This window comes from Meleagris gallopavo, chromosome 7 (assembly GCF_905368555.1).
Source record: "Meleagris gallopavo chromosome 7, MGAL_WU_HG_1.1, whole genome shotgun sequence".
Taxonomy (NCBI): Eukaryota; Metazoa; Chordata; class Aves; order Galliformes; family Phasianidae; genus Meleagris; species Meleagris gallopavo.
Window position 1 is genome coordinate 14,939,009 of NC_139410.1, and position 288,358 is coordinate 15,227,366.

At 39.3% G+C, this 288,358-nt stretch overlaps 6 protein-coding genes and 2 long non-coding RNA genes across 25 annotated transcripts in view; 5 read left to right on the top strand and 3 right to left on the bottom strand.

The window, feature by feature from the left end:
- The first annotated feature begins 377 nt into the window (after positions 1-377).
- On the top strand, positions 378-128,209 carry PDE11A (phosphodiesterase 11A). 2 transcript variants are annotated; one of them, XM_085228128.1, is made up of 20 exons: positions 378-1,369; positions 15,663-15,821; positions 52,138-52,227; positions 54,899-55,039; positions 57,288-57,352; positions 61,953-62,088; positions 63,359-63,434; positions 64,858-64,925; positions 65,285-65,377; positions 68,444-68,494; positions 87,645-87,791; positions 87,897-88,004; positions 93,326-93,435; positions 96,113-96,203; positions 99,146-99,246; positions 103,316-103,393; positions 104,768-104,835; positions 107,864-107,934; positions 109,788-109,871; positions 126,889-128,209. In XM_085228128.1, the coding sequence occupies exons 1-20, from the start codon at positions 608-610 to the stop codon at positions 127,048-127,050; spliced, it is 2,661 nt and encodes an 886-aa protein (XP_085084254.1). In that variant the 5' UTR covers positions 378-607; the 3' UTR covers positions 127,051-128,209. The 2 variants fall into 2 exon arrangements, with proteins under 2 accessions (XP_085084254.1, XP_085084253.1); XM_085228127.1 differs by having other exon boundaries at positions 104,768-104,831; positions 107,860-107,934.
- On the bottom strand, positions 18,532-137,554 carry LOC146543967 (uncharacterized). Its single transcript, XR_014884364.1, has 7 exons — positions 137,469-137,554; positions 137,287-137,375; positions 72,204-72,337; positions 63,845-63,978; positions 40,426-40,516; positions 39,200-39,316; positions 18,532-29,189 (listed from the first exon to the last, which is right to left on the bottom strand). It is a non-coding gene; the product is annotated as an uncharacterized LOC146543967 (long non-coding RNA).
- On the top strand, positions 133,811-136,425 carry IFT70B (intraflagellar transport 70B). The gene has a single exon (XM_003207529.3). The coding sequence runs from the start codon at positions 133,894-133,896 to the stop codon at positions 135,886-135,888; it is 1,995 nt and encodes a 664-aa protein (XP_003207577.3). The 5' UTR covers positions 133,811-133,893; the 3' UTR covers positions 135,889-136,425.
- A 7,624-nt stretch (positions 137,555-145,178) lies between the features above and the next one.
- On the top strand, positions 145,179-149,046 carry LOC104911664 (uncharacterized). 2 transcript variants are annotated; one of them, XR_794104.4, is made up of 3 exons: positions 145,179-145,361; positions 147,737-147,875; positions 148,072-149,046. It is a non-coding gene; the product is annotated as an uncharacterized LOC104911664 (long non-coding RNA). The 2 variants fall into 2 exon arrangements; XR_014884451.1 differs by having other exon boundaries at positions 148,079-149,046.
- A 21,078-nt stretch (positions 149,047-170,124) lies between these two features.
- Positions 170,125-226,572, bottom strand: AGPS (alkylglycerone phosphate synthase). Its single transcript, XM_085227660.1, has 20 exons — positions 226,336-226,572; positions 214,964-215,053; positions 209,916-210,006; positions 206,720-206,840; positions 206,568-206,642; positions 204,901-204,972; positions 203,307-203,386; positions 201,797-201,877; positions 196,767-196,892; positions 194,711-194,819; positions 194,159-194,286; positions 191,503-191,554; positions 189,147-189,223; positions 186,683-186,795; positions 184,127-184,196; positions 183,056-183,117; positions 181,442-181,531; positions 180,886-180,985; positions 180,102-180,159; positions 170,125-173,499 (listed from the first exon to the last, which is right to left on the bottom strand). The coding sequence occupies exons 1-20, from the start codon at positions 226,527-226,529 to the stop codon at positions 173,378-173,380; spliced, it is 1,911 nt and encodes a 636-aa protein (XP_085083786.1). The 5' UTR covers positions 226,530-226,572; the 3' UTR covers positions 170,125-173,377.
- Positions 211,588-214,945, top strand: LOC146543968 (uncharacterized). The gene is made up of 2 exons (XM_085227661.1): positions 211,588-213,401; positions 213,686-214,945. Exons 1-2 carry the CDS (start codon positions 212,321-212,323, stop codon positions 213,757-213,759), a joined length of 1,155 nt encoding a protein of 384 aa, XP_085083787.1. The 5' UTR covers positions 211,588-212,320; the 3' UTR covers positions 213,760-214,945.
- Positions 226,573-249,844: 23,272 nt separating the features above from the next.
- NFE2L2 (NFE2 like bZIP transcription factor 2) lies at positions 249,845-274,652 on the top strand. 6 transcript variants are annotated; one of them, XM_010713570.4, is made up of 6 exons: positions 257,875-257,930; positions 258,143-258,336; positions 269,699-269,968; positions 270,134-270,226; positions 270,822-271,001; positions 272,887-274,652. In XM_010713570.4, exons 3-6 carry the CDS (start codon positions 269,702-269,704, stop codon positions 274,093-274,095), a joined length of 1,749 nt encoding a protein of 582 aa, XP_010711872.2. In that variant the 5' UTR covers positions 257,875-257,930; positions 258,143-258,336; positions 269,699-269,701; the 3' UTR covers positions 274,096-274,652. The 6 variants fall into 6 exon arrangements, with proteins under 6 accessions (XP_085084354.1, XP_010711873.2, XP_010711870.2 ...); XM_085228228.1 differs by lacking the exons at positions 257,875-257,930; positions 258,143-258,336 and adding an exon at positions 249,845-250,097; XM_010713571.2 differs by lacking the exons at positions 257,875-257,930; positions 258,143-258,336 and adding an exon at positions 250,219-250,350.
- A 7,094-nt stretch (positions 274,653-281,746) lies between these two features.
- Positions 281,747-288,358, bottom strand: part of HNRNPA3 (heterogeneous nuclear ribonucleoprotein A3) — a 14,737-nt gene continuing 8,125 nt past the window's right edge. For 7 of the 11 annotated variants that reach the window (XM_085228239.1, XM_085228235.1, XM_085228231.1 and 4 more), the window contains 10 exons: positions 288,287-288,358; positions 288,051-288,197; positions 287,762-287,972; positions 287,419-287,508; positions 287,250-287,357; positions 287,076-287,156; positions 285,743-285,889; positions 284,451-284,576; positions 284,286-284,357; positions 281,747-284,199 (listed from right to left, as the gene is read on the bottom strand). The exon at positions 288,287-288,358 is cut by the window's right edge and continues 51 nt beyond it. In XM_085228239.1, coding sequence (XP_085084365.1) covers positions 284,305-284,357; positions 284,451-284,576; positions 285,743-285,889; positions 287,076-287,156; positions 287,250-287,357; positions 287,419-287,508; positions 287,762-287,972; positions 288,051-288,197; positions 288,287-288,358 — 1,035 coding nt within the window. In that variant the 3' untranslated portion in view covers positions 281,747-284,199; positions 284,286-284,304. The remainder of the gene's footprint in view (positions 284,200-284,285; positions 284,358-284,450; positions 284,577-285,742; positions 285,890-287,075; positions 287,157-287,249; positions 287,358-287,418; positions 287,509-287,761; positions 287,973-288,050; positions 288,198-288,286) is intronic. The other 4 variants (XM_085228232.1, XM_085228236.1, XM_085228240.1 and 1 more) reach the window with 4 other exon arrangements.

Below are 288,358 nucleotides of genomic sequence, written 5' to 3' on the forward strand. Positions count from 1 at the left end.
AGTGCTCAAGCCTGGCAGATGACGCTATCAATTAGCCTGCTCCGACAGCAACACTCGCGCTACCTCTCCCCGTAGCGCCGGGATGCCCCTTCCCCGCACACGCGTGGCAGACAAAAGGACCCCTCCTCGCCCCGAAATCCCCGAGCGCGGCGCGCGTTCCCCTCGCCCCGGGCCCTCCCGGCCCCGCACGCCCCCGCTCCCATCCCCCGCAACCGGGCTCTCCGGCGCTGCCTCCTCCCGCCGCCCCCCCGCACGGCTCACGCGTCCTGCCACCGCCCTCCCCTCCCTCCCCGCCTCCCCCCTCGCTCAGTGGGCCGCCGCCTGGGTTACGCAGCCGCCGCCGCCAGCGCTGACAGCGCCGGGCGGGAGGGGTTTGCCCGAGCATCTCCAGAGGCGCGGCGGCAGCCCGGGACCGAGGAGCAGAGGAGGAGCAGGAGGCGGGCAGCGGAAAGAATACCTGGAATAAGGCGGATAGTAATAATAAAGGGTGGCAGGAGAAGGAGGGCGCGGGGACAGCGGGGGGACGAAGAGAGCCGGCCCGGCCCGGCCGCGGGACAGCAGCGGCTCCCGTCGGGGCATGGCCTGAAACGCCCCCCTCTCCCGTACCATGGCGGCCGACGGCGGCCTCGACGTGGCGGCAGTGGAAAGTTTCCTGGACAGGCACCCCGAGCTGGTCGAGAGGTGGCTGAAGAGGAAAAACTCGCTTCCCAAGGCGCCCGCCGGCGGACCGTCGGAGGAGCGGCGGGTCGGCGGCGGCTGGGGCGGCGCGGGCGGGCCCGGAGCCGGGGGGCTGCAGCGGAGGGCTTCCCAGAAGGAGCTGCGGAAGAGCTTCGCCCGCTCCAAGGCCATCCACGTCAACCTCACCTACGATGAGCACGTGCACGCCCGGGCGCAGGAGCCGCTGAGCAGCGTGCGGCGGCGGGCGCTGCTGCGGAAAGCCAGCTCCTTGCCCCCCACCACCGCGCACATCCTCAGCGCCCTGCTGGAGTCCCGCGTCAGTCTGCCCCAGTACCCGCCCCCGGCTCTGGACTACAAGCGCTACCTCAAGGAGCATAACGAACGGCAGTTCTTCCTGGAGCTGGTCAAGGACATCTCCAATGACCTGGACCTCACCAGCCTCAGCTACAAGATCCTCATCTTCGTCTGCCTCATGGTGGACGCCGACCGGAGCTCGCTCTTTCTCGTGGAGGGGGCGGCCGCCGGCAAGAAGAGCCTGGTCTCCAAGTTCTTCGACGTGCACGCCGGCACCCCGCTGCTGCCCTGCGGCTCCACCGAGAATAGCAGCGAGGTGCAGGTGCCCTGGGGCAAGGGTATCATCGGCTACGTAGCGGAGCACGGAGAGACGGTCAACATCCCCGACGCCTACCAGGTAGGAGCCGGGCGGGACCCGGCGTTCCGCCGCCCCCGGCTCCCTCGGCGCTGGGTTCCGCCGCCCGCCCTCGGCCCTGCCTCCCCCTGGGTGCCCCCCGGGTGGGCCTCCCGGGGATGGTACGGGGGTCTCGAGAAAGGCACCCCGGGGGGGGACAGCGGGGCTCGGCTGGCGAAGCGCTACAGCTGTGCTGCCGGCTTTCTCGGGAGCGCTGGGTGGCTCCCTGCGTTTCCCGAAAGCGTTCTGGAATTCGCTGAAGAAAAGTTTAAAGAGATGCTCGTGACGGTCCCAGTAATCATCTCCTCAAATCTCGGTCTCACGTAGCGTTCCCCGCCTGCCCGCTGCTGACATAATCTCTCTGCCTTCAAAGAAGCGTGTATTTCCACCTTTGTTTATGCCCGCTGAGACCGCATGGCATGCGTTTGCAGACCCTTTCCTAGGACTGTTATATATCCATCCCTGTTATTCTCTCGCAAGGAGTTTCCCCACGTTTTATAGAAGCTTCAGGTTAAATGGTGAAATGTAGTCTTGGCTTCGGGGCAAAAATGCTCAGGTTTCAACATGGACAGAAGTCCCGAGCGTGCAAATGCAGAACTGTGTATTCACTTTGCTAGCTCCGGGTTTACAACCCTCTCCCGCAGTTCTGGGGGTTGATTCTGATACATACGAGCATGAGGCACTGTCAGCAGTGTCAGAGTCTTTAGAAAATTAAGAACCAGAGAACTACACATTTCTAAACGAGGATCTTGGAAAGTTTTAGGAAGATGAGAGATGTATGTCTTAAAGAATTCTGGTAATAACCATTGTCCAATGTCTAATTCTTCTCTAGAATAATAACAAAAAACAACATGGGGGAAAAAAAAAAAGGTGATACTTGATGCTTTGTAACAAACCATCCAAGGAATAAACTTAGAAAAATAATATTGGAGTTTTTGTTTGAAATACAGAAGAGCTAGGCTAAATGTATTTGGGGCTGAATATTTATATTTTTGTCAACCAGTGAAAAACACCGAGCTCCTCACAGCTACGCATTAAGAGAGGTTTGCAGCCCACAGAGTTCGAAGGAAAAGAACAGAGCTTGGTAAAAAGACTACAATATTCAGCCTAAAATGACTGTTTATTGGATAACCTTTGTAAAAATCTAAGCTTGCCTTCTTCCTTTCTTCTTTCCTTTATGCCCATTATCTGCTTTCTCTTACAATCTGATTATTATTATTATTATTTATAACTTTCCTTTCTAAAACTGTACTCTTCCCAAAATGTATGCTGTTTGGGGTCAAGAAGAAGATATTCTCAATAGTCTCAAGTGAATAAACAGATTGAGAATATCTGGATTCAGCTGGAAATAGATTGGTCCCATCTTTTAGGTAGCCCTGGACACCTCTTTTGGAGGTGAGAATGCCACTGGAAAGGCAGGTGTTTTCCTAGTCATAAGGGACTATTATTTTTTTCTCAAACGTTTGTTCACTTTGTATTTACATCCCTGTGGAAAAGCCCGGCTACTTTCAACAGTTTATTGTACCTTAGAAGAGAAAGTTCTGAGCCAAGTTTATCCCGTAATTACATCAATTGCAACTTCAGTGCTTTCTGTGGAGTTCTGATTAATTCTAGTGAAACAGAAACTTTAGGCACTGTAGTTTTAATGAAAGTTTTACTCGATAATAAAAGAGGGATCTGCTTTCTGTTACATTTCCACCTTAATACAGTTCACTCTTTTACCTGGCAGGTATATACCCATTGTGCATCATTAAAAGGAGACCTTTCTAATTTAATAGGATAAAGAGCCCTAGGGAGGGCCAGATACATGTGCACAAAGTGACAGCTGTTCCATCTGAGGTCATTGTGGTGCTCACAATATCACTCTTAAAAAATTAACAAATGCAATAATATGATTTTTATCAGCATTACCACTGATGATGGAAGCGTTTAATCAACCATCAGGTTAGAAAAAAATAGCACCATCAGAGAACTTTGTCAAAGTGATGGATGAAGATGGAGAAAAAGAGGTGAGAGAGCAGCACCATTTTGTCCATTGAAGAGAATGTTTACAGTGATGCTACTCATTTGGTAAGGACAGGCCTTTCATTGCATTAGGTCAGACCAGCACCTCTAGGTTAACGTAATGGCTTTCTGCTTTTTAAATTAGCAAACTTATTTATAAAGAGGTAAAAATATTTCCACATCATTAGTTACCTCATTTCCAATATTGGGAAATTTATTTTATGATCATGTGACCGTAATAAGCAACAACTATGAATATCTTAGTGTAGCTTGATTTATAAACTTGATATGAAGTAAGTGATTGAACAAACACTTCAGAAGTTCACTGCATCAGAGAATTTGAGAAATATTTAATTTATGGAAAGGTTTAGGTGAGTGCTATATAACTAAGTCAACAGATGCAGAATTCATTCATGACATTAAAAGTTTTTTGACTACATTGTTGTGTGATTAAGGTGGGTTTTTTTAACTGTGTAAACATTTGTAAAATCTGTAATTTAATTTGTAAGAGTCCTACAGAATTTTTCAAAACAGGAGCGGAGATAGGCACTTTCTTTGCATTTTGGAGTCAGTTTTAAACACTTTATCCTGGAAGTAATCCTGTTGAGTGGTAAGTTGAAGTCCTAGTAAGTTTAGGTTTTAAAATATGGCCTTGGATCCTTTTCCTGTATTAATTCTGTGAAGCTTTATTGACTCCTTATGCAAATAATCCAGTAAGTCTTGAGCATGTGTGTTTGAAGAATCAGTTCATATTAGCAAGGAAAGAAGGACTTAAGTGTCCTTTGAGTCTCCCTTTAACAAAGCATAGATGTAGTTTTTACACAAGTATGAAACATATTAAATATATTGTAAGTAGACAGAAGGAGTATTAAATCTTTATCCAAAGATCTTATGAGTTGTTTAGAAATTTCCTTTTTTTTCCTCACTGTTTAAAGCTGTGGATTTTTCAAGTAATCCCTTCTTCTTACAGATCTTCTATGACATCCATCTGAGATTCTTGATCATTTCTATTTTGTTCCATCTTTTAGAGCAGCATTTAAATAACAAAATTTGAAATCGCAAGGAATGCTTAGTTACTGCTGTAGTTTAAGATGTGCAAAAGTTTGGATTTAATTTAATAGCATCCCACATCCTTCTGACTACTGAAAAATCTTGCTCTTCAGAATAGCAAGTATATATTAGAAAGTATTGAAAAAATGTTTGGCCATTTGGCAGCGTCAGCTGAAAAAAAAGTTTTCTGTACATCTTATGTTAAATTTGGAATTTAAAAAATAGCCTTAGAGATAAAATGGCTCCCCAGATTGATGTTTTAATAAAGTAAAGAGAAAAGAGAGAAGAAATATTAAAAGGAGTTATGCTAGGACATGAGTTCTTCGAAACTGGAGAAAGGGTAGTAAAAGATGATTAGAAGTGATTTTTTTGGGACAGCTCAAGTCTTTGAAAAGAATATTAAAACTACCTTATTGGAATTAAAATCAAACCAAATGAATGACCTTAATAGTGCCTTGCTCTGGACTTTGTCACATTTATGCCAAGTAGAGTAGTACTCCACGGCAGACACAAAGAGAAAAAGGTTCTCCTTCCAGGGGAGGGGCTTTTGATGTAGGCAGTAACGAACAGATGGGAAGCACGTTTTATTACATGGGATAACTACTTGTTACCATCAGTATTAACAGTGTGTCTGTTTCCATTTTAAAGAGCAATTACAGCATTAAAATCCCTGGTCCTGGGAGAGCTAGTTCTGTGGATAGGAAGCATTTATGAGCTGTCTTGCTTCGGCTACTGGCACCAGCAACTCCTGCATACATCTCTGTACTGGCTCTCAGTGCAGACAGAGGTTGCACCTTTTGATAGCATGAAAGATGGCAAGCAGAATAAGCAGTAATTTAACAAAAAAGAAAAAGTTCTCTTTTTTTTTTTGTGTTACATGGAACAACTTTTGCCATGCATTAAACATGACTAGGAAGCATCATGGGGTACACAAGAGATAATTGCAACAGTAAAGAACTAAATTGCTCCAGTGTGCTCTCCAGGAAAGAGCACGCCAGTCTGTCATACAACGTTTCAAAACAGTTAAATTTGTGAGTCCATGGAAAGCAGCCTCATGCTATCTGTAGCCACTGAGGTAGGAAGGCATGCTTATGGCCCACATGGGGCACTAATGCCACTATACCTTTTGTTTCTGCCTCAGCCCAGGAGCCTGCTTCTTAGAGAGTGGATTCTGAGCGAAGTGTAAAGCATCTTGGGACCTTCCTAGGCTGTGCAACACACTATATTGCTGATAGAAGGAATATTGTGAGAGAAGAAGCCAGGCTACCTCATGGGCCAGGCCATACACTGACCTGTTTACCACATCAGGGCCAACACCTCATGACTGCCCAACACCTGAGTGTGCCTGATTCATTTTCTGGAGAAGGGTGCCCAGGTGGGTTCTGTTTTCAGGAAGGCTAAATCTGAAGCCTACCCCTGCTCAGGTGTAAGGATTTTGGGGATAATTTGCTGTTACTAAGTAATTATCAGCAATAGGGTGTGGCACTTATAGACAGTGCTGAAGTAGGCTGTGTTGATGACATGAAGTGATGAATGTGACTTCCTAAAGTGAGTGTAGAGTGGAGGACTTTATGTCATCAGCAGATTGGTAGGTTTGGATCTTTTTCTTTATCAAAAGATGTTTGGTCTGTTTTCTCCATTGCTTTAATGGAGTAGCTACTCGGCATCCCAACCATTAGCTATGAAAAAAGCTGTGGTGGTCAGGGCTGGCTTTTCATCACTTCTTCCTACAGAAGTCCCCTGGGTTAGTTTTCCTCTTCCCTTGTAAGGTCTACTTTTATCAAGCTGTCAGACTGGTTTATCAGTTAGTTAGCCTGTCTGTCTGAAGAAACAAAACAATTTATTTATTTATTTATTTTTTTAACCTGTCACCCCTGCTGGAACTTTCTCATGTTGTGGGTAGGAAAGCGGGGCCCTCCCTGGCCTGTAACTCCCCAGGCTACTCTGAAGAGAGGAGGCTGTGAGTTCCCTGGTACTGTCTTGGTGCTGGAGAAGTATGGTGGCATGCTTTGAAGTCCAAAGCCTTTTGATCTGGTTTATTCTTGTCTTCGCCAGTTTTTGCTGTGGAAAATGAAATTAGGAATCTTTGGGGGAGGTGAAAACAATGCCTGCTTGCATCTCTTAACTTGTCTGAGTCCGTGGTGATTTAAAGGAGCAGAAGTGCTTGCATCTTGCTTTACTTTGCCCCAGGTAGCTTCTATGGGGACACGGTACAGGCTTCATTAAACTGCTTTAGGGTTTATTTAAGGAATATATTCTGGAAACCAATAGCTACAAAAGCATTTGTGGGTAACTGAGTATAGGTCTTCTAAGTGGTGAAGAAGCAGTATTGATAAGATACAGAAAGGGTCTCAATCTGGATTATTCTACATGTGTTATCTGCACCCTGTTCTGCAGTGATCTCCTTTTTGTCTAGATGAAGTTTACAGCCTCAAGTAGAGGCAGGTTCAGGATTTCTTCACTGTGGGGTTTTTTGTGTTTGTTAGTTTTCTGTTTTACTGGAGTGAAGTTAACATTTGTTGAGGGGTAGGAGAGTAGGCATTGCTGGAATCCCTACTTTTGAAAGAGCTGCCATTTTGTATTTCATGGAGCAAATTAAACTGTTTCTACTTGTCTGCCCCAGCTCTGGGTGATGTCTGCTGGTGAGCTTCACCTGGCTCTGCTTAACTGGAAAAATCCAGGTTTGTGAAAGGATAAGGAGTATTCATCTTGCCTTCCCTGGTGAAACTGATGGCACAGGTGAGGCAGTGTTTGCCATCACTTAATTCAGAACTGCTAACCTTTATTTAGTTTGAGGATTTGGGATTCTCTTATGTAGATATTGTAGGAATCTTAACTTTAAGTACTCAACTGTTTGCGTATTTGGAAATGCAGTTAGAGAAGTTAAGAGCTTCAGCTTTTTGCTGTGGTGTTATATATGATACAGTTCACATTATATTTAAAGATAAAAGAGATTTTTCAAGTCTTCTCCCTTTTCTGATGTTCTGTCTGGGTTATTTCATCACAGGTCATTTTATCTGCTGTTTGTTTTGGTGTGTTTTGTTGTTGTTGTTTTTTAGAACTAGTGAGCATGAATATTAGCCAAAGGAAAAAGTAGATTTAATTTCATTTCTGTTAATATAGTTTACTTATGCATGTCAGGCACTTTTTTTTCCCCCTTTTGTCCTATGATTTTCATGTTCTTATTATGCTGTGGAATTACTTGTACATGAAAAAAATGTATTTTTGACCACATCCAGAATAAGAAGGTAACTCATCAGTAGAAGAATTGGGGTCAAATAAGAACTAAAGATGAGAATATAGACAAACTAAATATTAAATGGCAAACATTTCTAAAATAAATGAAAATAATCTAATGAGAAGTGAGTTTAGAAGATAAGTGCAAAAAAAAAAAAAAATCTTAAATCATCGCTTCTCACCTTATGAGAATTCTGCTAGTTTGGCCAGTGATAGCAATAGGAAGCTTTAAGTCTGAAAGACAAATTGAAATCAATACTTTATGCTCATTTAGCTGACTCTACTGAAAATCTCTGTTAGACGGATCTGGCTTCCATTGCACTCATGTAAATCTATACTTACAGTAGATATTCACTTATCTAAGTATATTTGGTGCTTGGCTTTGTCTTTCATGTGTCTGTCTACTCATTTTATGTATGAGCATTACTAGAAAGATGGTATGAAAGACAATATCAGGGGGTGTTAGGAGGGGATATAATTTAGATTTTTTTTTAATCTACTAAGCTCTAAGAACAGAAGGGAAATATTTTCCACTCGCATGGCATGATGAACGGTGTAGCATAATATAGTTCAATTACATATTTGATTAGGGTATTTCGGTGACTGTGAGAATGGAAGTACCTAAACCTGCAGTTCTAGTTTTAGCAGAAATCCCATTACAAGACCAAATAAAGCTGTGGATTTGCTTGGTAACGGATCTTGCTGGTCTGCTTGAATGGTTTTAGATTTTCCAAAACAACTGGATGTTACTTTTAGTTATTTACAGTTTCATGTTGTATTCCTTTTCTATGGAATAGTACAATTCAAAAGAAAAAAGTACCCATACATCATTACACAAGTTAATTTGTTTTACTCTTCTACAACAACCCTACTGAGTAACTATGAAATAAACAGCTTGAGCTAATGATTCAGCAGTGTGTGTTTGCAGGATAATAACTGTATGCAATCTGGGTTTAATGTGTCCAAAGTGCACTTTTTAAAAATTAGAATGGCTAAGATTAATAACTACTGGTTTATCACAATAATATTTTAAATTCGTTGTTCAATGATTTTATATTTCTATAACACTTGAAGCCACCTGTTGCTCCCATGCAATCACTTGCAGGAGCTAGGCTAACCTATAGATAAACTTCTGCTGAGAGACACAGGAGTTTTGCTGGGTTGTTTTTTTTTTAGGGAAGTATAAAATATAAGTATATATATTTAATTTTATGTAAAGCATTGCATGGCTTAAGAAAAACAAACAAAAAAACCCACTGAGTTTAGGAGAACAGCATGAAGAAGTGGTTGGAAGTGGGTTTGGTGTGAAATGGGAATATGGGAGGATATTTGTGGCTGGTTCTCAGCAGGGCTTCTGTGTGCCTGCTACCAAAGTGCCCAGGGCCACTGTGATGGGGCAAACAGTAGTGAGTTTTATCTCTAAATATTTAAAACTAAAATTAGTGGAAAAAACAAATCTTATTTTCTTTGATTAGTACATGAGCAGAGTAGAAATGCACGTAAGGTGCCATAAATGATTAGATTACAACTTAATTTACTGTACTGGTATCAGCATTCTATTGGTAGTTTGTTTTGAAGGAAGAACAACAAAACTATTTTGTAATGATCTGAGTGTTGTCCTGCAGAGGGATCTCAATCCCACTGTTGATCAGCTCTGAGTATGAAGCGTGAGATGTGATTATTATTATTATTATTATTAGCTTAATATTCATGTCTGAAAACTTGTTAGTGCTTGCAATTTTTTAGGTAAAGAAGTAATTTTCTATACTATTCTATTTTTTGCTCCAATGCTTACATAAGTAGACAATATGTGCTGTTGTGTCCATTCTTCAAGTAAGAAATGTAACAGTGATTTAAATGGGAGAGGTAATATAACACACCCTGACTAAATAAAGAAAACCCTAAACTGCTGATGCATTTAAAACCAAAATGTAAATGTTATCACTTGATTATCACTTTTCTCCCCTTGAAGTCATCTTTTTTTTTTTTTTTTTTTAGCTCGAAGTATATATAGACTTGTTTTTAAATCTGGGATTTTAATGATTTTGAGTGTCAATGTTCCTTACTCTTCTGAAGAATTGTTATAGGAGTGACGAAATGGAGTTGGCTGAGATTTTCTATTCTTTATCTGTTTTACTCATTTTATTTTATAAGAAATATTGCTGTCACTGATTGTCGCTAGATAACTGTGCTTATTGGAAGAATTAGGTTTTAGATGCTGGGGAATAGTGCTACTTTGTTCTCCTGCTGCCTTTTGTCTCTGAGGCTTTTAGAGACTTTGCAGAAGTTGACAGAAATGGCTGCAAAAATCCTTATGTTGAAGACACTTAAGAGATTGGTTTACTTAGTTGGTCTTTGTGTGCAAGTTCTTCTACAAGGTTTTGCCCATATTTACTCTTGTGTCTTATTGCTTTATTTCTGCTCCTTGTTCATGCACAATGTAACTCGTACTGTTTGTGGCATTTTAACTTTTTTTTTTCGGAGAGGAGTATCCAGAACAGATGCCTTGATTTACTTGTGTTTTGGCTTTCTTATATTATGCTTTGGGTCTGGACAATATGCTGTTTTTTGGATTGCTCTTTTCTTATAAAAGCTTATGAATTATTCTATACTCATAGGAAGCATGATTAAGAAATCTAGCAAGTCTTTTGATGTCAGTTTCTCTATTTCTACAAATGTCAGTGCTCCTACAGATCAGTTTGCTGTTAAGTTAAAAAAAATAAAAATAAAAAAATAAAAAAAAACCCTTAATTCACATATTTATATCCTGCAGTGCAGTAGTACCTTCTTAGGTTAACAACAATGCTGACATCCTTGCTCTTATATTAATTTTGATGCTGAATAGCTAACTGTGAATCAGTAATTTAAATGCAGGATATTCAAAGGAACTTTGAGGTATTTTTATGTTTTTGAGCCATTCCTAAGGAAAAACTAAATAGTGAGCAGTCCTGTCCCACTGCGAGTGTCTCTTGTATTCTTCTGTTTTGTATGATTAACAAGCAGTATTTTCAAATTGTCAAAAGAGATACCTTTTGTAGTTGTCAACTTCAGTTGGGTCATCTAGTTCATTTTACTACAGTTAGACATTATATCTCATGGACATCTCATTGCTGAAATTTTTTTCAGAAAGATTTCATCCTGCATTATACCATTTGACTCTAAGCTAAGTTGTTTTAGGAGCATATTTTTCTTATAATCATTCTGATAGTATCGGCATTAATTGCACTAGCTTTGGTAAGGATATAGGAAACAAGTTTTCTTTTTCAAGTTCTGAGGGCTGTGTTTAGACTAACTGTACCTTTGCTAACAACTGTGTTTAGACTAACTGTACCTTTGCTAACAACTTGTGAACCACCTACTTAAACTGAAAATCAAACCTGAATTCTAGTTGTTCAGAAATTGACTTCATTATTACCCTAATCTATATAATTTCTTTAATTGTCTAGGGAGTGAGGGGAAGATCTTTTTAGATTAAAAGCAAGAACAAGAGCATCTCATGGGAGTTGCGGAGGTCCTCTGTGACCTTCTGTGAAAGATTTCCTGTTGTTAATGTTTTTCAAGATTTTCTGAAGCTGGGAATCATTATGGAATGTCTATGTTCTTTCAGCAAGTGATAAAATTTGTAGCTTTTAATGAGATTTTTTGCCTCTTTATTTCACTGTGAATTTTATTTTTATAGACCCTCCCCCCCTTTAAGTATAGCTGTTCCATTTTCATAATGGTCAGATTGTTTAGTGACTACAGATCCATGGTTAATTTGCTGCTGGTCTCCAGGAGGATTAAACCTTAAGACTTCTCATTTTCCACTTCCAATCCTATCAACAGTACACCTAATTAACTTTTTTCAATCCTTGCCCAGTACCTTTATATCTTCCATAGTCAGAATTAAACTAATCTTATGAATACAGAGGTCATTAGAGGACTTGACACACAGCTTCTGGGCGTTTTTGCTGCTCACAACTTCTGTTCAAGGCTCTAGCGTTTCTGATAGTTTAGTTCTCAAATTGTAGTCCACACTTTTAATGTTGTTCTCACAATTACAGGAACTAGAAATTAAATGTATTAATGAAAGTTGATATCATGATAACATTAGGATTACAGGATTTAACTCTGCCCCAATTTGTCCTTTTATAGAATAAAAGCTTTGTAGTATAAAAGCATGAAAATATTTTTCTTGCTGACTGCAAATCTCTAAGTAGATCCAAAAAGAGCTGAGACTAAGTGTTATTGCTCCAGCAGTTGAAATAGCAGCACTTGAACTGATGAATCAGTCTTGCTCTCTTCCTGTCATTGACTGTCACATTTTACAGGGCAATATTTCCCCAAAGAAGAGTTTACAATCAATAAGCAACTTCAGACAAGATGAGATTTATCCTCCCAAATAACCACTCCTTGTTGGCAGTTCAAATTCAAGTTCAGAGTGCCTAAGTCATTACATTTGCAATGTCTCTGGCATCTAGCAACCTCATTATGTAGAAGTAGGACATTAAAGATAATTGATTTTTTTTGTTGTTTGTGTTAGCAGTGTTTTTTAACAATCTGAAGTCTTGACTTCATAATTCCTGACTGTTCCTGCATGAAATTATTGCTGATATAATTGCAATTGTAGTGAAGTTTCTCTCAAAATTAGGTATACTTTATATCTAGTCTATCCCTAATTACTGAATAACTCTTCTTTACAAAAAGAAACCTAAAAGAGGATGCTGCATTTGTAGCATCAACATTGATATTCCCTAACAGCCAGGAGCCCAGCACAGGTGCCTGTTATGCTACAGGCTGTTCTAAAAAATGGGGTAATAGTTTGTATCATAAAATGCTTGCAGTCTAACGGAATTCTTCTCTCTGATTTAGCAGCTTTGTTATCAGCTGCTAAACAGGCCTTCTTGCTCAAGGTCACTACCCTGTAAGTAGAGGTGGATGTAAATTTTGTACAAGCTCCTCAGCCTTCACAGTTCACACTTGCGTATTGAGTTTTTATTGATGCAGTTAAATTCAGCTAAACATCTCAGCTAGATCCTACCATGTGCATACTATGAAGATGTAATAAATGATGAAAGAAAACTAGGACGGAGGATAGGTGTGAAAAGGGGAAGGTCTGAGACATAATGCAGGTCATCCAGTCACTTCTCGTGTGTACTGCATATCTCAACAATGTTAATGCTGGTAGAAATAGTATTTCATTGCTTATGTCTCCTTCATTGCTTTTTGAAAATGGCACTGAAAGGAAATTCCTGCCTGCACTTCAACAAGAGGTTAGAGACAAAGTTTCACTTTGCATCTTGATTACTTCTGTTTTTTTACTGAGTTCTTAATTAGGCTTGCCTTAATCTCTTCCTTTTCCCAAATAAAAGTTTTTCTATATTCCTCTTCTTCACTGTTTCAGGTATGCTAGGGAACTGAACTACCTTTTACAGAAGGTTAAGAAGTGGATAATCTGCTATCAGATGATGAAACCCACTTAGTTGTTGCATATCTGGGACTGAGGCTGTTTGATTGCTCTGGGATCCCTGTGCCTCCCTTCTTCCCCTGTAGAGACCACAACAAGGAACACAGACAGGAAACTTCCAAAATCCACATGAAATATGATGTGGTATAGCAGCAATTAATTCCGGATTGCTAGTCCATTCTGTGCCTGCTGTTCTCCATAGAGTCCACTAAGGAATACAAGACCAGTACCTTTGTCACATCTGTTTGCAGTACTGGCGGCTTGTACTATAGAGATACCATTTTGGACAGGTTCAGAAGCCTCTGCGTTGCATGATGCTGTCCACTGCAGGTCAGATGGTGCTTTGACTGTATAATATGGGTGTTCTGGTTTTCCTAAGCAAACTGTTAAACACAAATATCTCAAGGGAAGCTCACTGTCTTATCAAAGACTGCTTATTAGTAATTTGCTCTTCTTGAAAGGAAAAAGTGCTTAATACACTCAAGACAGAAATAGGTCTAAGGAAGAACAACAAACCCTAATGAAATTAGAATTAAAATAGGAAAAATGGTATAATAAACAGATTCAAGAGCTCGGTATTCTGTGGCAGAAGAGTGCTATAGCTTGCATATGAATATCACAATTGTTATCAATTATTGGTGTTAAGAGGTCTGAAAATTTGCACAAAGGAATAAAATACCGAAATGTTTATGTTAATCTTAATGTTGATTGAGTGCAGGTCACTTAAATCACATTATTTTTGAAGTGACAATGATATTTCTATATCATCTACAGATCACAACAGGGGAAAAAATGTAAGAATAAGATAGTCTGGAAAATGTGTCAATGTTTAGTATCGATAAAGATTTAATGATTTCTTTTTCTTGTCAGAATTAAATTTTATCTTAATTTAAGGACTGTATGGATGTAAGAATTGCTCTTTCATCACAAGACATAAATATGTGGAGATATTATTTTGCAGCTGATATTGTCCAAACCTTTAAAATCAAAACTCTTGTTTCTATTTGTAGAAGAGTTTAGTTACCTTAGGTTGGGAGTGCCAGAACTGGTTGCAACCCAAATGCTAACTTTGTCCTGACAGATTGGAGCTGCCAATTCCCTCTCCAGTTGATGGTAGAGTTATTGAAGATGATTCTCTACAGAGATTGACTTTGCAGTAATCTTTCAGCAGTACTGTTTCATGGCAGAATAGTTATCTACGCAACACCATGCAAAAAAAATTTGAGTTCAGTTTCTGGAAGTTACTGGAAGTCATTTTCAGCTAAGATTTGAATAATGCTCTTTAAAGCTTTTTTAACTTCAAATGTTAATGTACTTAATGAAGTACTTCAGAAAATTGTATAGAAAATGTGTAATACCTCTTTTAGCTCTTTTGTTTGTATGCATGGTAATCTTTCTTCAGTGGTAACCAGCTGTGTGGATTCTGCAGTAGAAGCTTAAACTGCATATCCAAACAATGTACAGTTTCCTCTTCAGGAAGCTATACATTGAGAAATATACTGGCATGAGGGGTCTTTCTAAATCAAGATGTTCTGATAATAAATTCTCTGGAAAGAACGAAAGTTTTCTTGAATTTCTTAGTAAAAACGTCTGTACTGCAGTGTAATACAAATCCTTACAGCAAGGCATATTTGACTTATTAAATTTAAAGTGCAGCAGGCAGAGAGGTATAGCTAACAAGTGTTTCCATCTGTTTACCAGAAATTATGGGCATCTGCAAAATATAGATGTGAAATGGCAGTATGTATGTGCATGTAAGATTATGTAACTAACACCAGATATCAGTCTTAAAATATCATTCAGTAAGTATTCTATACAGCAATGGGACTTATTTTAAAGTGAGCAAATGTAATTTGATCTAAAGATGTGGTGTTGTCACCCTACACACATTTTTTTCCATTTCTGTGCTTTTGAAGATGGTGGTTTGTCACTCTTTCACAGTTAGTGCATTCTAAAATGTCTTACAAGTATTAAAGCACTTGGAATACTTGCTAATCTTACTTCAAAGACCAATTTATCAGTATGTTTACTCTTAACATTTTATCACCATTCTTATTTGATTGTGAGATTAGAATGGAAAGCAACGTAAGCAGACTTATGCTCATAGTACATGTTCTGTATTTTTTGAGAAAGTGGATGCTTTGTGATCAATGAGATTATACTAGATAATCTAATAATAACATAATTAAAAGATTTTTGAACTTTGCACTAACACAGTTCTGAAACTTAGAAGCAAGTGGATACAAAATCATATGAAGTCGTGCATTTAAAACAACCTCTTCCGATTCAGTGTAACAGTAAGAAAACCTTGTTTGATGATAATACAGTCCTTGGTCTTAAAAATTTCAAGAATGAAGAACACTACATAGAATCACACTTGAAAATTTTATAATTAAATTTATAATTGGGGACAAAATAACTAACAGAAAGTATGGCAATAACACAGGCAACAACATAATATTATTTTCCTCAGTGTCTTGCATAGTAAAGTACCCTGCTACCTGAAGGAAGCTCAAATATACAATATGCATGTTAATATTTCCTTGTTTTCTCTTGAAGGATCGCCGCTTTAATGATGAGATTGACAAATTGACTGGATACAAGACAAAATCTCTTCTGTGCATGCCCATAAGAAACAGTGATGGAGAGATTATTGGTGTGGCACAAGCAATAAATAAGACTCCTGGAGGTGCCCCCTTTTCTGATGACGATGAAAAAGTAAGACTGCCTTCTTCTGTTTTCTTGTATGTAGCCTGACAGACTCTTCTTAGGAGTACCTACTGCAGGTATTACGCATAGAAGACGTATTCTTTAATATTACTGACTTTGTAATTAAGTTGTAATTAGTTAATTTCTCAGGTACGACAATGCTGCAGCATTTTATGTACAATTTATTTCCTCTTTTTTTACCAATTAGAGTGGAGGGAAGAGCTGGTGTTAGTACTTTGTTCAATTCGTATCTTGATAAGTTTTTATCGCTCCATGTTATATTAAAAACTCCTACTGATCTGTTTTCTAATGCTTTCTTAGCTTTTTTAAAAAATCTGAGTTTGTCTTAGAAAATCAACTGTAAAGCAGAAAAGCTGATACTTGTTTTATGAAACTTACGACGGACATACTATTATTGCTTTGTTCTCGTAGCTTTTTTTTTTTTCCCAAATCTTTAGCCCTTAAAATTTTAGCTTCCTTATTTGGCCTGCAATCTATTACTTATGTTTGAAAACCCCTTGTTCGTGTGTGGGTGTCTTTCTATATCGATCCTTCATGACATAGTCTGTTTCATATAGGTTAAGTTCTTTGTAGATTTTAACTTGCAGTACAGAAACTAGAGTTTTAGAAACCTATTCTCTAGTAAATTTAGAAGCTGTGAAATTAAGGGTTTTGCCATCATTGTGGGGTAACTCAGAGAAACCTTAAGATATTAAATTGTATTAAGAAGGAAAGACTGAGAACATTAGTACTGATGTATTCTTTATAGATGTTAATGCATATGCCTCCCCCACTGTAGAAATAATACCATGAGTAGCTTCTGTTTTAAGTTAGGCAATTTCAATTAAAAATAAACATAATGAAGAATTTGTATCACCTATAAATGAGCTGTTAGATGCTGATTCAGAATGAAATGAAGTCGGTAGAATCTGTTGCTTTACGTTCAGATGACTTGTCAGTCTAACTATTTTTATAAAGATCAGGTGCACTTGGGAGCTTAATACCATTAAGGTATGGGGAGCAGCCTTTTGTGTTAATGGTGTTTAAGTGCTTAATGTAAAACGTATGCTGTAACATAAAACATACATCTGTTCTGTAAATGCAAGAGACCTTGCCGATTAAACTTCAGCTTAACACTTCATAGATTTTATGTTAGACTTTTCATGCAATACTCTAATGGGAAGCGTTAACCTCTAAATAAAATCTTTCAAAGAATTGGTTTTTGTTGAAACAATAGCTTTTTTTTTTAATATTAACACTCAAAGTATTTGGAGAAAAATAGAACTAATAGTTTTCTGTTTCTCAAGCAAACATTGTGTGATGATAAACTAGCTGCGGTTTTCTTGTTCATATGTTGGTGTGTTTTGTTTTTTTTATAAAAACTATCTGTAGTAATAAGTTTCTTTGTGATAGTTTTCGTATAAAATCCTAAGCTTGCTCACTTAAAACCATCACCTCCTCTGAATGTTCTCCACAGGATATATGCCTGTGGCATATACACTAACATTATTCTAGGGGATGTTACGTTTACCCCTTTATGCTATCATAAAGCATAGGAGACTTTCAAATCCCTATCAAAGGATAAACACTTATTTTCTTCTTTCTGTCTTCTTCACTAATATATATCTGGACAGTAAAGGGAGTTCAAGTAGCAACAAGGAGGATTTTTGAATTAAAACTGGGGAAAATGGGAAATGGTGCTACTCAAGTCAGGATATCTACACCTGAGTATGAAGGGAGAATGTGAATGAAGCCAAAAAATGACTGGAAAGAAGAGGGTAGAGTCAGCAAGCTGCATAGCAACTCTATCCAGGAAAGAGAAATGGAATATCCTTCAAGAATGTATTATGAAACAATGCACACTTCTGTTTTAGTGTAGTATTGAATCTATTTTTTTGTAAAAGTGTAGGTAGAGATGGACTTTGCCCCTGAAACTTACTTACGCTGTCTCAAAAGCAGCTAATGCTTGACAGAAAGCCATTGTTGGTGTATTGTTACATGTTGACATTCCTGTGCTATGACAAAGAAGAGGTGACAAGCAGTACCTGTTGGAAAGAGAAAATCCTGCCTCATTGCTTCACTGCAGTAGATGGGAATAATGTTTAGAATCAAGACAGTATGACATAAATGAAATGTCTTAAAGCTAAACTAACCTTGGTTTTTCAAGGCTGTGAAACATTGCACAAATCAAACTCATTTTCTGTAGAAAGCATAGGAATGTATTTATGTACTCCTTTAATCTGTTATTAAACGGCAATTTTTACTTGTTATTTATGTATGGCAATACAGGATTTGAGGATATGAATCTTTATATGACTAATGTCTGTTAATAGTTTCATACTCTGATTTGTAGTGTAGTGGGAGTAATTCAAAATGGATAGTGTTTTGTGAAATATGGTTACGCAAAGGAATGTCTTGCCATCCAGGTAGGAAAATCCTTGCCAAGTGAAATACAACAAAGTGAATACACAGTAGCTGAGAGTGTAAAGAAGACATAATCGTTCTTATATCTTCTATTAGCTATCAGATATCTTTTAATAGAAACAGTTATGAGCAAATATTTTACATTTAACATAGCGCTTTCTTGCTGTTAAATAGAGATCTTCAAGCAGTTATTCTAAACAGGACAACTTGCACATGAAGAGTCAGCTTTATTCCTCTGTACTGCTATCTGCTTTGGATACTTTTCCTAAATCTGTTTCAACATTTTGTTCTGATTTGTTCTGCTCTTGAGCTGATTGCTAACTCTTAGTTGAATCACAGATTCTCATTGACCTAGCCATTCGGATCAGAGTTGAAAGATTAGGCTTATACCTGGATAGTAATATTCTTATTGAAAGTGCATTCAACAAATGAAAGGGAGTGAAGTATAAAGTAGGTTAATGAGATGAATGCCTATGGTATGGTAAACAATTCAGGTGGGTCAGCTACTCAGTTATTCTGAGGTACTATGTGTGAGCTTTATATTATTTTTATTAAAGCTAAGTAACTGGAGCTACCATTTACACAAACACAAGTAAAACTAAAACTCAAAATCTCAAAAGGTATTTATTAGAACAATATTCATTGCAGTATATGTACTTAATGTGCTGAGCAACAAGAAAAAAAATCATCTTTATCAGTATCAATTATTCTAGTACCACATTAAGGTAACTTTTTTCTTGCAAGAATTTTTTTCCATGAAAATAAATTATTTCTGCAACAGATCTGTAAAATGGATGGTGCAGTACATTCAGTATATGCTAGAATGGGTAGTCAAATCCAAACTGAAGTAGTAAAATTAGACTTTTCCTGAACGGACATTTCTGTACTTATTTAGTATACCTTGTTCCTGTATAAAATATCATGTTTGAAGTGCTGCCTTTATCTTGTATACATTTCATCTTTGATAGAATATTCGAATGTCATACATTCAACTGTCAAAACTGTGTGATGTCAACTGTGTATTGCATAAACACGTTAATATAATATTTGATGTTAGTACTGAGGTTGTGGTGCTTGGTTTCCATTCAGAGGTTACTGAAGATTTTTCATAATCAGCAAGTTTCTTGCAACTTAATTGCCATCTTTATTTTTTTCTAGTCATGTACACTATTGTTAAAGTTAGTAACAAATATGTTTCTATTAATTCTTCAGTAATATATTAAATGGGTTCTCAAATGTAGTGTTTAAGGGAAAAATAAGTGAGAAGGTAAAGATTACTGTGGTCTATAGCAAGTCTAGGATTGGTTGTGGCTTGGCAGCCTGTGTGCTGTTTTTCATTATGGTTTTTGTTGGTGTGTTTTTTTGGTGTTGTTTTTTTTTTTGTTTGTTTGTTTTTGTTTTGTTTTTTTTTTTTAGATCTGTGCTCTTAAGCTTTTTCCCTCACCTAGAAAACATGATAAACCTCTGGGAAGCCAAGAAATGCACTTCCAGGAGAATGTCTTGCAGGATTAGTGAATGCTTTTTTTAAAGACTATATCAGAGGAGGTGATTATAAGGAAAGGGGGCAAGAGAAAACTAGGGGCAAAAAAAGAGACCTGAAAAATGTTTTCAAAACAATGAAAGGAAAATCTGCCTGGGTGTTAAGGTGCTTTGTGCAGTGAAGTCTGATGACTATCTTGCAAGCAAACCCCATTTTATGTTGATGTTACAATTTCTGACAAGTAGCAACTTCAGAATAATTATAAAATGAGACTGTAATAAACTGACCCTTACCTCCAGGCCCTTTCAAACAAATCTCAGTATCTCTATGTATGACTTCTGTTAGAAGTGTCTTTCTATACTCACTATTATGTGAAGCAATTAATTTTATCTTTTTTTTTTTGCAAAGCTACTAGACTATTGTATAATAAAATGTCACTTGGGGGCACTAGTGCCTTGAGTCGATAGAAAACAAAGAATAATGTTTTCAATTACAATTAAGTAGATGCTAGCATCACTTCATGTATTTTTAGTTATTTTTTTGAAATTTAGAGCAAATAAAATATTTAAGATTTGGGGAGTTTTGAATGCTCCTAAGCTGTAACCAAGTTTATGTTTTGCAATATGTAAAATAGTAGAGTATTAGATTTCCAGGCTTTTGTAATTCTTTTTCATGGCAGACTTTCAGGTTTTTCTTCTTTATCTCTGGCCATGGTGTTAATATCACTGCTAAGTTAGTTTTCTGCATGTAATGATTGCTTCCAATTGCTAAACAAACTGTTTCCTTTTGAAAGAAGGGTGATCTAAACATTTCATTGTTTTGAGCTAAACTAGACCTGACAAATTGCTGTATGGGTTTTACCTCCTCAGCATCAATGGCTTGGTCAGCCAGAATAATGTAGAGATTTCTGTTTTGCTATAGACAATTAGAATAGTATTAGTTGTTTAATTTATCAGTTTATCATCATGTTACATTGTCATTAGTTGGTAACTTTTAAAAATAAATACACTGAAGAAAAATAAAATAAATACACTGAAGAATATCAGTTTTCTTCCAACAGTGGACGTCAGTTCATCTGGAAGGCTTAAAAACAAACAAACAAAACCTTGAAAAGAAGGGTTCAGCCTGTGTGTTACTAGTCCTGTCCTGGAGAGACACGAGACACTTCAGTATTTGTGCTGTTTGTGGGTGAGTCGTGTTGCAGGACAAGTGAGGAAGCTACCTAGCAAAAGTCTGACAGTCTGTGATTTAGACTATTATACGCACTTCATAGTCTCCTGAGATGTGGTGTCAAAACAAATCTAATCCTCCATCAGAGGCTTAACAAGTGGCATCATCAGCTTCACCATCCCTTTTCCCGGTGTCCCTTTCCTCTCTGTCTCTGGCATGCTCTTAGCCTGAAAGAAGTGAATCAGCTGCAGGTATATTACACAGGATCAGCTAGAGTGCAGTTCCGCTTGAATTAGAGAGAGACTATCTTGAATGCAGTGAGATCACATTTTTCCAGCCCCTCCAAGGAAGGATTTGGTTGTCTATGCTCTATGTGTGGTTCTATTAAGAGCAATATAGCCAGATTCCAGGGTTCAGCTAGTGAACTTTGTGGTTTGGAGTACCTTAAGACATGGCTCTTGCACGCTCTAACATTTCTATTTCTTGCATTTCTAATAACAGCCCTAGTGATTCTAAATTGCCCAATTTAATATGTTCTTCTGGTTCATATCAGCTAAGGCCTAAATACATTCTATACTGGAATTACTATAATGATGGATGATTCGTAGAGATTTTGCTGTACCTGCTAATATGCCTTCTGTGAATTTCTGCATGATGGGCTTAGAGTCATGCTGGGAGACAGTTATCTCTAAGTCAGGTATTACTGCCTTGTTACCTTGTGGAAGTAATCAGCAGTAAATAAAAGTATCAGGAGGAATGATTCAGAGCATGCTAACGTCTGACTGTTGTGAAAATCATGCATCCAGTTCTGAATCTGAAGAATGCACGAGAAGGTCATCTGAAAATTACTTTGGGTGCACTAGAATGGGACATGAGAAACAAATTAGCTAAATCATCTTTTTGCGTATTTTATATATTCCATTATGTGATAATGTTGGCCTTGAACGCTCCTGCTAACCTCTACCTTGGTTCTCTGATAAATCTGCATAGCAGTGTGACTCTAAAATCTATTATTTAAAATTGGCATAATTCTCAAAGACATCTCATGGGACTGTATGCCATTGCATCCAAATATGAGACATGAATTTGCTGAAAGAGGACAGAAACTAATGAAGACACTTGAAGGATGAAGATGCTGAAGAACTACAACTATCTGGGAAAACTAATGGTCTATTAGGCACTATTCTTGAAAGTACTTGCTTCGCAAATGTAAATTAAAATAAATCACAGTAACTGAATTCTCTTACTGGGGGAGTTAAAAGCAATTTGTCACTAGAATATTGGTTTTATCAGGGCTTGGCACAACAGTGCCAAACGACTGCAGTGACAAATAGTTCAGTAGGCTTGTTTCAGTCTTGTGGACGTTAAGTCATAACCTCAAGTTATGGAGGATGCTTAAATTGTTTTCAATTACAGAACACTAAATGTGCTTTAACTTACGTCTCGGTATCTGTTTTGAAGACTTTTAATTCAAATATTAACTGCCAGTCTCACCTCTGAGGAGTGGAGGCAAGTTTAAGATGTCTTACAATGATATTTTAGTGAAATAGTTATCTCTCAAATATATGCATCTAAGTTTAGGGACTACTTTCTGTTTGTAGTATGTAGTACACTGAATCCTTGATACCTGTTTGAGGCTTTTAGATGCTGCCATGAAACAAACGCCTTCAGATCTGGCATCTGGAAGGACTTTTCTACTGAACAGCTCAGTGTTTCATTTATTTTACTTCTTTGTGGGGGCTGACATTCTGTGTTTGTTGTATTCAATGAGTGTGGGGAAGGTGTCTGGATTCTACCCATAGTTGTCAGTGGGAGTCTGAACCCGTTTGTTCTTCCTGTATTACTTGTGTCGTCTTAAATAATTTATACAGAGAGATTTGGACAAATAAGTGCTTTCTTCTGTAAACCTAGACTGTGATTTGGTTAATGTATTTTGTAGCATTTGATTTGGAGCCCAACTCAAAGCTCAATAAACTAAATGGAAGAATCTCTGCTGACTTCATGGGCTTTTAGACAGACTTTGAAAACCTCTGTCCGTTTAGGAATATTTCAGTAAATATTTAAGCTCCTTATTCTATGCTTAAATTAATCTAAGTCAGAGCACTAATGAAATAAGCTGAGGACCAGTTATTTTCTCTATCTTTCCCTCCCACTGGATGCAGAAAAGGCTCCAATAGACTGAATGCAGTTTCTGCTCTTGATCAAACATGCCCCTTGATTTGCTAGACATGGGGGGGGGGGGAGAGAAAAAGCTTATTTAATTTCATGAACACTCATTAGAAAGTCAGACGACAAATTCTGACAAAACAGAAGTGAGTGTCTCTCATGTTAGGTTGTTCTTCGTGGGTTTTTCAATTAATTTAGACATGACTTCAGACTCTAGACAGTTGATAAAACATCATGGGGAGGGAGTGTGATCTGATGTAGAAATGTTAGTTGGAAATTGACCTATACAGAAAGCCATTAGACAGAGTGAAACCAGTATTTTTTGGCTGCTTGTTGTGAAACAAATCTGGTGAGATCACAGAGGAACCCTGTATGTTTTTCTTTCCTAACACTTTAAACAGAAAACCCAGAAGCTAAGGGTTGTGTGGGTTTGATCATAATCTTCAGATGTTTCAGGAACTGTGTGATGTTTTTGTATTCACCAACTATTAATTTAATTTGTCTTTGCGAACAGTATTTTAATAACTTTCACTGGTTTAAAAAAAAATGCTTCTAATACCAAAGCAACTGAGTCAATTTTGCCTGGTTCATCTCTCGGTAGAAAGGATATGTGGCAGCTCATTAGACAATCTTTGTTTGCTTCAAGCAAAACTTGTATTGGGAGAAACTTGTATTGGAACATGGTTACAGAAGCATGTAAAAGAACCTTTCTAGTCTACAGCTAGAGAAGACCTCAATTCTAACAATTATTTGAGCTGTGCCCTGTTGGCTGAATGGGAGTGCCTCGTCCCTAGTGAAGTGCTTTTTCATAACTTCTGTCAGTCTATTCAGTTCTCCATAACTGTTCTTAATGATAACTTTAAGGATTTATAAGCTTTTAGAAAATAGCATTTCACATCTCCTGAGAATTACTTATTTCGCTCTGCTTCAGGAAAGATGTTTGTACAGCAGTTCTTGCCATCAAAAGTATTTCATGTTAGAATAGTGATGTTGGGTCTGTCTGTAACTATAGATTACGTGATAAGATATTGAAAACTGCTTAGCAAATCATTTTGTTAAAAATTAAGTCTACCTCTGTTCTTAAGCCTGCTTCTTAGGCTTCCTAAGAATTATGGACAATATTCTGTCATTCTGGCACTGACTCATGGTATGTTCTTGGGCAAATCACATAGTAGGCTCTCAAATTATAAAAATGGTATTAGGTGTTTCCACACTTAATATTTATCAGGCTTTTCATTTTAAGTATTCTCACCTAAGAAAAAGGAATTGATTTTTTTTTATTTTTTTTCCCCTCTTGTTAAGCTCAGACACAGCTTTTAAAGTTAGATGAATGCAGTTCTTACATTCAGCAGCTGTAGTTGGGACAGATGGCTAGAAAACACAAAACTGCAAAATATACATGTGCTCAGCTTTACATATCAATGTAAACTGTGTTTGATTGGTCTGTGAATATATAGTAAGTCTAAAATTGGTGGACTTCTGGTTGTATATCAAAAGGAAGAACTCAGTCCTCCTCCTCACTCTCTTTGTTACTGCTAGCTGGAGAAACTGAAGTTTGCAGATCCAGAAATTGGAGTATGTAAGCAACAATTTGGAGCACACAGGAATGTCTTGTCTAGAAAACTAACTCTGTGGCCATGAAGCGAGTAAAATTCTTGTTGTCTTCTTTCATAAAAACAAAAGATATGTGAAAAGATTGACTAACTCAGTGACCTTTCTGTCAGCTGTTCAGAGAAAAACACCTTGGATGAGACAAGCATTGGGTGAAATTCCTCTTGTGTATTCCTATTTTTCATGGTTTACCAGATGTGGTATCTTGAATTCATTACCAACCCAAGGACTTTCCAATTAAGAATTTATTCAGGCATTTCTTGAAGTAAGCTGAATCACAGAATCACAGAAGGGCCAGGATAGGAAAGGATCTCAAGGATCATGAATCTCCAACCCCCCTACCACATGCAGGGCCACCAACCTCCCCATTTAATACTAGACCAGGCTGCCCAGGGCCCCTTCCAATCTGGCCTTGAGCACCTCCAGGGACGGGGCATCCAAAACCTCTCTGGGCAGCCTGTTCCAGCACCTGACCCCTCTCTCTGTAAAGAATTTTCCTCTGACATCCAACCTAAATCTTCCCTCCCTCAACTTAAAACCATTTTCCCTTGTCCTGCAGTTGTCAACCCTTTCAAAGAGTTGATTCAGCTGAACTGTTAGCTTTCAAAAACTTCCTGCATGTCGAGTGAAGAATCCCTATCTGATGTTCATTAAGTTTGTTTTATTCCTCCTTGCTTTGCTTTTAGTTAACATAGGGAAGAGCTGTTTCCTATTCATTTTCATGCCAGTTGTTTTTCTCTAAAGAATCTTTAGTCTTGAAAAGCTGTGAAGTTGCCACCTGGAGCAGCTTCTCCAGGCAATGAACTGTTTGCTTTGGCAAGAGTGATGTCTGCTTCCAAGCCCTGGGCAGGGCTTCAAGTCTGCTGTGACAAGTCAGCACTTCCCTATCTGGAGAAGCAGGAATGATTTGAACCACTTTTCTGTGTGCTGTAGCCAGATAAAGAAAAATGATAAATGTTTTTTTTTTTTTTTTCCTGCTGTTCTAAAACTAACTGTCAGGTATGCCCAGGTTTTGAGAGCTAGGGTAGATATTTGCTGTGTATTGGCATTTTGATGCCACTGCATCACAGGAATATAAAAGGCTTTGTTAGGTATCCAATCTGATTGATTGTCTTTGACTGTTAATTTTGGCAAAAAGATTCTAAAGCTTTCTGAATCATGGTGGATATTGGAAAGTGTCCTATTATAAATAAAAAACCTTAAAACAAAGCATAAAAAATGTCAGGCCACCAGTGAAAGTTAGTCAGCAAGGTTGATGATTACTTGTTGCTGAGTGGAGCTGATTTGACCTTTCCTGCCTAGCTGGCAAATGCTAGAGTTAATCTATGTTATGACAGTTTCTTTTTTCAGTCAGAACCATTGTTGGTGCTATCTATCAGAGGTAACTGATGTTTATGGTTTAAAATCATGAAGTGGTGATGAGATTTCAGTAGGAAAATAATGCAGTACACTTAAGTAGCCTCTATCAGGGTAAGCAAACTGTTTATGAAAATATTTCCTGTGAACAGCATAGTGATACTGGCTGGGGTGCTAGGAACAACACTCAAACAGTGCTTTGTGGAAGCTAAGTACTTTAATTGTCAACCTGGTCTGTGGAGGAGACCTTTCACTTAGATGATTTATCACCATATATGTTTTTAGCAAAACCATGTCAATATTAGCAGTCTTCAAGGCTACAGTCTTGAGACTGAAGTTGACATGAAATTAACCTCTGTTAATTTATTGGCAATTACCTGTCAGTGTTGTAGCATTGAATGGATAAAAACAAATCTTGTTATTTTTACTTTCCCATTTAAAAAAAAAAAAAAAAAATTGCTGTGTAAAAATGGACCAGGAGAATTTTGCTATGCTGGTGTCATGGTTACAAGGCAAATTCAAGGATAACAGCTCTTTAGCATGGTAATAGTTCACTGGTATTATGGTGTGCTTTCTCGCCAAGAGATGAGTGGAAATGCCTTGGAGCCATAGGATGGGACATGATGCATAAGGCTGTGTGGTCCAAATGGAGGCAAGCATGGAGTGGTGACAGACTTGTGGAGGGCTGAGACCTGAGTATGTCCTAGTGACTATTTTCTCAGTCTAAAATTTGTCATGAATTTGTATTGCAGTAGGGTGGTGAAGAGACAAGTGGTGGAGCCTATGGAAATTGTCCCTCTTTGCTGGTGCTGTGATAACACTGGCTGTAGGTGGGAAATTCCTTTTGATATAAGTAAGGATTGTATGATGAACGTATATTCATCAGCACGTGAATGTTTATTCCTCAGTGTCAATGGGATGTCTTACATGTCCTGTAAGACAGTGGGACCATGTATTGCAGTCTGAGTTGGAGCAGTCCTAGAGACTAATCCTAAAGAGCAGAGCTGTTGTGAGTTGATCCTGCTTCCTACTAAAAAGAAGAGGCTTTGAAAGATGAGGGATCATCGAGGCTTGTTACCATAAACGCAATCTGAATTTTCGTTTTGTCATGCTCAGTGGACTAGTGAGGGCTATATATTTGCTTTTATGCCTGAATCACAAAGGTTTATTAACTGCAATACCCAGGGGTTGCAGTGCTTCTCCTTTGGTTCAAGGCATAAAATCATGAACTTTTAATCCTGTATGTCCAGAAGGTTCCATTGTCAACAGCTGCTCAGATTAGATGTGCACAGTGCTGAAATGTAGCTGTAGTTATTTTGCAATTACAAGAAATGGTAAACTCTGGTCTCTGAAATAGTATTGAATAATTCTGAACTTCAGAAAGTTGGAAAACTTGTCTGTAACAGCTGAAGTCTGCCCACAGAAGTATTAAAACTGGCAGGCTGGCAAGAAGCTTCTCACCAACAAATCAAGGAATTGAATATTCCATCTAATTGAAAATTTGGAACAATATGCAATATAGAGACTATTTTTCCTTTATAAGCAGAAAGATGTTCTGGTTTTCGTGATCTCACAAACATCTGACAAAACCCAGTCACTAAGTTATAAGCTCAATAGTTGATGCCAGCCTGAGCTGCTCATATATAGATAAGTCTTTTTTTCTGAAGCAAGTTAAGAGAAATCATTGTAAGCAAGGAGCAGAGGCCATTCATGTGAGATGTGACAATACCTGATAAATTATCACAACCTGTAGAAATAGAGGGTCTAGCTCATTCAATGCGTTCAGTTGTTAGGAGGTTTGAAGTTGCTGCATTGATACTTACATTTTGAAGAATGAATACTAATTTGGTAGGTTTTTTTCAAGCTGTTACAGTTTCTGCATTACCAAAAAAAAAAAAAGTTGTGTTGCTAGAGGAAAAAATAATAGAACAGTAAGAAACTTACTTTGTAAGTCTGTATACTTGAAGTAGGCAGAATTTAGCATGTATTAATCGATTCAACACTTTTTCCATTCAGACTACTGAATGATTGTCTACTTCACTGATGTAATTCTGAATTAATACATCCTGAATATTAAGAAAAAATACTTCAATTATTGTTTCATCATGTACCTAGACTTTTTTCTAATGATAATTGAACTTGAGATGAATAACTTGGATTGTTGATTATAATTTAATTTATCCTAATTTGTATGGCCTTCTGTTTTGCTTCTGCTGTCAGTTTTGTGGATTTTATGAGAATAGATATGACAAGTCACACTAAGATCTATTTTTGCTTAGATAAAAAAATTAATTTAGATGTTAGATGCCTGCAGTAGCCTGTGATGTTGAAGTTAGAAAAAAATCTAACTCTTAAATATTCAGCAGATACAGTTTTAATCAATCTGCTGGGAGCTGGGATATACATGGCTGGATGCATGAAAGTCACAGATATTGGGAGTAGCCTGATGCTCTCTGTAGTTTTGTGGGTGGTGGGGAGCTCTGCTATTCTGCTTTTTAGCTTATGTATCCCTCTATCTCTTTCAATTTCTCCTGCAACAGCTGCATCATCCTTTTCTGATCAGTATCTTAACTTTGTAGTATATATAAAGCCTGTTTTCCATCAGTGCTTTCCCTTTTTTGTTATCCTCTTGCCACGATTTGGCTTCTGTCTCTTTTTTTTTTTTTTTTTTTTTGCTATGCTTTTCACAGATGTGTGCACTTGTGAAAGGGGCAGGGTTCTTGAAAGACTTGCTGTTTGCTAAGGTTCAGCATGTATCACTTTGCACTCAGATGCTGAAACACACTGGTGGCTGGTGAGGTCATTCCATAAAATCTTTTGATGTTACAGAAACCTGTGTGTGCTCAGAGAACAGTTAGATGGTAGACCATGGAAACTGCTACTGGAGGTTATCACAACCTGACACTGCTTAAAAAGTAAAAAGGAAAGCTAAGAGTTTGTAGGAAATGTGGAAGTAGTACCTATATTTTGCCAATACAAAGCAGAGTACTTTAAGTCAAATCAACAGAATTACAGGTCATCTGTTAAAAGCAAAAAACAGGAAAGGATCCAGAAGATGCAAACAATTTTGATCATAGTAGCAGTAGTGAAGAATATGTGTAACTGTATCTCTAGCATAGGTAGGCAGCACAGGATGGCAGGTTGTCTTCTTGCCAGTATGGTTCTATTTCCTAGAATGTGCAGGGAAAAAGAATGTAATGAAGTTGGGAGATAAGCAATGATGTCAATTGACTTTAGTACTTAGGGAAATACTAGTTATCAAAAAACTGTCTTGAAATCATAGGCAAAGGCACAGGAAGTTTAGTAATGTTTGCTTTCTCACCTATTTTAAGAGGTTCCATTGGTGATAATTTCTGTCTTGGAAATACTTGGAAATGAGGTTAGGATACAAATGTATCTTTACTATTTTTTACTACTTTTTTCTTCATGTTTTAGTCAGCACTAACACTTTCAGAAAACATTTCTTGTGATGCTGAGTGCAAAAATGCTTCAGGGTAGTTGATTCTCTGAAGCTAAGTGTTAGCAAACTTACTTCTAACACATTCTGGTTTCTGACCTCTCATTACTCAACTGAAGTTATCTGCAACAAGACAAGTGGCAAAAATGTTTCATGCAAGTATATGAAATTCTGTAGGAAGTTGCCTTTTCATTTTGTCTTTCTGTATGTGGCTGTCAGCTTTGGTTACTAGAATGCTAATGCCTTCTCTGGAGTCTTTTTTTTTTTTTTTTAGATGAGAAGATCACCTGCACTAGGCTAAATTAGATTTAAGGAGGGGGGAAAAAAACAAGAAAATCTGTGCATGATTAAATAGTTCAGCAATCAGAGATGCTTTCTTAAGTTATATATTATGTGTAAAGGAGCAAAATAAACATCAGTAGTTTTGTAATGAAAGCCAAAAGGTGTTCTTAAGTCTTAAATGTTTAAACAAGTGATACTGTTTACAAAATACTGCTGATAACGTACTTGCTTTTCAGGTAGAAATTGAAAGAGTGGTAGTTTATTCTGTGTTTCTTAGCTTCTGGTCTACTGCTATTAATCCCACTCTATTTCCTCTTGCACAAGATGGCTGCAAGGAAGTTCTGAAGGTAACACTGTGCTTGGTTGTAATCACTATGTCCATATGGGACATATGAGTCTGTGCTTGCTCTTGAATGCTAGAAAATGCTCCACGCAAAATGTGCTCTAGACAAAATTCACCAGCCAAGCAAAACACTGAGTCCAGGGTTTGAGTCTTGGCATTGATTTAACTGTGGTGACACTTGGACTGGAGGTGGTAAGGCTTCATTTGAAGGCATTGCAGCTCTTCCTCGAGTGTTCATTTGGATGCAAGTTCCAAGCCAAACCCATAAATTAAGATACGATGTGCTTTATTATTAACATGCATGACTCTTGAGTAGTCTGAAATAAACTATTAAATGTTTTGATTTCTCCTGAGCAAGTCACATGTAATACGCCTTTTTCCTGTAGCAAGTTCTGTAATTTTTTGTTCTCAGCTCATATTTGGTTTGGTGTACTTGAACGCAGGTTTCTGCAGTCTCGTTGGTGTATCATCTACTTATTAACTGTAGGTACTAATGTGTGCTCAAGCATAGAGGAAAAAGTCTTCTTAATGTAGATCTTTTTCCTGTGGAGGTGTGGGAATTCTTTTGGGCAGGAAGTTTTCTGTGACTCTGGACTTTTATAAAATTAGTGAAGGAAGTGAATAGTTATGTCTCTGTCAGATTGTTAATGTAACTGTAATAAGTAACTAATATTACAGCTGTATTCGACGTATCATGGAACCAAAGGTTATAAAATCATCAGACTTAGAGAGGGAAATGTGTTTTTTGAGGTGGCTGTAAACCTTGTAAAAATAGCCTATTTACTTAAAATTTCTATCTATTTCAGAGTGTACCAGCTATAGGGTTTGGCTTAAATCTGCATCACGTAGCTGAGAATTCATTATACGTGGCAGAATCATTCTAAGAATAGCTCAGCCTGGAAGTTATTTTAAATTTTCAAGATTACTTGTTAATCTGGAGGTAATCACAATCTTTAGTAGACATCAGAACAGTCAGACTTGGCAAATCCAATTTTTGCAGCTTCTTTAGGCTGTCTCTGCAGTCTGTAACAGCTCCAACTGTTGCCTTGTGCTCTGTACTGTTGTCCTACCAGATAATGAACGTGTGCATTTCCGCTTTTCACCTATGGGTGTCTCTTCTCTTATGACTTGTGGAAAAGTGTCAGTGATTTCCTGAGTTAAGACTTGGGGAGAAAAAGTCAGAATCTGTCCCCTTAACTAAAAATCCATCTTTTAATTTGCAGGGAGTACTCCATTACTAAGAAATGTGATTTTTTTGAGTTTTAATGCTGTTGAAATAGAACTCAAATTCTGTTTTGTATTATGTAATAAACACAATCAATGGAGTCCAATAATATTAGCCAGTTGTATTAGCAGCTGTCAGAATGGGCAGCAGCCTGCATCCAAAGAGCTCTCAGACACTTGGATTACAGATTTCCACACAGCTGGAAGCAAATTAATGTGTTATGCAGCAGGTAAAATCAAGGGACTTTTTATGCAAGATGACTCACACCATAAAACGCAGAGACGATCACAACACTGTTCTTATTCAATCTAAAACAAGGAGAGTATTTTTCACTGGTTAATGGAATATGCACACTATAAATGTGCTGTTGTCAAGTGTTGGGCTTAGACTTGTTAACATTAGTAGCTTTAATCATTAGGCATTTCATTTTTTTTATAGCCATTTTGAATCTATTATGTTCCTTTACAGAACAGAAGGGACTGTCAGCAGATGTTCCCAAACTGACACGTGCTTGTCGAAGTGCAGAACAGAGGTGTTCATATGGAACATGTCTGATTGCATTGAGAAGCTCTGTGGGCACGTACTAATGAGAAGTAACATGACCCTGAGTAAGACAAGAAGGAATATTTTTGTCTGAAGACTAACTCAGAGGGAAATTGTTTTAAAGTGTGAGAATGAATGCGTTGCTTACATAAAATAATACTGCGTCAAAGCAATGCCTATTCTATCTGCTCCTTCTGATGAAGCCAAATTGCAGTCACAGTTGGGCTAAATGGACCAAAAGGAAGGCATGAGTGTGTTTAAAATAAATCTACTTCAGTAAAAATTAATCTGTACCTGTTATCTCTGTGTTTAATTTTCTCCTGATGAGAAACAGCTCTTTTTCAGTGGAAACAGGTCTGCTCTCAACTCCTTGCTTTGAAGAAAGCTATTCAAACATGTTGCTAGAAGCTGCAGAAGTGTCTGTGGTAGCCATTCATTATTTGATTGTAACCTTCAGAAATCCAAAAATGAGCTGACTGGTTGCTGCCCTTTCACATTGCTTTTGCACTTCATGCTTATTTCATGTTCCCTAAATATTGGCTTGCTACTGGTATTAATGTAATGCTGCTCCTAATGTCTGTTTTTATACAGTGTGTGGGAAGGGAAATGTTTCTCTTCTAACTAAGAATTATTTACAAATGTAAGTATAATACTTTTTTGGGCAAGAATATAGTGGAGGCTGGAATAAACCAGTAGGAAATGGATTTTTATATTCAAAATGAAGCTTCATGGGTGTTTGTGTTTAGTGCAGTCCTAGCTCTAGAGATAACTCTTGTGGCTGTTTAGTTATGGTGAGAAGGATAGGATTTGTCTTAAACACATACTTGAAGGATGACTGAAAGTTTCGGTTTTCAATGTGTGTGTCCACATATTCAGCAGAGCTGTTGTGTGGAAACCATTGGCTTGTTACCTTTGAGTTTCTGGCACTTTACCTAGCAGCCGTTATCATCTGAACATAGCATGTGTTGTCCCCAGCCCCTCCCCCCCCGCCCCCCCCAAGGAAACCTTAGAGATTTGTTTCCTACTCAGAGTCCCAGAGGAAGATGCTGCTTCTCAGCTGCAAGGAGAAAAGGTCTAGCACTTCTTCAGCTGGAGGCTGTGATCCACAGGCTGTGAATCCTGCTAGGTCACTAGCAGGAAATAAGCAATGCTTGTCTAGTGACTTGGCAGCTCCTCTGTACAGAATGATGGAGAAGAAAAGAAATAGCTTACTGGGAGAATAGAAAAAGTGCAGCATTCATACTGATAACTTTATCAGTGTGAAAGTTTTTAAGTTCTTCAAATACATGGCAACAGAAGCAAAATATGTTCTTGAATGAAGACTGGAAAAATCACGTTTTCTGTATTATGTGGTACTTCAACTTAACTTGAAAATTGTGCAGTACATCTAAGATGCAGTAGCTCACAGTAAGCCTCCAGGCCAGTGTTAGAGCTGAGAAAGAAACTACAACTCTGTTTCCTTCTTTGTGTCCTAGCCACTGCAACTAAACCTGTCTTCTAGCAATAAGAGAAAATAACTAAGATATTGGCAATGTTGGCCACCTAACTTCGGCAACACAAGCATAGCTCACACAAGCTAAGCAAATTGTTAAATTGGGTGAAAAGAAATGCTCCTTTCTTACTTTGAATCATTCAAAACTCAGAACAGGAGCTATGTGAGGTACAAATTTGCCCTTAAATATTCTCAAGAGAGTTGATTTAGCACAGCCATATTCTAGGCCAGCTTGTGATACTTGTTTCATTCTTTATCTTCTATGACTGTGTGTACATGAACAACCAGATGCTTTAATTGAAATAGTCGCTTAACCATAAATATCAACTTTGAAAGCACTGGTCCTAGGAAGATGAAGTAGTAAAACAGCACCAGAACAAGTTAGTTACTACTTGCCATGTGTCCATATTGCTGTCAAATGATTTGGGCCATCTAACACTCAAGCTCATGTTTGTTTGTTTGTTTTAATGCATTTTCTTGTAATATCATACAACCAACATGACAGACATTTTAGTACAGCCTACGTAATGCTTTCTGCTGTTGAAGTATGAATGCTGAAGTATTTAAGAGGTTATGATTATTTCTTGATTTAACTTTATGCTGTGTGAAATTTTTTTGACACTCTTGCCCTTGTTTACATTTTATTATTTTGGATATTCATTTTAAAATGCGGGTGACATCAGTGTACCCACACTTAAAATGTTTTCAAGTGCAGCAGCAAGATAGTCTTTCCAATGCTATCAATGATTCTCTGGTAAATGTGGAGGTGTGTGTTAAATGATGCACTGTGTTGCTCTTTGTCCTGCTCAGGAGGCTACAAGATTTCCTTACTTTTGGGCCAACCAACCTAGTTTTCTGAAACACAGCACTACCATAAGGTGCAGAAAAGATGCGATTCAGATGTTCAAGAAATATGAAGAATTGTAGAATTCTTCAAAGTTTGAGTTCTTCAAGTTGGAAGGGGCCCATAAGGATCACTGAGTCCAACTCCTGGCTCCACACAGGAGCACTCAAAAGTCATACCATATGACTAAGAGCATTGTCCAGGCACTTCTGGAACTCCAGCAAGCTTAGTGTCCTGACCACTTCCATGGGAAACTGTTCCCATATCCCCACCACACATTTGAGGAACCTTTTCCTGATATCCAACCTGAACCACCACTGTCACAACTTCACGCTTTTTCCTGTTGTTTTATCACACTTCACCAGAGAGAAGAGATGAATGGCTGTCCCTCTGCTCTTCTTCCTGAAGAAGCGGGTTTTCTCTTCTCTGGGTTGAATAAACCAAGGGACTTCAGCTGTACCTCATCTGCCTTTCCCTCTCGACCCTTCACCATCTTTGTAGCCCTCTTTTGATCACTGTAATAGTCTTATGTCCGCTTTTGTACTGCGGCCCCCAAAACTGCACACAGTACTTGAGGTGAGGCCACACCAGTGCAGTGCAGAGCGGAACAATCACTTCATTTGGCTGGCTAGCAATGCAGTGCTTGATGTACCTCAGGATATGGTTGACCTTCCTGGCTGCCTGAGCACACTGAGTCATTGCACTAAACCAGCCACAGGACTCTTTCCACTAGGTTTTGCTTCTGTCAGTGATGTCACAGTTTAGGGACTGAGCCAAGGTTTCTAGCTCTTGTTCCTTGTCGCACGCATTAGTGTGGAATCTTTTCAGGTGTGCTCTGTTGTACCCAGCACCTCACTGAGTAGACTGAAGGATCTCACTAACTTGCAACCTGTCTGATTGCCGTGTGCTAGCCGATAGTTTATTACCAGCAGTGTAAGTGTGTGCCAGCTGGTCTATTGGTCTCACTCCAAACGTTGGCATGCTGCCCTTTAGCTCATCTCTAGGGAGCATGGTTTTATCATCTTCCCCTTTCAAGTCTAGTTTAAAACACTCTTGATGAGCCCTGCCAACTTCTGGAATAGAATACTTTTCCCCCTTTGAGACAGGTGTATCCTACACTAATGGCAGAGGAAGTCTTGAGGCATGAAGTTGACTGGCTTGCCCTAGATGGAATTGATTTAGTGCAAGCCACTAGAAACTTGTAAAATCAGGCAGAGGACAAGAATGAAGTACAAGAAAGATTTCTTAACGCTGTAAGGTATGAAGTGGGACAGAGTTGGGTAACATAGAACAGCAAGTGTTGCATCTATTCTTCTCATCTGTGAACTCCATTGAAATAGATCATTGTAGAAATTTTAAAATTTTGTTTATGTTTACATTTCTCTTTTTTTCTTCCTTGGTATAGTACTACTGAAATAATTTATATATATCTTGCTATGTGATGTAGGTGTTAACAACACAGTTACAGCATGAAAATGTGTGTCATTGTTTATAACTTTTCTTATGGTACCTACTGCGTGCTCGTTGAGTGTACAGCTTGTTTCTGATGCAACCACACTACTACGTTTTGCAGAGTGAACTGGGTGTGAGATGCTTAACCTCATTAACCCTGTGCATTTCGTTATAATGTCTTTTATTTCCTGTGAGCTGAAATAGAATTTTGGGCACTGCAATACCATTTGTGAGATAAAAGATCCTTTAATTTTTATTTATTTATTTATTTAATAAAACTTCAGCTGAAAACCAGTATAGAACCTAGTGTAATTGAACTTGTTCATCTGGGAAATATTACATTTATAATTATTTTTGAGATCAGTACATATATGCAGTAAGAAGGTATTCTGCATCAATACATACTGTTTTGTGGGCATCTGTAACTCTGAAATCTAGAAATCTAGTTTTCTTTTGTTATTATTTATATTCTTGAAGCGCCGATAGTGATCTGACTTCTGAGGGGGGCAGCTATGTTTGCTAGCATTGGTTTAGTATATGGCCTGAAATATCCTATTTTAAGTTATCTTAAAACAAGATGTATTATCTGTATTTCTTTTAAAATGAGCACACTCAGCTGAGGTGCTCGTTTATAGCATTTTTGCTAGCAAGCTGAGAATAGGAAGATATAAAAGATTGCCTAAGTTCTTTTATGTAAGTACTTCTATATTAAAGATGGTAGGGAATTAAATTCACAGAATGGCTTGAGTTGGAAGGGATCTTAAGGAAACATCTAGCTCCAACTGCCTTGCTGCGGATGCAGACACCTCCCACAAAACCAGGTTTCTTAGAGCCCCATCCAACCTGGTCTTGAACGCCTCCAGGGACAAGGTATCTACAGTTTCTGTGGGCAACCTGTTCCAATGCCTCATCACCCTTTGAGTGAAAAATTTCAGCTTAATATCTAATCTGAATCTCTCTTCTTTTAGTTTATAGCCATCGCTCCTTGTCCTGTAACTACTCTCTCTGATAGAGTCCCTCTCCAGCTCTTTGTAGTCCCCTTTGTGTACTGGAATGCTTCTGTAAAGTCTCCCTGGAGACTCCTCAAGGCTGAATGACCCCAATTTCCTCATCCTATTTTCTTCATAGAAGAAGCGCTCCAGTTGATTCATACAAAATTGATTCAGTAAAAATAAAAGCATGAACACAGACTGGTCATGGCAGAAGGTAAAAAGTTAGAACTAGCCCTGTGCCATGGAGCTCCTGCTCTTCTATCAGAATGGATGTAGTTTGACTTTCAGCAAATTTGCATGGGGCTAAAGGTGAGTAGAGGGGAAGGAAGGAGTGATGATGCCAGTACTAAAAATAGCTAGTTGTTTCTATGTTAAGCCGGCAGTTTTAAGAAATGAGGTTGAAAAGATGGTGTTTTTGGGGTGTGGAAAGGATGTTTGATGGGTCTTTTTGTTGTTTTCGTTTTAGAAGTCTGATTTGTAGTTGCTAATTAAAAATGATTTATTTTCAAGAAACACTTAGCTAGCATAAACAAAAAAAAAAAAAAAAGAGACAGCAGTAAGCTCTTAAATGCCTCAGGCAAAATGTATAAGGATATAGAGCTTTTTAGTAGTCTGGATTTGATAGTACTGGCACCATCTATTGGTCTTTTTCAGTGAAATCACTTTATGTTTTGAGTTTAGTCTCTCAAACATCATGAAATCCACAATCACATAGGTACTGATAAAATAAATGAAAATAGCCATTTACAGTGGAAAGTACTAGGAATAAACCTTATTTACCTACTTACATCATATTTCCGGACAGCTGATAGGGTAGGATGTGGAATTCATGCATTGTTTCTTGGAATATTCTAGTTCCAGGCATATAAAATCTTTATTTTTTTAGTAGTGAATATTTTATCATTAATTTTTTTTTTAAAGAGAATTTAAAAAAAGGAAATAATAGCTAAATGAAAACTGGTTGTTCCCTAAGCAGAGAGAGAATTGGAAATAAAAATTCGGAGAAAAGAATATAAAACAGTCTTAGAAAGTGAGTGTAAGGACAGCAACAGGATTGAATGCCTGTCAAATGGAAATCTAAGCTGAGACTGATAGTTTCTTAGGCAGATAAAGTGACACAAAAATACTGGGCATTGGGAATGTATTTAAAATGATATGGAAAAGGAATAAAATCAGGAAAATGAAGTCGGGCAAATGTGCAGTGAGCTGAATTTGGATTTATCTTTGCACCTCTGCTGCAATACCATACAGCCATATGAAACAGAGGTGTACAGCACAGGGCACGTCCCTTGTTGTTCAAGCTCTGTTTGGTTAATCTTCCTTGCTTGTTTGATGACAGCTTTTGCAATCCAAAATTATACAGACAAAAAGAAGGAAAGCAGCCCTACTCAAATCCTAATCAAATCAAAGAACAATAGTCTTTCTGCCTTTCTTCATAAAATATCTGAGAGGGGAGAACAGCCTGTACAGTGGCAGAACAGGCTTCTATTCTATTAGTATTGCAGCTTAAAGACCAGATATCCTTTTCCAATTTGTGAAGTTTTTACTGGGGAGCATCAGGGTGCATTCTGTACCTTGACTACTTAGAGGCTACAACTAGAAGAGAGGCCTTGTTTTGCTTTAAACATTTACAGAGCTGGATGGAATAGTTTATAATATAGGCAGAAGTAAGCCCTTAACATCAGTAATTTCACACCAAAGATGGCAATGGCATAATGATTTCTGAATACATTTCATGTACCTTAAATCAAATGCCCTCTGGTCTGCAGTTCAACAGCCATATTAATATTGATACCTTACTGTTTTTCCTCTGAGGCGCAGGATGAAGTATACATAAACTTGTTTGGAAGAACCTTTGTTTTGCTGGAAGCAAAATGTATCTGTATAAATAACTCTTACAGACTTGCTTATGCACCCATTTTGTATATGAAGTTTTCCCCCTCTCGCCCCTCCATTTAAACAGAGCTTTATTTAGATACACAATTGCCTTCATCTAAAATTCAAAAGACCATGTGATTTTTAACATTAGGGTGCAGGATGGTGTGCACTTAAGTGTAAGATCAACATCTTTCAAAATTTACACTGTAGCAAATCACTGCTTTATTTCTCTGTGGATGTTGCCCACTGTGTGGTTCACAATGCTGTTCTCACACAGAGATCATTTAGGTAGTTGTTCTCAAATGTGGCGGTGTTTTCTTTTTCTTTTTTTTCCTGTGCCCTTCACTGAATTGTACTAAAGAGAGAACACAAATGGCATCACCTGAAGATGTAGTAAAACCACTCAAGGCCAGTTGCAGAGAAAGGAGAAAAAGCTATGTAAGTGCTACCAAAAGTGTATGCTTCTGCAGCCCTAAGTAGGAGAAATCCCTGAGCATTGACTTAGAATGCTTCTCTGGACCAGAGAGTGAGATACTTGAGCCAAGACTGTAATCACAAGCTTTAGGAGACACTATTTTTGCTTGAATTAAGTATTCTTTTGTCTGAAGTAACCTGTAACAGATAAATCTCTAGATATAAATAACCTCTATGGCAAATAATTCCTGTACTTACTGTGAGAGAAGATAGTGGGATGTTTTTCTGTGTCCAGTGGACCTCACGGATCAATGATCATGTTTCTTGTGCAGCCAAGTGAAAAGTAGTGCTTTATCACATCAAATAGATTACAGTCTGCAAAATAATATTGCAGTGTGGTTTTTTATCAGAGGAGAAAACCCAGTTTTCATGACATCCTGAAGGAATCCCCAAATCCTCTATGCTTCACAGACAGGTGCTTTAGGTACACTGTGATCTGGTTATACCAGCAGGATCTGGTCCCACAGTCCCAGTTTATAAATATCTTTGCCTAGAAATCAGATAGCAGCATTTGCAGGTGTGAGTCATTAGTGCAGGAGACACAATGATGTGTGGAATAAGCATGGCTCACATCCAAACCAGCCCACACACTTTCATCAGCACCTTGAAGTCTGCAGCACAGACAAAAATCGAATCTTTCAAGTCAGTCTGCTACAGCCTACCCAGTCCTAAAACTCAAATGTGCAGTAATAGGCAACACAGTGCTTTTCCTCATGCTCTGTCAGCCAGCAGTGCTCAAAAGGCAGTTTTAGAAGACAGTAATTTTCTTAGTTAATTGCTATAATTTGAACTAAATAGATGAACATCCTTTCTTCACCAAAATATCTATTCTTAATTATTTTTATTTCTTTTAACGTGAGAGATGGCATTCTTTGTCACATATTTTCAATAACAAAGACTTTGGACTTCTTAGTGTTATCAGTGTCACGTTAAAAAACAAACAAAAAAACCCTTTTGAATTAGTGGGAAGAAGACATTTACAGTCCAAGGTTATTTCATTTGGCAAGGTAGTTATTAATTTTTATTTTTAATTAATTTTACTTAATTTAATGAATCTTATACTATTAGACATTCAGGTTGTAGCATCAGTATTGTTGCTACCGTTTCTTTGACTTTGCAATATGCAAGTGAGTATTTTAACTTTTTTAGCCTGGAACCCCAGACTAATCCACTTGTAAGTTCTAAAGAATTAGTGAACTGCTCAAACTATTACTTTGTTATACTTTTAAAAGTTCATTAGCTGATAGTGGAATCTGTTAATGGTATTCACCTCCCTGACTGCAAAGTTCATGGAGTCTATAAGGAAGAAATCGGCAGGTTCCAGAAAAGCACTTATCATAAGGTGCTGGTACTAAAGAGAAATCCAGATGTCATCAAAGAAAGGCAAACAGGAGATGTTTAATTCAGGAATACATCTGACTTACCTCTAACTGGTCTGGTACCTTGTGTCTAATGAGGACTCTGGGCAATTGAATTCAAAAAGGCTTCAAGTTGGTGGTTTTTGTTTGCCTTAATCTAGGAAAAAAGAGAAGTGGATTATTTTTCACATAAAAACAAGGTTTTATTCTGAAATGGGTACGTTTTCAATATTGCAAATTGAATCATTGTTTATCTCCCTCAACTGCACATTTTACTATTTGCTGGATAATCCTTTTTTTCCCTATATGTGTTCTTTTCTTACACATTCTTTTACAGTTGTGTCTCTAAATCTTACCAAAATATTGCATATATTTGTTTTGCTTATTGTCATTAAAATTATGAATAGTATTCAAAGTTCTATGCAGAGATTGGACATTCTTGTGCATGGGCAAAAGAGCAAGGTGTGAGATTTGGGTGTTCTGATAGATGCAGAACAGGTAGAGAAAGTAGAAAATGTCAAAATGATCAGGCTGTCTAACAGATTACATGGCTTCACAGAAATTCTGTTAATATTTATGCTCAGCTTCTTCCAACTGGTATCTGTCTGGAAAGGGTGAAATATATTTTAATGTTAGTCTGCCTCCTATGAAATTGATACTGCCTGAGCTGATGAAAATGTCCTTCAGGCATCAACTACATTTCTACACCTTTAAAGAAGACAAAATTCTATAAATTATAACCACACAAACCCAAGTTAAAATGTCGGAGGTATAGTAAGTCAGAGGCAAGCCCATAGTAATATAGATGAGAGCAATAGTTGGTTTGTATCCTTTTCTGCTGTTCCTTTAAACTATGCTTGCAATGAAAAAAAGTAGATAATATAATTGCTCAACACATTAAAGTAGTTTAATTTTAAAAATTTTTTTTTACCTATATGCTTTATGATGGTCTTTCAAAAGCTCCCTTTGTTTGAAATGGCTTTTTTTCCCTTGTGATTTAAGAAATTATTCTAACCTTAGACTACAAAGAGTTATACTGTCTAGATTTTATAGATACTTTCCTTCTAGCAAACATTCTGTCACTTTGGATGGAAGCTGTTCTAAAGAAATGTTATGAACGTACACTTCTCTTTTCATATACGAACTCAACGTGAAGGGTGTGTGAGCTGCTTTTTGTAGACAGATTTCTAGGCTTTATTTCACCACTTCATATGAAATGCTAACACTCATAATGGGATAGATAGAAATTACACTACGTATTGTAAGGATTTCAGTCTGAAAATACCCTAATATAAACTAGTTCAAATTACTGAATTAGCGTGGTCAAATTGAGATCACAACATTGTTGAGTTTGTCCAATTGCATAATCAATTTTCCCAGTGTGAGAGTCCAAGTACTTTTACTTTATGATAAAAAGGAAATATATTGCTTTTTTTTTAAACAAAATTAAAAAATAGACTGAAAATGCACTATATTTCTTAAAATTATTTTTCATCTTAAGAAATGGAAATAAGAACTGGAACAGCTTTCTCTGAATAAGTACATGGAGAGCAGGCAAGCATCACCGTTATTAAGTCCCGTGACATTCAGTAGCAGTGATTAATCATTAAATACACACAAACTGAAAAAAAGTCAAATGAAGAATACCGCTGGCAAATTTCCCAATGTTCAGGAGAAACTTAACTAAATAACGTAAAATGTCAAAAATAAAATGCAATTTTGTTTTGTAGTCATGCTTCTATGTATCATGAAAGTTCAACAAGGTAAGGTGAATAAACACAGAAGCATCTCAGTGGGAAGAGAGATGGTGTGATAAAAGTAACGGTCCCTTATGCTATTATGTTGACCTTTCTACTATTTCCACTTCTTTTTCCATCTGAGTGTAAAGCTTTTGTAGCCTACAAAATAATAGAAGTGTTTTGGTTGGCAGGAGTAACGTAAGGTAATACACAAAGAAATATAGTTAGTGTTCAGTCTCTTGCTGTCTTTTAAGCTATTACCAAGTATCTGTCTCATTTGCATAAGAAAACTTGAAATGTTCTGTGAAAACAGAAGCAAACCTTTCCATCCTCTTTGGAGTAATGCTTCGAACAATGGGCAGTCAGAATAGCTAACTTTAATTCCTACCTGCTAAAATTTAACCCAGGGAATCTGGTTTTTTTTTTTTTTTTTTTTTTTTTTTTTTTTTTTTGTATGAGTCTCAGGCTTTTGTATTCCGTTTGGGGGTTCTGCCAGAAAGGGAGGACTTCCACCGAGAATGCCTGCTTCTCTAAAGCAGGAACTCAGTGTGGCAAAGAATCAGGCCTCTACAGTCAGCTCTTCCAGAAACATTAGCTCTGTTAAAGTTCAATATGAAAAAAATTACTGTTTGTGTAACGTTTTCTCCAAAATCACAAGACTCCTTTTGAAGTATATGAGAGAAGAATAAATACAGAGTAATATCGCTGTGATGTCAGTGAGGGCTGCTATATATATATATATATATATATAGATGAGCGAAGTTCTTTTTTTGGTTAAACTGCATATGGTATTTATGCAACAATAGGATTATCTATGCTCACAACTCACAGAAATGCATGCCTGCACTCTGACTCAAAAGACAATTTAATTTGTAAGAAAGCTGAAAGACATCTTTATTCAGTCTTGATGAAAGCCAACAGTCTGTAGAAATGGTTTTCTGTGTGTACACTTCAGTACTAAGACTGCATCAAGAAGTGTACAAGTATACCTTGTTCTCATTTTTGGTGAGAGTTTGGAGTTGGTAACTGAACTGTAAGTAGAATCTGAAAATTACATTCTCAAGGAGTGTATGTGGAATTTACCCATTTTTTTTCAATACCATTTAATTATCATTATAGGTTATTATGTATAGTTCTCTGCCACAGATCAGATACGTGAAGCAGTCTGGCAAGGCAAAACAGAAATCTGCAATTGTGTTAAATGAAAAATCAACTTCAAAGTGATGTCTATTAATCCTTCTATACAGATTTAAAGTTCTGATCTGGAGCTCTGTTTTTTTTATCAGTGATAGTGTCGGTCTTCACTGCTCTTACTCTACAGTAACATCTTAGTCTTATGCAGTGACATTTATAAAGCTTTTATAACTACATCGTCAAGCAGGTGGGGTCCAGTGATTCAGGCACGGTGGGAACCAGGAGCTTTTCCCTAATTTTTACAAAGTCTTTCTTTGTGACCTTCTTCATCCCCATAGATAAATCAGTTAATCTTTCTTTGGCTCAGTTTTCCTGTCTCCAGAAGAAAATTATGACATGATATTGCTGCTGTAAAACCTCACTGCTTGTCTTCCAAAGTGCTTTGACGTACTGAGATTTAAAACACTGCAGAACTGCCTGCCAATGCTCTTATACAATAACTGTGGGCTCCCACACCTAGGGACCAGTCTCTGGTGGCTCGTCTTCCAACAGTAGAGAGCAGCCAGGCACTAACAGCCCCTCTTGTCTCTTTGGAAAAGATTACATAGGTAAAAGGTTCTCTGTGAACCCTATCGACTTGTCTTTTATTAAGGTGATGGTATAATTTGAATGCATCAAAGATGACTGACATTCAATCTTTGAAGGACAGAAAGTTAATTGCTGAGTAGGTACTGCAGTTCTGAGGACACTTGTGTCTGTCCCGTGATGCTGTTCATTCGTGTCCATTTCAGAGGAACGAATAAATCTGCCTAGCACTTCTCTTATCAGGCTTTGCCACAAAGAACGATGCACTGGCACCTTTCAAAACCAATGGATGGAAACACTGGAAACAAACACTGGAAACAATTTCTGTGTTGATTTAAAGCAATTCTGACTGTATGTAGTTGTATGTTCACCCCTGCCATCCAGATCTGGGAGTCCTCCAAAGCCCTTGCAGTGAGGAGTCTCCATGGCTTTTGTAATACAGAAGTGTGTAGGTTCACTGGTTTGATCATATTATGTTAGCTTTGCAGTTCTCGCTTGGGCTGTTCTCAAGGTGTCTTTTTCCTAGCTTTCAAGTTTGATGTGTCTTTGCCAAGCTCTAGGACTGAATGCTGTTTGCCAGGCATGAGGCTTACAGGTGCTTGTACTGTGACTGCAATGCTCCTTCTGGCAATGCTCTTTTATCTTTGACTGCCACCCTTACACTTCCTCATTTTCTGCACATCTAGCTTTAATAGAACCACTCTTCTTCCTTGTCTTACTCTTATCATCCTCTTGTCTCTGATTTTCCTGCTGGAAATCCTGTCTTAATGTCACATATTGAATTACTGAAGGGCGGCTTTAAAGTGCTTGCTGGGACAGAGATTATTACTGGGCATCACTGACGTAGCATGTGTTAAACAGGGAACAACTTCTGATGAAAATAGAATGATCTCTGAGAATATGAGATCACAAGATTTCATCCTAGAATAGTAGCCATTTTGCATATGTTTGAATTTTGGGTGGTGTCCTAGTCTAGCAGAAATGCTTTCATGGATCTCTAGTTTTATCTAGAGCAACGGCATTTCATGTGAGATATTCTGTGGAAATTTACAATGAAATTTATTGATTTTTTCCACTTTATAACAACTACTAAATTCAATGCAACGTTGAAGTGTTTAAATGTGTCATATATTTCTAAGAATAGTTTTAATAGACCCTGACGTTGTTTTTGTGTGTATGACAGAAAATTCACTATGGCTTGTTTAGATTTTTTTGAGCTTTGTCTCCTGCTGGCGATGGAAGGTATGAACAATGTTTAGCTGCAAAATGGCTGGGACAAGATGCCTAAAAATATCTGCCAGAAAAATGAAATAGGATTAGTAGATGTGTATAGTTCTGACTCTATAAATAATCTTACAGGAGTCCACTGTAAATCAAAGTAGATGTGTTCATTTGTTTCCTCACCTCACATCGGAGGTGCCCTGTGCAGGAGAAAGAAGATGAATTTTGTGCTGTGGCAGCTGGAGGGCTGTGAGGAGGGCTGGAAAGGGTCAGAGCTGAAGCTGAAGCTGTACACACTGTGCTCGTGCCCTCCTCAGCCCCTTGGCTCTGTGTGCAGTAGTTTCCCAGTGCCGCAGCTCATGAGGATGGTGACCTACATAGAAGTCAGGTTTTAAAACTGCAATAAGTCTGTTCCTGCAGGCAACGTGTGTTGTAATCTGTCTGGTGACGCAGTTATCTAGTTTGAATGTGTGCCAGTAATTATATGAGGCAGCCAAGCACAGAGATAGTGCTGAAGAAATGCTCCTGTGATCCTTTTCAGGCTGTTTACAGCCACCAATTCCATGTTTTGATGGTCAGCTTTACAAGACTGAGATGGTGCCATCTGTTTGTGAGCATTAGGGCATTCTTATGGCACTGCATAAATAGCCACTTGCAAATAAAAATTTTTAAAAAGGGGAAAAAAACACTGGGGCAATGGAAAATTGATTCAGGAGCCTCTATAGGTTCATGGATGTGAGCGTAAGCTTATGAGCTGAGCTTGTATGCCTATAATTCATGGGATGTCTCTACCAAGCAGAGGTTTAGTCTATGCTTGGAATGAAAAAATAATTTTGAAAACCATTTCTGGGAGCTGAAAATCTAGGTAGTGATCAGGTTTTTATCAGAGGCATGGGTAGCCAGGCACTGCACAGTTGGCAGAAGGCAATAGAGATTGACTGAGCACTTGTGCTTAACCAACCATTTTGCAATCGATTTTAGTTTCACATTTTCAGAATTCAGTAAAATATTTCATTTCAGGAACCTATTTTTAACATTTCAGGAAGTGTTTCAAGGGGCAGCTGGCTTCCCTGGCTTGTTTTTATGTATATTCATAAAACATTTCCAACTTTAATGTAAAAATATTTACTTTACAGGGATATTTTTATCTTTCTAGGAAGCCTCAATTTCCTTGCTTCCTCAGCCTCACCAAATAAACTGTATAAAAAGTGCCTCCTCCGACCCCTGAAGATGAAAGTTGAACCAGACAAGTGTTCACCGAGAGTTTAACCTGTAGTTTCTGTCAGATTGAGTACTCCAGCCTTACTGAGAGGCTTCTTATCTCCATCAGATATCCAAATTGCTGTCTTCTGCGACCACAGACAGAAGGATGCTCGGAGCACGTTGATATTCCTGAGTTAGATTGTATCCATCAAATAGTTATGGTACTGGGTGCTCTCTGAGAATGCTTAGTGCAGGCAAAACAAGCTGTGGGGGAGGCAAGGTAAATGTCATTGCATTTCACTGAAGCTGAATTCAGGGCTGCTTTCCAGCCAGCAGCATGAAGCTAGCATTTTTATCTCTGCAGTGTGCTGCCATTGCAGCACTGGCTGTTTTTCATGATTAGCAAATAACTTTCTGCATTGCAGGTCTGCATGTGTGCTGCTTTCTCGTGTCTATCATTTCTGTCATTAAAAATAGAAGGATACAATGAAATCTGCAAATTATATTTCATACTAGTTTGTAATTGATGTAAAGCTTGTACTCTTTGAGAAAATTGAATACCAAGGTTAGGAAACTAAAGGCTTTTTGTACCTTTTCACGAATAGACAATTCCAAAACTTTATTACCCATAAGACACCCGATTAGAAAATAGCCTTATTTCAAATTTTGAAAGTAGGAGCTAGCAGAGAGATTTTTTTGGGGCAGCAGAAAGAGGAACTGTCAGTTCAGTACGGCACCATCTTCCCTAGGCTGTTTGAAGGATAAGTTGGTTGCTCTGAGCCCTGGCATTATCAGAAGGAGCTCAGCCTGGTCCTGTCTGTTTCTCATGATAATAAGGTTTATATCATGCATGAAGTTACTATGACACTCAAGACCAGATCACCAGAGAAAATCCTTATTTTAGCAGTTAAGAGAAACATTGCTAAGTATCTATTAACTTAAATTCTGTCTATATCTTGGCACCAGTGAAAAGCCAGATGAAAGGCTAATGAGTGCTACATCTCAAGGCATTAGAATAGCTGTCCCAACACTGACAATTGTGAAGCTGGATATAGAACTTTTGGTCTATACAATTGTGATTATGAACAGAGGAACCATGTGAAAGACTATATTGTGAAATTCTGAAGGGGAACTGGTAGGCTTCATCTGCATTTCAGAACTGATGCCATTAAAAAAGAACAATGAAACAAGTGCACATCTATTTGCAGCCTTCTTGTCCTGGATGTTAATACAGTGGAATTTTGGAATGCTTTGTACTTCCAAATATCAAGCTATTGCTTCAATAGTTGTTTGCTGATTTAAAGATCTAACTTTGGGCATAACAGCTGAAAAATGTGTGGAGATGCTAAAGCCATGGAAATATATTCAGGAAGGAAAAAGTAACAGCGGTCAGGGCAGCCACTTGATCTCTCCATTTTATTTTTCCAGAAAAGATGCATCATCTTTGGTCCTTGGCTAAAAATGTTATTGGTTGCTCAATAGAATATTGCAGCTTCCAGTGCTTATGCTGTTTGTTCCCTTGCTATTTGTGTTTTTGTACTCCTGGTATAAGATATGCCTTAACAAACTAGTAAAATTTAGAAATGAAGAGGATGAGATATTGAATTAATGCCTATTGTTTTACCTTTTTTGTGTAGAGGGTTTCTTGCCCTGATAAAATATTGAACATTTTGTGAATGAATACAACTTCTTAGCTTTTGTACACCATTGTGAACTTGAGGAAGCTGTAGTTGCTGAGGGTTTTGTGCTTGCTGCACTGTTAAGTTTGAAAAAATGTGTCAGGTTACCTGGCCCCTCTATGGCCAAGTAATTCGCAATATAATGTTGTTAATCTGCAGTTATCCGAATGCCTTCTATTTGGCACCAGAACAAATAGCTGTCTCTTCTAGCATCTCAGTAGGTTCATTAGATTAGCTTGTTATTTGGATTGAACATTATTTTAATAAAATATAGTATTATAAATTAACTGATTTTGTTTGTTAATATGCTGCAAGGTACCATGATGAGTCATTACAGCTAATCTTATTTGCTGGAATAAATGGACAAGATATATCTGGTGAAGCTATATTCCTGATGTTTTTATATTCTGTCTATTTGTTTTCTTAGCAATTTGCTTTGTTTAATAAATCTGCAGGCTCTCCTCCTCTCATTAGTTCAAGTTAAATATGGAAGGAAATTTCCTTTCAGGTACACTACATTTTCCTTCCAAAATATGATTTTTAATCTCCTTTAGGCAAGGGGAAATAATTTTATGTCTTTTGAAAGTGGATATGGACTGTTTTTTCCACAAATCCCATGCATGTTTTTTTGCATTAGTATAATTGAAGCATGCAGCACACTCCAGCTTTAGTTTGGGTGTCAGTGATACCTTTACAAGTTCCAGCATCAAGTAGGCTTTACTGTATAATAAAACAATTTGGTGAAACCTATGCAGAGCTTGTGTGGCCCGCCCAGTGCTACGAGAAGAATCGCAGACAGGGAAAAAGAAAACAGCTCCTTCTTGACAAGATCATCTCTCAGAGGCATATTAAAATGACCATGTGTGTTATCTGTGTCCATTGCTGTGACATGCTGCATAAGAGTGTATCCATGAACAGCTATAATCTGTCTTTTCTATACAATTTAGTCTTCTACCTAATTTATTTGCTGTTATCAAAAATCAATACTACATTACCAAAGCATGTGGACTGTGCTTTTATGTTATTATAAGTAAAATGCTTCTATTTAAGGAGCCGTAGTAATAATCAGCAGGAAGGGAAATAGAATTACAGTGCATTGCTATTCTGTAATGTGGTGTGTTGGAGCACCAAAAGGTCTCTAATAGCATACCTGTAACTTCAAGGGAGGAAGAAAGGGTGTTATGTGCCATTTTCTCTGCTCTTTCTATTTCCTCAGTTCTTTCTGTGCATTCCCTTCTGAGGGAAAATGCTCAAAAGGAATCTAGCATAACAATAACAGTTCATTACAGTGTGCGGCTCAGGCAGAAAAGAGTTCAGTGTTGTTACTTAATTTGTTTGGGTGTCAACAGCTGTAACATCAATAGGTTGGAGATGCTTGTAAAGACTTCCTTTCTCTTAAAACATTGCAAAATAAATGAGAAAGCAGTCTTGAGTACTTAAAGTCAAAATGTGATTTTTGTACTCTATTCTTTAATTTTGGATTTAAAAATTAATCAGTTACCATTACAAATGTCTATAGTTGGAATGGTATAACAATTTGCCAAAGATTCTTTAGACAGCAGTTGCCCTTACAGTTCAGAAAATAGGAAAGAGGAATGACAGTAGGCTTTTGTTTTGACACGTGATCTCTAGTAATAAACAGTGATAGTTGATTTACTTGTTATTACGGGGTAGTTCCTCTCTATCTGACAGTTGATTTTATTTTTTTAATACATTTTTTCTTGATAGTTGTCAACATTTATTTTCTTCTACTGATTATATTTAACAGTTTGGTACTTGGTGTCAGTTTTAGTTGTGCTAAACTTTACACAATTAGTTTGAGTTATGAAAAGGATGACATAAGTCAGCAGCTTTCCAAACTCTTGACAGTTCGTGAATCAGCATTTCATGGATGTTGCTTTCTATATAGGAATTGGAATTCAAATTCTGGAAAGTGGTGTTTTTCAGTATTGTATTTTCATCTTACTAAAACTTCTCGTATGCTTTCTATCACCATGACATCACGTTATAATTGAATAAGAAGTTCCAGCATGTGGGCAACTAGTACTAACTTTTACTTTTATTTAATAAAAGAATGTATTGAGTCTTACTATGAAATGTATTAATTATGGCAGGTTTTTGTCAGTTAAATTTTTCTCTGTTCTGTAGCTCTTCCTTGGTCATCTTTTACTTGGCTGCGGTGTTTAGAACTATTACAAAAAAATATAGATAAGTTTTTGTTTCATTTTGTAAGTAAAATCTAAGTTGAAATAGGCAAAATTATCTCAGAGGAGTTCTTATAAGAAAATGACCCCTTCATTGATTGTGTTTCAGAATTTATCTTTCATTTCTTGTACTCTTTCCAGCAGACCTGTTGTGATAGTTGACTTTTTAGTTACCGATTTAGTTACCAATTTAATTGTTTTTCCACGAAGGTAAGGGTTTGTCAAATCCGAAGTGTGTAACTCTTCTTTAGAGGGAACCATGGTGGAGAAAGACTGAAGTGTTTGCAAACTAGCAGTATAGGTGTCTGAAGGAGGCAAATTGTGCGTATTCTGACAGAGTGGCAGCTGTCAAAGTGCAAAAGTCAGAAGATATGAAAATCCTCTTAGAAAACTCATATTTACGCAAGCACAAATTTAGTAGACCCATAGTCTACAGTGTGTTTAAGGAAGATGAAGTAGAACAGAAATTGCTGCAGAGTGTTTTTGGTTCTTCTGAGTGATTACAGCTCTTGGTTATTTTTTGTTGGTTTTCTTTTTTTTTTTTTTCCCCTTAAGTAGTCTTAATAGTCTGCTTCCCTGAGTTAGCAATAACTTCCTAATTAAATGAAGCTTCAAAGACAAAATGCCAGTTTTTCAATGCCAAAACTTCTCACAGGAGAGTACAGCTTGTAGTTGGTCTCTCAGTTGACAAAGACTGGTGAGAAGGTTAGCTGCTGTAACATTATTATTTTTTAATTGGAAAGGATCTTCCGCTTACAAATTTCATTTGTTTATGTATCTGATAACCAAAAAGGAGGAGATCATACATACGACACATGAAGATGATGATGGTGCTACAGAAATGATAATAGTTTTAAAAATTAAACAGATATGCCTTCCTTTGTGATGATACCATTTCAGTGCTTGCCTCATCAAGCATTTTGTCCAAAGGCATTAAGGTCTGTTGAAGCCTTATATCTGTCCTTCCATATATTCTGCTAAACACCCAATGATCTCTTCTTTCACATCATTTCAAGTACACAGAGGGACTTATTATGAGCTCAGAATGCTCCAACTCCCATTGGCTTGGCAAATGTTAAGACTGTCAGCAGCTATAAAATCTACTTTCTACACTTTGAACTGCTCTGCACTGACTACTATAGGCTTGTTATTTTTATGTGGCTTAAATACGTTAATATTATTAGTCTTTAGAGCATATTGCTGTGCGAAATGTACTAATTCTACAGATATTCAGGCATTTGAGTAGAATACTTTGTGTCACTCAGAGCCAGTTTAAAGTATGGTTGGCTTGCATCTCAAAATATTTCCCAGTCCCTCCTGTGCAGTCTTTCTTAATGTATGATGATGCATTAAGGCCCAACTTGGTCCTTTCAGAGAACTAAATAAATATGAATTTTCTTGCAGACCTAAACCTTGCGATTTTTTTTTTCATTCATTTCAACTTAATTTTACCTTGATCTCTCTCCTCTGGAATTTTCTTGAGCGTATCTTGAACCTCCTTCCCCCCATTGAGAAGACAATCAGCTCTATGACTAAGAGTTTTGGGATGGATGTGTTGTGTTATACTCTGCTGGTATTCTGCAAAATCTGTGTCCTCAAAAATCAGCAGGAATGTGACTCAAGATTGCTGTTCTCATTTTTTTCTTTAGGTATTAGAACAAAGGCAGACCAGAAAAATAAGAGCAATACTTCCGTTGGAGAAGCTGCAGTGTCTACATACTTTAATATCGCCTTCAGAAGACAGTTTCTAGACTCAAAAATCTCAGTTTTCCAGTCAAGCCATAGGGAGACCTATGAACTCAAATGCATTTTTTTTTCCTTCCAGTTTGATCTTTGTTCTATCAATTTTCACTGCTTTGTCTGTGATGATTTTGCTTGTACTTAGTTGTCTACTGAAGAATGAGTGGTCTTGAGACTTTCCTGAGAGACGCCACTTACATTTGTCTCCTTGTTAATAACGTGACTGTCTAATTGCACTTGTTTTTAATGGCGGGACATTTCTTTTGGTACTAGGTGATGCAGATGTATCTCCCATTCTGTGGGATTGCCATATCCAATGCCCAGCTATTTGCAGCTTCAAGGAAGGAATACGACAGAAGCAGGGTGAGTAACGAAATGTAAGTAAGTTGTTCCAAAAGTAATGCCTCCTATTTATTTCTATGGAAACTACCTTAGATACAAAGAGCACAATAACACTATTGGATAGAGGAAATTATCAGATACAAAATGCTATTTTTTAATGTAGACATCACTATCAGCTATGCTTTTTTGCCAGTGATGAAAAAGAGCCTGCATGCTATGCTCTTAAAAATCTATATAGCTGACAAGATCATGGCTCGTCTTCCATGTTGCTGTCACCACTGCTGAAACACACCACCCACTGCTTCAGTGTATTCACATCTGTTGTTTGGTCTCCATAAACAATTCAGTAAGTGTCGATGAGTATCAGGGGTGCCATCTTTGTCCACAAGGAGGAATTTGATGGCATACCTTTGCTTCATATGCACTTCAGTTTCAGACACCATTTTAACAGACTGCCCCTCTACTGCCATCTGCCACAGCAACAACATGTAACAGAATACTGGCAGGAAGGTTGAAACTCTACTGCCATACCAGCAATGTCAACCTCTGATGTTGTAGACCAACATAATAAAATAGGAGGCAGTGCTTTTTTGAGCAATCCTCATATGTTGGACCAGTATCAAATCTTCATTTTTTGTTCTTTCAGATTCCAGCTATGTGTACTTTTTTGCTAAGCAGACTGTCTTAATTACATTTTATTTCCAAGGATGCATTTCCAGCAGATCGCAAACTTTACTAAGGCAGCAAGCAGGGAACGTGGGAGGAAAAGCTCATGGTGGTATCTGCTGTTTCCTGATGTCAGTTTCTTGTTTTGGAGTACTGAGACAATTGTACTGGTTGACAGTGCAGTAGAAAGAGTTACATTGGCAGTGATTCAAACTCTAGTAAAACTCCAGAAATATCAAGACTTTGGCACGCTGGATTTGTGATATTCAATTTGTATGTGAATAATTTAGATTCATTTTTATAAAAGTAAACAAGCAAAGACTTGAATGTGAAAGATTTCAACAGCATGTATCTGCATAGGTATGTTACTCATGGTTGCTGATGACATGTAAGTAGGGATAGAATCACAGAATTGTAGGAGTTGGAAGGGACCTCCAGGCTTCAAAGAAGTGAGAGTAACAGTGAGCTCACATGCACTTTGCTTTTTGTTATGACTTTTATTTTTTAAAGCAATGAAATTGTGATTTGGGAAGTTTTTCCCTGATTTTCACACTGAATTTTCAGCTGAAATCCCGTCTGTAGTGTCAAAAAAATCTTACTTCACAAAGCTGGGGAAACTACAGTGGAGTTGGTCCTTGTATTGAGCACTAACATTTTCATTGCTCGGATTTTAGTGCCTTTCATGTATGGAGGCTAGTGATTTCCACTCAGCTGAAAACTAATAGCTCATTCTAATAATGTATAGATGTAAGTAGTGTTAGATATTTGGTCTTGTCTTTTGTCCAGGTCTAACTAATGACTACTATATTTTGGATGTGGAGGTGTGGAGGAGGCTTGGAAAAAACGCTTTTCTGCCACTGTTTGTGGTGGTGGTTTTTCTTTGTTTGGTGTTGAAACAAAATTTTTTGATTGCTTAGAGATTTAAAATTTGCTACAGATTCCCAGTCTTCTGGGAACGATGACAGGCTTTTGAGGAAGCAGCATTTAATCTTTTGAGAGACATTCTTTCTGCAGAAGAGTATTTTTGGATGTTCGCATTTGTCGTCAGAAAATTGTAAATTCTGGTGAGTGGACACATTAGGAAATACAGTTAGAGATGAAGGTATTTTTTCTTAGTGCTTCAGCCATGGAAAGCATAATAAATACTTGTTGCCATTTTATAGGTATATGGTAGTCTGTACTTATGTTTCTGGCCTGTTGATGGTCTTCAGCTTTGGCTGATGATTGAAAATAGTTGGCAAGTAAAATGTGATAGTGAAACCCATATTTTGGCCTCCCCATCAATGAAGACATGAGCAGTGGCGACTTCAGTGACTGTAATCAACATTTTGATGACCACTGCATTGGGAGAGCTAAGATGACTAATGCTTTTATGCTTACCTAAATGGGCAGGTTTTCAGTTTCAGTGGCATTAGCCAGAATAAAGGAAAGAGCTTTGGACCTTTTTTGAACTTGTAGGAAAGAACATGACCTATCATTTTTGTAGGTGATGAAATGAGAAGGGAAGCTCTTCATTTTAGGTTATAGGTTTATATTTTAGGTTTATCTGTATTTCGCAGATAAATTGTTAGTGGTAAAAATGGGATCAGAGCTCTGTTGGAATATAAAAGTATTAATATAATCTTTTCTCTCAAATTTTGAACATACGAAGTGGGAAATAAATGCGCTAGCAAATTCTCTATAGTAAATCAAGTAACTCAATCCATACTGCATACTTGGGGGGTTGCATTCCACCCATTGTTTCATTTTTGGACCAAAATGAAATAGTTTGTAAGATTCCCTTTTTTATTGCTAGGAATTGAACTGTGGTCAGTTTTGAGTATAGAGATGTGTACTTATTCATTTTTCTAGATACCCCTCTGACCACACACCACTGACTGTTGCCATAATCATTAAGAACTTTGTGAATTAAGATTTCAGTTATCACTCATCCTAAAATCAAGACTGCAGAGATTGACTCCTTGCAATGCTCCATACATTTATGTATTCTGTAACCAGTATAAGAGTTCTGTATCCTTGTATACAGGCTTTACTGGAAGTAGTGAACGACCTCTTCGAAGAACAGACTGACTTAGAGAAGATTGTCAAGAAAATTATGCATCGGGCCCAGACTCTACTCAAGTGTGAACGGTGTTCAGTATTACTTCTGGAAGATATTGAATCCCCAGTAAGTATACCTGTACCTCTTGTTGAAGGGTTAATATATGAGTTGTGTAGCAGCTTTTATGTACTGTGGAGAAACTGTTTCATATTGAATGCAAGCATTGGATAGCAAGAATTCTTTCAGCATATAATTCTTCAATGGAAGTTACATAGAGTTTGTATGTGCTTTTATCCAGTACCACTTGTATGAAGAGAAACTGAAATGTATTTTTGATTCCTTCTGTTCATTAAAGGCATATTTAATATGAGGCCTGTAAGTTGCTGAAGAATCTATCAATGTTGTGACCCAGCAGTTTAGCTGTCCTTCATAGTTGCACGTGTGATGGAATTAGTGCTTACTGCAGAGCAGCTAGGACAGCAAGCACAACTTTGATTTGGTTGGTAAAAAAATAAGAGCCTGATTTGTTCTCAATTATTTATTTGCTTGGCTTCTTTCTTTCATGCCATAGCCACCAGGAGGAAAGAAAAATCCTGTCTGTAACTTTGTTCACATTTTACCTGGAACTTAAGACCTTGTTGATGTTTTCAGGCTAATACCTTATCAAGCAGGTGATGCCTGCAAGCAGTTTTAGAACTGTACTTGTTCTTGTGGTAGAAGGAAGCATTTGCATTGAGGTGAAGTGAAAACATTACTTTCAACATTACTGAAGTATTCTTGCTTTTTTCCAATTGCTCTGTCAATTTGATCAGGGAATAACTACTTCATTGCAGAGCTCTTAAGCTGAGCAGGTAGAGGTAAGCCATATGAAACTATCTGTCCAAAGTTGGATTTCATTTTGGCATGAACCTTTGCCAGGACACTTTAAATACTGCCATCCATAGGATATGAGAGCCTCCTTTAGGAATGTAAACATTGTTATGATTGTTGTAATCAGGAGTAAAGTAAGTGGCTACCTTTATATTAGTGTCTCCATTCAGTGTTTTGAGCATGATCTTCCTTCATTCCTACTGATTAAAGCAGTAGTTGAAGCATTCTTTTCTATCCAAGTTTCTTCAGATTCACTGACTCTGCAATTGATTTGCTGTGCATCAGTGAGAGTCTAAATGATTATCAGAGAATCACAAGATAGTTTTTCTGTCATATACACAATTTATTTCCTGGAGGAAAGCTATGATTCTCATTTCATTTAAACTAATAGTAATTAAGTACTTTCCATGGTGTATGCCCTAAATTACACTAGCATTCATGACAGCACAACAAAGCTTTGGATTTCATGTATGTTCTGCTATGTAATTTTAATGTTTCTAGTTTTTCTTACACTAATCTCCCCCCACATTTCTTTTTTAATTACATGATATAGTTCTACTACATTTCTATGTTTGCAAGGATAATATCATTTTTATTTTTCATAGAGCGGTAGTATGTTGTGTTTGTAGCAGACGGTGGATGGCATTTCATTTGTTTTCTGTTCTTAATACTTTTTCTACCACTTAACATGAAAGTTTTTTTCCAGACTGCACACAGTTTTTTCATTCATATAGACCAAATCCTGACATGCAGACAGCTGAGGTATTCAGATAAACCAAAGAGCAACTGACCCTTGTGTTTTGTTTTTTTTTAATTAATCATAAAACTTAGGTTAATTTGCAATAGGAGCATGTTAATGCTCATTTATATGTTTTTTACAAAGTGGCAAAGGAACTATTTTCCCAATTTCCCATTTTCAAAGGGTTAACCTTAATATCAAAATGGATCTCCATAGACTAACTTAACGCGAAGCCATGTCTAAAACATCATCCGTATATAGCATGAAAAACATTTACAATTCAGAACTGAAATGGAAGGTGGATTTTCTTTAGCATCTAAAACCATTATCTATGTTCTGTGTTGCATGAGCTACTCTTAAAATGCTTTGTGTACTGTTGACACACAAGTTCAAGGAAAAGAGATTGCAATTACTGCAAAAGCATATTTCTGTTTACTTCCCTCCCCCCCAAGAACAAAAAGAAAGATTTAGGTAAAGCTCTGTAATTCATATTCCAAAGAGCTCTGAATGGAACCATGCTGTTGCAGAAATGATTTCTGTCCTTCATAATTCATTAAACTATCATTTGATTTGATATTGTTTGTTTTATGAATGACGCGTAGTACATTTTTACATGAATTCTTCACTGAGGAAATACAGATTTAATTCTTTGTTGTAGGTTCATTGGAGAAAAATATGGTTTAAATACAGTAACCTTACATTAGTGTTTACTTATGTACTTGCAATTTTAACAACAATTTTAAATTCCTTTTACTTATGTGACAGGTAGTGAAATTTACAAAGTCCTTTGAGCTGCTATCTCCAAAATGCAGTGCTGATACTGAAAACAGGTTGGTGCTCATGTCTTCTATGGTAATAGATTACTTTACATTTTTCAGATTTAAATTTGCTTGATCTTGGCTTTATTTTGTTATGAATCTTTAGATAGATTTGCTTGAAGATTGTCAGCCTACTGTTTTTACTTGAACAAGATTCCTCTTCGCTTCAAATGAAAAACTGGTTGAATAAATGTGTTAATATTGCTATTCATACTGATATAACATTATATCAATATCTAAAAAGAGAAACCAAGAAACTAATGATGATTTTTGTTATTGAACTTGTGGAAAATACACAAATGTTGTTTTGCATGGTAAATGCTGAAGTAAAAATTACAATTTTTTTTAAATTGTTTGTTGATCTTTTAGAAAATGCTTCCTTACAATTGCATTGAAAGGTTTCCAATAAGATTTGATTTGTTCTTGTCAAGTTGTAAAGCCCAAAAACCTCACAGAACATGCATATGCTAAAAATTGCATTCCTGTGAGTAACTCTGGTGTGGGAGTCCAGTCAAAACAAATGTATGTTTTGCTTAATAGGATCTGTTTTTAAACATTGATAAAGGGCTAGCTGTAAGTAGTAAGAGAGCTATTTGTGGGATTATTGTACTAATGCCTATAAGATAATATTACTGGTAACACAGAAGTTCACATACAAAGTCCTAAATATCAAATAAGTGGATGAAGTTTCAGGGATATTGTGAGAAGGCCTCTCCCATCTTCTAAGACCCTAAATCAATGATTAACTCATATATATTGGATGCAAAATAGAAAAATTCTGATTCTAAATTATAATTTCCTATGTGGAATTGTTACCATAATGGTGTAAGCCTTCTCTCCATCTTGCAATACACAGCAGGCTTGAAGATTACTTTGTGCTTTGCCACGCACATTTTTTTTCAAACAGCTTTTGAAATATATTTATGAATAATTTGCCGCCTTAGTGCTTTTCTTATCTACCTCCAGTGTGGTAAGAAATTGCCACTTCATTAAGGTGAATGTGCATATTGTACTCCAAATTATGACAGCTCCTAAATCTTAGGTTTTTCGTAGACTGTTGTCACGGAATTACAAAATTTACTAGCTGACAGCAGAGTCCAGGTCCACACAGAAAGACATAGAAACTAGATCTCTTTTGTACCCTACCAACCACTGAAGAGATGGATTCTTGAGACAAAATAGGAAAGGAAAGCAAGTGATTTAAAAAAAAAAAAATCACTTTACGGTTTAAACATGAATAAATAATCTGTTTATCCATCTGGGAACTGTAATTTAGTCCCTTTGAGAAAGAGCATCAGGGTAGCAATTGCTCTTTCCTAGGTCAATTAAATGGGTGACAATACATTCCTTTTGTTAGGGGTCAGAGGTGTGAATCAAGAGATGTGGTTGTTATTCCTGTTTTTGTCATACTTGATCAGTAGCCAGCTTAGTCAACACAACTTAGACTGGTGTGAAAATAACCAAGCTGGCTTGTTTCTTGTTACCATAGTTATGTTAGCATGTTACCAAAAAGTAATTTGTAGTAGCCTGCTCTGCCTGTTTCAACTTTTAGTTAGAGACATGAATAAACACATGCCAACTATTAGTAAGATTTATAAAGGTCTATTTCTGTGCATTTTAATGTAAAGACTGCTTTTCTTTCATTTTTCCATCCAGTGGGGGGAGAAATTGGCTTTACAAAGATTAAGCTCAGACTGACAGATATGATGTTACATTTGGATCTAGCACAGGCACAGCTTGAGCTGTTGGCACTATAGTAGGAAAATAAAGGTTAGTTAGGATACAGAACAATGCCAGGAGCCCTTGGCATTTGAGCATTTCTTCTAGTGAGTTTTGCCCTTTTCATTCCATGTTCTATGGACCTAACTAATACAGCGTCGTGTAGAAAAATAAATGGCAAGATGAGTTTCTTCATCATGACTCCAGTGCAGATAAATATTACTATTTTGAAATTTTAGTGGAAATCTAAAGAGATTATAACTAGAACCATTCTCAGCCTGTAAGTTTTTATTTGAAGGAGAAAGTCCAAGGACAACATATTGTTTTAGGTTCTAACTTCTCCTTCTTTGGTTTTAGAATAAATTAGCTTTTCTTTTGTCTTTTTCATCTCTGCATGGTAAAAGTTTACCAGCTTACTCCTTGAAGATGATAATGAATACTCACATCTTTTTTTCTTTGCTGTTGGTTATAAAGAAATACCTTGTGAGACCACATTTGAATTTATCTGTTTGACAGATTCCAGCACATGCCAGGATCGAGTTCAGTTCTGATTCATAAGATACTGTCCTTTATGACAATCACTTTATTCTTGAAGTACAGGTTTTCAGTTTTTCTCTCTTTGAAAGAAAGCTACCTGAGTCTTTGAAGCCTTGAGTTCAGTTTGGATGTATTCTGGGCAGAGATGAGCAAGGGTGCAGGTGCTGTGAGCCATGTCTTTCCTGCACAGAAGGCATCTTTAGTGGATGATGTAGCTGAGATTCCTATTCAATAACTTGAATACCAGAGGCAGTGAGAAGGTGAACAATCTTGGCTAATATGAGCAGCGCAGAAAATATCTGTGCTCCTTCCCAGTTAGTCAGGCACAGAGAAAGTGCAGAAATCCATGTTATTGCTGTTTCACTGCTGCCATCCCTAGGAATGATGCTCACTTCTGCACCACCTCATTCCCTGCAGTGTTTTTATGCTTTTTAAGGCATATTCCTGCCCTTCTAGTCCTAGAGTTGGAAGGGTTTACGTTAATTTAGAGAGAATTTAAGGTAGCTGTGCTTCTGGCTGCCCCTGTCAGAGAATATTGCTTTTGGGAAGATCACAAGAATGCAGTTGTGTGAGGGAAGCCTGCAGCACCACTTAGTGCTCCTAGAGCAGAGTATTCTTTCCTGTCTGGCACATGATGCTTCTGCCTGTGTGTAGGCAAAACAGGAGGCAGCAGCATGCAGCTGCCTGCATTAGTCCAGCAGTCCAGTCACAGCTTTCCACGGAAGGATATTGTTACTTGTGATTTTTAGAGGCAATTCTGATTGTTCTGAGCTGCTGAGAATAGAGCGGGAGCCAGCTGGCTGAGATTTGCATCAGAATTAAACACTGATATTTCCTCTGGTGAAAGTCAAGTTTGTCTCTTCAGAGTGTGGTTGTAAAGCACTTGCAAGGACTAGGAATGATGCAGAACATACTTTTAAAACTTCTTCCTGATTTGAAATCGTTTACTGTTTAAAATGCTGAACAGTTATACTCTAAACCCAATTTAAAGTGTCTTAGATTATAATGAAAATCCAGATTTTTAAGATATGAAGTGGGATCTATGCATTTGAAATTAGATTCTTATCCTGAAAGATCTTTTTCCTCCATTTCTCAAGTATATTGATACCCTCAAATAAATCTTACATCATAAAAATATATTTTCTTACCTAGCTCAAAAATATTTTCGTTCAGTAAAGGCTCCTGTCAAAGTGCATGTGCAACATTTATTGCAGTCACTCAAAATTCTTATCCCAAATTAAAGCTGAATACACTTGGATTTCTTTGTGTAAATCATTATTATTATCTTTATTTATAGCCTTTTAGGAATATTGAGTTTTCTTTCAAAGGAATGACTTAGTTGAATTAGCTTTCAGAAAATTAATGTGGCCAACAAAAATCAATCCTTTTGTTTTGATTGAGTCTTCTGAGCATTTTACTGTGCATATGTCTTCATCTTATCCATTACTTTGAAGTTTCAAGCCATTGTGGTCTTCTCCACAGCTGTTCAATCACTTTCTCCTAGGTAATGTCTCAGGTGTTGATCAGTTCTATTCTCAAAGCTAAGATAGTATGCATACAGATGTTCACACAAATAGCTACTGCTTGCCAATCATAAAAACCTGTTTGTAGTAAGTCAATGAGAATTTTCCTGCTGAGTATATAGGGGAATGGGTGTGGATTTTCAAGGTCTGTGTAGACACTGAGTTTTCAGCACAAGCTGAGGTGATGCTGGTGTGTTGAGCTTACAGTTCTTGTATCTTATGCTTTGTCGCCCTTTAGTAGTTGTGGCGGAAGATGAGTCAAGGAGGAAACGTTCGTGTATTATATACCTACCAGGATCCACCTGCTGTAACACACATTATTGATTTCAAAACTCATTTCACAATACCTTCTACTGCCACTCTGATCTAGCACTGCAGATGAAAATTAAAAACAAAAAACATTTCACAAAGACAAAGAATCATTGGAAGTATGAATTGAAATAACCAAGTTATAAGCCTAATTTGAAAAATTAAAATCTGAAATTCTGTGCTTTCAAGTAGCTTTACAGAGAATTTTTAGTACTGGTTCAGGCTTATCTCCCACAGAGATGTGAACATGATTCTGTTATTGACCCATGTGTCAGTGGATTTCATTATAAAATGTGTAAGTATCATGGGAGATCAATGCTATTTTCAATCAAAGGAGTTGTGTAAAGGAGAATTTTTATATCCTCTTTCAATAAATACTAAATTACTGCTCCAAAGATAATGCTTAGTAACCATTAGAAACTGTGAGCAGTTCTGCAGTTCCTATGAGAATGCCTGTAAAATGTGCTGGATTTTGAAGCAACGTTGAATGTATTCTTTCCTTCTCTTGCTGTATCTTCTAATAGTTTCAAAGAAGGTGTGGAGAAATCAACATCTTACTCTGACTGGCTAATAAATAATAGCATTGCTGAACTTGTAGCTTCCACGGGTCTCCCAGTGAATATCAGTGATGCCTATCAGGATCCTCGCTTTGATGCTGAAGTAAGATTTTCAGAAATGTGAATGTAACGTTGTATTTTTGGCATTGAAAATAATACAATACAGTTTTACAGTTACAAGGTACTGTAAAATTGAGTGTATCAGTTTTGAATTACTTTCTTTCCAGTATGTCCTTATTCAGGCCTGCTGGTATTGATGTGACTTTATATAGCAAACACATCACTGAATTAGCGTATGACTACAGGCAGTTACTGGCCTCTTGGTGATTCTTTTTTAGTTAATATTTAAGCAATACCTTCCATATCAAGTACTTTGAGATTTACACAAACTGATTTTCATTGCTGAAAATTCTGCTGTTGTTGTTAGCAATGTCATTGCTAGCTGTCAGAGTGACTGGGATTGTGCACATGGAGTGTAAACAACCAACATCTAAAGAGACAAATGTTGTTTGTGGTCTTACTTGGCCAACTACCCTCTTAATCTGGTATTTTGCACAAAACAAATGTACGCATTGGACTAGTTATTTCTCTGAGATGAATAATGCTCCTAGTAGATGTTTTGTATGAATCCTAAGGTATTCGTTCCAGTCACAGCTAGGAAGATAAAAATGTGTATACATATATATACGCACAGCACCTGAATAAATGTTAAAGGCATAGGGAAAGATGAAGCCTTCACTGCATTCTGTCCAGTGGAACAGTATTGCTATGGGAGACTTGGCCAGCAGTTTGGCTGCACATGAATCAGTGGACGGTCTTGGTCAGCAAGCTTACCAAATCATAACACTATAGTAAATGTGCCTAGAAGTATTTCATGCAAGAGTTTCCTTGGCTTCAGTTTTATTATGTATGTCATTATGGTTAGTAGTGCCCACATCAGAAGACTTTGTCAAAAAAGAAGAAAACTAAAAGGAGTCAGCGGTAAAAATGTTCAAAAAAAACCTGTGTTAATGCTAATTTATTCAGAATTTCCAGAAATACAATTAATGCCTGGGGTCTATTCCTTGCCAAAGAGATATGCTGAAATAAAGCATGCCAATCCTTGCTATGTTTGCAGTTGTACTTTCAGTATGTTATGTTCTGAATAATTCATTTGTCTTGTATTTGGTTTACGGTTAGTCCATTTGAAGTGCTGCACAATTTATATATAGAAAAAAAGAATCATTTGATACAAATGGCAGCGATTATTTTCTGTTGGTGGGTTCATGTGAAAGTTTTATTCTTAAATTTAATTGTTTCAATAGTTTATTTCTATGGAAAGTTAAGTGTAGTAAAAGAAGGGCATAATGGAAGCTCTCATTTCTACATTGTAGGCTGACCAGATCTCTGGCTTTCACATAAGATCTGTTCTCTGTGTTCCTATATGGAATAGCAGCCACCAAATAATTGGTAAGAACTTCCTCATAGCCACACCATTTCTGTGCTAAAGTAAATTGAATTCTGTTTTTTTAATTCTGTGTTCCTTTTCTTCTTTTTCCCAGCTGAATATTGTTAAGAAGTTACGGTACCTAGGATGCATGCTAAGTATCCAAGAAGGGATGTTTTGACTTGGATACTGTATGGACTTGTTCAGCTTTCCCATTGTGTCATTGTTAAGTTATACATGGTATTGAAATTTGAAAACAAACACGATGAAAACTGAAATGCTAACACTATTAGTGAAAAAAGTTTATGCCTTGATAGTTGTTTTTTTTTTTTGTGGGTCTGCCTTTTTGTGTATAACTCATGCAACTGTTTCTGCAATCCTGCCAGACAGTTTCCCTCTTTAACGATGAAATGCGCAGCTAGGGATGACTTACCAGAGAGACTGAGGCAGCTGTCAGGGTTGCCTGTGGCAGCAGTGTGTGCTGGATTAGGATGTGACAGGGTTTTATTGCCTGTTTGATAGGATGCTTCCCAACAATGATACACCTGCATTCTTACTGGCTTTTGGCTGAAAAAAGAAATAATATTTATAAATTAGTGCCGGTTTCCTCCAGCTTTCCCCAGAAGATTTCAAGTCAAAGCTGTATCAGTTTAGACTTGCAATATTTGCATCCCTGCGTGCTGTGGCAGTTGGTGAGAGCTGGAATCAGGATTGCTTTGAAGGTACTCAGTGCCATGCAGAATCTTTGAGCTTAATCAGTGAAGGTGTTGTGGGAAGTGAGCCTTTTATATATACGGCTCATTCTTTGTGGTGAATATTACCTGAGAAAAGTAGAAGGGAAACTCAATGCTCAGAAGCTGATAGTTCATATTGTTTGTCTAAGGGTAAGCTTAGCTAAATGAAGTAGAAATGGTTTGTTGCAATAGAACGCTGTTCAGCTAGAGCCAAGAGCTTTGAGTGCTTCCAGGTGGTTTAAGGAAACTGTTTTTTTCATTTTTCGATACATCTGTGGACCAGTCATGAGAAGGACAAAAAAAGGGTCTTACACACCCAGATGTTGTTAAATTAGCTGATACTTAGGAATGAAGGTCAGTTTTGGTAAATTATGTAACTTCAAATTGCTAGGACAACTAACTTGACTGTGTTTGAAATCCTTTCCGGAAGAGACGTTGAACCTTTTCTGAAAAGCACTGGTAGTCACTTTGTTTAGCTCCCCAATGTTATACTTACTTACAGAACAAAGACTAACAGCTGAAAGAAATAAGCAGTCCTGGAAAACAGACAGACCTCCACATATTGATGTCTGCTTATTGTTTTTCTTGATAAATATTTGCAATTTTGCTTTCCAGTTTTACAAATATATTTTAAATGTTACTATTGAATAAAGTGTTCTGCATTATTAATTTAGTGAATAAAGATTATAATTTATATTAACTCTTTCTAAAGGGGTAGCTCAAGTGTTGAACAGACTCGATGGGAAGCCCTTTGATGATGCTGACCAGCGACTGTTTGAGGTAAGAGACTTCAATCTTGTAGCAGAAACACACTTTTTCAGCAGGATTTGATATTTCTGGGTAATGTTCCTTCAGCCTACTTAAGGAAGGTGGGAAGAATATGTTATCTGTATTTGTGGTTAGTTCTCAGAAGCACTCAATAAAGCTGCATCCTGTCTGAAATAGCTCTTGCATCTGATCATTCTCATCTAATTAAGGCCAGTGACTTACATTCATTCTCAAGGTAACTGTATAAACATTCCTAGCACTTCTAGGCAATTTCTTTTCAGTTGTTAAGTCAGCATTCATCTTTATGTTTGTATTATAACAAAATGATAATTGATTTTCTTTTCTCTCTTCCCACCTTTCTCTCATTTTAGGCCTTTGTTATTTTCTGTGGTCTGGGCATCAACAACACAATTATGTATGACCAAGTGAAGAAATCCTGGGCAAAACAGTCTGTGGCTCTTGATGTATGTGTACTTCTTAATGAAACTTCTTTGTGATTCTTAAGTTACAAGTACAGAAAGCTACTGCTTCTGAATTTATTGTACTTAACATCATTTTTGAATCTACTTTTCTGCACCTTAGAGCACTGTTTTACAGAAATACTGAAGGGAAACTTCAGAATACACTTAGCTGTGGAGCTCATGCACAGCTTTACATAATTTTGAAATCCCATCTGATGTCCCTGATTGTTTTTTCTTTTTTTCTTTTTTCTTTTTTTTTTTTTTTTTGATTTGTGATTTGCTGTTTGTTTTCGCTTTAAGAGGGGACAGTGATGATAAGCTAGTTCATTGCAGATATAGGTGCAGGAATGAGTCTTGTCCATCATTAACTGGACATTTCTTAAAACTTGCTGTTTCTACAAAGCCTGTTGTCTTCCTTTTCTAGTGCTGTGAATGAGTAGTAGTGTGAACAGTAGATCAGTAGAAACTCTGCTGTGTTGTGTATCACAGCAAATACACGATGGTTTTCCAGCACACTGCCTGTCTACATAACATTCAGAGCAGTTAAATAGATAAAAAACTGATGTCTGTCTTCCTCCACTAACTTTGAGAGAATTTATTTTCCTGTGTTTTTCCCCCTTTCATGAAGAGCAAAACTTATCTGCTCCGGTAAAAATCTGCTCCAGACTCTAGAATGCAGAACATTTCAAAAAACAATAGCTTCTATAAGCTGATTCAACAATGAGGTTCTATTCTCTATTATATTCTGGAAATTCTAAACATAAGATAGTGGGGAAAAAATCAGAAGGATAAAGCTTTGAACTTTGAGAATAGCTTTAGAGATTTACATTATTCCTAACTGAATCAATAACTGAGCAAGGTTTGAATGAAATTTAATTTCTTTTTGAAGCGTTATGCTAGACTCATAATTTTTATAAGATTCCTTCAATGAAAAGAGTAGATTTGTATGATTTTAGTGTTATAATAAATTTCACATCTTGTAAAAAGAAAATGATCTAGGCATCCCTGATGTGAGCACACTGTGGAGCTCCTTCAAATTTACGCTGTATTCACCATTGTGATAAGAACCAAAACACCAGCATTAGTCTGAATGACGTAGAACAATTTCTAAGTTAAAACAAAAACCAAACCAGACTGGATTGCTAAGAAGGTAGCATTTTTTTTCTCCTTTCCTTTAGGGTTGAAGGTATTTGTCTTACGTACCAGGAATCAATCCCATAAAGCATGTAAACATGTTAAGTCTTTTAGAAAACATTCTAAGCATTAGTAGCATTTTGATTATTCTTATTTATGTGTTCATTTTGGAGGGAAAGTGAAAATCTTTGCTGCTCTGACCTGCTGCAAAGATTCCTTCTTTACATGTCACTGTCATTAATTACTACAAGCTCTCACCAACTGCAGTAATCTGTGCAACATAACAGCTTAGACTGAATACTCTTCCTGGCAAGAAAAAAGCAGTCGCAGGCATCACACTTAAATATATAGATATAAAAGTTAACATAGAAGTTTATTTACTACTGAAATACAGGAAATTTGAATTTCCTGCTTTATAATACAGCTTCTTTCTTGGATCTAAAAAGGACTCATAGCCATATAATTTTAATATACATAATAGATTTGATAAATGGCCACTATGCTTCACGAAAGAGCAATTCCCTCTATAAATGAATGACAACTCATAAGATATAGCAAAAAAATACTGTACAAAGGAAAGGTATATGTTGAAGGGCTGTGAATTAATTTCTCAGTAAGAGAATACCTTATTAATACGTATGCATTTAGCTAGGGTGACAATGAGTGACATTTCATGATGACATTGTTATATAAAATCAATTTGATTTATATTATTTAAAGATTCTTATCCAAATGCAGAGATAAAATTCTTGTAAGACTGACTAATAAATAGAAAACCAAGAAGTAAATAAATGCTGAGGAAAGATTGACTTTAAGGATTCAAGAATTCTGTATGATTGAAAAAAAAAAAATTTTGGAGAGCACAGTAAAAATCTACAGGAATATGAATACAGATGAAGGAGAAGCTTCTTTGTATTAAGTGTAATCTGTCATAAGCAGAAGACTTGTTTTTCCTAATTTTATAGATTTCTGAGAGAAACTACGTTGGGCAGGACATACTTTTTGAGGAAGGATATGATATATAGTTATGGAAAGTAAAACATGGGACAGAACAAGTAAATTAGCATTTGTAATTTAATCTGTCGTAGTACAGGGATTTCCTGCTACTGTAAAAGGCTGCGCCTTTAAAACTAATATGAGTAAATACATTTTGGGTTTATTGCCACAAGCTATTGCAAGCCAAGGGCATTTGTAAGAGTGTTTGGTTATTTGTATGAGTAGCAGAAACATTCGTATATGAAAGCAATTTTAAAATGAGGAGTCTGTATCAAAGCTTAAGTACATGAAGACTAGTTGTTGATGTGGGGTGAGGAGATTGTTGGTAGAAGTACTCTGGCTTTCCAAGCTCCCTGTGGACTGTTGCCTCTACCATGTGCAGGATGGCTTTTGTGCCCTCTGGAGTGATTGTTCAATGCTAGTATCTTCATATGAGTGTATAATGTATGCCATGTATGCATACTGTTAGGTTGTTACACTAGATATACGGTACTTTATGCATTATACTTGATGCTTTCTTCTACACAACAGAAATGAAAAGAATGTCAGGAGTAGCATAGAGGTGCTAATTTGCATGCAGTGATGTGCCATTAGCAGAGGCATTAAAGCTCTTCAGTGTAGCAAATGGCGTTATTTAATGTCTATAAATCTACAGTTATTTTTACACTAAATTCTTTCTGTTTTAATTGCAGAATTCCAGGATAACAGTGTAGGAGCACTTATAAAATTACTTACTATCCATGTTTCCTGATAAAATTACCTAAAATATAAATGCCACATGATAACCTGCAACTAATAATTATATGTTGATATTCAGAACTGAATTATCAAGCATACGTATTAATTAAATTTGTTTTTAAAATCATTGATTAGACTGCAGTACAGAGCCCTATTATTTCTTGTTGATTCTACAAAAGTGTTTCTTTTTTTCTGAGGCAGGTTTTATCTTATCATGCAACGTGTTCAAAGGCAGAAGTTGATAAATTTAAGGTAAGGATTTAAGTTTTTAATTCTTTCTAAATATAACAGTAAATTAAAATGCATGCGGATTAAAGTTTTATTTTCTATCAGAAGTAGAAATAATAATCAGCAATATGTCATGGAAGGATGTATTATGCGTTAGGCTGTCAGACAGAGAAAGCGGAAAATAAAATCTTTAACATGATGAAGAGATGCAGCGATAGGTGCACAGAAGCAAAATATCATGGTGCCATCCCTGGCTACTGGAATTATATATCAGTATGGGTTTGGTGGCCTCCTTAGCAAGAACAACCACGGGGAAGTCATACCACAGTGACAGCAAAGGAAGAAACTAGAGAAAATGGGGAAAACATTAGGCTTTGCTTATAGTGTGGAAGCTTTCTTGTATTTACTAATGAAGTAGAGGATTCACAGTCAAGATTGTGAATAGTCTCAGAAGGATGGATATAAAGGTAAGAAATCCTCTTCCAACTTCTTGAAATGCCCTGGGCAAAAGCGTAAAGCAGTGCATGCTGAAATTAGCACTACTAGGGATCAATAATTATTCATTCATGCCAAATTCTGCCTTGCCAAGGAGTAGAGGGGAGGGGAAATTGTAGCCTTGCTCTTTCAGTGCTGCCGGCACTCCAGAGCTGTTTTTATGTTATGCTTTGCCCTCTTCTGCTTGAGATAACCTTAGGGAAACTTGGTGGCCTTTCTTTGTCTGCAGCAGGTCTGTGATGTAGAAAGTTTAGCAGTGCTGTCTGAGAAGCTCCTGTGGCAGATATCAGCATTAGTCTTCTGTACACAATGTACATCTGGAGGCTGTGGCAAGGTCTGGGCTGTTGCAAAAGATGATTGCATCTCCTGGTGTGACTTCCAGGTGTCTGTCTGACCAGCACTTGGTGGCTGCTTTACAACTTGTCTTGCTAGCCACAGCTTCTCTGTACTGTGGAGGTGGTTGTGATGAAAGCTGTGAGTGACTTAGCAGAACAGGCACTAGTGAGTTACCTGGGCTGTGAAAGGCAGCATTTGGTAGCTCATTAATCATCTTTTACAGCCCAAATGAAAGCCATGTCTTAATACTGCAACAGTAGCTGGTGACAAGGTAAAATAATCTTTTACATAATATCGTAGATTTTAGTGCAGTTGCCCACACCTTTCTTAGATGAAGTTTAGATTACTGGAAGCAAGTTACTTAAGATCACTGCTGCCATCAGAAAGTACTTCAGCGTGCTTAGTAAGTTGTACTTTGACTTACAGAACACCAAGCTCTGCACAAGAGATAAGTGAGAGAAAAAGATGAAGGACTATAAATGTTTCATGGTATCTTTGGTATTTTAATTTACCTTAGAATAACAACATGTAATACAGCTTTTGCCAAGATTCAGCAAATATTTGCTGAATTCCAGAGAGTCTTTCTTCTTGATTGTCAACAGTTCTCCATACTGATATATGTAGCTGAAATAAAGGCTCACTGTTAATTTTTTTTTATTTTTAACTTAGATGTTAGTGTGAGGAGGTGTCCTCATTAATAGATTTGCTAGTTTCCAAATAAGGAATATGTTTCATTATCTATTTACCTTGAAGACATAAAACTATTCATTTAATTGCAAATGATAAGGTAAAAGAAATGAAAAGTGTTTTTTAGAAAGCACAATATCTATATTTTTAAATAAATGATAGAGATGAGAAAATAAGGACCATAATAGAGTAATGCCTAAAGTAAGATGACATTTTTTTCAGAGGAATATTTCTCTTCTATATCTATTTGTCTTGCTTTCAATTCCCCAAAAATATCAGTGCTGGGTAGTGTTTGTAGTGTCTTACATCAATGATCTTAGAGTGAGAGAGAGAAGACCAGCTTGCCTTATGGGTTCTCAACAAAGAGCTTATCCCTGGAGAGAGCCATCCATCTATGGGATAAAATTACTCCCGTCTTCCCTCTTGCAGAGTTCTGGCAGCTGATCTTCCTGCCAACATCTCCTGGGGCATCCTACCTACCTAGAAATCTGTTCTTTATCATTGTTTGTGATATTGTTATATTTTGTGTAAGCCCTTTGTTATTTGAGGGTCATCTTGCAGACTTTACTATCTAGTAAACCATTCCTCCCTTTGGAAGTGTTTGGGGCTTAAGTGTCTCTGTTCCTTTCACTGATTTATTGGCATATGTCAGTGAAAATGTCTGTTATGATTTACCTGATGTTCCTGTTCAATCAGAACAGGAGCAACGCCCTTGATAGAAACATGTAAATGAGAATAATGCCAGTAGATCGCTTCTGGCTTTTACAGAAGCACCTTTCTTCAGCACTTTGAATGGGAAAATATGTGGAGTACCATTGGTTGTGGTGCTGGACAATACAAGGAGAAGTTTACAGTTTCGGATGATGAAAAATGAGGGTAAGATAACTGACCGTGAAGTGCAATTGGACTGTTTCATATCAGGTGTCAACAACTGTCTGAAAGCAATAGTGGCAGCATCAATTCATATTGAATTGTTTTTGCACGTTTTTTAAGGGATTCCAATTCTGATGTTACTAGAATGTAAGTTTCATTGTAAAAATCTGAAAGCAGAGTTCAAAAATGCTTGTATGAGTAGAAAATGTTCCATTAGTGAATGGAGGTATTTTTCTCAGAAGAGAAAATTACGTGAATCATTATTCTAAAAATTCATGTCATCAGTCCTTTTCAGTATTTGCATTAAAGCTTTTGGGATTTGTTAGCATTGACGCTAGCAGGCACGCGATACTCAGGAGGCACAGGGCGGATGTGCAGCTCGGAGGCAGTGTGGTGCAGCTCTGCTGACCTCGAGGAGATGCCTGAGGGTTCTGCTGCCAGTGCCTAGGGTGAGTGAGATGGAAGGAGGGAGCATACTCATCACCTGGTGAGCTCCTTTCAGCGATGAGAGGGGGTCTTAGCCCTCAAGACAGATGCAAACGCTGGTTCTTAGATCTAGGTTCAGAACCTGAGCAAGCCTTTAGTTTCTGTAGGTGATGGTCTGACCCTGGGGAAGTTTGCCATTGATTTCAGCAGACTGAAGATATTGCTGCTTTCAGCTAAGTTTGGCATATGTAAAGCTGCATAGTGGTCTTCCCACTCTCTATCCATTTATTCATGACAGTCTTTTGCACTGTGTTTTCTGATAGAACAAGGTCTCTGGCAAAAAAAAGTTAAAAGTTAAGCTTCAGTCCTTTTTTTCATGCCCACTTAAAGTGAATTTTAAATAAAACTTTGAGTAGATATGCAAGATAAAATCGGTGCGTTTTCCTGAAAATAGTTAAGTTTTTAAAATGACAAAAAAACCATGAAAAACTTAATTGACAGAGTTTCAAAAACAACCTATTGAATCAGAATTAATTATTAATCAATTAATTGCAGCATGCCTACCATTAGACCTGTATGTGGAATATGCACTGTACTACCAGGTTATATGAAAGAGGATTTGCATCTTGAGGTGTACGAATTAAGTTAAAATGTATGTAGGCTGCTGTGGGAGTAATGCCTCCTATTTATCTCCACAGAAATTACAACAGATACAAAGAGCACAAGAACACTATTTTATAGAGCAAATTCTTAGATGCAAATCACTATTTTTCAACATAGTCACCACCATTAGCTATGTGTTTTCACCAGAGATGAACAAGAACCTGCATGCTGTGCTTGGAAAAATCTGCACCAGCAGAGGTCACCCACTGTTGCTACCACTGAAATGCACCACCCACCACCTCTCTGTACTCACATCCACTGTTGGTCTCCATAAATGTTCAGCAAGTATTGATGAAGGTCAGTGGGTGCCATTTGTTCAGTGACACACCTTTACTGCATCCATGTTTCCATGTCAGACACCATTTTGTCAGACTGTCCTGCTGTCATCTGTTCCAAGGCAACAAAACAATAATAATAATAATTAATAGGAAGGTTCAACCTCTACTGCCATACCCCCCACACCTTTCTCATGTTATGGGCCAACAAAATAAAAGAGGAGGCAGTACTTTTGGGCACACTGCACATCTGAGAAGACTGAAGTCTTAAACCTGATTTGTAACTATATGTCTCATCATTACTATCAGATAGTGGCACTAAATTCAAAAAATGAATTTTGGTGAGATAAATTCAAGTAAAACACCAGTGAATCATAACTATATCAACATTGCTTTTTATTCTTTGAGAAGCTAGATATATATATAATTTTAAAATCTGTGGCAGCTGAACATCCTCTTATATTTTAAACTTTAAAAAAGATGTTATTTTCATTATGTTCTATTGTTAGTGTTTAAATAAAAGCACTTGTAATATTGGAATAGAAAATCTAAGATTAATGAGGTCTGATTAATCTAAGATTGATGATATCCTATAGCATTGTTCTTCAGCGCCAGGTTTCTTCTCATTGAAATGCAGGCTCTCCGAGCCTAAAAATAGTCACCTTTTAGACAAATATAGAAAGCCAAGATACGTGAGTAACGAATGCAGAGTTGTGTCCAGGGCGGGATATTTATAGCAGGAGTTACTGCCTTCTGAGACAGAAGTGAACAAGTCCTGTGACTTAGCAAGCAGTCTCACAAACACAAATCACTTTTAAATTTAATATAGTTTCCAAAGAGAATATGTAAACACTGTCCTATTATGGGTAATATACAAGAAGCTATTTTTAAAAAGCTAACCTAATTATGCAGCTGTGAATGGTATAAGCCAAATCAATATTTAATGACTACGATGCATTATTTATAGCCCTGTGAGAGATTCCCTTTTTTAGGTCAAACAGCACATGGGAGATCTGCACAACAGAAAATAATGTATCACCTGCTTTACAGAGGCTTCGATTCAAAATGCAGCATTAATAACAATCCCTGTATTTCTCAACTCCGTAGCCTGAGGTGTAGCTAGCTAAGACTTACCTTCACAAAGGGAGGCTTTTGTGTCTGTCTCAAAAATAGGTACTAATAGAGTAAAAAATGAAGAGAGTTGAACCAAAATGGGAAACAACTTTTAGGTCTGTTATTTTTTATGATATTGTAAACAACTGAATGAATGAAAAATGTCTGGTTTCCATGAGTTTGGTACTGGGAGATGCACTAAATGTATGAGAGGAAGTGAATTTGGTATTCATGTCATATGCTGTTACAATTTTTATACCCCCCTTAAAAATGGAACAGTGGCAGCAGCTCAACGGAAAATATAATTTTATATATCTATTTTATCTCCAAACTCTGTAAGGATGGGGAATGCTTTCCTAGGCTATACTATTCTCTGCTGTGTCATCATCTTTCAACTTAGAACTATGCTAATTACTTTTATATCATGGTAATTAAATCATTTGTAATATTTTATGAAAATTACATTATTCTTACTTGGCAAATGAATTTCAGAAAGACAAGCTGCCTTTTGTTTTGGACCAGTTACAAACTTCTCCTAGTGTGTAAATGTGTAGCTGGAAGATGAGGTTTCCCACACTTGGCTGGGTAGGTAACACTTTGGATCTGCCCAGTAAAGTGGATTCAACAAGGGGTCACAGACTTGTAATGTCTGCAGAAGAGTTGTAGCAAGCCATGGTCTCAGCTGTGAATATGGTGAAGCACATGGAGCTCTTCAGAGCCCCACACTACTCAGTAAGTGTATGAAATTATTCACATATTTAAGTATTTTTAAGGTTGCTCACCAAGACTAGTCAAACAGACTTGGACTACTCTTTGGTGTGGCAGGAGGGATTGGACTGACACAGAGCTGTTCCCCATTGCTTTTCTAGTGGCTCAGGTCCCGTTCTGCATAGCGGCAAAAGGTAAAATAAGGAGAAAGCTGGGGGGGCAGCAGGACTGAAGTGTTACTATCAAGCTGTATACCTTCCTCTTTGGGAAATACATGTGTGCAAGATGTAAAGCACTGATAATTTTTTCTTGCTTTTCCACATGTACATCTGATGTAAGACAAGACCTAGAGCATAGTGTTGAGAGCTTTAAAATTCATGAAATGAGATCTTTATTGTATTACATGATTTTGTACCCTTCTACACGTGCCTATGTCTTCAGTTGTCATGGAAACAAGAAGGCAGAAATGCACTGAAAATTATTACAAGTAAATAATGATTAAATATAAAATACTGCTTTTTAATTCTGGTTTCTGAAATGTGAAGCTCTCATCTGTTGGCATAGAGCTAATGCTCTGTCATCCAGAGATATGTAAAATTGGAAAATGGTTTTAAATTTGAGGGAAGAGAGGAAATGGAAAGGCATGGTAAAGAGTAGTGAAAGGCTGCTTGTGATCTTCTCTCATACAGTTTTTAGGTTAAAGAGCATCTAATGAAATTCTTGGGATACAGATTTCAATCTTTCTAAAACATGGTTAAATTGGGACCTATAACCATAGATCTTAATGTTTTGTTGTTGTTTGAAAAAAAAAAATAACAGAAGGAAAAGGCAAATGAGGGCTGATGTACGAAGGCAGATGCCTCTGGCTCAGGCAGTCTCTGAGGTGCATCTTGCTGAAGCTGGAAGGAGCACCCTATGTCCATCACTCTGAGTTAAGGAGCAGGCCTTAGAAGGAATGTTAGTCTGACACAGTACTGCCCTTGTTATGTTATTAACCAGTGCCTTCCATCAATGCTCTTTGAAGAGGGAAAAGAAAAAACCCTGCTTTTTTTACACTGCTATGTCACCCAGAAGAGATGTTGCCCTCTATGTTTATGCTGCAGAGGAATCTCTGAAACTGCACATATAGTCTGATGGAAACCCCTGAGTCTACTGAATTACTGTGCTGTTTTGTTGTTTCGTTGTTGTTTTTTAAGTAAGAAGTGTTTCCTTCCCTTCCAGTGTCTGAAAATGTTTCCCAATTGCTCTATGAAGCTGCTCTTCAGCTCTCTACAATGCCAGGGCCTGTGGCTCTCAAGTGCATTTCTTACAATGCAACAGTTCCTCCCAGAATGAAACCTGGTTCAGTATGATAGGGTTTAACGAAGACAAAGCATAGGAAGGAACAATCTTACAGTTTATTGAGGAAAAACCTGAGCTATTTTTAATATGTTCCACGAGAGATATGAAATACAACAATATCTCTGTTTAAATATTTCAACACTTCTGCCTTATGATTAGAAATAACTGTATTGCATTTCTATTATGAGCCTGTGCAAAGCTGGTTTACTTTTGAGCACAGGAAATCAGTAAATCCTGGTTTTAAAAAGTTTTCTCAAGAGAAAAACCACCATTAATTTCAGAGAGTTGAGGCAAAAGTTAAAAATCTGTGGCCTGGAGTCTAGATGAAGCCCACAGTTTAATCATATAGCCATTCCAACACGTTACATCATGTTAGTTTGAGGTAGCACAGGTCACTGAATGAACTTAAGAAGTAAGAGTCTTCCTTTGGCAAAGAATAGGTTCTGGTCTGCAGATTAAGTCAGGGCAAAAGGAGTCATCCAGGTGCCAGTAAGAAACTTTGTAGAAATATTATTTGAATATGTACATGATTTTTTTAAATTCTTAAATGTGTCCTATACAGAATAATTTCTGCATATACTTATACTGTAGGTTAAAGAGAGAGAGGTTTAAAGGCTAGGATTAAGGAAAAAAAAAAAGTGAAAAATCAATGTTGATGTTCTGACTGCAGAGTAAAGGCACAGTAATTAGAAATACATGTAATGAGTACTTCTGAGGTCAGCTTCCCCACAGTGGTACTGCAGCTTAAGTATCCTCGCTAAAGACTTTGACAAATAATAAACCTCTATCACTGGAAATAAATAAATAAATAATATTCATGATTAAAACTGGTCCTTGTACCATGTTGCTTTAAAAAAAAAAAAAAAACAAAAAAAACTGAAATATATTTCAATTGGTTTAGATTATAATAGAGCTCCAGGAATTTCTGCTGTTTTCTAATATTCTCCTATAGTATTAAAAGTCATTCGGAGTATATTAAAATAATATTTACTGCCTTTAATAGCAGCTGTTTTTCAGTTTCTTAGTAATTACACACACTAATACAATGGTACTTCAACAGAAAATTTTAACAGAAGAGTGAATAATAGAAGAGTTATTAATTTACCCATACTTTAAAAAAAAAAAAAGAGAAAGAAAGGTATGCTACTCCTTTGCTGCTCAACTAGTATATTTGCTATGTACATGGGAAGTTTCTAATTTGTTGCATCTGTTTTCATATCCAAAGCTACAATTGGTCCAGGACTTGAGAATGTTTAGATTAAAAAAAAAAAAAAAGAAAAAAGAAAAATATATTATTGGTGACGTAGCATTGTTCCCAGCTGAAGGTGAAATGATTCATTTTCTAACAGACCTGCTGTCAGACAGAAGGACTGACTGATCAGCCATTGTACTCTACAAAAATCTCAATGGGAAAACTTTTGACAAATAAGTACTATTCAACATTGCTCCAGTATTTAGCCAACAACCATGCAAGAGGTGATAAGGCGTAGAATACCTTTAAAGCGTCCTGCAAGGCTGAGGAGTGTGAGGAGTGTTTGAAGAATGTTTGTGTGTTTTTTTTTTTTTAATCAACAGTTGTCAAGTAATAAAATAGTATGCATGAGTCCATGGTAGCCTTGGGAATTTATATTTATATTATATTTCAAACAGGAGGAGTATCAGTCAAAGATTCATATACTTAATTTGTATTGGAGAAATTAGAAGTACTATTGAAAGATGGTACTTTCAGAGCTCCTCACTGTGGGTTTGTTGTAGTTCTTTCCCTGTCAGTCAGGAGTGAGTTATTCCCCACATCCCATGTGGAGGAAAGAATTTGTCAAAGAAATACAGAAAAACAGAATAATCTTCTACAATCAAAAGCATTATTTAACCAGCCTGAATTTGTTCTATAGACCCAGGAGACTTTAATATATAGGTGGGTATTCTCTGGTTAAAAAATCAAGTTGTTTTTCACCATTTGGATAGAAATTTTATGTCTGTCATTAATATTATCAACTTCAATTTTAAACAAGTTCCTTAATAGCAGTATTAATTCTAAAATCAGGAAGAAATCTTTCCTTTTGTCCCCCAGTATGCATTCTACATGGGGACAAAATACTTTTCTTTGTTTATTTCTGTATACCAGGTTCTGGCTGCAAGCAGCTGTTTGTCATAAACGTTCACTGGTATTGATTTTAAATTATTAATGGTAGCACCTCTATAGGTTTAAAAAAAAAAAAAAAAAAAACTACAAAAGGAAACATAAATATCCCTTAAAGAAAGGAGCTAGGGCCTTTAAAAGGCCCTTTCACCCTGTCAACCAGCTCACAGTAAAGGTAGAACCTTTTTTATAATTAAAGCCCAAACAAGAGAGGAATGGAAAATAGCTGGAAACGTTTTTCTGAGATGAATCTGTTTGGCCACTGGGTGCCATCATTGCTCCACTTTAAGGCTGAGCACTTAGCAGGATTTCTGTTAGGTGGTAAAATCCTGAAAAAGGTAATCCCAGTCCAATTTCACAATATCATAACCTTTGAGCGTGTGGGCGTACTGGACCATGTTAGCAGAATGGACAGCATGTCCTTTTGGCACGGTCACAGAGAGACTTGGCAGAAGTATCATGATGGGTTCAGCCATGTTATTTTCACAGTCTCATACCTAGTGCTTTTATTGTGTGTTCCTCCATCAGCTGGTGCAGGATGAGGCACTGCTGGGAGACCTGCTCCTGTGTGGGAGTGTGCAAACGGCTCTGCTCCTGTGCCGTATTAAATAAGGTTCTGGGGTTTTTGAAAGGAAAAAAATTGCATGGATACACAGTTGCTTTCTGAACAGGTTTATATTTGGGGTGTATGGGAATGTGTCATCCAGACAAAATTATGGATAGCATGTATTATGTAAAGCAGTTATTGTAGTTATTGTAGCAGACTACAACCTTGTTGGTGTTATTAAATTGTTCCAATATCTGTGTGAGGGATTCCTGAATTGTTTTAGTCACAGAAGTCTCTTGTTTTAGTCTGGGCAAAATCCCAGATGGAGTACATGTGTTTTCTTCCACAGAAATTGATGTTGGTAACTCTGCATTTTTAGCCTATTTTGTTGAAAGTGTAAACACTTTAAATGTATGAGAAATAGACTCTAGCACTTCTTTTTCCTGGTCCAACTGCATGGAAAATGTGCAGATTGCACCCCAGGCAAAACCAGGAAACTGAATATTTTATGAGGCCGTTTCTATGAAGTGTTCAATCTTCTTTTGCTTTGCAACAAGATATACCCAGGATTGAGTGCATGCAAAGCAGCTGAAAACGTCAGGTATCAGTGTTATCCAGCACATTTTTGTTTCGCCTGTACATACAGCATCCTTTTTGAGATGCTAAAATGTGGTATAACAAATGCTGCTTTCCGTGCTGCCGTGCACAGAACTGTGCTGATAAGGAAAGGCTGTAAGCAGCATTAAGACTGCAGTATTACAGCAGGTAGTGGCAGGACCTGAACTGTGGATAGCATCTGGCCCAGGTCACATGGCAGAGACTCTGGTGCAGTGCAGCAAAGCGGCCCCATAGGGGCCCACATTCAGCTCCTTGCCTGGCTCATTTCTCACTTGTCTGCACCTTAACAGCTTCTCTGAGTCAGTGATGGCTCAGGTATTAGGTGCACTCTACAGCTTTCTACAGTCCTCAGTGTCCCTGAAAGTCATGCAGACAGACCTTGTCACCAGGGTTCACTCTTCCTGTGGTTGCTGCTACAGCCCCTCCACAGCACTTTCTAAGCATGCAATGTGAGTATATTCAAAACCTTAATTTGGCAGATCTAAGGTACCTAGGAGAAAAGAAGCGGTAATAGCCATCAAATATCTTACTACCATGTTAGGGCTGGATAATTGTATTTATAAAACCTTCAATACGAACTCTATGAACAACACAAAACAAGTTTGAACAAGGCTGTCTTTCAGTCTTCCATCTCAAAATAGCAGCAAATGAAGGTCAACTGTTAAGAAAATTTATAAAGCTAGTAAGATCTAGGTAGTAAATAAGGACCTAAATACAAGATTTAAGCTCTGATTATTTATTTTTGTTGAAAAAGCAGGATCTATAAATTTTGTATTTTCTCAGCAGTAATGTTATGGTGAGGTGGTGGGTCACATGTAAAGCAGAGCTCTCTGCTGCTCTGCAGGATGGGTGTGGGGGGAATGTATGTTGGCTCAAAGAGTGGGAACTGGACTGACCCTATTGAGGACTTTTGAGCAGTCCTGAGTGTGCCTAGGGAGTGACTTATGGATCCAGAGTAGGAAAGGTGGATTTATTTTTTTTTTTTTAACTTGCAATCAAAACTTGATGAAAACTAAGGAGAAAAAGATAAAACATATTTTAAGAACTATCGCCGTAGGGTTCTCAATAGATTTCTCTGTAAATGTACATTTTAAATTTGTTGGTATTTTCAACATTATTTACTGTCTGCCTAGCAGTAGCGTGCTATAGCTGTCACTCTAGCAGACCTGAAATAGGACTTTCTCCTCAGCAATTTAGTAGCCCTCTCATATATTTTGCATAAGTTTCTCCACCAATCACTGCTCTGCCAGCCTGATTTGTCACAGGTGCTTACAAAGAGAACATCAGTGGCCAGCAGGAACACCATCCAGTGTCACTGCTGAGTGCTCGGGCAGCACTCCCATAGCCCCATGGCAATGGCCTGTGAGCAGAGCTCCTGCAGGTTGTGTCAGGGAGTGGTGAGTGCTGCCAGAATACACTGGGACAGGAAAAACAGTGAAATACAAGTTCATGTGCTATTATGGTACCAGAAAGGAGTTTGTTTCTTTATTTTATTGGTGGTGTTTTTTTTTTCTCTCTCTTCTTGGCAATGCCTTCACTTCTTCCTCTCTCGAAAGCTCATATGTGTCCTGCTTAGAATTGCAGGGCACAATTTGGGCTGTTTGCCACCAGAAGAGCTGGTTCCTCCCTGCTTCTTCACATTACTCTGTGAGAAGAACCCTGACCCTGTTCCTTTCACTTCTAATCAGGTTGTTCCTCTTCTGAGCCTTCAAGGAAGAAGCCAGAGCCTTCCTTCCCCTTCCTAGGTCTTCTTGTGAAGAAGGCTGCCTTTCAGTCCCTCTTTCCTTACTCTCCCAAATTTATAGGCATGAGGGGATCAGTCCTCATTACCCATTCTGCTCTTCATGAGAGCAACAAAGCTGACTCTGCCTACCCAAACCAAATGGGACTGTTGTGGGAAATGGCAGCCTTGCATGCCTGACACTTATTTTGTATCACAGAGAAATATTTGCCCTAGGTTTGCTGCTTGCATTTGTTTAAAATTCTGGGACTGAGACTGAATAGTCTCTTTTGTATAAGCTTCTCATCTGCACCAGTGGTCATAAAAAGTAGACAGTTGCTAGCCTGTAGTATGTGACTCACTGGCTATTTCCTAATCACCATAAGCCAAGAGGACGTGAACACTCCCCTGTGCGCCTCGGGAGATCATTGTGTACAATGTGCATGCCCTGTAAAACTCCAGTCCTGGGCCGCTGTGGTTATGTACTTTGGCCTTAAGAATAATAGATACTCAGACCATTAATTGTTTCTATTTTATGTCTCTGATCTTTTAAAATAGAATTTTCTTGTTGCTTTTATAGACTGCTATATATTTTGTTTCTATGTACTAAGAAACAACTTTAATGCCGTGGATTGATTTTTAGCAAAATAAATAATGTATTTTGTATCGTTTCCATTTCAGTTTTTAAAAACTTTAAATGTAATATTTTTATCTTTGTGGAACTTTTTATTCCTTTTGAAGGGTCTTGGTTTCAGAAAGTGGCACGTTCAGGCAGGATTGACTGAACGCTAAAAATACTTCCAGGTTTTCAGATGTAGTTCTGGGTTTGTCTTTGAAAACAGCAAGTGAAGTGCTGTAATGACATTTCTTCATTTGCCTTTTTAAAAATGAAAGTATAAGACAGCCTCCTTTCAGGCATAATGCCATTATACCAAAACCAAAAGGTAAATAGCATATTTTTGTCATGACTGCAATGTGTAATAATGAAAACATTTGCCAAATGCTATATTTGTTAGTAATATTATTTAATGGCTACTTTTCTTGTTTTAGTAGAAGGAGCAGAATTAATAGCTTTCTTAACGCCAAGAGGTTTCTCTTCTAATTAAAGCAAATAGCAGTATTCACCTCAGAAGTAGTTACACATGATTTGACCACTTACAAAACATAACATTTGAAACAAGGCCAAATGCAGCTTTCTTGGTTCCACAACTTGTTTAAATTGCACACCACCCTGTTAATTTGCCAGTTGAAAAGAAAGCAGTGTATACCACATATCTATGCTTCATCTGCAGATTTTAAAGCTGGATGCAAGAATAGCATTATTCTCAGTTTACAAATGTGAGATTTTGACATAACACAATGACTCTTTCAAGTAAAGGGCTCAGACACCCTCTGTGGGATTTGGGGCAGAGCTTGAGTGTTTGCTTTCACTATTGCAACCCACTGCTTATCTGTGGGTTACTCTGAAAGATCTTAAAATCTGTAAATGCCGTTTGAGGGACTTTTGCTGTCTTTTACATCTGAGCAGTTGTTGGATAAAAAATTCACAGCAACCAGTGCACAAAAGATGGGAATCCTGTAGATCTGGTGGTGGCAAAATGTGTGCATAGGAGTACAACTTTTCCTTGTATCATGCTTTCATCCACCTGCCTTCAGGTGGGACCAAAACGCTACTACTGTTTCACTCCAGTCTCTGGTTTCATCCACTCAAGTATTGCTTCCTACAGTGCCCTCATTCAGGGAATCAAAATTTGATGAAAGTTTTTGAAGAGCAGGTGAAATATTACTTTTTTGACCCTGCTTGAGTATGGGGCTAGACTGACTGGTCTTAAGAAATATTCTCCAACGAAAATGGCTCCGTGGCTCCATGTGATCTTACTGCAGAAGGCAGCAGTGATAGTCGTATTAAAAAAAAATCATTAACATTGAAGTCCACAGGAGCATGCATACACATGCTTTAAATCTGTTCCACACCCACTTCCCTTTACTGTAAATATTATAAACTCCCATTTAAATGCTGCTGTCCTGCTCCTGCTGGGCTGGTTATTGGAAAAGAAGTGCTGATTCAGCACCGTGAAGGGCAGCCAGTTGCAGCCTGCAGTAACAGATGGAGGCCTTTAAATCTGGGTTGCTCTGGGCATTCAAACATTGCTGAGCTGAAGCATTTGATTCTTGCCCTTTGGAGAGAGTAAGAAATGTGTCAGACTGGAGCATGACAGGCTTTGGTCCTCCGTGGATGTGAATATTTTCAGGATTTGTCCACTACTGCTAATAGCTGACAATAAAGATACGTTTTTTAAAAAGCCTGCAGATATAAATATAAGCAAGTATTTTTAGGGGCCTTTATACATGAAAAGAACCCTTTGGAAATAAAAAATCTGTGCCATCTGAAATTATTGTCTTCACTATGGCTGCATAGAAGATAAAGTGAGAGATGAAGAAGGCATACTTAAATATTCTCCACTTGAATGCTTTCTGCACAGTTTTTGAAGATCCACCTTCAAGCTTTTTTCAGTTTCTAATCTTTGAGTGTCACACTGCAGAGATACTTAAAAGGGCCTCAAGTCTGACTTCATCACATTATCAAATATGGAATATATGATTGCTAAGAATATGCTGTTAAAAGAATTAGTACAAAATCATCTGTTGTGCAAATCATATTTTATCCTGTGTTCTCAGTGCCAAATGGATCAAAATCTGGCTTTTTGTATATTATATGTAATGCTGAATGAATTTTCTACAATTATACCCTTCAGGTATCTTCTGTGTGAGAAAATCCTCAAGCTGCCAGTTGGTCTGTGATGACCTCTGATAATCAAACTACCAAATTGCCCTCTCTCCATCACTTATCAGACTTGTCTTATAATCAAGTTTTGCTACAGAAGATTGCTAATTATCCAAACTGCCATTTCATATTTGTCCCTGAGGTTATATAGTTTTTTCTCTACAAAGAGCTGTCTCCCACTATGCATTTTTCACGATGGCAAAGTGTGACTGGACTGCTGGTCTCTGCTGAAAGAACATCTGAGTAGCTGGAATGAGAAGAGGGAACTTCACTGCCTTTCCTTTTTCCCATTTCAAGTGATTGTTCTTGTATTATTTATAATACAAATTGATTTAAAGTTAATTTCTCTTTCTTAGTGGCATTAATGAATATAATCAGTCATTTAATGGTATGTTTTGCATATACTTTCTCAACAGCAGCATTGGCCATTAGGAAGGTACTAGGGTGGTATATGACAGAAGTTGAAAGCAGGATTAAAAGGAAAGCAATTTGCAGTAACATTAACCAAGCTGAATATAATACCTATATCTCATTCAGGAAACAGGCTCTGTAAGAGCAGCAGAATTTTCCCCTTTTGCTTGTGTTGATTGATTTCTGCTGCTTGCAAGTGCCTCATTCAGCCCTTACAGCAAGAACATTGTAAAATGCTGTGTGTGTGTGTGTGCATATTATATTGCATTTTTCTGATGTATGTATACACACACGTACGTACTGTCTATGTACGTACTAGGCATACATACAGACTAGGAATGAATACTTCATTGTTGTCTAGTTCTGTGCTACCAATATAAAGAAATTATACAGCATATGCTATATGCATGCTTCCAAAACTGTGAAATACTTGTGTTCAGCAGCACTAAGGTGTAAGCACCAGATAACAGCTTTTATTTGAAGAATTTTAGCTCTCAGTGTTTCCCTAAAACTTTGCCTCTTTAGTTTCCTAAAGTTTTCTTTCTTTCTTAGCTTTTGTTTATCCATAGCAGCACAGAGGCTTATTATTACTGAACAAGAACCACAGGCTGTCTTTGATTGTGGCCAGGATTGGGATACTGTAGTTAATAGTTATTCCATGTATTTAGAACTACGATGGTGATTAGTGGTCACTAAAGAGCTGAATATTGTTGATGTAGATTTGTTTAAGATTTGATCAGTCTCTTATTTTCCTCCCCACCATTCACATGTACCAAGAAGCCTATGAAGCAATTTCCACGATAGCAGAGTAATGAGGAAAGGAGAACCTGACTTTTATGCTGAATTGAGTACAAAGGCATATTTGTTCCCCCTTTTCCCTATCCATCCCAGTCTGTGCACATCCGAGTATGGGGTAGCTATAGACTTTTGCCCCACGCTTTCTCGTGGAGGCAGCTTGTGTTCATGGCTCCTTTCGAGATGAATATTATCACTTCTTGGAATTAAAGCAGGGATGTGACCAGAGGAGTCTTATCCAGCTTTAATTTACCGTAAGCTCTTACAAGTCACGTGAATATTTCTCAAGAATGAAGAGCTTTGAAATTGCTTGGTCCACAGGGTAAAAAGACTTCAATGTGTAATGTTCTTAATTGTTTTTAGAAAGAGGAAATTGAACATCAAAACATTCCAAAGGAAGCAAGCCTTTTAAGTGATCCTAAATCACTGGGGTGCTTTAGAAAATAATTTCAGTGTAAGTTGAATTTTAATTGCCTGCCCCTTCCTCTTATTGTCATGGTACTTTCATCCCCTCTGTTTTCCTGGAAGAGAACATTATTGTTGCTGTCTATTTTAAGAAATTCACTGGAATTTCTCCTGCAGCGCAGCAAAATGTCAGGGCTGGATATGCTTTAATATTCTATATTATGAATATTTTTTATATCTTTGTAATTAAAGAAATGAAGTTTTAATGACTGCTCTCTTATAAACCCTGGACTGTTGCATTTACAACATAAGAAGCTCAGGACAGACAATGCCAGGTGCAGCTGGAATATTGCTGCAGCCCCACAGCATTTTTATTTTTTTTTTTTAACATTATTCAAATTAGTCTCAACACTCATAATTCTGTTGTTTTCTTTATTGCTGTTGTAAAGCAAATGGTTCTTTTATACAAATGTTATCTCCTGGCTATTAATTCAGCTGTTATTTTGGATTATGGCACTCCTGTTAAATTTAGGAATGTAAAATCTCATAAATATTTAAAAGTTTCAGACTGACATGGGAAGAAATTGTTTTTGACTTGCTTTGTTAATATCCTGTTGTTCAATTTGTAATAGATTTGGAATATATTGTTACTTCTCTACTGTTTGAGAAAAGGAAAAACAGTCACAGTTGAGCAACTGCTTCAAGTGTACACACTTGAATTGTAACAGGTCGGTAAATACGTTGGTTTTTTTTTTTTCAAGTGGAAAATTGCAAGGGAAATTTCTCTTTTCCTTTGAGAGAACAACAACCAAAAAAAGTTAAAACTTTAATCAGAGCCCACTTCATGGCGAGTGAAAATGCAGCAGTATGTTTGTAAGGATGCTTTCAGTAAAGCAGTTCCAAGCAGGGCTGGTTACATTGAAGAATTTCTGTTTCAGCATTTTTTCTCTTTAAACTTCTTTCTAAAAAAATAAATAAAATGGACAATATTTTTCTTCTATTGTAGATATTTTGAATAGAGTACATTTACTACACAGTGAGTATATCTGTAGGGTAAAGATTAGTATGCAACCTGAGTATCCTCCAAACTCTGAATAATAACCAGGGGGTAAGAAGCCACAATTTTTGCCAGACCAACGAGGGTCTAGGAGGATGTAGTTTGGGGCAGCATTCCTGTTTCATATTTAACAGCATTTTCATTCATTCTTTACACTGGGATTGAACGCGTAGCTTTTCAGACAAGTATTAAGGAGTATTAAGTCATAAATCCCATCAGTGTAATTAATAACTATTTTAAATTTTTCAACAACTGTTCCAAAAAAGATGTTGAGTTGGTTCAATCCTGATCAGCAGGCTGACAAAGCGGGCAAAGTATATATACAGTTAACCAAGCTTGCTTCTCTCCTGCATGCTCCTTAAGTTGTTCAGCTGTGTCTTTGGCTTGATGGGTTTGTTTCATTTCCCACATCAGTCAACCTCAGCGGTGTAATATCAGGAATTTTTGTGGTATGGGCACTGAACTGAAAAGAGAGCTTTCTCTAGCTAGCAGCTAGATTGCTACTGCAGTGTCACCGCTGTTGAATGGCAGATTTCTCTGCTCTTATAAGGTATGGCTGAACCAGCTTAATCTTCATGTAAAGTAATAATTGAGGTGAAAGTTTTCTTTTGTCTAGAAAAACCTTTTTTTCTTTTCAATAACTTGTCATAGTTATGGTGTAATACTTCAAAGTTCAAGTTTTCAAAAGGAAGCTGTTAAGTGATCGTGTACAAGCTGTAACTCTGAAGGTGAACTTAGAATGGTATGAACAAATGGATATTTTTACATGCACATGGTGAGCTGGATGTGCCATACTAGCTGACTCCAGGCAAGTCTAACAAATTCAGTATGGTCCAGCTCTTGGTCTGTAAGGCGGACTCAGCCCCTCTGTGAGGTTTCTACCTGACCTATCACCTTCTTGCTGCTGGAGAGAGCAAACAGATGCTTCTTCAGCAGAGGCAGCTTCCTCCACCTGCCTTCTCTGGGGAGATGAATAGCAGCTCTGAAGGGGCACAAGGAAGGGCAAGCAAATCCTTCAGGGCTGCTGGCCCCCCCACCTGGCTTCTGCAGATGCTGCCACCAGGCCACCCAAAGCATGACCATGTGCACAACAGTATTCATGAGCCAGTCCCACACACTCCCTCATTTGTTTTTGTCTGCACAAAAAGTTCATTCCTCTATTACAAATGGAATGTGAATCTGCTATCAAATGGAAGAAAGAAGATATAAGGCTTTTGCTATAGCTTATTAACTTTTTTTTTTGTTCCTTTGAAAACTATTTTTGCTATGCATTTCTTGTATTACTCTTGGTTCTATGTGAACAGTATAAAGTGAACAGTTCTTGTATGCTTATAAACTTAAGGACATTTGGATGAGGAAATTCTGCAGAGCAGTATATTTACTTTGCATTTCTGAATGGTAGCAATTAAAATTCACAGCTGCTGGCTGTCCAGATGTTTCTCACATTACAGCACTGTAATTTGCATTGGAATATATTGTGTTACTGCAGTAGCTGTTAAGTGGTCAGCTCTTCCAGCCTAACTGCTGTATGTGAGCTCCACATGCAGTTGGGATGTATTTTCCACTTGCGTCTGGTTCTTCTCCTTCCTCTTTTCCCTACCTCAGTTAGCCTGACCAGTTTGTATTTCTCAGATGAAGGCTTTGTTGCTTGGAATTCACATACCGCAGGGGACATATTGGCAGATCAGAGCAGATGTACGGGTGGTTTCTTTTAAGAGACACAGAAAAAAAGGACCTAGCTTTGAATCAGAACTTTCCCTTTCCCTTTGGCGTTTTCAGGCAGCAAACATCCCTCTGGTGTCAGAGCTTGGCATTGATGACATCCATTTTGATGACTTCTCACTCGATGTGGATGCCATGATTACTGCAGCCCTGCGGATGTTCATGGAACTTGGAATGGTTCAGAAATTTAAAATTGACTATGAGGTAACCATCTGTTCTGCAGAGATATCTGCTGCTTCCATGTTGGCACTGCTCTGTCCATTTGCACGCATTTAGTAGCCCTGATAAAATTTGTACTTTTCATTTCAGACGCTGTGTAGGTGGCTTTTGACAGTTAGGAAGAATTATCGAATGGTTTTGTATCACAACTGGAGACATGCTTTCAACGTGTGCCAACTAATGTTTGCCATGTTAACTGTAAGTATCCCGATACAGACACAATCCCATAAGATCTTTTAGTGCTACATTGCCTTACCTGTCTAAATGTTTTCCAACGTGTTTTTCTAGTTGTTATGATATTCATTCATTTGCAGTAGATATGCACACAGAATTAGGTTATTCAACTTAAGATGGCATGTGTTTGGCAAAACCTTATAGTGTTTTAGTGACAGTGATATCACAAGCATATTAAAGTGACTGAAAACAGATGGAAGTCTTGGATTAAGCTTGTTGTTATGGATCTTCATCTTACAATAATGCTTTCCTTTTGGAACTCTTTAATTTCACATTTACTTTGGACTGTTAAATTGGGACATAAAAAACATGGAAGATTTAGAATTTATTTGTTGATATTTAATATTTTCTTCTCACATTTCATCTAAGCTGTTGTGAAAAATACTGCCTTAAACCATTAAGATCATCTTCCTCCATAGTGATCTATGTGAATCTTTTGTCTTCATTGGACACTGTGATACTGGTGCGTTTTGTTTACTTCTATCACCATCAGTAGCTGTATCTTCTCTCAGTGTACGGGTTAATTCTGTTAAAAATACCAGTGCTCTCTCCTCCTACCCCACAACAACCGTGCCATTGTATATTATATATATACTATTATATATATTAATAATGCATATTTAATTAGTTAATTCTTGCAAACATGTCTGTAAAAAGACTGTGGTTCTGGTTATTTAATATTCTGCTTAATACGGCAACAGCGAAGCAATGTGTTTCTGGGCGTACAACAGTTTTCATTGTGCTTTTTAATTTTTTTTCCATATCTCCAGATAAAATTTCAAATGAAATGAATATTTTAGGCTTTCGTAAAAGTGTGATGTTCATAAGGTGATACTTTAACAAAATGGTTGATGCATAAGCTTATGTTATATAATTAGAGGAGCATTTATCACTAAAAAGCATCTTAGAATATTTTCACGAGGAACCAACAAAAGAAGGATCCCCAAAGCAAAGGCTGCATTTTCAAATACAAGAACATTTCCTAGGGACAGAGGAACAATCTTGTGATTAATTACTGAATTTTTACATTCTTGTTGCTGCTGAGATGCCAGCATGGCTAGCATTTGCATGCTAGTCTGCGTGTTACCAGTGGAGTGTGCACTGCCTGTGCTAATCATACAGTAGTGAGATCACAAGATTGGTCACCTGCCACTGAAATATTTGCACTGTGTTACACAGCCATTAGATGGGCTGGAGCATGTTACCTCTACATAGGGCACAGTTGGCTTAGATTTCCAGCTGTTGTTCCAGGTTGGGCGTCATCTCTGTGGCACAACCAGTACCTTAGTTCAAGAAAAAGCAGAGCATGAGGTCCCCAGGCAGGTAAATGACATGGGCCATGTGCTAGGTCTGTCCTGCAAGTTGTGTGGGTTAGGTTCTGTGAGCAGTTAGGGAGCTGTAACAAGCTGTGAGGCAAAGCAAACAGGGATCTCTAATGAGTGTGAGAGAAGTCATCCCTTCTCTTGGGAATGGAGATTGGGTGGAACCAGCCATGTCTTCCTACAGATACTTTTTGTTGATCTTAAATGAAAACTCATTGTAACGTGGGCATTGGTAGTTTCTAAAAGTGTTATGAGCGTGGCAAGCTTGTTGTTAAGTTATATAAAGATAGAAGGGCTTTCACTCTGAGCAATAAGAGTCAAGTCAGACAACGTCTGGGAATTTAATTTCTGCCGAACGCTGCCCGGAGCGAGGAATCCACAGCCCCCATCTCCACACAGCTCCTCTGCGGGGGAAAGCGTCCTCTAGATGGAGCTCCGAGGCCGGCTTTGCGGCAGGTTCTGTTTTGGGTGGAAAAGCTCTTTCCTACCGGGCACCTCCATCTCAGCTGGAGGCGGCCAAATCGCAAATCGGCAGCCAGCGGGGAGGAGGAAGATCGCGGTTTCTTGAACAGCCAACAGCAGGCCAGCGAGGCCGAACTCTGCAACCACGTTCAAAGCTTAATTTCAGGATGCGTTTAAGCAAGCATTGTGGGAGCACAGATATCTGTGGGAAGTGATGTAGGATTTTCAAGCTCAGCTCATTTCAGTACGTGGGGTTCTGGTGAGACGAGCAGGCAGTTCCAGGTGGGCGGCTGGGCACATGCACCAGAGGCTTTTGACTGCGCCATGTCTTGTCCTGCCTTGCTGTGGCTTTGGTGCAAAACAGAAGCCAGGCAGTTTGGGACCCGCCTTAGCTGCTCTCGCTTTCAGAGATAGGAAGACTGATTTTGTGAAAAGAGACATAAAAGTGATAGTCACGAGACTAGTAATAGCACAAGGTTTGCTCATATGGCATTTTTCTTGGGAGAGCCATCCTACTTAGTATGCCTCATTGTTCGTTTTTCATCTGCAAAAAGGGAAAATTCTCTGCCTTGTAGAGATACTGATTTGTGCCCAATACTTTGTTGCAGGGTTTGTGTATATGAATATGTCAATATGCAAGACCCTTTCCTAAAGGTGTTGTCATCTTTTTCTGGTTTTTCCATGAAAAACAATGTTATCTGCACCACAAATATAAATAAATAGGTCTATTTTAGGGAGTTTTCATGAAGGTTTAGCCTAACAGGTTAGACATTACTACATTACATGGTAACAGATTAGCTTCTGATGGCCTCACCACGCTCTCATTGAAAACAGGAGCAAAATCTGGCTGGGCTAAACAAGACAACAGAAATCCTGCAATGCTTAAACCAGGTGTTTCACTCCTCTGTCAGCCTTCTGTATGTGTACCATATATCCCTGTATGTCTAAATATAGATTTTGTTCTTTTCAAGACACTGGAGAATTATAAACCCAGTCCTGTGAGCCATGCTTCAGGCTCATCCAAATATTCTGAAGACAAGCACTGAAGCAAGGCTTGCGAGTTAGGAATGTCACATGAGAGTAAACCACAGGATGAAGCCCAGCTTTGATAATCAATGACTTTGTTCCACATTAGTACTTTGTTCAAGAAGTAAAAATGAAAAAGTCACTAATATAAAATTAAAATCACATCTGGTATGCCACTAACAAAACACATAATGTGGAGCAAGGTATAACGAATGCAATTCATTTCCTCACATGAGAGAATGACCTCCATAACTCACTGGAGACTCTGCCACTCGTGAGTTATGGGTCGTTTTTTTTCTGGTGAAAATAAATTTTACAGTGCCATCGTATACAGCTGTATTTTTTTTTCTCTCTGTAAATTCAAAAAATGAGGAAATGTGATTCTGCTCTGAACATAATGCAAAAAGAAAAAAAAAAGATATCCTCTTACAATGATGTTGTTTTAAATTGAACGTTCTTATTAAGTAAGATATGCTGTATTTCTCTCATATACTCTATGACAATATTTTTGATTAAATGTTGAATTTATTTTCAAGATATTGCTAATGTTAATAAATTCCTTAATCAGTCTCCCTGCATTTATGATACAGGTTGAATCTTTGAGTTTAATCAAAGCTTCTGTTACGCTGAAGGCTATTTATTACAGTATCAACATTCTATTATTAAACTCCTATTTTAAGTTGCTTTAACTCAGCATGAATGCTTTCTCTAGACTGAAAGTTGACACATGGTATGTTGTCAGTTACAATCCTCTTTTCAATTTATTTTTTTTTTTTCCCTAAATAGACCTTTATTATTTTTGTTATACAAGAGCAATATTTAAAGTATAAAACCAGAAAACACCATTTTTTAGATAACTTCCTCTGCCTGAGTATCTACTACTGGAATTTTAAAAAGAATCTGGAGAAGCCCTTTCGTAATAGTCAGGTTAATCTGTACACCAGTGGATATTACATGAATGGAATGTTTTTCCCTCATACTTTATTATCTTTTTAGATGTATAAACTTTGATGTACAGTTATAAAGCATTTGTAGCAAGTCCTGCACTTCCATAGTTCATGCTAAAATGTACTTCTGAGCTACCTGAAACAGGGTTGGTTCCCTGTACTGCCTAAGAATTAACTGCAGCCACATTTTAGACTGTGAAAACAGAGAATATTTGCATTTAAATATATATTTATTTAAGTAGAATTCATGGTCTTCCAAGTGAATAGCAAAGTTCTCACTTGGTATTGCAACAATGAGTGGCATCTCTGAGTGGGCTGTATGTTCCTGCAGAAATGCAAGGACATCAAATCCCACTGTTATTCACTGTCTTTGTATCACTTAATGCTCTTCTTGCCAGTGGGTGAAATTATGCTCCACTGAAAATCAGCGGAATTCAAAATTTCTTACATACAAAGTTAGGTTTTATCTTCCAAAATAAATTGTTTCTTTTATACAATTTCCCCTCTTGCTAAGTGGATCATGTGGCTAGTTGGAGAATGTGGTTCAAGCCTGATACCGTGGAAAGAAAAAGATTAACAGTTTTCCATTTCAGTCATTCTTGCAGGCAATATGCCCTCATGCTTCTGAAGAGTTGAAGAACCATGTTGTTTCTGTTGTGGGTAAGGTGCATCACACCTACAGTGTCCCAAACAGCTTTTAGCCACCTCCTCAGACATGACCTGTTCAGGGTGCTTGAGGTTAGCAATAGCAGCAGTGTTTCTCCTCTGGTATGAGACAGTTCAGGGGCTATAGCACATCTTCTGTACAAGAAGAGGTATAGGGGCAAAAAATATTTGTAGGGATTCACACTGGCATATCTGGTCTGAATTGGCTGTGGGGGATTTCAGTACATCAAATTTTAAAACTTTATATCAAATTCGAGTGGGTATCTGCAGCAGAATTATGCCTTTTGAGTTATTTCCTCCTTAAATCATGTCACTTCATTTCATGTGTCCCAGATAACAAATCTCTTAACTGCTCATATCAGTTCCGTAGAGTATATTTTAGCTGGCATCTTTTATAGGTCTTTTGATTTAACAAATTAAATACCTTTGACAGTAGGAATTAACTAAAATGGCCACCTCAAAATTGAAGAAATCCATGTTAAAGTACTTATCTGAACAATAATTTCAAAATGAAATCAATTTTGTTTTGTATTTCTCTGGTAAGAGATTCCGGTTCCTGTCTTACTGTGTAGTTACTGGTGTTTGTATTCAGCTCTTTTTGCCATTACTGCTTTCTGGATAGTGGGGGAATGCCATGCTGGAAATGCAATGGAGAGATAATAACAGATCACTCTAAGGACATATCTGTTCTGCTAACCATCTAACATGCAGCGGGGAACGTAATATGACAATAAAGCATTTATCTTCTCTTTACTGATATGTTCCTGCTATCAAAACAAAGTTGGCTGTTGCTTGATGGACTAACATTACTTATCCCTTTTGCTACTGATAGTTACAGCTGCTATTTTTTTCCTTTTCTCAGACAGCAGGATTTCAAGAGATTCTGACTGAAATTGAAATTTTAGCTTTGATTGTGGGATGCTTGTGTCATGACCTTGACCACAGGGGAACCAACAATGCCTTCCAAGCCAAGTAAGTTTTCTAATTCTTATTACTTTAATTTGTTTTTCTTCCACAGAAGAGCAAAAGGTGACCAGGATAAAGAATGAAGCATTAATTTCAGGCCTCCCAGGCCAAGGCCAAGTATTCTTATTCCTGTACATAGTGAGGGACTATCCATCTTTATAATTCTCTGTTGTTTGGGGTAATTGCTGCCTTGTCCTTTGTATCAGGCAGTTGATTGGGTTAATCTTTGTGAGCTGACACCAAATATTGAAATGTGGTGCCCAAACTTGATGTTCCTCTCTGGCTCTGTTATTATTAATTCTGGTATTCAACTCAGAAAATACTGAGACTATCTATCTGGGTTTCTCTCTGACTGGAATGCATTAAGTTAAGCATAACCTAGCTAAGCAATTTAAAAAAAAAAAAAAAAAAAGGTAAAACTGAAATCCTGTTTTCTCAACAATTTTCAAAATGGTTTAGGCAAGCACAGCATGTAATTCCTGGCATACGGAGTATGAAACCATCATGTTGGAGCTCTGATACATATCGTCTGCAGTGGGTGGGCTGCTCCTGGTTTGTAGAAATGCCACCTCCTTGGCCTGCTCCATATGCCAGAGTTCCCAGAGTTCCATATGCTTGGAGTCCTGCTGCCGTAGGCAGGGTTGGGCTGGCTGCTCCTTGATATGGTCAGTACCCGCTACAGCACAAGGCTGGATCTCACAGGCAGATTCTTACATTACTTAAGTGAAGTCTTGCTCTCCAGACCATTTTCAATTCCAAAAGTGAATGTCATTCTATTCAAGTTGCTTAGGACCTGATCCAGCAGCCCTGCCTCATGTTTGTCTTTACCGTCCAAGTTCCTGCCCTTAGATGTGTTGCTGAAATAGCAACAGGCTAATGGAAAGTTTGAGGGTGCATTATAGAGTGGTAAGATAACTCTGTTGACCAAGATCAGATTGTTTCCAAAATCTGGTTTTGAAAGACAGTAGGAATTGCCTGTTTGCTGCAGTGTGTAATATGCACTGGCTGCTGTGTTTCTGGGGGTGAGTATCCTTAGTGAACATCACTCATATTGATGTTTCTGATGTTTGCTAAGCTGTCATTTCCTAAGCTATTGGTGCTGCTATACAATCTCAATGAAACAATGACACTGTCTGTATCTTCAATCACTATAGCAAGAAAAATCAATTGCAGTGCTCAAAAGACAGAGCTCGTGGTGCAAAGGTTATCAAGCACTGCTAGATGCCTGTTCGCAGCTGAGTCTTGAGGAGAATCAAAAAAGACGAGACAAATGGGAAGCTCAGCAGATTGATGTTTATGTTCCTAATTTACCAAAATGAAACCTAAGATTTACATCCAGGCCATTTTAGGCTCTGATTAAGTTAACCACTTCTCTACTGTAACATTACACAGCCACATCTCTTGTGCAGAGAGATGGCTGACTTAAAGGCAGAGATTGCAGCATCAGTCTGCTATCACTTAAACTTCCTTGACAACTGAGTACAAAGAGGAGGCTGCCATTTTATGACTCCATAAAGAAATTGCTGAAGACATTTAACAAAAGACAAAGATTCCCACACATACAAAATATCCCTGAAAATGGAAGCTGCAATTTTCATAACAGCAGCTATGATTTATTTCTCTAACTTGGCTTACAAATTTAAGCACGTTTTCCTATTTTGTGTTCAGCGCTACTGTTCTGTGTTCTGAAAGTTCAAGAGCTATACAATGAAGGCAATATCACAGCTGTCTGAAATGTCTCTGTTATATATCTCAACACCACATTCTCTAGGGATGATGTTTCCTGGACATCTTTCTCTCTAATATAGCTGCTTCTGATAATTAAATAGCAGTATGGTGCAGTTTTATAGTTTATTTTCCTAGGAGACTCTTTCTGTTTGTCTCCAGCATAATCTCTTGTTCTCATTTCTTTGGAAAGAAAACCCATCTTGTCGCTCTAGGCTGGGTCCCAGAAGTGAAGTAATGATGAACAGTAACTATTCTGACAATCCAGTTCAATTCTCTGCACCTCCCAACAATTCTCAATTTAATAACTGTATTTCATAGGTTTTTGTTCTTTAAACTTGGGAAACCCAACTGCTCTGTGCCTTTTGAAGCTTGATTTTGTTTTAGATAATAAACATGATAAAAAAAAAAATACATTCTAGACAGATGGTAAACTTTACTTTTACATTTACTACTCTCAGTGCTGTTTTTTGGTTACATTACTTTTTTTTTTTAAGTGTGTGATTTTAGATATAGACAGAACCTCACTGCATTTGGACTTTTTTTTTTTTTTTTTTTTTAAGGTATGTAATCACCTTTTTGTAAGCCTTTTTTTGTTAATATCTACTAATAACTGAAAATTAAAAGTAACAGAAGAGTCGATCTCTTGATCCCTGCTCAAGGATAATACAGTCTGTTTTTACTGCACAGTTTTTACAGCACTGCTAAGGCTCCTTGGAAGTTGCATTCCATAACTTTGTTCTAGGAACTATCTTTAGTCAGCTGATGGTATTTAGCATAAATATAAATGCCAGGTATTTGGCTATAAATGACTATTTTGATCTGGCCAACTCTCAAGTATGGTTGCTGACATGGATAAGGACAAGTGTGACTGCATGCCTTTATTACTAAATTTTCTCTGAAATCTGCTTTGTAAGCAACTGAGCAGCATTTGTTGACTCCTCGCATTCTGTTTCAGGAGTGGATCAGCTTTAGCTCAGCTCTACGGCACCTCTGCTACCTTGGAGCACCACCATTTCAATCATGCTGTCATGATTCTCCAAAGTGAGGTACAAAGCATTACTATTAATCTCACTATAATCTGTTGGGCAGCTTCAGCCAGGGAAAGGAAATACCACATACAGTACCTTCTTAATGCCCTCTCCTTGAGGAATTATTTATTGGTTACCTCAAAGGTCACAACTAGCACAAAATTAAACAATTACAAATGCTGATCGTAGATCCCAGAGATTATATCTGTCTCAATCGGCTAGGGGCAAGGAGAATATATCCTAATCATATTATCAGTTTTTCTGTCTTACACAGATCCTGCTCAGGACCTTATAGTTACATAAAATGCTCTTACCTTTGCCCACAAGTGTTGTGTTGCACTCAGTGTATCTCAGTCATCCTTTACTGGTTCTGCGTTACTTTACTAAATGTTTGTGAGTTTTTTTAATTAACATCAGCAATATTACACTGTCCAAAATACACTAGCTGCTGTGCAGATTCCTATAAAGACATAGTTCCTGCCTAGAATACCTTATGCTCAACAATATGCAGGTTACACTGCCCTAGAGGTGTTATAAGTGGGAGAAGTAGAGGGATAGACACGTAATCTTTATGAAGAAAATGGATGTATTTTGTTAATTTACAGATAGATTGTTACAAAATGTGTTCAGTATATATAAAAAGTCTTATTCGTGCAGCACAATTAGAGACTATTCTGATCTGCATTAACTTTTGAATGGCATGGGGATGTTCACGATTATAGGCAAATGGGAACTGGGTAATGCCTTTACTCTGTATGCAGTGTCTACAGTCAGTGGTCTAAGACTGACCTCTGGGTTTAGTGTCCAGTTTTTTAACATAATGTTTACAATGTAGACATGGTAAAGGAGAGCCCCAGCATGAGATTTAAACAATTCAATCTGGTCAGTTTAACCTGATTATCTAAAAGATGATCCCCTAGTAAATGGCTCTTTAGCTAGCAGAGAAAGACATAACAAAAAGCAGCATTTGAAGGCTAAATAGACCTTTTCACAGGGAATAGGGAAAAGTAGTGTTTTTTTTCTTTTTATTTTGTTTTGGTTTTTTGTTTGTTTGCTTGTTTTCTTTAAACTAATGAGACTTTCTGCCCAAAGAAGCCTTCTTGGCTCTTCAAGTCTTCATGACTGAATGCCCTTCTGAAGACAGGCTTAAAACATGGACAACTCTGTGCAAGTTTATAGCTCATGTCAGACTAGATGCTTTAAAAAAATCCAGCTTAGAATTCAATAAATTCATTAAATTACTTTTTTTTTTTTTCCTTGGAATCTACTTCTTTTCTGGATGCTTCCTTGAATCTATGATCTTTTGCAGATATAAAATTTTACTTGAACTACAAGTTCTCTTTTTTAATCATTCAAGAAGCTGCTGCTTCTAGTCCTCATTTCCTGACCAGAAAATTAATCACACGAGATATTTATCCACTAGGTACTATTTGCTAATGGGATCACAACACCACTCCTTTTGGAATAAATACAGATTTGGATCCTCCAAACTACTTAAATAGACATATCAACTTGTACAAGCTGAGCAGTTTGTTTCTTGCCTCAAATATGCTAAAATTAGATAGTATCCTATGCACTAATGTTGACATCCTAATCTGGTTTTGGCTATCTAAAATTAAACATAGAACAGTGCATGATTACTTTGAATGTTTTATCATGCTGGAAAGACGAGCTATTTATTCTCTACTTCTGTCATGCTAACCTCAATATAGGTGATTTTGAGCTTTGTGCTGGCATGGTTTTACACATAATGAAACAGATCAGAAATGTAAAAAATAAACAAAAAAATTACAGATTGACAACTTGATAAATTACTCCTGTTGTAATAGCTGCTGTTTTCCTCATACATCTTGCTTTGCTATTTTTTTTTTTTAATTTGTTCTTCTCAAACTTTACATTTTCAAATCCTTTTCAATGCTTACCTAAAGATAAAAACTCATTTCACTGTTACAAAGGCCATGTTTTATGTATGGCAGTTATATTTCTTAGACCAACATTGAGCTAACTTATTAAATAAATAAATAAGAACCAACTCTTTCTCCAAATCTTGCCTTGTCTTCCCTCAGACGTTCATGGCTGTAACAATCCCATCTCTGGAAAATTCTTGGTTTTAAGTGCATTTTAATATTCCTTAGCAGTATGTGGCAGTGCATACTGAATGTGCACATTACACTGCTAAATGCCACCAAAATAAGACTGTTTACCAAGAACATCACTGATTCTATGGGTGATTTCATAGAGAAATTGTAGGATCTCTTCCCTATTGGTTTTCAGAATTCCAGTTACAAAATACCTCTCTGCTCTTGAATAGCAATATATAACTAGTTTGTATCCCTTCATTCTGGCTATGGAGCACCTTTCAAATTCTTAAGCCCATGACCCCTATAGAGTATCCTATCAGACCTTCAAACCACAGAAAGTTGTGGCTCTTCAGCCTGTGCAGGGAAAGCTTGTGTATGTGGCAAGAATGCAGTAATGGGTCAGAGTGAGCAAACAGGCTGTTTTGAATGAAAAACTGATTTAGTGTCTTTGACTGTTCCAACAGCAGTTTGTGTGCCTGCAAGCAGCAGCACAGATAAATCTATTAGGAGCACAACTCAAAAGCTGAAATGCCTGGCTCCCAGAAACATTTAATAAGAGGAAAGATTGAGATGTATCCATAGTTTTCCTCCATAAACTGAGTCTGTGCAGGGTAGGAGTAAAGAGTAAATCTTTCCTCAAGAGGCTATAATTTCAGCAGAGTTTAGTAAAACATCCCAGATGCTTGATTACAATTGTCAAATCTTACACCCCGATGTAATCTCCACAGTGTTAACATTATTATTTTGTCATAGATTTGCCATGAATCAGAAAAGGCCTCTGCTAGAGAGAAACAGTAGACTGTTAGAAAGAGTTAGAAAACCTTTTAAAAACCAATATTGATTGCTAGTCCTTTACCTTCTTTATCTCTTTCATTATAGGGTCACAACATCTTTGCTAACTTGTCCTCTAAGGACTACAGTGACCTTATGCAGCTTCTAAAGCAATCGATATTGGCAACAGACCTCACTCTGTATTTTGAGTAAGTATTGGCATTTCTTGTATTTGAGAAATGAAAATTCGAAGCATGTACTCTAATGACCTATTAAATACCAATAAGGATATATAATATGAACAATTAATATTTAGCTGTGGTTGAAAAGATTTAGTCTAATACTTTGTATATTTTAGGCTAATAGAAATATCTCAAGTGTCTAAGTAAGTTTTGCTTTAATGTGTAATGTCTACATCGACAAAAGACAAGGGAAAAGTCCTGGGCTCATACTTGAAAGCAATCCCAGGAATCAGCTACAGTTTGCTGCCATAATTCTTCTGTCCCTTATGCGATATTTCTTCAGATATGTAGAAAATCAATGACATTTTAGAATTCTTATCCACCATTTTAGTGTTTCTAGCAATCTATGCTAAAAATATTATACTTAATAAAAAAGATGGATAATGAGGTAATGAACACATGTTGCTTTTTGAAGATAACTTGTATCAGAAGAGAAATATGTTGTGGAAAGTTTAACTCTCCATTTTTCTCATCTGCAAGTCAGATCTCTTAAGTAGTCTTCAAGTTGATGCTACGTTGTGTTTTCAAACACTGTTATTACCAAGCTACATTTGCAGTAAGACTGGAGTGTGCATGAGGCTGGAGGAATCATGATGCCACCACCATGTGATGTGGCTGGAGCCTTTTCTCTGGCATGTACCTGGCTGTCTTGCAGGGAGAGCACCATCAGGTGTCCAGCTTTGGGGTGCTGCCTTCGAAACCTTGGATCGCTGGGCTGAGGTGAATGGGATGAGGATCAACAAGGCCAGGTGCCACATCCTGGACTTTGGCCACAAGAACCCCATGCAGTGCTACAGGCTTGGGGATGAGTGGCTAGATAACTTTGAAGAGGAAAGGGACCTGGGGGTGTTGGTTGATGCTTGGCTGAACATGAGCTGATAGTGTGTCCAGGTGGCCAAGAGGGCCAACAGCATCCTGGCCTGCAGGAGCAGGGAAGTAATCATCCCCCTGTACTCAGCACTACTGAGGCTGCACCTCGTGTACTGTGTTCAGTTTTGGGCCCCTCACTACAAGAAATACATTGAGGCCCTGGAGCGTGTCCAGAGAAGGGCAACAAAACTGGTGAGAGGTCTGGAGCACAAGTCTTATGAGGAGCAGCTAAGGGAGCTGGGATTGTTTAGTTTGGAGAAGAGGAGGCTGAGGGGGAGATCTCATTGCACTCTACAAGTTCCTGAAGGGAAGCTGTGATAAGGAGGGGTTTGGCCTCTTCTCCCAGGCAACAAACAGGACCTGAGGAAATGGCCACAAGTTGTACCAAAGGAGGTTTAGGTTAGACATAAGGAAAAACTTTTTCTCTCAGAGAGTGGTCGGGCACTGGAATGGCCTCCCAAGGAGGTGGTACAGTCGCCATCCATGGTGGTGTTCAAGAGGTGTATGGTTGAGGAGCTGTGAGATATGGTTTAGTGCTTGTGGTAGCAGTGGTAATGAGAGGACGTTGGACTAGATGATCTTGCAGGTTGTTTCCAACCTTGCGATTCTATGATTCTTTCTAGCCTTGACAAGGCTTCATCCTTAGGAATTTTTGTCGGATGTCCATTAGCATCCTATCTCATACATTATTTGGTAATGTATCCCTCAACTTTGAGAGAGGTGAACATAGATTCCTCAATTACTGCATACTAATAGTTGGTTAGTTACCACGTGAATTTTCCAGAAAACTTCAGAAATTCTAACTGTTCAACAATGCATCTTTAACTATAAATTGTAAAAATACTAACTGGGATGCTGCTATGTTTGCCAATATTGGGTTATTACATAAAGAGCTGTTTCTGAACAATACTGGCAGCAGAGACATTGATGTTCTTTGCTTTCTGCAAGTGTATTCTCAAAGAAATTGTACTTAAGGTTTTTATGAACAGTTTTAGCCCACGTTTGTAGATATGAAGATCCTCAGGAAGACAAATCCTTTTAGGCACACAATTTTTGAAGCAGTCTGTTACGCTTGCTAGGATCTGGAGGTCTGCTATGGCAGTGGAACTTGCTGACAGCTTTAAGTGGGATACAAGGGTCATGGGGATGTTTAAGTACAGATTCTCTTGTCTAACTGTAAATGACAGGAATGCACAATTGGTTTGTGCTGTCAGGGAGAGGATGAGTAGAAAGGACCTAGAGGTGCCCTGCATGGCACCATGCACTGCCCTGTCTGAGACCATGCAGCCTGTGGAAGAGCCAGAAAGCCTAATCCTGGAGAGAATCTGCAGCAAGACTTTCAAATGGAAGCCAGACACAATGGAGTTTTTTTTTGCTGCCTGCCTTAGGCCGAAAAACTACACGGTCAAGTGGTCTTTCTATTTTTAATGCAGAGAAATAATGTCCAAAGAGGATATCAGCTAAATTTCAAAATGGAAAATGTACTTAATTTTAGTGGATAATTTTAAATGTTGTTCACAGATAATACAACAAGAAAAATAATTGAATCAAAATGATGTTTATGGAAATCAACTGAAATGATGTCTTGAGCCACTGGACTGTAAAGCAGCTGTTTTGTTGTACAGCAAATTAGCTTTCCCTTTCAGACTATACACAAGAGTCAACGTTACTCAAAAGCATTGCAAAATTTCTTAAATTCTGGCATGCTATGATGCTTAATAGCATTAAAACTCTTCCTGTTGGACATTGTGCCTAAGCAACCAGCAGGAAGCACTGAATTATTTCCTTATACATGGATGCTTTCCTCAGGTTGACTCTCATACTAGAAATCCTCTGTGGTGTTAGACTGAAGCTTTGGCATCCATTCCTGAGGATGTCAAAGCAAGATTCTTAACATTTTCTGTTTCTGCTTTTATGAACCCATATACTTTAAATTTGAATGTGTGAGGTTTTTGGGATCTCATGTTCCTGACCTTTCAGCTTTAAAAACTATTGACTTCCAGTAACATATGAATTTCCCAGAATAATCAACACTTCAAAATGAAATAATTTGTACTCATCAATTCTGTAATGTGAAATTCTTAATATTTTATTTCAAGAAACATAAGGGATAGGATATCATATTATCTCTACATCTGTATTCTAATTGCCATTGTAAAATCTGTTATGTAAAGGCCCCTGTACAATTCTGTCCTTTCACTGGGGGCAATGTTCCCAAAAGCATGCAACCCCTTGAGTATAAAAATTGTAGTCTATGCCATCCAGATTATGCTTTCAGTAATTACTGTGGAAAATTTCAGCCCAGCTGAAGTAAGTGTGAAAAATATAAAACTCTGTAAACTTCTTCCAGTTAGGATTCTCACATGAGACAAAAAACTGGACTGTCATCCAAAACATAGGTATTTGGTTTCCAGATTTGATGCTAATATATTGTATCACTCTAGGGAAGTTGCTCTGTATTTCTGTACCTTTTGTCATACTAGGATCTGTTGCGTATTGTGTGTGTGGTCACACTGTGTGCAATAAGAGTCCTTTGAAGGCCAAGTGTGAGTTGTGATAAAATTACGGACTATGACAAGTCCAAATGTTGGTACTCAATAGTCAACAAAAAAGCAAGCTTTAACATGTCCCTATTCACAGAGACTGGCAAGATCTTCTGAAAGACAAAGCATGAGGTCCAGCAGGGATACCTAATTTAAAGTCAGTGAGAACTACACATTAAAGATGCCCACAGTCTCTGTGTTCCGTCTGTTGGAAATAACAGTAATTACAGGGCTCTGAAAAACCCTCCGGAATCCAAGAGTTAAAAAGCATTTTGCAAGGACAAGTAAAGTGAAGTGTGTGCATAATTCAGGAGTATTTCTATTGTCTGTCTGTCCACTTCTGTAGTCAGACATTTCATGCTTCCATGGTATCATTTATTTCCTTATCTGCAGAGGCTATAAATACAGTATTGCTTTTACTAGGCAGCTCTGACATTGGTAACAGACATTTATAGAACATGTTCGGAAATTAGTATGTTTCGCTTAAATGGACTGTCAGTGTAATGTCTTCAACAATAATAAATGAGGTGCGATGATATTGTATCATTCAGAGAACCACGTTTCTGCTGCAGCGCTGCCCAGAAAGTGGCTGTTTCCCTTTCTGACAACCGTTTTTGTTGCAGGAGAAGGACAGAATTCTTTGAACTTGTCAGTAAAGGTGGTTATGATTGGAATGCTAAAAACCATCGAGAAATATTTCGGTGAGCACTACCATTTCTTGCTTTCTGGTTATTTCAACATGTAACCATATTTGTTAAAGGAGATTCTTACGTCATGGAGGAAAGACTACAATAAGAAGGTAGCTTGCTTTAAAAATGCAATCTGTGATATGAAACACATGATACGATTTATAAATGTTACTAAACTTTAGCAGAGGTATAATCAGTACAACTTCACCTTCTCCATTCCTACTTCTGCCTCTGTCACGTATTTTTCCCTTTCTCCCAGCCTTACCAGTTACTGCTCAGCCTTTCTCCTTTTTCTCAAAAAAGCATCGGTATTCTGCCTTAGGACCCAAAGATCTTCCTTTTCTGCTTCCTTTTCTCTCCTCCTCTCAGCTGCTTTCTGTCACAGGCTATGTTTCTCTCCATTCTTGTTGTCCGTAACTGGGAATTTGCAGATACACAATACTCTTCTAACACTCAAGAATGACCTGAGCATGCACCCTATAGATACTTTAAATGGTGGGAGTGTACCCCATACTTGAGACATAAATGTGCATATTTGTATATGCATCTCTTATTATATCTCAATTTTGTTAAAATACTGTTTCCCTCTGGAAATTATTTTAAACCAAGGAAATTAGCCATTTTCTGTTTTCCATATCATTTCATCCACTCCTAATTTCAGATTCAGGCAATATATTTGATGCTTCATTTTCAGTGCCCTTGTTCTTCATTTAAACTTTCCTAGACTTTTATCTGCATCATGTACTGTACATAAACGCTTTCTACAGCTGAATGGTTTCTTTCTTCTAATGCATATAAAACATGGTTGTAGCTAGGTATTAAACTACAGTGGAACAGTATAGCTCATAGTAAATCTTAAATTTTTATTGTAGATGAGCAGTAGAAACTGCTTAAACAGTGTCTGGGTTGCCTCCTGTGATTATAGGTTCTCTTGCAACAGCAGTCACTTACAAATAGGCATATAAATTAATCCAGTTTGCAGGTATTAGTATATAATAATACCCTTGCTTATATCATGTGAAGTACGTGCTTTCTGGTATTTATATTGATATGGTATATATATTTATATAAATAGTATCAGGAGTACTGCAACATTAGCTGTTATTCCCTTGCAATGCCATTACTTTTCTAGTGTGCAATTCACAATACCAAAAATTCATTGTCTGATGACTTGAAATACAATTATGTTTCCCGGGCACAATTGTGATGTAAAAGCCATGCTGATCGCTGGGGTTTCAAACATGTCATTCTTTTCAGGAGGAAAAGAAGGTAACAGGGCTGACATTTTATACATATATATATTATTTATTTATGCATCCAGAGCAGAGTTGTTCAGAAATCCAACAAAGGTTGATTCAGCTTGTATTGTTCATTTCTGTTTTTCAGATCAATGCTAATGACAGCCTGTGACCTTGGAGCTGTGACCAAACCGTGGGAGATTTCAAGACAGGCAAGCCATGATTAATAGCAGGGCTGGGAGGAGGCGGGACTGGCGGGACAATATTCCCAGGGCCCTGGCTTACAAGGGACCGAAACTGGAATCAATTTACAGCAGTATTAATGCTATAAAAAATAGCAGGGGGTTCTGTAAGAAATACTTTATTGCTTAATCTTTCCATGTATGCATGCTGGTGAGCAGCACGTTGGTACCTGAGGAGATCTGGTTTTACAACCTCTCCTCTTATTAACCTTTTAAATCCATATCAATAAAAGGATAGATTAAACAACAACAATGAAAACCAGGAGCCACATGTAGCTGCACTTTCTTGGTTTGTTCTAAAGTTTTCCTTGGTCATGGCAGAATCTTCCCTTAATCAGAAGATGATCTGCAAACTTTGATTAACATCAAATTTTTCTGTATAAGAGAATATGTTCATTTTTATCAACTTTGGGAAAAAAAAAAAAAAAAAACGACGAGTGTAGCATAGAGATGTTTTTAGCATCCTGTACTTAGAAACAAAGAAAGATTCAGGCTTTTGCTGCTAAGTAGGTCCAGTAGAAATATATACATAAAACTCAGGTCCAACCGCTGACTACAGCAAATAATTACAACACACTTAAGTAAGTGTCTAGCTTACTAAACAAACGCTTATTCTAATGCTCTTGTCCTTTACCATGCAATTTTCCCTTTTCTAGCCATCTTCCCATACTTTGCACCCTTCATTAATATTTCTTCTTTCCCGTACTAGTAATTCTCTGTCCCTCATTAAAGTCCAGAACAAGTTAGTAGCAGGTTGGGTAGTGAGATAGGATTTTGGAGGAATATGCAACATAATGCAGCAAATAGGAAATATATCAGCACAACCGGGTGTAGGTGAGCAGCTGCAATGAGTTTGACAGGCTTAATGTGAAAGTGACAGCTAAAAAGATGAGTTGAAGGTGAGGAGCTGGACAAGTGAGCTAGCTGTCAAGGCAGGAGCAGCCAGATTTCTTGGATAGGGACACAACGTAACCGGAGATGAAAGGGAAGGGACTTGCACTCCTTTGCAGCGGTACCAAAATAACACGCACACGGTAACCCAGTAAAAAAGCATTAATGAAGTGAGGGCTTCAGCTCAGTTTGCAGTTTTGTCTAATGAGTCTTTCTTTCTTGCTTTTACAAGCAGACTAGAACAATAGTCCTTCTAAGGCTATTATCTCTTCTTGCCCAGAAAGTGACCACCTCTCAAAGAAATCAGGGCATTTGCTCTTATTCTGCAGGGAAATAAGTCACAAGACCTTAAAGTGCCACTTAGCCACTGCTGCAATTCGTGCAAATTCTTCTCGCTTTTCCTCTTTACCCCTGTGAGCTTCTCAATTTTCCTTGACAGCCAAAATATCAGGTAGGGTCTGTTTCCCATGCTGTGAATCTTTGTGTTATGGTGTTCAATTAGTGCTGAACGTTCTGGCACTTTATCATTTTTGAGGTTTGCACTTGAAAATTCCCCTGAAGCCTAGCATATACGTTCACTATGTATTGAAAAACCCTATCTGAGTGAAACATTAGCTGGTTGAACAGGGAAGCTAATCAGTGCACAGAAGAAAAGTAGAGGAAATAGTTGGACCTCGAGTGTGCCTAAAGGAAAAAAATATGAAAAGTAAGGGAGAAAGAAACTTAAGTATATGCATAAACGAATAAAGATGAAATGTTGGAAGTAAAATATTAGAAAGAGAGGACAGACAGAAGGACAAAAGAAGAGGGAAAGGGACACAAGGAGAAATGCGATCAGAATAACAGTGGGACAGGGATGAGACTACATCTTGATTATTTTTATGCAATGCACTTGGCAAACACTTAATTGCTGTTAAGTTGTTAAATTATTCCTCTGTCTGGAGTATTGATCCAAAATTTTATTAGTGTACTGGGATTACATACGTTATAAAGTTCCAAGCTGCGTGATAGCCTGGTTCAAGATTTAAGAGTACTTTATAACACCACTTCACCTATTTCCAATTTATTTTGGTACTTCCTATTTCAAGTTTAACAAGCTCAGGATTTGTGTATGTTAGATACTGTGCAATTGCTAGATCAAGAAATTTCGAGACTTATAAAGTACAGGTTCTCTTGGTTCACCCTGTTATGCTGTGGTGTTATGAAATCACGTCTTACCTCAAAATCACTTGAAAACTATAATCAGGCATGACAGGAATTTTAGGAACTGAATTCTGATTTCAGTAAGTTAGTTTCCTTTTTTTTTCCTTCAGTATCTCAAGTGTCACCTGTACCGACTTTCTAAGCCCTGCATTTAGAAAGGGCTATTATATCAAAATTGTTCACTGTTTTGGTTTTTTTAAATTCCTATTAATTTTGTTATTAAATTTCATATACTTCTGAGATTATATGCTGAACAGAATAACAATCTTCATTCACAAAAATCGGAAAGGCATGTTCCAACTTCCAACCTACCACATCTTGCTTTTGATTCAATATGATAATCATAGTCTGAGCTCATATGTACTGTAGTGATGACAGTTGTGGGGGGAGGGGGGGGAATAAGTCTAGTGGAGAACAAAAACTTTGATTTCATATTAAATTATGACAACAGAGGTTACTGGTTAATTAAGTTCCTTTGACAAGTGAAGTTGTTTATACAGGGCAACAGCCTGTAAATACCCAGAGTGCTCTTACATTTTACAAAGCACTTTTACAGACATAATTACGCGTGCCAACAAGAAGCTATCATTTTCTATTCTGTTCTCAATACTTTACTAAGTTGCACACAACTACAGAGTGCTGCCTCCACACTGCAATGTCTTTCCCCAGTTGATTCCCTATTGAAAAGTGGTAAATATGACTTTTTCTGGTTATGGCTATTTATATCCACCTGTGTGCCCCGCTCTTAAAAGTATACAAACATGTGCCTGACATCAGTCATGCAACTAGGGCTATTAACTTCTTTACAGCAAAGCACAGGCTGAAGTAATGATCTAAGCAAGAACTTAGTACCCTAAAAGTTATGTTACAAGTCCTCTAAAGTTTATTGTGATTTGTATTTTAGGCAGCTGAGCTGGTAACCAGTGAGTTTTTTGAACAAGGAGATAGAGAAAGATCTGAACTGAAACTCATTCCTTCAGTAAGTATTTATCACTTCTGAAATAGTTATTTATTTGAATAGGATAAGAAAATATAATTGGATTCATGGAAAAAACAACAACAACTGCATTTTGGTACGGAAATAAATATCTTTGAATAAAACAAAAGCTCTCTCCAAAAAGGAGATGCACTGAAAGTTCACACATAAAAAGCAGTACAGGCAACAGAGTCACTTTTCCTTTGAGCCAATCTCTGTTTTCTTTACCTTCTCACAGGGTTATTCTGTCATTCAATTTTCTAAGCAAAAGGTATTATTTTTAATACATAATTTCAAATAAAACCACGATACACTTAGGAAATTAAGCTGCTGCTGTCTGCTATGTGTTATTTGATATATCAAATACTGAAAAGCATTTCTGTAGCTACGCAACCAAACACAACATGGATTGAAAGGTTAAATTAACTGGAATATAGGTAGATGGGTATAAAGTATCAAACAAGAATGAAGAAAAAAAGATCATTAAAATGTTCAGTGAATGATTTGAAGAGAGAGCTTTATTCAGGTTAAATACTTCAAACCATTTACAAGCCATTAACTGAAGGAAACAAGAAAGTCTTGAAAAGAATCTAACTTACAAGCCAAGTGCTGTTGCTTCTAAAAATATTCATTCTGGTGGCTCAGATTTGTTCTCTGTTTGATAACTGGCACATGAGCATACTACTTGTGGTGATGTAATGAAATAAAGGTTAAAAAGCTTGTAGAAAGTGTTCAGATAGAGAGTTGTTAGTCAGCAAGATAATGTGATCTTACCTTCTCTTGTATCTCAAGGGTCTTTTTATTGCATTGCCCTTGGAAAGATCTGAAAAGGGCAGTATTTTTCCAAATGATTTTAACAGGAAATAGAGTTTTCCAAGATCACACACAAGATTCTCAATTAAGACTAAGTCCTCAAATTTTAGCTCCATGTCATTTAGATATTCTGTGTGATAACTATATGTCAGAAAGAGCAGGACACAACTAGAAGAAGTCAGCCAAGTATTTAATATGTATAGCCTAGAGACTGTGGGAAGGGAAAGAAGGAAACTAAGTTTTCTGAGGAGACATCAAGCTGGGGGCAGATGAGCCTAGAATAAGAACAGACTTTCCACTGAAACACCAGAAAGGTTTAAAATTTGGGATTTTCAGAGAATAAAAACTTCCGTGAATGGTATGGATGAGCCACTAGAAGGAGGATTAAGATCCTGTAGAAAGAAAAGCTGATCTCCAACAGGGTACAGAGGAAACTCACATTCAAACCCTTGAGAACTCATTTTCTTCCATCTCCTCTCATAGAGCAGTATAGCCAATAATTGTGCCTCTTAAACACCAGCTTAGGTCTCTCTAATTTACTCTCTATAGACTGTAGAAGGTCACTGAATTAAGATGTTTCCAGAAGAATAAATTAATAACTGTTCCCCAGACTGGTCTGTTGACTCCCCATGCTTTGGCTTCATGGCCATGGCTGGTTTTCCAAAAAGAGTCTGTAGCTGGGAGGGAGGGAGCCAGCCCAGACCTCATGTGAGAAAAGAAAAAAAATCTGCTCAAAGGTATCTACTATACATTTCTACAGGAGGTTTCTTTCCATCTCAACCCCAACTGCAGAACATTTATTTTACATTATGGACTTGTAAAATTCAAATACATTCACCCTACAAATTTAGAAACAGAAATGAAAATAAACGTTTTGTTCTTCATGCCAGACAAAGCAATAAGAAAGATTGCAAAGATTAACTATAGTTTACAAAACGTTCTGGTTGTAAGAATTTGATCATGGCTCTGAAGTGTTGGATGATATGCCTGTAAAATACTCTGGTGTAATAAACCATGACAGTTTTGTTCCCTTCTCAATTCAGGCCATTTTTGATCGGAACAGGAAAGATGAACTACCCAGGTTGCAGCTCGAGTGGATTGATAGCATCTGCATGCCATTGTATGAGGTAATTTTTACTTACTGCTCCTATAGAGCCCAGAGAAGATTGTTCTTGCCTCTCTAGGGAAAAGAGTTAGCTTACTGTGCAGCCTTGAAGGCCCCTGGAATGCTTTATCTCTCTTCGAGTTTAACAGGAGAGTGAACTCTATGCAGAAATCTTCAGTTTCCCTGAAGACAGTTTTATCTGTAAATATAATTTCTCTGTGAGTAATGAAAGCTGTTAAGGTAACTGTTTATTTTGTTTGAGACAAACTGATTCTTTTTGTGCAAGGTGTGGAGTGCTCAGCAGGGTGGTGCTGGTGGGATGGACTCACCATGTGCTGCTGTCAGCCTGTGCCTGGGAACACATCCAAATACATGTGATCCAGGTGATACTCAGGGCTGAGCCTTTGCACTTCCTTCTGATTCCTTTTCAAATTGTTAAAGGACTCCCTAGGCCAAGTCTTTAAGGTCAATGACAAGTGATTTGTAGTTTAACCTATGTGCTGTTTAACTGGGACCTTAATCTTTTAAATGTTTCTATACAGGTTGCTTGGATGTTTGGTTATGGTATAAACACTCAAGTACTACTTGGTTGGGCTCTGAATAATGTTTCTCTCATTGGATTAAACTAGCTTTGGAATTTGACTTGTGCATAACATGAACTTCACCATTTCAACTTATTCTCTCTTATCTGCACAGAAAGCAGAGCTACACAGACAGAATGATAAATGGAAAATGACACTATAGAAACTTAACCATCGATAACTGTGTCAGCCAGAATTTTCCTACATGCTGAAACCACAGAGACCACCTTCCATTTTATTAAGAAAGATGATGTGCTTCCCCTACCCACTCTACCTCATGGCATTTGGGATTGCCACTAAAGAAGGGACTGTCCAGTAGCAAAGGCAACCCCTGTTGTGTAACAGCAAGAATGTGAGCTGGTGTCAAAAGTGAGGTGGGCTAATGCTTTGACAGGAAATCCTGTTGCTTTCTCGTGTCAGTCTTTATCAGGATAAAATAAACTGTAAATCCATAGGTTTCAACCAATTAAGACAAGGCAAGCACAGGGGACCCATAGAAAGTTACATTTTTTTAAAATATTAAGCTCATCTTTGACACCAGTGGGTAGGGAGAACTGACACTGGAGGAAAACTCTAAAAACAATGTTCCCTTCAGTATAATAGTTCATATTACACTAGAATGCATATTATATCAGAATTCACAATTTATTATCTGAAAAAGTGCAATAAAGCAGGAAGAACTGATCATCAGACCATCCTCTGCATGAGAAGACTAGATCTTAGCACTAATGCTCTGGTTAGCTCCATCTTAGCAGGAGATCTCTGGGGAATATATTCACAACTGATTTCCCTGTTTTCTGCTGTCTTTGTATCATGCTGTGCAGCTATTAGCCTGCTGCTCAACAACTTAAAAAGGAGACACCATCAAACCTGGAAGTCATTGCAGCACCAGCCTTAGGGGTAAACAGAAAACTTGATGTCATAGTATCACACTGCAGGAGATTCTCTCTTGAATGTGTAGTCAAGTTTTAATTTTCATATCCAGCTTAATCAAACCTCAATACACATCACATCAGCAGTGTACTCAGGCATTCTAAATCTTCTGGTTAGGGCTGCCTGAGCACGCTCCAACTATGACAAAGTCCTAGATTCTAATTTTTTCCTTTCTAAATATGTTCTTTAAAATCCTAGCCTCTATAATCTGTTGTTGGGACTGCATGTGGGGACAGAATGGGTTACATCATTACGAATGCAACAGAAAGAGGCAGAGTGGCAGCTGACAAATTAGTAAAATCTTAGCAGTACTTATATAGCTCACTAGCACAAAGCTTTTATAAGCAGTATGTTTGACAAACATTTGACACTTGTTTTGATACCAAAATTACAACATTAAGTCAATAAAGAACAAACTCAAGGCTTTTGCATATAATTACTTTATGCAAGTGATTAAGTCCTTGGTCTATCTGGACACATCCTGGTGCCCAGAGGCCTAAAGAGAGCTCTGTAGGGAAACGCATGCATCCATACTGACACAGCTGCTGAGGGAGGACTAATGCTGTGCTCCATTTTACTTGACACTCAGACAGCAAAAGTGGGTCTCAACTCCCACTGAAATCAGATTGGAGTTTTGCTTTGACAAGATCAGGAGGCCCCTGAAGTAGTCCCAAGAGTAAACTATTCTTGGTAGCTTTGGATTTTTGAAGTGTGCAATATAGAAGGACCTTCTTAACCCAGACTTAAATGAGCACTCTGGTGTCATTGGCTGTGCTGCAACAAACCAAGTTGTCCACAGTCCAGACTTATGAGTTAAGTCATATACCAGAGTGCCCACAAAGAACATTTGATAATTACAACCTTCGGTATACTTCACAGAGCTTTATCGAGAGTTGTGGCCTCCCCCTGCCTTATGCTTTTCTCCTCCTTTCTGAAAGATTCTTTGGGACTTGATCAGTCTTCTGCGGAGATTTGGCACTATCCACCTCCTCTGTATGCATCTACTCAATTTTCTGCCTTTCCTCAGAACAGCTCTCAACTTTGAGGTGCACTTTTTCTCCCAAGGGAAGGACGATCAAGCCTCCTTCATCAGGGAGATGGGTGTCACAGCAGTGCATGCACACAGAAGGAGATTTATACCTTTGCTCACCTGGCTGGAACTGTTCTGTTTTTTTTTGTCTTTTTTTTTTTGTTTTTGTTTGTTTGTTTGTTTTTGGTAAGAAGTTTTAAAAGCAACTAGCAATTCCTCAAGATCTGTGAACCTTCTGCTAGCCATCATGAAAAGGTCTACAATATGTGCTATATAAGTTAATGTGGAGCTTGAAGCTGAATATATGTAGATACATAATAACTGGGATATAAAAATTATATACAGATTTCCCATATCAGTGTCTAAATCAAAACCTTTTTGTGTTTGCTCTGTAAGCATGACTCTGCTCTTGGCACAAGGTAAGCTGTGGCTCTGCTCCCTCACTCTGCCCCACATATGCTGCTTGACTTGGGAATTTGGCCACCTCCAATATCAAAATGCCACAGTAATAAAATCTGTTTCCTTCATACTGTGTATCAAAGGACTGTGAAGATAAAAGCTTCCCAATTTTTTGTTCATTGCTTTTTATTACACTTGGGAAATTATAATTTTATTGAATTTACTTTTTTGTTACTGCAGTGATCAGAGTATTTTTACATGACAGTAAAGTTTTTGCCCTAAGTAGCAGAACAGCCACACATTTACTCTGAAGTTCTGATTTTAGGGGCTTTAGTTATGCTTTACTGCGTCATATTTGCTCTTCATTCAAAAATGCCAGCAATAAAAGCATTAGTCAGTAGACAGATGAGAAACAAGCATATTAGAATAATCATTTGTAAGGAATAATACATTTCCACAATCTGTAGAGCATTTCAAATACATTAATGTAGCTTCAATATGAAGTAATCATCCCCTTTTTTTCACAGAACACTGTATAAAGGGGAATCACATGCAACTCAAGCAGAAAATCTAAGACATCCCACTGAAAATAAAACACTATAGCTACACTGACAGCTGCATTCACTATACTGAGAAAGCACTCCGTACCTATTTGGACATAAACGTTCTTGTAACATGTACAGCACTTCAATCATTAAGACAAATTACCTCTCTGAACCTCCTGTAAAGATACTAAGAGTTTCAACACCAACAGATTCCTGCCCTGGACTCTATGGCTTGTGCACATCTAATGCAGGACCAGTTGCAGATTTTTTCTAACTCAGATTAGATTTCTCTGTGGGAAGCAGATGGAGCAGGATAGTGAAGATCTTACTCTTTTTAATCATTATTTTTCCTTACAAACAACATCAAAGCATTAGTGATTCACTTCAAAGAAAAGACACTAAGAGAAGCCCAGCTCTGTTCACAGCATTGTTAGGCAGAGACAGTAATGCTATGAATAGCAGGGCCAAAGGCCATGCACTCTGCTTCTAGGCAGATAAATACATAGTCAGGTAGTCAGTGACAATGACAGCAGCTATTTAAATTTAAGGGAGATGTCTTTGTGGAAGATAAAGAAGCTCATGGCTTATACAACTTATGCGTGCCTGAGGTTGCCCTGCTCACCTCTACCTCGTGCTCAGTTGAGCTGCTCCATTTTAGTGCTGTTTTTTAGTATTCAAGATTTTCTTGGGTAAGGAGAGCTTTTAACACATAATAGTATATACAAAATTGAATTCACATTACTTCATTCTAGATTCTAGGGAAAAATCAGGAAAGAGCAGAAATATTTATTTATTTTAGCAAGTATTTTAAATGTAGTACTAGACTTTATGCAGAAGGATAAAGCCTACCCTTATCACACTGAAGTACTCGGCAAGAAATCTAATTGCTTTGTCTACAACTTTATGTGCTTGGATATGCCCATCTTCCTACAGTCTGGCCTTGTAATTAAATCCATCTTTTGAGTAATTCCCCAATGGTGATGTAATTGCAAAAAACATTTATTCTACTCATTAGCAAACATTAAAGGCACAGCATAGTATCAGTAGAGCTTCTGATTAGCCTTTTGATCGCCGAGGTTGCTGCTTCGGAGCTGCCCCAGGCAGAGCTGAGGCGGCTGATCGCGGGGTGCATAGGGGACTCGCTCGGTTTTCCCTCATCCAGGGATTCCCGAGGCATCGGTGCAGCCCGGCACCTCTCGCGAGAGCGGCTCACGTGGCGGGGGCGTTGCCAGGGTAGCGGCGGGAGATTTAAACGGGCGCAAACCCGGAAGAGACCCTTTTGATCGCCGAGGTTGCTGCTTCGGAGCTGCCCCAGGCAGAGCTGAGGCGGCTGATCGCGGGGTGCATAGGGGACTCGCTCGGTTTTCCCTCATCCAGGGATTCCCGAGGCATCGGTGCAGCCCGGCACCTCTCGCGAGAGCGGCTCACGTGGCGGGGGCGTTGCCAGGGTAGCGGCGGGAGATTTAAACGGGCGCAAACCCGGAAGAGACCCTTTTGATCGCCGAGGTTGCTGCTTCGGAGCTGCCCCAGGCAGAGCTGAGGCGGCTGATCGCGGGGTGCATAGGGGACTCGCTCGGTTTTCCCTCATCCGGGGATTCCCGAGGCATCGGTGCAGCCCGGCACCTCTCGCGAGAGCGGCTCACGTGGCGGGGGCGTTGCCAGGGTAGCGGCGGGAGATTTAAACGGGCGCAAACCCGGAAGAGACCCTTTTGATCGCCGAGGTTGCTGCTTCGGAGCTGCCCCAGGCAGAGCTGAGGCGGCTGATCGCGGGGTGCATAGGGGACTCGCTCGGTTTTCCCTCATCCAGGGATTCCCGAGGCATCGGTGCAGCCCGGCACCTCTCGCGAGAGCGGCTCACGTGGCGGGGGCGTTGCCAGGGTAGCGGCGGGAGATTTAAACGGGCGCAAACCCGGAAGAGACCCTTTTGATCGCCGAGGTTGCTGCTTCGGAGCTGCCCCAGGCAGAGCTGAGGCGGCTGATCGCGGGGTGCATAGGGGACTCGCTCGGTTTTCCCTCATCCAGGGATTCCCGAGGCATCGGTGCAGCCCGGCACCTCTCGCGAGAGCGGCTCACGTGGCGGGGGCGTTGCCAGGGTAGCGGCGGGAGATTTAAACGGGCGCAAACCCGGAAGAGACCCTTTTGATCGCCGAGGTTGCTGCTTCGGAGCTGCCCCAGGCAGAGCTGAGGCGGCTGATCGCGGGGTGCATAGGGGACTCGCTCGGTTTTCCCTCATCCAGGGATTCCCGAGGCATCGGTGCAGCCCGGCACCTCTCGCGAGAGCGGCTCACGTGGCGGGGGCGTTGCCAGGGTAGCGGCGGGAGATTTAAACGGGCGCAAACCCGGAAGAGACCCTTTTGATCGCCGAGGTTGCTGCTTCGGAGCTGCCCCAGGCAGAGCTGAGGCGGCTGATCGCGGGGTGCATAGGGGACTCGCTCGGTTTTCCCTCATCCAGGGATTCCCGAGGCATCGGTGCAGCCCGGCACCTCTCGCGAGAGCGGCTCACGTGGCGGGGGCGTTGCCAGGGAGTCGGCTCTCCGTTCCCTGCTCCCTCCCCCTCCCTAATAAAGGCGTTGAAGAGGGCAGTGGCACGCCACTGCCCACCCAGACGGGAAGGAGGAGTTTTTGTTTTTGTCTCTGTGAAGAGGGTGGTAATTGCGGTTGCACCCATCGACGACCTGTAAAAGAGCGTGGGCAGATCCAGCACTTTCAGTAACAGGGCGGAGCTATTAGTCACACTTGGTAACGCTACTCTGATTGTGCTGGTGCTAGTGGGTCTTCTGGATTGCCATGGCTGCGTCCCGGCGGAAGGCTACTGCCAGGAAACATGTGGAGACCCAGACAGAGGTCCCCTGCACACGTAAGAGGAGGGCTGTAGCCAAGAAGAGCGTGGCGACCCAGACTGAGATCCCAAAGCAGCATGCTAGCGTTCAGGTTGCTGGCTGCAATGAGTGCCAGAGTCTGGCCCTTGAAGTGCCAGGCAATGGAGGCAATGCCTGTGTAAGGTGCGACCAGGTAAATGACCTTCTCAGTCTGGTGGCCTGCCTGAGGGAAGAGGTGGAGAGGCTGAGGGCCATCAAGGACTGTGAGAAGGAAATTGACTGGTGGTGCCAGGCCCTATCGGCCCCGAGGTCCCAGCATGCGACTGTGGCTCCCTATGGGGCATGTGGCCTCCAGTCGCCTTGCAAACAAATGACGGAGAGGAATCGACAGACAGACTGTGCTCCGGATATAGTGAGCCCCCAGTCTGCTCCTTACCCTCACAATACTTATGTAGAACTAGGGGGTGTGGGACTGGGACAAAACTCTCTCCCAAAAGGGCAAGGTGATATCCACTGCTCAGTGGCGGAGCCTCTGCCCTTTTGTTGCCGAGCAGAGCAAAGCTGTTTGAGAGAGAAGGATGGGTGGAAACAGATACCTACTCGGCGTTGTGGGCGTCCCCCCCCCAGATCATGCTCGGCTCCCCAGGTGCCTCTGCGGAATAGATTTGAGGCCCTGGAACCCGAGGGAGAGGTGTGTGCAGGTGTGGAGGGAGGCCCACCTGTGAGGGTGCCTCGGGGGAAGCGGTCAACCCCGTGCCTCAAGACTTCCTACACCCGGAAGGACAGAAGGGTGGTTGTCATAGGCGACTCCCTGCTGCAAGGAACTGAAGGCCCTATATGCCGGCCCGACCCTACCCGCAGAGAGGTGTGCTGCCTCCCTGGGGCTCGAGTCAAAGACGTTGCTAGGAGAATTCCCAGACTGATCTGCCCTTCTGACTACTATCCACTATTGATAGTACAGGCTGGCAGTGAAGAAGTCGGTAAGATAAGCCTGAAGGCTATCAAAGATGACTTCAGGCAACTGGGGCGGGTAGTTGAAGGAACAGGTGTGCAGGTGGTTATTACATCTGTACCTTCAGTGGCAGGAAACGATAGTGGGATGAGCCTAAAAACCCATCTCTTGAACAAATGGCTTAGGAGTTGGTGCAAACGCAGGAGTTTTGGTTTTTTTGATCATGGGGCAATTTACTCGGCACCTGGCATGATGGCTGCAGATGGATGCAGCCTGTCTTCACGGGGAAAGAGGGTTCTAGCTGAGGAACTGGCGGGACTTATTGACAGGTGTTTAAACTAGGTATGAAGGGGGAAGGGGACAAAATGACGACCGCTGGGACTGAGGGGGCCGTTCGAGGCTCCAAACAGGACTTGATGGGTGGAGACAGTGGAGTTCAAAGGCTTGGAGAGAGGTGGAGGGATGCTGCTTCTCTTAAGTGCCTGTATACTAATGCGCGTAGCATGGGGAATAAACAGGAAGAGCTGGAGTTCTGCGTGCGGTCGCAAGGTCATGATCTCATCGCGATCACGGAGACGTGGTGGGACAGCTCGCATGACTGGAATGTTGTCATGGAGGGCTATGTGCTTTTTAGGAAAGATCGGCTGGCTAGGCGGGGTGGTGGAGTTGCTCTTTATGTGAGAGAGCAGCTAGACTGTATTGAAATTCACTTGGGGGAGAGTGATGTAGCAGTGGAGAGCTTATGGGTGAGAATCAAGGGGCAGGCTGGTAAGGGTGACACTGTTGTGGGGGTGTACTACAGGCCCCCTGATCAGGATGAGGAGGCTGATGAGGCCTTCCAAAAGCAACTGGATGTAGCGTCACGTTCCCAGGCACTGGTGCTTATGGGGGACTTCAATTATCCAGATATTTGCTGGATGACCAACATAGCCAGGCACGCACGGTCCAGACGGTTCTTGCAGTGTGTTGAAGACAACTTTCTGATGCAGGTGGTGGAGGAACCGACGCGGGGAGGGGTGTTACTGGACCTTATTTTCACCAACAGGGATGGACTTGTTAAGGAAGTAAAGGTAGGGGGCAGTTTGGGTTGTAGTGATCATGAGATGGTGGAGTTCAAGATCCTGAGCGGAAGAAGCAAAGCAATAAGTAGGATTGCTACCCTGGACTTTAGGAGAGCCAACTTCGATCTCTTCCGGGACCTACTTGGAGCTATCCCGTGGGCTCGGGTGTTAGAAGGTAAGGGGGCCTCTGAGAGCTGGTCAGCATTTAAACAGCTCTTCTTCCAAGCTCAGGATCGGTGCGTCCCTGTGAGCAAGAAATCGGGAAAAGGTGGCAGGAGACCTTTGTGGATGAGCAAGGAGCTCATGCGCAAGCTCAAAGGAAAGAAGAAGGTCCGTGAAATGTGGAAAAAGGGTCTGATCGCTTGGGAAGAATATAGGAATGTAGTCAGGGCCTGCAGGGATGCAACGAGGAAGGCTAAAGCCCGTCTGGAATTGAATCTAGCTAAAGTGATAAAGGATAATAAAAAAGGCTTCTTCAAGTATGTTAATAGCAAAAGGAAAACTAGGGAGAATGTGGGCCCCTTACTAAGTGAGGGGGGGGTCCTCGTAACGGGGGATGCTGAGAAGGCAGAGATACTGAATGCCTTCTTTACTTCTGTCTTCAGTGAAAAGGCTCCCCTGCAGGAATCCCACACCCTGGAGGTTAGTGAGAGGGTCTGGGGAATGGGAGACTTCCCGTTAGTCAGGAAAGAGGACGTGCGTGAGCGCCTAGGCAGTACTAAGGTCCACAAGTCCATGGGACCTGATGGGGTGCATCCACGTGTGCTGAGGGAGCTGGCGGAGGTCATTGCCGAACCGCTCTCCATCATTTTTGAGAGGTCCTGGACAACAGGGGAGGTCCCTGAAGACTGGAGGATAGCCAATGTCACTCCGGTCTTCAAAAAGGGCAAGAAGGAAGATCCGGGTAATTATAGGCCTGTCAGCCTCACCTCCGTCCCTGGAAAGGTGATGGAACAGCTTGTGCTGGATACCATCTCCAGACAACTGGGAGAAAAGGAGGTTATCAGGAGTAGTCAGCATGGGTTCACCAAGGGGAGGTCGTGCTCGACCAACTTGGTGGCCTTCTATGATGCTGTCACATGCTGGGTGGATGGGGGAAGAGCGGTAGATGTAATCTATCTTGATTTTAGAAAGGCGTTTGATACTGTCTCCCACGACATCCTTATAACAAAGCTGAGGAAGTGTGGGATAGATGAGTGGACAGTGAGGTGGGTTGAGAACTGGCTGACTGGCAGAGCGCAGAGGGTCGTCGTTGGTGGTGCAGAGTCTGGCTGGAGACCTGTGACCAGTGGTGTCCCCCAGGGGTCTGTGCTGGGTCCGGTCTTGTTCAACATCTTCATCAATGACCTTGATGAGGGTATAGTGGCCACCCTCAGCAAGTTTGCTGATGATACGAAGTTGGGAGGATTGGCTGACACGCCTGAAGGCTGTGCTGCCATTCAGCGAGACCTGGACAGGCTGGAGAGCTGGGCAGTAAGAAACCGGATGAGGTTCAACACAAGCAAGTGTAGGGTCTTACACCTAGGGAGGAATAATTGCATGCACCAATACAGGCTGGGGGATGAGCTGCTGGAGAGGAGCTCTGCAGAGAAGGACCTGGGCGTCCTGGTGGACGACAGGTTGGCCATGAGCCAGCAGTGTGCCCTCGTGGCCAAAAAGGCCAATGGCATTCTGGGGTGCATTAAGAAGAGCGTGTCCAGCAGGTCGAGGGAGGTGATCCTCCCCCTCTACTCTGCCCTGGTAAGGCCTCATCTGGAGTACTGTGTCCAGTTCTGGGCTCCCCAGTACAAAAAAGACAGGGATCTCTTGGAAAGAGTCCAGCGGAGGGCCACAAAGATGGTGAAGGGCCTGGAGCATCTCCCCTATGAAGAAAGGCTAAGTAAACTGGGTCTGTTTAGCCTTGAGAAAAGAAGACTGAGAGGGGACCTGATCCAGGTTTATAAATATCTGAGGTGTGGCGGCCATAGTGGTGAGGCCAGTCTCTTTTCAGTGGTACGTGGAGACAGGACGAGGGGAAACGGACATAAGCTGCAGCATAGGAAGTTTCGCACGAATGTGCGTAAGAACTTCTTCACGGTGAGGGTGACGGAGCACTGGAACGGGCTGCCCAGGGAGGTTGTGGAGTCTCCTTCTCTGGAGATATTCAAGTCTCGCCTGGATGCCTACCTGTGCGACCTGGTGTAGGGAACCTGCTTTGGCAGGGGGGTTGGTCTCGATGATCTCTAGAGGTCCCTTCCAACCCCTACAATTCTGTGATTCTGTGATTCTGTGATTCTGCAAAGCGTAGAATAAAAAGACAGAAGTCTCCAATGTCCATGCTTTAATTTCTCCATTTCAAAAAATTGACTTTGACACCTCAATTAGGACTGCATGTGCATACATTGATTTTTTTTCCCCAAAAGTTTATAATCTACTTACAATTATTAGGCAAGAGATTAATATTTCAATATTCCTTTGCAGAACAGAAGGAAAGGTATGCTTTAAGAATCACTCTTATACTGCCATGTCCTGATACAGCCCTTCCTCGTTTACTAAGACTACGTTTTTCCCTCAGACTCTCAATGACAATTTTACATACGGAAATATTGTAAGAAATTCAAGGTTTGGACCATTCCTCTAAGAAGTCCAGATGGGTTGTATGGTATGACTTAGCCCTTACTCAGGCAAGAGTCTCTGGATGTAGTCAAAGCTGTGTTTCAGTTCAAATGTCCTGTCTGTATAGTCACAACTAAGACATTAAAATATATATATATATATATATATATATATATATATTTATTTATTTATTTTATATATTATATATATTTATATATATTTTAATATAGATAGATAGATAGATATAAATAACAGGGAAGATCTTATCTGTATGAACATTTTGGTAATGGCTTACTGTACCTGGCACTCACCTCTAACTGAAGTCATTGGCACAAAATTCAGAGTCCATTGTTCTATTTGTTTGCATTTAGTCATGAGGAAAGGGTAGCACTGGTAGGAAGCTGTTCACTATGAGCAATAGACAGGCATTCACCAAAACGTGTACCCTAGTTACTGAGAACTACTGTAACAACAACAGAAAGAGTGGGCTTAGGAAGTTAGGTCTAAGCTGCTGACAAAAGCGTGTTAACAGAAAGAAATTTGATCAATTTGTGCATGAAAATGCACACTTCCAGCAGGGCTTACATCTGATGCTTGACTTGGACACAGAGAGTGAGAATAATGCATCTCTGCTTCCTGAGACTCCCTTGCTGACAAGAATTTGTAAAGCAGGTAGGCTTAGGATGCAGACTGTGATGCGCTATGGACTGAGGCTGCACAGACATCGGCAGATTGAATTAGCTTCTCTTTCTGTTGCAATCCAGGGGGTAAGATTATCCAAGAAAGAGCAGGTGCAGCATATTCTGCTGTGTTTGTGAGAAATCTGCTTCAGAGGAAATTTAATCAGGCAAATTGTGCCAAATGCCAGTGCTGGCAGGAGTTGGTAGCTAAGGATTGTTTCAGGGATAAGGGCTTGTCCCAGAGAAAGGAGACTTATGCTCTGTAGTCTGGAAATAGCAGCTTGGTTGGGTTGCCCATTTGTTGCCCTACTGCTTGTTTGCTAATAGTGAACCTAAGTGAGGCCACCTGAAATGAAGGCACTTGGACTTTTCAGAAAACTCAGGTACGCTGACCATATAACAACTTCCAGTAATTAGTAATTAATTACTGTTGGCAACTTCAGGAATTTACAATTTTTCTCAAATTGCTTGGAAGAAGAAAGAGAAGAAACATGTTTCTCTTCAGAAAAGAGCACTTCAAATTACTTCTAAGTCTTCTGATACCAAAATATCTCAACTGAAAGGGCAAATCATCAACTGAGCATTTGAGAGATACAGAAGAATGAATATTTGCCACCAGCTTCAGTGAAACTAGGCTTCACAAAAGGCTTTCACCGTGATCTGTGAGAAAAAGTGAGTAATTCATAACACTACAGTTTGTGTTGCTGTTTTACTTAGAATTATCTGCTCCATGTTTTGCGAAGGACAGGCAGTCACGTATGGAAATGCACATAAAGATTTGAGGAAGTAAACCAAAATGTTGGCAGATAAGGTAGAAGAGACAGCAGATAGAGGGAACTCAAATTGTACAGCAAATCTGAAAGAAGATAAATGGATAATTTAACAGCCACTCAGTTTTCAAGAAAGATGAAGCACAAACTACACTGCATCAGAAAAGGACTAGAAATGATGATGGATGAGACACTTCAAGTAAGTGTTTAACACAACAGAATCACAGTTGCCTGCAGAATTCCCAGCTGAGGGCAAATTCAAAGAACTAAATGAGGATATGAGATTGATACAGTTTGAAAAGTTTTTCAAAATCTATTTGATAGTAAGGCAGAAGGCATTGATCAGCTGCTTGGTTAAAACGTTGAAAGGAGAAGGGGTAGGAACATTTTATATTTTGCATGCTTCAGATGCAGAACCAAAACCATAAAGAGCAGAGCCAAACAAGTTGTTTATGGAACCGTAACTCTTCTGAGTAAAACCTCAAATTATTATGAGCATGTGAATCATTTGCAACTACAGCAACACATCTATCAAGCTACTTCAGTAGGTACCCAGGCCCTCAGTATTACTCTCTCCCTTTGACAGCAAAGTATTGATGGTCAGAATACATTTTGCTACCAGAAGAACTCTGTATGTATTTCCCTCCCCGAAGTACGTTGCACATCACACCACTGGAGAACCAATTAAACCTCCTCTCAAACACAGTAATAGTATCATCTATTTCATCTGGAACCCAATGAAAACGTATGACTCTGAATCAGTAGGGCAAACAATTAAGCCACGTGCACAACATCAAAAGGTTCACAGAACTTAATCCCTAATGCTTCTTTATATTGTTGTATCTTCTACATGCTGCCTACGGAAGGTAGAATTTCAGCTTTTTTTGTTTCAGTACACATGCTTGTGTGCAGAAATGCTTTTGGTTTTTCAAAACATCTTCCATCAAGTATATTATGAGGATCAAATCTTCGGATGACTGCAGTGCAGGTTCCCTTTTATCTGAACTATTCTGAAGTTCAAGGATTTTCAGATAGATGGCTCACCTTCGGCCTACGTATTCTTACATGAAAGCCACTTCAGCAAAACTCAGGAGTCCAATTCAGCTTTGCTGTAACTGGTCACTACTCTCTTGACTTCAGCAATGCTTCATGTGCTTATACACCAGGTCTGAATTTATCCCTGTGGCTCCTCGGTCACTAGTCCTCCCTTCCAACTCAGAAACTGCCTACATAATAAAAGTGATTCATTAGAAACCACTGGGTTCCAAAGCAGAGTGAACACTGCGACCTATAACTTTTTGATATGTGCTCAGTCATAAAACTGAATTTATATGGTCTTATTCCATAAACTCACTTTACAAATATTAGACCCGCAGCCATACTTCCATGAGCCATAATCTTGTCAAAGCACACAAGTTAAACAACTGGTCAATATTTGGGTGAGAACCAAAATAAATAAATAAATAAAACAATACTCTGGAGGTCCTGCAGTGTTTGTAAGCTGGGACATGCCACGTTCCCCCTTAAAATCATGTCATACGACTCAAAGAGCACAACAGTGTTGTATCTGTGTAAGCAATAGTTAGATTTCAGCCACACCGATGCTGCATCTTGGCTAGTTCAGACAATGTGCTTTTCCAGAGATGAAGCAGATGCTGATGCAGTCCTCTGTCCGCACCACCCAGGAGGCAGATGATCTACAAGCAGTACACAGTCACAAAAGATGCCTGTATCACTGAAGGTGGTAGAAAAAGTCAGTGCTATACAATAACTTTCTGAGAAACAGCTTAGTTACATACCTGAGGTAATGCATGGCTGCAGAAGAGAATTGCAAATCTATTTAGCTTTTCCTAGTGCTGGAATGGGAGCCACTGGTGGGACTGCTCTCCCAGCACGCTTTATCAACCTGTGATAACGAGCAGCTATTACAGGAAAGGGGATGAAATGGGAAAGTTTCCAATCCCACACCGATCTCTGTGTAGCAAGGCAGCTGCACCACACAGGAAGGGATGCCTGCAGGCAGGGGACGGGGACTCTGGATTTGTCCCACAGCCCACCTGCTGTGCCACAGAGAATTGAGGAAAAGGGTCATTTCTGAAGCTTCAGCATTATTTGGAAGTATCCTATGTCAAACAGCTGTTGAAGACCAAACCTCTTCCTATTGAAGTAAAAAATAAATTGGGCTTAAGAAGCTGAGTAGCAAATTAGACAGATCACTAGCAAAGCAGTTTGTACAAGGCATGCATCAAAAATAGAGGCATGGAAGAGCAGTACATCAAGAGGCTTTTGTGTAATAAAATCGAAAGTAAAAAGTGCAGCCAGGAGGCAGAAAACCCTGACTAGGTTACAGCCAAATAAACCTAAATAGCTTTAGGAATAAATTGGTGATTTAATCCAGATCAGGAGCAGGTGCTATGAATGTAATTCAGTAAATGGTCAAGAACCTGCCAGAAGGGAGAGAAATGTGTTGCTTTTGAGATAATTTCCCAAAAGCTTCATAAAAGAAAATTGATTACTGGTGTTTAATAATTAAAACAGAGCCAGAAATATAGCAATCAAATGAGTTTTTAATTACATCTCGAGCAGAAGTAAAATCCAATTTGTGTACTTTGTATCAGAAAAGTCCTACTGAAATGCTTTGGTAACTGGAAGAAAAATACAAGCTAATTTCCATAGGAATTATAGTAGTTGGTTTAATTAAAAGACTAGATCAGAACGAAAGAGTCTTGAAGTGAAAGGATACTAAATCCAGAAGTAGTGGTCTGAACATCAAATCAATGTCTGAATAAAGATATTTCATGGAGTAAGTACAAAATCTGCACTGTTGAGTAGCCCTAATCTAAATTAGTGTAGAACAAAATAAAGTTTTTTAAAATTACACTATATATTTTGTCAGCATTCCATAGAATTAATTGCTTGTACTGTGGTAAAACTGAGTATCAAAGACATGGTTTATTCCTTCTAAAATATTCCTCTTAACTTATTTTCATCACAGTTAATGTTATTAGTTAACCATTCTGGTTATTTATCTGGCTATGCATACATTTCTAACAAACAATTTACTTTCGGACTTTACAGCTCATAAGATTCAGTGATTATGGGGTGCGAGTGCTTAGAATCATAGGATCATCAAGGTTGGAAAACACCTCCAAGATCATCTACTCCACCCATCCACCTATCACCAGTATTTCCACCACTAAACCATGTCCTTTAGTAAAACATCTAAACATTTCTTGAATACCTCCAGGGAAGGTGACACAATCACCTGCCTGGGCAGCCTGTTCCAATACCTCACCACTCTTTCAGAGAAGACATTTTTACTAATATCCAGCCTGAACCTCCCCTGGCACAACTTGAGGCTATTCCCTTTCATCTCATCATTAGTTATGCCAGAGGAGAGAACAACTCACACCTCACCACAATCTTCAGGTAGCTGTAGAGAGCTATACTGCTCCTGGTCTACTGAGGCTTTGGGTGTCTGTGGCTGCAGGCAGTGCACAGCCAGTTGGCTTCAGCATCTCAGGCACCCACAGTCCTCCTGGCACCCTTGGTTGTGGGGCGAGATGCAGACATGCACATCAGAGGCTTGTCGTCTCCTACCAGCACGCTTAGGAGATGGATGCTAGCTTTGCAAATGCATGGAAAGGATCTGCAGTGTTGGCAGAGGCAGTGCAGGCATCAAGGACAACAGCAGTGAGATCCTCAGAGAGGCGTCTAGCATGCATTACTTCCCTCCATTTTTGATTCAATCAAACCAGGTTTGGGGAATACATAACAGTCTGGAATATGGTGCTCAAAAGAGGGAACTGTGAGGTCTGGTGATAGGAGTGTTTCTTATGCACAGCCATCCCAAAAATAGCACGAATGCCACCAGAGAGCAATACTGTCCGTGGCAGAAACCACAGCCAGCTTTGCCTCTTACTCCAGGCCCAAGGTTGCGTAGGTCCGCACCACATTCTCAGCAAATAATTTTAATTAAATTTGCTTTAACTTCCACACAAATCAGCTACTTACTCACGGCATGATTTTACAGAAGTGCTGAGCATTCATATTTCCTACTGAAGTCAACTGAAATTGCACTTTTTCAGCACATCTTAAGATCAGACCATTAACCCTTAATTATCATATAATAGCTCAATTAAAAATTTACCAAGACTTACTTCAGTAGTTAGCCAAACTACATGGTTTGCAAGCTAGCTATAAAACATTCAGTTCTTAGTGGTGTGTGGGCTCTGGGGGCCATTTAAACAAGCTGTTGTTAAGCCTGCTATTTAAAGCAGAAAAAAAACAAAAAAAAACCCTTGCCTTCTGACTAGTTCATAAGCAGCAAGCAGGAAGCCCCAGACACTGGGGATGCTTCAGAAGGACTATCTTCAAGGCCTACAAGAAAGCCAAAGTAGTTGAACAGCAATTTTGCCATCTTATGTGCTTTTTTTTTTTTTTTTTTGACATTTTTGGTGGATTACTTAAAGCCTCAAGTCAAATGAGTATGAGATAAAGAAATCCCAAATGAAATGAAAAATATTACCTACAAAGAATTTACAACTGGAGGTGAGGAGGGTGAGTGCACAGTGCAGATCAGGTTCCTTTTATGCAACTCCCTACACCATCCATCAGCAGACTGGAAATATTAACATTTTTTCCTCTTCTCTATTGTTTTCTATTTTTCTCCAGTGTCTTGTGAAGCTGAACGTGAAACTGAAGCCTATGCTGGACTCTGTGGCAGTAAATAGAGGTAAATGGGAGGAGTTGCACCAACAAAGACTTCCATCTCAGGCAGCATCCTCATCCTCCTTTTCCTCTACCTTTACCATGTCTCTCAAAGACATAAATTAAGCCTAAGTCAGTGTCTATTTATGATTAGAGCTGTCTGAAAGGATTTCAAAAGCTTTGGCACACTTTTTTTTTTTTTAAAAAAAAAGAAACACTTTCACAGATATGCTTAATTGATCGGATAGTATCTTGATGGCAGCCTGGTTTGCTATTTCTTCCCTTCTGAAGAGAAGGCCTGCAGTGAGATTGCACTGGTTTCCAAAGCGACAAGAAGGACTTAACACAAGAAACATTCATTCAGCTCTGCTACATTTCAACTGCTACCATAAAAATCTGTAAAACTGACAACAGACTGAAATATAAGAACTTACAACTTAATAAAATTAATAATACAGAGCAGAACTGGGATGTGAGGTGGTCAATTCATATGCAAGGAGCTGCAGGAAAACAGAATAGTATGTAATTGCATTGTTGTTTTGCATCTCTTCAGTACATGTTATGAATCAATTATGCTTGCTTTTGTGATGTTCCTCTCTTCCTTCCTCTTTTATGCCTGGATGTTCTGAGAAGCCTGCTTTGTATTCTAAAGAAGTATTTTTTTACAACAACGCTTCTTAGTGATTGATCAGGGCCTTTAGAATTGCCTACCTTTGCTACATTTAAAAACAAACTTTATTATCTTTAAAAATACCAATCTGTCCCTGCTTCCCTGAGAAATTCATATTAACAATGCAGTAAATTTCTCAGCAAGGGGAAGCTTGCATTAAAACAAAATACTGCATGCTAATTTTAGAGGTTGTTTTCTTTCTTTCTTTTTTTTTTAAATACTCCTTTAGCACATTCTTTTTTTTTTTTTTTTTTTTTAATTTACAGTGTACCCTAAGGGAAAAAGTAATGGGCTTCAATGAATATAGAATAAAAATAAAAACGAAATCTGCTGCCTTATGCTTCAGGTTTATATAAATTGAAAACTGGACCATGGATGAACCTCTCTAGTATAATTTGCAGTGGAAATGAATATTTTAAAATGGTAAAGAGAAAGAATATTATCATACTGAACTGACTACCTCTTACTTCTCTTGCAGTACTCTCAGTACACTTTAAGATGATGTTATTACAGCTAGCACAGTGCTAGGCTCACACACAAACATCTGTGGTAGAGGGGTTCTTTAAAGTTTAATCAAATCCAGTAGGTCACAAAAGCAAATGTGTTCAGCTCTGTGCGATGACACTGGTATTATGTGAAAGTTGGCCTTCCATTAGCGTACAGATCACTAGTGTAGCAAAGCTACGGCATCTGAATTGAGGATGCTTTCTCTGCTGCATGATGGGACCCAAGAGGAGTCATGTTGCAGCGCTTAAGAGTTCCCATTCATGGGAGAAGAAAAGCCTTTGTACTCATTGAAAATGCCACGGTGAATGTAGGCTTGTCTGGCAACCAAAATTAAAGCTGAATTTGGCTACATTTTACACCTGTGATAATGTCCGTTTGCTTCTGAACCTGGCTGAACCAAGTGAATGCCAAAAAGAGCCTCCCTGCTTCCCACTGAAAAGGAGTCCTTAGCACCTTTGAAAAGCTGACATCTGTCTGACAATCAAACAGAAACAACAAATCTGCTGAGCGCTTCCTTAAGTAAAAACACAGACCAAAACCAAAACAAAGTCCTCTGTGCTACCAATCATGTGTACAGGGGAATAGGTGGAAATTTCAGTACCATTACAAACCAACATGTTACCACGCAACTGAACCACATCACCTTCTCTATCGAATGAAGCAGTGTAGGAGCAGAAATACAGAATGCATAGCAGTGAATATACACATCAAATGGAAATGCTTCTGCTATTATTTGACCAGTTTTTTTCTTCCCTGAATAAAGATAGATGCAGGATAGTAAACAGCAAGACACATACAACTTGTAATGCATACTTTATGGGGGAAACAGACACCAGGAACTGACATAGTACTGCTGGCTGGTACACAGAGCTTTCCTGAATTTTGATATTGCATATTGCTACGTGTAACATAATTTACAGCACATATCCTGAAGCTCCCCCCAAGGTTGAGTTTCCCCTCGTTTCCTCTCCTTTTTATTGGCTTCAGTGCGCTGTTGCCCATGGCAACTCCCACGGCAGTGATGGGAATTCAGCACCGCACCACCTGACATCCAGCTGAAGCTCTAACAATGTCAACCATCAATCAAGTGACTGTTTGTAATTGCCTCCATCTATTTCTCCTGTCTTTCGGTAGCTTGGCTATTGTGGGTCAAAATCCAGAAAGTGCTGACTAATGTTATGGTTCTGTTCCTCCATCACAAGGAAGAAAATGAGAGAGCACAGTTAGATCTTTATCAAATTGTTCTCAGGCAAAATGAGGGGGGTCATAGCAGCATATCATAAAGAGCAGAATTTGGTGTCTGAAAGTTATACAGTTCTATATTATTATTTTATAAAAGCTTTTTTTTTTTTTTTTTTAATACACCTTAGGAATCAGCAAAAGATCCACATTTTGGAGAGAAAAAGAAAATTCTTCATGGAAACAAAAAATAATCATATTCCAAGTTTCTCATATTAAAAAGCATAGAAAACAGTTCTTAAAGAGTGCTTACAAGCTGTATAGGCAGACACTGTATCTGCTTTTCATTCTCTCTGACTCCAAAACATTCTCCCAGCAATTTGGTCAGTTTTGACACTGTCCTGAGACACACACAGCACAGATGAGCTGACTGGGGGTTATGAAGTCTGAATTTTTTTATTTTTTTATTTTTTGTTCCTCCTTTCCCTGCCCAACGCACAAGGTCAAAACGCATGAAATGAGATAGGATCCATGGTTGCATACAAAGCACAGGGCCAGCAGGGTGAAGACAAAGGCAAGCAGGTTGGAGATCCCACTGTTACCTAGGCCAGTGCTGGTAGATGGCTGCTTGGCCTTCCTCTGCACATGCCCACCACACTCAGTGGCTCAGTGTCAGAGGACTCCTCACTTCTCTGCCCCTGCTGTCAGTGGAAATTTTGCCTGCAACAGGGACTCAAGAATTTGCAACTACAGTGCTAAAATGAAGTTAGCACAAAGTGCATCCATAGGAGCTGCGTTCTCCTCAAAGGTGCTCTGCTTCAGTTTAGCTCTAATGCAGTCTTCAAAAATTTCAGGCCAGGCAACATTTCCACTCAGGATTCCCACTTGTGAGACTACTTTCCAAAATGAACCCTTCCTCAAGATCTAAATGCTATAACATCACCTTGGGCAACCAGGAAGGTACCTGGCATTCAGATCCTGTTTTATTCAGAGCGGGCTTCAAACTACAGGTGCACCTTGCTCCCCAGGGGGAGGCACAATGGCAGCCTGTTTCTGCCCTCCTGGTGAAGCCCTTTACTCATGCTTATCGAGGAGATGGAACATCCAGGTGTGTGGCTTCTGCTTCATGCCTGGGGAGCTGCACAAGGCAGAAAGGCATTGGTAGAATTGCTCAGGAGAGGCTCCAGTGTGCATCCTCCTAGGTTAAAGCAGAGCCCAACAGTACTACTCTGTGACCCCACCAGGAAACCAAGTACTGCTCAAGGCTCAGAGAACTCGAACTGGAGACTCTCCTATGGATCAGGCAGAAGGAGGATTTCCCACCTCCTGAGAATGAGACAACCAAGAGGTACTAGCCGTAAAATCAGACAACTTGCCCTAAAACTGAATCACTGATCAGGCCTTTCTCCCAGCCTGGGACCTACAAGCAAAATAAAACTTCCTAACTCAATCAAGACCTAGACAGCTGCTTCTGGCAGGACACAGTTTGGTGTCACATACAAGGTTAGGCAACAGTACCTCATGAAAGTTTAATCTGGATGCATAAGGTGGCAAACAGACACATAACTCCCCATGCAGCTCTGTCTTAGCCAGCTTGCTCTCCTTTACCAGACCAGGGATCTTGCTGAGAAGGTCATTAGTATGTTTAGTACCCTGCTGAAAATAACTAGAGCGTAGATGAGTGTGTTTCTTTTTAGCTCAGGTATTCATTCAGATGGTGTCCTTGGATAGCAGCTGCATTCTTGGGACTGGTGTCCTTGCTAATTGCTCCTCCTTATAGTGCACTGCTATTTCATAATGTGCCTGTAGTTATCAGCAAAAGCCAATACTAGTATTCACAAATTGTTTTTGAAAACTGCAACCAGCAGTGCCTAAGATAATTTTTAATATTTAGACTAATTGATCCTAATAGAAAAATGGGAGTGTTTCAGTCTACAGGCCAAATATTTATTTTCCCTTCATACAGTTAAACAATCTGAGTTATAGACAGTTTATGCATTGAGTGCAATTTTAAGACAGGTTTATTTTAAGGCCACATAAAACATTAATAGACACTTCCAATGCTTAGAAAGATCTGGGAGAGAAAATGTAAGAGTAAGACTTCTTTTTTTTATTGGCTTTGCCAAAGAAACTGATGATTTCAATAGTAAAATAGTGTGAATGATTTCTAAGAAAACAGAATTTGAGGTAAATAGCAAGTGAAATGAGAGATTTTCATTACCTGAATGTGACAGTATTGAAATCTGTACTGTGTATTGATTGTTACCTTTTCTTTCTTAGAATATCTCGTATTTAATTACCAATTTATAAGCATGTTGGAAACTGCATCTTACAGTAGTGTGGAGAGTACCACTGTGAGCTTTGAGCCTTCATGTATGGGCAACAACAGACACATGCACAGAAACAGTGTGTCTATTTTCTAATGCAAGTGCATCCTACTTACTTTTGAAAATGCACAATAAATATCCTTGCCCCCTTTTTCCTTTTTGCATTTTAAGATCATTACCCTCATTGTTTTGCTTTAGTAGATCAAACAATGCTGATTCAGCTTTTTAAAGCATGTTTTTGAAATTAACAAGTTGGTTTTATTGATCTCTTTAAAAATGAATAAATAAATAAATCACTTAATTGTTCCTGTGATTTTGACTTTTGTTTGTTTGTTTCATTGAAACTGACTTGTCAGGATGAATCAGAGCTGTATGTATTGATTTGTGAATCACACAAATTGAAGAGCAATGAAAACACATGGAACTGAACAGCTCAAATATAACTTTTGAAACATGACCTTGCAGCAGTCATTCCTGGGAAGAAACCTAACTTCACCCACTGCACTTGGCATTATATTAGGGAATGACCAGAAACCAGATCCAGCCAAAGACCTCAACAGAATATTTACTTGTATAGAAATTATATACATTAGTACAAGTCAGTGACACCGGATGTAGCATTATTCAGTAGAAACACCATATCTACTTCCCTCCAAGGAAAAATTACTGTTGAAATAAGCAATTTCAGAAAAGAAAATATTTGATCTACTCCTTTAAAGCAGTAGGAGAGCTGTCATATTCTATTAAGATACAAGCATCCTTCCTTCCATCAGCTTTCACAAATTTAGGCTCTTAATGTATTGTAAAAGGGAAGTTTCATATTCACACAGTACAGTGCATCAATAAAGTACTTCCCATCCTGTGTTCCAAGGTTACGTGTTTAACTTAGAGATTTCTCTTACAGTGTAACTGCTTAGAAATACTTAAGGCTATTACTGAAGATTTATAAAAAAAGGATTTGGAAAAAAATATATATCAGTAAATTTATTTAATTTTACTTTTTGTTCTTCTGAGCTTCAGGAAATACTGAACTGACAAAAATACTCAGGCCTAGGTAATATTTTAAGGACAAGAGATCTATTCTAGCTGATGTGGATATTATTATTATTAAACATTTCAGTTTACTGCTTAGAAGATAAAAGGACAAAGGGGAAAACAGAAAACAGGCAAATATAGATAAGGCAATTTCTTTGTCTGGCATAAGGTCTCATTTGCGTCACAGCTGCTAGAAAACCAAGGATGCAGCCATGGCAAACCCATCTTGTTCTGGCACTGCGAACCTACTTAGCACTGCGACTAGTAATTAGCACACAGCAGAGGCTTGAAAGCACTGTAATAAACAATGAGAGGAAAAGAAGAAATGCTGGGAAGGCAGAGGGGACACAAGAGCATGCAGTCACAGGCATCCAGCACTCATATGCACCTGGAGCTGCACAGAGCACAGCTGCAGCCCACAGCCCCCTCACCAGCACAGTCAAACAGCAGCATCTAGGCTCAGCATTCCCACCACAGCACGTTCTGATCCACTCAGATCCACTTCTCCTCATCCCGTGCTGCCTGGTGTGCCTGAGGGGTGGACACAGCTGAATTTAGCAGTGCCTCCACAGCACTTGATGCAGCCCTGTCCTAACCCTAGCTACACATATCTTCCATTCCATGCTGCAGAGGGCAGACAAGGCCAGTGAGGGTAGCACATCGCTGCCGCCCATTGCTGCCCTGGTGCTTCAGCCTTTCCAGAGAGCTGGACAGAGTGAGCAGAGGAAGCTGCTTTCTCCAGTGACAGATGATGGTGATTCTTGGTGACTGGAAGCAGCTGCTCCAAGTCGGTGATCAGATCCGTGCCGCTAAGTACAAAGGCCAGAGATGGCATACATTTGTTCAGCAGCTGAAATCAGCCCCTACAACGGTTTGCACGGAAGCACGAGCTGTGCTTGGGGGTACAGAAAGCCCTGTAGAGGTTTACGTCTGTCTCGATTAGAGTTGTGTGGCAATTCACGGCCTGCGGGCGCCGGGCGGAAAGGTGACCCAGCCTACGGGCTGTCCCCGCAGGAGATACTGGCGCAGCAGCCATGCGGGGAGCCCCGCAGCCCCCGCGAAATGACCCGGGCCGGCTCCCGCCTCGGCGCGCCGCACTACAGCTCCCAGCGCGCCCCGCGCCGAGCCGACACCCCGCTTCCGGCGCGGCGGGCCGCCCGCATCGGGAGTACTTCCGGCGCGGGGGCCGTTGCCACGGCAGCGAGGGGCGCCGCACGGCTTCACCCATCGCCCGCTTCCGGCGCAGCGGCCATGGAGGCCGCGCCGGTCCCCGACGGGCAGTACACGGCCGCGGTGTACGGGCTGATCCGTGCCGGGCGCTGCGGGGAGGCGGCGGCGCTGCTGAGCCGCGAGCTGCAGAGGAGCAGCCGCTCGCGGGGCGGTCTCTCGCTGCTGGGCTACTGCTACTATCAGCTGCAGGACTTCGCTGCGGCGGCCGAGTGCTACGAGCAGCTGGCCGCCCTGCACCCCGAGCTCGACGCGTACCGCCTGTACCTGGCGCAGGCCCTCTACAAGGCCGGGCTGTACGCCGAGGCGCTGCGGGCCGCCAGCCCGCTGCTGGACCGGCCCGCCTACCAGGGCCGGGCCCTGCGCCTCCAGGCCGCCGTCCACTACGCGCAGGGCGACCTGGCGGCGGCCAAGAGCCTGGTGGAGGAGGCGCTGGCCGCGGACGGCGGCCTCGGGACGGCCGAGGACCCCTCGGAGCGGGCCGACGCCGAGATCAACCTGGGCTGCCTGCTGTACCGGCAGGGGCGGCACGAAGAGGCCGGCGGGAAGTTCGCGGGCGCCATGCAGGTGCTGGGCTACTGCCCGGAGCTGTCCTACAACATGGCGCTCTGCTGCTACGCCACCAAGCAGTACGCCCCTGCCCTCAAGCACATCTCTGATATAATCGAGCGCGGCATCCACCAGCACCCCGAGCTCAGCGTGGGCATGACCACCGAGGGCATCGACGTGCGCAGCGTGGGCAACACCCTGCTCCTGCACCGCACGGCCCTGGTGGAGGCCTTCAACCTGAAGGCTGCCATCGAATACCAGCTGCGCAACCTGAAGGCGGCTCAGGAGGCACTCACTGATATGCCGCCGAGGGCCGAGGAGGAGCTGGACCCGGTCACGCTCCACAACCAAGCGCTAATAAACATGGACACCCAGCCCACAGAGGGCTTTGAGAAACTGCAGTTTCTTTTGCTGCAGAACCCCTGCCCACCAGAAACCTTCGGAAACTTGCTGCTTCTCTACTGCAAGCATCAGTACTATGACTTGGCAGCTGATGTGCTGGCAGAGAACGCCCATCTAACCTACAAACTGCTCACACCTTACTTGTACAACTTCTTGGATGCCGTTATTACTTGTCAGACTGCCCCTGACGAGGCTTTCCACAAGCTGGATGACGCAGCAGGGATGCTGACCGAGCAGCTGAGGAAACTCACAAAACAAATACAGGAAGCTAGACAAAACTGGGACGATGAAGCTGTAAAAAAGGCTGTTAATGAATATGATGAGACTTTGGATAAATATATACCCGTCTTGATGGTCCAGGCTAAAATTTATTGGGACATGAAGAACTACACAATGGTAGAAAAGATTTTCCGCAAATCAGTGGAGTTCTGTAATGATCATGAGGTATGGAAGCTCAACGTGGCTCACGTACTTTTCATGCAAGAAAACAAGTACAAAGAGGCTATTAGCTTCTATGAGCCAATAGTTAAAAAGCACTATGATAACATTCTTAACGTTAGTGCCATTGTGTTAGCTAATCTCTGTGTTTCCTACATCCTGACAAGCCAGAACGAAGATGCAGAGGAGCTGATGAGGAAGATTGAGAAGGGGGAAGAGCAACTGTCCTATGATGATCCTGATAAAAATATCTACCATCTTTGTATCGTCAATCTAGTCATTGGTACTCTTTACTGTGTGAAAGGAAACTACGACTTTGGTATTTCAAGGGTCATTAAAAGCCTGGAGCCATACAACAAAAAACTAAGCACTGATACATGGTATTATGCCAAAAGATGTTTCCTGTCCTTGCTAGAGAACATGTCCAAGCACATGATCATGCTACGTGACAGTGTCATTCAAGATTGCGTCCAATTTCTGAAGCAATGTGAACTGTATGGAAGAAACATCCCAGCCGTCATTGAGCAGCCCCTCGAGGAGAACAGGATGCACAGTGGGAAAAATACCGTTACATACGAAGCCAGGCATTTGAGGGCACTGATGTATAAAATTGTGGGATGGACTGCATGAACAATGTTCCGGTACACTAAAAAAAAAAAAAAAAAAAAAAAACACACACACACACAAAAAAAAACAAAACACTGTTCTTTCCTTAGGCTTGCAAGACGATGCTCATCCTGCTGTAATTTTCTTGATTGCTTACATTTAAAGATTTGTATCCTGTATTTTAACATTCAGTGTGACATTAAATATATGCTCAAATTGAACGTGTATGAAGTAACTGGAGGCATTCTCAGTCATGTCAAATACACCTTAAGATGTGCTGATCAAGAACTTCACTACAGAAATATCATAGAACATTTTATAGGTGAAAATTCTATCCCTGTGAAAGTTTTACCAAGCTTCTTTATGTTAGTTGGCAGTTAAAAATAATTCACAATCCATCTCTTCTAGCAGATACTGAAGAAACAAAGTTATCTAGTTTGTGCTTGTGTGTGAAAAGTTTCTCTTCTGCTTTTTCTGAGGTATTCTTAATACGTTGCACATTATGTTGATAGTATACTCAAACATTAAAAAATGGCTTTGTAATTAAAAAAAAAAATCAAATCCTGCAAAAATTGTCTTTTCCTAACTCAGTAATCATATGTGAGTATTCATGCAAGTTGAAGATGTAATACAAGGACTAAGAATATATTTGGAGGAGGATGTGGTAGGATTAGGAAGATGGAGCTGAGTTTTACAGAAAGCGTAGCCTTTTCTTTCTCCCACAAAAGCTGCAAGAGACTGCTGCTGGAGAACACTCTAATTACATGCTATGTTAGCAGGTTAACTACATTCTTACACTTCCAAAAGTAAATTAGAGGATAAGTCTCAAGCCTTAAGACAGGCTCCCTTGTCTTCCCCTCCTCTACTGCAATGCCTCACACCCCTGTGCCAGGGCCTCCCAAGTAGCAGCTGTTGCCCTGCAGATCTATTTGGCAGCACGTGTTAACTCAATAAGCAGTCCTTCCTTTGAAGCCTAGACTGCCCCTTTGATCCAAACACCACTCTTAAAGTACACCAGCATCCGATAGAAGACTCTACGAGTGTGTAATTATAATTTCCACATTTCTCAAAAAGCATATAATTTCATTTCATGTGAAATATATCTCTTCCACATATCATATCTCTTTCACATTTCACATGAAACACATCTCATATTAGATGAAAGAAATCCACTCTTCAGTTTTCTCTTTGTATTACTTACAATTCCTGCTTCTCTGATACCTCTCTGAAATCCTATTTATTCCTTATCATCTCCATCACATCCAATTATCAGACACTTTATTTTACCCCATCTTCCAATACCTATTTCACACACAATACATGTTCTACACAAACTGAGCAAACACATTCTAATCAAAACGCCTTTCACTTTTGTTTTTTAAATAGCAGTCAAATATCCGTGGCTTTAATGCATTTACTTACCTTTGATGCAGGCTCCCTGAAGAGTTGTGGGTGAACTTCAGAATCAGACTGCAGGTTTCTCTGAATCCATTTTCCATACCATGGTTTACCTAGAAAGAAAGGACAACATTCTTGAAAGTTGTCCTCCTGGCAAGTAATTGAATACTTAATCCTTCCAGAGTGTAAATGGAGATTGAGCACACCTGTGAACCATTTCAACATAGCAAATCAACTCTCCCTCATTCCGAGAGAGAAACATGACTGAGCATATCCTCTGTAGCTAACGGAGATGGCTGTGGGTTAGTCAGTGTTACAGTTCATTCCAGAATTCCCATAACAAAGTATAACCAAATCTAGCACAGCTGTCTTCAGTGTCAACAATGAGAAAATGTTCTGCTGGGGGCAGATGAGAAAGTAGGCAGCAAGGTGCCCTGAAATGGCCTCTGTAGCTTATTACCAGTCCATATAGCCATCCAGGCCCTATTGGGATGATATTAAATATTTTCCACAACCAAGGAGACCTGTGATTTCAAATCTTGTTCACCTTCACGAAGCACAGCAGCAAGCTGTAAAGTATGTTTTTAATTTACAGGGAAACTGTATTTTATATTATGCAGCACAAACAGCGTGACCTTTAAAAAGAAGTCTTCAGGAGTCACACCTCATAACAGAGTATGAAGCGTAAGCTGTGGGCCCTGGCTGAGAGAACACCAGAGTTTTGTCTAATACTCACTGCATGTATTCCTTAGAAGTCATTGGACATTTGGAAAAAATAAAATAAAATCACATTGCAGACTGGTATCAGCGCAAACACTGAACATTCAGACAGAATGGGAAGCAAGTTAGACATGTATCCATGGCCAGCTCTGGCCCACCTCTCCTATTCCCATCAGCTGCCTGCACAGATCCTCAGCCACAGGGACAACAGGGAGCCGCGTTCCCTGCACTCTCTGCCTTTCCTGTTCCACCCAATTGTAAGGGACCAACACCCCAACACCTCAGCAATGCAGTCTACAAAGCAGTATCCTCTCCTGGAAGGGGATGCAGCTCAGGCAAGTGGCTCTAACGCACACCTAGTGATGGCAATCTGGGGTCCACCAAAGCAACATTCTCAGCTACAACACAGAAACAAATAGATGCAGGTGGAAAGCTCTGCCTATAGGAAGCTCTCTAGAGCCAAAATCAGCTTAGGATTTATTGAACAAAGAGCTGCTTTCCGTACTAAGGGAAAAACAAAACAAAACAAAACAACCCCCCCCACACACACACAAGCAAGGAAATAGAGCTCCTCTGTTGTACAGGATGCGACTGTTTCAAAAAGTGTGGCTAGAGGGCACTCCACATCTCCAGAATATTCTCTGTCCTACTGCAACAAAGCAGGCAGACCAACACAAACAGCGGAAAACCCTGAGAAAAAAGTCAGCAGCAATATTTCCGCTGTTCTTCCCTTACGTCACATTTTTATCTGCTTTTCCTCTCAAGGTGTGGTGTGCTACCAAGACTGGCCTGGACCTAACACATGACTTCCTAGTGAATTCAGTGATGCTGAATGTGATGAGCCCAAATGTCAGGAGGCCTCTGGTGCCAAAATGAGAGAGGGAAGAGGCAGAACTGAGACATGCCAAGAGAGGATCTGGGACACAACTCCTCTACTGCTACGTTGGGACTTCATGTAACGCGTGTGCTGGATCTCCTCCTCTACCCTGCAGCATTTCCACTCTGAGCACAAAGCCAGCTGCTCAACAGCAGGCACTCAGCCCCTCCGTGCCTAGGAGAGATGCCCAGCCTCATGCTGTCCCTGGCAGCTGCCCGCCCCTGTAGCAGAGCGCTGGGTCCTGCTGGTGTGCTGCTTCCACAGTGCCTCACTGCTTGCTGTGCAAAGTGTACGGTTATGGCACTTCTAGCTACAAAGCATTTGGTCATGAAAAACTTATAAACATTACAACCAGTTTTATTACTATCTTTATACTGCATTTAATGTTTCCCTATATGACTTACACTCAAAATACATTTATAAAGGAAGGCACATACAGTTTTATTTGGAAGGAAGGGAGGACACCAAATAATGGTTTATGCTCCTTAGAAATATAGTAATGCATGCCTAAATTAACACCCTGTGTTAGCACGGTTCTTTTGTCCCTAACCAAAAATCATTAATTTCGTTTAAAAGACTGCAAAGAAAAACCACCACCCAGAAGGAGCTTCTAGAGCTGAGCAGAGCAGAGACAGAGGGTACTGGGGCCACTTGTGATCAGCTCTGCAGTCAGAGAAAAAACACTGGGAATGAAGGGATGGCTAACTTTATAGTAAGATGTAGAAGACCAAACAAAAGATTCTTCTTAACGTATAGTTGGAAAGGAGCATGACTAGAAACTTCTTCAGAGGAGATACAGGTATTTCTGTAGGGTAAACAAGCCCTATTACTAGGTGGATGAGGAGAGGAATGCTATTACATTTTACATATTACATGCAAGAATAAAAGCTGATCTGGGTTTCACAGTATCTTACAGCATCCTATCTTAGGCACCTGAGTTCAAATCTGCGTCCTCCAGCAAAGGCAGCAGAGTTCAGCCCTAACTGATGGTTTGCAGATCCAGGCACAGTGTGACAATGTGGTTGTGTGGGCTGAAAGATAAGCACTGAATGATCTATCTTCACCTCTCCCTCCATGCTTCGCTTCCTTCATCTCCCTTTGGCCTTTCAGCAGATAAAACCTTCTCTAAAGGCCTGTGCTAAATCCATCTGTCTCAATACAGTAAGGAGTAGCTACCTTTGGGACAGTGCACACCTTAACAGCACAGTGAAGATGCCACAGTCTGGTCAGTCTCAGAGGGTATGCCTGGCTGCTGTGGGGTTTGCAGAAAGGGCTGAAATTCTCCCCACTTTCAGCAAGCTGTTGCTGATCAGTAATGGAAGGAGTGCCAAGTGTGCACACATTCTACTGCAGAAAAATATCAAGACTGAGCTGCTTCAATGAACGCTGTTTTCAGTCCTCTGCCCCTTGTTTGAGCAGCGTGACATAGCTGAAGCTCCCAGAGAAGCAGACCTAAATAAAGTAAAAGAGGCACTGGGTCCTGACAAACTTTGGGGATTTATTCTCGCTGAAAGAATTCCCTTTTTTGGCTGACACTTTTCCATTAAGCATAGAAATTGGGACATTTGGACTCATTTCACAAAGAACCTCAATTAGCAACACTTTCCTACACTTTCCAACGTGCCTGAATTTAAGCAACATTGCTCCATCTTCAAGCAGACCTTGCCAAATCCAACAGCTTCAGTCCAGAACGTTTCTATTTTGGGGCTCTTTAATTTCGGTTGAGCTCATAGCCCAAACCAGCGCCCAGCAAAGCCAACGACAAGTTCCCTTCAGTGAGCTTTAAATTGACACCTGAGAAAATGCCCATTCTCACAGGCTGCTATTCCAGGCCATCCAAGAGCAGCGTGTGCCTGGTGCTGAAATGATAGAAACCTAGCCAATCTCAGTGAAAAAAAAAAAAAAGCTCATTTCCACCCACTTAAAGCACGGCTTAGAAAACCGCACACCCCGCATTTCTCATGGTGTGACTGCTCCACATTGGGAAAACGTGGCTGTTGCAAAATGAGGGGTGCAGGCCTGCAGAGGTCTGCAGAGATCTTGCTGCCCGGTGTGGGACTGCTATGATGTGGGATCTCCCCAGCTACCATCGGAGCACGTACCCCAAATTTCTCCTTCAACACATGGGAATTGTTGCCTGGCATTGTGAACTTTTAAACTTTCAGGAGTGAATTTATGCACTGGCTTTGAGTGGGCTGAGCTTCTCCAGGGTGTTTTCGTCCTCTATTGCACACAATCATCCCCTTCTCTGAATTTCATCCTTTTTTTTTACGGCTCACCTTACTTCTCCCCCCTCCAGCTCTGCCTCTAGGACCTTTGCCATCCTGTGTCACAAGAGAGGAACAGGTTGACTAACAACATTTTATGAGCCGGTTTTATTTTATAGCCCTCTTTCCCGTGGGAGAGGGCAAAGGATTTGGCTAACACTCAGATCCTTTTGGGTTGGACTGTCCTCCAATGGTCGTCTTCCAAATTAAAAGTAACACAGCCCAGTTTTTTCTGAAGCACATTATTGGGTGCCTCGCAGGGCTCTTTGTGCCTATACTCACTGATTCATGGCTGGGCTGCCATACCAGCACACAAACAGAAATGCAGGATCCCCAACACGGCATATGATTTTCTTGCGGTGTCAATGGTATTTATCACCACAGCTCCCACGTGTGGCCAGAGGGCTGCTTTCCTATCAGGTCTGAGGGACAGCTTCTCAGAGCACAGGCATCCTCTGTGCTGCTCTCCCTATATTCAGGGGGCTCGTGCTGCTCATACCATGGGGAGTGTTTGTTTGCAGGCATGAGAGCACCTCCCCAGCAGCTCTAATGGGCATGCACACCCATATGAGAGCACAGAGAGACAGGGAATGGCAGCAGCCATTCCTGGCACATTGCATGGTAGCTTCTTTTATCCTGCACTTAGCCTCCTCCTGCTCAAGAATCAAATCATAACCTGAAATGCCAGTAAGAGTTAATAGCAAGGAGAGAAAATACAAAGTTGTTAGAGAAGGGTTGGAGTCCCTGGGAACGGAGATGCACAGCCCTGCCCTCAGCCTTTGTGCTCGCCCCAGAGCAGAAACTCTGCGACGCCTCCCTGATGTAGTGACATGCCTGCGAGTGAGCGTGTGTAATGTGCTGTGACATCTTTGTGACTCGCTAGGTTATAAAGCTGGTTATAGAAGAATTTAATAAAAAAGGAAACCAGTTTATCTCTTTCTGATAATTTCTCTATGGCTTTAGGGTCTCATTCTGGCTCCCTCCCCATGCCTGGAGAGGTGATCCTAATATTCCGTGTAAAACGTGAGGATTCCCTAAAGGGAACTTGAGAGAAATTCTCTGCTTCAAATTCAGACCTGACAGTACATATCACATCAGGGGATCCCTTTTATCAGCAGGATATTCAGAAGGGATGAATGATTTACTCGCATCATCTCTTAAACCTTTCACTTGCAGAGTCTAAGATAGAATTTATAGCATTTTTATCATTTCGACCTAAAAAAAAAAAAAACACAGTAAAATTCCTCTCTGAAATCTGAAACCCTACTCGTTGATTTGCTAACTGATGAGATTTCAAAGGAACATGTTCTTCCATGATGGAGGAACAGCAGGCCTCTGCCTCAGCTCTGGTGCGTTCTCACGTTAGAAAGCAGGTAATATCTCCCCATGGAGACACATTAAACAGATACCTCCTATTTTTACATCTGAAAACACCAAGGATTTGTATTAACCTCCCATAATTTAAGACTGTACCAAGTCTTGTGTAATTTATTTCTCTAATTTCTGTTTGCTGAACAGACATAAATTTGCACAAAAACATTAAACAACTGCTGCTTGCATTTGAAGTTTTAACCTATGAGATCAGCTCTGTGCTCAGGATGATGAGGAAGGCAATCAATATGACAGCATTTGCTTAATATTTCTGCCATGTAGCTACAGCAGAAAAATAAACAAAAAACAGGTTGTAATGTTTTATTTCCCTTCCTTAAATCCTTTTCCCATCTGACATATTATCCCTTTATCTGATAGAAATATAAGTTGGCCTAATTCTTGTAAAAATAACCACTTCTTTATCTGGTCTTAAGGAGGAGTCAGATGCAGGAAGCAAAGAAGCATGACCAGATCAGTAATAAATACATTAGAAATATCCAGAAGTACCAGACAGAGGAAATCCACTATTTAGCAGTGATAAGACTCAGGTCGGGTCTGTGTCATGCCAGATTACCCCCACAGACCACATCTGTAGTGATGACCTCTCCTTTGCACCTGGTAGCGCACCTCAGCAGCCACTAAATTACGTTTGCTGTTACCCATGTCAGGCCCTCCATGCAATTCAGCAGAACACACTCTGATTTACAGTGGTGAAGTGATGGCAGAATCTGGCCTTGAGGAGCAGGCTCTGTAAGGATGCAGCCTCTGCAGGTATAAGTCTCTGTGGCTCAGTTTGCATTTCTAGCGCCAAATTTATTTCTTTCCATTTAGTACATGGCCCAAGGTCATGTCATGAAAATATTTCACTGTTATAATTATTCCCATGAGCTCCCAAGCTCTTTGCATTTGGCAGCCAATCACACTTCCCATATCTTGAGAAGCTGACATTGGTTTTCTGATACTGAACAAAGATGAATTCACTGGGATTTCCATGACTGTTGTTCTCTTTTCTTCCTACCTTTCAGCCCATGCAATCTGAGCCAAAGTTGGAGGAGCCTTCCAGGTGCTGCCATAGCACTGACAACACCTACATCTGTGTTTGGTGAGGACCTGGGCTCGATTTCAGCCAGCTGCACTTTTACCCCTAGCAGAGTGGTGAGCCTGGCAGTGCTTCCCCCAAGGACTCCTTGCTCCTGCAAAGCATGCCCATGCTCACAGGTCACCACACACTTATGTGGCTGTGTGTCTGTGGCCTGCTGATGATTGTGTGCTTACACGACCTTCAGAGACGGGCACTCTGCCTCTCCTGTCCGAGCCAGGTGCCTCTCTGGCTTCAGCTCTGCAAACAAAGGGCTGCTGCAGCCACCTCCTTTCTTCTCCATGCAGAGAGAAATATGTCAGTGACATATAGCCAACGCCCCGGCTGAGGTCGTACAGACTCCCCTGAAACAATGAATATTTATAGCAGCTAAGAACTAGCATGCATTTCATTATTATTTCTTTCATCTATTTCTTGTATTTTCACATAGCACTCAGAAGGCTGAGTACTCTTTTTATGAAATCCGATCAGTTTTCACCATCCCTTTTTTTTTTTAAGCTATAGAATCATTCATATTTATACATCTTGAGTTCCCGTCACAACCTCCCACTAATTTAAGCCACACCACATCAGAATTACACAAAGTACATTTACCTTACTCTGATAAACCAAACCAACCAAACACACAGACACAAAGGGAACATCTCTGAGTCAGATGCTGCCTCATGCCCACTGCCGTGCGGGAAGTGTTCCTGCTGAACCCCCCCCACCCACACTGCAGCTATTCAGAACAATTCCCCATTTATCAGGATATTAAGTTTGACTGCAGGGAAACCCAGACATCGTGTATTCTCACTCTGGCATTGGAGAGGAGTTAATAGGGACATAAAACACACTGCAGCCCATCGGCTTGCTCACAGGCATAAGGACAGCACTGAGGCAACTGCAGGTGAAGCAAGGCAGCCTGCGGGCTTTATGGCATGCAGGCACCTCATCCTCTCTATTTCAGCAAGAGGCTCCCAGATATCTTCGGAAATCTGCCTTGGAACACGACGTGTTGAGACACCACCTGAATGTGCATACCTGTGCTGGGGCACACTGCTGCAAGGCTCTCAGCCCAGCTGGGGCGAGGGCGGGCCAAGCTCTGCTCCTGGGGCCAGAGGGCAGAACCCCTCACCTCCCAGCAGCGAGGCCTCACCTTCTGCCTGGGGTCTTGAGAATGGGATCCCCTGGTAATCGGGGATGAGGGGAGAGCAAAGCTTGCCAAAGGGACAAGATCCGAAACCGACTGCAGCTGCTCCTAGCAGCTGCCAGAGTGCTGGGATTTCCCCAACTGGCAACGCTGCATAGCTTGCTATGCCAGGAGAGGCTCCCACGTGAATCTGGCCTCAGCAACATTCTAACTGCTTTTGGAGGGCTTATCTCCTAAATTGAGATAGCTGTCATTGCACAGAAATGACTCTCAGATTTTATGAGGGTGTTACAACAGAGGCTGACAGAGAGGTGTTGGGAAACCTGATGGTTTTAACAGCATTTTACAAGTTTCTTACCACGGGACAGGTTATATATATTCTGTGCTCATTTACAGTAAATAAATTTGTTTTCCCCCCCTCCCCAATCTTTTTCCTGTGCCATTCCCTTTGAAACTGCACTCATTACCACCTCCCCCAACAGGGGCTGCTTGCATGTCCTCCCAGAGAGAAACCTCTCAGCTGGAACCTGGCATGGATTTGCTGCTTGGGACAGGAAACATGGCTGCACAGAGTGTGTTTCACCTCTGCATCATGCTGTCCTGAGGAGTTAGCAAGGAGATCCACCAACACATGTGAGTATTCAGGAGATGAAGCGATGTTGCAGGGGCTGCCTGCTGATTTTACAGCGGGACCTGGGGCAAGGGGAATCCCAGTGGTGATTTGTCTGTTGGAAGCAGGAGAAGCAGAGCTGCTGAGCTGCCAGGAATATGATTTCTGGCCGCAGCTGTTTCTCCCATTTCAGTCCTGCCCTCCTCACAATGCAGCCCACGCCTCCTGAGGTGCACCGCACACCGCTCATTTTTCGCACATCATGGGAACGCCTGACTTCACTCTTTCTGTAATTTTAGTGCTTGCCAATTCTCACACCTCAGATTGAAAACATTCAGATCGTCCTCTGTTTAGCTTTTGCATTTCCAAATGATTTTTTTTCCTAGCAACAGGACGTACAATAAGTATTCCTGATGAGATTTCTCACCTTAACAAAGAAGACCTTGGCTCGGTATGATATATGCCCCAGTTAAAGTAAACACTAACATTCATATTCTCCTGCAGGCTGCACTGGAGCACTGGTCAACCATTCAGCAAGTAGCCCGTATTTCTTATTTCGATTTATGGCCTTGAGATGGACAGGAACTAATGTAAATGTCCTGAGCTTTTGTGAGGGATGGTGCAGGGCACATAATGGCTTTGCCGTTGCCTTGCTGAGCAGATGCACAGTTCACTGACCTGTTAAGCACTTCTGAGATCATGCAGTGTGTAAAAAAAATACTACGCACTTGTAAATGTCAAGAGGAGTTACTGGTATTTATAGAAAAGAAACTGTTTTACTATTTCCAGTTCTGTGGAGCACATACGCTGTATACTTTAGGGTTCAGCTCCAGCAGCTCGGTAGTTTCCGTGTGGATCAGATTTTTAAGGTCATAAATAGATGGAGATGACCCCAGCAATTCAGCACGGTGAATGAGCAGTTCACAGCCCAAGGAAAGCAAGTGACATTTAACGGTGGGAAAGCAAGGAAAGCCAAGCAAGGGGAAGGAGTGGGTTTGTAATATGAGGAGAGAAGCAAGCACGCACGTTTTATCAGTTGCATTTCATGAAGAGCTGGATCCTCCTCTCTTTAGCAAATCATGTTGGGGAGTTTGAGTACGCATGGCAGTCCCGAACACCAGACGACTTGCTAGCAGAACTTGCCAAGCTCAGTGCTGAGGCACACAGGAGAAAGAGGGATCCCATCTGACAATATCCACACGTTCTGGAAATCATGGCTCCCTAATTTAATTCACCACATGGAAGGCTTTGCATTTTAATTTATCAGTTTCTTTTTAATTGACCAGATTAATTATTTCCACCTTGCCACTTGGCAGGTAGGTCACCGCTCCCTTTCACAGCATTAATGAACTAATTCAGTTTTTCACCTTCTAATTAAAACTGTGAGTTACAGAGATCACGTTTATAAATCGGTTTGGCGCACAATAAAACGTGCTCCTTATGAAATAAAATACAACATCATGTATTTCTTGTGCCAAAAGCAATTTCTTTTCTTTGGATTTCTCCAATAGCAAAAGCACGATGAGGGGAAGAGAAAAAAAAAAAAAAAAAAAAAAAAAAAGCATCCTCAATGCTATATACTTTTCAATCAGCAATAAAAATGGGTAAAATAAAATTACCTTCTGACTCCCGAACTCCCCTGTATCTCCCCTGGGGACACCAAGCCCAGCTACAAACGTGAAAGCTATGCACAGTACCAGTGGTTTATGTTCTAATCAAGGTATCTGGTGATCGGGTCAAAAGGAAGGACTTGCAAACACGGCGCTGTGATAGCTGGGGACAACACACCACAACTGGTCCATTAGTTTTGTCTGCCTGCTGTTAGAGAGGCTGGAGGAACATCAGGACTTGCTCACTGCAGTCAGCACTGCAGTCATGCTCACTGGGGTCTGCTACACAGTCAAAAGCTTGGTTTAGTTCTTCAATTGTCCTCTCCCATGCCTTGCTTGAACACAGGCTTTTCTTGCCTTTAATTACCATTGTCAGTGAACTTTACGTAGTGGCACTTGATTCAAGTAGAAGCTAGATCTCTTATCCACTTGTTGTATGGGACTGGATGAAGGAACGCCATGCACTAAATATATTTCAGGAATAAACAACATTTTGTCTACGTGTAGGTTCTGGTAGATGTGGGACAAAAGCAGAGTCCTCTATAAATGCTTTTCACTGAATCTCAGAGCAGAGCAGCTCTCATTGCTCAGGCAGGAGGGATATGAGAGGGTCAGGGGATGCTGAAGAGAGTTAAACACAAGGATACAAATGCTGGGAAAATAACCATCCTGGTCACCAGAATTACAGCAGCATGAGTACAAATGTGGCTGACAGACCTCTGCCCTTTCTGCCCTGTCTGTGCATCTGAGGCCCAACTGTTACAAAACATTGTTTTTGGTCTCCACAGATTGCATTTTTTTTCCCCAAAAGGAAAGAATAGGCAAATACTGAAACATATAAAACAGCTTTTGAACTGGTTCTCAGTCCATCTGCATGACCAAGACAAATTCAACAAGACCGTGAATAAAAAAAAAATACAGCAACAGGTATTTCTAATTCCATTTCTCAGTAGAAAGCTTCTAGTAACAGCTAATAACTAAGCCATACTAATCAACTCAGTGACAGAACCCCTGAAGTATGTAATATAACATAGTTTCTGATTTTCTTTTAATGGAACCTACATGTTGCAATCTCCTACTCTGCAGCTGTAAAACTTTATAGTGCTCTCTTTTGTCTACTGAGATTTCAGGTGTTTAACCACTGACTTCTACTCAAAGAAAGTCTCAGGCAACAATAATGCTATCCATGTGCTGCAGTAAATGAGCGTTCCAGCTTGGCAAGCAGTTTCACTGTTACACACGCATGCAGACATAGCAGCCCACCTTCTGCTGGTGTAACGTCACTGCGACCTTCATGGCTGTCAGCGGAATTATTTCTGATTTACTTCAGCATGGCCAAAGGAAGAGTTTGGCCCCACTTGTGTGCCTTTATGGGGAGAAATCTGGAAGACAGTGCCTGTTCTCATTGAAAGCGCAGCAGTGTTGGTGAAGAAAAACATACAGGCTGTGACTGCAGCCAGCTGCGACCTTACTATGGCACACCATCCTCAAGCTGTTCTTAAAGCCTGGCAAGTCTGCTACCATGTCTGCTGCCTGTGGGACTGAGGTACATTAAAGCACTCACGTGAAATGACTTTTCAGCTCAACTCTGACCCAGAGACACCTCTGGAGAGACAGCAGTGGAGCAACAGCAGGGGCAGCACGTGGGGATCTGAAACCATTAAAGCTGTTTTTTGTGCTCCCAGCACACCTCCGTCCGAGTGCTGCCTGGTATTACATCAAAGCCTGGAAAGTTTGGTAATAAATACATAATGTTTCATTTAAATAAACTCTCCAAGCATAGGAATAACAAAACTAGGGAGTAACCTAAATTCTTTACCAGTTCTGACTGGACATAGTTCTGCTGCACTGATAAGGAATCGTGACAAATAACTGTAATTTGTTTTTTGTGCTTTACCTCATTAGAAAGGTCAAGGGACCCCTCTAACAATCACAGTCCTATTGGCCATGGGGAACTTCACTTGGTGAAGTCTCTTTCTCTACAACCTGGATTTCCTTTGGGTAGGAATAGAGTGCAACACCCATCATGCTGTTCTGCATTAGTGCAGCTTCTGCTAGCACAGCTCTGCTTCAAGGCCTAACCACATTCAATAAAATAATTTGTTCCAGAGTTTTGGAACTTGGTTATAAAAATTTCTTTTCGGCTGATGCTTCCAGTTTCAAGGTAACAAGGCAGAAAGAAGGAAACCAGAGCCAAACTGGAATGCCAGAACTCACTCAGTTCTGCAAAGCTTAGAGTTTTGGTCTCTTCATTCAGTAGTCAATAGGAAATACTTGAACTCTAGAAAAACAACTGTCTTAAAGCCTGTCTTAAAGAATTTGTACTTGTTTTGATTTTACAACCGCTCTCCCAAGTTTACAGGTTTCCTAATTTCTGAGTTATGCCACTTACACTCAAGATTGGCTTCCCCTTTCCACAGAAAGTCACTGGGTGTCTCAGGTAGAAGCCAGCACTCTCCTTCCAACATGTTACACTCACATTGTCTGCCTCAATGTGCCAGTTGTTACTGTTCACTAAACATCAGCAGTGTGCTAAACAGTAGCAAAAAGGAAAAGAACAGCCTAGAATTCTTCCACCTGGGTGTACGTGCTCCAAAGTGGCTTTTCATAGTCTGGTGACTGTTTTGATGCCTGTGAAGACCAGCCAAAGCCTGCAGCATGCCAAAAACTCAACAGACGTCAGTAATCCCTGGTTTATTACCTATCTGCCTTCCTGGGGCATGAGGAAAGCTAATCCTAGATAACTACAAAAACCATCCACAGCTTTTCCCTCCAAAGCATTTGCTATTGGCACTAGTTATGCACTTCTCACTTTCATCCCTTTCCTGAAATGGGACTGAATGGAGTCACCAAGCCTCATGACAAAACAGAAACTCCTAGTCCTAAGCAATAAGGCAGGTTTCTCTGTTTACCCCAAATATCAGTGCACAAGACTTTGAGCTGCTAGGTAAGTGATAAGGAACAGCTTCTACTATTTTTTGTTCCCACAATTGATGTACGTGAAGGAGATAGGACACAGGATAAGGAAAGCTTGCATCTCTTGCTCCCAGTAACCCATATGCCAGAACAACTTGGAGCCAGAGACAGCTGCCTATGGTCACATGGGGTGACAACAAGCCTGGTAAGCCTAGCATGGCATGCTTCCATGGTATCAATTAACTCTGTGAAATCAAGTTTCAAGAATTTATTAAATTGGTGCAAACTGCCCAGTACCCAGTCTAGTTTTGATTTAGAGAGACTTAATTTCAGCTGAATGAGAGCATAATCTTGATCCAAAATAAAACAAACAAACAAACACTCAACAAACAGCTTCAAGTGTAACACTAAATTTAACTTAAAGGAGATTTAAAATGCACACCCAGCTTTTCCCTAGATGGTAATCACTTTCAACACAGTAGCAACAAAAATTAGACAACACTGATAGAGAAGGGAAATAAAAAACAAAAAGCCAGCACAAGTCACCACTTGCTGTTGTTTTAAGGTCTTCTGAACCCAATTAGACTGCCTGCAAATCTACTGAGAGCCCTTATGCTTTTATTAGTCAGAGCTGTCCTCACAACCAGCTCACTGTGCCCCAATAAAAGAGCAGTATGGTCTGGGCATATCACAGGTAATTAGCAGCAGGATCCCTGAAGACAAGCATGAAGCTGCCTCTGCCAGCTTGTAGTTTTTCACATGACCTCATATCAGAAGACCTTCCAGCTTTCCTCTAACCAACAGTCAGACTGCTGCTCTTAAAGAGGAATAAAGGTTTTGGTAAGAAGACTTCACCCTGCTCCTAGGTAGGTCAGACAGTCCCACATCATCCATCTTTTGGCACCATGCAGTCACAGAGGGACCTGATGCAAAACTCAGTCTCCCCGAGCTACTTCAAATCCTACAGCTGAGCTGGTCCTGGAGCTCAGCAGATGTTTCTACTGCAGAAGGTTCCCTTTTGTTTTCTCCATGGTTCATGGACCTGCTCTCTGAGTGGGAGCTGGGGTGAAATGGCTGAGGTGGCCAGGTGGGGGACCTGGCATCCTTGGAAAGAGCTCATCCCATCACAGGGCAGCAGGGAAAAGAAACTTCATGGTTAAGCCTTGTAGCTATTAAAAAGTCTTTAAATTCAAAAGTAAGGAAATTAAAATCTTTAGGCTCAGCATGGAAGCTATTTAAGAAACTTTAATATAATCATGGAAGTACAAAAAAAGAGGTGTGCAAAGGAGGGGGGCATGGAGAGGCAGGAAATATGGGGGGAAGACAATAAAAAGGTAAAATGGCAAGATATTGTTCAAGTCAAACAGGTGCCTTCCAAAAAAAAGAAAAATTGCCCAACCAAAGGCAAATTGAAAGGGAATATGAACTAGGACAAATAAAATGCAAGTTAGGAGGGCTGAGAGTGATTATGAACAGCCAATAATGAAAGACATAAAAACAAATAACTAGAAATCTTTGTAGCAAATCAGCTGGTATACCAGGGACTGGAAGGATTTCATAGCAAGGACCCAGCAGAGGTGCTATGTGATCCCCCAGCATCAGGCAGAATTTCAGAGGCACCCACTGCAGCTGCAGACTTACTTGTTATTAAAGCTGAGAAGCTGGCAAAGGGGTGCTTAATGAAACAGCCTGAAAGCTAAAGCAGCAGGGCACAGGTGGAAAAGCACGCTGTTTGTAAAGCTGAGCTCAGACACAAACAGCTCAGCTTTCCCCTGTGGTGGATAGAGCTGCTGTTGTAAGTATGAGTGTGTTTATTGGTGTGAACTGGAGAGATGTGAGTGATAACACGGTGGGGAGATGATTCACATTAGCACTCTCTCGATAGCACTTCTCACCAAGAGAGAATAATTGCCATCCAGTATTGCACTGGTGGTCCAGAAGGCACAAGTCTACTTACAAGAACAAAGCACAGAATTCTTCAGTGGGCCACCCACTGCATCCACTAAAAATGTGTCAGAACATCACTGCAAGCCATGTCTTAACACCACCTTTCTTCTCTCCTACTTAAACAAATAAATACCTGGTCTCAACACTCAGTCCAAAGAACAAACCTTGTTACATCTTTTTTTTTTTTTTTTTTCCCTTAAATGTCTACATACATCTTGGCAACTCTTGTTAACTGGTGAATTCATAACACAGAGAGCTCAGTCACTGCCCTGATTACTGTGCATAAAGTCTAATGCATCTTCTGTATCCCCTACATTTATTTTAGAAATAAAGCTATCACTTACCAACAACATTAAAAAAGCAAAACAAATTTGTAGATGAACGAGATCCTGCCAGACACAGGCAGACAGGCATGCTGTATATCCATTGTCACTCTAATTTCAAATAAGATGAAATGAAGAAAAGGTGAAACAGACACAAAACATTTGGTCTGCACATTTGAGGAAAATAAGAGTTTCTACATAATAACTTCAGTCCTCATTCTTACAGCATTTGGAGTGAGTTGTGAAGGCCACAAAATGTGATTCAATTTGTCTTAAAATTCTGTTTTGCTACACTGTAAATGCAGTCTTTGCACACAGGTCTCTGTAAAAATCAAAAGGTGGGGTAAGTAGGCAGGCACATGGGTACAATACTTCCCTGGGATGTACCAATACAGGAAGTAGATCCAAAAGCACTAAATGAGAAAGCCATCTCAAAAGAAAGGGAGAGAAACCGCCTTTATCATTACATAAATATTTAAGAGTAGGCAGCTTGCAACTTTTATTTAATTTCACAGAATAAGAAGGCTTAAAATCTGTGTCGGTGGAGGGCATGGTCAGATCTGCTTCTGTTGCTATTTCTGAAACATCTCTGCACCGAAGATTGAAGTTGCCTCTTGCAGGCTATTGGAGGACTGGGTGCAAGTAGCATGAGATGTTCATGGAGGAAGAGTCCCTCTGCTTTGAAAAATAGTTTGCCAGAAGTACCACCACGGATTAGAGGACCAAAAGGGTGATGGAAAAGTCATACTTAATTCCTGGGTCACTCCAAATCATAGCACACTGACACCACTGCTCATGCTTCGAGACATACAAATCTGGGGTACACTAAGATGACTGTGGCCAACAGGTCAAGGGAGGTTATCCTCCCTCTGCTCTAGTGAGGGGACATCTGAATTTCTGCATCCAGTTTCAGGCTCCTTATTTAAGAAAGACAAGAATTTTCTAGAGAAAGTGCAGCAGAGAGCCACAAAGATGATTGGTGCCTGGAGCTTCTCCCTGATGAGGAAAGGCTGAGTGACCTGGGACTGATCAGCATGGAGAAAAGACTGAGCAGAGAATCTTATCAGTGGTTCACAGCCCTGTCAAAAAAGAAGAGTACTAGCAGATGGAAGCTGGACATGAGCCAGCAATGTGCCCTCACAGCCCAGAAAGCCAACCATATCCTGGCCTGCATCAAAAGAAACATGGCCAGCAAGTCGAAGGAAGTGATCTTGCCCTTCTGCCTGCACTAATGAGACCTCATCTGGAGTTCTGCATCCAGATGTGGTGTCCTCAGTAAAGGAGAGACATGGACTTGCTGGAACACATCCAGAGGAGTACCACAGAAATGATCCCAGGGATGGAACTCTTCTCTTAAGACATCCTGAGAGAGCTGGGGCTCTTCAGCCTGGAGAAGGCTCCAGGGTAACCTGAGAGTGGCTTTTCAGTATCTAAAGGAGTAAAGGAGGACTGTAAGAAGGAATGGGACAGACTCTTTAGCAGGGTCTGCTATGATAGCACAATGGGGAAATGGTTTCAAATTATAGGAGGGAAGATTTAGGCTGGATATAAAGGAGAACTTGTTACAATAAGGGTGGTGAGGCACTGGCACAGGTTGCCCAGAGAGGAGGCGAACGCCCCATCCCTGGAGACTTTCAAGGCCTGACTGGATGTGGCTCTGAGCAACTGATGGAGCCGTAGGTGTCCCTGTTCACTGAAGGAGGCTGGACTAGATGGCCTTTCCTTTAAGAGTCCTACCAATTCAAAAGATTCTGTAACTACCTAAAGCATGGCAATCAAATGGATGGTGTCCAGCGACAAAACAAGGGGAAATGGACACAAAATAGAGCACAGGAATTTCCATATGAATATGAAGAAAAAATTATTTACTTTGAGGGTAACAGACCACTGGAACTGGCTGCTCAGAGAGGCTGTGGATCTCCTTCTTTGGAGATATTCAATACAGCCTGGACACTTTCCTGTGTAATCTACTGTAGAGAACCTGCTTTAGCAGGGGGCTGGACTAGATGATCTCCAGAGGTCCCTTCCAACACCTACAATTCTGTGATACCCGATGTTTCTATTACATCTAACTCCATATTGCTGTTCCCAAGCTTGGCATTCTCAGCAGAAATTGCTGCTCAAGATAGACATGTTACTGAGGAGAAAATAATGCCTTTGTATATAGACTTCATGAATAATATTAACTATGAGTCCTGCTGATTTGCTGAGCGACACTGTGCTTCCATCAGCTAATCTAATTATGCAAAGCCTTCTGTATTAGAATCAGCCAAATCACAACAATCACATTTCAAATGCACACGATGTGTTTATAACTCTCATGAGACATGCTGTCCACTCCATTAAAAATAACAACCTTTGTAGTTATGCATGCTAAAGTATCAGTAATCAAATCTCACGCTTCACGGTGTAAGATGATCACTAGAAGTGTCAGAAAGAAATTATTCCCCTAAGAGATGGCACAGCAAAATATGTTTGTTGCTTTTGAATCATCTCCTGTTGTCAGTAACAATATACCTGTGTTTGATCATCGATCCAACAATTTGTTATGGCAAATTCTATCATCTGATTTTCTACAAATCAATCAGTTCAAGACAACCAAAACATCAATCTGCTTTCCCAACGAAGTCACCAGCCCTAAATTCTGAAATAGTGAAGAAAGCATGTCTGGCTCCAGAAGAAGTTTGGAAGGATGTGCTTATAGAAGTGCTAAACCAAAAAGGCAACATCTAAAATATCCACAGATTTGTGGGTGTCAAGATTTGGGTCTGAAATTGCTACTTGGAGATGATCTCTCTCTGTGTGGTTTAAGTTTTAAGCTATCCAGGATATGCAGAAAACCTTCAAGGGCAATATGTTGAAGAAATTTGAATCCGTATGAATGAATACAGAATTTCCCTCTGCCCACTGCTTTTATGATGATACCTATGGAAATTAATATAGCAGAACCACTGCTCCCAAACCAGACTAACCCTTTACAACAGCTGGAACTGGGGAGGGGGAGGACTGCTGACCCAGCAGCATATTTCTCACATCACATTAGCCTTGTTTGCTCCTAATGGGCTTTTGGTAACTATAAGAATATAGAGATAACCTGTAGTTGATGGGAACCTTCCCAGTACTTGAAGACAGCAATAACAAAGATGCATGATTTTTGTCACCATGCGAGGGATGTTCATTTCTGATGCCATCTGTGCACTAATCCTACTATAATTCTGGTATTTTAAATTTCTCAAAGAAAATTTCTGGGAGAAGAGAGTCAGAGCACTTGTTCATTGTTGGATCCATCCCAGAGGTTTAGAAATTACCTTCATAAAAGCATCAGATTTCTTAAAATTTAAATAGATTGCTAATTCCTGGAAGTGCCTTCAGAAGCAGCATTTTATTCCCCTCCCAGCACTTCTTGTTCATGCTGGCCACTATTCAGAATCACCCTGGCACCAGAGTCCTGGCCATGCTGCAGTTTCAAATCACCTGGCACCAGCAGCCTGGAAAGTGTCCTTTGAGATAAATGACCACTGTGCAAAATAGCAGCATAAAACTGGACAATAAAATGGTTTCCTTTAGAGAAATAACTCTGATGCTGTGAACTGTCACTGTTTCTCCCTGTCTCCTCCTGCAGGCTTCCTGCAAGCTGTCCAAGCCCCTTTTCTCCTGGTGGGACTGACCCCTTGCAGTGCTTGATGTCTCCATGACCTCGGGGCGAAAGGAGCTTGAGCGTCTGTGCTGATGTTCCTCTCCTGCAGACTCCTGTACAATGGAGAAGACCTGTGGCTTGGTTTCAGAAGACCACAGAAGGACTGCACAGCCACCAGGCACCGTCATCCCTAAAAAATGCACCCAGCCATCGGCTCCTATCCCCCTGCCAGCCCCTGCAGCAATACACAATACTCTTCTCATTTCTAGTTTTCAGCTGTTGGACTGTGGGCAAAACGTCATCCGCTAACGTTCACTAAGCCATCTTGCCTGTAGTTTCAAATTCTTTGGCTGCAATGAAAAGAAATATCACTGTTTTGTAATCCAACAGAATGAGCAGATGCCACAAAGATCATAGTGCATTAAGAAGCTGTTATGCAGGGGCCTGTTGCATTGGCTCATTTTCACTCTAAGATTGCAAGACGACTGAACTTGTACTCAGTAGCTCTTTGGAAATCCACAAAAGGCAGCCAGGAATTGAAAAATGACAACAAAGACACGTGCAGCAGGTTTGTCTGTTCTGAAGCACCACTACCCTCACTGCTGACTGCTGATGCATTAACCAACTTGGGCACTTGCAAGCACTCTGTATAGCAGCCAGCACATTTTACACACCGCTCTCAAAGAAATCTCTTACAATAGGAGACAATGAATAACATCCTCATTCGGCAGGAACAGCCAACAAAAGCCAGATCTTCCACGTTTAACTCTTAGCGCAGGTATGGGTGCAGATCAGTAACCATTCCTGGGAGCTGTGAGTGCTCTGGGCTTCTGGACATGCAGCCCCTCGGGTACCTCCATGGCTATTTTGTGATCTCCAGGCTGCAGCCCTACTCCACGGGCACAGCCATTGCCAACTGAGTGCTGGCACAATACTCAGGGCTCCGTAACCAGGGCTCCCAGCTCAAGGTGGGGTATACAGGGCTTACTTTGCTGCAGTGAGCTGCAGGGTCTGTCTGTCAGCCCACCCATGCTGGCCAGAGCTAGCATTATGGTGTTTATACAAAATACCTTTTGATTAACAGTTAGAGAAATGGAAACTTTAACATACATTGTTCTCCATAGAAAATCATTTGTCTGTCAGGCCTACGCTACATCTGGCTGGTAAGGGGGGGGGACAAGGATTTAATCCTCCTGATACACTCCATCCCCTCCACATTTCACAGTCAGATCCATCTCTCATTTCACCTATAACACTCTCTGCCAGCTCCAAGAAGACACCAAAATGCAGTTGTCACATCCAACCCTGTCAGGACACCTGCGGAGCACTGGGACAGAGGCGAAATGTCTATCCACGGGCAGATCAAGCCCCCTGCATGCAAGGGACCAGAGGGAGCATCGCCAGGTCTCACACTGACTCACAGGAGCAGATCAGCTCCCAAGAGATTGTTATATCCAGAAAGAGATGACTAGAGATCTTCTCAACAATGAAGGCAGTTTAAAGAAGGGCTCAGCACAGCAAAAATTGTGAGAACCAGGAAAGAAAGCTCAGCATCCCCATGTTCATACTTCTTTCATGCACACCTTTTCCAGAAGCATTTTCACTGTGATACCAGCTCCTGTGGCATTCTCACAAAAGTACTTTTCCCTGTAAAAGGTCTTTCACATTCAAAAGCCTATTTTTTTTTATTTTTTTTTTAAAATTCAAATAAATTAAGATGTCTAATAAGATATTGCCTCTCTCTGGAAACTTTATCTCAGTTATAAATAAGACCTTGGGCAGGATTCTCAGCTGGTATAAATTCTGGGCTGAATCAAAGCTCAGTGGAGTTGCAACGATCTGGCCTATTGTCTGTAATGCAGATTAATAGAGGGACAGGACTCTGAACCACCTATCTGCAGCCAAACTGCAATTTGAGGCACTTCCCTGCCAGCTCCTGGTGCCTGGGACCATAGATCACAGAAAGTCACAATACAGATCAGGACAAATTGTGAGTTTATGGACAGCCCAAGCATTTTAAATTTTGAACAAATCTTTATAATAACGAACAGAAGAAGAAACAGCCTGAGAAGGAACAATGAAACTGTGAAATCCACTAGCATTAAAAAATTCAAATACACAACAAAGTTAGGAACAGAATGATCCCACTCGTTCCCTAGGGAAACGTAATGTTTATCAGCAAACTACCAGAAATGCTGCTTCAGAGATCCATGTGACCATTTTTCAGCAAGGCAGAAATCCCCTTAGATTTCATGGCCTAGCAGTATAGAAACAAAAGCTAGTGAAAATGATGGGACAGAAGTCAAATAGCAAACACACACATATATTCAAGTTGTAGTCTAGAGAGAATGAAATAAGGCCTATGCGTTCTGCCAGGGCCCATTAACACCTCATAACTGCAATGCAGCACCCACAGATAGAATTAAATTTTCATATGAAACCACACAAAAACCAACCTAAGCTTAGCAAACCACCAAAAAGCAAATCAGAGTAGCTAGTAGAAATCAAACTCAATAAAAAAAAAAAATAATAAAAAAATAATAAAAAAGGAAAAAAGTAGAAAAAGAAAGGAGGTCAATTCAGAAGACTGCTTGGTAGTCCTTGTTTCAGAGGTAAATATCAGCCTGGCTACTCAACATGGATCTCTGCTGTTGTACAGGAGGGGCAACTTCCCATAAAGGGAAACCTGTCTGGGCCCGTATGCCTTGCTGACTGTGGGACTGCACTAAGGGGAGTGACAAGGGGAGCAGACCTGGAACTACAGTGAAGCTCAAGGGCTCATCAGAAGTGTCACATCTTCCTCAGCTGGGACAGGGAAACAACATGACATACTGATTGATTTTCTGAAGAAAAGCTTTTTCCTGAATGTTTTCTACGAGAATGATTTTTTCTGATGTTGCAGTTTTACATCTCGTTATTGCAGCTCTAACTTTCACCCAGAGCAGAGCAAGGCCTGAACTGCACTATTTGTGCAGAGGTTTAAATGTCTCACAGTCTGGAATCCTTGGAACAGATACCCTGACTCAATCCACGAGAGAGAAAGATAACTGTCAAAAGGGAAGCCAGTGAATTCAGGTTTATAGCAAACTGCCCTGTGCAGGCTGAATTCACATGAGTTTGTCACAGACAGTTCATTACTCGTGGCTGGGCTAGGGGCCCACAAAACATTTGAGGAGTTGCTGGCCTTTACTAAGGCCATTAAAAATGAACAGCATCAATAAATATTCTTCTTGTTATGCTTCCAGAGAGCTCACAGGTTAAATGAACTGGGAATCTTCCTTCTCTGATCGAGGATCCTCCAGATCACAACTGACTCTGTAAAGGAATCGATAGAAGGAGCTTCCCAAACCAGCCACTGCCTTTCTAGGGTGCACTGACAGCAATAGCAACCAGTTTGCTCAGCTTCTCCTGTGAAATGTTAAGACTGTCAAAGAGTACACAAGCAAAAGGGCTGTAATTTTGAAAGGCACTTACTCTAAAAGTAAATTTTTAAAATCTTGTTAACTCTGAAAAACAAAGGTTTTAATCACACCATCTAAACTCAAAAATGAGGTAATACCATCAGACTGTCCCTGGCTGCATGGTGGCAATAGCAAACACATTTGAAGAAGAACAGAGAAGTCCAGAAACTCTGATGAAATACTCTATCATCCTGGATACTTTTTTTTTTCCCCAATATCATTTTAGCATTCAAACTTTCACTGTCTAGCTTTAAAGTGAGAGTTAATTTTCAAGGTCGTCCATCCAGAGTTAAATGAAGATTTACTGCATCCTCAGACCACTCTTGGCCAGTGCTACAGAGCCCAGGAGACCTCTTTATCTTGTACATCAGTCCAGCACGGCTGAGGGGAGACAGCTGTATTTGTCAGTGAGGGCTTAGACCAAATGCTGGGAAATGGGGTTGCTCTGCCAGTGAGCATGTAGACGGCTCTCACTGTAGCTCCAAATTATAAAAAGGTATTTCTGAAAGGGGCTCAGGATGGATGCAGGCCAACCTGCAGGCTCATGAAGCACTTAGAGTAATGGACATGCCTGGAAAAGGGGCCAGAAACATCCACTTCAGACCGCTGTGGCCAATTAGAAAATAACAATACACACACACGAAGCAGAGGGGACCAAGAGGTTCGTATGCTACTCTGAACACCAATTCACTGATTTATAAGCTGGCCTCTGGCATGGCCACTGCTTACTGTCTTGATTCAATATAGGCCTACATGTCTTGTTGCATCTCTTTTCTTTTTTCTCGCCTATTATTCCTTTGTTTTAAGGGAAGGAAAGAGGTAAAAAAATAAAAATAAAAAATAGAGAAAGACCGTAAGCACTGCTAGTCATTTCACAACAGAGTTGGATCACCTAACAGAGTTTGCATCTTTTTTCTTGCTGAGCTTTGATCTGCCCTCCTCAATGAAAGCAGTCATTTCGTAAAGCAGTTAATCTTTATCATACTCATTGCTGTGCATACATTTTAAAATCTGATTTTAAAAAAGTCAATTACAGATATCCCATGGGCAGGAATGTGTTAGGCAATTTGTGCACATTGCTTTACAAGCTTATTTGCAGATCTAAATTAAAAAAAACAAGTTGAGGAGAGGGGGAAGGTTGTTATTCCTGGAATTGTGGCGATTTATGAAAAAGTCATCCCAGACATAAATCAGATGCAGGTATCAGAACTAAAATGCAGAGAAGATCTGGGGAGCTGAGATACACCTCCTCAGGAGTGCACTGCTCAGAGGAGCAAAGCTCATTTCACATACGAGTTCAGCTCTGGATCAGCACATCTCATGTTTCCCAGTGCTAAGATGACAGCTTTCTTACCATGAATCCCAGCCACTACTCCTGCAGCTTTTCCAGGCTCATTCAGGATGAAGCACTCTCTTATTTTAGACATTTGCACATCACTGATTCACTTGGGTGGGAGACCAAGTTCACGGAAAAAAAGCAAGCATATTTAAATTGCATATTAAAGTACCATCAATTGGTCATCTAGAGGAACAAAAAAATAGAAAAACCAGTGCTGTCCAACTGTAGGACTTCAGCAGCCATTTGTAGCAATGGGGCAGAGTGCCAGGGGTCCTTTCTCAGAGCCACTGAGATCTGTTATCATATGGAAATTCATCAGCTATTTAGTATAATCTATGAGAAAAAGGCAGTCATGCACTGCAAGGCAAGACACATGCCTGTATGGCAATTAGTACCACAAACATACCCTAGTGTAGAATTTGCCAATTCTACACAACTTTCTCTTGTGAACTACAACCTTGAAACAAAGCTGCTCTTCCTTGGTACCACTCACCAAGTGCTTCATTTTAAGAATATGTGTAGGTGAATGCGTTAGTGCAATATCCCCGAATCCTGCCCTGCTTTGCCACCTCAAACCCTCACCAGCCTTGTCACTGCGTTCACTGGGCCGGGCTCAGCATCAGGAGGCCAAAGAGGCACTGCTGGGTCAGCAGGTGTGTAGGGATGAGGCTCGAGTGCTTGCATCACAGAGGGTGGTAAATCTCAGTGCCAGTTTTTTCCAGTACTAGAGCTACCAGCCTGGATCGTGTTAGCAGAGGAAGAAATATATACACATGCAATTGAAACTAGTTGTTTCTGGCAAACAGCATGGACTCTGCAAATACTGTATTAGTCAGAGAATTTGCCCTACGCACATTTCTAGGCATTTATACATCCTGGATATAGCCATTTAAAATGCTCAAACAGCTAGCTGTTCCTACACTCACATCCACCTGGGTTCACACGCTTGGTTTGCAAGTGCCCCTGTTGTTTTGATGAACAAAACCTTGTTCTGACAGCTGCTGCTGTATCAGGTACATCAGAGCCATCTTGAGAAACATAACTGCACAGACAGAAATAGCCTAATTTCAAGCTTAGTTGCATTCCTAAACTGCATATTCTGATCCAAATTCCTATCCAATATACATTTGCACCATTTTTCCTTCAGCTATTGCTGGGGTTTGCCAAGTCTGTAGCAAAGCCTGCTTGGTCTTCAAAGAGAAACAAGTACATATTGCAACAGACACTGATGAGCTTAAATTGGATTTGGCAAGTTTAAATTTAGGATAATTGTGCTTCCTTCTTTGTTGTTATTTTATTTTTTATTTTTTTCCTATGCAAAGTGATTAGTATGGATGTTGGCATCTGTCTCTACTTTTAATCTGTTTAAAACTTTATTGGCACATTCATATGAGGTAAGTAAATACTTTTTTCATGAGCCTATAAAACATCATTAGTTTATTTTTTCATCGTGTCAGCTTGGATAAGTATCGCATGGTGCCTGTACATCTTCATGAGGATTTTATTATTTATTTGGATTTAGACTAAACTAAAATCAAGACCTGTCTCAAAGCCCTGAGCTTCTCTGACAGTCTTTAAAATATACAGCAATAAAAGTGAATTAAACAGGCTCTTGGTGACTTCCAGATGGCAATACACTGGTAACAGCAACAAATCCACCAGTTTCACCCACTCCATTCAGCACTGCAGTGAATACATTGCCTGCATCTCTCCCCCCTCAAAGCTGAAGGGCACAAGGCAGGCAGGAATGGCCTCCCCTCTCTTGTCAAAACAGCAATCCCATCCATGCCCAAACGCCAGAAGGAAACACCAGCTTTGCAGACTACTGCTCAACTGTGCAGTTTTTGAGAAACAGTAGCTCCAGGACATTTAATTTGGCATTTTAACCACACAGAGGCATGTTAAAATGGAGAATGAGTCAGGAAAAATGACTGCATGACTAGTTAAAGTGAATTAATTCTCCCCGTGGACTACACAGATATGGATTAAAACCACCAAGTATGCAGCTTATCATGAATTCGAGGAGAGAACATTCTACCCCAGAAGAATGAGGAAACACAAGCACAGATCTGCCACAGGTTTGTTCTCTGGCTGATGAACTGTGAGTGCTCTACAGTGGACAGATGTGACTCAGAGCATTTGATTAGAAATCATCTTCCATTCAGCTGAAATAATCATAACCATTCCCCTTGAGCTTTGAAAACTAGGCAAAGTGGATGAGTTCTTTTCTTTGAATTAATCAAATCCCAATAGGAGCAGTAATAGAGGAGAATATCCTGCATGAGGAATTCTGCACACCTTTGCCAGCGCAGACCAATTAACGTCCTCATCGTTCAAAAAGAAAGCTGACAACAGAAGCACAATATTTTTTATTTTATTTTTTTTACTGCTTGCAGAACCTGCACATGTAACTCAGAAGAATGCACTATCATATCCACGTGGTACAAAACCTACCCTGATGCCTGTAGTGTATTGCATCTGCAGTCCAAGACCAACACAAACAGGTGAAAATTTTACTCCTGTGCTTGAAAGGAACTACAGCATCAGTAAAAGAAGTGACTAATTTTTTCATCCACCTGTAGGTGGCACTACTATGGAGGCAGGGCAGCATTTTGGGCTGACAGTGAGACCTTGCTTGATTTATAACAATTAGCACATCTTGAAAGACAGTGGCAACTGAAATTAGGATCTGCACGACTGAAAACACAGGTCTGCAAACAAATGAGATGGAAAGATCGAACAAACAATGGGATAAGTGCAAAATACATTTTCTAAAGTCTGCTCCACCCACACAATTCTTCCTTTTGCGTCCATGGCAAACACAACAACCCTTTTTGGATATAAGATGCGAATCACCTGCTTAAACACCTGTTTCTCCACTGCCTCCTACTCTCCTTCCTCACACAGCACACAGGAAAATGTGCTTTCAGCATGTTCTTTCTGCTTTTTCAGTGCAAGGAAAAATTATTCAGAAGAAGTTTGAAAGAAATACAGTTCTCCCTCATCATCCCCTTAAGCCCCAAAGCCAGATGGAAGAACTTTTATTCTATTTTCAATGGAGTCAAACAATACACATCAAGGATATCAACAGCACATTGCATATCAATACGATCCATAAGTTTCGCTCCTACTACCACTGTTACTGAAGTACAGAGCAACTAAGCATTAGACATTGAACCTGCCTAGTTTTTCATGCTCTTCTTCAGAGAAGTAAGATTCTTTAGGGAGGAAAATCTTCCTAAATTACCCCTTCTTCACCTTCTCTGTCTGCAAGAGTGATTGGCCAATGCTCCAAATCCAATGCTACGGATTAAGCCCATTCCCCCTACCACCTACACACAGCAACCTCACCCAGGTTCCTGCCTTATTCCTCCTGCATCCCAGCTGGCCCGGTGCTGATTAGAACACATCACAGGTGTGAGCACCCATATAGCCACAGAGCAGGGGTGTGGGGTTTGCTATGGGGGTAGCATTCATTTTTATGCTCTGGGGACTAAAGCTTTCTCTCCTGCGGTAGGACAAGGAAACCTCTGAGCAGCCCCACATGGTGCTGATGCCAGATACTGGTGAACCTTGGAGCTGTACCGAGCTCTGCAGCTTACTTTTGCCACTCTATTCCCCCTAGTTCCTCATAGCATCCCAAAAACTAAGAGCATCAAATGCACAAGCCACTTCTGCAGTTGGAAAAAGCACAGGTATGCAATTTAAGTAAATATAACTCAGTTGTACCAATAAAACTGAAAACAGAAAAATGACTTAAAAGAACGTACATTATTTTAAATTGCAATTTTTTTTTATATGTTCACTTTTATTGCCTTACTCTGTAAAGTAAATCCAGGACCTGATTTTCTTTAATAAAAGTTTAATTTCCCATCTTGGTTTCAGTTCTGTACTCTTAATCTATCCTACAACAAGCCTTCCGACAGGAAAGGAACGTGTGCAGCTGGAAATTTTTACAGGCATGTTCTACCCAAGTCACAGCAATACAGTGGTTAAAAAAAAAATATTCAATTGCAACTTCCACCATATAGAATTTTTGTTTGGTGCATATTGTTGGTTGTTTTCTTCCACACATATCGTTTCCACAAAGCAGCAAAGACTGAAATAATGGAGCAGATTGTCAGATCCAAAAGGTGAACACACGCATCAGCATTTCACCACCACCTATTTCCAAATCGAGAGAAGGAGGACACAAAAGAGAAGAATATTGAATCCAAACCAGAAGTACGTCACACACAGACAACGTGGCAGGCATGAGCCTCCTGCTCTCTGAGGTCTCGGCAGGCCAGGCAAAACTTAGACCGTACTTCCAAAAATCATGAAACAACTTCAGAGCACAAACAGCAATTTCTGCTGTGCAAGCACAACCCACGTACCTAAATTCATGTTTTTTCTCACACGTGCATTTTCCCTGCCCTGAGAGGAAACCTGCTTCCGCCCATCTAGAACAGGTGCCACTTGGCCCCCTGCAAGCCTGCTCCCCTCAGGACACCATGTTCAGCCATGGCAGCCATTACACATGTCTTTCCCTGTGCCTCCTCTCCACTAGGCACTCACTCCAAACCCTCGGCTTAATAGCAGCACATTTTCAGAAAGCTAAAATAACTTGTATCTTCTTACCTTGAGGAGCTCACCTCTCCAGCCACTCCCCATCTCGCTGGGCTGCACTGTTCTGGAGGACAGCTGCTCGGGCCCGCTCGGGCCCGGCCCACCCACAGCCCTGGTACCTGGGGCTGATGAGGGCCTGTGGCACAGGTGTGCAGGGCCAGGCCTGCAGCTCCCACCCCCACCCGGTGGAGATGGCAGGGCGGGAAGCCTTGTGAGGGGTGAAGTGCGAAAACCCACGTTCTGAGCAAAGAGTGCACCTGGAATGAAGTGATGGGCATTCGCAACTTCGGGGAGTGATAAAAGTAGCCGTGAGATGTCTTACTAAGTTCTGCACTGCTCAGAACTGTTTCACATTTGCTGTGTACTGCCCGGCCTACAAATGTAGCCTATCAGCACATCGCGTTAAAAGAAGCAGAACAATAAGAACAACATAAAGCAAAGCTTTTGCTCTTCTATCTTTTGAAGGAGCAGATAAAAATTAGCTTACCCTTTCTGCAACAGCTGCAAGGATAGTTTTGGCCATAGCAGAGGAAAATCATGGGTTAGAAGGACCCAAAGCAGCATAGTGTGGCTGAGCTGGGAGATCTACAAACCCAGACACATAGGAGAGACTTACAAGAGCTACCAGAAAGAATAAGAAATAATGTCACATTTTTATGCACGTCTGCAGAGCAGCACACAGCTCTATGAATGAGGAGACAGTGAGTTCCACTCATCAGCCTCAAAAATGTACTATGTTGTAACTAAATCAGCAGATTTGTTACCATCCTAAATTTATTGTTGCTCCACAGCAGCACAGTCCCTTCTGCTTGGCTGCCGCTGCCAGATGTTCATTTCAGGGTAATTTAGATACAGACACAAGACACTGGCTTGCACTGCCCTTGCTCTGTTTTCCGTTAGTAACTCTCTTTGCTTCCTAGTCGCTATTTCATTAGCAATAAGTCATGCAACAGATAGGTAAAGCAATACAAAGAAATTTTTATTACACGTGTTGATGGATTGTGCTGTCTGCTGAAATTTTGCAGATTGAAAGCCCCAATGCTCCAGGTTGCAATGCTAACCTTCGTACCACACAAGAGCTCTTAAAAGCCTTTCTTTCTCTACCTCCTCTGGTGCAGCAGTCACTCATTCCCTCAATCTAAAACCATAATTCCTGCTTCCTTAACTACATGCTAGCGATAATATGGAAGGACTCCACACCTCTAAAGTTAGAACAACTCTTCATCAGGAGAACAGTTAACATGCATACTCTTATTAATATGCATACAGATCCAGCCCATTGCTCTCTTTTCCAGTGTCTTTTCTCTCTCTGCAACCCTTTTTTTTCATAGCTTGTTCTTGTTCCCTGCAGTCTGTTTTAATACTATGCTTTAAAAGGATCTGTCCTCTCAAGGAAGCCAGCAGCTTCTTTTCTTTATTTGTTTCTGTGATAAAATATGCTAAACTGAAAATGAGGTCTTGGTCATTGCAAAGTTAAAAGCATTAACAAAGAATGGCAAAACCACAATTTATTATCTTGTTACAGAAAACAAAACACAACAAAACAAAAAACCACCTAACTAGTAGAACAGTGCTGTCCTGTATTTCCAGAAGCAGCAGTACTGAGTAGATCGGTATGATTTGTGGCTGACCCACTCATTAAAGTATTTAAGGGTTCAAGAACTGCAAGGCAGAACACACCAACCATCTGGCATTTCAGCTTTTCTCTTTCTTGCTAGCACAAAGGTAGGGTATTTCTCTCTCTCTCTCTCTCTCTCTCTCTCTCTCACACACACACACACACACACACACACACCACACACAAGCCCAAACAACTAACCAAAAACTGTAGAAACTTGATTTGTTGAGACTTCTACCTTGTTCTGGCTTTGCTGAAGACTTCCATGAAGCTCAAAAGCTTTGGTGATAACAACGGAGGACAAATGAGCAAAATAAGTTTGTATTTATTTATTTATTTAAAGGAATCTTGACTAAGTACAAAATTCTGTCACAAGAAAGTCGAAGAAAAGTTTTGAATATATCTAGGGCTAAGCACTAGGCCTAGTGTGGTCAGTATCATACCCAAGTCTTGTCTTGTCAACAAATGTCATTCTAAATCTGAATTTTTTTTTCTAGTGTTCAGCTCACCCATGTCTTCCTCACATTTGCTTTCTAACGTTAGCCAGATTTACTTCCTGTAATGACTGGGTTTTATTGCCTCATCTCCACATGTATTTACCCAGCTGCTATGTATTTGCTAGGTGAGCATGTTTCAGAAGGGCTTTTAACCCTTGCCTCTGGGCAGTCAGGATTTCCTGTTCAGCAGCAGTAATAGAGTGAAACAGGAAACAGCGATGGCTGCTACCACTGGGTGGAAGGAAAAAAGGTCAACTGCTGTATTTGTACCTTCTCATTAGTCCCATACCCTCAGACTTGTGGCTATTCAGGATTGCTGTACAACCATTTATCATTGCCACAATTAATAATCAATCTATGAGTAATTAAATTAGTCAAATTGCCCTGCCTGCGCATAGATCTATCCAAACCAATCTTTTATGTTTTCAGTATTTGCTGACCTTCACTTGAGCACATAACATCAATACCATTCAATCAACTCTGCTTTGAATACTTACTTTACTGAACTAGCACTGATTGGTGCAATAGCAATGCCAGATGTCCATATGCTTAGCATTAGTGTTATGCATGGGAATAGAGCCCAGCCCTTCTAGTAGCCTGAAACAGGAATACTTTTAACAAGGACTTGCTGTGAGACTGTCAATTTTATACTTTATTCTCTAGTGTTGAGATGTGATATTGAACCAAACTGCAAGTTTTGGAAGTCATTTGACATTCTGTATCATTAGAAAAAACGTTAACTTTAAACTAATTTTAAGAAAAAAGTCTTCTAATTTGATGTGAAGCTCAAAAAACAGCAGCACATTGTACTTTACATTACTTGGTGCACAGTGTTTTGCCTGTCAACTCCTTTGCAACACATGCCCTCACTGCTGTGACCAGCTCTTCCATTTTATGCTTTAGAAGGCTATAGCACTACACTATGTGCATTCATTTGAAGCTATTATGTCTCCCATTTTCACTATGAAAGCAGAGACAGACTGAATGCTCCTCAAACAGGAATATCATACTGTAGTTTCTGAACTGTCAATTGAAACAAATCTAGTTTTATTCTGAATCCAAATGAAACATACATAAAGTTTCCCATAAAAAAGTTCCCAAATGCTTTGGGAAAAAACAAAGTCGCCAACCCCAAAATTCATAAGAGAAACATTTCACAGCATTTCAGTAGATGTATGTATTATTGCAACTAACATCAGTGATTTTTGCAAGATTTAAAAAAACTGTATCTCAAATATTTTTGAAGCCAAGTCATTAATTTCACATTGACAGCATCGGTGTTTTCCAGATACACTATGTCAAACATTTGAAAATTATCTTCAACTATCTCTATATTTGAGCACCATGTCAGACCTTAAAGCTGAATATGAACAGGGCAGATGTCTGCCAATTCCTCTTTGCAGGAAGCAGATAACAGAAACCGATGGCTTTTCCTAAAGGTAATACAAACTGAGAGTCAGCAGTGGGACTGCAAAACCATAAACTGTGAGCCTTCAATATCTATACAGCTAGCAAGTCAGGTCCAATTTATTTATTTATTTATTTATTTTAAAGACCACCAATAGGATCTGGCTGTCATTCTGAGACGAGTATATCATTATCTAAGACCTCTCTTATATTAAGTCTATCTAGATCTAAATAAGAATTACTGTGTTTTTATGCCTTTAATAGTAGAGAAACATACAAATAAAATGTTTCCCATGAGCAAAGACACAGGAAATTTTGGATAATACTGAGAAATATGTTACTAAAACTCTTGTCCCCTGCATACTATGGCTCTTGCAGGCTTTTTTAATAATATGCATTGAAGAATTTACATTAGTACAAAACAACTTAAGAAATTACAGAATCATTTGAGTTGCTAGGGACTCTTAAAGGCCATCTAGTCCAATTCCTGTTCAATGAATAGGAAAACCTATAGCTCCATCAGGTTGCTTGGAGCCCCACCCAGCCTGACTTTGAATGTCTCCAGGAACAGGACATCCACCACCTCTCTGGGCAACCTGTCCCAGTGCCTCACCACTCTTACTATAAAATCTCCCCTCCTTTGGTTTGAAACCATTTCCCCTTATGCTATCACAGCAGGCCCTGCTAAAGAGTCTGTCCCATTCCTTCTTATAGCCCCCCTTTAGATACCGAAAGGCCACTCTCAGGTCACCAGGAGCCTTCTCTTCTCCAGGCTGAAGAGCCCCAGCTCTCTCAGTCTGTCTTCTTAAGAGAAGAGTTCCATCCCTGGGATCATTTCTGTGGTACTCCTCTGGATGTGCTCCAACAGGTCCATGCCTCTCCTGCACAGAGGGCACCACATCTGGACAAGCAAGATGTAATTCCAGTCATTCTAGTTTAAAGGGCATAAAAGCATTAGAGCGACTGTGCAGATAACAGAGGCATATCTTCTCCTCACATATGCTTTGTAAACACAGTTCTTTCAATCATATTCTGTTACTAAGTAGTTTTTAAATCAGATGCGCACATATTAACAGAAAGGTATCTACTGCAATAGTTTAAGCACAAAAGGTAAGACAAGGTACGCTCCTGCATTATACTGACAGAGCAGCAGAAGGTGGCTTTGTTGTTCAAATTGGAAAAATGAGGAAGAGAAATTTCTGAGCCATGTAGGCTTAAGGTTTTCAAATGCTTTGCATTGCATGGGAGAAAAAAGCAGAACTCCTATAGTATACATTCACACATTTAACCTGTTTCTCTTTACTAGTGCTCAAACCTTCCTATGACTATACCCTGGGTCAGTTTGCCATCAAATTAAAATCAATCAAAAATGGTAAGTTTGGAGAATATATTTGCTTAGCTTCAGCACAGAAACACATACTGGTTTAGGCCCATTTTGCTTTTATTAATAATATAAGTTTCTATTATCTCTTAACATTACAACTGAAAGTTTTACAGTTAATCTCACACTAAAATGACAAACACTGTTTGGCTTTATTTGCAAAAGTTGAATTACAACTTTGATAAAAATACATTTCCAAGATTTGAGAAATGACTTGTGTTTTCTGGATTTCAGTGCTAACGTATCCCTGCTTTTGAAATTGGTTTAAGTTAATTAACATTGCTAGGGAAGAACTATTTGGCCTGATCTCTGTTCATAGCTGTAAGGCAAAGATGACATCTTAATGTAACTATTGTATTGTGAGTAAAGTCAAGAAGAGACATTTTTTCTTCGAATATAGAGCCTGTGGCAATGTTCATTTTTTCTTTTATGACATTCTCTTCAAAATTTTCAGAAAGCTCTAACCCAATGTAAATAGATCTAGTAGTCATGCCATACTCACTCAGCACCTTTCTTCCTTCCAAGAGAACCAAAGCTGTGTAACAAGATGTCATGACAATCTTAATTAAAACTGTTTGTAACATATAGCCCAAATAGTTAACCAAATGAAAAAGTTATGTGGTATACCAAGATACACTTTTGATTCCACTCCAAACAGGCTGCAGCTAGCGGAAATTAAGTCTTCATCAAGAAAGTAGAGAATACAGAAGGAAAGGAGTGGTGGAAGACTTAATACTAAGAGGGAAAATTTCTTTTAAATGGGCTCCTGAACTTGTGTGACGCTTCACTATTTTCAATAGGAATTTAAATGTGAAATAATTAAAGACATCAGTACTATATTATTTTAACTGTAATTTCACTGAGCTCGTCAGTTCCTAAGATTAAAAAAAATATTTAGGAAGATAGCGATCAGGTGGTCATTAGCAAAAACATCCATTACAGTTGTAGTTCATCTTCTCCTCAGTGTTATGCAACAATATAACTTTAGGACTCCTATAACATGTTATTTCACCTTCCCATAGGACAACCGATACGCAGCAAAAATCTTTACTGCATTTTAAATAACAGCCAGTGGCTACATGAAGGTTAGAAATAGAAAGCATAGATAAGTTTTACCTGTGAAACTTCAATAAAGCAAGGATTGGGAAAGCCATAGCCAGAAAGTTAAAGAGTCAGGGCTGAGCAGTAACTTCAAGTCTTAAGATTTTGACAGGTATTACTGAATCATGACAACTTGTTCTATGTTTGTGCCATCATTTTACAAAAAGGCTTCACACGCTTTCCTTCAAAACTGGTTATTCATAGCTAGACAAATAATTTCATTGAGGGACAGGTGAAAACACCCTTCATATTTACCAACTCCTAGAAAGGTCTATGTTAGTGATAGTAGCCACTGGCAAGATTCTAGTGGTGGTCAAGTAGCCACCATTGTGCAGTATGTGAGATGAGGAATTCCCCTGCATAAACATGAACAGATTCACTTTGCTGAGACATCGTTGAGTACATATAAATGAAGGAATACTTAACCACATTCTGAAAAGACAGTTTCCTAAAACAAACTCTACCTATTATTTTGGTTGCTGCTGAAATACAAACTCTGGGCCAAGAACAAAAAAAGAAGACTAGACTGTATCAAACTGTTGTGAAATAGACCACCAGAAATAAATCTAGCTGCATTACGAATATTGTGTTAACCACCTATTTCATGTCCTGCAGATTATGAAAAGTTTTCCTTTAGTATCTTGACAGCATGCATTTTGAAGTGATTTTTAACTATTCTTTGGGTTTTCATCATTTCAACTACAGAATTGAAATTAATTTTTAAACAAGTTCAAGGTTTTGTTTGATATGCAGTTTTTTGAGCATTTTCTATTCTTTTCATTGTACTACCAAAACTAAGAGCTAATTAAACAGTATTCTAAAATAGTTTAAAAACAATACTTTTTTTTTTTTTTCCATCTCATTAAGGGCAATACTAATAAAAAAAAGGTGTCCAAACTGACACTACAGCGTTGTGAAGCAGTTGGCTAGAGAGACTGTGTCCTCAAAGGCCAGTTCATGGGTTGTTTTTTTTTTTCATCTTATGCAATCATATACATTAATTATCAAAAAAGTTAATAACATGCTTTAAGAAAATAACCCACCTTACAGTTGTGTCATGAGTACTGACAAATACTTTTAGTTTGTTTTACTGATCAAGATTCAAGTTTCAATGTAAAAATGCTTACTCGCATACCATACTGATCAAGAAAATATTTCATTTTCTTAAAGTTAAATGGATAATTAAAGTTGCAGCTACTACTGAAGTAGATAAATGATTCATAAAGGCCATAGGAAACTGTACAAAACTAAAAAGGGAAACCTCACTTTCAGAATGATAGTATGTCCACTTCAGTTTTATTAAACCATTGAGACTGTTTCAAAAGACAGCACTGGGCAGTTTCACTTGAATAGCCAAAATTTTTTTTTCTTTTACTGAAAAAGATATTTCGCATTTCTGCAAAATAAACAAAAACAGGAGCAAAACCATACACACTAGGACTGCAGTACAGATGAAGGCAAAGTTTTGTTACAAACCTGTTATTAACATACAGTGAGAAATGTCGATTGTACAAAACTTACAGTGACTGACCTATGATTAATTTAAGATAATCCCAGCAATGCAAATACAACTTAGAACAGCTCAATTGTTTACAATTTTACAATTGTTATTAAGGTGGGAGACTGAGTTTTTAGAAACAATTTAACTGGCACTGTCTTTTTTGATTAAAGCCTACATTTGTGCTTTAAGTATTCGCTGGTTACAAATCTGTTACATACCTAATTCTTCAGCATAGAGAAGTACTCCTTGGTGTAATCTCATCTGTCTCCTAGCAGCTTTCCTTTAGCAAGAGGCTGGGTTGAGCAGCTGCTTCTGTAGAAAACACTGTTGTCAGTCTTTGTTCTCCTTGCAGGGGGATGCTTTAGTAAGAAACAGCTGGCTGTATCCAGCATTGAAAATATTGTCAGCTGTGTTGCCTAGCCAAACTTGGAAAATCAAATTAGCATTTCCTGGCTGGTAATGTACTTTATGCCCAGTGGGTTGTTTAAGAGCATTGTAAGTAAAAATCCATAAACGTTAACAGCAATGTTTAAACTTTATTGGGGAGAAGGGGATGGCAAAAATCAATGTAAGATACTAGTTTTAAAGTTTAGGCTATGTTATATTTGATTACTGGGATATCAGTACAATGAAAATGGAAGAATTTCAACAGTAATTTTGAAGAAGTTTCAGTACACCATGTTGTGCAGGGCTTTATAAAAGATTTTTGTTTCCAAAGATGTTATTGGGGTCCACATATTCTTTAACAGATCTCAGCATTCCCAGGCCAACATCAGAGATACTCTCCTTCATCCAGCGCTTCCGCAATTTGCCTACTGGAAAAACAAAAACAGAGTTTCAATATACAGCAGGATTCTAGGAGCCAATCAATCTTGTGACCGTGAATGAATAAACACTGTGTGATAAATGCTTTTATTCAAAAATGAGAAATGTTTTGCTTTATTTGATTTATTGAGCCCACCAGACTATCAAGCTCATTAAGCTCTGCATACTCCCAGAGGAAGACTGTGTTCCACACTGCCTACTTTCTTTAGAAACTATGAAATTTAGATGAAGCTTAGGCTGAAATCACCCGTTCTACTAAAATAGTGATTTGGTAGTAAGTTTTCAAAAGATGAATTTGGTAGTTTTTTTTAAGTAGAAAACCAGATAAGACATTACTAAAAAGTACAACTCCACACCTCTTGATTGCTTTAAAGAATGTGCTCAAGAATCAGAAACAAACTTAAAACAGTATTGGCTTAAGCAACAAAAAAATATTTTCTAAAGAGAAAGCTTGAAGACTAGTTATCAGTCATCAGCATATCTCGTTTTATTTAAAAACCTCTGCACAGGCTGGCACGTGCAGACACTATGACACAAAAGTTTATCTTCCATGTTAAAATGGATATTCACAATGTACACCAAACACAAAGCAAAGCTGAAACACTAGCCATTTAAGAACTCATTTCACTAAATTCTCACAACGGTTCTGTTAAATGGCCAAGTGTTCATACACTAATTAACCAAGTCATCAACTCCTATTTAACAGATTGTGCAAAATATTGGTCATTCTTTCATTTAACATAGTATAGCATTTACCTTGTCAGCCTTACCTTGTCACAACCCATTTGTTAGTATGATGTGATATAGTAAAGATTTGAGAGGCAGATGCTTTAAGAGTATCTGAACCTAAATTCAAGCCATCTTTTGTGCCCTGTTCTCAGGGTAACCATCAAACTGTCATCAGAATAATAAATTACAGAGACACCTCTGGAGAACAGAGTATATTTGTTTATACCTTAAGGAATGAGCTAGTTATAAAGCCAACTGAAAAAGCAAACGTGAGAAAGAAGGAAATCTGCAGAAATAGAAAGCAACTACTACCAGTATTCATGTAAAGAGCAAAGATCGTAACTGAAGGACAAAAACATTTTTCATGCAGTAGGAACTGTGGTAGCCGAGCTCAAAAAAAACAAAACCAAAACCCACTCAGGTGCAAACATACCACTGCTACAATTTGACTGAGCAAGTTGATGTAGCTGCCTTTTATCTGGGGGAATCTAAATACTAATACAACCACGCACAAAAAAAATAGAAAAGAGGCATGGATGTGGTTCGTCCATCACCTCAAGCCTCTCTCAGTGGCTCATATACAAGCAGCTGAAGAACAGTCATTATCATTCTCAACTGTTATCTGTAATATAGTTTCAGTGAATGTGTCCTGTGGTTATGGATGTAATTGTCCTGAAAAGACTGCAAACAACTGCTCCAACAAGATGGAGCACATTAGAATCACAGCAGGATGCCCAACAGCTAGCATGCCTGCCTCTTTTACACCTCCAGTAATAATGCAATTCCACAAGGAACTGAACTACTGTCTGAGCAGCACCGAACAGTCATTGCATATTTAATGAAGTCGCTCACCAAGTGCTGGAAAACAGAAGGTGCTTGGAGTGCATCATTAGCTCTGTCAAAGTGATAATTTACACATCTATCTTGTCAAATTTTCTATGGTTTATACTTTTGCAATAATAAATCTAACATACATTTGACCAGTGAACTGTGAAGAAAAAAAAAAAAATCTGTACTAGTTACAGTGGTCCTTCACAAACATTCCAAGAAAATGTTCATGAAAATAAGATATACATGCATTTTTCAGCTATAGACCATGAAAAGCTTTGTGCAGATGAGAGCACTACACAGAAAAGCAATACAGACAGTTTGTTTCACTTCAGGTTAGTTCTGCCCTTTGAGTATTCCTTCTTCCTCCATAGGGCAATATAATCAATATCGAGGATGAGAAGAGAAAAGGAAGAAAATACAGTACCATTAAAACATGTTCCCATAGATGTAAAATGACTTCAAGTAGCAAAGTTACTTAAATTTTTTTAAAGCCTGGTCAGAGAATAGCTTTGAGCTCAAGGAAGTCCTAACTTTCCTACCACTAAAAGGTCTCAGTTGAGCCTGATCATACCATGGACTAGAAAAAACAACCTTTCAGTTTCTAGTCTACAGAAGGTAGGCCATTTACCTTTAAAGCCAGGAGGATATAATTTATCTAAAACTGACAAGAGATCAAATTAATCTAATTTTATATGCTACATAACAGCTTCGTTAATAAAGATTACCAACTCAGCACAACACTGTCGACCACTACAAATTGGTCATACAAGTCCTATACACACCATTATAAACCCAGTTCCTGTGGAATCAACTAGTAACAAATACAACTTCTCATTCTTTCATCTTTTCCCTCTAAAGACACCTAATCTTGCATCTTTAATTCTTGAAAATGAATGATGAGAGTAAGTATTAAATTTTTAGAAGTAGCAATTGCTCTACTCCTGACACATGCTAGGACCATAAACATTCACTGCTAGGAAGCTAGAATATTTGCCAAGCATGACCCAGCACTCAAGACTAGTCAAATTAAATTTGAAGCCCTGCTTACTACACACAGTAAAAACACCCTAGCATGGCAAAGAGTCTGCTTCAAACAAATCACATGCCTCAAAACAGAAAGCCAACAAGATTGTGCAGTAGCAACTCAAAAAGATAGTCCAAAACCTGATTTCATGATCATTTTTTGGTTTTATTACCATTATAGACTATGTGTTAAGGAAACACATAAGCTGGAAAAAAGGCTTTTTTGCAATTCTGATACACGCTAGTCCATAGTCATGAAGGCTATGGTTACTCATCTTTGAGGATGCAGATGGATGGCTGCTTAAAACTAGCTATGAATGGAGCTAGCAAACAGCAGGCAGCAATCAGTTCTCTCACTTAGGAAAATCAAGTACTTGAGCACACATGAACAGGCTTGTAAAGGAAGTTAGTGTAGCTGACGGATCCCAGGAATAGCTCTACCCCCAGCACAGAATAGATTTACAGCAGTATGTGGACCCAGGGGAAATAGGCTCCAGTGGCACTACACGTGGCCCTAGACTTCCTCCGCTCCAGTCCTTTCAACGTAAAGAGGCAATTACTGCAGAGCAATCTGGGAAGCAATAGCTCTGCAGAAGGAGAAACACTAACATGGGTCATAAGAAGGAAGGGGCTCTTCCAGCTGCAGAATGCTTTTCTTGTAGCTGGTAGTCTCTTACAGGAAGTGATGTTGCTCTCCTAGAAATAGCTTTCCAGAAATACTCTTCCAGAGAGAGTTCTGAAATACACTGAGAAAGATCAGTGCATTAATCTAATACTTCAACAGAAGTTGAGGACTCATAAAGTCTTTCGTATTTTTTTGGTGAAAACACCGAAGATGGCACTTCTATTTTCATCATCAATAGACTAAGGAAGAAAAATACGACTGAGTCATTGATTATTTCACACAATTAGGGTTTCCTCATGTCTGAAAACTGTCAGAGTTTAAACCTCTCATTCTAATTAACAAGTAAACTCTTAATTTATAAAATTAAGTATGGTCAGTCTCCAGTCCTTAACTTGAAGATAAGAGGATACTTTTCTTGTATAACAAAAAGTCCACGTGCAATTCTAAGTCTACCACTCCCCCCTAAGGAAATAATTCCAGATTTTGTAGTCTGCATGGATTACTGTAAAGTACATCTTAAGACATGGCTTCCTAATGATACCACAGAATGGCAGCGTCAAACATGAAACTGACTGCACATCAGTTTTGCACATCCCTTTCTCTTTCTTCTGAGCTTTTCTACATAAATTGCCAGGAATTTGATACAATAACTCACATTTTTGTAGAGGCTGGGTTATACTAATCTTTATTTAGTCAATTTGCCTAGAACTAATTTTCTTCTACTTTCTATGATGTTATGTGTCTAGATTAATGTATTCTGCTAAACTCACAAGCTGATAATTACTTTCTTAAGTAATAAGCTGTTAGTTAGAATATCACCTGCAATGGAAAGAATCTGTTTTTAGTTTTGCATGGGTGCATAATTTGGCAATAAAGAAGGAATCAAGGCCAAATCCAGCCAGCTCCCCACACATGCTGTATTCTAAAGCAAAAATACTGAGGAGTTTTAATCAGTGATATTTCCTAAGCAAATGTTATTTTATGGATAGATAAAAGCATGCATTTTATCAAACAGGAATTCAAGAAAAACAAGTCCAGATACTCCACCCCAAAATACAAGTCATTGTTATACTGAAAGGCCAATACACTGATGTATATGTCTGGCATTCCTACAGCTTCTCGTGTCCATGAGATGCTTGCTTTAAGAGGCTGGTATGGATACACTCCTGCAATTCCTTTACTGGAAAGTTCCTGTACTTACATAGCAAGGATGTGAGCTGTAATCCATTAACAAAAAAAAGAGTTACGTTTCTTTTAATCTCAAAAACTGCCATGGGATCAGGAAATACTCTCACAACACTGCTAACTGACTGGAAGTTAGAATATTTTCATTAGTTTGAGGAAAACAGAGAATAGATATTGGGATTAAAAAGAATCTGAACTTAAGTCTTTCCAAAATTAGTCTTAATATAAAATAAAGAGTGTTATGATTTTAGTTTTCCTTGTGCATGGTAGCTATGAGCAGTCCTGCAGTTAGTATTTTTCCAGATGTAAAGTAATTTAGAGCTTTACACATCTCAAACTGTCATATGTGACCACTTCTTCACTCAGAGTGGATGAAGATTGACTTAAGCAAGCTTTGTATTTCCTATAGCCTCAAGTCCCAGACTACATCTGTTTTCTTTGATACACAAAACCAGAGTTAAAATAGCTCCATTTATCACACCATGATTGTAGGCAGACAAACCAGCCTGTCTGCTTCCAGATAGTGAAAACAACTGTTATTAATCACAATTACAAGACAAATACTAAAATAAACTGCACCAGTATTTTCTTTTACCACCCCCACCCCCAACAGACTGATTTTAGCAGAGCTAGGAATGATAGGACCTGAAGGTCAGTAAATAAAATTGATATTATTAGGCTAATTTTCAGCAGCACACCTACTATGAACAGGAAAAAAATAAAAATAAAAAAATCTTGTCTTGCCAGACACAAAAAGACTTAAAGCAGAAAAGATTTGTCAGGCTCTAATGGGAACAAGAGAAGTCTAACAGAAATCAGGTTTTCTAAACCTATAAAGTCAGAAAGCTCAAGTATGCAAGGGTATCAAAATGGTATACATGTGATTTTTTCTTGCCCATGATGCTGTAAGCAAAATTTCAGATGGTGAGGGCAAATGCACTCAATCATGACAAGCTACAGCTGCATCTGAGTTAATGGATGAAATGCTAGTCACAGTAAAATACAGTTGCCACAGCAGGAGAGAGCACAGTAGCAGATCAAGAGGGTAATTTCATATCCACGTTTTGAGAACTGACTGGTTACTGTAATACTATAGCAAAAATTAATCAGAGAACAATACATGCATATTAAAAATATCGAAACTGTTTTCACTTATGTTTTCAATATTTACACATCTTCCAATATTCTGATATTGCAATTTCCATCACAAAGATGTATGCCTGAAACAGCCCTAGATATAAGTTTCAAGCCCTGGAATTCACCAATGTGTTTTAAAACACTGTTTCTACACTTCAGTTTTTCCCCTGCAGGGAGCTTTCTTAGAATTATATAATTTTTATTTTATTTTAAACCATTAGATTTCTTACTCTTTGCTCTTATTTCTGTAGCTGGGCAATGCTCCAAAAGAGTAGAGAAGAAATTTATTTTAAATCAGTTTAGAGAAGTTAGCTACACAAATCAAAAGGAATTTCTTCCTGATATTTGAGTTTACAGCATTATATAGGAAACCATCAAATTAATCAAGCTACCTGAATATGTGGGAAAAGCATATGAAAGTTGTCAGGGTAATATTATACATTTAATTGATTCTAAACCTTACTACTAAAGCATGGAAACAGCTTGCAAAGAAACTAGTAACACATTAAAAATTATTTTCAAACCACAAGAGAGGAAACCGAATAATCAGATGTTAAGCAGACAGAAACACAGTTGATATGCATAGTTCAGCTAAAGTGTCAAGCAATTTTATGCAGATATTATCACTAAGTGGTTTGGAATTAGGGGTAAACAGCATTCACCTAACTGCAAGGGACATTAAGTTGCTCTTCCTAGAGCTATGAAACTTGTCTATGTAAATGAATACACCTCCACACGAGGTTCAGTTGAAACTGCTTATGACAAACTTACAAACTACCTTTTCAGCTTTTCAGATAGCCTGTAGATTTCCTACCAAAGTAATGTTTTGAGGCTGCTATTCATGAATATATCATGCTGTGCAACTGGATATCAAACAGTCCAGGACTAGTGATGCTTCTGCTGAACATTTGGTAAAAGGGTGTAAAGTTTCTTGAGAGACTGACAAAATATATTTTGAGTAATTTAAAAATATTTTGAATGCATTAAATGGAATGTTCTGTTTGATGTATTCATGTATACTTACTAGTTTAAAAAAGATTAACAATAGACTGAGAACAATACCTCCATGGTGATGTGACAGACTTCCTCCATTGGCAAGTATTTCTTCTCTAGCAGCCCTCTAGATAGGAAAGATAAGATATTTAACATTAAATGCACAAGATGTTTGGTTTTAGTCAAACGCTTGCTATAGTAAGCATTTTAACAGGTGTATGAAAAAAGTCAGAAACATACAGGATACACAATAAAAGTGAACATTTCATCTCAAGTCTGCAGATGAATTTAAGTAGGAATTTTCCAAATGAACCCTATAAAAGCCAAGATATTTCAAAGCACATCTGTTACAACAAAACTATTGTTCCAGAACAGAATATTCTGGATCACTTTCCCCTTGCCAAAACTAAATTAGTCTATTGGGCTGGGGAGCTCATCTAGAGGATGGCTAAATGCCTACTGAAAAGGAAACAAATTCCCCAGAGTGACTGAGGTTACTCACTCAGAAAGGAATTTAGATTCAGATTTTTCAAGATTCTGGATGTCAAAGTAATGTACTTTAGAAATGACTACTCTTTTGTGCATGAAGCTTGTGGCAAAAAATAAATAAATAAATAAATAAAAATTATTTTCTATGTTGATGAAGAAATATTTGAATACTTTCATGCTAAAATACTCACCTTGCACCCCTCGGTACATTGTTTAAGGTCTACTTCTCCTAGCTGCTAATGATCAAAGTTCTATAAGTAGACTATTAAGATTTTTCCTACAAAACTCAGCTTGGCCAACAAGTTTGGCATACATTACAGAATATTAGCTTCTCTTCCTTAACTGACACACTTATATACTTTACCTCAATTTCTTCATAGACATGAATAGGATCACTAATCCCTCTGTAGTTAAAGGCGAAGTAGAAATAGACACATGCACCTGCATCGTAAGTTTGTGTCACCCTGCAGAAGAGAACTACATTACAAACAGAGCTTTATGGTATGGTAACATCAGCCATTATATCATGCTACACAACTCAAAGTTCCTCATTCGATTTTTAAAGGGTAACTTTAAAAAAAAAAAAAAAAAGGTTTGGTTTTGCATGTACTTTGTAAGAGTGAATCAATGCAATGACTTTCAGAGAGCTAAAGTTCTTAAAGATTCTTAAATAAGCCTTATTTTGCTGTATGCACCAGAGAGTCAAGGACAAGCATCAAGACTAGTGATGCGCCACTAATCCCGTGAAATAATTACTATTACATGTAACCTACTTAGTTAAAGAGAAAAGTCAAGATGACTAGTCTTCGTTCTATCATTAATAGATAACTGTCACTAGGTAGCAAGTGTAATGACCTCTTAGTTGAGTTACTAATAACTCAATCTAAAAATGGAAGTATTTGAGTCATTCCATGGCTTACCTGCAAGTGGAAAAGGGAGCAAATTGAACACCCTTTTCTTTGCATTCTCTTACTATCCTTTCCTTCACATTCCTACAGAGGTCTAAAACCCTGTAACAGAAAATGTATTGAAACATAAAATCTTAATAAGATTTTATACCACTTTATAGAAAAAAACAACCACAAACACATAACTGAAACTTCAGTATTTTTTTTTTTTTGTAACATATATAATCCAAGAAGACTGCCTTCTAAAACCAATTTCAACCACTTTAGATTTTATTCTAAGAATAAAACAGTTCTCCATTAAGACTTAACCAGCATTGCTCTTTTTGTACATCTCCTGAATAGTAAATTTACCTTGAATTAGAGCATAGTATGAAAGCTCTTTTCCATATAGAATAGAAGTCAAAAGAATTCAACAGGAAATAGAGCTTACCACTTCTCTGTCTAAACTTATCATCCTCAGCAAAAGAGCCTTAACTGTAGCTCACAAATGCAACTTACAGAAAGCTAGAGAAGTGCAAGGCCTTGTACATTCTGGTATACCTTTGATAAGCTGCAAGGCAAGAACTAGAGACTGCAGCTGTGTACTACTCTGCCAGCTTGAAATGTTATCAGTTTAATATGGCAGTGAGTTATTAAATCTTGCCATAAACCGTATTTAATTCACTTTTGGTAATTTATCTTCCCTTCACACCCACCTCAGCAGATTCAGGCACATTCGAAGCATTAAAAAAAAATTCAAGAACATATTTTTCAAATTATCATTTATTTAATTATATATTCTCCCTCTAATGAGTGCAGCACCATCCACGCTGTGCAACTTGATTTTTTTAAGCATTTTATACAGACATAAAGCTACTCTGCTTTCTGACAGAAGTTATATATGAAAGAAAATAATCCATTCAAATGGATTAGCAATATAGTATCTTTTTAAAATCTATTCAGTCAGGTACAGAGTACCTGATTTGTGAAAAACTGCATAACTCTTATTAGTCCAAGTATAAAAAGGTTTTGAAAGCATTCACCTTGGTAAGCACAACTTAAGAAAAATATCTGAAATTCTTACACAACAACTCATTCTTTCAGGTAGAACAAAAACAAACTCACAGCTAACAAGTGAGTGTACTACAAGACCTATAAAGTTGAAGTAAAATAAACAACAGTTTTGCTTTAAAAATCACCCTTCTCAAGTTTCTCCCAGTCATTTAGACAGACTCTCCCAATCTTCAAAGCAGAAGCCAGATTTTACCACTAAATTTAGTAGCAAATATACAAGGTTACCAGTTCACATCACAGTTTCCATAGTTTCCTCTTTGCATTAATGACAAGGTCGCATTAAAATCAGTTTAGATTCTGCTTTAAGAGGTTTCTGGCTTAGCAAATGGAATGTTAACATAAACAGAAATATTACTGAATATTGCCTACATTGCATTTCTAAAATCCTGAAACATAATTTACCAGCAACTTTAGCAAGAACACAGCTGTAAGATTTGAGGCACATCAGGGAGCCTCTGATACACATAAGGCTTAAATTAAATTAAGTTTCCTCATGAGCAAGCACAAGTTAGGAATAATTTGGATGAAATCAGGTACAAGGTTTTAAGCAAAACTGAAGAATAATCAGTTTACCTATCCCAAGGAACAGATGTCTCAAACGACTCTCCTATTACATAGTAATCCAGGCCCAGGTCCTAATAAACAGAGAAAGGAAATTATCAGTAACATTGAACACCAACATCTGGGATTCCAGTGTAGGATACACAGCTAGCAGCTGAGCAACTTTGGATTGCTTAAGAAAGAAAGAAAATCTATTTTGCAAAAACAGCCATCTGTCCCAGTGACGCTAGTTTATAGTTATAGAAGTGGTATAGCTCTTTTAAAACAGTTGACATTTTTATATCATGGCTAAAAAACAGCTTGCGAGAGTGTCTGTATGCTTCCACTAACAACTATTTGTACCGCTAGCACCAATCCAAAAGCTCCACTGTTCTAATCAGCATAATATCTAATAGAATTAGTTATTTGAAACTGAAGTTCTATCCAGGATTTAAGTTCTACCTAGGAAGCGTAAAGACAAGAAACATTCAGCCCATTTTACCTACAGCCTGCTGAAATAAAATGAAATTCAGTAATTTGTCCCAAACTAGAGAGACCAAACAAAATGTAGTGCTAAGAACATCTATAATGTTCTGAAAAAAATTAATCACTTAAACCCATAAGACAGAAGTTCAGAAAAGGAGCTGCACCAGTTCAGACTGAAATTTATTCACCTTGAAATTCTGGAATTCTCATTTAAACTATCGCTATAAGTGGATGTTCAAAGAGTAAGAGCTGAGTGATCACATATAAATTCCCCCATCACATATAAACTCCCCCAGCTCAGACTAATTTCAACCTGTGGATTGGTAAGTCTGATCTGGTTTATTTAGCAACTGTCAGTAAATCCTCCAAGTTACTCCTTACAGGTAACTTTTTTTGTTGTTTAACTGTACAAATTTATAAGGTATTTTGCAGAAAAGTTCCATGAGTAAGCACTACAGAATTAGAGATGGAATAGATACAATCCTCTAAGGAGAAGTTTAGTTAAGAGAACATCCAAGGCAATCTGCATTTTGAATTCAGGAAGCATCTTCAAAGATATCCTTCAGTTTTGTTTTATTAATTAACAGAAGTTTCAGTAGGAGACAAGAGGTAACCTACCCGAAGGTAAGCAATGACAAACGTCAGCATATATCCTCTCTGTCCATTATCTTCTCCAGCTGCCAAGCCTCTGCAATTAAGGAATTTAATTAACTTTCCAGCACAGTATTCAGAAGTTTCAAAAAATAACCAGAAAAAAATCAACATTTTGATTCTGAAACATTGTGCAAGTTTATTACATTAGCTGCAAATAGACTCTCTGTAAGCACAGGTACATTTTCCTTTGAGATGCTCAGAGAGAAGGAAGTTGGGTACAACAAGAAAGAAAAAAAAAATTCAGGCAAAGTAGTCTTATGAAAATTGACTAACTTTGTAGTATAGTTACTCATAATCAACATACTGCACAGTATTCCTTCATAAGATATCTGAAAGCAAGACTTTTTCTGTTTTGTTTGTAACCGCACTAGCACTAGGCCTAGCAGCCAAGAAAAGAGCACTGTTTCCAAACAAATGGAATAACATTGCTGTTTGACCTTTGCTTTTGTTAATTTCATGACCTAAAAAACATTAACAGCTCATGTTTCAGTACATTTACTGCAGATACAGTAAGATCACATACATAAGAACAAAAATTTCTCAAGAAGTACTAAACGGCAGTCTAATGAAAACTGCATTAACAATCTGCCATTCATCTACCTCTCGAACTCAAACACTATTTACCTAGACAAGTCTTGGGCTTAGATCAGCACAACCAATTCCCATGGAAGCTCTTCAAAGAATGAAATGTTAACACTGTATCAGAGCTTTTTTTTTTTTTTTTGTCTCTAAAAGTGTAAGGTTTAGCAACAATAATGATGAAAGTTTACAGAATTTTCGAAGCAGTTGAGGAACACAAGCAGATGAAATTTACTTCTGTGTTTCAGCTCGATCTATTTTACTTCTGAAGTAAAGTACAGAAGTACTTCTGTAGACCTTCTGATGCTAGAGAGTCACCACACTTAGTCATCAGGGAATTACTGAATAGTCCCGACCCGGCAGAACATTTGAGACTGCTGCTTGAACACATTGGCTTTTTTCACACAAATCTGTTATAACAGAAGCATACAAACGAATTAAGCTAAACTGAAGCTGAAAACAGAAGCCTATGATTCCTGATTTAGCAATAAAGTTTTTCCAATTTAGTTTTAGAATCACTGCTTTTTCACATTATGGATGTTCTGTTCTGTACTTTATCTTTTTTGGTCTTCAAAACTCACGAAAGAACAAAGAAAATAGAACTAGACAGAGCACCTTCATGATCTTCATTTACAGGAAGATCTGTAACTATGTTTCTAAGCACATGTTGGAGTTATGCACTTGTGTTCTCACAGTTCATGACAGCAAGACTACTGACATCAGTTCCCAAAAGTTTAAGTGAAGGACAGATGAAAAAGACTGAGCCCTAAAACGAAAAAGGAAGCCCTGTTTTCACTAACATATCAGATTAAGAGAATTATGAAAGTCTTTTTTGTTTGCTTTTAAGTATTAGCTTTTGAGAACAAGGGCAGTATATCTTTAGCTTGTCTTCCTAGATCATACTCTAAATCTGAGCAGCTTACGTGGGTGGAAAAAAAAAAAAAGATAACCTGGATACCTTTCAGACATGAAACCAGAAAGTTAAAACATTAAACAGATACCTAATATAGTCTGAACTGAGTAGCACAGATTGCAGCTCCTAACAGACCACTAACACAGCCCACTTTCCCCCCCTCCACCGCCAGTATTCATACTGTCCAGAAATATCAAGAGAGGACCTGCAGATGAGACCTTTTGCTGCTATAGCAAGCTATAACACATTAAGCTATAACACTCAAAGATAAAGAAAAATGTAATTCTTATCACTGAAAAGTAGCAAGCTGCTCATGTGAAATCCATTTTCGTAAACCATTTAAAGTGGTAGAATGAAAGAACAAATTTCAGAAACGATGACCTTGAAATATAAGACATCTTGTATATTTTAATAGTTGAGACTAATAATGGTAAAAAATTTTCTTTAAAAAGTATATTCTTACAAATGAGACTTCTAGTTTTCATCACTGTTGTAATCAAAATATAACTACCCGATCATTACTCAGCCTGCCACTATAGTGAAGTATTTCCCGTTCCATTATAAGGATAAAAAGTCTGTAGGACAGAGAGACAGCACATTCTTCAAAGTACACAAGCTTCTCTTTTAAATAAGCTTTCTATATTTATTTGCTTATATCAATTCTGTAAAGAAAATTACCCTAGCAATTTTGTTTCTCTTCTTTATACAGAATCTATAATTCAGTATTGCAAAGCAAGCAGCTTGCAGACCTGTAAGTAATTACAAGGGCTAGTTTCCATTCTAATAACACCAGTTCTAAGTCAAATACTTGTCTTGGTGCAGTGCACAGACAGCTGAAGTTTTTTCATAAAGCTACCTTTTAAGAATTCGCACAAGTCATGTTTTTCAAAGGGAACACTCAGTAGCTGATTGTTCCCACTTGAAACTATTAAATTGAGAAGAGATTTACACAAAAATTGCAACGTAAATACAGTAACTTTGCTGCTTCTTGGATAGTTCCATGTGAAAAGTTTATTGAAATCACATACCCAAACTTGGTGGCAATGTCATACACTTGTTTTTCATGCTGAAGAACCTTCTCTCTGTCACCCTCAAAGAGCAAGGTAGCTACACATAGGATGTTGGGATCAAATCCTTTGAACTGCAGAAAGAAAATCCTTGCGTTATGTCATCGCCTGTGTGGTAGAATACAAGCAACAAGTTTTTGCTTTTCATGTACACAGAATTCCTTCTGGTCTGTAAGCATTGTTTGCTGCTGTTTCAAACAAGAGAAAAATATCAGGAAAACACACTTTTCAAAAAATTTATCCCAAAAAGAAAGCAAGTTTTTTTTCTTGACAGGACAAACAGTTACAGCTACTGAAGTGACAGAGTTGGTGTGTCATCTTTTTCACTCCTGTCCAAATAAATAAATAAATATTTCCTATACGCATGTTGATTATTAATTAGCTCCAGTAAACTACCACTACTGAGCAGGTTTCAAAAGGAAAGGAAATGAACAGGGACATTCAGGGTCAGGCTGGACAGAGCTCTGAGCAACCATATCTAGCTGTAGATGTCCCTGCTCACTGCAGGGGAGTTGGACTAGAGGAACTTTACAGGTTCATTCCAACTCAAACAAGTCTATGACTCTATAAATATAAAGCTGCAACAAAATGTGATTACCTTTTCACACTTACAAAGGGTTTAAAAAAATCAGGAACAAAGTACTCTTAGTATATATATACACTAATAAATGATTTTTTCAATTATTATTTTGTAAAAGCTCCTTCCCCTTTCCAGTGGTGTTCAATGCTCCCAGTCTCCATTCTGTTTGTGGTAACTTGTTATTTAAGCACCGACCAGATCATAAGATACACGAACAGTCAAGAGAGTTAAATTCATCCTTTGTGTCCCCAACAGTCAAGTCAACATCAGTTACTTGCTATTCCACTCAGCGTTTCTTTGACTGAATACATTATCTATGCTGCAACTTAACCAAAGGTAACAGGAGAGCCTAATAAAGCAGCAAGGAGGCAGAGCATCTTAAGGTGGCTCAGTCCTTCAGTCAATGACCTCAGATCTGTATGGTGATGCCAGCCTGAAATGGCCAAATCAGAATTTCTGAAGAGCATATTGCATCCTACCACCCCAAAACAGCACCATGAAAACTGTAATTTGAAAGAATATATCCTCATAGGCGAAGAATCTCTCATTAAAATAGCAAAAGCAGCATAGACAAATAAATATAATTACTACCGTGATAAACTCTAACCATGGGAATAAAGGTCTATTAAAATGCCATTTTACAGTCTCTTCTCATTCTAGAGCTATTTGTATTTCATCTAGTATGAATCCTTTCTTCTGTTCTGCTGTCTTGACTGTCATGCTCAAGAAGCACCTTACAATCTTCTGGAAGTCATTGGAAGAACTAGTTACAATGTGACCTGGTAGACACAAAGGATACCTAGAGCACTTCTTATTAGTGAACAGTCCCAAACCCTAAGAAGGTATAAACCAGGAAGATTCTGTGGCTATTCTTTTAAGCAGTAACATTCACAGGACTACTTTATTCAATAAAAAGAACAGAAGTGAGCCTGATGTGTTTTGATGTTTGCTTTTTTTTTTTAAAAGCTTAAAGTAAAATATCATAGCCATGTAATCAATGGCATAGTCAAGAAAGAAACTAAGTCACACAATGGAAGTCTTCATATAGCAAGAGACCACAAAGCTTATCACTAACTGTAAAGAGCACAACATGATTTACAGGGCCAATCTGTAGGTAAAGTAAATATGATATGATCTCATGATCATTAAAACTGCTTTCTCTACTCCAGATGATGGCTTTCAAGAAAGGCCACTCCTTGAAAACATTCAATAATATCAGGTCAGAATTCAATGTTCACCTCCTCTCTCTATCTGAAAGTTATTTAAATCCAAGACGACACTATTTGAATACACATATTTGCAGGAACTCCCTAGTTGATTTTGAAAAAAATAACATGAAATTTTAGGTAAAATCATTCTAGACTAAGAAGTGGTATTCGTTGGGATGAATTTCAGGAAGACAGGAACCATATTTGTATGGCAGTTCAAATTTTGTGAGGTTCTTCCAAAATTCTAGTTTAGCATGATAATTAAGTAGATCACATCTTCAAAAAAAAATCTGAGAAGAAATTAAAATGCTAGCCTCAATCCATTGGGATTAACTGGTGATCAGTGGACTGCAAGCTAGGTAAATTGGTACCAGTCTTGCTCTGTCACCAGTTCACTGTTAGAGAAGATACTTTAGTTTAGGGATACAATTGATGAAAACATCTGTGAGAACATCTCTTATGGAGTAAATCCTCAAGCAAATCATCTTATTTTGGATTAAACTACCTTGAGATTCTCTAGCTGATTCTACATCATTATACAGAAACTAAGAGCTGCATTAGAGACAGTATACTGCAGTCTCAAATTCTATGGATAGCATACAAAGTTCTAAGCAATATTAAACCTTAGAACAGTTACCTTTGTGATGTAGAACTTTTTCAGTCCATCCAAAAATGATGTAAAAATGGAAGCAACTTGTGGTTTAAGAGCGTGACCTTTGGAAAAAAGCAGAAAAAAGCATGTTAAAGCACTCCATATTCTTTAAAATTGTTACTTCAAAGGGCAAAAAAAAAAGCTTGGAACATAAAGTTGTAAGAATCATTTCAAGCACTTTGACTGTCATAATCAAAGGAACCTTTCTCAACTAATTTAGGAGGAACTTTAAGGAAAGGTTTTTATTAATTTTTTAAGAGGCATACATGCAACTGTGCACAAATACTCCATTTGACACTTAATTAAAGCTATCCTAGTTTAGATCTTCACAAGTATTCTGCATATGGAAAATTTCGAAAGAGCACTTCATTAGTTTCATGCTATAAAACAGAGCAAAACCACTGACCTTTTTCTTAAAGTTATGCCAAAACCATTGAAACCAATAGCAAAAAAATGGTACAAGTTAGGAGTTAAGCAATTTTTTCTTAATGGTTATGTCACTTGTGCAAAATTTTCTACATAAAGTTAGTAATTACTTCCTTAATCACATATGGAGAACTAAAATTACCAGGGTACATAAATGGTGTCTTGGAGTCTGTTAAATTAACATCTCTGCCTCAGGACTAAGTTAAATTGAGATGAAAGCCTTTTACTGTTTGTTCCATTGTTTTCAGTCACAAGCAACTTCTGAACTCCCATTACTGCTTCATTTTAAGAGTCTCGCATCTGGTCTACACGCTGTGAGCCCAATTCATAAAAAAAGTTATGCACCATTTACACGATACTTCCTTCTAAAATACTTCACAAAGTATTTCCCCTGAATAAAGCATGAACTTCAGTACTTCATTAGTCTCCTTTCCTCTTCAGTAAAGAGAGCTCTCACTGAAGATAAGAGTAAACCCCAAGAAATATGCCTCTAAGCACACTAAACTGAAGACACAAAAAAGCAGCAAATAAGAAAAGGGCGTTAATTTATTAAACCACAATCCATAAAAACTGATGATAATTCTACTTAATAAAACCACAAGAAAAATTTAGAGGCACCTTGGGCATCTTTTACTGCATAAATTGCAACCTCAGGTCAAAGCCAAATCCAGTGTTGGATTTAAAGCTTATAATTGGTCAAACGTTTTCCCAATTGAAAAAAAGGCATCCACTTTCTATTATATATGTTTGTGAGAACGAGTACAGCACAAAAAGATGACCAAATCAAGCAGCAATGCTTACTCAGTTCTCAGGTTTACAGATATGTTTATTTCCATTTGAAACAAAGTTCAGCTTTCTCATCATCAGATTAATGCCAGTTAAAGTTAACATTTGTTACAGAGGATTCTATCCAAAACAGATTTCAGAAACTCTGTCTTGTTTTAGTAGTATTAACAGAAGATTTTAAGGTCATGCTCCACACTGTAATCTGTGCACAATCAGAACTGTATGGCCTCAGCAAGTGCTTCAAGTTCCATTACCAGTAGCTTTCTGGGTAGTACAACTTCAGGTTCTCAACGGTGCCCTAACCAGAACATATCTTTTGCTGAAGCTTCTACTGTTGAAAACAAAAGTTTCCCTTAAGAAGGGCTCAAAAATGGCTGCTCTGCATGTCTGACCTTGCCCAACTTATTTCTCTGGATTTTGTAAAATTCTAGTAGCTTCACTGACTTTAACCTATAGCTTAGTTCTGTTTGCACAGATCTAAACAAAACAAAACAAAACAGCCCTCATTTTTGACAAGTTCCATTGCTCCTCTTCCCCCCCCCACCACACACACACACAAACCACTGCCATACTGGAGAATTTTCAAAATAAATCACCACTTCCCAGGAACACAGCCAGTGACGCAATTAGGAAATGTAGACCAATCTATTTTAACCAAATAACTTAACTATAAAATAAGATGCCTGCCTTCTGAATCTCACCCTACTCTGATACCTGACCTGTCATTAATATTCTTCACAACAAAATATTTTAAGCAGTATACTACGAAACAATCATTTCTACTCCTTTAGAATAAAATAGAAGCAGTATCTCCAGTATTTTAACCTTCCCAGTAGGCTATGCACTGTTAATGGAAAGACTGCAAAAAATCTTATGCATCTTTATATGCAGCATGGCTTTCTACTAACTTATTGTCAGTAGCATTTTTCCAGAGGTAGACAGACTTCCATTTCTGAAAGTACAAGTTATAACATTAGGAATTTCAATGTAGAGATCACCACCTTCTTTGTCTAGCTTTGAGGAAATGAACTCCCGAGTAAGATGGACTTTTTAGACTTCCTTCTAAAAAGAAAAAAAAAATAAAATCAAAGTCCTTGGAAAAAATAGTCATCTGAGAAAATCTACTTACCAAATTGAAACTGTGCGTTGTCGACAAGGCGAATTGATGCAGGAGCACATCTCTTGGGGGCAGTTGGGGAAATAAGAAAAATAAAGGATAAAAAGTCTATGAACAGATGTGCTGAAATTCATGACAGTGACATTTTCATTAAAAACAGCACACAAGAAATAAATTTGGTATCAGAGATCTATCGATATTATCATCACTGAAAAGTGGTGATGGTAAACTTGTTTTCATTTGAGAAGCAATTTCTATTAGGTATGTTTCGATAAAATGCATTGAGAATATTCAGTTTAACGTCCAACCAACACGGACATAGTCCCAACATCTTTGACTGTGATGTATAGAGTGCATTTCTAAATTGCCATAATGCGCTAAAATATATTTAATTAGAGTATCAAGCTGATAGTGCTATGCAATCATAAATACACATCATTACAAATCACTGAAAATTGTTCCTAGTTAGCTCCTGTAGATGGCTAAATAACACAGTTGCTCACTTGCTTTCCTCCAAAAAGATAGAAGCAAGAAAATTTGTGGGTTGGGATAAAGTAAAAGAGGGAAAACAAACAAACAAACCACCCCAAACAAGAAAGGAAAACAAGTGATGAAAAAGCAATTGCTCACCATCAGTCAATCAGTGACCAGACATTCCCCAAGTAACAGTAACCCCTGACAAACTTCCCACCAGTTTTATTGCTGACCTTGACGTTATGTGGTATGGAATAGCTGTTCCATTGATTTGAGTCAACTGTTTTGATTGTGTTCCCTCCAAATTTTTTGCTCACCTACAAACTACTCAGAGAACAGCACGAGAAACGAGCCTTGTTAAACAGTGCTTATGCACTGACAACAGCTAACACATCAGTGTGTCATCAATACTGTTTTGGTCACAAACCCAAAGAATATCACCATATGGGCTTCTATGAGGAAAAAACATCATCCAACCCCACTATAATAACGTTCTGTGAACAGATAACAATTAAAGTCTGTGTCTGGAACCAATCTAGACTGCACTGCACAAAAATCCGGAGACCAGTAAGAGCAGTTGCCTTCAACTGACAACCTTCTGGGTGATATGTATATGCTCACAGCCTGTAACCTGAGATGGCAGTGTCCAATCATGCAGTATGTGGCCATAGAAATACAACAAAGTCTGAATTTTAGGCTAGCCTTCATCTAATCACGTGGATATAAAAGTATTCTCCTATCGCTTAATTTGATACGTTCACTCTGTATCATATTGTTAAAGCATACTTTGTCACACAACTGCAAAAGAGGGCAGAAAGAAGAAACAAAAAAATCTTACCTGGCAGGCTGATAAAAAAAAAGGCTGGGTGAGAAGTTTTACTGACCCCCACCTAGCCTACAACCTGCAAGTTGGTTATTCTTTAAAAACAGATTAACAAAGACCAAAAAAAAAAAAAACCAACAGTTTTTCAGTAGGAGATCATTGTAATTGCTACAAGCAGACACCAGAAGAAAGGAATAAGTAGTTCAGACTTAAATAAACAGTAAAACAGTAGTAGCAACAGAAGCTTAGTAACTGAGCAACGTAAGTGGCTAACACTGTATTTTTTTTTTTTCTTTTAACCCCTTACTTGAGGAAAAAAATGCTAGCTCCTTAATCAACTTAAAACATTGATCAACTGTACAATTAAGCATTCTTAGGTTGCTTAGATGCCTTTAATAGGAAGAACAAGCGCCGGCAGTAAAAGCATGTGACAGAAGAACTGTGCTGATAACTAGCATATACGTGTCAGTCACATACCAGTTTGAACAACTGACTTGGAACATTAAGTCATTAATTTAGACCCATCACTGGAAATACATAAAGCTGTATTTAGTTTGGCATTACCTAAAACATTTCTGATATTACTTCCCCAACTCAGGATATATATTCCTCCGTTCACTGAAGTGATTTAATACATTTTGCACAGCGCCAAGAAAAGTTATTCTGGAATCATAAAGGAGGCTAGCCAGTGCAAGACTTGCTTGAAAGCGCAGGTATTGAGAAATGTATAACATAATTTGGATACCGATGTTCAAGTTTTGCTACCTGAAACCCACTTCTCTATTGTCTGACCATGCTGTTCAGAAGGCTCTACTTAAACACTTAAGTCTAAGTACAGTTCTGCCTCAGAATATCCAGCTCGCTTGAAGTGCAGCAGTGAGTTCAAGAAGCATTCTCTGCACCCTGCATACACAGCCACATCCTTCCACTGCATGACTGTTGTTCCTTTATCACTTTGGAATCAGAAATCAACTGCTCTTTACTTGTCTGCTGCAACTTAATTTCTTTAAATACTGGTCGCTTTTACATATTTGTGAATAAATCTCCAGATTAAACTCTCCACTGAAGGAGATAAAAAGCCAAAATCTCTGTGCTGGGATATGCTAACCCTAAAAATAAAAAAATAAAAATTGGAAAGCATACCCACAATTTGGTTCAGAATACTGAACAAATGAAAAATATGCTCAATCCTTTACTGCATCATTTCCAAAAGCCTCAGTGGCCATATATTCTTAAATCATTCATATCATCTCAATTACTTTCCAGTAATCAATACCTAAGACCAGAGCACCAGCACACTCCTAGTCTTAGCCCCTGGACAAGGTTAGAATTAGTGTACTCGCATGAATTCAACACGAAGCTTCTCCTTACCTGCTTTGCCACTTCCCTTAGGCAGGCCACCCCTCGTTCAAAGTTGGGGAAGACCACAGAGCCATATTTCTGGTATTCAGGAAGAGGCCGAATCTTTATCGTAACTTCAGTAACCACTCCCAGAGTTCCTTCAGGAAAAGAAAGAAAAGCTCAGTTGTAAAGTGCTACAAGATGCAATTCTTGCAAATCACCCAACAACCGTTTAGCAGGATGTTCTCAGTTAACACAAGTTAGAAATGCCAAAAATTCAGTATTGCAGTAAAAGAGAAATTTATTCCTGATAATTTACAAGGTGAATTCCTACAAGCAGCCTTTAAGTCATGATGTCTGTTAATAGATGTATATAGTCACTCCACAGATCTATTTTAAGCACTGTCCAGTTGCATAACTTCAGCCCTAAAAAAGAAAGCCTCACTGTATTATCCCAACACACAGAAAAAAATAACACCTACAGAACACCATCCATAGACACACTGGAAGCCATAGCATTAAAGATGCTCAAATGAGCAAGCCATTACAGAAGCCGAATTAAGTGCAGTTACACGAAATTACCTTCAGATCCCATAATAAAGTGATGGATATCAGGTCCTGTTGACATGCGAGGTACTTGACAGTTTTTTTCAACTATTCCTCTGGGAGTTACCATTTTTATATGAATCACCTGTTTAAACAATAAACAATGACTATACATACCAGCATTAAGCATTTTTGTATGACATTTATTTTCTTCAAAATGCATGTTATGCTTGATGCAGTTCAGCTCTGCAGACTTTATACATCCTGTAGGCAGTCCCAGAAACTTTTGGGATAACTTGATGCAGCATGGTTTGCCCACAACAGATTGCACCCAATTCTATGCCAAATCAAATCAATTGTTGGCCACGTGCAGACGTACCCACTAAGACTGTTTTTTTTCCTCAGCATGGAAAGTGCTCTCCTTGAACACCAGTATTTAAATTCAGAACATATTCAGAATTCAGAAGGGAAAAGAAAAAAAAAAAAAAGGGCTTGCAGCAGAAGGAATATTCTTTCTTGCTTAAGTTTTCCATTAGAACTGCTACTTGATGAAGCTAATCTGATCCAGAAATCAGTTGTGACAGAAATACTGCTAATAGGAAGAAGAAAATTTTTGTGAAACACACTGTCAATATTAACACTTCCATAAGAATGATACATATGTAAGCTATTTTTCCCGCCCATTCAATTCTTTCTTAAAAAAAAAAAAAAAAAAAAAAAGAAAAAAGCAACAAAATTCCTTGGTGTAAGTGAAACTTCCAAATACAGACAAATTAGTGGGATTTCAACTACTGCCTTTAAAATATTCAGGTAACTGAGTAATTTACATCCTGTTCGAGAACTTCATTATATGCATTTTGTAAACCGTTTATTATGCAACAAGTGGATTTTAGGGAGCATACCTAACATTGTTTCTAGATATAAAAATCTCTCAGATGATAACACTTTGCCAGAAACTTTCTCACTGTTACATCAGGAAGCTCAAAAACTGCTCTGAATCAACTTTGAAACCAGTTTTCTCCTAATGAAAATTTCAGAAGCTGTGTTTTAGCCTGAAGTTTTGCTCCCACGGTAGAAAAGCCTTCTGTACTTCATATCTTTCTGCAAAGCAAAACTACACCATACTGTAATGCTTCAGGCAGTAGGGTACAGATGATACTTCGTTAGTGTTAGCAGTTTCAACAAGGCATGCTGAATAAAAACTACATTTTCTGCCAAGTTAATTCACTGATAGTAAAGTGTCATGTCTGTCCACAGAACAAAAGTGTTTCTGAATATAACGTGATGAAAAAGCCTGAGGTGATAGGGGATACATTAAAAAATGTGTGTTGCAAGAAAAAAGAAGGGAAAAAAAAAAAACAAGTAAGAAAGGGCTACTATGAAGAAAAAGTTGAAGTTCAAATCAAAGAAGTAGAAAAATCTGAACAGTGATGATTTGACTTCACTATATTCACTATAATAGAAAAGTAGATTGAATTTAAAAAATGTTTTAGAAATAAATTTATTAGCATTAATATACAGACGGACCATTTTAATGCTTCAAACTATTAAGAGTATAATACTGATCAGTTCCTGATCCCTTGCTTCCTTCCTCATTGCTCTGATATACCATGCAATAGGATTACAGTTCACTCTTGTTTGCACACAGGGTCAATTAGGCTAGTCTACTGATTTGAAAAAAGCCTACTTAGATTAGGGAAGTGAAATGGTAGAAAGAATTAATCATTAGCTGTGAATTGATTCCAGTGGACAACTTTAAGAATAGCAGGAAATAGCATGCACTGTTGGAAAAACCCTACAAATTTAACAGGATTATTACACTGAGATTATCAGAGAGTGTGAACAGTGGAAGAAAGCAACAGGATAAGATAAATCAACACAATTCCTTAAGCTATCTAGTAAATATCAAACTGAAGTTTTCAGATTAGCAGTACTAATTAGTACTAATACCAAGAACAAGTAAAAAACAAAACTGTATCACTGATTAACAGAACTGCAGTTTCCTCTCCCTACTCCCTCTCATGAGTCATTACAAGAGTTAAGCCTCCTATCAGAAGAATAATTAATTAGAACAAATATTAGAAATATTCACCAGATCTTCAATGTTTCCATAGATGTTTTTCTTCATGCCTGATGCTCGTGTTGCTACCCATCCTCCTAGTGAGCTGAACTCCATGGAATCTGGTTCATGGCCTGTACAGAAGCCACTTTCAGAAAGCTGAAGAAAGGAAAAACGCATTTTACAGAGTCTGCATTTGCTTATTACTTCAAAATCTCAGTATTTTAGGTTCGCTTGTTTTAAAAAGTAGGGCTGGAAGAGCATGGGGAACTACAGGCCTGTCAGCCTGACCTCCAGATCTGCCTGTTTCCTGCAGTATTTTCCTGGAGAAGTTGGTAGCACATAGCTTAGACAGGTGACCTCTTAGCTGGATAAAAAAACTGGCTGGACAGTCAGGCCCAGAGAGTGGTGGTGAATGGAATTAAATCCAGCTGGTAACCAGTCACAAGCGGTGTTCCCCATGGGTCAGTATTGGGACCCCTCTTGTTTAATATCTTTATTGACGATTTGGATGAGGAATTGTGTGCATCCCCAGTAAGTTTGAAGATAACATCAAAGAGGGAGGAAATGCTGAACTGTTCGAGTGTAGGAAGGCTCTACGGAGGGATCTGGACAAGTTGGAATGATGAGCTGAGGCTAATTAAGTGAACTTTAACAAGATAAAGTGTTGGTTTCTGCACTTGGATCACAATGACCCCACACAATGCTACAGACCTGGCGCAGAACAGCAGGAATGCTGCATGAAGGAAAAGGATCTAGGAGCATTAGTCAACTAACATTACGAGACATTTACTAACGTAAAGAGACGTAAAGGCCTTAAGTTGTAGCAGGGAAGGTGATGCTTCAACAGGTGGACTACACAATCTTAGAAAAGGAATATCCAGATGATTCACTCAATTATTCAGGCACAAATTTTGTCTTTGATACATAAATGAAATGCAAATTAATTCTGCTCCTACTGTGCATGTGTTGTGCTACACATCAGCCTGTAATACTCCTCCTCCATACTTTAAAACTAAGACCTCTGTTGTTTGTAAAAAGGTGAGAATTCAGATACACATGGAAAAAAATTATAACTAAGTAACTGCCAACTTTGCACAAATGCTGCCAATAAATAAGGCATTTAATCTCTTGTTCTTTCCATTCTAATGTGATATGCAGCAGGTCTGCAGAAAATGCGAGCAAATTGCCTGTACTTAGTTCTCTCAAGGAGTGATGTGTTTTAATATACAGCCATCTGGTTGGGCTTCCTGTATGCAAAGCTGTCAACTACTTGTGATGCAGATCATGCATTCCTGTACATTAAGTAGTCACTTGTTTCTCATTTTTCTGTATTAGCTTGGCTTTGCCATCTGCACAGCACCTGAGGTTGATTGGATGCCCTTAGAATTGCAACACCAAAGCTGTCAGGCAGAAAGAATTAAAGACCCAGAACTGATAACCATGTTAGTGTTTGAGGCTATCAATTTGCACTGGGCAACTGAAAAATCTACGTCCAACTAGTCTGTTGTAAGCACAACATTTAATGTGGGTCATTAACTACATTTTGTAGTACAAAGTGATTCTAACTTCAGTGATTGAAAGTTATTTCTGTGTAACACTAACAGTGATTTATTGAGCCCATGGTCCTTTCTCTTACTGGAAGAACTTGTGTTCTTTAGATGTTTACTGATCACACTAGGGAAGGGTTCCTGCACTCTCCTTATTCTGCAAGAGAACAAGAAGTTTGCTTCAGTCACAGCTTACTGACTTCTACAACGTACAGAAACACAAGCACTGCAAAGGACAGTGCTTTTGAATACTTGTAAGTGACTGGGCATGCACAAAGCAGCAGATTCAAACTCTTTGAACACCACTGCATAAATGGTATGTGCTAAGGATACTTACAGAGTAGGGGAAAAAGAGATTGTGCTATGCACTTTCCAGATGGGATGGCCAGCATGGCCTTCTCATCCAAAACACGAGTACATACTGGCTTCTCTACAAAAAAATCACAATTTGCTTGATAATACTCATAAAAACAGTAAAAAAAAAAAAAAAAAAAAAAGCACAAAAAAAACAACTGTTCTGGAGTCATTACTCTTCCTCACCTCTGATTCTCTTCTGTTGACTATTAATCCACATCCTTTCCTAATAAAAGCAAGCAACTTGAGGCTCCTCTATAGAGCACACTGTAATACATGAATTTATGAATATATCTTCTCATCTCACAGAAAAGTGTCTTAATTAAGCTACACATTCACACATACTTGTGAAATTCATATTTATTTTTAATGTGCCATTCAAAAACACCTTTTTTGTACAATATTGGGTTTTCTAAATCTTTTACTTATTTGATTTCAGCACTTGATGTTAGTTACAGTTGTAAAGTTCACAATAACTGTGAGTGCGCTAAACTTCCAAGTAAGGTCAGCACTCAAAAAATCAGAGTAAGAGGCATCACACCTTTTCACAGTTTCTAGATAATGCTGGTAAAGTCAAATGCAGCAATAGAATTTGAAACTCCTGCGAACATCCAAGGAGAAAGAAAATCCGTGTTAGCACTATCTCATAGCATGCTTGCAGGAACAGAACCTCTACAGCTAATACAGTCCAGCCTTGAAGTAAAATTCATTTCCCTCCTGCACTTCCTGATTACTGCTGCAGCAACACAGTTTCTCTGAGAAAAAAAGCCTTTTCCACTCTAGCTTTACTGCCACTCCAGCAGGGACTCTGTCCAATTACACATTCCACCTCCCTGCCACCACAACTCAATTTCCTCCCTTCAAACCCTGCCCATTTCATTAAGCTGTACTTGCCACATGTGCACAGTGTTCACCTTTACTCCAGATTGAGGGCTTTTTTTTCCACCTTGCTCATCTCTATTTTGCTCATGCTGCTGCGATACGAAAATCCCTCCATGCTCCTGAGATCCTTCAATCCAAAGCTTACTTAATACTAGCAAGCTGCAAACCCAGCAGTCTTTCCAAGCAATTCCCTTTGCTGCACTGTCCAAATACACGTAGGTCACACTGATAATAACACTTCCTATTTATTTCCATGGAAACTACAACAGATACAAAGAGCACAACAACACTGGTAGAGAAGATTCTCAGCTACAGAACACTCTTTTTCAACAGTCACTGCCACCGCTATGCATTTGCACTAGCAATGAACAAAAGTCTGCAAGTCATGCTCATAAAAATCTGCAGGGCTGTCTGGAATATGGCCTGTTTTTCACATCTGTCACACCACTGCTGAAATGCACCACTCAACATCCCACTGTGCTCATGTCCACTGGTTGATTTCCATAAGTGTTCAGCAAGCACCAGTCAATGTCAGTGGGTGCACTTCAGTCTGCACAGAAGAATTCAGTGACACATCTCTGCTTCACAGGCTTCCACCTCAGGCACCACTTTATCAGACTGCCCCTCTGCTGCCATCTGTCACACGGCAACAAAGGGTAACAACAGTGATGAGAAGGTTCAACTTCTACTGCTGTACCACCACCATCTTGCCTCTGCCATTATGGGCCAACATAATAAAATAGAAAATATTACTTTCAGAGCAACTCTTGTATAACTGCATTCTATCTGTATTTCAGTGGACACTTGCATTGACATTAATCACAATTGTGCTTGTTTTACATAGCATAATTTGAGCTTAACCTGGAGTCTTCATTTTAATCACATTTCACTGTAGTAGTACTGTAGTACTGTACTTCCAATTTGTACAATAAGAGTCTTTAAAATATAAACACACAAAGTAGGTGATCTGATTTGGTATTCTTTGCTCACTGAGAGAGTTGCACAGAAATTCCGAATGTATTAATAGTTGTTCCACACACAGTAACTTTTGAAAGAACACTAGTCCATTTTCCACTACAGAACAAATGGACAATCAGTACTCTTTTCATAGTCCAGAACCCAAATGAAAGACTCTAAGCTTTCTGATCAAAAGGATTCAAAGAGGACTACAATAGCAGTATTATAACCCATACAAAAGGAATACTGTTCTTTACTCCGATCAAAAAGAAAATTATTAGCATTTAAAAGACAGAATAGTAAAAAAATATCACAAACTACCACCCTATGAAAACAAATAAATAAAAAGATCTTTTACAGAGAGAATATACTCGATTTTCATTTATTTCAAGCTTAAATAGTAAAAGAACTGGAAAGGTTAAAATACTACATTAAATGATATAAAGGAACAACAACAAAAAAAAAACAACAAGAGTTAGGAAAGATCATCTTTCTCATAATAAACTGCTCCATCATTTAAACAATTTTTTTTTTTTCCAAAAATCATCTGGAAAAAAGTTGTTCAAATTAAAAACAGCCTTCAAATCTCTGCATATTTATAAAGTGCCTTTAGGTACTAAGTTTAGACAGCAATTACCTATCAAAATACTCAAGTCTTGGAAGTTAAGTAAGCAGAATTGCACATCCCGAAGAATAGTCAATAAACCCCCAGAACTTGGCTGATTATCAAGGAGCACTGAGAAAGACCCTGAGAGGGTGCTCTGACTCACCTGATAGACTGCAGTTAGAAGTCACTAGAGATCAGTCAGAAGTAAAGGTGATGTAATTTTTCACCGGACCTTTATTTTAGTTAATTCTCCTCCCTTTATGCTACTTTTTCACAGCCAGTCTTAAGCAGCAGCAACAGTACCAAGACTGTTATAAGCTTCAACCCTTCTGAAGTAACTACCTCCGGCCCAAATAACTACAGCATGCACAACAGAATGAATCTAAAAACTTCTGTTGGTATTTTGTACCAAGTGTCACATCGTACAAACACAACGGCCTAAGGCCTGAAATAGAAAGCACAGCTTTACATCCTACGAATTACTGGTGTACAGGCATTTGGGGTCTACAGCTAAAAGGAAAAAAAAAGTAATTTAAAAACATGCATCAAATATAGCTTCCTATGTGATGTGATTCATTACCAAGAATATAATAACCACAGTTTGCATGAAAACACAAGAACTAGGCTAGAATTCAGTGGCCTAGACAAGATATGAGGAACAACATGGAATAACATGGAGAAAATACTAGATATCTCAGAACATAAAAAAATACCTGTTTTTCCAAATCTTGTCCAATAATGCCAGCTTCCACACATGCTGTTAAATTCTTCTCATCTATCCAGAGAATCCGATTCTGTTAAGAAGTGAATCAAAACTAATAATCATTGTTGACCATATAGCATTAGAGAAGGAAATAAACACTATCTGGACATACAAGTTAACATTAACACAATTCAAGTTATTACAGCAGGAGAAGCTAAGCCTCCCCAGTCCCTCTCACAGTTAGACAACAGGTTAGAGTTGATACAGCCTCTGCCATAAGTAACATTATTAATCAGCTCATACTGGAAACATTCACAGAAGCAAAGCAGAAAGATCAGAAAGAATTAAGACAAAAGTACTATGAAAATTAAAATACAGTATTTTTCAAAATGAGTACAACTTAAGGTGCTAGAGACTGAATATCTGGACATCATACTCCAAGAAAAGTACTCTTGAATAAACTCCCTAGGTTGAACAGATGGCACTGAAGTACCCCAGCTCAGCTCTGGGATTTTGACACACTAAATTAGAAGTAAAATATGGTATAAAATGTCAAAGTATGGAAGCACTTAAGAAATTTAAGGTACCGGGAAGGATTATACCTTTTTACCTGATGGGAAACTCACTGACCCATCAGGATATTCTACGTAACAAGAAAAGAAGTACTAAGCATCATTATTAACAAGGACAATCCATGAAGAAGAAACTAATAAATCTGTGTTTAGCTTTGTTTATAGAGAAAATTCCACAGAGGCTTTAACTTCAGTTCGCCCCGATAAGTGATTAATGAGTTATTTACTGGGATTGATAGTTCAGAAAAAAAAAACAAACAACAAAAGCAGCATTATGAATACTATTTAGATTCATCAGCAGAAAAGGCAACATCCAACAACCCTTTACTTTCCCAATTCTGGAACAAAGACTACAGTGTAAAAAGCGATACTCACATTGCTTAATAGAATACAGAAACATTACTTTCGTTTCTATAATTTATGTGCCAAGTGTCTGTCTTCCCTAAATAAAGCTAGAATCACTCGTTTTCAAAGAGAATCTCTATCTGAAGGAGTTAGAGATGTGCCATTTTATATAGAAATCTTATTTCTTCAAGGAAGGCTGATAGATATAATTTGTTATTATTATTACTGTTATTTTAAAATCTGCAAAAAACATTAAAATTTACAAGAACAAAACTTCCTGCCTGCCTTTCACTTAACTCAGATAATTCCTATATACAAGAATAGTAACTTCCTCTGATTTTCTCTTACGTAAAACTGTACAAAGACTCAGCATTAGGATTTTTTTTCTAAGTACATAGGTCATATGAAGTACAGGACTAACTTCAACAAAAATATCATTTAAACTGAAGTACTAATTTAATCATTATAGTACAATTTAATACTTCCATCTTTTCTTGTTCTTGTAACAAAGAAGGAGATGTCATTCTCTAGTGATTCCTTTCTCTAAAGCAACATAGGACAATCTAAATTTCAACATTTTTTTTTCCTGGAAAAGATACATACCATTTGCGATGTATCCAGAGAGACAATTGTTCTTTTTTCTTCTTCAGGGCACTCAAGGGCACTAGAGACACTTGTTCCTCCTGAAAATACGGGATGAATATTGTAAAATTCTCAGGTGAGTTCTCCCCCACCTTCCACATACCGATTCTTCTCTCTCTCCTTTCAGATACTGAACTTACTAAAGATCTCTTTTCGAAAGCTAATGATTAGTATTCTCAGACTGTCCCTGCTCCCAGATTGAGAGTTGCACACAATCTGGGCAACAATGGAACAGGCAAAAGGCTTTAACAGCACTTGATAACAAATCATGAAATTCCAACCATCTCATCTGCCACTGTAAAGCCTGGAATGTAACTTTAAAATGGGGAAGGATAAGAAATCAAGTAATTCAAGAAACAGAGATAGCTGTGGTTTCTATATACTCTACTGAGAGCACTAGAAAGGACACTATATTTCTACCTAAAAAAATTGGCTGAACTACATAATACAGGAATGCAATACTTACCTGAAAGCAAGTAAGAAACTGAAAAAGGTATAACTATAAAAATGGATGAATAAAAATAAATATCAAACTTCTCTGGAGGTTTCTAGTGTATCTCTATAGCATGTCACAGAACAGTCTCCAAAAAGTTTTTGGCTTCTCAAAGACAACAAAAGCCATAGGAAGAAAAGAAAAAGACTAGAATGCTACAAAGATTCCCACCAAGCTACATGCACAGTGCCAGTGCCAGCTAGTAAAACACCAAGAATAGAACACCAGCCACTTTTGTTTCCAGTGATAGGAAAGGTAGCGTTTTCATTTAACATTAACTCCTAAAACAACTTAAAGAGTTGACCCATAGTTTAATATAACAGGCTTGAAGAAAATCTGAAGATCCTCCGTATCACAGTCAATGAATAAGAACTAGTCAATACTGCTGTTCTCTACAGTCATACAACTGTATCTGGGAAGCACTTTTGGGAGAAACAAACTTTGTTAGTTTGATACAATGTTTAAGGGACATGTTTATATTATCAACAGTAAACATCCTTCCTACAGGGACTACATGCTTGCAGCATGATTACCACATTACCAAGGCACAGCCTTACTGCACAGAATTAAGAGCTCCTGACAAAACACTCATCACAGAAATAAGCTTATGAAAGTCAACATCTCATGTCACCCGATGTCGAAGTCAAAAACAGATAGTTTACCTTACAAGATTTAGAGGAAAATGTATAATTAATAACCTGAAGCCCCTTAGAAGTTCTCTAGACTAAGAAGGACTCAAGCCCTACAAGAGTTCAAAGGCAAATAGGTATATTTCAACTTCACATACATGCTTCTCTTGCACTCCTAATATTCAAAGTGTTTTTACACATGCTGACTTTCGCTCAGCTGACTACAGCAACTTTTAATACTGCAAGATCACAGAAAATAGACAGCATTTAAAATTCAAGGGTTACTCCAAAAGTAATGTCTCCTACTGTATTACTTATTTATTACTTATTACTTATGTATTACAGACTTAAATTAAATTAAATGTGATTTAATACTAGTGGAATAATTTTGCACTAGTAATGTTAAACAAATTTGATATTTAATACTACTTACCACCAAACGGTATTATGCAGAGATTATGTTTGCAGGCTAATTCCACAATTTTAACTACATCTTCGTGGGAAACTGAAAAAGTTAAGCAGAATTTGTGCTTGTTACTGTTGTTTAAATATCACAGTTAAAATACTCAGCAGATCCCTTTCTGACACCAGCAAGGAAGACGTTTCAAAGAGTTCGGCACTAAAAAGCTGGACCCAAAGTAAAAAGAGCTCCAAGATACCTTTTAGACATAAAACAGTTCCACTTTTAAAGAACTTACTATATAGCTTTGGTCTCCTGCTCAAAGATTGAAACTTACTGGGAATTCTCAGGGTATGATGGACTAACAAATGGGTTAGAATTGAGCTAGGAATCCAGGAGAACAAATTAATATTAAATCTTTACTGAAAACAGATTTTTCAAATCCATTTCAAGCTGAATTAATCTTTTCTGAGAGTTGAAAAATTTTTATCTTCCTGGATGACATTCAGCATCAGAAGAAAGGCTGCTGGTCAAATTTACTTTCTCAGAATGCACTATGTATCTGGTCAAAGATGAAACAGAAATGCTTGTGCACTAGCAAGGAAAAGTACCACCATGTAAAGACCACATATACTTGTACCTGAATTTGCGCAGAGAATGAACAGGAATGAAAAAAAATAGGCTTACAAACTCTGTCTATTTTGCTCTTGCAATAGAGAGCAGCTTTAGATCAATGTAGTCAATCATTTTACTTTCAGAGCTGCACAGAAGTGGTGATTAAGTGCTGTCCATGACCACCACAGCTGTCGTGTCAGTAACTGTCCTCAAATACTCAGATGCATCTTACACTGTCTTTTTAAGCTACCCACGTAATTTTTTTTCCCAAATGAAGTAAGAAAACTGAGCTAAGAGTAATCTTGGGGTTTCTAAGACAGCATAGCTATTCAAAGCATCAGAAAGTTATAAAAACAGTCGGATTCATACAGCCTAGGTGCAACATGATTTTTTTCACTAGCTACTGAAGAACAGCACATGAAAGTAGATCCTAGTGACCTGAGAAACACAACTCAATTAGAAAATTCTCACAAATGAGCAGATGAAGTTTCATCAGTTGAAGTTTCCATATTTTTCTACTTGATAAAAACAAGCATTATTTTCTGCTACATTTTAAACTACAACATTAGTGATTATTCTACTTTAAACAGGTCTAGCCTGCACTGTCATTTCTTCAGGTCAATCACCCTTCATGAAGTGTTTTGACTGGAGTTAACAGGTGTTACACCTTTAAAATTTTATTTCAGTACAGTATGTCGTAAGGTCAAATTTTTTAATGCAAACATTTAATCACTCTTCTACCATCTCATACTTGTAAAAAACAAAAACAAAAACAAAAACAGCAAGATTTAGTCTGCCATTTAGACAGCTATTCATGGTGCATATACAATTTCACATTATATTGTGCTTACTGAAGTCTCAAATTCAGCTGTCATCTGAAATTTCACTTGTATTTAATAATAAATTTTACTTCCCTATTAAGTAATGGGACTTCATGTTACAAAATCATGATTACCATACCCCCCAAAAATCCGTTAGGGTCTCTAAAAAAGAGTGAGGTTGGCCAGACAGCTTCTCAATAACAAAAGAGCACAAGAATTTAGTAAGCAGATCAGAAAGAAGGAGGAATAAAACATCAAGCTTACCAGGCCATACAACTATATCAGGAATTCGCTTAAACATTCCTTCCCTGAGTACAAATATCTCATGTAGGCAGTGACCTGAAAAACAAACGATAAGTAACCAGGTTCAAAGAGGAAGCATCTGAAGTACAGTTATAAAAATGAACTTCTCTTACCATGAGCTCTGAATACCCTATCTTCTGCATCTTGTGAATATGAGATTTTAGTGGCTCTAAGATCCTGAAGAAATTCTTCATTTACAATAGGTGGAGGTACATCATTAACATTTAAAGATGCCTACAACACAAGAAAATATTTCCATTAAAGATAAGCTCCCTTTTACAGCATTTCTTTACAGTTTAAAAAAAAAAAAAAGGTTTACCATTAACTTAATACCAGAACACAGCTATTTGAGATCAGAAATACAGAACTTATTTGTCTTATCTTCAGCCATTGATCCATTTGTCTTGCCTAGTACCCATCTGACTAGATGCACATACAGTTTTATTCCATAACACATTTTGATTCTCTTTTCCTGACAAATCTGGAGAAGTGAACAAGCTTATGAGTGCATACTAGGTAAAATACTTGCCTTAAGGCATTCAAGATTTAAGAGAAACAACTGCCTGAACAGTACTGAAGACCCTTAAGTAGATAAAGTTCAAAATTTAAAGAAACACATACTTTGTCAATTAGTTTACTTTGTGAACATAAGTGTAATGCTTGTAACTACTTCGAATGTTGAATGGTGAGCTCTATGATGAAGAATCATAGAATGCTCTGGGTTGAAAAGGATCTTAAAGATCATCTATTTTCAACCCCCCTGCCGTGGATAGGGTCACCAACCACTAGACCACGCTGCCTAGAGTCACATCCATCCTGGAAGAAAAAGGGAAGACTTCACCTTCAACAAGAAAGTATTCAGGTGATTACCAAGATCTATGGCATACTTCGAAGAAACTACATAAGGTTACATAGAAATTAAGAGGACTTAGAGGATAATTTAGTAAAGAATATTTGCTTTAGGCAGGTTCATAGCTGACAGTTCACAAAAACTCAGAGGCTCAAGAGAATAGCTAATTATTTGCTTTTTCTTTTCATATAAGACACATGACCTTATGAAAATACAGTTTTAATAACGATTTACTTCTGAAAAGACATGCTACTTCGACTTGTTTTTCAGGGATGATGCCATATTTGAAATAAGATGTTAGACATTGAAGAAAAAGGTTTTTCCCTCCAGCATGTTCACACTGTCACCTACAAACAGAGAAATGAGATTAAGGCGAGATCAGGCAAGAGGCATAGAGCTACTAAGAGATCCTGATTTTAGGGGCCAGTCATAATAAGCTGAGTGCCGCTGCTCTTAGCTCTTGCTAGTCTGCTATTAACATACATTCATAGAATGCATTTGGATAAACTCAAGAGAAGAAATCAAACCTGGAAAATGTGAGGAAAAACAACTATACGAAGTAACCAAGTAATTAAAGATCTCTGTTCAAAGAAAATTCCTGTTAGCTCGCCTCATATTTTCTGTTTCAAACTTGTTTCTTCATGGATTTTTGTAGATAAACGCATTTTGTTTCATTTCAAATTGAACACCAAATGCTTGATGATCTTGGTTCTCTATAAGATGAAGACAAACTACCTAGAACTATAAGAATTCCTTTCAGTTAACTATATTGGGGTGGGTTTTTTTGTGTTCTGCAAGAATTTATTTACATTTTGAAGATGAAAAATGAAAGTGCACATTCCTCTCTGTAAGTCTTATGTAGGATGCCACACAAAAATATTTTTTTTCTTATGGGACTGAGATATTTTAGAAGTTGTATACTGAAAGGTTAGACAGGAAACATACATGAACTAGGTTTAAACTGCTGTCTTTTCTAAGTCTAGACTGAAAAGGGAAAAAAGTCATCAGGCCTCAAGCAGCAGAAAAGTGGGTACATTTACTGTGGTAAGTTACAACAGAAAGGATGCTCATACAGGGAACCCTTCAGTCCTATAGAACAGAAGCAAGAAGAGATAAAGACAAATAGACCAAGACATTCTATCCCTACTGTTGTTCCTGTGTCTGAGTTCCTTCATGCTCTGATGATAACAGACAGTGAAAACCAACACAGTGCAACAACCTGCAATATAAATCAGGAACTGTAAGATAGACGTGAAAACAGAGAACCTCTGGTATTGAGAATAACTATGAAAAGTACAGATATATGCTGGAAACTGCAAAGAGCCCTACTCTGTGTCAAGATAGTCAGCATGGTTCAGACCACAACAACAGAGGTGTATGACATAAAAAAAAAAAAAAAAAAAAAAAAAAAAAACACTGCTGGCAGATATCTTGCACACTATCCCTTCAGGACACGCTGTGAAATCAAAATACCATTCAGTAATCTGCCCTTGTCTTCCAATTCTGCTTTATTCTCTATATTCTATACACACAGGACTCCTGGTCACGATGAACTAAAGCAATTTTGCTGTGAGCAGCTGCCAGTTAAGACCAAGGAATGCACATAAGGAAAATTTTATACTGACACATGGAGAAACTAAGTCAGCACATGAAAGAACGAACTGACTAGCAGAAGACTGAAGTGCTTGAGTTTTTCAAGCCCAATGAGATTACCTGATTCTCAGAAAACACAACGTTGAACTCACTTAAGATATGGGTAAATAAAACTGTTACCCAAAACAGTGTCACTACAGTTACTGTACAAGAACAACCTTCTTCCAGCACTGCTTTGGCAGCTATCTAGTCAGGAACCTACAGCCTCAAATGAATTCTTCTTAAATGAGATGGGTCAATCTTGAGATATTCTGCTTGAAAAGCAAAATATGTATGTTTCGCAAACCCAGAACATTCTGAACACGCTTGTTTTTTTTTCCTGAAAACATTCAGCACAATCTTGAGTATTGAATATTGAGCTAGTTTTCAGCAGTCAAACGTGAAAAATATTGCTTGGATAACACGAAATACACTGAAAATACAACACAATTTAGTGTCACCCTATCTTCCATATTTATTTTCACAAACAATCGTTACAGTTTCATGAATAATAATTCTCTGTAGGCTAGCATTTTCCACAATCTTGAAAAACAGCCTATAAACAAGGACTAAAATTTCCCTTTGTGGGAGAAACTTAATCCAATTAATGCACAACCAGTTGACCTAGAACTACAAGCTGTGCTAAGTCACTGGAAGTTTTACATAGTAGTTCTACATCAGATATAAACTCTTAGGTGTTAATACACTGTGGTTAAATCAATTACATGCAAGGACCTTCAGAACAACAGCTGAATCACCTTTAACAATCCAGTGTTGATCATCACCAAGACTAACATTTAAAGGAACTGGTTTGGCTATTTACTTACTCTAGAGGTAGTTTTGTGCTCCAGACTTGCTCCAAAGGTTTTTTCTATCCATTCTTTAAAAGTTGGTAATACCATACCACCTAATCTGTACCTGAAAAGTCAATATTACAAAGCGTCATTTTAAATTAAAAGAATGTATGTCAGATACACTTCTTTTGATTCTGCATAAGTATCAATAGTAAGTTTTAAATTCAGTTCTTCATCTAAAAGGCTGCAAAGTTCTGCCCATTCAGTTTTCATGAAACTACACAGTTTCATTGCATTTAAGTACTCTGTACTTAACACAAAAACAAATCAGATGTCAGTACCTCAGACATTATTTTCCTTTATGACTGTTGGGAACTGAGGCATAAGGATTTTCAGATATCCCACCCCCCACTTTCATTTTTAAGTGACACAGAAAACAGTGTCATAGTTTACATGCTAATTACAGAAGGAGAGCATGTATGTACAGACACACTGCACTGTAAACTAAAGCAGTCTCAAACACACAAACCCAGCTCAATACACTTATCACGGTGTCAAGAAAATCAGAGCTAAAGGTTCCTCTCATCCTCAGGATGCATTCAAACCCATCAAGTGATGTGATTATCACAAACCTGTTGGCAAGAGCTATGACCGATGGAAGTTGCAAAACAAGTGACGAAGAAGCTGGTCATGGTTCTTGGACGTGGCATGCACCACAAGTGAGGCAGGGCACACACTTAAACATTAATGAGGTGGAAACTTGTAAATTACATACATTTACACATTTCATATGTTTACAATATATGCACAAGCATTCTCCGAGAAGAAAACAATTACTCTTCTTCAGTATAAAGAGCTTTCAGCAGTTGAAAATCTTGTAGCTCGTATGTAGATCAATACATTAGGCCCCACAGATCTTTCTTCTGTGATAATTTAATTATTATATCTAACCATGACCCTGTGCTTCACAGCTACCATTAAGTCATCTACTACGCAAAAAGAGCAATTCATTTCGTTTCCTTATCTTAACTACCTTCTAGTTCTCTCATTGATAAAACAATCAAAAACCTACTCAATTCCTAGAGACAAAAGGGTACAAACACATTGCAACTCAGCTGGAAAGGCTAAGTTCAGTGATCCCTTCTGTGACAGCTATTATTATATTGTGTATATTCATACAGAACAGAATGAGTTCTGTGGAAAGGCAAGTACAAAAAGCAACAGAAGTTTAACGTACAAGTCTAATGTAAATTGGGAATCTGCAAAGGTACAGAATGTCTTGGTTCAGCTTGGTGCTTTTTCGTCTCCAGACACACTTTTTGGTATTGCCCACCTATTGCTATAGCTTTCTCAAAGGACAAAGTAAAGCTGACAGAAATCTAACAACTAACTTAGGGCAAACAAAAGTCCCAACAGAGAGGAAATTGGTGAGTTTACTGCACAGAACGCAATCATGACTAGTTACTCAAGGGTAAGCTTAGTACATATGATGATGGTAGAAGAAGTCCCTGAAAAAAAATAAAATAAGAACTGTCCTCCCTGGAAACATAGGTTTATTTGCTCACTCAAGCAAGTATCTTCTACTTCTGGTGTGATGGTATAGTTGATAATGAAAAAAAGATAATTTGACAAGTAGAAAAGCACAGTCTGTTGGGACAGTCGGTGCAACTTTCATAAAGAGAATTCCTGTTTCACTAACTGTCATGGTTTCATGATTTTTCATTATCGGTATTCCACATCATAACATCATGCAATGCACTGGGGGTTTGACTGCTCAAGTTCCGGGTGCCTGTCCAGAGGAGAAGAGCAGCTACGTTTCCCCAGGGGGCTTTGCGGTCAGCGAGGAGATATAACTCCCGGCAAGGTCACCTGATGCTCTCTCTTCTTTGCCTGCGCTGCTTCGCTTGCGCTTCTCTGCCTGCGCTGCTTCGCTTGCGCTTCTCTGCCTGCGCTTCTCGCCTGCGCTTCTCTGCCTGCGCTTCTCATCTCAGCGTTGTGGTAAGGCCGATCCACTATCAATTTCACATTCTCTCTCCTTATAAAATTCTGTTGATACCATATTTAGTAAATTACTTTGTTTTACCTCAGATTGTTGCCACTGTTTTCAATTATTTCGGGGTCCCTTATTTTCTTTTTTTTTCCCGGGGGCGCGGATCCGCGGATCCCTCCGCCCTTCTAGTCACGGAACCGGGCCGAACCAGCCCGTAAACCGTTGACATTCTTGGTGGAGAATGCGGGCAACAGTTGCTTTTTAGCTTTTTGAACAAATCTCTCTCTCCGCTCTCAGACAGCTTCATTGGGAAAGTTTATCTGTTTCACCAGTACTGTCTGAAAGCGTGACCTTGAAAAGTCCAGGCGGACGGCCAATACTCTAGGATATTTGTAAACTTTGAGCCTTGCTATCTTGTTTCTGTAAAAGAAAAAAAAAAGAGAAAAAAATGCTTTCTCTACTGAAACTGCCTTTTAAGGGGCTGCATGCCACTGTCTCTTCTTTCTTAATGCTAAAAACATACTGGGCCTTAATTAAGTTCACCACTTTGCTCTATGGAGCAATAGGTATATATAGCCAATTGAAAACATGGATGGAAATAACTATGTGGCATCTGCATATTATGTGGCATACCATTCCAGAGGGAGCTGCTAATTTTACAGGGTTGGGGATTTTTAAGCAGGTTTCCAGCCTCTCCTTTGAATTCTTTATGCGGATTTTCAATGCTCACCTGATCACGTTATTAATCTCCGTGAATGTACTGCTCACCATTTCACTTATTATTAGTATTTATTATATTTTGAGGAAGTCTGCCCCAAAACCAGTAAATACTGAGTGGCAGGGAATGTGGAGAGGCCTGGGTGAGACTTTAGAGAGATGGAAATCTTCGGTGTCATGGAACTTTACTCCAGAACACCTGAAAGACCCTGAAAATTTAAACAGATATTTGAGACAGGAATGTCGTGGCTCAGGAAGATCTGAGGAGGCCCAAATTGTTTGGGGCCTGGCTAATGCTTACCGGGCCTTATTCAATACTATCCTGGAGAGGGAGAGAGTTTGTGAAATTGAAAAGGAGAGTCTCAGGGAAACAGTGCAAAATGAGCGAGAGAGTCTCCTGGTCGAGAGAAACAGCCTCCAATCTGAGAGAGATGCCCTCCGAATTGAGAGAGACTCCCTGCAATCCAAACTCAACAGTCTTCAATCTCAACAAGACACCCTCCAATCTGAGCTAGATACTCTCATAATCGAACGAGACAGGCTCCGAGCTGAACTGGAGGATGAGAGCATTGGAACTGACCAACCTGATCAACTACAGGAAGCACCACAATTGATGTCACTTGCCCCTGTAAGAGGACGGAAAATGAAACGAATCTCGACTCAGTTAGAAGAGAAGAAAGAAGAGGAGAGAGGTCCAGAGGAGTGGCTCCAAGATCCACAAGAAGCACCCCTAAGTCCAGGGGAGGGGCCCTCAGTAAGACCACGGTCACCGGCGCCAATGAGGGCAACAAGAAGTCCCGAAAGAGTAAGAGGTGAGCAAGATATCGTTACCATTGTTGATACCATATTTAGTAAATTACTTTGTTTTACCTCAGATTGTTGCCACTGTTTTCAATTATTTCGGGGTCCCTTATTTTCTTTTTTTTCCCGGGGGCGCGGATCCGCGGATCCCTCCGCCCTTCTAGTCACGGAACCGGGCCGAACCAGCCCGTAAACCGTTGACACTAACCCTTAGAGTTCTATGAGAGTGTGAAAATAAAGTAAACAAGGTGACTGCAATGAACATTACATTCTATGTCCCTCTCTATTTCCACAGAGGTTCTACCTCAACAGCCATTAAAGAAAATACGCTCCTACAGTACTGATGGGAAGGTTCTTCTCAAGGCTTAAAGATAAGAAAAATAAGTCTGTCCAAAACAGGAGTGCAAATTGCCACATTGTTACTACATAAAGTCTTCATCAGTGATCTGGACTTAACAGTGGACTCTCCAATCAGGTGAATGATAAAAGATCATTCCCATCTCTTCTAGAACAGGGAACAGTACTCATCAGTTCAACAGCAGCCTCAGTGCTTCCTCCAGGAAAAAGTACTATGCTTTTGCCTCTTTCAATGTACCCCATATAAATTCTTTATGCAGAGCATAAACAACCCCAGATAAAGGTATCAGATGAAAAAACGAGTGACAAAGCAACAAGGGTCAGAATCTTAGCAAAAGGAAAGATCACCAAGATCTTCGTACATCGTATACAGTGAACTCACAAGCCTAAGATAATGCTTTACATTTTAACCTGGGACTGAAAATGAAAAGATTAATGATTTGTGTTCAATACTTGAGAGAGACTTTTTTTGCATGTTTGACTCAAACTAGCTCATGCCAGTTGTGCAGAAACTCAAAGAACAATGAGTTTTTCTTCAGTACAGTGTCCCAGCAAATTCATTTCTCTTTCCTATTATTATTGTTATTTTTCTCTTAACAAAAGGATATTATTTTTAGAACTATGAAGACTGTAAGACTCTTTTCATTTCAGGTATAAAGGAGCAGTAAAATATTGAATGACAGGCTTGAAACTCAGTGAAGAAAGAAAAGAGATCCCGAAGAAGAATTAAACTTGTCTTTGCTGAAAAACTGTATTTTTCAGAAAAACAAATTTGCTGTGTAAAGGGCTAGAAGACAACAGATCAGAGCTGTATGTTGCCACCACAAAACATGCAACTGTTCATTCATTTAGATTTTTAAGCTAAGAACATACAGAAACTCCAAGCGCAACAGTTAAGAAACCTAAAACAAAATTAAGAGTTAAGTAAAGCAACTCGCTGATGCTCACGAGATTTTCAAAACTGGAACTACTCCATGGAACTGCTCCATGATTTCTATGGTTTAGAATATGGTACAGATTCTCATTCTACACTCCAGGGGAAGTTTCACTACTACATACAGAATTCTGTAAAGCCACACAGAACGAATGACGTGTTCTACGAAATATAGGAGCTTTCTGTTGCTTTCAGCTTAGCTGAACACTGCAGTTTTAAAGCTCTTTTACAAAAAATTACTAATAAAATACTTTACTTCAGTGATATGACTTGCCAGCTTACCTCTTTCCTGTGAATTCTGCTTGACCCTTCTTATTGAATATGAATTTGGAGTCATTATATCCCCATCCATTCCACTTCAGAATTTCTTGTCTAGAAAGGGGAAAACATATATGATTGAAAATGTTAGCACACTGTAAGGCCAAAATGTTTGTATGATTTATGATTTTATAGCTTTGAAAACATAGCAACTTAAGAAGTCAAATATATATCAAAAGTACAGAACCTAATACACGTAAAAATCATTTGCAGTCATAACCATTACTCCTTTAGATTGCATTTTAAGGTTTGAAGGACAAGATGCTTTGTGAACAACCAGCTGAAATCAATATAAACTGTACAATGAATATTTTTGTATCAGCAAAGATTACATTTGAAAGATGTTCATCTTTAAACCTCTACATCACTACTAGAAGTAGCAGTACTACAAACAGGTAGTAGCAGCTGAAGAATGAAAAAAAATGCAGTAGCTCTAGATATCACAAAATGCACTAAACTTCAGTTAAGCCTGACATCATTACTGCAACCCCATTACATTTCCAGCATTCACGTGAGGCACTCAGAGACATTCCCATTAAAAATATACTTTGAAAAGCTGAAAAAACAGAGCAGAGGGAATAATATACCAAACAGTGTGAATTATCTCAATGTAATGAGACCATAAGAAAGGTAATATGAAAAAACAAAACAACTGTCAAAATATTATCACAAGATTGAGGCATCTAAACACAACCACTCCAAAACAACCACTCCAAAACAACCACAATAAAAATCATCAGCAGTGTATCAGTGTAAACACATTGAAGATGCAGAGAAACACAAAGAGTAATTACATATCAATTCAATTTTGCTTAAAAAAAAAACAAAAAACCAATTCATTTAAATTAGAAATGAAGTACTAATGTAAAAATTGAATTAACAAAAATGCATCTTAAAGAAGAACAGATGATACATCTCACTCTGCTACACATAGTAAACATAGATCTTACTCTTTGACTGCATCGTAGAAGAGCAAGACAACGATCAGTGATCAGTTAGAGAAGACTTCACAGCTCAAAGTCACTGCCTGAAAGCAGTTGTAACTCCACAGTACATGCAAGGTAGCTGGGTGCTGCTGGACAATCAAAGGTCTTTGTAACAGAGAAAACACAAAAGCGAGCTCCTGAGATACCACCAGTGCTGTACTCAGTCAGAGCTCAGTTTCCTCCAACTGCCTGTCCACAAGGCTTCAAGTAATCGAATGGAAAAAATGGGGACTTCTACTACAGAAGCTTGATACAGACATTTCAACAAGCCTTTGATAAGCTTAGCATTTCCTAGGCAAGCTTTATAGGAACTTCAAGCACTTAGTAACTGATACATTTGTGAAATAGCCAGTGTGTGATGCTTCCGCACACTGAGGAACTGACTGTAACACTGCCTCCAAATTAAGCTGTTCCATGACTAGCTAAGACTGCAGTCTTCCTCAAGGCTGACTACATGGAGTACTTCTGTACGTCCAATCTCTAGTTTGTTCAATCATGTAAAGTCAGAACAGACTTGATATCAATCAACCAAATTTGAAGAAGGCTTAAGCAGGTCCTCTTTTCAAGGCAGTATCAAAAAAACACTGCTAAGTGTGATGTGTGGAACAGGGCAGAGAAAGCAGCAGCGAGGCTGGAGAAGATCAGCCTGAATGAGACACAAAGGGGCAGACTCCAGAGGAGCCAATGATTCTGGGTAACCAAGTGAGTGCTGCTCTGGGACACTCAACCACCCTGATGTCCACTTGGACAGATGAGACCTCCAAAGCCCAGAGGGGCACAGTGAAGGCACTGAGTAGAGACTCAGCAAGGGGCTCCTTCCGCTAAGCCGTCTGCATTGCCAGTTCCTGGCCCTTCCTGAAGGCCTCCTTTCCTAGGCTGTTGCTTTCTTCGGGTTTTAAAACACTAAACAGCACATAAGAACTCAGATTTCCTAAGAGCTTTCAGGATGAACTATTTCTAAATGAAATAAGTAAGTAATGGTTGTGGTTTGCTCTGAAAGATAACACAGCTCTTATTATTGCTGAGGTGAGAGTAATTAATTTAAACGCTAATACAACAGTTCACATTTGCAGAAGACAGCTGGTTCTGAAACATCTCAACTACTGCATAGAGCAAATCAGGCAAATCACCCTTTGCCTAGAAGATGGTTTTGTGGCTTGTGACAGGCAGACACAACGGGAAGTTAATTATAAACATCTAATTTCTATATTCAAAGCTACCCCAAGCAATTCTGAGGTTTCTGTTTGGAGACAGAAAGGGCTGTTTTGTAATGAGCCACTGACATTTATTCTTTCCTTTGTTCCACCACAGCAGGGAGTACTGCCAGCTTCAGGACTGCTATCTGATTTACTTACAGTGGCTCCTAGCGCTTCTCGCCTACACAGTAGCAAGTCGGAGGAAATACTGCATGTGGCTTCCTAACAAGTAGCCTAAAAACATCCAGAATATAAAATAAAATGACAGATTATCTAGCTCTGAGTGACAAGGCCACCAACATTTGCTGTTTTTCCTGTTTTGAACTCAAAGCTGCTAAGTTTTGTGTTGTATTTAAGCTGCCTCATTTAAAGATGACGGCTTTTCTATTCGGGTACAGTGACCCCAACAGAATATCAAGCTCATTAGCCCTACCTTCGCATTAAATATTAGCAATTGATCCATTCTTCCTTGCTTCCTAACTTCTAAGCCAGAAAATCAGTACTGAAATGAAATGATAGATGTAAAAATGTTAAAAGCAAGCTTTGCTTTACATTTTTTTTTTTATATTACATACGTACACATACACACCATATGCATGTAAAATAAGTAATGATATTGCCTGAAGGGAAAAACCTGAAAGAAAGCAGGTTACCATGGAAACACTGACAATAGGAGCAAGTGTTGTGAAAACAGTGTGCTAAGGTTAATCGAATTCAAACCTTTCCTTACAATGCTCTGCACTGAAACGCTTAGTTTGACTTGATGCAATAAGAATTACTCATTTTTATTTTTACAGCAAAAACTCTTGTACAAATTCTCTTCACTTTTCTGAAGAGTTGGCTACAGGAAGCTGTGCAGATCACAGCACAAGATAGATAACGTACCTAAAATAAGCACACTGAAGCCTCCAGTGAAGGTATTTAGAATGGCAGGCAGCCCACGAGAGGACAGGCGGACCTCCCAGCACCCAGACACTGCCTGCACTCCCACAGCCCACAGCTCTGTGACAGGCTGCCAACGTTTTCCTTTCCCTAGAAAACCCAAGCAGCAGCACAGGCCCTTCTGCAGGTATTGGAGTTGAACATCCAGAAGATCAATTACCATAGCAATTACATCACGCATGCTATTTTCCAGTAGTTGAAAATGAATGGCACAATTATACACCACATCATCACACACAACACAAAGAACTGCCAGGTAAAAAGAGGTTTTTCTTTTAAAAGAAAATTTTCTCCAGCAATCACAGCTTTTTATCTTCCATGGTTTAAACCAGATTGATATTACAAAATCAGAAGCACACAGTTTTTTCTCTTCCAATAAAGTTACAAGACCACATTCAGAGAAATATAGAAACCAAGCTGATGAATGAATTGTAGCTTAGTAGCATTAATTACTTGCATCATTAGAGGGATATATATATATACACCCAAGCACAACGATCTCAACACAACTTCCCCCTCACTTCTACAAAACCACGTGAAATGTAGCACATCATGCAAACGGAAGCAAACAGGCTACTTCACTAAATGGGCAATGGCCATTTCCTGCATTTTCTTCAGAGAAGCAGCCCTAAGTCTGTGCCATTCAACCAACTGCACCAATGGGACCCAGCTAGAGCAGAGCCAAAATGCTCACGGCAGTGTTCTCACAATAACCACCAGTGCTTTCAATTCAATCATCAGCCGATGCTTAGCCTGCAAACATCACATACACAAAATAAACAGACACTCCTGTTCTGCCACACAAGAACAGCACATTCTTGGAAATGACATGTAAGTGGCAGTTTCAATAGCTAGCACATTGGCTGAGCCACCACTGTTTGTCTAATGGAGCAATGCAGACAAGTCTTACAGGCTGTGATGTTCTTCCAAGACCTGGAGCAGGCACGCAGTAAGATTCAGGCAGCATTATGGTGCTAAGGATTTGTACCCAGGTTATTATCTATACAGTAACTCCTCAAAGCCCACTTTAGCTGGACTTCTGGCTACTAACTCAGAACCATTCCCTTAGGCGATACCAGGAGGTCCGCTCCCTCTGTGCTGCATGGGCTACACAGTCCCATCATTCCAGCACCAGTTAAGAAAGCTTCTGCAGCCAGTAGTAAATTAGAATTAGGTCCCTGGAAATTAGGAAAGCGAACATAGCCCAAGGAGTCCCTTCAAGAACTACTTTATGAAAGCATCATTTATCTGGAGAATGACATGCTGCAGGCAGGGAATATCTGCTGTGCTTGTCATTCTCACGTCTTCCCTCGCAGGGAGCCTTCCCTGCAGCAAACCAAGCCTCAGCGCAATAGCTTCTGAAGGCCATTAAGAGGCCTTTTTTAGTAAACTCAGACACATCCCAGTTCTGCAGCCTGTGTTTTCACATAAACCTCTGCAGCTGCACACACACCTACTACAGCTGCCGTTCTGTTTGCCAAGTATCTGCTACAGCAGCATGAACCTTGGTTCATATTTACAGTTTAAATCCACAGAAAGCTGCAAGCATAGACAAAATTTAAGGCATGGAAGACTTGATAGGACCAGAACAGAGTGTGGCGTGGCTCTTTTCTGTTTGGTTTGCTTTTGTTTTTATCAGAACATTTTAAAAAACAAATGTTAACTCTTCTTACATAATGCCAACATTGACTACTTCATTACATTTTAATAATAAAGCCCCAAGGAACAAGGAAATTGGTGCTTCTCCAGTGTTCTCTTGTAGAAAGCTTAAGCAATTTGGTGGATTAAGTGAATTAAAGATTAAACACTATATTCAGTCTAAGGAAAGCCAAGATACTATACCTACACTTCTGATACTATTGGCCAGATGATTCTCATGCAAGGGAGCACTTTACAAAAAGCTATTTCTATTCCATCTACTACTTCCACTGGTATCAGTTTCTATCTTTGAAGTGACAGCTCTGCTGCAAAAATGCATGCATGTGGCTACTTCCAGGCAGACAGGGAACAGGCACCTCAACACTTTTCAAACACTAGAGATCAATCACGTAAGAAATATTTCTCGGAAGCTTGCAAAGTCAGGAAGACTGCTTCACTGTCTTCAGAAATCCCATTTAACAGAGCGATCAGCAGTCTGCTGTGAATTTTCTCAGGCAAAATAAGCTCAGCTTCTGGACAAGATCTTTACCCATTGCGTTGAGGACTTTCCAAAGCAAATACATCAGATATTACTGAAGAACACTTTTTGGCTTCTACTATCAACACAGAAAATTTGTGTACAACAGCTACTTTTGGATGTTACACACACTACAGATGTCTGTGGTTGACTTCCTGGAAACCACTGTGGCCTGGATTAAAAGTAATTATTGTAGACTTTTGCATTAGCAAAGTGTGTTCTTTTCAACTTAAGTAAATCTTAAGTTTAAATAAATAAATATGTATACATTCAATTTCTTGCATGTAAGAGTTCAGATCTTAGCAGATATCAAGAAAACAATCTAAAAATTCAGTTTTTCACATTAACTACTTTTCGTGTAATAATCTGTATTGTAATTCACATGTTAAGCATAGTTAACACTTACACTTGTATCTAGGTTTAATTTTTTTTTTAATAAAATTTAACCAATGGATATATTCACCTTATTCACCTTGGTTTACTCAAAATGAAAAGACTTAACAGGAAACTTATGTTTATTTAAATGAATTCAACTCTGACATTTCTTCCATACCATCTGACTGAGGAGTTAACTATTTATAGTTTGGTAATAGATATGAATTGCTGTTGCATATGAAGTCACATTTGCCTTCAAGTTATGGCACTTTCTATTATCACATTACTATTTACACGTGAGAATCTGCTTATATACTTCAAGAAATAACCTTGACAAACAATTACCTGCTTTGATGCAATCACAAAAGCCTCCTGTGAACTGACACACCTTCCTCAATGCAACATGCTCTTGCTCTTATGGTTTATTAAGATTCTTTCCTTCTATGCCATATATGGAATCTAACCTTTCAAAGTTCTAAGTTTAGTGAGAAACATCAGGATATATACAGAAGAAAAGCTAACTTCTGAGCAGTTTCTTGCAGCAGGATTTTTCAGTGAGTAATTGCATTCCTCTCCTCATTGATGAAGGTGTTACCTCACCTTGGTTGGCTCTTACTTTGCTCACGTGTGGTGGCCAAGGGCACCAACTCGTGCAGCCATCCTGGTGGGACAGCAGTCTGTGGTTGTGGCACTGAGGGACTGGTTAGTGGGCATGGTGGGTGTGGGATGATTGCTGGACTCGATGATCTTGGAGGTCTTCTCCAGCCCTTGTGATTCTATGGATTTCACTCTGAGAAACTCCCTGTGCTCCCCAGACCTTCTTCATCCTCTGGTGCTTACCTTAAGCTTCAGTGTCACCAGTCTCCAACCTAAACAGATCCTGAATTCACTTGAGAACAAAGAGTAATACCAAAAGTCTTGACAGGTTTTAAAGTACTCACGCAAGCATAGAGGCATAGTCATCACTTAAATTTACTTGATATAAATCTTTACTGCAATGAAGTGTTTTTAAATTAGTGGTATGATAGGATGCCTTTGACCTTATCTGTTACATTCAAGTAGCGTCTCTAGGCACCAACTCATGCTTTGCTTGACCTAGAGTTAGATGTTAACAAGTTACCTTGAGCAACCTGGGTTTGAACTTGCTAAAGAGGGGGACTGGCTATGCACTCATCCTGTGGCTTACACTGGATAACACTGTGTCCATAATAAGTAGAAGAAAGCCACAAACATCTTTTCATCCAACAGGAGAAAAAAAAAACTTCCCCACAAAAAGACAGGAAAGTGAGGAAATCTACTCTGCTTTTTCTTAGCTCCAGGATACAAAAAGATAAGCTTATTAGATGACAGATGAACATTTTATTACATTCAATCAACACTCCCTTTTAAACTTTGAAGAACTTTGGCCCTTGTTAAGTTAGTTATAACACAATCTACTACAGCTAGATTAATTCTAGTGCTCCATCTCTGGGGCACTGCTATTTTCTGGCATACATAGAAGTGATTCCGGAATAACTGTGTCCTGAGGAATTGCAGCACTTTACTGTTTTCAAAGTGATACAGTACAAGTTGTACACTTCATGTAGTTAATCTTCAGAATAACTGTATATAAAGTTTTTATCTTAAGCCCCACCAGTAAAATGAGTTTAATAATAACCAGCCACCAAAAGCCAACAGAAAAACATTAGGTTTTGAAAAAATACTTGCAAGGAAGAATTACTTTCCAATTCAAGCTTTTAGTAAGTTTTTCAGGAGGCACGTCATTTTTTTAAGGCTTGAAGACACACATGTTTTTATAACTATGACCTTCATCTTTCATTCAGCACTGAATTAAAACCTACAATCCAAAACAGAAATGTTCTGCCCATAAGTAACGCCTCTCTACTCTTACAGTACAAAGGACTTGCCGCTCATAAAGTACACTCTTACAGTGGATCCTCCTGTAAAGAGAATGCTGCACTAAGCACAAGATAACTTATCTTTTTTGATAAGATTTCCTCTTTTTTTTTTCTTCTTCTGAAAATGACTTATCAAAAGAAAAAAAAACAGGAAACACACTGCAATCTTTAAACACATCCACATGCAAACATACTGGCTAGCCTTCACAGGCATTTTGAAATGGAGACATCTTGATGAATACCCACAGGAGCTCTGTACATTTTACATATTCCCCTTCCTCTCCTCCTTACTGGTGATGAAAAACGGCTGGATAAGACCCTTACTAGGGTGGTCTTCAGACTGTCAACAGCATTTGAAAGAAAACAGCATTTCTGCAGGTCAGTGTCTAGTGACTACTATATAAGCATTAAGACATTTTTTTGGTCAAAACAAGTCATCTACTTTGCAGAAGAAACACTACACAAAGAGAATGCAGCTAGATCTGGTAGAATTGCCTGTCAGATGCTTTGACTATTTCAGACATTACAGGAAAGATGCAACAGGCCTAATGAAGACAGAAATTTTTGAATAAAGTACCTGGGCTGCAGTTTTGCTGGCAAAAAAAATAAATTAATAACTCAAAAGAGGCAGAAAAGCTGAATCATCATAAATAGATTTAATAGAAGACTGAAAGAAGGAAACCATTTGGGTTTGAACTATTCTAGTATTGCTGGAAAAAACACACAGAATCAGTGCATCATCTATAAATCAGTTATTCTCACTAGATATATTTTTTTAAATCAAGCTGGTTAGCAATATATAAAAACACAATCTTCAGGATCTTCCCAAAATAGAAAGACATATTAGTTAGCTTTCAAAATCCACGCTCCTCTTTCCCTGGTAAGCAGGAAAAATGGCTGCCAAGTCTAGTACTTCATCTCTCTCAAGATGCAGTTACGCAAAGATATGTGGAAAAGCACTATCAAACTGGATAGACTAAACAATTTCACTTGCTATTAACACAAAATTTATACAGATTGATTTCTTTCAAGCAGAGAGCTTGTTACAGTGGTAAGTGTGAGTATCTATACAGATAAAAGAAGTTACCAGAAACGCAAGTTTTATTTTAAGCAGTTTCAAGACCTTGTAACCTACTCCAAGACCTAAGTTGAAAGTAGTCCAGCATCTTCCACTTTTCAATTGTTCAGCTTCACTGGGGTCAGACACCCTTAAACTGAAATAAAGAAGCATTGCCCGAGTAGGTCAAGTACTGAACATGGAATAGTCGTCTGTCAGCAAAAATATTTAACCAGCTGAGTTACTAAGCAAAGAACCAAACCTCCTTAGACTCACTTTTACACTTCAAAAATCTACTGTATCTAACCAGTTCATCTCCTTATGTCGAATTGCTCAGTAATCACAGCCTGAAATGCTGTGTTCAGCTATTATTTTTTTACATCTAATACATTTACTACAGCCTTCAGACACTTGAACAAGATTTTTTAGATACCTGACGTTTCCTTATAGCTGATTATTGCCTCAAAATCCTTGCAGGATTTCTAGACTCAGCCTCTTACACCCAATATATGACCACGGAGGATGGTGTTTGGTTTTGCTTAGGGGCTTACGAATGAAGGAAAGCATATATTTAAACAATGACTTTTAATTACACAACAGCCTAAGAATTCCAGCCACGCCTAAAGCAAAGAACTCTATTAAAATGTCCATTGCATTCATTGTAAGTCCTAGCCTCACACAAGTGCCTTTGTACCATGATAGGTTTAGTGAACCTAGCTGCAAAGTTAAGAAGTCAATTTCCTAAAATTCCTTGCTTTTGGCAAGCTTCAGATAACTGTTACAGTCATTCTGCAGCATTCTTCAAATTCATCTCAAGAATCTCTTTCCCTTCTCATTCAAGCAAAAGCACCTTTGATAAAATCTAATAATTACTGAAGTTGTTTTAAAATGTTCCTTTTTTTCCCCAATATAGTTAAAATTCCTCTTCATCTCCTAAATTCTCTCTAGACTTCTCTAATACTCTTGAACTTTTCTTTATTATGCCTCACAGAAGACCTCTACAGCTGTGGTTGACCTTCTTCACTTTCACTAAGTAATCTCAGCCACCCAGACTCACCTATGGTGGCATGAATCCTTCTGCCCAACACTTTCTAGATCTTATGAATGGGTCAACCAGGTCCAAATTAGCTGGAAGTCACTAGAACAGAACTCAGGCATTTATCATCTGCAAGCTGTAAATCACAATTACTAACAGAGCTTTTATTTCCATACATACAGAAATATTGAGCTCTAAGTACTCCAAGACAGCTGTACCAATGATATGGATCACACACTCCAGTAGTTCCCTTACACTATCACAGAATAATGTCCCATAGTCGTATCACTTTAACCTTAAGATCCCTGAAGCAATGTAGTTTATTCTTAATCCAGAACAAGTTAATCAAAATAAAAGTAGCAATTATGCTCCGATAGCGAATACTAATAGTGGAGAACAATGCTATTAACCTGTTGAAAAGCAAGTGTTAAGTTCACCATGCCCATGGTTTCTACACTAAAGGTGGCTACCCTCAGGTAGATATTCACCTTCATATAACCATGTTTCTGCTGCTCTTCAAAGATGTGGGAACCTGCTCCAGAAATTACATAAAAATTAATTTCAAGTAGATCCGTGACAAACAGCTAAATCAGAATTTTTCAGAAAAAATGATTTCTTCCTGAACTCAAACAAAAGAAAAAACTCAGTGTGGAAGCCAACGCTTTTGGTAAAACCCGCTTCTGTCAGTGAGTAGTGCTGCTTGATGCATCCCCTCACTGAGGGCTAAATGCTTTCAGTTTGTAACATTTGGCTTCATGCCTATGACATCCCAGTCCCCACAAAGCGGGCAAACTCAGCTCAAGGCACAAATAGTCTGTTAGAGTAACTCAGACCGTTCCTTTTATCTCATGTGGCTTGCCTGAGAAAATGTTCAGAGCAAACCTCCAGCTGAATGGATTTTCCACACAGGAGCAATGAGTCACAACTACTGCCTGTCCTGCCAGCTTCTTGGCTGCCTCCATACAGCCACATACCACACCAGTCCCTCTGCACTGCTCTATGGAGAGTGGTGGGCTGTCCATAACCTAAGCCATGAGATGCAAGGCAATGTGCACACAGCAAATTGGCATCAGAAAATGGGGCTGTCACAACGTACATGCAAGTCCATTCCTCCAGAAAATGGACTGGACAGTGATAAGTTACTTGAAATCATACCTATGTGCTGTAACTACAGCATTTAATCCACCAGATAAATAAATCCAAGAGTTGGTGAACCAATTTATTGCTAGATAATTCTACTGTTTGTCTTTCCTCGGTCTCACGTGAAATGAGATGCTTCACTTACAGAAAGAGCATAAGATGTACTTCCGTCCACTCACCTCCAATAAATTCAAGATAGAGCCCAACTCACAAGTGCATGCTAGTAGCACCCACAAGAAGGCCTCACATATCCGTGGGCCCAGGAGCACACAACCTCCCCTCTTTACGAACTGCTCTTTTCATCACGGCATCCTCAAGCCCTTCCCAGACACCGAGCCTCTCCTCCAGCTCTGAGGACGACAGCGAGCGGCTCCCCACGCTAACACACCGCTCAATCCCAGAAGCTAAGGACCGCTCTCCCCAAGGACTTCCCCGGCGTCTCCCGATCCCTCCGGGCCCGCAGCCCGCTCCCGGCCGCCCGCCCCGTCCCACCGAGACCGGCTCCGCGCGGGGCTCCCGCCCGCACCCACCGCTTCTTGGGGATGGAGCCGGCGGCCGGCCCGGAGGAGCCGCCCTGCGCCTTGCAAGGACTCGGGGAGAGGGCCTCCCGCCCCGCGGCACGCGGCGAGCCCCGCAGGTGCCCAGAGATGATGCGCAGCCGCCGCCGGGCGGAGGCCGGGGACCCGCCGCCGCTTCCCGCCGCCTCCTCCGCCGCCGCCGCCATGGCACTTCCGTGTTGTGCCGCGGAGCGCTGCCGGGTGAGGGGTCAGGCGGGCGGAAGGCGCGGCCCCGCGCTCCCCTAGCCCTGCCCGGGGCCTGTCCTGCGGGCGGCCGGTCGCGGGTAGCGGGCCCTTCCCGGCGCTAAACGCCGCCGCTGGGGCTGTGAGCAGCCGGGAAAGCACACGCCTTACGGGAGACGTTTCGTCGCTTGGGCTTTGATTGTCGAGAGCCTATCTGAGAGAGAGAGATGCTTCTATTGAGGGTTGCCTAAGTTAATTATGAAATGCTCATTAATGACATTAGCGTGGGTGACACGTTTAAGAAATAGGTTGGTGAGGTGACATAGTGGCTTACAGGTGTTACAGATGTTATCATGAGTGTTGACAGGCACTGCGGTGTCCTAATGTGAGAGCAGGGGCTCTCACACTCTCCAGGCACTTTTGCTGAAATACAGAGGTACCTGTACTGCAGTACTGATCACATTTATCTGCAGTGCATGAATACAACAGTAGTAACGACCCTGCAGCTCTCAGTGCTATGGCAGATTTGTAGTTCAAAAAAACCCATCCCACAGAGCCGTTTTACGTGTTATGTGGGTCGAATGCACTGAGCACCACGGACCCCACAATGACACACCCAGCCCCAACTTGCTGGCCCTGTGCACACAACTCTTGATAATACCAACGTGCCTTCATTACGTCCAAGCTTGACACAACTGCCTCTCACTCGTGCATCTGGTTCAGTCTTTCTGACAGTACTCACACCTTTGACATTTGCTCAGAGATCTTCAAATATGTAAAAGATTGCTATGAAGTAAAAGGCAGCAGTCAATCTGCCCTTCCTGTCCATGCAGTCAGCGAGCAGTAACGAGCACAAACTTCAAGATGCAACTTCAGTATCTATACTAGGCTACTTTTCAATGGCAGTGAAAATGAAAAACTGTTGTCTGCCTAAGAATAGAATGAAGTCGCCTCCGTTATCTTCAAGAACAGACTACACACCATCTATCAGTAAAACTAGTTCTGCTCAGAGCGAGATGATCATATAGACAACCTCCTCAGATAAATTCCAACATTTCTCTATAAGCCGAACTGCCTCACACAGTTTAAGTCCAGTCTGTTATCATACAGAACCTACTTTGTGATTACTTTTTGCAGTTTGATGGCACACCAGTCAGCTTTATGAAATCTTGAAAAGGAGTGCAAGTATCTATGTGATTATTAACACTTTCATAATGATAAACTGATAAAATAAAAAGAAATTCCAGCAGATTTACAAAGTGGTCGTTTAAAGCAGGCTAATAGTTGCCAAGCCAAAGCAGCAGCATTTACTTGAGATCACAGATTCATAGAACGGTTTGGGTTGGAAGGGACCTTTAAGATCTCCTAGTTCCAACCCCTGGCTATAGGCAGGGACACCTCCCACTAGACCAGGTTGCTGAAAACCCCATCCATTTTGGCCCTGAATGCTTCCAGGGAGGGGGCATTCACAGCCTCACTGGGCAAACTGTTCCAGTGTCTTACCACCCTCATAGTAAAGAATTTCTTCCTAATATCTTGTCTAAATCTATCCTCTTCCAGTTTAAAGCCATTTCTCCTTGTCCTGTCGCTACATGCCTGTATAAAAAGTAAGAGATATAGGTATTAGATACGGAAAGCTAATTGATGGAATGCACATCTAACCTCAAATGAGATGCTGAAACAGCAGCAGCTGCACACACATTTTGAAGAGAAGGCAGAGGACGATACTGAACTGAAAATGCAGGACAATATTGAACTGAAAATGCAAAAAGAATTTTGAAAAATTTCAAATAAATTATTGAAACCCCTGAAAGTTCTTGGCCTCTTGAAACTAACAGGAACTGCTATTGCCATAGTAGAAACCTGTGCTGTTTCTTTATGGACTAGATAGCAAACTAGATTTATGAGACTTAATTCATCTCACTGCTTCTGAGCACAATAACATTATCGTAATAGTAAGCAATGAGAAAAGCAAAATCCTCTGCTTTATTCAAGGACAGGAAAAGTTGCTTTCGATAAAAATAATTTTTCCTACACTGGTAAAAAAAAAAAAAAATCAGAGGCAGAAGAGTTAAGTAAAATAAGCTGTTTTGACTCTAAATTGCCAAGATTTTAGCAAATGATGCGCAAAAAGCATGGAGCAACAAAAACATTGAGTCCTTTGGTAGTTCAACAGTGGCTGGAAAAAGTGATACAGATATATTTTCAGGTACTATCTATTGTGTTCTGTATAACAATAACTTGCAATCTCCTGAACCTTACACTGAACAGTTCTTCCCAAAGTAAAGTTTTTTACATGTTAGGTGTTAAATATTCTCTCAGTAGCAGTAACTATGGCAAGCAGACAGTGTAGTTTCCAATAGAAACAGAAAAATAGTTCAGTTTACAAATGGATAAACTTTAATTCTAAAGCCTCGAACAATCCAGAGACATGTTGATAATGTTTATTATAGTGCAACTTCCTCACACAAGAAAATGGTTATGTAAGTACAAGGGATGCCACCAGGGCCAGGAGGCACTAGCTGACCTCACTGTCCCTGATCAGTCTCGCCTTACTGTAACCATTTCAGGAAAATCTCTAAACTGAAAATGGTTAGAGAATGGCAGAATATTAGGGAGAAATAGCACATATGTTTTATTGGTTCTGATTCTTCCAGATGTCTGAGATTCACTTGAGCTCATGATTGTAGCCACAGACAGAACACTCTGCAGGATGGATGTTGGTCTGAAGCAGCATGGGGATTCTTTGGTCTTTACCCCTGACAGAGATTTTTAAATGTTAGCTTAAACAATTCATGCATCAGTAAAAGGCCTTTTTTATCCTAGATACACTACCATTGTGAAACAGCTTCTAAAGGAGCACAGCTACCTTTTTCTGTAATTTGGGAAAACTCTATCTTAACTAAAGTGTACTTCCTCAGCTTTTTAGTGTACAGCAAAAGGAAGGGATTTCTTTAAAACAAATGAGCAGAACATGAACAGGGCAAAAGAACTATTTTTTTTTTTTCAAGAGTCTTCCTTTCATGGAACTACTTGCAAAGTTAAAACAGAAGGAAATGCTGCTTGAATGAGGTGTATTTCAGATGTTGCTTCCTTGCAGTCCAATTCAGATGTGATTGACACTAGTGTACTAAGAACACCTTTTTGTTCTGCATTTCTGTAACCCTGCACAAAAAGCCACCACCTACAGAAAAGGTGGGGTTTTGGCTCTCTTAAGAACAGGATGGGTGTGGGACATCCATGGCTTAATCATGAGCTCAGAAGTAACTTATGGGGCAATAGATGGGCAAAAAGGACACAAGCCCTCGAGCTCACCTTTGTATTAGTCATTTTGATCACCAGTGTGGAAAGCTTACACCCTTTGATGAATCCATCCTTCAACACCAACTAATTGATTCTCTGGGAGGAGTTCTGTTAATATTTGAATAGACCAATAAGTTTTCCTGAAACAATTTCTCCTACTTAGCCTTTGTGTCATTTTTATAGAGTAAGCAGAGACCCTGAGGGAAAGGCAACACATCCATCCATCCATCCATCCATGCAACTACCAGCTTATAGCAATAGGAGGCATAAGATACAGGATTCAGTACTACAGCCTGAGAAAGGCCCAGGTCTCAAAGGTCACAGCTAGGGGGAAGCCTGCAGGACTTCAAACAATTGGCAAAGGCAAGGATATGGAAAGCTTACACAAGGACAGGAGGAACTGAAACTAGGATAAAACGGATAAAAATCTACATAGCTTGGGTCATGAATGAAACCTCTTATTTAGAGATCTCCAACTAGCAGCTGACTTTCTTATATGGAAAAGGTTAGCGGGCAGTATGTTATCTCTTTAAATATGTAAAAAATGCAGTAGTCAGCTCTCTCTTGTTACATTTTCCAAGATTATCAACTATTTCAGCTTTCAATCAAAAAGATGGTCAGAACAGCCAAGATGTCTATATCTGAACAAGAGCTGATCACTGAGAAGCAAATGCTAAACCGTTGTCATGACGTATTAAAAAACACATATTGACTTCCACTGATGTCCCAGGGCAGTTAGAAGTAGTATATTACTATTATCCATGTCAGACCTTATGTATTCCATCTTTTGCTTGCAAGAAATATATCTGCTAAACAGATATACGTGTGGGTGAGTTTGTGCATCTATCAATTCAAAGCAGATCTTTGCAAACTGAACAAGACAAATTTCTATTTGTTTATTCTGTTTACTTCTGGTAGTAAATCCATTTAAACTCCATCACTGGTAGCAAGAGTGGCAGATAAGTTTATAGGATATGTGCTTTGCAAGTTCTCAATTAATTCTTATTTTACTTTCTTTGATCTGTTCTAACAACGGCCTTGTTGCATCCAGATAACTGAAGGGAAGAAAACACTGTGAGGAGATGTACATCCCTGCCATCTTCCAACCCTTCCACAATGTATGTCAAAAGCCTGTCAAGAGATACAGCTTTTGTATTTGTTTACTGAGGCAATTCAGTAAAACCAAATATACTTACCACATATGGCTTCCTGTGGCTTTGTTGGTGAAAGTAAGCATAATTTGACATTTACAGACAGTTAGCTTTCAAGTTGTGTATCCCAAAGGAGCTCAAGTGCGGTTTCCACACTCCTGTTTATCGCCCTAAGAATTTCTCTCCTTCCCTTTCTTTAACAGAGCTGTCAATTAAAGTGAAATACTATTGCCCAGCATGACAAGGGAGTCTCTATGGAAACTATTTGCCTCCTGTATGCTTTCTTGCCTGTTGTAGCTCCTGTACACCTGCATTTTATCTTGGTGACTTAATCTCATAAGTCAGAGATGCTCAGTACTCTTCATTTACTTTGAGAACTTCCATTTTTCATTCCAGTTTTATGCGCTCCTTTGGAAGAGTCTGATGGGAAGCACTGCAACAGTGAGAATCCACTTAGGAGAATGAGCATTTTCAGTCCAGTTTATGACTTTATCCTGACTAGAGTTGGTAGTTTTTTTTGAGACATTTAATTCATAAAATGATGATTCTCTCCTCATTTTTGTAGTTACGCGTGTTTGGAAAGGAAAGATGCCTTCTTTCCCCAAAACGCTTTGATAGTCAGCAGACAACAGAGAAAAGTTCCATGTATAATTGATTAAAAAGAATCTGGTTGTAGTAAACACTAATCATGTTCAACAATTTCTTCTGACAGTGCTATATCCTCTCACCTATGTTCCAGTGTGTATGAATTTTGAAATCAACTCAGGATACAGCTAGGATCTCAACATACACCACATCACATCATCAGAGGAAATACTGGAAGCAAGACTGAATTATAGCACTTTGTTAAATAATCTACTCTAAGTATGTAGTTTGTTGCACTAAAATTCTCCCAATTTCCAGAATTTCAAAGAAGAAATTATCAATAAAGGCACACACTTAATTCTGTATTTCCCTTGCTTATGTCCCTATGCATGGTATTGGAGCAAATAACTCGTCTTACCTCCTCAGGCAATATAACACATACACTGTATTGTGGAAGAGAATGTTGCTTGTATTTTAGTTAGAAACCCAAATCTTTCAATAAAGTTGAAAGATTTTTCAAAAACTTTCAAAAACTCAAAAACTTTCAATATCTAAAGGGGAGCTATAGAGAAGAAGAGGACAAACTCTTTAGAAGGGCCTGTGGCAATGGAACAAGGGAAATCATTTCAAGCTTAAAGAGGGTAGATATAAGGAAAAAGTCTTTTACAGTGAGGGTGGTGAGGCACTGGAACAGACTGCCCAGAGATGTGGTGGATGCCCCATACTTACAAACTTCCAAGGCAAGACTGGATCAGACCCTGGGCAACCTGATCAAGCTGTAGGTATCCCTGTTCTATTGCAGGGGAGTTGGGCTAGATGGCCTATAAAGGTCACTTCCAACTCCAAAGACTCTATGATTCTATCTCTTGCATCTTTTTGAGAAGTCTGTAGGAGTGACAAGAGCTCTGCATTGTGAGAATAAGAAATAACATCTCAGCAAGAGGAGAAAAACAATGGAATGGAGAGGGCTAAAGGTGATGGAATGCAGTTTAAGTCTGTTGGATTTTCACTTGTGTAATTAAAATATGAAAAAGGTATTGAAAAGCTTAGTGTATCTGTGCAGTTCTTGACTGAATCTTATTACAGAATTCTTTAATGTGGAAAATGGACATCTACCAGATAACCAAGTTTAACGTTTCACTTAAAGGTATAGCACTTGATTATTGTAGCTAGCTCAAAAGAAAACAAACAACAACAACCCCACTCAAATAAACAGCAACAACAAAAGCAACAAAAAAGCTTCCTGGATCAGATAGCAAGGCAGCTTAACAAATCCAAAGTCAGCATTTAATGAGAAGGAACATTATCTTCTAGCGTCTATTATATTTTAAGACAATTACCTGAGTGTGCTGAGGGAATACCAAGGTATGCAACATCAGACACAATTAAGCAATTGTGTAAACACCATATTTGGGACAAGGGGAGTGTTTGAATATACCATGCAAAAACTGCTCTCAAATGGAGTAATCTTGTGATTCTTTAAAATGAAAAAAGAAAACAACCCACACTTTAAATGAGACTTGTATTTGAATTAAGTGTTGGATTTTATTGAGGCTTCTGTCACATAATTGCATGGTTAGTCACTTTCCACTTTTTATTTGTGACAACTGATACCTTTTCCCTTTGCTTAAAACCCAAGTTTTTTTCATTATCTTTATGGAAATAGATGTCAAAGGAGAATTAAGCATCTGCAGCTTAGAATAAAAAAAACTGACAACATTTTCTTGATAATATCTATATCATTCTCATGTGCTCTTACATTACTCCATAATTACCTCCCACACAGTAGCACAATTATCCCATAAAGGTAATTACTAATGGAAAGTTGATGAGAATAGATTAAGTAAGCCAGGAAGTGTGTAGATAGAAACAGGTGGGGGAACTGAGCATCTAATGTTCTCTCGATCTGCTGTCTCAAGAGTGGATCAGGAGGAAGCAGAGGCACGAAACTATGAACAGGGAGCCATGTCTGCTTAGCGGAGCACACCACATGGTGTTGCGTACACGTGGCTAACCACTGTGGAGATGGGATTTCCTGATTTGCAATCAGTGTCATTATCATAATACCAGGTCTGCATACATTATCATTACACTACACATCATTGTAACATTTGCCTTTTGTTTTGGGCTGAAGTACGCAACTACCACACCTCATTTCATCCTCCTTTTCCCGCACTTTGGCTCTAAGCTCTTTAGTTTTGCTCTGAGAAACAAAAACAAGAAGGCGGAGACAATGTAAAGCAGTAGTAATGAGATCAAGAAGTAAATAAGTTCATTCTGTGAAACAAAACAAACATCGATTCAATTATAGATTAGGCCAAGAGTGAAGGGCAGCTGAACTGAGTATTCATGTGAGCGAGAGCAACATTTCTGCTCAGATGCAAATAAGTTACAGTTATTAAAATACAGTTTTAACATGAGAGATGCTACTGAAAGGGGGTGATTTACAGGATTTTGCAAATTACAGCACAGTATATGAAGAGGAGTGAGCGGTAATTTCCCTGGATATTCTAGGCCATAAATAAACTATTAAACAAGGCCCTTTTGGAGAAGGGCAGGGTGGACAGCCATAGGTAGGAGCTATTAAAAAGCATCGTTATCTGTAATTAACCAAGCACTACTAAAGCAGACAAACCATGAGTGGCTAAGGCAGTCTGTAAGGCTGCCTTCCTTTCATTTTTGAAATTATTGGTTATTTGTTGGTTTTACGCTTTTAAAATTTTGCTTCCTTCCTCCACATCACAATGATGTGATTTGAATTCTTCTGTATAGTGTAGAAGTTTAATTAAGTATATAAAATTAAAGCTCATACTGCTGAATTTGCACCTCAGATGCTCTTACTGCTGCTGCACCAGACCTGAGGACTCCAGTCTCAGGCACTGTCAAGCCAGTGCTGTTCACCAGTGCTTTGTTTCAATAGAGAAATGTGGTGCATACAAGGGATAACAAAGGCAGCTCCTTTTTTGAAGAATAGAAAATAGATTAAGCTGGTCTCAGCTGAAAAGGATGCCATCAATTTAGACAGCAGCATGTTCTTTCAGCTGAAAACATGGGAAATGGAGCAGCACAAATGGGTGAACTGCTTGATTCTCCAAAATATTTGTGAGATAATTAATCTCTACAGCTTTCTTTGTGTGATAGGGGACCAGCTTACTGCTCCATTACATGCAATGATATCACTGAAGAAGGTAGACATTTTCAAATGTGTGAGAGAAAACAATTTATTTTCTCTTTAACACAACATGCTTTGTATGTTGAGAAGTTAAAAAACAAACTGTCCTTGCATGCATGACTCCTCAGCACTGCAGCACGGGAAGTTTAGGGGTAGGGAAACAATTGCAAAATAGAAAGTGGGGGAAAAGAAAGCAGTGCCAAACTTCGAGGGAGAAAATAATACTGTAAATATACCAAATGACTAGGCATAAAAAGAAGCGCTGAGTGAGTTCTCGTGTTCTTTTGAGCTGGAAGCAGCTTGATGAGAAACCTCAGGGCAATCATTCCCAAGCTTGCTGGAATAGGGCCTTTTAAGACTCAGGGATAATAGCGTTGGCAGCCCTGCTAGAGCACTCCCTCCTGGCCAATGTATGGATTAGTCTGAGAAGGGCAGCTAAGGATAATAATACAACCTTGTGACTGAAGGAAGAAGAAAGCATGATAATAAATTTAGCATAGGGAGAGACAAAATTGAGACATTTATCAAGATGTTGTCTTACTGTCTTGCAACAGTAGCACGTGCCCTGGACATCATGATACAAAGCAGCTTGGGCCAAGACTGCCCTACTCCTATTTAAATACCAAATTTTTGCTGCAATGTAGAGGATGTTTCTGATACACAGGACAGCAAGACACTGCTGATATGCCTATTTTTGAGTCACTAATCTGAATTTTTCTTGTGTTTGGTTTTTTTTTCCTTAAAAGGCAAGGGATCATTTTTGCATTATTTCTCCAATAAGATATTTACATTTCCTTATGTACTGCTCAATACATTATTCAAACTCTCCAACAAAAGGATCAGTGCTGCAAGCACTGTTGTGTCAGTGAAGAGCTCTCTGATCTCAGAGTAGGAACAGAGACATAGCACATATGTTCCATAAAGCCTTCTAGCAATTATTTATTAGTTAACTGAAATGCACGTTTATTGGCAAAGAATTTTAAAACACTTTTGTTATAATGTGTAAATATATTCTACTGCAGCTTCTAACACCGTAAAAAACGTAAAGAGGAAGACTTATGAGCCTCAGATTTCTCTTCCTGGTGATACTACATATCCCACAATTCCTAAGCCTTCCTAAGCACAAACATCTCCCAGACTTACAGAGTGCTGAGCTTGTTTGAATCAATGCCTCTGCTGTGAACTTGTCATCCCTCTCCACAGCTCTGGCAATCCCTGCAGCAGGTTTAGTGTTCTGCTGCCTTCAAATCCAGTACCAGAACACTCTCTGAGGACAGAGGTTTATCTGCAGAAGTGCCTGACAGAACATCAGCAGGCACATGCACTAGCAGCAAGCTTCTATCTACTGGAGGCTTTGTGAGCAGACCCAGCCCAGGATCTGGGAACTCCAGGTAGCCTGGGCATCCTTGTTTCCTGTGCTGCCATCAAGCCTGAAGCTGTAGCCCAAGATCTCATCTTCTACCATATCTGGGGACAGCAAGAATCCTACATAGACAGTATATCCACACGAACGACATCTGAAACTGTGTAATACTGGATTCTGACCTGAGGAGAGCTGGTAAACCAAGCAAGGTGGATTAACAAGACACCATTTGGTCAGACACAGCCCAAATATATCATTCACAAGGACTAAGGTGTGCTATTCCTGACCTTTGCTTCCAAATACAACAAAGCACAACTTTCCTTTCACCCAGCAGATGGCCAGCTGCTCTTGGTAACAGAAAATAAAAGCTAAGCAGAGGCTTTTTCACTGACATTTATAGTCCTACAGATGGACACTTTAGAGGAAAGGCAGTTTTGTCAGTAAATCAAAAAATGATGATAACTTTAAATTCAAGGCCTAATTATATTGTTCTCTGCGACAGATCTCTCTTCAAACAACTTTTTCCTGAATAGTGAAATAGGCTTTGTGCCACTGGAAAAACTCAGAAACGTTAAGCTTAATTACAAGAGAAAACACAAGTAAATGCCTGAAGTTTCGCTTAATGAAACTCCATCTACCATTCTCTGACCTTGTTCTTTCTCTAACCATTCTCTTTATTCACAAAACCACTGAAAATTTGGATAGTCACAGCTGCATTTGATGTTTGCAGTTCCGTACAATGACTGTGACTGAAGTCAGAGGGTGATCCTAGAAGGAATCATGGAAGTCTACATTGGAGACTTTTTCCTCTGAAATTCACTTTCTGGATAAATCCGGCAGCCCAGAGGTGGTACTGCAGTGTACAAATGTACAGCTTTAACTGCAAACTTACTGAAACAGGAGATTATGCAATCACTATGACATGCTGCCTTTTGAAGACAAGTGCAAAAGGAAGTAAGGTATGATGAAAGTATTGTTACAGGAGCAAAAGCTCTAACTGCTCCTTTCACAAGAGATAGAGGTTGTTTAAATTCAATTATTACATGTTTAAGCCATAAAAAGAAACCTTGGGAGATAGAGGCACATGTCATATCAGATGCCATAACCACTTGCCTTTCAGAGGTGGAAAGTCTTATTGGACATTAAATAAAAGTATGCATAGATGGGCTAAGGAATGCCAAATGGGTGAAATGGAAGGTTTCTGGAAAGCAGCAAACCCAATCAGAACTAATGCACAAGTAAGGCCAAGAGTCATTCTCTTCTGGGCCTCCTGCCAGTGTTTTCTGCCATTCTACCTTTCTACCATGATATCTGCTGCTATGATATACTTGTACTATTTCTTGCCCTGCCCCTGGTCTCCAAGCTTAGTTAAAGATTTTTGGCATAACTTTCTCTTTTTTGCTTATGTTCATTTCAGGCAACATTAGCTGGATTTTATGAAATCTTTGTTGGTGAGCAACTACATGGAGAAGTTGGAGTTAATAAAACAATGAGGCAGAGCAAAATATTTTTTTTTACAGTGAAAGCAAGCATGCACGTACAACTCCACTTCTGTGATTAGCACAGAATTATTTTTACTGGAAGAGCATGCAGTACTTATTTCATCCACCAAGATCTGTCACTGTTCTTTGTTTTGAATCCAGTTTTGAATAAACACTACAGGGCAAAGATGTTAGATTCTTTTTCTTCATTTTTTAAGTAAGTGTCACTGTAGGTCCTCTTTCTGCTAATGAGCCAGTACTCTGGTGCATACACGCCTCAGGGATGATCTAGTTACATTCTGAATACAACTGCTCCAGAGAGAGAGAGATTCCAGCTAAGAATACAAGTCTACCCTCTTTTCTATCACACACCCTTTCTGCAGAAGAGAAGCATTTGGCAGACAGCTAGTCTGGGAACACTACACCAGATCAGAGGCTGCCTTACAACAGACCTATTCCTTGGGGTCCATGATGAACCTCATTGCTAGAAAGGAGAATGCAGAATGGCGTGGCTGCAGCAAAATTTTCACTGCAGTATTTTTTATTTTTTTTTGGGCCGTTTTGCCTGATATGTCCATAAATCATAATTAAAAGAATTGGATCCTTCAAACTGACAAATTCAGAGTTATCAGTGAGATTTGCTATTTTAAGCACACCAATTTCTATTTTACTAGAAAGATGACAACAAATATCTTGCATATTCCACTAACATAGCCAGTACCTATTTTGTGAAAGGCTACAGTGCATGCTGCACATTTTTATATTCACCAGAACTTCAGAACACAAGATGGCAGTGTACATTGCACTGAATTCAGGCATCTAGCTGCTTCTGTTACTCAAACAGAGCATATGATATCTTACTCAGTCATGTATTAATCTGATCATGTAATTGCAGCATTAGAAATAAACTTACAAGTACATATCAATAGCAGAAACAAATGCAATTTGCCAATAAATGAATATTGCATGAACAAGTGTTAGTTAGAGCCTAATTCAAGCTTTTATTGTAGTAACTCCCCGGAGACATTAAAAGTCTCTTACAGAATTCCTCAGTTGTAATAACAAGAGAGTATCCCTTTATGAAGGAATGGAAGTTGGCTCAGTCATAAGAGCTTCAGAACAAAATTGAGTGTTTGGGAAAAGAAAATAAGAGAGCTGGCAACCTAAAATATGAGGAAGGCTCAAGGCTCTCTGAGGAGAAGTGCAGACCACGGAAGTGGAACAGACTGAAAAGTATCTGAAATTGAACAGGTGCCTTCCTTTGGAAAAACTAAAGTGGACAACCATTTGGCATGATAATTCAGAAAAAAAATCTACTGAGAAACATCAAATTAGAGAATAGGTCTCCAGCTGAGGACAAAATTACATAAACAGATACAAGGAGTCAGATCTGTCTATGACTTCAGTATTCAAAGTCTCCCTTGGTACAAGCAGCCAAACAGAACAGCAAAACCAAGCTTTTTAAGTAACTACTCCTGAGTCTCTTTTCCTAGCTTGAGTTGAATGTTGGAGTGAAAAACCACAGCTAAAAAGTTGTCTTAGCTGACTTTCTGAACTAGCAAATTGTAAACAAACATGACTTTATTAGGAAGGCTTGCTACATAGTAACAAAAACTCTAAGAAAAAGACTAGTATTTCGGAACACAAAATCATCCTAGAAAACATTACCCCTGTGGGATATGTAACACTGATTAAATTCTAGGCAGCTCAGATTTCTGCCAAGTTTATTTTCCTACATCTAAACTCATGGTATTAATGGACAAATGAAACTGAGCCAGAGGATCAAAACTCAACACAAAGGTGCAATGTTTCTGGATACATTTCTTAGTGTAGTTATTTCGAATTAGAAAAATGTATAATTTCTTTCAGACACGTGTGACATAATTACTTCAGACTTTTCTCTCCAAAGTGAGAATATTTGTCATCTTGTATTTTACTGGACAATAGAGAACAACGTAGTGGAGCACGGCACACAAAGTCTGGACAGAAATTTTGGTAGAAGATGGAACTGGGAATGATGTCCTCAACTCTCTGTATCAAAACATCACCAAGATCCCAATCCCACAATCACGACAGCACAAAGAAAAAAGACTGTCATATTTTTCATGGTGATCCACAACCATTATTTCAACTGCTGCTTATATTCCTACACATAAATCACTGGTTTTATTCCAATACTTTTTTTTCCTCCGTGAGACTGTATAAGATTGAATTTGGCATTAATTCAAGTCAAATAATTCAAAAGTCATTTTTACTTGGTATTTAAACTTCAACTAGGTGTGGGCTCATGATTAAAATAAAGTGCCTTACCTAGTAGTTTCAGTCACTTGGTCTGTTTGTCACGGTAGATTACAGAAAGTGGGGTATGCACAGAATTATGCATGTACTCTTCAGCCATTTAAAATGGAGGATAAATTGAACATGTCATGGTTTTAGAGCAATAATTTATACTGAGTGCAGGCTAGGAATGGAGTTGAGCCAAAATCTCAGATCTAAATTACCTTGAGCTGTGGGGAAATTTTAAACTGGATAAAAACATAACAACTGCTCATGATATAGTTAAGTGAACCAAAAGAAGACAATTTCTCAGCACTCCCAAACTAAAACATTTACACTCAGATTTTAACTTTGTGGTTTTATCTGCGGATATCCTACTTACATAAGTTCTTTTATGTTAGTATTGCTTCTCGGATCCTGCCGTCTGACGCGACCACTCTGGATGTCTGTTGACTGAGTATATCCCCATTCAGCTTAATGGTATTTCATCACTGACTTGATGTTTCGAAGACACACAAATGTAAGGATTTTCACACATGGACTACTTGAGTCTGTCTCATGGCCTCTTCATTTCAGGTACTAATTCAAGGTTTGATTTTCAAGGCAACCTTACCTTTCAAGTTACTATAATTGTAGATACTGTTGGTAACACTCACTTTCGCTAGAATAAAGTAAAGCAACTTATGTTATTTCTTTCCTACAATCTACAGAATTGTGAATATACAATAGTCTTCCCTACAGACTGTCCCATCTTCCTTCGCTTCAGTCAAAACCTGTCCACTTTTTGTGATTATTGCATTGGGCAATCATCAACAGCATGAGGTTCGGCAAAAGAAAACGCTGAGTGCTGCACCTGGGACAGAGCAATGCCTAATACAGGTACAGATGGAGATGAGTGTCAGAAGAACATCTCTGCAGAAAGTGACCTGGGTGTGCTGGTAACAGCAGGCTCAACATGAGCCAGCAGCCTGCCCTGACAGTCAAGAGGCAAAAAGCATTTTGGGATGCATTAGACACAGAGATAGTCAAAAGAGGCGATTCTCCCTCTATGTCTAACTTTGGGGTGATCTCAGCTTGAATACTGCATGCAGTTCCAGTCTCCACAATATAAAAAGGATGTTAAGGTCCATGAAAGTGTCCAGAGGAGGGCAGCAAAGCTAGCAAAAGGAAAGGCTGAGGTTACTTATGTTGTCCAGTCTGGAGGAGGCCAAGATGTGATCTCACTGCTCCCTGCAGCTCTCAAAGCATGGGAAGTGCAGAAGGAGATGCCACTCTTGTTGCCATCCAAACACTCCCCAAACAAGCATTGATTGCAGTAATAAAAATAAAAGGCAATATATTTAAAATTGGCAAAAAGCCCATTGCATATGAAATTTGCTGGCAAACGGTATCATTGAGGCCAAGTGCTTAGCAGGATTTAGTAAAAGGTTATACATACATATTCATACATTTATGTGGGGAATTAGATTGGACCCGATAAAAATTCATAATGGATATAAATGTTCTCAGTTCAGGGCATAAATCAGCCACCAGCCTGAGGGTAAAAAAATAACTTCCCCTGTAGTCAGGTTGTTATATAATTATCCATTATACTGGTGGAGGTGGGAAAGGAGGTTGAAGAATAGGGCAATTTCCTCAGAGACATCTGGGAATTACCACTGTCAGGCAACTAATTTAGATTTGATCTGGTCTGGAAGTTCTTATTACATCAAATAATGCAATTTAGAATTAAAGAATATGATTTATTTTGTATTTCTTACTCTTTATGTAACCAAGTTCATGCCTGAGGGCATGTGCAAGTCTTTCCCATATAAGCAGGCTAAAGTTAGCAAAACTAATTCTTCTGCTGTGTTTTCTCACAGAACCTCCTTAAAAGCAGCTTCAGTTTTTCCAAGGAAATCAGGCAGAGCACCAGGAATTTAGTTTGCCGAAATGCTAGCCAGCTCATATAGCCAACTTACTGGCTATATTAGAAGAGAAAAAGTTCTGTGCATGAGCAACAGTAAAAGTCTCACATTCAGAAAAGCTCTTATTCTTGTTAAATTTGCAAAGTGACAAAGACTTGCACAGCTCCTAAACATCACAAATTATAATACTTAGTCCAGTGCATGCCTGAATTTTCTGCTTTATTTGGCTCACCTAAGCAAATCATCAGTGTTCTTATTGGACTTGTTTTCATCTGACAATGCCTCTCCAGCTCTCTTGTTGCACTTATAAACTGTGTGAAAGTTAATATAACACACACACTATATTCTTTTAGAAGCAGCCTTTGTGAGCTTAAAAACAAGTCATTTGACTGAAAATGGTTGGATTGAATATCTATAAATGAATACAAGAAATCATCTACTTTCAATGCAGGGTCAAGGAGTAGTGGTTGCATTCTGCCATAGTTTTTTTTAGAATTATGGTGATACATTTATTGTAATCATAGCACAAATTATCATCACAAGATATGTGATGACGTGTGGAACTCATGAACATTTATTAAAAAAAGCATCTTGCCAGCTTTCAAAAGAAAAAACAAAGCATATCTGTGGCATCAGTCTCTCCTAAGTATGATTTCTGTTCCTGGTGAATAATACTAGAAACTTTGCATAGCAACCACTCAGCATCTGAAAGGTTTAGGACCACAACCAACAAACATTTTGACTGCTTACACTGTGCAAACTTGAGTGATCTGTTCAGACAAATACTGAAAAGGAAGAGAAACAGCAGATTTAAAAAGAAAACCTACATCATTACATGTTCCATATTCCATAAAAATCTTACCCAAAAAATTCAGACTGGCTTTGATAAGCAAGCCATAACTTCTCTTGCTTTATGGACCACCTGTTCCCTGAATGCAGGCCGGCACCTCTCTCAGCCAACAGTGCCCAACATGAGACTCCACAGGCCTCTGTTAGCAGGGTGTCCTCGTTTAACACAGGGGCTGCAAAAGTAGTGCGACTGATTTATGGCTTTCTGGGAACAAATAGGGCAACTCCCTCAAGCACAATTAACAGCAATTAACTCTTATCAGTGTCAAAGTCACCAGCCCTGCAGCTGAAACTCAAACGAGGATTATGATAGAATCAAGTGGGCCTTGGGACTGTTAGACACTGCTCTTCTGCCAGTCACATACGCAGTTTTGTTGTGTCTCCTGCCTCCTTATGTCATCCTGCTGCCACTAATGACATCCTGCCAGCAGCAAGCTATTTGCCTGTGAAGCTCCCAGGCTGCTCACAGTCCAGCTGCCTCATCCTGCCCACTACCAAACTGCTGCTCCGTTCTCCTGTACTGTCCTCCAGAACATGGCTCACTGTACATTGTCATATATTGGGAATATCAGTGCTGTGTTGCAAAGACATGTCACACATTGACCTGTGAGGATATGATAGATGTTTAGAGTATGACAGGTATAGTTGTTCAGATTCATTTTGTTTTTAATGTATTCATTGGGAAAATAAGTAAACTTTAGCATGCTCCTGACATTTACAATTGTACTTCGCAAAAACCTTCAAATAGCAGCAAAGAGAGAATTAAAGATGATGTATAAAGAAATTAAGCACCCCAAAAGTAGTGGTTTTGATCTAGAATCAGGCAAATTGATAAAGATTGTATGAGTAATACAAGTAGCTTTTCAGTGAAAGAGATATCCTGCATTAATTGCAAAATAAAATGTTGGGAAACTCTCCTTCCTCTCCCCAGCCAATAGATGCGAGTTTACACAGGATACGGCAAGGCAGAAGAACAGTGTAACTGAGTTCCATGTAAGAATCTGGAACAGCAGGAGGTTAAGTCATTTTCTTTATGATTTCAGCCTTAAATATTCATTTCCACCCACAGCACTATCAAAAAGACAAAGATAAATGAGAAACTTCTGAAAAAATCCAGGAAAATAATCAGTGGCTGGAGGGCCACATTTATTCAGAAATACACACGTTTAACTTGTCCAAACCTTAAGGGTGATTAAGGGGAACTCATAATGGACAACTTCTGGAAGAGAATACTTATTACAAGTTAAAAAAAAGTCAGCAGGTCACAGGCTACCAGAGATCCTTCTGCAGCCACCAAATCACCCTTGTAACAAATCCCAAAATTATGCATAAAAGTAAGAGTTGCACTTACATTCTAAGAATCAAGCCTGGTTCTCATTTCCTCAGAAACTCTTTCAAATCTTAATCTCCCTATCTCTACCATATACTTAAGTAAAAGGTAGGGATGCACACACACACTCAGGCAAAGCGCTGAGGATCACACTGACTGCTCAGTATTAGTTACCAAAACATCCTTCATTCATACCCAGATCTATGTGTTACACTCTACATATAGCATACTAACAGGCAAGATTAGGAATGAGACTAATGGGTGGGAGCACTGTGTACATAACGGTATGTTTTGAACAGGACAAAAATACACAAATTAAACAAAAACTAAAAGAAAAACCAACTGCTCTGTGATTTGAGTTTGTACCTTTCTTTGGAAAAGATGCAGAACATTTTCAACCTTTCCAAGTTTCTGGAATACCCCATTGCTTCTAATTATTTAGACTCACACAAATAAACACTAGAAGTTCAGAGTCCAGTGAGAGAACCAAGCAAGAAGATCCAGATGAATTATAACTGACCGAGGAAGAGGAGTGGGCACCAACAGCATTTAAAAAAAACAGGAATTAGGGGCAGACAACTAACACAAAGCTTTAGTATCATGAAGGAGCTCCCCTACTCCATTCAGAGGAGTGGCCCTATTTGCTGTTTGTTACTTCTTTCGTAAAGACAGTTTTTAAAGGTTACAGAAAGAAGGGCCACAGACTATGCACTCTGCCACACTGGTCCTTGTAGGAGATCACTCTTCCCTTACAAATACAACGTTCAGTTCCAGACTAAAAAGGCCACATGGCTCTGAGTTTTCCCCAGTCTGTAGGGGACTTTGCAATGTAAAACAGTTGTTAGCACAGAAGACGGAACGATTTTTAGCCTGACAAAGAATACAGAATTATCATAGAAAGTACACTAGAAAAAAAATTGTTTAATTGACCTTTCCAAAAAGTCAGCATATTAACTGCATGAAAGGCATGACAAGTTCAACAGCTACAAAACATCCTTTTTCTTTTCTTTTTTTTTTTTTTTTTTTTTTTTTTTTTTTTTTTTAAATCAAGCTAACTTAGTTACTGTTAAACATCAGTACAGTGGACACTCAGAACTGCATGCTCATAAGTGTTACAAAAAATTCTTCTGACAATTTTTATCTGATGATTAGATCAGCCTACTGTTGCAAAATTAAGTACAACAGTTGGACTAGTGGTCTTCTACAACTTAATGATTCTATGATCCTACACAGTGGGTTAATACCATCACAAAAGCAGTCCATCTCTGCTGTGAATGGAAAAAAAGGAGTTCTACAGAGCTCCTTTTAAAAGGCTTCCAAAATACTACCGCAGAGTGGCTAAATTGTCCTTACAAGCTCTTTTACCTGTTTTAAACACATTGTTTTCAACAATTTCTCAACTTGAAAGGAAATTAATTTCTAAGTTTAAGTCACCATGCTATATAATAGGACAAACTCTGACAGTCACGCATTCAAAGCATCAGTTTATTCTACAGGCTGAGACAAGTAGAAGTTAAACCATTTCCGACTCCTTGGAGCCAAATTTAATGTTGAGCTTTCCTCGGGAAGAACAAATAAAGGTCTACATTCTTGTTATTCATATTTATGAGCAAAATCCTATCACTTCTCTTATTACCATAGTTCCAGGGAATGAGATCATCATAATCAATGCTTAAAGATTGGGACACAGAAAAATGTTAAAGGTATTTGGATGCTATTCCAGCAGTATTATTGAGATAGGATTTTCTTCAATAAGCGAAGAAAGAGCCAGCTACAGCACTTTAGGCTGTACATAAACTTCATCTAACTTTTATATTGTAAGAGTTAAGAAAGATGAATTCCAGCTACCGTGACTGAGGACATACCAACTCCTCCTGCCAGCAACCAAGAGGCAATCCATGGTCCATCATACAGCTTCACAAAGTAAGAAGGGAATGGAGTATGTGCCACATATGGTTGTTCGTTTATATCTCCTTAAGACCTCTCTGTAAAACAGAGGACATTTCCTTATTATTAAGTTAAAAAAGAATTTTGTTTCATTGAATCTTTCATCAGTGTTTTCTAGTATCATCAGAAGGACTCTTTTTAAAATAAGTCTTTGTTAAAAAGCATAAGATAAACCAAAGTTCTATATAGCACAAAACCCCAGATCCTGAGAGTCACTTCTCATTATAACCTCAGTAAAAATAGATGAGTTGATTCAAAACTTAGAAGTTCAGCGTTACTTAAATTCACTCAGCAAATCAGGATATGTTTCCAACATTTTTCAGATGTTTGAAAGATTATATGCCAACAGTATTTTTCTTTGTTGCTCAAACTAGTCAGGTTTTAAAATACATATTTTCAGCAGTAGGTGGCACTATGAAGTTTCTAGCTTCATAATTATTCTAACGTAAGATAAAATGTTATGCAGAGACATTAGAAATAACTTCATCAAAATGTTAATAGACCATTAACTAAAAACATAGCCTAATCTCTCCTTTTCCCTATCATTTTAAAAGGAGCATAAAAACACTCATCCGCCTGAGCTCAAGGTGTGAAGATAAGAAGAAAAGAAATTAAGTAAGGAACACAAATGAAATATATAGTCAACACTCTTTATCTAGCCTGGCCAGAAAGCGCCCTTTTTCTTTTTTCACCCCAGGCTCTAATCAAGCTGGTTAGCTTTGCACAGAATTTCTGCACTGTGATACAATCTACACCAATACCTAAGACTCCCGTGTGCTTTTATTTTCCTTTCTATTAAATAAAGCATATAGAAAATACACCTTTATGGTTTCAGGGACCGACATTGCGCATTACTCATTTTGTGCTAATGTGTTCTATCTTCTGCTTTTTATTTATTTAATAGTATTGAAAAAAAAAAAAGAAAGACATCACTAGCATGGGGTCTTGAGCTGGGAGCAGCTCTACTCAAAAGAGTTTTAAACTGTGACACCAATTTCTGTTGTAGAGCTCTGTTCCTCCAGAGACCGCAAGATACAGCTGAAGTACTACAGAACACACCAAAATATAGTTTTGACTCTGGTTTTCCACTGGAGATTATTTATCGTTACCTTGTGTTATCCTCCACGGAACTGAGGACATAGTATTGTAAGAGTTACTTCAAAACAGCTTGTTCATTCACACATGCAGTATGTGTTCTGCTTGGATCTCCCCAGTATATTTAGTGGCTCTATAGATGCATTTTAACTTCCACTCTAAGTCAAGTGCTTCCACCATACCTCATACAGTTCTTAAACATGCATATTATAAGCCTACTTAGATTACAGGTTCTTTCTTCAACTAGAGTTTATATAACTAAAGGAAGCACCTTCTAACATTTTTGAGTAGACACCTACTTGCAACTGGTGGATGCAAATAAATCAGTCATGCCCTTACACCTTGTGAGGCAACTGTGAAAAGCTTATACGACCACAGCTGTACATTGGCAAGTTGAACCAGCACAGCTCAAGCATCGTGAACACTCCATGCAGGCATACTGCATCACTCTGGAGAGAATCTACAGCAACACCTCAACCTCAAACCACACAAGCTAAACAATTGTCTGCAATGGAAAACTTTCATTTTCTGTTACAAACAAAAAGTGTCTTAACCTCACATTATTTCGTTATATTACAAAGGAGCTTTGAAAACAGGCACAAAGGGTAAACAAAAGATCAATCAAAAGTTATAAGTGTGAAACTTTAGGAAAAATATGCTTCATTCCAAAAAAAAAAAAAAAAAAAACCAAAAAGACACACTTTTAGAATGAAGAAATCCTGATACTTATCACATTACTCCCACATCAATGCTTCCTGAGAAAATGCCCCTTAGGCAACCTGCTCTGGATGTCCCTGTCTGAGCAGGGGGTTGGCTCAGATGACCTCCAAAGGTCCCTTCCCACTTCAGCCATTCGGTAGCTGAAACACACTGCCAGGCAGCTTATAAACAGGATGACAGTAGTGATACCTTTTCAGACCTATATTCAGCACGCTGAAGCGAACAAATATTTTTCTTCTACTTGAACTGCAAGTGGAACCCAGCTTACTTTCTGATACAAGTAATTTATCTAATAATTACAAGTGAGTTAAGACACTACAATAATTTGATAACTATGACAGAGCAGGAATACAGGCCTTTGGCCAATCAGCTCTGAAGCTTTCTCCTACTTCTAGGTGTGCTATGTGTTAGCTGTTACTGCAAAGGAATAGGACACATCACTGAGTGCATATTAAATAGCTATGAAAACAAATCCTTGTAATTACCTATTTAGCAGAGATATTATCATGACATCACTGAGTAGACAAAGCCTAAAAAACTATATCCAAAACAATTTCTATGCATCATTGGTCACTTACATAGCTACAATAATTAAACACTACAAAAAAAAATAATTAAACAGATCAATACAACAGGAAAGCATTAGAACAAAAACACACCGATAAACAAACCAACACAATAGAAAGGTACTATAAAGAAAAGGAAAAAGATTGCTCACCCATTTCAGAAGATTCTAAGTTTACAAAGGAAAGCACCACCAAGAAAAAATCTCCAGAAAAACACCCTTTCCTAATAGCAGTTAGTCCTTAAATGAGGCCTCAGGGATGTGCAGCCAGGCTCCACCCCTTCTGGTCACACAGCTGAATTGCCTTCACCTGTGTTCCCAGGGCTGACCGGGTCCTTTCCCCAGGTGATCAATCAGTACTTCAGGCAGTGACTCAACAGTCCCCATACAATGGCATTCCTCTGTCTTGAAGAAGAAAGCTGACAAACACACAGGTCTGTAATGCTGTGACAGTGTTGTTCCACCTTCCTGCTTTTTGTGATACATCTCCACACTACTAAATGTCTGTGCAGTAGGTTACATCCAGATTCCACAAGGTTTTCTTGTGATTTCCATCTTATTTTGTGTCAGGGCTGAATTCATTGTTTGACTAGATGTAGACGACACCCAGCAAACACTGCATGACATACACCTGGATGAATATTCAGATAGGCAGCTGTGCTAAGGCACAAGCAAGATCCAGGGAATGTAAGACTGAAGAGAATCATGGAGCCATAGAATGCCTTAGGTTGGAAGGTGCCTTCCAAATCACCCAGCCCCAACCCCTTGCCATGGGTTGGGTTGCCAACCACCAGATCAGTGCCCAGGGCCCCATCCCACCCGGCAGTGAATGCCTCCAGGGAGGGGGCACCCACTGCTCTCTGGGCATCTGTTCCAATGCCTCGCTGCCTTCTGAGTAAAGAATTTCCTCCTAACGTCTAACTGAAATATCTCTTTTTCTAGTTTAAAGACATTCCCTCCTGTTTTTATCGCTATCAGATCATGTTAAAGGTCGGTCCCTCTCATGCTTATGAGTTCACTTTAAGTGCTGGAAAGCCCCTAGGGATCGAGCTTTCTTCTAACGCGGTGCCGTGCCAGTGAAACATCTGACGGAGGAACGCTGACATCCGATAGGATGGGCATTTCCACCACATCTCTCTAGAAAGCATCACGTGAGAGATTCGGGTCTGTAAGGCAGCCGGCTGAGCCATGCACGCCAACGATTTCAACAGCCGTAGTATGAGCGGGGATTGCCTTAGCACAGTACAAGAAACCACAGATACCAGGGAATTACAGTACTTTGGGATGAGACCGTGAGGTATTAGGAAAGCACGTGCGGAGGGCACAACCAGAAAGAGTCCAGAAAGGTGTCGATCAATGTAGCAGACTGCCCACGGCTCGCAGCCGTGCTTTGGGATGGGCTTGTTAGGCAGAACACGAAAAGAAGGGGAAACCACACGCCTGGGGAACGCAGCGCCGCTGCGCCCGCACTGAGGCACGGACGGGGCGGGCCGGAGCGCCGTGCGCTCTCCTGACAGAAAATCCCGCCGCCCGGGCCCGGAGCCGGGGGAGGGCCGCGTTCCCAGCACCTCCGCCGCCGCCGGGAAAGGAGCCGCCTCCGCGGGCACCGCTGAGTGGCTGCGCCGAGGCGGGGCGGAGCGCGGCGGTCGCCGCTGGCTCGGCCCGGCTCGGGCCGTCCCCGTCCCCAAACAGCGGCGGAACGAGAGCTCAGGCGGTGCCGGCCGAGCCACCACAGCTCCGCACCGCCGTTCCCGCGTCCGCGCCGCTGCCCCGCGCTATGGAGATCGAGCTGCCCCCCGCCGCACAGGTGAGAGCGCAGCCGCAACGGGGCGGGCGGGAACCGGGGGCGCCCGCGCCCCCGCCTCCCCCTCCCTCGTGGCCCGGCGGTTGGGGAGGGGCGGGCCGGGCGGTCACGCGGCCGGCGGAGCACGTGGTGCCGCCCCGCCCCGGGGGCAGCGCTGAGTCACGGCGGGGGCCGGGCCCCGCCTCTCCGGTACTTTCCCCCCCGCCCCCCTCCCGGGCTGGGGTCTCGCTCTGCTTGCTCCGCAGTTCGGGGCCAGGTCAGTCCGTAGCGAAGGGTGAGCTTGGCCCTGCCCCGCCTCGCCCCGCCCGCTAGTCCGGTTCCTTCTTGAGAGCTTCATGCCGTCACGCGGCCCTCAGTGGGGGCAGTTGCACAACTGCGTGTTTCCCGTCTCGGGTCGGCCATGGGATGCGGGGTGATAAAGGGCGCGGGAAGGGCTACGGCAGCGCTGTGAGGGGCGGTGGGGCCGCGGCGGAATGGGCTCCGCGCCTCTCTGGCGTCTGCGCCGCTCTCTTCTGTGCGGGCCGGGGCGGCTCTTGCGGTATCTCCTGTGGAGCTGCCTGACTGCGTGCTGCTGCTCCGGCCCCGCTGCTGCGGTTTCTGTTAGAGCTGTTGTGGAAAAGGTGCTGTATTTCTAGATAGCTAGTGGATTATCTTCTATTAGTTAAATAAAGTGCTGGATGGGATTCGTTTGGGATGTTGTTTATTACTAACGACACAGGTGTCAAAGCACCTGATAAAAGCACTCTGAAACATGAGTGTTTCAAGTCAAGTTCGTAAAAGCGTTATGTTCTTGTAGCTGTTTCCTTCTTCAGTGAGCTTGAAGGTACTGAAATGGCTGAGCCTGGTGCTTCTAGCCTTGTAAGACAGCACGACAAGCTCATCAGCTGTCACTAAATGTTGAGCTTTGTAGGAAGGTGAGCAGAAAGTAATCCTGCTCACCTTCTCATGTAAAGAATGAGGCCATGTGTTGTATTTGCACTGAGTGCTGAATGTGAAGACGGGTGTAACCAAGTACCTGAGTACCTGCCTTCAATGTATATAAAGTTTTTTTTTTTACCTAGAAAGGAGTGTCTAGCTCCAGTAGAGACATCTCTTTGGTCTGTAAGGTTTTATGCAGATATTACACATCTGATTTTGTGACACACTGTGTTAGGTTGTCTAGTGAATGGGTTGCTTTTCTGTTCTCTAATGGTTTGTCTTTTCCATATAACACTGATTATGCAGGAAGTGACAAATGAATACACCACTCAGGCCTGGCAACAGGCCTTTGATTCTTTTTTTCCTCAGTAACTCTGTTAAACAGAAGTGTCTGTTGATAGATTAAGGTATCTGTATAGATACCTATTTGTCCACCTACATACGTAGATATGTTTCAGTATAGGAAAACATCTACATTTTTTGTTGTTATCTCAGAAGGAACTGAAGGCTGAAGGAGCCGGGTGGTTCAGTCTGAGAAGAGGAGGCTGAGGGGAGGTCTCAGTGCTCCGTACAACTGCCTGAAAGGAGGTTGCAGCGGTAAGGGTGCTGGTCTCCTCTCTTGAGTGATGAGAGATTGGACATGAAGAAATTGCCTCAAGTGGTACTGGGGGAGGCTTAGGTTGAATATCAAGAGCATGGAGGGGGTGCTTAGGCATTGGAACAGCCTGTCTGGGGAGGTAGTAGAGTTGCCGTTGCTGGAGGTATTTAACAGACCTGTGGATGTGGTTTAATGATGAACTTGCGATGTTAGATGGATGGTTAGACTTGGTCTTAGAGCTCTTTTGCAATCTAAATGATTCTGTCATTCCTAAAATGGCAGATAAGTGTGGTGGAAGAAATAGATGAGAATATTACAAGCTCTGTCTTAAGTAGGAATGCATTTTTTTAGACTCTCTTAATTCTGACGTGCTTACCCTGATATCATGCTGCACTGAAAAATCTTCATTCAAAACTTCAGAATATTTTTCAGTTAAACTAGTGTTAGATACAATGCAGTGCAGTACCTGAAAGTAACTGAAAGGAATGTTGAATAATAAAAGATGACCAGGAGAATCCTTTCAATGGTACAGCTAATTGGATATTTTATTATTGTACATGTCTATCATACGGACACTGTTCTGCATGTTTTGTCTTTAAAATGTGCTGAGAATTTACACTGCATTGGAAATTGGTTGAAATACAAGGAGTTAGTTGCATTTGAAAATGGGACTTGAAGAAGCTTGTGGTTAGAACCCAAAGTAGGGAAACAATTTGGCTTTGGGAGTTTTATTGAAAAACATGTGAAAAAGACCAAACTGGAATGAAAAAAGAACATTAAGTATAAGCAGAGAGCAGCTGGATGACCTCATGTGCTTTAAAGAACTTGAGACATTTTTATAGGAGTGTGTGGGTGGTTGGGAAGCGTTGTGTACATTTCCCACTAGTGTTCATGGGCAAGAATAAATTTTGGCTCTCTGTCCGTTACTTTTTTCTTCTTCTTTTTTAAATTGAAAAAAGCAAAGAGTATAACATTTATCCTAAATAAGAATACAGAAGACTATGTATCACCCTGACAGCCAAAGCAGTGTTAAAATCGTCAGATTATTATTAGCTATTGTTGCCCCTGAATACTCTTTTGAGTTCTTATGGCTTTTTTCCTCTTTGTCTTGAATTTGCAGAGCAAAATACTGTCTGCTGCTTTCATGGTCCTGACTGAAATTAATGTAGCAATGGCACATTGAGCATTCTTTAATGTTGGAGAAGTCTCTGATATCTCTGTGCAATACGCTGGAGTTTGTGAGATCACTGGAAGTGAAAGGAGCTAAATAAGATATTTGTTCTTTCATGTCCTCAGTCAAGTCTTTCATATCATTTTTCCTTCTGCTACTTGTCAAATTTTGTTAGATTTTGTCCTCCAGAAGAAGCAGCAAACTCCGAAACAGCGAAACTTACTGCAGTTTGTCTCTGAAAAATGTTTAGGATGCATTCGTTTTTTCTAAAGGAGGGTGAAAAAGCACTGACTGCACGTCCAGGAAAAAGTCAGTTTGCAGGAGGCAGAAGGAAAGCATGTAGGCTTTCTATCTTTTGTAGACTTTCTATACAAAGTCCAGATAAGAAGAGTAGATGACACCAGCTGAGCCCATGCTTTTAACACCAGGTGTGTCCTTTGTTGAGAAGAAGAAATCTGATTATTTTTTTTTTTCTATCTAGGACATGGCTTATTTCTTTTTTTCTTGGGAATTAATAAAGATAAGCTCTTAGATGACTAAACGGTTCGTGAAAATTAGGCCAATTTGTGGAAGTGTGATGTATTTGCAGTAATTGTGCTGGCTGTGGTTAGTGCAAGTCCAGGCAAGAACCTGTTGGCATGAATTAAATATTAATCCTCTGATACTGTGTTTGAATTCCAGCCAGGCAAAAAGCCTCCAGAGTCCCCAGGTTAATCACCTAGTTAAAGTTTGTTTTGGCTTCCACCTCATTCCAACCCTAAGTAATCCATTATTCTAATAAAATACATTCCTAGTGAACTTAAAGCAGTTTCAAGTCTGTTCAGTTTTCTGCTACGGGGCATTGTATCCAAGTAGGACTTTGTGCCATGGAATTCAATCTCAGGTGAAAGGAAGAGAATACAACGCAGGGGTCAGCTAAGTTCTTTTCTGCAATAATCTAGCTTAACTGGTTTTAGAAACAATTCATCTGCCATTACGCAAGTCTTCTTACATAAACCAATGAAAAGTCTGGTAGGAGTAGTTGAAAGTCATGACTTCGAGGGTGTTTTATCCAAAGATGACTGATATACAGCAGTAAACTGAAATTCAGTTCAGTGTTGCTCAACAGTAATAGCTTTATGGTGTATTTGTTTATTAAGGTAAACTACTAAAGCATCCAATAAGAAATGAAGCCAGCAAAATTACCACCATTGCATTTGTGCTAAAACATGAAAGGTTTGTTTGAAACAGATGCAGGTGAACCATAGGATCATGGAATGTTTTGGGTCAGACGGGAACTTCAGTTCATCCAGTTCCAGCCTCTGTCCATGGGCAGGGACACCTCCCACCAGCCCAGGCTGCCCAAAGCTCCATCCGTCTTGGCCTTGAGCGCTACCAGGGATGGGGCATCCACAGCTCCTCTGGGTGTGTAATTCAGGTAAAGATAGGCTTTGTGTCCTCCTGACTTTGCTACCTGGCTCCTGTTGACTGTACATGAAGAGCAGTAATCGTACTAGTTAGCTAATGGTATAGTGCTCAAGGTTTTCTTAAGTGTGAGGGCAGTATTATTATTCTACAGCACTTCCAGTAATGAAGGAAGAGCAGGGACAGTTCTTTCTCAAGGTTTCTTTGCTTTAGAGGCTTTTAAGTATACTTTTTTTAACCATTATTAGAAACAGCAAAGCATGCCATTTTAATATTTGTTTAATTTTGCTGTAGCATACATAGCCCTGCAATGCCTGTTTCAAATAGAAGCAGTGTCTCAGAACCAGAATTGGCACCATTGACCAAATTAATATTTAATTTAAATTATCCGAGAAATGTGTAAGACATGTAGTAAGGATAAAAATATTTAATTATTTGAATCCTTTGAAAAAGAGATTTCTCTTCATTTTGTGGAGCCCCTTCTGTTTCCCATCTTCAGACTTTTTGATAAAATACTTGCTCAGTTCTCTCTGGCCAATGCTGACTTCTGCATGGATATGCTATGTATTTATATGTGGGCTTTCTGTCTGACTCCTAATTTCTACTGTAATGTTCATTTTGAAAGAGTTACTTCAAGTATTTTGATATGCCAATCGTGGAGATGTTGGAAAGCTTATAAGGGTTAATAACAGCGTTAATAACTCATAGTATATGGTAAAGTTAGTGCTTTTTTGTCAGCTATATTGGTCATCCCCACTGCAAATACTGCTTGGCAAGACTGTAATAAGATGGGTTTAACTTAAAATGTACCCACTTAAGTTTTGTGGTTTTTTAAGTATACTACAGATCTGGTTGATGTTTTTCATTAGCTCAGTTTGGATTTCTGATCTTGCCTGATTACCTGCAGCTTTGATACTGAAAAGAAGGAATATAAAATAATGTTTATCTTCAGTTAAGTAATTGTAAAAGCGCTGTGACTATAAATGTTTCCTATCTTCCCAGTTCAAGTAAATAATTTCAACAACTGTGTTTTCGTTGTTGATGCTGTTACAGTACTGAGACACTTGAGACCTCCCACTCTTATACTTGTCTTGTGGCATATTAAGACTTTTAATCTAAGTTCTATAGTATTATTATAAGCAATGAAATTAACAAAGCAGAGAAAGGAGAAGAAACTTCTTTTAAGTTTGGTGTTGCAGCAACAAGTTATGTAAGATCAGTTTGAGACGGTCACTTTCAAACCTTTTAAGGAAGTATCTTCTGCATGGCTATGGAACATAAAGATATCAGTTTTTCCTCCCTTGCCCTCACCTCTGCCTTGCAGTATCCAAGTTTTATTGTTGTTTGCTGTAGTGGTATTACATGCTGTCTTTGGTAAATATGAAAAAATCCACTTCTGGAGACTGCTTGCAAAACAAAGTTTGCATGCTTGGGAAATTGACTCAGAAGAAGCTTGGTCGATAGTTTGCCTTTAAGTAGAAGTTTGTTTTATGATCAAGGGTGTGCCAGTTTGCTGTGTTGGAAGTTCATGCCCACAAAATGTTGAAGCAGCTACTTTTCTACAACAGAGTTTTATGAAAAGTTGCCCTGTCTTTGATTTGCTTCCTGCTCAGGTCATTGTGGCTGTTTAGTCTTATGGAGCTAAAACAAAGATCCAGGAGGGGAGTTTTGCTTGTTTGAACCCTGGGAGTAGTATTGGTACCTCCCCTCTTTATTGTTACAGTTAAGAGTGGAGCAATTCCTGCATTGCTTTGGCTGTCTGAAGGTCCCTGCTGGAGTTCATCAGCAGCACGTGGCTGATGGTGGTGGTGCTGGCTGGTCCTGGTGAAATGGCCAGTGTTTTGTCTGCTCCACAGCCGGTGTTTGCTTCAGTGTCACCTGGGTGCTTGGTCACTAATTTCTGTCTTCAGGAGTTGTCTCCTTGAGTTAAGTCCTGTTGGGTAAGAAGGCTGAGCTCTGTCCTAAAGCAGGGTATTTCCAGTTCGATTGCGTGCACTGTGCTACCAGATGCATGCTTTGCAGTCAGTTGGGCAATGAAGTGGTGGGTGAAAGACGGTGGTGGGGCTGGGTAAAGCAGCTTTAGAATCTGGAGCAGCTCAGCTGGGTAACAGCTTTTCAGGAGCTTCATTACTGGGAAGAGAACATACTCTTTCATAGTAGAGGTCAGTCAAGGTATCTGGGAGCAGCATTGCATCCTAGCTCATTACACTAGCACTTGTCTTCACCAGTATTGCAGAAGCAGTGATGGATACGCACCAGTGCAGATGATGTAGTCATTAAGCGTCCTTGGAACAAGTGTGCTGTAGATCTTGGTGTGTCTTCTGTGATTTATTTGACGTGAGGTACATGGACATATTTTTCTCAAAGCTGTTCTACAACACATCCTTTTTTTTCTAGTGTAGATGGGCCTTGAGCAGGTCTCTGTGTCAGCTGAGGAATTTCTGGGACGTTGTCCCCCTGATCTTTAAAAAAGTAAGTCAAACTTGAGACTTTTGAAGTAAGTAGGATTGAAGATGAAAATAAAATACAGTAACAAAAATGGTAATAGCAAAATAATGTACCAACTACTGTCAGCTGGTCTTCCAAATTGTTTATACTGAATTCTTTGTGTGTGGAAGTGCACATCATGTTTAGGTGTCTCATACCTATCAATGCTGAACCACAGCAACTTCTGATACTCTGCTTTGTAATTTGTTTTGGGCATTTGAACTAGAATATGATAATTACTAGTTGATCAACTAATATAAATTGTTGTGACCCAGTGGACTTTTGCAGCTCTTTGGAATATTTTCCAGCATGATTTGTAATCCTTAGTTGCCTCTCACTTTAAGTTTGTAGTAGCGCGTACCGCTTGGGAGTCCTTGTCGTGCAGTAACTGCTGTGAGTATCCCTAGGTATCACATAATCCCTCTAAGTTTCTTTTTGCTGGTAAAATGAAGAACAGGAACTTTTTAAATAATTAAACTGTTAATGGGGTTGTAACAAATTGCTGAAATATTTTAAGCTCTGAAAATTTTAAATTGAGCTTTTCTCCTACTAAGGCCAGAGCAGTATAATAATTTTGAATTCAAACTTAAGCTTGGGATGAGAGGTCTTGGTGAATTGTGTGTGTATGTGGCAGAGATGATGAGCAAGGCCTTACAAAACGTGAGTAGTAATGGCAGAATTAACCCCTAGTGTCTGACTTTGTGTGTAGTGATTTACCCTAGTGAGATATCAGCGTCTCATTGTTTAAATTAATTGAAGTATAGAGAAATTGTAGTCTTGCAGTTTTTACTTGCATTTGGCTGTAATCTAACTAGCCAAGTATTTACTGAGGCATGAGGAAGTGTTTTGGGCAGAGACCAAAAACGACTCAAGACCAAACCTGATGCTTACTTTTGCATTCCATATTGTGTTGTTTTTCCCAGGTGATCAGCAATTTATTTTTTTTTTTAACTTTTGCTTAAGTTGGTTTTAGTTATATCTGGAAAGCAGTTAAATTTTCTGCAATGTCTTCTACTGGAAAAAGTCACCTATGAATGCTGGTTTTAATAAGAGTCTACTTAAAAAAAAAAAAAAAGCCTCACAACTTATTTTGCCTAACTGGGGCACTTGGCACACAAACTTTAATTTGGCAGCAGATATGCAGGGCAGTTGCACTTAGGTTCTGTGCTGTCCTTCAGCTGCTGATAGACAGCCTGCAGTGTGCTGGGATGTTTCACCCTGCCCTTAGAGATTAGAGGCTTCCTTCAGAGGCAGTAAGGTAAGTCCGTTTCTTCTCAACCCTTTCTGCCCTCAAATTGGGAACACTGTAAATAATTTCCCTTTCAATTTATTATGCCAGTTAGTCTGACTTTTACAACAAAACCCCCCTGTTACTTAAATGACAGTTAGTGTAGTTCTTCCCCAAAGCCCGGGTACAAACAGTGTGCGGAAAGAGACAAAAAAGGGTAAGCTACCTTCTTGCACCCCCAGGTATGAGGAAGAAAGTGCTTTTTGGCAAAGCCGACAGAACAGAAGGAACAAATGGAATGAATTATGAATTTTGAACATTGTCACTGGGGTTAGTCTGCCTTTGGAAGAGCTCTGCCTTGCCCCGTCTCCACCTCTTCTGCACTGAACTGGAAATAACATGGTGGCAGAGAAGAGGAACAGAGAGCAGAGAAAAGGTATAAAGATATTTTGGCACACGTTACAGGAGGCATGGCAGGACTTGTAGGGGTGTTTAATCTGTCCTTCAAAAAAATGTTTGTGATTATACAGGTGCAAGGGAAAGGACATGTAGTTTGGAGTAAGACTCTTAAGCTGAGAGTATGAGAACAGTTTGTTTTCAAGTATTTTCTTTTACTGCACGAAAGGCAATTCACTATGCTACTTCACTGGATGTAGAATAATTAAACTTGCAGTACTTTTTTGAAGGAAAAAGGAAGTTTAGCTCTCTTCCTTATTCCCCTGGCAACCTGTTTTTATCAGTGTTCAACATTTCTCTTTCAGAAGCTGCAGTGGAATACCTTATCAAGCTGCACCTTGTGGTCATAGGAGATAAAATGTTGCAGCTCTAGAAAATGTCTGAAGTGTTCTGTTGTTGCTCTCCAAATGCTTGGTACATAGCACTGAACCAGCATGTGCTGAAGGTTTTAACTGAGTTAACATTTATAAAGACATATATTTACATAATAAGTGTCCAAGAGATCAGTTCTGTGTTTTTTCTTCAGGTAACAGATGCAGTTATTAACTAAAAATAAATGTTTAACAGAATGTGGTGAGTGCCTTTGGATTTAAAATTTCTTGGTTTTCTGTAGTTTTCTTGCAAGTTGAATACCCTTGTGGGTGGAAGAGATGTATCGATAAGTTTATTATTTGTGGCAGTCGATCTTGTTTTGGTCATTGCTGCTGATAGAGCGTACAAGGAAAAATGTGTGATTGCCTGTACCTTGTTTTTTAAATGCATTTGTCCCTTTAATCATAGGCTGAAGAAGGCAGCCCTATTATAACCATAACAGGCTGTGAGCCGGAGAGCTGTTGATCTGGGTGGAAGGACGGAATTATCAGTGGTTGAATTTGGAGATGGTGGTGTTCTTTTAAGGCCACAAAGAATGCTGAACTGTTTAGGACTGACAAGTTTGAAGTGTTTATAGAATTTGGTAAGAGTTGTAAAGCCATTTACCTACACTGGTTCATGTCTTGGGAGATGAATTGGCTCATTTTGCTCAGAGTTTCTAATTTGAGTACTACACATGACTTCAAAAACTGGCCGGTAGATTGCACAATGCAGATGGCTTCACTTTCTTATATGGTGTTGTTCCTCGGTGGATTTACTTTTTTCAGCAGAAGCTGTTGTGTCCATATAAATGATAAATTGGCACACAGACACCTGACATGTTGGCCCTTCTTGACCCTTCTTGTTTCAGTTGCTGAACTGTTTAGGACTGACAAGTTGAAGAGTTTCCCGAAGCATTCCTGGGGATTAATGATTTTTAGAGGATTGCTTTTTGCTGATAAGTTTGTGAATTATAGTACTTAAGAAAATGAACAAATAAAATCTGTCCTTCCTCATACTATTGAAAACCAGCTTCCATCATGTATCTGTGTGTGGCTGAAGGAAGGAAAGAAGCTGTACAAACTCCCTTTGTGGAAAGGTAACAATGATTTCTATGATGCTTCATGTAAATCTGGAGAGTGCATTTTTGGTCATCAGTGCACAGTTGAGCTGTATTGTTATTTACTGAATTTTTTCTGTAGTATGTCATTAGTGAAGGTTGTATGTGGTGTCAAATAAACCATGTAACCATGAATTATTTCTTTGGAAGGAAAACGTGCTATGCTAAGCATGCATCCTCAAATATGTTAAGATCTTGTGTCCACTGAGCAGTTGGATAGCAGTGTATTTGGGCCTTTTCTGTTGTGGTGGATTTTTTTAATTTCCTTATAGACACACTCAATAAGAAGGGGGAGGAGGGAAAGAAGGAAAATGAGCAATGGTGAACATTTCTCTCCATAATTTGCTGAAGGGTAATTGGAAGTACATGCTTGTCATCTAATTTCTCTAATACACTGTTACATTGAACAGTGCTTATTTCTGTATTCACAGCATGCACTGATGCTAAATACTCAGCATTTGTTATCTATATAAATCATGTATGTGAAAAGTGCACATAAATTGCAGGACTCTGATCCACAAAGGTATTTAACATCTGTGCCCCACTGAGGTCAGTGGGAGGTAGGCAGTGTAACTGCTGGATGTGAGCTGCAGCACACAACATGGCACAACTGGCCACCTCTAGAGCAAGGCTTGCATTCCCCAAAATGTAACCATGTAGTTGAGGAGTGTGCATTACTGTGTGTTGATTGGCACATTTTCTGGAATTGAACTTTGATTATAAAAAGAAAGAAGCAGCAAGAAGACAAAGAAAATGTCAAACTTGAAGTTGTGGAGACAATATAGAGAGTGGGTCTGATATGACTTCAGTGCTGTTGGAGAGCACTATCATACAAATTGTATCTGAGGTCACAGAAGCGTTTTTACATGAGAGTTAGAAGTACTCTGTAGAGCAGTGGCAGTTCTCCCCTGGTGTCCAGGCTACTCCTGCATACTGTTTGGAAGATGATATCCAGTTCTGCCTCAGAAACAGAGAACTGAGGTCTTGTCAGATGGCACGATTTTCTTTCTGTTCACTGATTGTTTTTGTTGCTTAATTCTTAAGAGCATACAGTGCCTCAGTACTGACATTACAGACTAAAACAGTCTGATTTTTCTTATTCTCAGGCTTATATTCTTTTAAATCGATAAGCTGTTTGGTGAGTTCTCGGAGTTTGAAAGCATCCTTGCTCTTTGTTTTAGCTTTGTTAGTAAGCACGGAGGAAGTGTTGTGGTGCAGCCTTATGGAGTAGCTGTCTGTGTTGGTGAAGGAGGGCTGATGGATGTGTGTTGGCAGTGCAGTTAGTGAACCTCCATGCTTGTCTAGCCCACGCAGACGTTGCAAGTGCCTGCCCTTGTAGTTTGGCCCACGAAAAACAACAGAGTTGCTTGTGAGATCAGTCGATGGAAGCTTGGTGAGACATGCTTCTGGTGACACTAAAGCATGCAGTTTCTATATGCAGGCTGTCATGTAGCTGTAGTAACCCATCTGGTGCCTGTCCCTGTATCTTGGCCAGCCGTCATCAAAACGACAGCTAAATGGAGGCCTACCAGTAACATCTCACTGAAGTGCAAACTTACAGCTCAAGAGTATAAATAATCATTGAGTGTATTTTGATCCAGAACAGATGCACTCTGTCCTCATGTTTGGCTTGAAAATACTTTTTAGCAAAGTGTAATCCTAGTGAAATCAAAATAGTGGCTAATAGGTTATAACCCAAGGTTAACACAACCTAATAAATGTTATTTACAGTTTTATTATGCTCTTTACTCTGTTGCATCTTCCTGATTTGTTTCATTGGTCGTAAGAGTGTGCTATAATTTGTCTGGATCATGCTTCCCAGATGACTGAGCCATTATTATAAACAAATCTTCTCCTAGATAAACTAATGATAACTAGTCTGTGGCAGTGTCCACACATGGTACATGCCTGGTTGGGTACAGCAGGATAGCCTGAAGATCATCATTTAACAGGTAACTGTTTCCCAACTATTGTAGGTTCCCTATATAAAATGAACTGGGAAAAAAAGGCTGCAGTGTTCCTCAGACTGAGAGATGAGCAGTATTTTCATATTGAAATTACAACGTTTGTATTCTTTATTTAATTGTAGGTCAAGGATTTTTGTTGTTGTTGTATACATGGCAAAATTTAACAAATGCCAGTTTTCTTACAATGAAGTTTTAAATTGAGAGAGGGGAAAAAAGCAAAGCTCTTATTGAGACCAGCATTTCCTGAAGTGAAATAGACTTCTGGCTGCTATTTGAATGCCTTTCAAAATGGAGTAGCACAGTGCAACACATGGTGCTTAGACAGCAGCCAAAAATAAAGCCACAACAGAATCACTCAGTTTACTTGCTGGGGCAGCAGGGCAGAGTTTTGTTGATGGATCAAACATGTAAAAACAAATACATTGCCTAACCCACTCTTTTATAAAACAATCCCATGTTTTTTGCCAGCCTTCCAATTTCATTGTGCAACTTGTGCAATGGATTGTAACTTGTATACATACTCACTTTGTGTGCTTATTGACTTGATCATTTTGTAATGTTGCTGATGAAAGAGTAAAGAAATAGCAAGTAAATGACTCTATTAAACTGAAAGAGGAATTCAGAATTTGAACGGAGGGAACTGCAACACTTGTACACCAGCCAACTATGGTGTGGAAAAGTGATGTTGAGATTAACATAATATAATTACGATCTAAAGGGGAAAAGAGAAGAATGAAAGCCATTGAACTAAAATGACAACGCAATGAAAACATCTAACATTCATTGTTTTTGACGATGATGTTCTGGTAAGCAGTCTGGGACTCCAAGAAATTTAGGATGAAGTTTGAAGAAGCTTTTGGCTTTTGCTTGGCAGCCAGATTGTGCTTATAAATAGGGGCATCATTAGATTTGTAAAGCAAAGCTCATTGTCATTGACTTACAACGTTAGACTTCACTTTGTCTTTTCCTTTAGGCTAGGGCAGAAATAGAATATAGAATACAAGACAGATTTGGCCATGAGTGCTAGAGAATAACATTGAAAGCTAAAATACCATACAAAGAAAAATAAGTAGTGATGTCAGGTTTAAGACTGTTTGTGTACTGCAAGCCACGCAAATGAGACACTGCATTTGAGCTTTTTTTTTTTACTGACTTTTTTTAAAATGTTGAGGGACAATTTGGCCCCTGGAAACCATGCACTGTATATTAAACTAAATGTATAGCTGCTTTCCAAAAATCAATTAAAAATTTAGAAAAACAAAGCTGCTTCTGAAGCATGTGAGAGAGTGCCAAACAGTGTTCTGCAAAGGCGTCTGCGGCACTGAGGGAGAATTGTCTCCTCTGTTATACCAGAAATGGATACTTCATGATGCACGTGTGCCTTGCTGACTGCTGAGCCAGCAGCAGGACATCATTCTGATGCTGCACCCTGAGCTAGAAGGGACTGCTTTGAGGCTTCTGTGCACAATCTGTGCTGTGACTGGCATGGAGGTGGAGATGGATTGTTTTTGCAAAGCAAGAGAAAGCTATCGTCAAAGAAAAGCAGTTATCTGCCATTTATGTACCTTCTTTTCCTTCTCTTTGTTATCTGTGATTGATTATTTTTCTTTATTCACAGTGGTCTTGTTCTAGTGCTGACACTAGGAGTTTGCAGCTTTTGGGGTTGGAATGGAGGTAGGCCTGCATGTGCATGACCATGAACATCTAAAACATCTGTTCTTTACTGCACTTGCATTCTTGCTCATTTTATACTCTTCAGGCTTGAAGAAAACTGTTTTTTCACTCCTGGAGAATATGTGAGGTATATCGTATTCCTAACAATTTGGAAAGCTTGCTTACCATAGCATTTATCTCATGGAACCAGATCTTACAATCATAGCCTTTGTTGATATCATTCCTAGAAGGTGCCAGCTCAGGTGAAATACATGAATTGTTTGCTTCTCAGGGGAGTTAGTTCTGTTCTGGTAGGGGCAGTCCGATGGGCTGTGTCCTGAATTGCACTTGCAGAGGAAGGCTGTCATTGCAGTCAGTCACTGTTAGTCCCACTCTTTGTTAGAAGAATCACAGTATTCATGGAAACTTTCTTACGAATGCTAGCCAGTGCAACCAAGTAGTTTTTCAAATGATTTGATTTATAAGAGTAGATTCTGACAATTTGGTACTAAGTAGGAGTGCCTGCTGGAATACAGTGGGAGCTGTGGTCTGAAATATGAGATGTATGTTAGGAGAAGACAGAGGCTAACCACTTCTAGCTAATGAAATACCAGAACTTCACTTCCTGTCCTGGTAAAACATTCTAGAGCTTTCTTTCTTGAGCAAGAAGATGAAATTTGCTTACAAATATTTATGTTTCGGGGACTGAGCTTATTTCATATGTCTCTGTTGGGGCAGAAGAATGTCCTGAGAAACGGCCAGCATTTTTTAGCTGGCTTATTTATATAGACAAGGAGTGGAAATTCTCTCACAGCATTTGTTCTGTAAAGCTTTATCTTTCCAATCTTTTTAAAGTCTTTTTTTTTTTTTTTTTTTTTCCAGGTAAGCCAGCCTTCTGGGTCTTAAAAAGATATCAAGTAGCCAAAGATCACTTAGGGCTAGGAAGAGCAAACAGGCATCATGAAGCTATGAAGCTGAAACAGGCAGCGTCCAAGCTGTTTTGATCTCATGTCAGGCACGCTAGTAGTGGTAGTGGCACAGGTATGAAAGACACAGAAAGGACCAAGTGCGTACTTTGTCCCTGCACTGCCTGGAGGAAGGTCTTGGCAAAGACTGTGAGGCAGCAGGCAGCTCCACAGGGTGGTCAGGGCCTTGACCTTGAGGATTCATGAATCACAGGTTGCTGTCTTATGGCTTTGTTTGGGAGCTGCCTGTTCCATCACATTTCCAAATCCTAAATCCAGACTTCTAAAATTGAAATTGAGCCTCTCTGCCTTCTAGCATAAATAGCATATGACGTTTTCTTTTCCCTGTTCTTAAGTGCTACTCTTCTCTGTTTGTTCACTTCTCTAATTAAATTCTGTTCTTCGTATTTCCAGTTGTAAGGCACTGAAAATTGTGGCCAAGCTTTCAAATCTCATTGTATGTTTGTAAAAAGTAATGGTGGTGGGATAATTTTATCTGCTTTCTGTGCTTTCACTGAAGCAAAGGACTTAGCTGTCTGTGATTGCAAATCAATTACAGAGCAAAGACAATTAGCTAAGTAGCTTACCTCAATAGAGAATTGCCAGCATGGAAGATCTGGAATACAGAAAACAAATCATTAATTACAGTGATTTCAGAAATCATATGAAAAAAATGATTTATAAATCATGCTTGAGTAAAATCATTTCCTCTTGAGGATGATGAAGGAAAGATGTTCAGCTGTTGTTCCAACTGCTTTTCTTAAGTGGTAAGAATGTTTCCAGTTCCTCTTAGTCTTGCTTTATTATTTAGTCTCCTTCCTTTCATTCTAGTCTAGGAGTATTTCAAGACTTTGGTCTTCACTTCCTATGTGGTATGTTGAATACAGCAAAAATGTAAGGTGCTTTTTGTTCATTCCTTTCTCTTCCTGGAACACAAATGGAAAATGAGTGGTACTTTTCCAAGTTCTTTCTGCGAATAAGCTACAGACAGGATGCTTTCTTACCTCTTGTGGGGTTGTCTTCTGCCTTCTCCACTGGATGTACTCACCCTGGTGTGTGGAATATTCTCTCTTAAGTCAAATTCTAATGGATCGTGGGAAACCAAAGAGGCATGACATGGAATGATGAGCATTTTGTGAAAACTAGGAAAGTCATTCTATGAAATAACACAAAACCAGGGTCTCTTTCCTTTGTTTACCCGACTGCAAGTGTGTTTGCTTAGGAGCGATAAGAGTTAATTGTCAAACTTTACAATGTAGTGGGAGATTTTCTCATAAAATGTATAACAGACTCTGCCCAGATGGCAAATGCTGATATGTAAATCTAAAACATGAAAATTTCCATTGGGGGCCAGATGGTGGCTTAATGTGAATTGTTTAACATTTATGTGTATCTTATCAAAACTGCCTTTATATGTCCAAACTAAGCTGTTGGTGTGGTGCGGAGGGCATATCACTAAATGAACAGAAAAGCAAATGATGAGTGCAAGGCACCTCTTGCTAATATGAATAATGGGAAAGCAAAGCTTGTCCTTCTCTGCTGAGGGGTGGCCCGTTCCTGGAGACGAGGCATTCAAAGCTGAGTTGGACGGGACCTGGGCAGCCTTGTGTAGTGGTTGGCAACCCTGCCCATGGCAGGAGGTTGAGGCGCGATGGTCTCCAAGATTCCTTCCATCCAAAGCCATTCTGGGATTATGTGGTTGTCTTTTGTTTCCCAAATTGTGAAGAAGATGGGAGAAATAAAACCGCTGTTCATCTTCAGAGGAAAAATACTAAAATTGTGATATTCTCCCAGAAGTTGTGACTACTAATGTCCAATATTTCTAATAAGTACCTTAATGTATTAGTGTATTTCCTCTCAAAATGGCCACTGGTGTTCACAGGGAAAGAGCTGAGCCCAGAGCAAGGGGAAGCGCTGCCCATGAAATCCCTCCTGATGGCAGCTGTGTCCTTGTGCCGGGCAGGGCCGGCGCCCCGGCCTCTCCCGCTCCTGCCAAGGCGGCCACTTCCTCTGATGCAATCCAAGAAATTACACAAGGGAGAAAGGAACAAACGGATGCTTGTGGACTCAGTCACGAGGGCCCCTTGAAGCACTTACAGTAAGCAGGCCTGGTGCTGTGGGAGGCGGGGACTGAGCTGTGCAAAGCAATGGCCCGGCTGTTGCTGGCCAAGCTACCATCAGGCTCCCACTGCACACCATGCACTGAGTGCAGATCCCTGCTACTGCCTCCCTCCTAACCAGCCTTCTCCACCCAGCAGTTTGAGTCACCTGAAAATTAGAGGGTGGCTGTTTCACAGGCAAAAACTGAAATGCCTTTTAGTGGCTTTGGAAACATGGATTGCCAAGTACATGGTCACTGTGTGATGCTTTCATGGTGAAAGGTAAAAATGCTTCAGTGATAGACCTAAGAAAGAGTGCCTGCATTCACTTGTGGGTACATGCATTTGTGTGTGTCAGTGTCAACAAGGCTGCGAAGTAATTGGAAGTGGGAGGCTGAAAGAGCAAAATTGCAACATATTTCTATAGACTGCAATTTCTTTTTTAGTACTTTCCTGTCCCTCTTGCTGGGGCTGTGAGTCACCCCCCTGTGAGTCACTGGTCAATGGTGGCTCCATTAACTTTGACCTGGGGCCTTGGCCTAATGCCCAGCACTCTTTATTTTCTTGACAAGGGCAGTATCACTGAAAGCATTGGCTGAAATTATAGATAAATGTTAAATGGCAGGTTATATTGAAATCAACATGCTGTTTGATGATTTTAAATATTAGCTTACTGAACAGGAGAGCACTTCCTCCATGTAACCCGTTCATGTGAAGAGTAATTACTTACTAGTATTTAAGACTATAATATTACTCTGTTTGTATAGAATTTTTCCAAGCTGAAAATAGCAGTAATCTTTCCCAGTTAGGTGGTGGTTATTAAAAGCAAACAAGTCTTTTCAGCTTGAAGTGCCACCAGATAAATACATCTAGAAGCTAAAAAAAAAAAAAAAAAAAGAGCTCCTCACAGACATCTTTGTCCAGGACAGAGGTGCAGCACTGCTTATCAAAGCCAGAGATAAGATACGGGGCTTAATGTGGGCCCTTGAGAAACAGTGACATTAAGTCAATGCTGTGCTATTCCTCGGGCAACAGCCCACGCATCAGGCGTGTTCGGTTTGTTCCAGTTCCACAAGCAGAGCTGTGCTGCCAGAGCAGTGTGCAGCTGTAGTGGTGCCTGTCATGCACAGCACCCAAAGCTCTGTGTTTTGGTGGTGATATGCTGCGTGGCACAGCAGTGGCTGTACTTGAGGGTTTTGCCCAAGGCAGCATGCTTTTCTGCTTAAGGAAAGTGTTCTGCCTTCCGTACCTCTTTTTGGAGTGCTTTGTATTTTGTGATTTAAACTGAAACCATGTAGCAGTTCTGCTATTTTTGTGCAGTAGTCTGCTGCAAGTGAGAGAAACAGCTCTGCTAATACACAACCTCGTGCTTACACGCGCACACACAAATCTTTTGAGTAGCATTTGTAACAGTGCCTGGTAGATGAATAATTCAGAAGTGAGCCCTAAAATCCAGATCCTGCAGTTTTATCCAGAGCATATTGCAAATGCTCCGAGACTAGGAAACAGTTTAGAATCTGCTGCAGGAGGAGACAGCGAGCAGCTGGTAAACTACTGGCCCTTAATGAAGCTATACCATACTGCAGTATCTCCGATTACTGCAGGACTTAATTAGTTCATTTTACCCTCCAATCTGGAGAGACCAAACATTGTCTTGGGCAACCGCTGCAGTTATTTCAGCTGCTTCATTGCTGGCCATTAAAGCTGAGTTTGGTCTCTCTCAGCAAGGTATATTAAATATGTCTTAGCTGTCAGAATGCCTGCATTGTGTTACATCGGTATTTCATGTTACTGCCCAATTCTAGAATAAAGTAGTTTTTTTAGCAACTGGTTGAAGTACATCATGTAATGTGTATATATGAGCATGAATGGTATTGAATTGTTAATGAGGAGATTATGGTCTGCTGTGATGTGGTCTCCCGCTAATGCCATTACTGTTGTATGGAAGCAGTCACTTTGAATGGCAGTGTGACGTGGTGTTTAGGTTACTTTGTTTCTGTGCTTGAAAATACTCTTAACAGAGAGAAGGAAATGTTTAATTTGATACGGTGGAAAATTTAATGTACCTTGGGTGTAACTGCTCACTGAATCAGTAAAGTCCTGTTCAAGTGAAATATGATGTTTATATACTTGTAGTTGCAGTGAGCTGTTGGACTCCTTTCTCAGCTAGTGTGATAGGATGCAAGAAAACAGCTGCAAGTTGTGCCAGAGGAGGTTTGGGTCGTGCATTAGGAAGAAATCATTCATGGAGAGAGCAGTCAGGCACTGGAATGGGCTGCTGTCATGGCTTTGGCAGGAACAGAGTTAATTGTTGATTGATGATTTCTATGTGGTGCATTTTTCTTACAGAAGAAAACAGTCCAAACTTCAGCACCGAGAAACATCGTTTCAACAGCATAAAAATATGAAAAATTGCTCAGAGCCCAATTGATTAACAAACTTTGACACCTCTTGATACGTGGTTTATACTCGGCACTAAACCAGTCACACTTAGAACGTCAACTGAAATTAAGCTTTGAATTACAAATTTTTAGTGATAGTCTTAATAATTTTAAATTAAAAAAAAAAAAAGTACTCCTGTAATGTTGTGTTAGGTGGGGCCTTGGAACCAGGTTATTCTCCAGCTTTGTAGCACTGTTCTGCTGATCTTAAGATTCATGCTTGATACTAGGATGGACCATAAACGTTTGAAAACACATTTTGAGTGTGGTTATTGCAGTGACTCAGACAACTCCTTGTGATGTTTTTAGCCAGTTTTCACAATTTAATAAGATTATACTAAAAAAACCTACATGAATAAACTTAGAAATTTCTATCTTTCTCTTTTACATAGTCTTTTTTTTTTTTAAACTTTCTTATGTGATATAATTCATTCTATTGCTTCATGTATTCTATGAGATAATGTAGGAAAGAATACTAACTGTCTAGTTTGTGTGTTGCCTTACCAACTGCAACTGCTTAGTTTCCGTGACCTGGTGTGTGGGCTGCAGCAACCAAACCTTCAGTCCACACACTTCAGGAAGGTCATATGGAGACGCATTTCATTAAGATAATTTTGTAGGATTAAGAGAATGAATCTCACTTACATGAGTCTACCTGTTTAATGCAGAATTTAAAAGCCTTCTTATTGTTTTAAACCAGTTCTGCTGGGGAGGAGGCTTGCTTCAAAACAGCATTTCTATTACAGGACATGAACTTGATTGACATCCTTTGGAGGCAAGATATAGACCTTGGGGCAAGGCGTGAAGTTTTTGATTTCAGTCAACGACAGAAGGAGTATGAACTCGAGAAACAGAAGAAACTTGAAAAGGAAAGACAAGAGCAGCTCCAGAAAGAGCGGGAGAAAGCCTTGCTGGCTCAGCTGGTGTTAGATGAGGAGACAGGTGAATTTGTTCCACCTCAGCCAGCTCAGCACATTCAGTCAGAAAACGCTGAACCACCGATCAGTTTTTCACAGGTAAACTCTAATTGTGTTTGTGAGTGTGTTTAAACCTTTTTTCCATCCACAGGAAGGTGTAATGCTAGTGGTTGCCTAAAATGAATTTGCATTTGTTGCTGTAATGGAAGACTGTTCAGTTATTCAAAGATGCAGTAACACTTTTTTCATGACTTTCCTATTTAGAGCACAGATACTTCAAAACCAGAAGAGGCCTTGTCCTTTGATGACTGCATGCAGCTCTTGGCAGAAGCATTCCCATTCATAGATGACAATGAGGTAAACGCTCAGTGCAGCAGTTCCATGGGTGGTGTGCCAGGGGATCAGTTTCTTATTTTCTCATACCAGCATTTCTTTGCGCTGTAGTATTAATTTGTGATATGAGTTGAGTGCTGTCCCCAAGCCATCTGTAACTGGAATAAAGCCATGTTGTGGGCTTGAACTTGGGCTGCATCAGGAGCAGGTGGCATGCCATGGTTCTCTTGTATTCCTTGTGCTTACTGAGTGGTGCAGGACATTTTACTGGCCTGATTGCCATCAGCCAGTGTTACTGCAAATAGCAGAGTTTTGCAGTTTGTCGCGATGAGCTTAGTTCAGCTCTCTGGAGTTGGTGTATTTGGATTGCTTTACTTTGAAGCACAGACCCAGACTGGTAAGTTAAAATAAGCCTTTCATCATTCAGTTCATGCTTCTGCCTATTTCTGTCCTTAATGTGAAAACTCCTTTCATGGGAATACTTTTATATTATTTCATTATGTTCAGTAAATACTTTTGCTAAGAAATGCCTATTTATTCTGCAGAAAAGGTAAAACAGCAAGAGGAGACTTTTGCTTTGAAAGATTCTGAGTATATGTTTGTTTGTTCAACACTCCAGGCTTCTCCAGCTGCATTTCAATCACTGGTTCCTGATCAGATTGATAGTGACCCAGTCTTCATTTCTTCTAATCAAACTCAGCCACCCAACTCACCTGGTATAGTTCCGCTTACTGATGCAGAAAATATGCAGAACATAGAGCAAGTTTGGGAAGAGTTATTGTCCCTTCCAGAGTTACAGGTAAAAGTTTTGTATAATAATAATCTGGAAAAAAAAAATAAAATAAAATAGGGTATGCCAGCAGGCTATGGTGTGACAAGTATGAGGTACAAGACTCTCTCAACCAATGGTGATTATAACTAACTTGTTGCATTTTACAACATAGACATAGTATGTCTGTAACTTAATACGATCTTTACTTTTTAAAAAGCAATATATTGAAGAATGTATAATAGGAATGAAATAGTTCTTTATCAGGGTGCCTTAATAAAACAATCTATCTTCCAAGTCAGAACTTCTTCATGTTTGACAAATGATTGCATCTGTATTCAACCTGTTACAGCACAATCATGATGGAAATATGAGCTGATTAAAAATAGATGCTTCTGAATTATGGAACTACAGAATAAATTGTTTCTGCAAGCATTATTGTAAATGAGGTTTTTTCCCTAGTATTTAAGTATTTTGAGTGCAAAAGGTAATCATTTTTTACATAAAATTTATCTAAGAAAAGGGTTTGTATAAATAATAATAGAAAGTACAGATAGATATCTAACTACTCTTAGCTCTTGTTTAACTACTTAACTATATATTTGTTGGTAGAAACTAATTATATAATGTACATGAACTGAGTATTTCAAGGGAACAAAGACAGCTAAAAATCACTGATATATTACTAAGTTGTGCATTATAGAGCACATCTAGTTAGTTTTTTTAATCTTCTACTTTATCTAGTTTTGACTATTAAAAAAGGGGGAGGGAGGGAACCAACAATAGTGGGGAACCTTGTATTTCCTGCCACTCTACTTTTTCCCTTACTCTTCCTCTATATTTGGAAATTTTCCTAATCTTTACTGCTGTGGTATGCCTAAAAGCCCCCACACAGGTAACGAGGAAGACTAGCTTTGAAAAGGCAGCTGAAAAGATATTAAGAAACGAAGCCAAAATTATTAATTCTGTATATTAATTGAATAATCTTCTGATTGAGATAATTAAATTGAGGCTATTGCTATCTGTGAAGTATATTTGAAAGGGAATTCAAGAGCTCTCACATTCGAAGCCTTAGCTTAAGCTTTGCATGCTCTCTGGTTAAAGAGTCAGTGTGTGGTCCCTCCTTAAGGGAAACGGAAACACTGCGGTCGTTGCCTAATTCTTTGTGGAAAGCAGGGATACTTACTTCTGTTTCAGTTAAGAAACTGCCACTCTGTTGGAAAGAAAGTTGGTTTTGTAGCCAATGAAAGCCCATCAATGTAATCATCTTATACACTCACACTAATGTTAGCCAGCTTTCCTAGAAGCGCGTGGGATGAGTTAACGTTAATAAGGGTTCACAGTTTTTCTTTTTTTACTTTCCAGAGAATTACATTTCTCTGCAATTCACTGCTTCATTCATTGAATCCTGCAACGATCTTGTCTTCAAGGCAAAGAAATCATGACATAAAATTGAAGATGGCTAAAAATAGTTTGCTATGAGTGCTTAGTAAGCCTCATTCAGTATTCTTACATTTACTGAAGTGAAGCCATTACTAGCAGTGATGCCTGTGAGAAGTTGAGCTCCAGAATCCCCACTTGGATTTGGTAGAACAGGAGTGCCATTTCCACGTATCAGTGTGTTGGGATGGATTTCTTCTTCAGCACCTTGTTATGAATTTGAGGGGCTCCACTGTCTTGTTCCAAATAGCTTTGTCCAGGATAAGTTGCTTCGTATTCTGCTTAGGTATCTGTTCTTCTTAGATTGTCTTCCCATAGTGCAGTTATGTTGTTGTGTATGTCATCTAGGGAACAGCAGTGTTACAATACCCATGTACATGTTAATGACTAAAATAATAGTTGTGGATTCTATAAAAATATTTCATGATCAATTGGTCTTGTGTTGTTCAACTCCTCTCTTACATTTCCCATGTAGTGTCTAAACATTGAAAATGACAACCTGGCTGAAGTAAGCACAATCATGAGCCCTGAAACCAAGCCAGCGGAGATGCACAACAGCTATAATTATTACAACTCATTACCCATCATGAAAAAAGATGTTAACTGTGGTCCAGATTTCCTGGAGAATATCGAGGGCTCTTTCTCCAGCATTTTGCAGCCAGAAGACAGCAGTCAGCTGAACATGAACTCTTTAAATAACACATTGACTTCAAGCCCCGATTTCTGTGAGGATTTCTATACCAGTTTTATTTGTGCAAAGGGGGACAGTGACACAGTAACAACAAACACTATCAGTCAGTCACTTGCAGATATTTTAAGTGAACCTATTGATCTTTCTGATTTCCCACTGTGGAGAGCTTTTAATGATGACCACTCAGGAACTGTGCCAGAGTGTAATGATTCTGACTCTGGTATTTCACTGAATGCAAATTCTAGTGTAGCATCACCCGAACACTCTGTTGAATCATCTACCTGTGGAGATAAGACTTTTGGTTGTAGTGATTCTGAAATGGAAGACACGGACAGTTCTCCTGGAAGTGTGCCGCAGAGCAATGCTAGCATGTACTCATTGCAGTTCCCTGATCAAATACTTCCTTCTGTGGAGCCAGGCACTCAAACACCCAGCTTGCAACATATGAACACACCAAAGAAAGACCCTCCTGCTGGCCCAGGCCACCCTAAAGCTCCATTCACAAAAGATAAACCTTCGGGCCGTCTTGAAGCTCATCTCACAAGAGATGAGCAAAGAGCAAAAGCTCTGCAGATCCCTTTTCCGGTAGAAAAAATCATCAATCTCCCTGTTGATGACTTCAATGAAATGATGTCGAAGGAGCAGTTCAGTGAAGCCCAGCTTGCACTTATTCGAGATATACGCAGGAGAGGCAAGAATAAAGTGGCTGCTCAAAACTGCCGTAAGAGAAAACTGGAAAATATAGTGGAACTGGAGCAAGATTTGAGTCACCTAAAAGATGAGAGAGAGAAATTGCTTAAAGAAAAAGGAGAGAATGACAAAAGCCTTCGTCAAATGAAAAAGCAATTAACCACCCTATATGTTGAGGTCTTCAGCATGCTACGAGATGAAGATGGAAAGTCTTACTCTCCTAGTGAATACTCACTGCAGCAAACTAGAGATGGCAGTATCTTCCTTGTTCCTAAAAGCAGAAAGGCAGAGACTAAACTTTGAAGAGCAGCACGGCTGGCTGGTGTTCTCCAAGTTACTATTTTTGTATTGTTATCCCAATAGCTTTTACTGTGAGGTGGAATGCAGAATTAGGTAATATTTTTCAAGTAATTCTATGCAATGATGATTTGAAAATTAATATTTAAGTTTATGAAAGGTGCAAGTTCAAAACTAATTGTGTAATGCAGATATATGTATGCAAAATTTGTAATCTCACTTTTATAACAGGCATTTCCTTCTTTTAGCACCATTTTAACTAGTTTCCATACGTGTAAATATTTAAAGATAACCATATTTATATACTGTTCTTATCTCCTGTTATATTCATAGATTTGATATATAAGAATAATTCTAGCCTCCTAAATATAATTTCTTGCAAGATAAACAGTATGGCTTCTTACTTTTTTGTAAAAGAAAAAGAATGCAATAGCGTTTGTTTCCAATTTTTATAAATGCTTTATATTTAATGTATGATTTTAATTTAGTGTCAACTTGATACTCATTGTTTGATTTTGATTCATCTTACCATTTCATTAAACTTTTTATTATTATTATTATTATTTTTCATGTCATAGGCATTTATTTCCCTAAAGTAGGTTAAGTGCCGATTCAGATATCCTCACTGGTTTTCCAAGGATAAGTCTTCATGCACCAAATATGCTTAACAAGCAGAGATGTATTGCACAGCACTGTCAGCATTATTGATGTTCACCGTAACTTTAACTACCATTTGGAAGGATTGTGTAACAAATGTGTTTCAAGCCTATGCTAAGTTTATATAATTTGTTTTGCTCTCAGAACACTATTTATAAGCTCATGATGAGATCTCCTCCAAAGGCATTAGAATCTGTTAATTAGAAAGTGTCAGCATTATGTATTTTTCCAACTAATAAATTCTGTATACCTTTCTAGAAAAATTACTGAAATTCATTATGCATCTCTGACTGATCAGCAGGCATCATCTGTCATCGCTGTTCTGTCTGAGGTCACGGAAAAAGATATCCCGAGGGCCGAGCAGTGCGCTCTTTGGAACCTGCTCTCAGTTTGTTGAAAGAATGTTGTGATGTTTGAAGTTATGAGTTATAAGAGATGAAAAAATTGGGCAAATAAATCACAGTTTCATTTACTCCTCCACTGGACTCACTGTACTTGATCATCGTGGATCTTTCTAAATACTGAACAGGCATAATTTGAAATACACATTGAAATGATACACAGTTAACGTTCGTCTTCCCTGTGGAACTCCTAAAAGGAACATTTGAAGTGTTTTTTTTCTGCCACTGGAGCTGTTTCGTGATTATTTTAGGTATATTTTGTTACCATGCATACATTTGTTTAGTACACTAAGTATTGAACTGTTCTGCAAGTTTTGCTAGACCTATTGAACATTTCTCTAAAAAGAAGCTAACTTTTTTAAGTCGAAGAGCTTTTGGCAATCAGCCTTGTTTCCCACGTGAATGTGTTGTGAAACTGCAACTGCAGTGGGCAGGGCTCATGTTCCAAAAGAGGAAGGGTAGGGGGCTAGGACAGAAAGCCCTGGTTTCGATGAGTGTTTCTCTATCAGGGGATGCTGTGGAGCTTCTCCTTTTTTCCACTTGTTCTCCGCTGTTTTCACACAACTCCAGTGGCTCTGTAAGCTCCCTTTCCTGAATATTAATAACTAGTTTGGGACCAACTGTGGTGTAGCTGTCAGTTGGGCTTTTCCCTGAATGCACTAAATTTCACAAGCGTTTTATTGTCCAGTTGGTCACAGTAATGATAGCAGTGTAATCCTTTGCTATCAGCTTTTGTTTTCATTACTCCCCAGAATTTTGTATTTACAATTTGTGAGCTGGTCATTCACCCTCTGTTATCTCATTTACAGATTCTGCATAGCAGAGGCCTTTCTGCTACCTGGTGCCAACATGCACACAGTCTCTATTGAAGTGTGACGTTAGCTAACCAGAGAAGAGCCAGGAGTAGGAAAGCAGATCTGTTCCAACAGCTTTACCAAGAAGGTAGTTGTATTCCAGGGCTGGATGATGCTAGGAACCCTGCTCCTATTGATTATATCCTATCGGAAAGACAGTGCAGCCAAGTACCAATACCAGGAGACAGTCTCCAGCTGACAGATTCCAGGTGCCTACCCATAAAGAACTAGTGCACAGGTAACAGTTTCACACAACTTCTCATGCTGTGTTACTTACTTTCCAGAGTGTGGTCCTGCCCTACAGGTGTTTGTATCTGAGGCAGCAGATACAGTGAGGTCAGAAGGAGTCAATAAGTACAGGCCAGTAAGTACAAGACATTTTCAATTTCAACTTATTTCTTACAGTTTTTTTAAAAAGTCAGGACATTCACCTTAATGCTGTGAAAACTGTTGCTGCTTTTAGAACCACATTAAATGCATTTCATTATATTAGCTAAATAAGTCTAAACATTATGCTAGGAAACAAGGATTGCACTTGTGCTGGTGAAAATCTTAACCGTCACAGCTGCAGACAATAGGAAGAGTAGCCCTCAAGCAAGATTGTAAGAGTGGAAACTACCATTCATTCTTCCCCTTTCTATAAATAATGTATTCTCAAAAGCAGCTCTGAACAGGTCAGTAGCTGATGCTGGAAAAATACTATCATAACTTTCAATCTTATCTAACACAGCTGAAGAATAACAGAGATTATCCCCACAGGCATGTCTCTCTTTTTCTTCTGACGGAATGCAAGCTATTAAGCCTTGAGTAACTGTACCAAGAGAATCCTGTTGGCAAGGTGCTCTCATTTGCACTATTGGGCCTCATAGTAAGGCAGCTCTGGAGAGGCCTGGCTGCACTCTGGTCTGGCCCAACCACAGATTTGTTGTGGCCATTTCCTGCAGTGATGCAGATCCCTGAAACAGCCTAGGCTGATTTGTCAGCTCACTGGTACCAAGAGTGGAAGAACTACCAAATGTTTCCCTCTTCGTCTTCTCTGCACATGGCTGCATGTTCCCAACTTCATGCTAAACTGCGGTTTGTTACACAGTGATTTGAGTCTTTTACACTTCAGGAAATAGGTGCAACAAAACAGCCAAGTCTTGCACGTAAGCACTGCAACAATTGCAGGCTCACACAAGGAGACAGGAGGAAAAAAAAGGAAAGACGTTCTAAGCTCAGCTGCTTCCAAGAACTGCAAGAGTCTTGGAAACACTAGGAATACTGCCCTTGACGTTGAGCAGAGATGTTTGTTTCTGCAGATGATATTTGTTGGCAAATAGAAATCCAGGTGACTTGACTTGCACTTACCTTGTTTACCAACCTTCACGTTAATAGCATGAGTCCATCCCCCTGCAGAGTCCTTGACATACTCTGAACACAAGAGGACATCACTTTGTTGAGCAAATTGTCAATACCAATGGCTCAAAAACTGAAAGCCAGGATTGACAGATTAAGCAGGTTTATTTGCTCTAGATAGAGCAGTCAGTCACCAGGTAAACTAAATCAAAGATATCACAGTAGCATGGGGTATTTTTCTTGCTGTTGCTGTTCAGTATGCCTGTATTGACTTTGAATGTAGTACTGCCAAGGAAGAAAAGCTTCCTTAGGAGTCATCAAAGCTGTCTGAAACACTAGAGGAACGTGAGACTTCGGTGCCATTTAAAGCAAGATGATGTAAAGCATTACTGAGAATGGCAATTTTAAATTATAAGCACTAGTAAAAAAAAATCATACTAAGCTATGGCCCTGAACAGTGATACACAGTAGCTCTAAAACAGGTACATCTGACAGTACAGCAGAGAACAGTAAGATGCTTCCTCTCTCCTACCCCTCCTCCCATTATCTAGGTTATCAAGGGCTTGATAAGAAAACATTCTCTCTAGATGAAACATTAGTATTTTAATCACAATTTGGGTATAAAACAGTCCATGATAAACCCCTGCCCTCCATTTTAATTTGATACTTATTTAGCAGTAATGCAAACTTTCTCACAGCCTCTGCAGGGCCTGCTGTGATACAGGCTTACTTACTCCATTACCAAGACGAAAAATATAGTGTGATAAAAAGAATACAGTTAATGTAGAAATCTTGTTTGAATTCTCCTGGCAAAAAGTCTGAAGTAACTCAGACCACAACGTGCATTCAGTACAAAGCCAAACTTTCCCCATCACAAACACAGTGGCATTTCTGCATTAGACCATTTAAGTCTACGTGAAAATATTAGGTTGCAAGACTTTCATTTTATGACCACAACCAAGGTACAGGATGTGCTCCCAAACCTAGGAACGACCAGTGACACTGCCACATCATGTAAATTCTCATGCATGGAATTCTGACTTCTCATACTGACAAGCCTCCACATGGAGACCTTTTGTTTCTTGATCAAATCATTCCATTGCAAAGCCATTACAACTAAAGCTCAGGAGCTGAGTTGAATCAAAGTGAACTTCTGACTTGCAGACTCTGGTTTGAACAATGACCCCACCACTGCATTGTAGTAAATTAAGATTACTTCGTACTCCTCTCAGCACTAAACAAAAGTGATGGCAACACATTTAAGATTGTGAGTCATTTGACAACGTACACTTTATTTTGATACAAAAATGAAATATTTTAACATTTCAATCCATTATGGACTATACTGAAATTTTCATTTCCATATTTTTTTAACTTGTTTAACCACAAGGTTCAGATATCACCATACTAGCACCATTGCTCTTGAAGTCTTTGCCAGTTATTTTAATATATTATTCTGTTTCCAATCTTGCAATATTGTCTTCTACATGAAGGTCATTTTTCTTCTATGGAGATACTTGGATTTTTAGATGAGGAAAAAGCTAATCTTAGACAGAGATGTCAACCTGTAGCACCCACAGCAGAAAAAGAATCCATCCATCAGATATCTGCATTTTAGTGATACTCAAGATCTTTCATGATACACAAGATACAAATATTTGTCAGAGAACACAGACTGGTATGTGAATACTCCATTGTAATGCAGTCTGTGAATAAAAGTTAATGGCTTCAATACAGGAAGCAAAACCAGTAAGTCAGTACATCACACAAGCAATACTTAGAGGAGGAGCATTCCCATTCCCATATTAAAATATTCAAAGGATATCAAAGTTAAGATGCCATGTTGTTTCGGTATTGTCTAAAAACAGTTTATCACATCTGCATCAGCCTGGGCTCATTTTGGGCAAATACGTTTACTACCTGGAAGGACAAATAGCTTTCAAGTTAACATGCAGTTTTAGGTATTTAGTAAGTTTCTACAGAACTGCAATACTTTGCAACTTTATTTTCACATCTTTACATCTCCATTTACAGCTGCTAGAGAAAAATAGCCATGAAATAATGTTCTTTACTCTTGGAAGTGTTTCTTGGGCAAAAATATGCTTGATCAAATATGCCTTAAGGATTTGATCATCTTTGAGAAGTTTTATTTCTGAAAGAAAAGCAAAACAAACAAACAAAAAAACCCACAACCAATGGGATATGCGTAACTGAAGCCAATCAATTTAATAGGAGTGCTATAAAATCAAATGCAAAGGTAACTCGAGGAGTATCTTCTTGCACACACTTGGTGCAAAAAAGAACTAAAAACCACAGTATGGGGGGGTAAGGCTTTACTAGGCTGCTGTACTGAGTAATGGAATACAAGCTAGAAATTTTTGTTCAGTAAAACTTACTCATTTTTCCAAGATCTTTCCTTTTAAAAAATTGCCACCCTTCCCCTAATGGGCAAATACCTTTGTATAAAGTGAGCACATGAATGCTTTCCCTGGGTGACTTGTGGCATTGAGTGACTACATCAGCTCAGAAGGGCAACACTGCATAGCAGAGAGAAAACTAAGGTGTTTTTCACCTCTAGGTAAGACAGCAAGCAAGTCATCTGTAACAAGCTACCTAGTATGCTATACTAAGGAGACTGTGATCTCATGCAGCAGGTTTAAATTTGGCTCAACCCTGACTAAGTAAAAACATTTGTCAACATTTTATTTAAGTATATACTCACTATGAGATCTCCATTTACTAAGTGTCTCCTGATTATATGAAATCTGCACATTACCATTGTAAAAATACTTCAAGTTAACCTCTGATTGTATGTGTTTCAACATGAAGTTTGCTTTCTAGCTGTTCAGACAGCTGCTAGCAAGTTCAGCTACTGGAATCAGTCTGCAGTACAGCGAAGTCCTGAATTGCATATATTCCATTTGACTTGTTCTGAGCAAGTTAAGCATAAAAACACTAAAATAGAAACAGACTTTTCAAAAATACTGCAAAGATGCAAAGAGGTATTGAGAAGTTCAAATAGTTAACTACTATCCAAAGGACTTTTTAAATTACAGACTCTTACAGGTATGGGACACAGTCCTGGGATACAGCAGAATAGGAAATACACATTCCAAGAGTTAAGAACCCACATGCACAAAAAAAAAAAAAAAAAAAAAAAAAATCCATGAATTAATTTCATTGCTATTTATCCATATACAGTGGTGCTTTCAGCTGGGTATCACTTCAAAATATTAGCCTCCACAAACCTACCCTGAAAGCACTAAAACATCTGAAAGGGAACTCAAACATAGAGTACAACCTCGCTTGCTAAGGCAAAGCATTTATTAGGAAGGAAAATCATTGGTCACATAAATGCAGAATGTCTTAATGCCAATTAGAGCTTCAGGATAGCACAAAACTACTCAGGACTAAGCTGTGATGAACAGCTTACATATCCTAGCCCTTCTATGTCACACTGGGTTTCAAGAACACGTTCTCAAAAAAAAAAAAAAAAAAAAAAAAAAAGACAGTGCACTCCTAATGGTAATTAGAGCACATATTTAAAACCATTTATCATTTGTTTTGTTGATCTCTGACATAGCATTATTGTACCTGCCAGGAACGGAAGATTCTTGAACAGCAATTATGTCAGCCAACACCCCTAATCCAGAACAAGAAACAGTGGATGACATACTTTGGAACACTTGCTCCTTTATACTTAAGGCTTTCCCTGCTATCAAAAGGCTGGTCAGGGAAAGCCTAGAAGGAAATAAGCAATAAACACATTTTACTATGCACTACAATCTTACCCAGTCAGAAACCTTCAATGGAAGAGGATGTGCAAGACATTCCCCATTTTGTCAAGCAGCAGCTTCTCATTCAACCTGAAAATTAAAGAAATTACTCTTACCTTGTTTTCAAAACCTCCGACTACTCTTTTTAATTCATGAAAAATGTTAAAGGCAAACCTTACCTATGCTCATTGCCCTTCCTTTCAGGTCTAAATGCTAGACCTATTGATTTTGAGTCAACTCAAGTAGCTATCACTCAAGGAGGTTCCAAAAGGTGAAGAACTCTTGCTAGACTTTCTTCGATATTTCAGCTGTGACAAGCAGATTTAACTAGACTTTGGAAAGCTGCTCACTATCAGCACAGTATCTTATGCCTTCACTTTTCTGGAAGTTGAAGCTGTCGCTCCTGCTGCCTTGTCATTCTTTAATTATGCTGACTTCTCCATACTCAAAAGGCTGCTGAAGTCCTTCCTGTCTTATGGGTCTCCTTAACAAAGTATGGATCAAAGAAGTACATCCTAGGTTCTTTAAAACCGGTTAATCACTGTCCTCACAGCTTACACTTTTCCACATCACAAACAACAGCTAAGCTACCCCACCCACCTACAAAGCGGTCACTTACACACTCCATCTCTTAAAAGGTTGCATACAGATCTTGTTCATAAAGTTTATTATGACACTATTTTTCAAAGTTAACATTGTTGTCACAGTACAGCTACAAGAGGCCCTGTTAAAAAGAACACTGTCAATACATTCTAAAACTTTCAGAAATACCATATCCATTTTCAGAAGGGACATCAACCCCATTCTCCAGTTGCCCCTGCAACCAGATGCAGGCCCCAGTTACAAATCTACACATCTTCTAGGTGTAGCAACGTACAAAGCAAGTCAGCAGTTGGGTGGCTCACTCCCTAGTGAGATGTTTTAGTTTTTAATGTGTTTTCAAACTCCAAGTGGGTTGTTTAAAAAAACGCCTTTATTGAAATACAACCTTCCCCCACCCGCCCTCCCCACAAGCCCAAATTACGTACAACAACAGAACGTTCACTGCATCAGCAATTCTTGCTTTTAAGTTAGAGATAGTTTAAAACTCCACAGAAAAGAATAAGCAGACTTTGAAATCCAGTTTGGAGGCTAACATCTTGACAGTGGTTCCTTGTTTTAGTGTACTGCAGTCTAAATACACTCAATAACAGTGTTCAAATAACATTGTTTAATTTTTTTTTCCAAGCAACACACTCATTTTTCTAGTAACTTCTTAAAATTATATTAATATGACTGATTATGCCTTGAGCCATTTCATACATCTTTGCAGATTCATTCCTACACTGGAATTGCATTTACCTTATACTGCACATTGACCCAGAAGTGAAACAGGTGTAATTTCCAATATCACATATTGTCAAGTGTCTGAACATTTCTTCTATTGACTGTATCCCTACTCTTCTGAGTCTCAATTGTCAGAAAGCACTGTCCTGGCAATAGTTGAGAGAGAAGTGACATCAGCTGAGAAAAGCAGAGATTGTAGCGCCTTAATTTGGAGTTCAGTAATGAGAATTGAGTACAATTTCTAGCCAGATGTGCTGATAAGATTTTGCTACTCCAGTGCATCAAATCAAACTGTATAAAACACTATCATTCTACCTCTGGAAATTTAAAACTGCACCATTCTATGCTGTGGGAAGCATTACTGGTCAGTAAAATATAACTAGATTGTGTTTTGTTTCATCCTCAAGCTCTTACCTGAGCTTAGATATTCGTAAGGGAAAAAGCTTGAAAACTATGCTACTTATAGCCCATGGTGAATGGGCTTTTGGAACGCCATTACCTGGGACTGTCAGTGATTACACCTGTGCTACCCTTGGCTCCCAGTCAGATGAATGTGTCCAGAAAATTGCCTAGGGTGCATGCAAGAAAGTATATAGCCATTAAGTTATTTAGGAACATACCTATTACTCTCACTATGATGCCTCATTTAATTGAAACAGCACAGTCTGGTGTGAGGGAGAGGGGAAAGGGGAGAAAGGAAGGGGATGAAAATTCCAAGCCACCCTCCCCAAAGTATAGTTTTATTGAAACAGAATCATTGTATATCCCAAGGAAACAGGCACTTGATTCCCACCCCACCTTAACTTCTCGGGAATTACAATAAATAAAAAGGTAAAAAGCAAGTTTCTTTTTCTCTTCACCCAGAACTTCAGCAACTGCAGTTATCCCTTATACATCTCAAATGAGACTGGAGACAGCTTGAATGTGACTAAAGTTGGTCTTGTTAAAATATTTATCATGCCTTATTTTCTTGAAGCGCTACTACTAATACAGAACTACAAATTAAAAAAATATGCACAAACCAAAAAGTAATTTGAAATTTTCATTTGAAGGTAAAGCTTAGTTCTATAATTCACAAACACTAATTTGAGTAACTCAATCCTAGTTATACATCTAAACAAACTATAATGCAACATACAGATGTTCTCCCTCTGTATGCCTATGTAACTCTTATCAATGACAGTTACATATATACACTGAGACTAGACCCCTTAAGACTGCAAATCAATAGGTGTTTCTATTGTTAACTTTAAATTAATACAAAATAGTAATTGAGAAATGCATTAATCTTCTCTACTAACAAGGAAACACCCTAAACTACATTTTATTTCTGTTATAGAGTTCTCTGTACCAAATGTGGAAGAACTGAACTACACAAATATTGAAAAGTTAAAAATTCCTTAATTTGTTTATTCCTGGTACCACTACCACAATTTACAGGGCAATATACCTGATGTAATGGGAAAATAAAAAGAAAAAAGAAAGACAAAGCTACAACAGATAAAGACCTCAGGAATGTACATCTAATCGACACTACATTGCATTAATCAATAGCTGCACTTTTTGCAAACTGTGGCTATGACAGTCCTGAACAAGAAGGGTTTCCTGTTTAAGCTGCAGTAACTTTTCTGACTATGGATCATCGTTCCTTCTGTGGCAGATTTTACAGTTCCTCTAATGCATTTGGGACGACTGTCTCAAAGTAACCTGCAGCTTTCCTGACAACTCCTCGCTCTCTCTCCTGCTAAGAACTGTAGCCTGTTGAATACAGGATAAGAAAATTATTACTCTCAGTGAACAGTTGTACATTATTCATCATCATTATAAATATGCATTACACCTACCCTTTTTCTGGTAGCATTTTTAGAATCTTCTACCACCATAGCCCCCACTTCCACTTCCAGATCCATAACCACCTGCACAAAAAACAAAACCCAGTACATATTGAAACGTAAGAAATACCAAGCACGTTTAAACAAAGGGGTTTTTTTGTACGGAAATATATTTACCACCATAGGGACTGCCTGAACTTCTACCACCAAAGCTGCCACCACCTTTCATGGGACCGTAATTGGACTGCTGCTGTCCACTGTAGTTACCAAAGTCATTGTAGTTTCCACTGCCACCATAATTACCTGAAATAAATTCATGAAGTTTGTGAAACTGTGACATTCAGTGTAAATTGCAACAGCTATTTAAAACAATTTAAAATAGACTTGCAAGCATTGAGCATGCTACTTCTACCTGCAATGCACAAATGACAGCAAAACCTTTAGCATTCCAAAGATAAGAAGTTGTTCTATCACTGAAGATGAAAAATAGCAGTCTATCTTATAAAGTTCAAATAGGTTCGAGTAGCAATTTAAAATTAACACAGAAGGCCAAAGTTAATGCCTCCCAACTCAGAAAAACTCTGGTTACACCATCATTCTTCCACTGTTCATTGCTCTGTACATGACAATGACATAAACTACAAGCCAAGAGTAATTTTTATTTGCTGTAAAAAGTGATAAAACTGCAATGAGCACCTATATACACCAGAAGGTATTAGTAAGTGTGCAGCAGATTTTGCAGCTTAACCCCGTAAACTCGCACTAGGTCCTTGTAAGCTCTTACTGCTTCTTCCCCTCAAAATTCTAGTACAGAACCACGTATGTTTTAGTTTTTGTGATATATCCTGACAATAAATACATCCTTAAAGGCCTCAAAAAAGTAATTACAGATTTATTACTTAACCATATCGTTTTGAAACTCCTGCAAAGATATTAACACTGATAACACAGAATAAGAACATGGCTGAACTGATTTAACAGGACACAGCTAGACTTGTATTTAATGTCTTCCATGCCATTATGTACTCATCAAGGGTTCACACTTGCTAATGCTGTAAAACAGCCATGTAATAATGTGGTTCCTGGTTATTTCAAAGGACAAAATAGGTAAAAGAACTGCTTTTATAAAAATAATTGAGGAACCTCATTTCACAACCAGACAATAAATAAAGTTTCCATAAACTTCAGACATTTAGTCCCTACAAAGGAGGACAAGATCTACGTAGTGCAAACTGATACCCAACAGCATATTTCAAATGGACAAAAACTGAAATTCTCCTACTCTACCATCACACATTTACAGCAGCAGCTGCTTTTTGAAAAATAAGTTCCAAGCAAATTAGTGTTGCGTAATTTAATCCAAGTGGATCCAGAGGGAAGAGAATTTTAATTGTGTAACAGAGCATTCTGCACTGTACTACTCAGACCTGAATGAAAAAAGGGTCAGCTAACTTGAGCTAGCATCTTACCACCTCCAAAATTTCCTCCTTCATTGTAGCCATCATATCCTCCTCCTCCACCTCCATATCCACCACCTGGGTTTCCATATCCTGGTCCTCCACCACCACCATAACCCCCTCTGCTGCCATAGCCAGGACCACCTCCATAGTTGCCACCTTTGAATACAAGAAGAGACAAGCTAAGCACATCAAAGCAAAATCCTGCTAAGAAAAAGCTAAAAAGTCACACAAACACACAAATCTCCCGCAGTGTTTCCCTCCACACTGTATTCATCATCACTGTTGAATCATTTAATCAAACTATTTAATCTAAACAAAAAAATCATTACTTTTTTTTTTTTTTTAATTCAGCTAACATCCACTACCACACATCATATTCTTTGCAGAAGCGGCTGTCGCTGCTGCCACTCTTTATTCCTCTGAACTGAGATTACTCAGTAGACAGAGCCATCAAAAGTTCACTGATTTTACCCAGATCATAGTGTCCAAGTACTTGGCTTGCCTGCGCTGCACTGCCTGATGAGGAACTGTCCAGGGGTGATGTTCTGGCTGTTGCTGAATGATGGGTGTGGGCCCAATGCCAGGCCAAACCACTGAGCAGCAAAGAGCTGCTGCCATGCTGGCACAGCAGCAAGGGGCAGGGCTAATTCCTAGCTGTCCCTGGTCACGTGCAGCCTGCAGGCCACTGGCTGGACATGCCTCATCTAGACATAGCTTTATTTAAACTTGTGTTAAAAGTTACTAGGTACCTTTAAAAAGATAATAATAATTCAAGTCACCAAGAGAGTATGAGAGACTTAATGTTCTCAGTCATACCAACGAAGTTAATTGTGAACTGTGAAACTGGTCCAAAAGAAGTCAATATTATATCTGCTTGCAGAATCAAGATGCAATTAACTACGTGCTACTTCTCTCATTCCCTCCTCCCCCACAAAAATGAGATTACCACAGCTGTTTGCAAACTTGCACAGTTCTCTTCAGGTATATTCTGGATGCTCATACATCATGAAAAAGACAGTGATCAACAAGTCTTACAGTTGACCAAAAAGTTGATGGTCACTGCTTTTAGTTATCTCAAGCAACAGCAGAAACTTCTTTTAATTGTTCACAGTCATGACTGATCACAAACTACAAGCTACCGCATGACCGCATGACATGAGAGTTTTTTTTTTCCCACCCATTATTTTGAAGGGTAGACAAATCTGAGCTTTTCACAGCACTACAATGTACAAAACATGACCAGTGCAGAACTAAATTCCAAGGCAGAGAGAAGACTTAAAGCAGCCCAATTTTGGAAGGGGGGAGAGGGGAGGAGGACGTGGAGATGCAGCAATACACTTACCATCACCAAATCCATTGTATCCGTCACCACCCCCAAAGCTTCCTCTGCTCCCACCACCGCCACCACCACCCCCATAGCCTCCTGGAACACAAAACAGATGAAGTCGTTGGCTTAAATACTTAGCAGACACAACCAGAGCAAGAATCACACCCTAGAAACATCTCAGTAATTTACCTCTTCCACCAAAGTTTCCTCCTCGGCCAAAGTTTCCTCCACCACCTCCAAAATTTCCACGACCCATGAAGTTGCCGGAACCACCCCCACGACCTGCAAAGTATTTTACTTTAATTACATTAATTGAAAACCAGTTATGTACAATAACCCTGCATAACTCCAAACTTACCTCTCTGAGAGCTGGCAGTCTGCATCTCTTGTTTTGAGAGTGCTTTTTTCACTTCGCAGTTATGACCATTTATAGTATGGTATTTCTGAACTAGAGAAAAATGTGAAAAGGGATAGAGTTAGAGTAATTCCAAAGAACTGAAAGCAGTATGCAGTACAACTCATAATAAAATAAACTACTATAAGGTACGACCACACTTCACAAAGGAATGTTAAGTCTACCTCGTTTCTTACTACAGTCCAAGTAATTAATCATTCCAATATCTTATACCCCATGAGCAGCTTTTTTGAGAGGTTAAGTTGCACTTCTATTCTAAGTCACTTCCCATTAAACAACTACATACCAACAATTTTATCAACTGTATCATGATCATCAAAAGTTACAAAAGCGAAGCCTCTTTTTTTTCCACTTTGCCTGTCTTCCATGACTTCTATCGTTTCGATCTTGCCATATTTTTCAAAGTACTCCCTTAAATTATATTCTTCTGTATCTTCTTTAATGCCACCAACAAATATTTTCTTTACTGTGAGATGCGCCCCGGGCTTTACAGAATCCTGCAACACCAAAAATTACATTGAGCCTCTTAAGTAGGTAGAGAGTAAGAAATACATTCAACAAAAACCCTAACTTACCTCCCTTGAAACTGCTCTCTTTGGTTCAACCACACGTCCATCAACCTTATGTGGTCGAGCACTCATGGCTGCATCCACCTCTTCCACACAAGAGTAAGTAACAAAGCCAAAGCCTCTGGAACGTTTTGTTTGTGGGTCTCTCATCACCTAAAAACACAGGGGAGTACTCTGCATTTCTGTACTAGATTAAGTACCTATGTCCTTTCAAAAGCACAAACTAATTTTGGACACTTTACCACACAGTCCGTGAGTGTGCCCCATTTTTCAAAGTGCTCTCTCAAGCTATCATCTGTTGTTTCAAAGCTCAG

What these genes read in the sequence shown, in the direction of transcription:
- PDE11A (XM_085228128.1), top strand. Translation starts at nt 608, where the DNA reads ATGGCGGCCGACGGCGGCCTCGACGTGGCGGCAGTGGAAAGTTTCCTG. An exon ending in TAATGTTTGCCATGTTAACT is followed by an intron (nt 88,005 to 93,325) that starts GTAAGTATCCCG and finishes TCCTTTTCTCAG; the next exon opens with ACAGCAGGATTTCAAGAGAT. An exon ending in AACTGAAACTCATTCCTTCA is followed by an intron (nt 107,935 to 109,787) that starts GTAAGTATTTAT and finishes TTCTCAATTCAG; the next exon opens with GCCATTTTTGATCGGAACAG.
- IFT70B (XM_003207529.3), top strand. Translation starts at nt 133,894, where the DNA reads ATGGAGGCCGCGCCGGTCCCCGACGGGCAGTACACGGCCGCGGTGTAC.
- LOC146543968 (XM_085227661.1), top strand. Translation starts at nt 212,321, where the DNA reads ATGCTTTCTCTACTGAAACTGCCTTTTAAGGGGCTGCATGCCACTGTC. An exon ending in AAGTCCCGAAAGAGTAAGAG is followed by an intron (nt 213,402 to 213,685) that starts GTGAGCAAGATA and finishes CTATTTCCACAG; the next exon opens with AGGTTCTACCTCAACAGCCA.
- AGPS (XM_085227660.1), bottom strand. Translation starts at nt 226,529, where the DNA reads ATGGCGGCGGCGGCGGAGGAGGCGGCGGGAAGCGGCGGCGGGTCCCCG. An exon ending in ACATCTGTTCCTTGGGATAG is followed by an intron (nt 181,532 to 183,055) that starts GTAAACTGATTA and finishes TTTCTGTTACAG; the next exon opens with GGTTTTAGACCTCTGTAGGA. An exon ending in ATGTCTATGAAGAAATTGAG is followed by an intron (nt 180,160 to 180,885) that starts GTAAAGTATATA and finishes TTTCCTATCTAG; the next exon opens with AGGGCTGCTAGAGAAGAAAT.
- NFE2L2 (XM_010713568.4), top strand. Translation starts at nt 250,568, where the DNA reads ATGGGCTCCGCGCCTCTCTGGCGTCTGCGCCGCTCTCTTCTGTGCGGG. An exon ending in CACCGATCAGTTTTTCACAG is followed by an intron (nt 269,969 to 270,133) that starts GTAAACTCTAAT and finishes TTTCCTATTTAG; the next exon opens with AGCACAGATACTTCAAAACC. An exon ending in CATTCATAGATGACAATGAG is followed by an intron (nt 270,227 to 270,821) that starts GTAAACGCTCAG and finishes TCAACACTCCAG; the next exon opens with GCTTCTCCAGCTGCATTTCA.